The sequence below is a fragment of the Leopardus geoffroyi genome, chromosome A3, assembly GCF_018350155.1.
Source record: "Leopardus geoffroyi isolate Oge1 chromosome A3, O.geoffroyi_Oge1_pat1.0, whole genome shotgun sequence".
Lineage (NCBI taxonomy): Eukaryota > Metazoa > Chordata > Mammalia > Carnivora > Felidae > Leopardus > Leopardus geoffroyi.
The window spans coordinates 20,784,483-21,047,798 of NC_059336.1; the positions used below are offsets into that span (position 1 = coordinate 20,784,483).

At 49.6% G+C, this 263,316-nt stretch overlaps 3 protein-coding genes and 1 long non-coding RNA gene across 9 annotated transcripts; 1 reads left to right on the forward strand and 3 right to left on the reverse strand.

Annotated features, from left to right (window-relative positions):
* Positions 1 to 42,532: 42,532 nt before the first annotated feature.
* DHX35 (DEAH-box helicase 35) lies at positions 42,533 to 108,588 on the reverse strand. Of its 3 annotated transcripts, XM_045444607.1 has the most exons (22): positions 108,432 to 108,588; positions 103,077 to 103,210; positions 98,537 to 98,629; positions 91,514 to 91,591; positions 86,398 to 86,502; positions 84,212 to 84,273; positions 83,300 to 83,369; positions 81,289 to 81,348; positions 74,858 to 74,970; positions 73,574 to 73,670; positions 72,552 to 72,710; positions 70,451 to 70,661; positions 65,826 to 65,950; positions 63,035 to 63,089; positions 59,776 to 59,871; positions 57,859 to 57,953; positions 55,876 to 55,953; positions 54,243 to 54,372; positions 51,968 to 52,049; positions 50,040 to 50,111; positions 47,277 to 47,388; positions 42,533 to 43,760 (listed from the first exon to the last, which is right to left on the reverse strand). In XM_045444607.1, exons 1-22 carry the CDS (start codon positions 108,469 to 108,471, stop codon positions 43,716 to 43,718), a joined length of 2,112 nt encoding a protein of 703 aa, XP_045300563.1. In that variant the 5' UTR covers positions 108,472 to 108,588; the 3' UTR covers positions 42,533 to 43,715. The 3 variants fall into 3 exon arrangements, with proteins under 3 accessions (XP_045300563.1, XP_045300564.1, XP_045300565.1); XM_045444608.1 differs by lacking the exons at positions 83,300 to 83,369; positions 84,212 to 84,273; positions 86,398 to 86,502; XM_045444609.1 differs by lacking the exons at positions 81,289 to 81,348; positions 83,300 to 83,369; positions 84,212 to 84,273; positions 86,398 to 86,502.
* Positions 108,589 to 115,856: 7,268 nt separating this feature from the next.
* On the reverse strand, positions 115,857 to 137,034 carry FAM83D (family with sequence similarity 83 member D). Its single transcript, XM_045444611.1, has 4 exons — positions 136,461 to 137,034; positions 124,691 to 124,858; positions 120,336 to 120,460; positions 115,857 to 116,997 (listed from the first exon to the last, which is right to left on the reverse strand). Exons 1-4 carry the CDS (start codon positions 136,935 to 136,937, stop codon positions 116,007 to 116,009), a joined length of 1,761 nt encoding a protein of 586 aa, XP_045300567.1. The 5' UTR covers positions 136,938 to 137,034; the 3' UTR covers positions 115,857 to 116,006.
* A 1,975-nt stretch (positions 137,035 to 139,009) lies between these two features.
* PPP1R16B (protein phosphatase 1 regulatory subunit 16B) lies at positions 139,010 to 241,351 on the reverse strand. 4 transcript variants are annotated; one of them, XM_045444613.1, is made up of 11 exons: positions 241,063 to 241,168; positions 213,403 to 213,753; positions 164,576 to 164,646; positions 160,451 to 160,596; positions 158,447 to 158,550; positions 156,670 to 156,794; positions 153,685 to 153,810; positions 153,076 to 153,151; positions 151,870 to 151,999; positions 151,610 to 151,778; positions 139,010 to 143,834 (listed from the first exon to the last, which is right to left on the reverse strand). In XM_045444613.1, exons 2-11 carry the CDS (start codon positions 213,650 to 213,652, stop codon positions 143,325 to 143,327), a joined length of 1,707 nt encoding a protein of 568 aa, XP_045300569.1. In that variant the 5' UTR covers positions 213,653 to 213,753; positions 241,063 to 241,168; the 3' UTR covers positions 139,010 to 143,324. The 4 variants fall into 4 exon arrangements, with proteins under 4 accessions (XP_045300569.1, XP_045300568.1, XP_045300570.1 ...); XM_045444612.1 differs by lacking the exon at positions 213,403 to 213,753 and having other exon boundaries at positions 241,063 to 241,351; XM_045444614.1 differs by lacking the exons at positions 213,403 to 213,753; positions 241,063 to 241,168 and adding an exon at positions 166,955 to 167,036.
* Positions 205,649 to 208,792, forward strand: LOC123580216. The gene is made up of 3 exons (XR_006703183.1): positions 205,649 to 206,449; positions 207,155 to 208,104; positions 208,349 to 208,792. It is a non-coding gene; the product is annotated as an uncharacterized LOC123580216 (long non-coding RNA).
* Positions 241,352 to 263,316: the final 21,965 nt, after the last annotated feature.

Below are 263,316 nucleotides of genomic sequence, written 5' to 3' on the forward strand. Positions count from 1 at the left end.
AAGGCTCAGGATCTTGGTGGCTCAGAACAGCAGTGCTCTGGCCCAGGGGAGAAGCCACATCTTCCAAAAGGTCACTCAGGACAATATAGAAGATTCCCCGGGGCGGTGATGAGCCAGCACCGAGACTGTGAGAGTTAGCTTTGTACTCGGACGCAGGTAACCGTTTCATGAGGCTCAGACGTGGCCGGGGGCTGTGGGTCATGGGAGGCTGCCTCCCTTAAGAACCTTCTAGGTGCCAGGGATTTTCTTGCTTCTCATGACAACTATCAGCCCAGTTATGCATTTTATTTCTGTCTTTGCCGATAGACAATCAACAACATAAGACCATAGACTTTGTCCTGCTCATCACTGTATCCCCAATACTTAGCAAAGTGCACGACCTATAGAAGGTCTGGGATAAATATTTGCTAAATCAAGGAACAAACCCTCTGGGGTAGGTGTTACTATTGCCATTTGAAAGGAACGGCTCAGAGAGGTTAAGGGGTTTGCCTAAAGTCACACAGCTGCGGAGGGATTCACAACCAGGGCTAGAATTCGAGCAAGTCCTTAATAAGCACTTGGACTGTGCCGGCCATTGCATGGGGCCCTTCACCCGCATCACCCCTTTTGCCCGTCCCAGCAGAGCGAGACACTCCCGTCGCCCCATTTCACAAAAGGCACATTCCGCAGGGAGGTTTTAAGTGGCTGGCCCAAGGTTGCACAACTAGCTGTCGGGGCCTTGTGAAAAGCCAGCCCCCATTACTCTGTTTCCGTCCTCATCACTCCGGTGCCCCATAAACTCTGCTCAGGACAACACAATACGATGTTTTCGTGACGGGAGGGCAAGAAGCTCCGGGGGAAGGGGGAGGCCAGGGCTGGGGCCGAAGCCGTGCCAGTGATGGATGGCGGGCACCAGGAGCTCAGCCCGGCCTGGGAGCTTCTGTGCCTTCTGTGCGAGATAGTGATCTTCCCGCTGCAGAGGGGACACGGGGGCTGGGGGGAGGGAACCGACAGCCAGGATGGCAGGAAGGGTGGATGACAGTCCCCAGGGTCAGAGAAGGAATGTTCCAAGCCCCCGAGAAGTGCTTTCCAAGAGACACTGTGCTTTCCACTAACCACGGGCCGGGGACAAAAGCGTCTTATCCTGGGCCAGATTCTGGGTTGTTATTGGATAATTTTTTCCTTAGCTTTTAACTTTTTTGTGTGATTTTTTTTTATAAAGTTTTTAAATTTATTTTGAGAGAGAGAGAAAGCATGAGCTGGGGAGGGGCAGAGAGAGAGGGAGAGAGACAGAATCCCAAGCAGGCTCCGCATCGTCAGCACAGAGCCCGATGTGGGGCTTGAACCCGTGAACCACGAGATCACGACCTGAGCCAAAACCAAGAGTTGGGAGAATCAAGAAATCTCCACGGCTCTTGGCTTTCCTCTGAACTCTGGAGTCTCTCCCTCCTTATCAACCCATCATCCTCCAGAAATGGCTGGTATTTGCCTCTGAATAGTTTTCTCAGCATGCTCATAGAAAGGTGGGCTGTTTTCTCTTGGAACAACTGTAGCCCCTTGAAGTTCAAGCATGCGGTGTTTTCACGGATGCAGATCCGCTCTCTTGAAACCTTGATGGGTTTCCCGTGTATCTGCTGGGATTCGCTCCAATTGAGACTGGTTCCTCTCCCCTCTCTCTCACCCTCCCTCCCGTCCTTCCTCTCTCTCCTTCCCTCTCTCCTTCCCTCTCCTTTTGGGTCCTGAAGATTCTTAGAAGCCGTTTCGTCTCGCCAAGAGGGTTTATTAGCACCACCTTCAATCTCCCAGACACCTTAACGAGGGGTCTTACAATAACATCATTGACTCTATCTCTAGGTCAGCTCTTGTCTCGCTTAAAGAATTTTTTACCCACTGGGGAGACCAGGGGGCTTTCAACCCTAACAAGTCCCCGACCTTCTGTATTTCTCTAAAACCTGCTTGCGAACCAAATTGCTCCCTGTTGAGTTCACGTCTCTCTTCTCACGTTTTATCAGATACCGCTGGGAGAAGGCCGTCAACCCTGCGCGATCTTCGCGGACAGACCCAGAGATCTCCTTGGGCAGACCCACAAGTGTGCAAGTACGCTTTCTATCTCCCAAGCTCCACGGACACCAGATCTGCCTGTTGTCTCCCACCCGCGACAACACACGCTGCCCTTTCCCCAGCCTCTAACAGCCCCTCACTAACTCCACAAAGTCTGCCTGCCACCCAGTCCCTAAGTCAAGGCCCCAGTGATTCGGGGGTTTCGTTACAGCAACGCTCTACTCCCCATATCAACTTCCGTGCCCATTATCCAATGCCGTGTGATGAGGCGTCTCAAAACTGAGTGGTCTAAAATAATAATGACTTATTATTTCTCACCGTTCTACAGCTTGACAGATTCTTTGGCTGGTGGTCTTGTCTGGGCTGATAGACTCTGACTCTGTAAGAACCCTGGCAGCCTGGAGCTCTAAGCCTCACCATCAGTCTACCAATGTGCCCGGGGACAAGAGAAACTTGGCCCCTGGGACTAAATATAGCACAGCAAGAAGAAAAAAAAAAAAAGACAAGTGCTCTAAGTTCCCTCATGAGTGCAGTAAGAACCACTGGGGCTAACGGAATCTGATGTTGGGAGATTCATTCACAGAGGGACTCATCAACAGAGGTATAAGGCAAGGAGGTGATAGGCTGGCTCTATGCTCCTCTTGGCCTCACCTAGAACTTAGACCCCAAACTTCAAGAAGTACTTGGCCATATCTGAGGACTAGGGACTGCGAGGAGAGAGAATGTCATCCAGGGAGGACCAAATGGCAGAGATTGGTTGGGAGATTATAAGGGTTCTGCGGGGAAACACAACCAGTAGGATGCGTATCCCTATGGAGATTTGGTGTGATGTACAGGCTCAATTATGGAAACTGAGAAATCTCACAATCTATAATCTGCAAGCTGGGGGCAATGGCCTAATTCAATCTGCGTCTGAAGGCCTGAGGGCCAGCGGGGCTGATGGTGTGAACCGCAGCCCAAGGGCAGGAGAAAATGAGGCAGGATCTCCAGGCCCCGACAGTGAGGCAGGAAGAAAAGAGGGAAATTCCTTCTTCCTCTACCTTTTGTTCTGCTCAGCCCTTCATGGATTGGCCTGCACCCGTCTACACTGGGGACAGCCCTCCGCTTTGCTCAGTCCCCCGGTTCCAAAGCTCACCTCATCCAGAGACCTCCCCACAGACACACCCAGAAGGAACGTTTAATCCGGGCCCGGGGGCCAATCAAACCAGCACAAAATTAACCACAAGCTTAGGAGGTTGGAACTCTGTTACCTTCTTGTGAAGGGTGAAAAGACCGAGGCGCCACATCTTCCCGGTTTGGGGTCCCCCCAAAGCAGACCACGAAACAGGATCCAAGAGCAGGTGACTGACATGGGCGGTGATTCCTGGAAACGCTACCGGGCGAGGGAGGAGGTGAACGAGAGAAGGAAAGGAAACCTGGAAAGAGAATTATTGAGCGGATTGCAGTGTGGACCACTGAGTCTTGCCACACCTCAGAGACGCGACCCACCCAGAAGGCCGGGGGGGCTGGGGGGCTGGGGGGCTAGTCCTATAGTAGTCCTGTAGGCTACTTTTGGCTTCTCCTGCACCCCGAGCACCCCAAGGCCAGAAAAATGCCCACAGGCTGTATCAGGTGTTTGCAGAAAGCAGCCTTTGATCTATAAAGGTAAATATGATTAGGAGAGAATAGGAGAGGGGTCAGGACCATCGACTGCACTCACAAAGTGACTTGCACGCATCGATCAGCTAGGGTGGACCAAGGATCCGAACCTGGCTCTTCCGGCCTTCAAAGTGCTCCATCTGGACCACGCTATTGGGACGTGGAAGTTTCTACTCCGGCGGGGGAGGGCTGGGAGCCACCAGGACCAGGGCCGACCCTCAGGGGAGACGGTGGTTTGAGGAACGAGGTCACAGCACCTCCTTCAGAGATGGCTGGGGGAGCAGGGGAGGCCAGCTTTCCAGGGGGGGATCCAAGGTGAGGGGCGGAGCCTTGGGTTGAACAGACAGAGGGACGACCCCGTGATCAGGGTCCTGGGAGGATGCTGGTAACATCCAGCTTTGCATTAGAGGCATTGGCCACTGCCAGCCCCCGGCGGATGCACCTGTCCGGTGGAATCTTCACGGGGCTTCTGGAAGAGGGACAGTCAGTCACCCTCATTGTGCAGGGGAGGACGCTGAGGCTCAGCGAGATGGTCCAAGCTCACAAAGCCGGCAGGCACCGGAGCTGGGGTTTGAACCCTTTCGCTTAGACCGAGAAGAAATATTCGTTGAGCCCCTCCGGAGTGCCGTTCTAGGCACTGGCACCGCAGGGGCGAACAGAAGTGACAACTCCCTGCCCTCGTGGTGGCCACAGTCCAGTGAGGGAGACAGACCGCAGCAAGTAAACAAATAAATGGGTTGTCAGAAGGTGACTGGTACTGAAAAAACAATAATAATAAGGCAGAGTAAGGGGGACCGCGTGTGCTGGGCAGGGGCACAGACATGCGCGCAGGGGCGTTACTGTTTTACAAGTGCCCAGGAGAGGCCTCTCTGACATCTGACCCGCAGGAAGGGAGTCTGTCAAGCGGGTATCTGGGAAAGGGCGGTCCAGGGGGCGGGGTGTGTCCAGCCGGGGCAAAGGCCCAGAGGCCTTTGAGAAACAGCAAGCAAGTTGGCTAGAGGGGAGCATGAGCAGGGGCCCTGGTGGGGGGCGAGGTCAGAGGGGAGACGGCGGAGGCGGCGAGAATCGCGAGGGTCTTCAAGGGAAGCCTTGCGGGGACTTGACTTACCCTGAACGAGCAAGGTGAGGGCATGATCTGACTTCCCTCTTCACAGGACTCTTCTGGGCCTTCCGCGCTGTGCGCGGGTCCCCTGGCCAGGGCTGGGCGGGGTGGGGGGGGAGGTGCTAAGACAGGAGAGAGCGCCCACCTCCCCAGTCCCACTGGGCTCCCAGCCACCACCCTCCACCCACCCTCCAGCCCACTGGCCACCCTCCCTTCTCCTCCTCCCTGGAGCCACTCACTTCCCAAGACAAATGGCAGCTTCTTCCTGCCCATCCATCACTGCTCCCGGGCCCATCCATTAGCGGCCGCTCCCCCGTCTTGCCCCCAGCCCCACCGTCCTTGCTCAGGGACGGGCTCCATTGATCAGAGGCCCATCTGCCGCTTGTCACATGACGGCAGCCCTGACAGCAGGAGACAGAGCTGTTGCTGGCCGGGCCAGCCTGAGGCCAAGGGAGCGATGAGACTGCGCCCACCCCCCCAACCCCAGACTGGGGCTAAGGCCAGGGCCCAGCTGGGAGGGGCAGGCTGGAGGGTCTGGGGAAGCCCTCCCCAGCCAGACGCTGCTATTCGGAGACCGCCAGGGCGAAGTGGAAAGTCGGTTCCACGGGTGGGGCTTGCAGAGGCCCCCACCTCCCCTTCCGCATCTGGGTCTGCCAGTCGGGGGCAGGGGTGGGGTGGGGGGAGCCAAAGTGTTGAGAGCCCTCCCCTCCCCAGTCCAGCTCTTCCCGGACTTCTCCATCTGCCTTAAATGGCAAGCCGCGATCTCAACATGGTTCACCCTGACCACCTGACCCTCCTTGGGATTCCTTCCAGAAGCCCCCTGGGTCCCCAGGTCCTCTCACCAGCCCCTACTTCCCCCACTAGGTAACCAAGGAGTGTGAACGGTAGGGACTCCTGCCCTCTGGCTTCTGGCTGGATTCAGACTGGGAGATGACAGAGGAAAGAGGTTGGGGTATTTATTCCCGGGCCCCTGCCCTGCAGGATCCCTGCGGGTAACCGTGGCTCCACCCAAGGCCTCCGCTCGGCCAAGGAGCCCTCTCCACGGAGCTCCCCCGCCATAACCACTTCCCCTGGCTCCCCGGCAGGTGATGAAGGCTCCCTCCCAGGCTGGGGACGGGCACCGAACTACCCCATGGCTCCCTCAGCCTGCATGCAAATGACCCGTTCATCAAACTGCTCTCTGCTAACTGGTGTGAAAATGCCTCGGGTTCCTGGGCAGAGCGATTCCTACACCTGCCCTTTGCTCTCTCTTAACCCCAAACCCGGGGCTGCTCCCGGACGCTCCCTCCCCCACCCTCCACCCCAATCCCCCCATCTCCTCCCCACGCCTTCGTTATCCACCTGTCCCCCTTCTCAAGGCCGCTCCCCAAGTTCCAGCACCCCTCCCCTGTGCCCCCACGCAGCCCCCACGCTCAGCCACCACCCCATCTGCTACAGCCCTGCCCCGACACCCACACAGCACGTGTCCCTTCTCACCCACACGGAGAGACCTTCTCCAGGCGGCCCACGCCCCTCCGCCCTTCTCTGTACCGCCTCTCCTTTTTTGCCCACGTGTTCTCCGGCCCCGGGGCCTTTGCTCTGCCCTGCCCTCTGCCTGGCACGCCTGCCCCACCTTGCAGTAGGTATAAAAGTATGCCTGGCCGCGTTAGAAAAGGAGCTGCTAAGGAAGAAAAGATTTTGCTGGGAAGGAGAGAGGACAGTCCCGTCGGGAACGGAAGGGGGCGCTGCGGCGGAACCTGCTGCCTCCCCACCCCCTGCAGCGGACCCCCTCCCCCTCTTCTCCAGACCACGGAGGGTAGTGCACGCGCACCAGGGCCTCTAGGACCCCCGGGCTTCCCATGCTCCCGGTTCCTGTCCCTCCGCCCAAGTGGTTTCAAGCTCACTTCCAGGGTCTCCCAGGTCCATTGTCCCAAGACGGACAGCCCACTCGCCTGGGGGTGGCCCCTGAGCAGCAGTCGGGGTGGAGACGGAGGTCAGATTTGGAGCTGGGGCCTCCACATGCAAATAACACTTTCACGGTTCCAAGTGTCCTCTTGCCCCAGGCCCTACAGAGTCGGCCTGTCCAGGGTCATTGGTTGGGGCCAACCTCCTCCTTAGCCCGCAAAGCTACTCCCGAGCTCTACCACTCCTCCGCCGTCATGTTAACGTCCCCGCACGCTTGCGACCCTTCACCCGTCTGTCACCAGGGCCAGCTACGGACTCCGCGGAGCCCGGCGCAAAATGAAAATGTGTGGCCCTGGTTCAAAAAGCAAGAAAAACGTGCCACTGAAGAACTACAATATAAAACTTTCTCCTCCCGGGGCGCCTGGGTGGCTCAGTCGGTTAGGCGTCCGGCTTCGGCTCAGGTCATGAGCTTGTGGTCACGAGTTCGAGTCCCGCGTCAGGCTCTGTGCTGACCGCCTGGAGCCTGTTTCAGATTCTGTGTCTCCCTCTCTCTGACCCTCCCCCCGTTCATGCTCTGTTTCTCTCTGTCTGAAAAATAAACATTAAGAAAAATTTTTTTTCCTTTCTTCCGTGGTCTCCCATGGTCTCTTTCTGTGCATCTGTCGTGGTGTTGTGACTTGCTATTTAATGTCGGGCTCCTTCAGGCACAGGGACCCTGGCTAGGGGAGGGCAGACCCTCACGCGCACGTGCACAGCCCGCCAGCCACCAGGGGCGCCGTCCTGCCAGCTGCAGGACTCAGGTGCCTTCCCTGTGGCTGGGGTGGAGAGGTCAGTGTCCCCTCCCCACAAGGCTGCTGCCTTCGCCCACATTTAGGCAACCTGCTGGAAATACCGTTAGCGGATATTATTATTGTTACCTTGTCGTTTGCCGTTTGCCGTAGCTCAGTGGTTTCCAACCGGGGGCCGTTCAGCCCCTCGAGGGACATTTGGCAAAGTCTGGAGACATTTGTGGTTGTCATGCCTGCAGGGAGGGGTGCTACCTAGCGAGCAGAGGCCATGGATGTCGCTAAACATCCTAGTTTGCAAAAGATAGCCCCTCCCCTCAAAAGAATGATAGGCCTAAAATGTCAATAGTGCAGAGAGGTTGAAAAACTTCTGGAGTTGAGACTGTTTAAACTGGTCCATCTACCAAAAGAAGCCTCCAGCTCCCACTCCTGCAATTCAAGTTTATACCACAAGGTGGCGCTTGAGCTAGCACGTCTCTATACTGGTGGATAATTCTGAGCCTAAATTAACAAATTATTCTCCGTTATGCTTTTCTATCAAAGGCCATGCATTGTAAAATAGCAAACCATACTCAAAATTACCTATGTGGAGTTTACTTTTCATACAGCATATTACACCGTCCTCCCCCGTCCTCTCCTATGTGTCTTTGACATTTCCAATGCGCCGGAGTTATTATTCCCATTTTACAGAGGAGGAAAACTGAGGCTTAAAGGGGTAGTTCTCTTCTCAAACCAAGGGCTGGAGCGTTCCTGGACTTGAAATCCTGGTTGCATTTGAGCCCCCCGCAAATTCTGAGAGTCCAGAAACCTCCCAGCCTTTGGGGGATCCCCTCCCCCCCAGAGCTGACCCAGCTTGGTTTCTCCCTGCCTTTGTGCCCTGGTGAAGGGTTGGTGGAGGCTCATCACCTGAACCCGGTGGTTCCCAAATGTGTCTGCATGTTGGAATACCCCGGAGAGCTTCAGAAAGTTCTGGTGCCTGCGTCCCATCCCAATGAGTTAATCTGGAGTGTCTCAAAGATCGCCAAGAGATTTCGATGAGCAGGTAAGCCTTCACTGGCATCCTTTGAAATAAATGCCATTCTTTCCAAGCATTTCACTACTTGATTAATTTTTCTGAACAACTGAGTAAAAGGAGCAGGAATCTTCCTCCGTCTCTGGAACCCACAGGCTCACACCTGTTTCCACCTCCCCTTCTCCCCTGGGCAGGCAGAGGTCCGCTGCGCCTCATCCTGCCGAAGTGTTCACCCCTCCCAGACCCAGGGTCTGTCACAGGCTTGTCAGGGAGGTTTCTTTTTCCATAAAAATGCAGTGCTCTTCCTGAAAAGAGTTCTGACAAATCAAACTTCTTCATTTTGTCACAATTACTTCTACAGTAAAACACTGTGCAGAACGGAGGTCCTCAAACTTGGTTGCACTTGAGCATCACCTGGTTTTAAGAAGACCCCGACACCCAGGCCACCTGCCAGATCCATGCATCAGAACCCCTAGGTATTGTTAAAGCCACTTCAGATGACTCAGGGTAGGTCCACATTCGAGAATGTGCTTTTAAGTGTGGCCCCTGGGCTAACGGCATCAGCATCACCAGAGGAGCTGGTTAGAAAAGACACATCTCCCCCCTTCTCCGCAGACCTCCGGCCACCAACAGCTCCTGCCAGTTCAAGTTCTCCACTTGTCATCCTCCCACCCCGACTGCTTCCTGGAAATGTGCTGTTTGGGGACCACGAGTCATAGAAACTTGGGGATGGGGAGGAGGTGTGCTTTCCAAAAGCTATGGCATTCTCCAGCCATTGTATCTCCATCATTTACTCTCCCTCAGTTTGTCCAGAAATCTGTATCGAGTGTCTTCTACGTACCAAGTGCTGTGCTAGGCGCTCGGCGCGCCACGGACAGATACGCCTGTCCTCAAGGTGCTTACCCTCCCATGGACACTGAGGCAAAACACAGGTGAGCAATCAAATCAACTGTTTAAAAATCACACGTTTGGAGAAGTACTTTTTTTTTTTCAACGTTTATTTATTTTTGAGACAGAGAGAGACAGAGCATGAACAGGGGAGGGGCAGAGACAGAGGGAGACACAGAATCTGAAACAGGCTGCAGGCTCTGAGCGGTCAGCACAGAGCCCGACGCGGGGCTCGAACTCACGGACCGTGAGATCATGACCTGAGCCGAAGTCCCGAAGTCGGACGCTTAACCGACCAAGCCACCCAGGTGCCCCAAGGAGAAGTACATTTTTAATGACTAGAAAGGGCACTCGTAGCCCCTGAGACAGCGGCCGGCTGGGGTGGCTCTGGGGAGGTGAGGGAAGGTCCTGCGTAACCCCACCACGAGCAGGAACCAGCCTATGGAGCACAGGGGACGAGCAGTGGAGGCAGGGGGGCAGGGACAGCGTGGGGTGTTCTGGAAGCATGAACAAGGCCAATGAGGCTGACCTGGAGTGATCCATGGGGCCAGGGGACAGCAAGATTGGAGACCGGGGCAAGAAACAAGGCCTGGGAGGAGTCAAGATTTTATCATAAATGCAAATGGAAGCCTCTGAAGGCTTATATGGGGGGGGGGGAGGCTTGGGGTTTTTTTTAGTAATGTCTCAGAAAGCTCCTTTCAGCTGCTGGGGGGAGAGAACGGGGTGGGGGGGATGGGGCTGGAGGCAAGCACCGTGCAGGGGAGAAGTGGCAAACTTTAGAAGGATCCCACCTGGGTGCAGGTGGCCTTCCAGTGCTCAGGATGCAGTGATGCACACATCGGCCGAGCCCAGCAGGCGGTGGAGGAGAAGGGAGGAAAATGTGTTCGCGTTTTCAAAGGCTTCCCAGACTATCTGCCACGTTTTTTTATTTTTTCAACGTTTATTTATTTTTGGGACAGAGAGAGACAGAGCATGAACGGGGGAGGGGCAGAGAGAGAGGGAGACACAGAATCGGAAGCAGGCTCCAGGCTCCGAGCCATCAGCCCAGAGCCCGACGCGGGGCTCGAACTCACGGACCGCGAGATCGTGACCTGGCTGAAGTCGGACGCTTAACAGACTGCACCACCCAGGCGCCCCATGCCACGTTTTTTTAAATGCAAAGTTAAACGAAATGGAAAAGCCTGACTCCTTGGAGGCTCTGTTTCCCACCTGAGACGAGGCTGCCAGAAATAGCCTTTTTGAAGACAGGTGCTCATTTACCTACAAACCGCGGAGCAGAACGGCTGCTTCCAAACCCGCCTGAAGGGTCTTTGTCTCCGGGGCTCTTCTCTTCTCTCCCTGCAGAATCTCATCTCTGCCCTGCCTCCCGGCACATCATTCTCAGGGAAGCCCACGCGGATGGCGCCCCCTGGAGTTGTGTGGCTGGACCCAGAGCTGCCGGTAAGACCAGTTCCAGTGGAAGAAGGGGGCAGGGAAGCCAGGCCTACGTGCTTCACGACTGGACAACTGGACGGCACAGGGGGGAGTTCACACCTTGAGGGCAGCCTAAAGAAAGTGGATTGTGAGAGGGACCCGAGGGAGAGCCTAGTGGCTGGGGAGGGCTGGAGAGAGACTCAAGAGAGGCTTTCGTTACGTCGCGAGGGTCTTGAGAATGTCTAGATGCTGAAGGGGAGGATCCCAGAGAATCCTCGATAAATCCAGAGGCGCGAGAAAAACTAGCAAATCATGGGGATTTTAGTTTGGACTTCTTTGACGACTAGTTTACTGGGCAGCGTTGTCCAGAGAACCATAGAGCCAATGGGATATGGAGAGACATATATAACACAAGATTTATTATAAGGAATTGGCTCACGTGATTATGGAGGCTGACAGGTCCCATGATGTGCGGAGAACAGATAGGGTAGTTCTAGTCTGAAAGCCAGCAGGCTCAAGAGCTAAGAAGCGCCGATATTTCCCAGCTCAAAGGCTGTCAGGCAGGAGTTCTCTCCTACTCACGGGAGGGTCAGGCTTTTCATTTTAGCCAGGCCTTCAACTGATTGGATGAGGCCCACCCACATTGGGGAAAGGCAATCTCATCCAGAAACACCGTCACAGACACATTCCAGAATAATGTCTGACCATGTCCGGGCACCCCCTGGCCCAGTCAAGTTGACAGCTAAAATGAACCGTTTACAACAAGTGTGGTTGGAAATGTTTTCCTATGCTTGAGAGGTATTTATATACGTTGTTCAATGAATTATACGGTTTTATCCTTGTCCATTCTCTATGAACTTATGGACATTAACCTTTGCTGTCACGTATGTCAAAAATTAATCTTGTAGGGGCGCCTGGGTGGCGCAGTCGGTTAAGCGTCCGACTTCAGCCAGGTCACGATCTCGCGGTCCGGGAGTTCGAGCCCCGCGTCAGGCTCTGGGCTGATGGCTCAGAGCCTGGAGCCTGTTTCCGATTCTGTGTCTCCCTCTCTCTCTGCACCCCCCCCCCGTTCATGCTCTGTCTCTCTCTGTCCCAAAAATAAATAAACGTTGAAAAAAAAATTAAAAAAAAAAAAATTAATCTTGTAACTTTGGCTTTTGACCTTATTTGGGGCATATGTCTTGAAAATACAGGCGTGTAAGCATCTGCAAAGATAAACGCGTCCATCATTTTCCTTGGCAGTTCTATCCAAGGTCAAGGATAAAACACTCTTCAGCTAGAGATCAAATAATTCTCTTTTTATACTTTCTTCTAGACTTTTATTGTTTTATTTTTTTACTTCTAACCATCCCACCCACCTAGTTTTTATTTTTGGGGGGCTCTACAAGGAGATGAAGATCTAAATGGACTGCCTTCCAAATAACCAGATTTACGGGTAGCATTTACTGAATAATCCATCCCTCCTCTGCTGATACGCGATCCTTCATCTTTCACGGACCCAATTCTCAGTCAGGGCTGTCAATTTCACTCCATTGATTCGTCCGTCTAGTCTTATGCCGGTAACATACTGGTTTTATTATTGTAGCTTTATAATGCATTTTAATACTTGGTAAGGCAAGCCTTTTTCCAAATCGATTTAGCTATTCTCCTCTTGTGGAGGTTTTTTTTTTTTTTCTTTTTCACCACTCGTTTTAGAATCTGCTTTCATCGCTTTTCTCACTGGTCACCACGGGGATGTGACTTTGAGATTTGCAAGGGGAGAGTGGCAGGGACGCACTCAGCGTCCCCCTAGGGGGTTCCTAACTTGGCTGTTCTCCCCCCACCCCCGCCCCGCAGTGAAGAGGTAATGTGGGGCTCACACACACTCGGCCACCGTGGCCGAGAAACAGGGGCAGAACTGTGTGTTCCTTCCCTCCTACTACTTTAGCGTTTCTGCTAAATAAAAGTCCATTTTTATTCTTACAGGAGCTGAGCAGGGAGATGTTTTACACCCCAGTTCTCACCCGTCGTGATCTATGTCCCTTTTACAAACTTATCTCTGGGTTTTTGCTCAGTTTATAAGCTAGGGGCAATCTTTCTTCCCTAAAGCCTCCTTCCGCCACAGTCTGGAGGAACCTTGAGATTTCCTGCCGATGATTTAAAGGGCTATAACACTCGCAGGCTAGATTTGTTTTAGTGTCCATAAAACTCAAAAATTTCATAAAACAATTGGTGAAAATAAAATTACCAAAAAATGATATAGTGCCAGCAGACTGTATAATAGTTACGGGAGAAATGGAGACTATGATTCACTGGGGGATAAAAATGACAACGTATTTATTGCAGTGCACTGACAAGAAACTAATTTGTCCCTTTTACTTTTGAGACAGGGCAAGAATTCCGATTTTTCTCTGCTTGCTCTGACTCTGACAGGGGAGCAGAAGGTGGTAGCAAATGGTCCTTGGCTTCAGGGGCTGTGAGTGTGTGTGTGTGTGTGTGTCTGTGCACTAACATGAGGGGTTTCGATAAAAACAAAACTGTGGTTTTTTGCCTTACCTTGGTATATGTCTCTCTGAGCCTCAAAAAAGTTTCCTGAATCTAAAATATACGTGTATACGTGTGGATGTGTGTATTGCATGTATGTGTGTGTGAAGGTATACCATGGATGTGTGTCTGTGTACAATGTTGTTGTATCCGGGCGTGATTGACCACGGTTTGAAAAGGTAGATGGTAGAAAAAAGAATATTGTTTTTACCAAGGAGATATGCACCCTAAAGAAAAAGGGAAAAGAAACATACTAGCAACAATGAAAGCAAGTGGAAAACTTAAAGCTGAGGGAAAGTGATTGAAATCGGATCAGTGGTTGTTTGAGGGTGAGGGGGTGGGTGGGATTGCACAAAGGGGTGGAGGGAACCTGCCAGAGTCCTGGAGATGTTCTCTGTCGTGACTGGGGTGGGAGTTACACAGGTGTATACGTTTGTCAAAGGTCCCTGACCTAGGGGAGCCTGGGTGGCTCAGTGGGTAAGTGTCTAAATCTCGGTTTTGGCTCTGTTCATGATCTCACAGTTCATGAGTTCCAGCCCCACATCAGGCTCTTTGCTGACGGTGTGGAGCCTGCTTGGGATTCTCTCTCTCCCTCTCTCTCTCTGCCCTTCCCCCCATCATGCTCTCCCTCTTTCTCTCTCTCTGTCAAAATAAACTTTAAAAAAGTCATTGACCTATAAACATAAAATGTATGAGTTTTATTATATGTTCACCATACCTCAACAGAGTGGTTGGGTTTTTTTTAAGTCCTTAGACTGGAAGACAGGGAAAAGGGAAGGAAATTGCTTCTAACCTGATGGACAATATGGTCAAACACACCTTCTGGCACATTGTGAAGCCCGGAGAGTCCACTGAATGAGTGAATGAATGAATGAATGAATGAGGGGCCAAACTTAATTCTCCCCCAAAACAGAGTCTACCGTTCAAGATAAAGTAAGCTGTGGAGTGGGGCCTCTGGGAAGGTTTGGTTACAGCCACGTCACCGACGAGGCAGGTGAGGCTCAGAAAGTTCCCCCGCCTTGACTTGCCACAGGTCACGCAACTAATAAGAGGCAGTGAACGAAAGCGACCCTGGCTCAGCCAAGCGCCCCAATTCATTGTCACAATGAAGTAGGGAGGGGATTAGTTTAGAGCAAACCAAGCTAAGCTGGGCCGATTGGAGCCTTCTCAGAACACAGAGCACTCAGGGCGACTCTCGATGTCAGCTCAGGTCACGATCTCGCAGTTCATGAGTTCGAGTCCCCACCTCGGACTCTGCACCGACAGCGTGGAGCCTGCTTGCGATCCTCTCTCTCCTTCTCCCTCTGGCCCTCGTCCGCACACTCTCTCTCTCTTTCAAAATAAATAAATAAACATTAAACAAGAAGAACACAAACCACTAACACACACTCTCGCCTGTGCCTGGGGGCGGGGGGAGGGGACAGGAAGGGAACAGCCGGCTGAAGACTCTCAGGGCTGGGTGGCCACCTGCACAAGCCGTGGGATTCTGAGGAGACATAATGAGGGGCCTGTCGGCAGGACAGAGGAGAGAAGAGGTCAGAGCAGGGGACCGGTGCATGCCTCCACGAGGAGGTGAGGCCCTCCCACCCTGCCGGGGCTCCTATCATCTCCTCCGCCTGGACGTCAGGGCACACGGAGCCCCGGAGTCACAGCTCACGGGGATCAGCCCTCCGTGGAGCACAGAACAGGGTGGGAACGGATGACAGGGCTGGGGCCTGTGCAGAAAATCTGGAAACAGGCCTTCCCTGGGGCTCCCAGCTCTCCACCTAGGCCTTGATGGAAATAGAGACGATATTTAGGGGTGAGATACAGGCAGACGAGCCACACAGCCTGCTCAGAGGTGGGCGTAAAGGTTGTTCTGGGCACGGAGAGGACGTTCTGCCAGGGTCCCGCCTCAGCCCAGCCCTCTGGCCAGCTCTCTGACCTAGCCTTGTAGAGTCAGAGCTAACCCTTTGGGTACCCTCAGCGGTTAATTCTACGTGTTAACCGGACTGAGCCACAGAGTGCCCAGACACCTGGCCAAATAGTATTCTGGATGTTTTTCAATGAGATTAACATTTGAACTGGTGAACCCAGGAGAGCTGATTGGCCTCCCTAATGTGGGTGGGCCTCGTGCAATCAGGTGAAGGCCTGAACAGAGCCAAAAGGATAACTTTCCCCTAAGTAAGAGAGAGTTCTTCCTGCCTGATGGCCTCCGGACTGGGGCATCAGTTTCCTGTCCCCGCCCACCCCCAACCCTGGCCTTCAGACTCAAACTGAAATATTGGCTCTTCCTGGAGGTTGAGTCTGCTAATCTTCAGACTGAAACTACACCGTGGGCTCTCCCGGGGCTCCAGCTTACAAATTCACCTTGCAGATCTTAAAACTTGTCAGCCTCCACGACAGCGTGAACCAATTCCTTATAATATATCCCTTTACATATTGCATGTGTATATTCTCTGTAAATCAGTCATACCCATGCATCCCACCCCTGTTTCCCCGGAGCGAACCCTCATACAGTGCTCCTGGGTAATCAGGATGGGAACAGGGCTTGATAAGGTTAGTGCAAAGTTTCCCGCTCCAAACAACCAAAGGAAGGTGTCAGGGCCAACCATGAGGCCGCGTAAGAGGGCAAGTTTCCAATCCTGGAAGTCAGGGATCCAGTGGGATGCAGGGATGAGGCGAGGTCTGGGGTCCATGTCTACGGGTCCCACCTGCCCATGTCCATTCTTCTTCACTCTGGCTCTGTGTCAGGTTTCAGCTAGGCTGACCCAGCCTGCCCTCCTAGTGAGTGCCCCCTCCTAGTGAGCCCTCCTAGTGACCCAACCTGCCCAGCCAGGCAAAATGCCCATTCTGCCCGACCTGTGGCTGGTTCACAGCAATGAGAGTCGGGAGTCAGTCCTGGGATAGTTGCTGGAACCACTTGAAAATTTATTTTTTTTTAATGTTTATTTATTTTTGAGACAGAGAGAGACAGAGCATGAACAGGGGAGGGTCAGAGAGAGAGGGAGACACAGAATCTGAAGCAGGCTCCAGGCTCTGAGCTGTCGGCACAGAGCCCGACGCGGGGCTCGAACTCACGGACCGTGAGATCATGACCTGAGCCGAAGTCTGACGCCCAACCGACTGAGCCACCCAGGCGCCCCTGAAAATTTAAAACCCTTCTCAGCTCTGGGTTCTCGAACAGCGAAGATGTGAGTCGAGGGCTGTAGTAGCCGCTTTGAGAATTAAGAACAGGAAAGACGCGCTGAGGGGTGAAGCCGAGCAGATCCCTGGTGTCGCTGGTCACATCCGTGGATCCGGCTCTTCCCGAAGGCAGATGCTGGATATCTCATTTATGCAAGTCACCAAAATCCTCACAAATAACAGAGTTCAGAGCTCGGGAAGCGAAGCGGGAACAGGAATGAAGCAAAGGGTAGAGGTGAGGGGCACAGAGGAGGCGGTCAGTCCTGAGAGATGATCTGAATGGGTAAGGACTTGGGGAGAAGGGTGGAACCCAGACGGTTCCCCCCCCCCACCCCCCGAGTCTCAGGATGCGCGGCATCCAACTTCCCAGAGACCGCGTGCAGGGCACACACCTTGCCACTCTTCCCAAAGCCTCCTCTCCAAGCCTGCCCTTCTGGAAGCTCAGCTTGCGCCTATCAATAGCGCCTGGGAGCCAGCCTCCAACCCCAGACCCGGCACTAAAGCCACTACGCTCGTTAGTCAAATGCCAGCGGTGCTCGTTATCCTCAGTAAACTCTGCACAAGAGATGCCGTCTCTTAATTCCTCCTGCGCTGTCCCCTCGCCCAGCCCCCACGTCCCTTCCGCCAGCTTTGTCCCCTCAACTTCCCAGATGTCTCCCAGACTCCCGCGCTTCTCCGGGTCCCCGCCTGCCTCCCGGGAGCCCAAGCCTCTGCCATCTATCCTGGGACCATGTCAAGGACCTAACCCGCCTCCAGCTTCCACTCCAGCCCCTGGTATCTTTCTGCGCCCCAGCTCCAGGGCGAGCTTTCTGAAACAAAAGTGGAAACACGGTATTTGCTTGTTACACCCCACCCCCACCCCCAGTGCTCCCCGGGGAACATTCGGCATCTTGAATTTGCCTTGACAGTCCCAGCATGACCTAGTCCCTGCTGATGCTCCAGAGCAACCTGGAGTAACTCACCTTCCCCTCCCCCACCACGCCCCGGCATCCCGCACCCCGCTGTTTTATTTTCAGTAGTGTGGCTTTTTGTTCTGTGCACTTTTTATCCCGGCACAGCGTATGCATGGAAAAAGGCAAAAGCTCTGTGTGGAGTTTCACAAACTGACCCGTCCTTGAAACCAGCAGCCAGATTTAAGAGTGGGGGGGAGAGGGGGGCTGGGAGACAGAACAGTATCCGTACCCCAAACCCTTCATATCCTCTTCCAGCCCTACCCCTCCAGAGTGAACGCTCTCCCACCTTCTGGCCGCAGATTACATCGCCTGCTTCTAGAAGCTGATATAAAGGGACTCGCGCCGTATAGGCCTATTTGGCTCAACATTATGCCCAGGAGACTCACCGTGTTGTGCGGGGCGGTACTTTATTTTTTTCACTGCCACAGAGCATTCCAGTGAAGGAACAGGCCCCAGTTTCTCCATTCTATGGCTGACAGACACGAGAGGATGTTTTCCAGTTTGGGTTATTGTGAATAAAGCTGCTGTGGACACCCACGCGTACGTGTCTGCTTTTGACAGACGTACGCGTTCAATTTCTCCCGAGCCCTGGTCCTGGCACTGGGCTGAGGCTATTTGGCCTGGAAAGGAAGCCCTCCATTTGGACCTCTGAACTAGGGTTCCAGGCAGGGGATCCTGAAGCTTGAGGAGGGACAGGAATCCTCAGCTTCCCAGAGAGGAGGAGGGTTTAGCCAGCGCAGACAGAAGCCCCAGGAGCTTGACGGTGAGCTCAGGAGAGATCTTAAGCCAGAGGCGGCGGCTGAGCCCCTCCCTGATTTCTGACCCATGGGGACTCTGAGATAACTGTTGAGTTAAATTTCCTAATCAGGGGATAATTTTTTGCGCAGCAAGAGAGACCTGACTAGTAACCCTAGTACCCTGAACTACCCCTTCCTACATGCACATGTGTTGTGCACGCTTGCACTGTGTGTAGGCATCTCCGTGCCCAGGCAGGGCTTTTATTCAGCATCGGGTGTGTATTTTGCCACAACGAGGCTACATAACAAATCGCTCCAAGAGTCTCAAGTCCAGCCCAGTTCAAGGGGGTGAGGAAATACACCTCACCTTTTTTTTTTTTTTAAGTTATTTATTTTGAGAGAGAAAGAATAGGGGAGGGGCAGACAGCGAGAGGGAGGGAGAGAATCCCAAGCAGGTTCCACACCGTCAGCGCAGAGCCTGATACAGGGCTCGAACTCACAAACCGTGAGATCATGACCCCGGGCCGAAGTCAGACGCTTAACCGACTGAGCCACCCGGGCGCCCCTACATTTCGCCTTCTATTGCAAAGTCACATCCGAAGGGCATGCATTCAAGCAGAAGCGAAGGAGTCAGAACATTTTTGCAATCTATTCCAGCCGCCACTCTGTGAGGTGTGCAAAGCTCTTCAACCTCTAGGTCTGCATCTCAGGGGTCTGTGACCCCGGGGGGGGGGGGGCCACCCCGACTTCAGGGTCGGTTCTCTGGTTTTCCTAACGACGTCTGCAATGTGTTCACACACAGACAAGCGCCCAGCCCTCGTCTACGAGGACACGCCCTGCTTGAAAACAGAAGGTAGTCGTGCACACACAGAAGCACACAGGTTTGATAGCGATGTAGCCCACGTGGATGCACGCGGATGGACACACACAGGCGGGCTGCCCTTGCTTCCTCTACAGCGCGCACCCCCGCAGGCTACCCCGCGAATGCACGCGAGCAGCCACACCCAGGTTCGAAAGCACGGATGCGGTGTGCACACACATGTGGACGTACACAGGCTTCGTGGCTATCGGGGGTCTGCTGGCTTTCCTGCACGGGTTCACGTGCACACACGTTCCGGGTGGGGGACTCCCCACCCGCGCGCGTGTGAACGCACAAACAGACCCACACGGGAACTGTTGAATTGGTCTCCACTGGGCTGTTTTCTGCTCCCAGAAAGATAAATATCCTCCTCTCAAAGATGAGCTGCCGACCCCACAAATCACTGCTCCTGGGCTCCTGTGCCCTCCCACCCCCCGACCCTCCCCCATTACTCATCCAAAGGCAAAATGCAGAGAGTAATAATAATTAGACAAGGACAAATCACTGGGCTGAGTTGGGGATGGCTCCACTCAATAAAGGACCGTTTCCTGGCAACCAGGGCAGGTGCTGGGAAGTGGGGAGTGGGGGGGGGGCGGCCTAGGAGGCCCACAAGGGGTGGGTGTGGGGAGCTGCAGGCCAGAGCTCAGTCCCTGCACATATCCAGCAGAACTTTGGAGAACCCTGACTCTAGGGGACGAGGCATGTCAAACCCCAATCCCAGGTACGCTCATAAATTTTTCTTTTGAAGCCACACATGCAGTGAAAAAGAGATTGATGAAGGTCTGTCACGTCTTATATTCCACATTAAATGGTGCAAATCTTATCATTTTTTTCCAAAAGCTTATCTTTTGCTTCCAAGGAGTTAAAATTTTTAAGAAAAATATTTTAAACGACGAGTACATGGGCTAGACGCTTGTTTTTAAAAACGGAAAGTAGGGGCGCCTGGGTGGCGCAGTCAGTTAAGCATCCGACTTCAGCCAGGTCACGATCTCGCGGTCCGTGAGTTCGAGCCCCGCGTCCGGCTCTGGGCTGATGGCTCCGAGCCTGGAGCCTGTTTCCGATTCTGTGTCTCCCTCTCTCTCTGCCCCTCCCCCGTTCATGCTCTGTCTCTCTCTGTCCCAAAAATAAATAAACATTGAAAAAAAAATTTTTTTTAATATAAAAAATAAAAATAAAAATAAAAAAAATAAAAAAATAAAATAAAATAAAATAAATAAAAAATAAATAAAAACGGAAAGTATATGAAAGAATATGATATATAGAGCGTCTCTCCTGTAAGCCCAGCTCTACTCCCCTGGGGTAGCACGGGTACTCTAGAACTTTCTGTGGGCACATACAAATCTAGATACACCCTACAGAGTAATAATAGACCTCACACAGCACTTACGACGTGCCACATACTGTTCTAAGCACTTTGCGTTCATGAACTCACTTAATACTCCCAATAACCCTATAAGGTAGATACTATTATATCCCCACTTTTCTGATAAGAAAGTTGAGGCACAGAGTCCAGTGAGTAGCACAACCAGGATCAGAACCCGGGAAGTCTGGCCCAGAATCCAAACTTTCATCTGCCCTACTGCCCCGTGTAATCCCTAATCCCTAATCCCTAAGTAGATACCCTACTGCCCCATGTAATCCCTAAGACACCAACCTCCATCCTGTTTTCTGCATTTCTGTATGCAATCCTTGCAGTGATAGAACTGACCACACTCAGGGAGTACAAACCTGACATGTGACAATGGACTGTGGCCCCCACAAAGAGCCACAGCACAAAAACAGACATATGGCATATCCATGGCATTGACATGTCCCAGGGGCAAGGAGGGAGTAACGGGGGTGGCGGTGGGGGGATGTCTCAAAAGTCTCCTTGCTGGGAGGGGGTGGACTTATTTCCCAGGGTTGCTATAACAGCAGCATAAACTGGGTGGCTTGGAACACCTCTCTCAGTTCTGGAGGCCGGGAGTCTCGAATCGAGGTGTCAGCAGGGCCGTGCTCCCTCTGAGGGCTCTAGGGAAGGCTCCCTCCTTGCCTCTCCTGGTGCTCCTTGGGTGGTGGCGAGACCCCTCCAGCCCCTGGTCCATCATCACGAGGCCTCCTTGCCTTTGTCCCTGTAGCCTTGTAAGGACACCAGTCGTCGTGCTGGTGGGAATTCAGCCACTCTGCAAAGCCGTATGCAGGTTCCTCAAAAAATGAAAAACAGAATTACCCTACGACCCAGCAATTGAACTACTAGGTATTTATCCAAAGGATACAGGCGTGCTGATTCGAAGGGACACATGCACCCCCACATTCATGGCAGCCCTACCGACCACTGCCAAAGGATGGAAAGAGCCCAAATGTCCATCGATGGATGAATGGATAAAGATGTGGCATATATATATATATATATATATATATATATATATATATATATACAATGGAGTGTTACTCGGCCATCAAAAAGAATGAAATGTTGCCCTTTGCAACAACACGGATGGAACTAGAGGGTATTATGCTAAGTGAAATGCGGCAGGCGGAGAAAGACAGATACCATATGGTTTCACTCATGTGGAATTGAAGAAACAAAACAGATGAACAGGGGGCAGGGAAGGAAAAATAAGACAAAAACTGAGAGGGGGAAACAAAGCATAAAAGAACAAACTGAGGGCTGCTGGAGGGGAGGTGGTGGGGGGATGGGCTAAGTGGGTGAGGGGGCATTAAGGAGGACACTGTTGGGATGAGCACTGGGTGTTATGGGTGCGTAACGAACCACTAAATTCCGCTCCTGAAACCATTACACGTTAACTAACTTGGGTTTTTTTTTTTTTTTTTCAACGTTTATTTATTTTTGGGACAGAGAGAGACAGAGCATGAACGGGGGAGGGGCAGAGAGAGAGGGAGACACAGAATCGGAAACAGGCTCCAGGCTCTGAGCTGTCAGCACAGAGCCCAACGCGGGGCTCGAACTCACGGACCGCGAGATCGTGACCTGGCTGAAGTCGGGCGCTTAACCGACTGCGCCACCCAGGCGCCCCTAACTAACTTGGGTTTAAATACGATTCAGAATAATAAATAAATAAAGGAATCAACCTACCAATCAATCAATCACTCAATAGGACACCAGTCACCCAGTCACTGGACAAGGACCCACTCAAATCCAACGTGCCTGGGCATGGACCGAATGTTTGCGTCGCCCCAACAATTCGCACACGGAAGCCCCACCTTCAACGTGTTGGTGGTAGGCAGCGAGGCCTCTGGGGACCATTTGGGTCTGGATTAGGTCACCATGGGGTTAGTGTCCCGTACCAGACGAGGAAGCCTGAGCAATCTCTCCCTGTCTCTCCACAAGGAAAGGCCATGTGTGCACATAGCAAGAAGCCTGCCGTCTATAAGCCAGAAGTGGTTCCTCACCACGCACCACATCTGCCAGCGCCTTGAGCTTGGGCTCTTAACCTCCATTACTGTGAGAAATGGATGTTTAAGCCCCATGTCTGTGGTATTTTGTGACAGCGGCCCGAGCTGACTCAGACAGCTCCCATCTTAACTGGGTTGCGTCTGCAAAGACCCTATTTCCAAATAAGGTCACACTTATTTCCAATAAAGTGGGCTTGGACAGATCTGGGGGAGCAGAGGGGCACAAATCAACCTACAACCGGGCAGTGAGGAAACCAGCTGAGAAGCGAGGTTCTGTGCCCACAGCTCCTGGGGTGGGGGTGGGGGGCCCGTTTCCTCTCCTGTCTCCCGGGGGGCATCAGCCCCAGGCGTGACAGCTCCCTGTTGTCTCTGGTGCCTGGCACCTCAACAGCCTTTATGGCCCCTTTAATCCTGCCCACGCACCTCTGGTCTCTTCATTAACTTCTCTGAAATCAAACCCTGCCGCTCTTCTAAGCTCCGGATGTACACTCGTTCCTGCCAGGGCCTTGACTCACTCAATTCAGTTTCAGAAACCAGCCGTGTGGCGCATAGGGAACCCTCAGAGACTGTAGGCGGGGCTGGAAGGTGTGCGACCACTTTGGAAAACGGTGTGGCTTTGCCTCGTCAAGTGGAAGATACGTTAGACGGTGTGATCCGGGAGTCCTTTCCGCCCTGGAAATTTGCCCCAGAGAAGTGTGGTCTGGGTACCTCAGGAGGTACCTGTAATAACAAGGTTCCTAGTAGAATTGTTTGCGATAGCCCCGAACTGGAAATAACCCTATCAAGCAGGCCTATCAAATGTAAAATGGTTCAAATAGAGCCATTGTATTGTTACGATCATAATACGGTATGGCCAGACAATGGAAGAATATTCAGCACAGAAAACGAACCTTGACTGTGCATCAAAACCATGGATGAATCCCCCAAAACATACTGTTAAATAAAAAAGTAGGACACAGAATACCTATGATGTAATTCCACTCACATAAAATTCAAAAAAAGCCAAAACTCAACTCTGATGTTCAAGGATACCTACTCAGGAGAGGAAGGCTATAAAGAAAAGCAAGGATCCTACAAAATTTCTGACCAGTTCTCCTCACAAGGGTCAAGGGCACGAAGCACAAGGAAAGACTGAGAATCTGTCACAGACTGGAGGAGACCGAGGGAACACCACCACTGGACAAACGCAGGATCCTAGGCTGAATCCTGGAACCGAAAAAAGGGCATTGGTGGAAAACCGATAAAACCCACATAACATCTGTAGCTCAGTTAACTCAGTTAACAGCATTGTGCGGATGTGAATCTCTTCGTCGGGTCGACGTGCTGTGGCTATGGAAGATGTTTTCAACAGAGGAAGCTGGGAGAGTGTGTGAAGGAACTCTCGATATTCTTTTGGCAATGATTTTGTCAATCTAAAATTATTGCCCAAACCCTCTTGGCACTGTTGGTGGGAATGCAAACCGGGGCAGCCACTGCGGAAAACAGTACAGAGGTGCCTCGAAAAGTTAAAAATAGGACCACGCTACGATCCAGCAATGGCAGTACTAGGTATTTACCCAAAGAATACAAAAATACTAATTCAGAGGGGCACATGGGGGCGCCTGGGCGTCTCAATCGGTTGAGCCTCTACCTTTGATCTCAGCTCAGGTCTTGATCTCAGGGTTGTGATTCATGCCCTGAGCTGGGCTCTGCACTGATCGTGAAGCCTACTTTAAAAATGGGGGGGGGCCCATGCAGCCCTATGTTTATTGCAGCATTATCTCCAATGGCCAAGATACGGAAGTAGCCCAAATATCCATCGATAATAAATGGATAAGGAAGATGTGGTACACGCACACACACGCGCACACACACACACACACACACACACACACACACAGTGGAATAATACTCAGCCATAAAAGAAAATGAAATCTTGCCATTTGCAGCAGCGTGGATAGAGCTAGAGAGTATTATGCTAAGCAAAATGTCAGAGAAAGACAAATATCATATAATTTAACTCATATGTGGAATTTAAGAAACAAAACAAACAAGGAAAGGGGGGAAGAAAAAGAGAGAGAGAGAAAGGCAAACCAAGAAACAGACTCTTAACTATAGAGAACAACCTGATGGTTACTGGAGGGGAGGTGGAAGGGGGGGGGTGGGTGGGGAAACAGGTGATGGGGATTAAGGAGTGCCCCGGTCGTGACGAGAACCAAGTGACGTACGGATATTACACGATATTTTAACTGACCGGAATTTAAATTAAACTTTGAAAATATATAATAATCAAAATAAAATCATTCCCCCAAAAAGACTTTTTTTTCAAAAAGCAATGATGAGGGGCGCCTGGGTGGCTCAGTGGGTTAAGCGTCTGACCTCGGCTCAGGTCATGAGCTCAAGGTTCATGGGTTCGAGCCCTGCATCGGGCTCTCTACTGTCAGCACAATATCTTTTCCTCTCTCTGCCCCTCCCCCACTGGCACACACTCTCTCTCTCTCTCTCTCTCTCTCAAAAATAAATAAACATTTAGATAAAAAAGCAATGATGATTACTATAACATTGGGCATAACAGTTACCTCCTGGAGGAACTGACTCAAGAGAAGAACACAGGGGTGTTAGCAAGGCTTGATTTCTTAATTCTGGGTGTTGGGTCCCAGGCTGTTTGCTTTAAGCTGGACATTTACCCTTTATGCACTTTTCTGTATATTAGCTATTTCTCGCAAGTTGTTAAATGTTAAAAAAAAAAAAGATAAGAGATTACCATGCACAGCAGAGATGGAGAATAGAAGCCTCCCAGCTTAGTGAAAAGAGGAAAACACCTCTTTCTTGCAGGCAAAATAAAACACTTATCTGGTAAAGAGAGAGGAAAGAGAGAGCGGCGGGGAGATAACAACCCCTTTACCTCAAACATCCAACAAGTTCATCCTCCCATACACAGAGGTGTTTCTGCACGAGCCCGACTGTTCTGCTCCCGAGACACTATGCCGTGGACATCTTCCACTCGGACACCTGCTCAGAGCCGGGCTCGTTCCTTTCCGAGTGTGGCTCCACCATGATTCATTCCCCCACCACCCCGCTGGATACGCAAGCTGTCCCCCAGGGTCCCACTGTCACAGACCAGGCTGCAGCCCGCCTCCTCGCCCACAACCCTGTACACCTCAGCAAGGGGTTTCCGTAGCCTCAGTTTCCCCAAGTGGAGCATCTCTCTGGGCGGTGTCAGAAAGCTGCAGAAAGCTGTTGTCCAGCATTCATCAAGATGGGATTTTCCTGCCCTGTTTCTTTGTTTGTTTGTTTGTTTTACTTATTTTTATTGTGAAATATGTATCAGGTCACAGGAATCTACCCCCGAAACCAAGAGCACACTGTGTATACACCATATGTTAGCTGATTTGGCAATAAATTATATTTAAAAAAAGGAAAGAAATATGTATCAGGTAACATGTACCATGCGGACCGTTTCTAAGTTGCAGGTCAGTCGTGTTAAGTACATTGGCATCGCCGTGTCACTATCACCAATATCCATCCCCAAAAGTGTTTTTTGCCCCCCAAACAGCATTCTGTACCCATTAAGCAGGAACTCCCCATTCCCCTCCCCCAGCCCCAACCCCTAGTCCACCTTCTGTCTCTGTGATTGTGCCTCTTCTGGATGTCGCCGAACAGTGGAATACACAGGACAAACGTCACGTCAGCCCTGTTGCTTTTTGCCCCGGAGGCTCTCCCCATTCAGGCACCAGCCTGCCATCAGGGGCGAGTGCAGCAGAAGAGAACAGAGCAGGAAATTCTGGCTTTGGGGTTTAGGATGTCATATTTGGAAGCATCCTGAAGGAGCTTTGCTTCCTGCAAAGAAAGAATTGAAACCAAGAAAACTTAGAGTGAGTAGGGAAGGTGGGGAGTAAGAAGCTGATACTGACGGCCTCCAGGGAAAGGTCTCACGGGGCACCTGCTCAGGGTTAGTGCTAAGTACAGGACGGGGAAGGAGCGGTAGTGCCTTGGATGAGACTGGCATCTGAAGGTGGCAGTGACCTGGACCCACTTCCTGTCTATAGTCCTCGTCATGTCAGCCGCGATGGCCGAGGGGGATACACAGCCTCAGTCTGCAACATTTCACTGTCTCTGTGCTTCTGAGAACGTCAGAGAAGTGAACTGAGACCCTACAGGGAGTCTCAGCGTCCTGTGGCAATGAGCAAATGCCACCAACCAATCCAGGGCTGGTCCGCAGACATCCCCATGGATGCCATCTTGGGGGTGAGGGCTCACCACCCAGCAAGGACCTACTACATAAGCACCCACCACCCCCAAAGACAGTGAGCCCTCAGGAAGAAGGGGGTAAGAGAAACCCCATAAGCGGTGAGTGTATCTCGAATTAACTAGATTTCATTATCTGCCAGATGGCGAAAGGGTACGTGCATTCGGAAGGGAGGGGACGGTACTGAGACAGAAACCAAATTCAACCACGAAATAATCTAAACACTAGCTTTTTTTGCCCAGCTGAGTTTTGAAGGCTGAGAACCCCAAACCACCGCTCACAGTTTGTATCTCAATGGCATTTTCAAACCATTCTCCGTAAGAGCTGGGCCGAACACATAAAAGTTTACTGTTTCCCTTCACCCATGCCAACATCCACTGCCAATCCAAAAGGTACACTTAAAAACAAAATTAAGTTCACTCCTTTCTGACGGAACAATCAGTCATTAACATGCACCGGTCCGTGATGTTACCAAATCTGTCCACACCAGCTCCTGGCACACAATGGGAAGAGAATGCCAAACCAGTGTTAATGAACTTGGAAACGAGTTCTTGGCTGGGAAAATATTGGGGCTTATTGAGAGATGTTGTTCCTCGAGGGCTTGTGAACATCGTGTCCAAGGCAGCAACCACATGGAGACAACCTTATCAGAAGATAGCCGGGAGGGAGCATTGTGGGATGGTCTACGAGGCTCACTGAGGACAGAGCCCTGCAGACACTCCAGAGTCGGGGAGATGCCCCTGCCCGCCCAGCAGCCAAGCTCAGCATTCTCCCCTGCCACAGACCCATTTCTCTCCCAGCCACCGTCACCATCTCCCAGGCCTCTGGGCACCAACCTGGGCATCCAGTCTCAGTCCTCTGTCATCCATCAGACTTTTAACTCTATCTTTGCACTAGTGCATAGGTGCTTAAGGCTGGGGGAGGCCTCAAAGTTGTCAAGTTCAACTACATAACAGATGTCTTAACTCTCCCATGGCCCCATCAGTGACGGAGAGCTCCTTCCTTCCCAACAGCATCCATTCCATCCTGAATACCCTGCCTGTAGAAAGTCCTCGCCATTGGGAGCTGGGTACCTGTGATTTCCATGCTCCTGCAGGAACACGCAGAGTGAACGCAACCCCCTTTCACACGCCAAGACTCATCTTCTCCAGAACGGCATCTTACCAGCCACCCCCCCTCCCACCCCACTATGTCAGTTTCCTAGTGCTGGCATAACAAATTCCCCAAAACGTGATGGCTTAAAACTACAGAAAAGCATTCTCTCTCAGCTCTGGAGGCCAGCTCAAAATCAAGATGTCAGCAGGACTGGTTCCTTCTGGAGGGTCTGAGGGAGAATTTGTTCCATACCTCTGTCCAAGCTTCTAGCAGCTGCCGGGAATCTTCAGCATTCATTGGCTTCTGGATGCAGCACTACAATCTGCAGCACTGTTTTCGCGTCCCCTTCTTCTCTGTGTTTCTTCTCCTCTGTTTTCCCCTTCTTCTAAAGACACTGGTCATGGGATTTCGGGCACATGCGGATAATCCAGAATGATCTTACTTTAAGATCCTACATCTCCAAAGACCCTTCTTCCGTCCAGGCTGCCATTAACACAAATACTACAGACCGAGTAGCTTATACACAACAGAAATTTGTTTGCCACAGTTTGGGAGACTGAAAGTCCGAGATCAGGGTGCTAAGCAAAGCCATGTGAGGGCCCTCTCCCCGAGTTCATAGCCAGCATCTTTTTGCTGGGTCCTCACGCGGTAGGAGGGGCTGGGGAGCTCTGCGCAGGCTCTTTCATCAGGGCACTGACCTTGTTCTAGAGGGCTACACCTGAATCACCTCCCAAGGGCCCCACCTCCTCATGCGATCACCTTTGGGGGTTAGGACTTCAACATGAATAGGGGGGCAGATATAAACATTTAGACCAGAGCAGATCACATTCCCAGGTTCCAGGCACACATATCTTTGGGGGCTCCATTACTCAAGCCAATACACCCTCTCAGCTCTTCATTCTGCAGACAAAACAGCCTGTCTCCCTGACATTCTTCAGACGGCAGAAGGTCAAGCCTGTTCCATTCCCTTTGGAATAAGATGAGGTGAAGCCTGTACGTACATATGTGTATATGCATACATGTTTTTCACAAAATGGTCACTATCGTTTTCTCTCTGAGTTCATAATCTGTATCTATAGTTATATTTGGCAATCATGATCCAGTCAAAACCTACAAAAACAAAAACAAACAAACAAACACAGACAAATGTCAGAAAACCAGACAAACAGGCAGAAAACGGTTTTCTTTCTTTACCTCTCCATTTCTGTATACCCTGGCCTTAAGGAAGCCAAAACCTGAGACTCTGAACTAAGTCTGTTTTACCATTTTAGAATTCTGTGAGATTTGCCTTTGGAAAATGTGGTCACATGTAGTTCATTTGTAGCCCTTCCCATTCCCCAAACCTTGACAAGTGAGGACGGATGAAAAGATCATATATGTGATATATAGCACACGATATATAGAACATAATGCACGACACATACTGCTGTGTGTAATTCATATTATATATATATATATATATATACATTTTAGCTAATATATATAGCTATATATATATAAATATGTATTTTTAGCTAATAAAATATATTTATATTTTTATATATATTTTTATTTTTATATTATATTTTATATATTTATATTATATATATTATATATATTTTTATTTATATTTTATATATATTTTTAGCTAATAGAAATATATATATACATATATATATATACATATATATATATATATATATACACATATATTTAGCTAGTGATCCATGCAGTGAAAATAAATAAGAAATCATAAAGCAGGGGAAGGGGGTTGAGAATGAACGGTGTTATTTTAGGTAAGGCGGGCAGGGGAGACGTCTCTGAGAAGATCACATCACACAGAGATCTGAAGAAGTCCGTGACCACGGGGGACCTGGGGCAGGGCATGCCACACTGAGGGAACAGCAAATAAAAAGGGCCAAAGGAGCATGTGCAGAACAATTACTCAAGACGGTCTTTTAAATGCAGATCCCTGGTCCCTGCCACAGAAATTCTGGCTTAGTAAGTCTGGGAGGGACCCAGTTACCCCCATTTTCATCAATACGGGTGGTCCAGGGACCATATTTTGAGAAAACATAGTTTTACATTTCTCCCTGGTTGAGATCCTCAATCATTCTCAGTAAATCTGTCCTCTGCTTTTATAAAACCCCAATAGCTTCAGCGTTTCAGACCTACACACTCTAGTTAAAGTCAGCGACCAGAGCACAGAGGATCCGCCCAACACCTTCCTACGCACCCACGTGGCCTTCGTCAATACCGACAGAACATGGGGCCCATCGGGGGCTCTGGGGTGAGGGGGGCGGAGGATGGGAGAGGCTGTAATTGCTGGTGGGGGGAAGGATCTGAAAGGTGTGCAGGTCAGATGCTCAGCCCCTCACACCAGGGCACTGCTCCCCAAATTCAGGGCAAGGTACAATGATGGGAAATGTCCCCTCCTCCATCCAGATGTAGGCTCGGTCTACCTACCGGGTCCCCCAGCACCCACACTGCACCCCTCAAGGACTCTGAAATAATGACCAGGGCTGCAGGTCCCTTATTGGCCACATGACTTAAGCAAGGGATTACTCCTCTGAGCTCCAAAGAACCCATCCAAAATGGAAATAAAAGTAATACCAGGCCCTGAGGGCTAGTAGGAGATGAGACACGGAAAGCTCTTGGCACAGTCTCTGGTCCACAAGAGCATTCCGTAAAACGTAATCCATAATGTGAATAACTCCATTATTTAACCCAAATAAATTCGGTGTGCCCATAAGCCCAGGCTCTGTATGGCAGCACATTTAACAAGTCACACAGTTGAACGCTCAGAAAGTTACTAGGGGTCCGTCTACTCTTTCTCTGCCCGGATCCCTCAGAGGGAGACGAGGATGCCAAAGTCATCACCCATCACACCACTTCTTAACACGCCATTTGCACGTCCTTTTCTTCTTCTTCGACTCTCTCCCCCATCCCAGCGACCCTGGCACCTCTCCCCCCTCCCCAGGTTCTTCTCTCTCAACTCCTGGCCAAAACATTCCTTAACTCCCATTTCACATCCACAGTCTCTACGGCACATCTAAGCTGTTTAGATACTGCTTTCCCATCTCCACTTGTCCCTCCAGTCGCCCGGTAATGACCATGACTGTCATTACAAACGTGGGTGGCTCGGGTGTTACGCATCTGACTTCGGCTCAGGTCATGATCTCCCGGTTCACTCGCTCTCTCTCTCTCTCTCCCCCCCCCCTTTCTCTCCCTCTCTCTCTCTGCCCCTCCGTCACTAGCACCCTCCCTCTCCCTCTCTCGAAACACAAACAAACCTGGCACCTTGGAGGAAGTGGTGATATTCGTGAAAAAAAGAAGAAAGAGTTTAAGCCACAAGCACACGTGCTCATCGGTCAAATGCAAACGGAGTGGGTGCTGTAGCACGTGCACCTGCGTATGCACTTGCAAGGCACCCTTGTGCGGACCGTGCGGGCATGTGTGAGCGTGTCGTGAGAGCACGGTAGGTGCTTACCACGCTGGCTGCGGCACGTGCACCTGCGCGCACACACAAGCTGCGTGTAAACGGTGCGCGTTGCGGTGGCCGCACATGCCCGTGCACACGGGCCACGCGGGCTCCCGGGGTCTGCGGTCCCGGCCCTGCCTCAAGCCGCAAAACGCTGGCCCCACAGCAGCCCGGCCACGCTGCACCTCCCCCCCACCCTGCCCCCAGCCAGTCCTCCCTCCCACTGGCCTCAAGAAACAAAGACAGTTTAGCAAGAACTCCCCAGCTAAGCGGTTTTTTTTAAGACCTTCAGCCAGCAGTCGCCTGGCTGAGCTGAACGTCTCACTTTATTAGTGAGTTTGGCCTTGGGTGTCTGGCTGTTTGATCAATCCTGCCGGGGGTCAGTGATATTTCCTCCAGGCCCCCCACCCCCGCCCCCGCCTCTCCACGCACCTGATGAACAGCGGTGCCCCTGGACCGCTGATCACCTATTGATTTTTCCAGCCCGAGGCTGCATCCGCGGCCAGCTGCCGTCTCCAGCCCTGTCACCGAGACCACTTGGTGACTAACTGATCCCTCCGGGCCCCTCCCAACCCCCCCCCCTCAACTACAGACCCAGCTCCCCTTTCCGCTGGCTCATCCTGCCTGTCTCCATTTGTCTGTGTCCAGCCCCTGCCCCGACTCTCGGGGCTGAGCGCTAGGGCCACAGACACCAAAGTCAAGGTCTTTCCCTTCTCCGGGCGGCCTGGCTTTGAACCCCAGCTGTGTGACCTTGCGTCAACCCCCTGTGCCTCAGTTCCATCTTTGTGTGACATATTAGAACCTACCCCTGAGTATATAAGGCAGCAGTTTCCAAAGTATGATCTGGGGACCTCTGTGGTTCCCTGAGACCCTTCCAGTGTGTCTATTATCGTGAAACCTATGCTCATAATACGAAGATGCTGTTTTTTTTCTGCTCCCAATTAAAGATTTCTTTTAACTCTCAGCGGAGGGTTCCAGAGACTTCATGGCATGTGATGTCTCAGAAACCTGAATGCAGACACAGCTATGAAAGCCCAGCTGTTTTCTGTGAAGCTTGACCCGACAGAGATTTGCAAAACGGCAAAACACCACCACCACGCTGCTTTCTCCCTAAGTTTTTTGTGTTAGGAAATGTAGTTACTTCTCATAAAGTATTCACGTTAACAAGTAATGCGTTTATTATTGCTGTCTTAAACAAATGGGCAAATGTGGTTACAACTTCTCAGTTTTAACTCCGTAGTGACACATTCGACCCCTACTAGCCAGAGTTCTTAGAGCTCCCCGGTAATTTTTAAGAGTATGAGGAGCTCTTGAGACTAAAATGTTTGAGCGTTGCTGATAGAAGAGGCTAATCACACAGTGCCTGGTCACTGAAAGGACTCAGTAAATTCGTATTAGACGGAACCATCGATGGGCGATTTCCCCACTTGGACAGAGGGTTCTGGGGTGGGGGGAGTTGCCAGGGCCCCTGACTGGGGATTTAGACCCTGCAGCCAAACGGGGTGGGGGCCGTTCCCTCTACTGGCTTCTAGAGCCCTCCTCGCCCGGCACTCACTGGCAGCCTGGGCGTTCAGTGCCATTGCCAAGGGAAGCAAGCACCTGGCCGCCCTCCCCCCCATCCCCCCCCCCACTGGCCGCTTCTCACGCTGCATTCACGCTCCAAGTCACCCAGAGGGACGCTCTTGCTACAAACAGCACATCTTACTTTATTATTATGCAATAATAAAAGCTACCTCTTGCTTAGAGGCTTAGGAAAGTCTTTTAATTCCTGCAACAGTCCTACGCCGTTGTTCTAAAACGTACCTGGGACTTTGTCAGCATCAGGCAGGATAAGATGACGAAGACAAGGGCCTTGAAAGAAGAACCTGTGACAGTCCCCAAGGGGGGGGGGGGGCAGAGGACACCTGGCAGGGCCCTGGGGGGGTGGAGGGAAGAGCAGATCCACAGGCGGTGGACACCGGGGGGGAGCCCGGCCCAGAGGCACGGTTGTAGTTTTCACAGGAGGCACGGGCAAGGCAAGGTAAGCAGGTCAGGATTGGTTAGTCTGAAGAATTTTGCAGGCGCCAGGCTAAAGCGTGATTGACACAGATACGGCGTACTATGACTCTCATTTTCATTTTAAAGATGAGGAAATCGAGGCAGGAGTGTTAAGAAGCCTGCCCGAGGCCCACAGCTGGTAGGTTGGTGACACAGGACTTGAACCCAAGCCTCGCGGCTACAAAAACCAGGCACTTAACCCTGTTGTCACCCTACCTTCTGCCGGGGGCTTTCCCCCCACATAGGGGGCTGCTCGCTGGCTGGTGTCCAATAGCCCAGGGCCTGGACTGGGGTGAGGCCAAGCCACGGCCGTGACCTCAACCACATGGCCTTGGCACAGAAGGACACAGCTCTGGGATCAGGCTTTAGCTCTGAGAATCATGACCTTGGCCATTGCTTCCTAGTAGGTGCTAGGCCTCCTGTTCCTGGGCGGTGATCCGGGCGTTCTGGCCACTCAAGGCCACAGGAAAGATGGTTGCAATGGACAGAAATGCAGATACGGGGGGCCTTGGATGGTTCGGACATCCCCCCGGACCTTCAGATTTACTCTGGCACATCTGCTGCTCCTACCAGGTCGTCAGGTCCGCAAGGACCCTGGCGATAGAGCAGGGGTCTATGAGGATGGCCACTTCCTGGGGGCCGGCTTTACACCCCTCCCCTGCCTGCCCTGACTCCACTCTGAAGGTGCCTGGCCAGCCAAGTGAGTAATCAGAACTCCATAAAGCTTAGCTGGTATCATTTGATTTCTGTTGTTGATCGTTCTTATCATAAACCAGACCCGTAAACTGGGAAGATTCATGCCTTCCTCCAGGAGGTTGTCGCGATTGAAGGACCTGGTGGGTCATGTCCAGCCCTAAGTAGGGTGGGCAGAGCAAGGGACTGTCCTGGACGGTGTCCTCCATTCCCAGACGCTCACACCGGCACCAGGGCAGCGGGGAGCGTGCCGGGTGGCCGGGTGGCGAGCGCGCGCCGGGTAGGGACACGGCACCAGCGCGCACGCAGGACCCAGGGCCAGGTCGTTTTGTCCTGGCGGCGCAAACGCAGGGCGCCAGCGCCCCCTGCCGGCTGCTGTGCGCAGCACCGCCTCTACCTGCGCTGTGGGCGCGTGGGACGCTGCGCTCTGGCATCTTCCGCCAGGACTCGGCTCCCCTGGGAGCAAAGGCAAGCCGTTGGAGTGCGCCCCCGGCGAGCTGCCTCCTCCTCAGTGTTCCTGACACCTCGTCCTCGTCGGGGCCCTGCCTTTCCTCGGGTCCATCTCCAATCCCACCATTACTCCGCTATGTGCCTGACACTGTATCATTCCCGGTCGCAGTGTGCCCATTCCTGTGCTTAAGACCTGCAGGCAAAATGCTTGTCGCACAAAGCATGGCTTCCCCATTAGAATAAACAGGGGTCCAGCAGGTCCCTGGAAGTATTTTCGGCACTTTGCAGTCTTTGAGACATTAGCGCACCGTCTTCCTGGTGTCGGCCTCACCGAAATTCCTTTCGTGTTTCACCTCCACTCATTTCTCGGCCTTTGGATTTTGTCAGCGGCGAGGGGCTGAACCTGGTCTGTTTGGGACCCCCCCAGAGCCAGTGCCCTTGCACCCCTGCGCCCTGGCTACAGTACTCACAGGGGGATGTGGGTAATGCAGGAAATAACAAGGAGCTCAGGACACAGGGGAAGAGGTCTTCACTGCCCCTGCCCCCTCCATAGTTGCTCTGCCGGGTGCCAGAAGCAAGGGACCAAAATCACCATCCCCTTTCCCGCAGCCCATTGTCGGGAACGGCCCGCCCAGTCTTGAGTCACTACCACCATATGGCCAGCAGAGGGCGGTGCAGCCCCATTCTGCGGCTTCCAAAGCTGAGCAGAGGCGCAAGACTGATTTTTACCAGATGGAACTCAAGGCCACACTGAGGACCTTCCATACTCCTGGCTAAGGAAGTGCAGCCTAAACGTGGGATCCTAGTCTCTCAGTGTGAGCTTCAGGGAAGCACGGGCTTGGCCGTGTTCGGGGCTGCATCTCCCGGAGCCTGGGACGCAGATGATCAATCCGTATTTGAATGTAGGGGTGTGCCTGCGTGTGTGCAGTTCTCCGATCTCAAAGTTTTTCTGGGTGTGTCAGATGTGAGTGTGTCTTACCATGTAGGGTCTGGGGGGGGGGGGGATTCCACTAGCCACCGCTCACCTGGAATGTCCTGAAGCCCCTCATGCCTTTGCTCACTCTCCCAGGGAAGGCCCGGTGTCCCCAAGGCCAGGGAGGCCCCAGTCCAGGCCTCTGTAGATGCCTCCAGACATATCCTTCTCCCCCACTCATGCTTGGCCACCCCTGCCCATCTGGGGGCCTCATCCCTTCATCCCAGTCTTCCTGAGGTGTCCCCATACCTCTCGTTTATTTATTCTTAAATGCATTTATTTTCAGAGAGAGAGAGAAATAGCACACAAGCGGGGGAGGGGCAGAGAGAAGGAGAGAGAGAATCCTAAGCAGACTCCGTATTGTCAGCACAACGCCCGATGTGGGGTTTGAATTCACGAACTGTGACATCATGGCCCGAGCTGCTGAGATCAAGAGTTGGATGCTTAACCGACTGCGCCACCCCATGTACCTCTTATTTAAATAAAATGATCCTCCTTTGGGGGGGGGGGGCAGGACCTGAGATCGTGGGAGGCTGTGATAGGTGTGGCAGGATGGGGCAGGGATCCAGTGGGACTAAAAGAGCAGAGGCCCCATCGTCCAGTGGCCCCCAGCCCAGAACCACCTCGGCACCAGTGCCCGTGTGAGCGAGTGAATGTTGTAAGTTACTGTTATCAATTTACAGGTAAGGAAACTGAGCTCAAGACAGAAACCCCATCCTGCCAAGGGCCCCGTAGTGATCTTTTTGTGGGACTGAGGCTTAAACCCGGGTCTTCTCCAGACACGAATGATTCCATTGATAGGAAATTCTAGAAAAGGCAAAAGTAATTAATAGTGGGGCCCCCTGGGTGCCTCAGTCCGTTAAACGTCTGACTCTTGATTTCAGCTCAGGTCATGATCTCACAGTTGGTGGTATGGAGTCTGGAGGGTTCTGTGCTGACGGTGAGGAAACTGCTCGGGATTTCTCTCTTCCTCCCTCTCTCTCTGCCCCTCCCCTGTTCTCTCTCTCTCAAATTAAAAAAAAAAAAAAGGAATTCATAGTGATAGAATGCAGAATAGCAATGCCTTAAGCTGGGGGCTGGGGAAGGGAGCTGACGACAGAAGATTGTGGGCCACGAGGAAGGTTTTTGGATGGAAATGTTCTACACTTGATGGAGGTGGTCATTTGTGGTGCGTATATTTGTCAAAACTCATTGAACTATCCAATTAAAATGAGTGCATTCATCAAATGTAAATTATACTTTAATAAAGATTTCTGGCCTTTGCTCTTTAAATCCGGGTCTCCTGACTCAGGTTTCAGTGCTCTCACCCCCATCGCTCGGGAGGCGTCCAGTGGTGCTCACTGGTGTGTGTCCTTGTGGCCAGCATGAGTTATCCCCGCACCCAGTGGCTGTCAGACCCCGCCCCCCCCCCAACCTGCACAGGAGGCAGGAGAGCCCTCAGGAGAGGTCACCAGGAAGCAGAGCCTTTAACCCCAATTCTGGCTGCAATGATGCACTAATCAATTGGCAAAAACCAAATTTAAAATTTTATCCCATCTGAACCCACTCAGAACTGGGCCAGGCATCGTCACAGTTCAGGAGAGCTGACCTTGATTTATAAATCCCGGAACGGGAAACCTTTCCATTCCCCATTCCCCTAGAAGCTGGGTTTCCATGACTCCACTCACCGCTGGGACAGGCAACTGTTCCAGAATCTGCCCTCCTTCTGAGTCTGCAGCCCAGGCCAGGATGATTTCTAACACCCTTTCGCCAAGCAATAAAAAGTTTAGAGTAAGACTTAAATTTAGTAAGTTCCCCGGTGGCCTCTTCCAGTTTGCATGTTGCCTCTCTAACCTGGCCCAGATTTCTCTTCCAAGGCAATTCTTGGAAAACCAGATGCCAGCGATAATTGAACTGGTCCTAAATGACGAGCAAGCCAATGGCAAGGGGAGAGGAGCCACACCTCGGGGCAGCAAACACGGCTGAAGTATACACACTGCTTGGATGATAAAGGATCGTCAAGGGATCTTCAGAGCCATGGCATATCCTGTTCTTGTCAGCCTCATCATGATCGAGGCCAGCTCTGAGAGCAAGGAGGGACAAGAGCTGCAGTGGAGGGACAAGAGGCCCCGGGGGTTGAAGGCATAAATTCCATCTTAAGGATGCTGAAAAGCAGGAAGGCCTCACAATGATGTCATGCATTCTACGGGTTCCTGTCTCAGACATACGGATGCCCTTTGCCCAGATAAATCACACAAGCTACCATCCACTGCCACAGTCTGTCCGTGCATAAGTCTGGGGAGGGCTCTTCCAGCGAATTCGTTCCCCACTACTGAAAGGGACCACGGGGCCGCACGCTTCTCACCCCTCGGTGGCCATACAAGGCCTGTGGCTGTTGCTGGTTTTTGGATTGCCAGTGAGCTCCGCGTGCGGGGGGGGGGGGGGGGGGGGGGGGGGGTTAGTATTAGCTACACAGGCATCATGAGAGCAGATGTCTGAGCAGAAACACGCTGTGATGAGGAATGTAAGCATTAAGACCTTCCATGGTGTTCATCAGAACATCACATCCGGGACAGAAGTGGCTCCTGCAGGGATGTGAGCCGGCAGGCCAGCCCCAGGCTCACCGAAATCAACCTCACGTAACCCCCGCCTGTCTGGGCCACAGGTAACCCTCTCTAAAACCCTGAATAGGGAAAGCATAAATGCCCTAAGAGCCAAGTCTCTTGAACATCTGAGGCTCCTTCTTCCGTCCTGTCCTGTGTGTCAATTTCCTCTCACCCCCATCCTTCTCCCGCCTCCAACAGGCAACCCTTACAATGCACATCTGTACGTTCTGCAAATGCTGTATTGTGTCTTTTGCACATTATTTTTAGCGTCTGTAAATGATACCGTCGTGTCTATTTCTTACTTTTCTCGCTCAGCTATTCTTGAGGCACGTGTTGTATGCTGTCTGTGCCTTGAGACTGCTCTGTAGTACTCTGTAGTCGGTGTCATCCAGACTTTTCCCTGAACGTCCTCCTGCCGATGGACGTGACTCATCCCCTCCCAACTACTACGGTCCCTCCTACCACACTCCCATTGGGTTAAGCAGCCTCCCGCGTGCCTCCTTATGCGCCCAGGTGATCATTTTGTTGGGAACATTTACCCAGACGTGGAATTTCTGGACTGTGGGGCACGGTGCCCTCTAGCATGGCCACACCAACACTCCACTGGGGTCCCCACATCTCTGCCAACGCTTGGCATTACCCACCTTTGCACTTTTTACTAATCTGACAGGTGTAAAGAGCTAATAGTTGCTTTGGTTTAGAGGACTGAAACATCTCTCCATAGGCGGGGTAGACTTTAGGGTCTGTTTTTCTCAATTGTTCGTTCCCCTTGCCCATGCTTTCTATTTTTCTGTTTTTTCTATTGTCTTTTGATGGTTGATTTGTAGGAGTTCCTTGTCTATTCTTGGCAGTTAATCCTTCGCCCATTTCAACCACTGCAAACCTCTTCGCTCAGCTCCCACACCTACCAGTTAGGCCTGTCGCCAACCATGAAAACAAATGAAGCTGACTCAGATATAGCAGAAGGCGGGTAATGGAGGGGAAATGAAATGGAAAGTAAATTGTACAGGGGAGTTTAAAAAAATAGTAATATTAAGGGGCGCTTGGGTGGCTCAGTTGGTTGAGCGTCCGACTCTAGGTTTCAGCTCAGGTCATGATCGTGAGTTTCCGCCCGTGAGTTTGAGCCCAGTGTGAGGCTCTGTGCTGAGCATGGCACCTGCTTGGAATTTTCTCTCTCTCTCTCTCTGCTGCTCCCCTGCTTGTGCTCTCTCTCTCTCAAAATAAACAATAAAAATAACTAGTAACAGGGGCGCCTGGGTGGCTCCGTCGGTTAAGGGTCTCAGGTCATGATCTCGCAGTTCATGGGCTCCAGCCCCATTTAAATATTTAAATGAGTGTTTAAAAAAATAACTGGTAATATTAAAATGAAAATAATGTTAGGAAATATTTACAGAACAAAAACAAAAACCTAACTAAATGAGATTTCTTTTTGTACCTAAAAGTACAAAATAAAAGTTAGAAACAAATAAATAAAGTATAAAAACAAGATCAAGAAGTTAGGGACGCCTGCGTGGCTCAGTTGGTTGAGAATCTGACTTCAGCTCATGCTGTCTCTCAAAAATAAACATTAAAAACTTTTTTAAAAAGTTAGAATATAGGCTAAGGCAAAAATACTTATTTTCTTTTTTTTTTTTAATGTTTATTCATTTTTTGAGAGACACAGACAGAGTGCAAGCGGGGAAGGGGCAAAGAGGGAGACACAGAATCCAAAGGAGGCTCCAGGCTCTGAGCTGTCAGCACAGAGCCCGACATGGGGCTCGAGTTCACAAACCGCGAGATCATGACCTGAGCCGAAGTCAGACGCTTAACCGACTGAGCCACCCAGGCGCCCCAAGGTAAAAATACTTCTTAAAAAAAGTAGACAAATGAAGCAAATCCCACACATCCATATTCATTTTCAAGTTTCATGGTAAAAAGGGAAACAATGCAGAAGTCAGAGAGGTAAAGACTAAAGGGACAAAGCATCTGCCCCAGTGGAAGTCAAGCAACAGGTGCTAAGAGTAAACATGGTAACAACAGAACAGAACAGAAAGCAAGCAGGACGGAAAGAAAAGGCTAAAATAAACCAGTTGAGGGCAGACAGGTAAGCCCTTATCAGCCAATCCTGCCCCAGGGCTTCTGGGGTCCAGGGGTGAGGGCAGGAGGCAGGGAGCCTGCGCTCCTTTTGGATCATGTAAGTGTTTGTCCCGAGTCCGGGGCCAGCGAAGAGCCCAGCCTGGACCTCCGGATTCAGGGCCACGGTTAACAGACAAGTCTTGGGCACCACCACACTGGCTCCCTTGCAAACCTCCCGGCCTCCTTGGCTGGCTCACTGCCTTCAGCAGAACCCAGGCGGAGGCTGAGGCCGCGTATGCCCCAGGGCCGGGGGGCAGGTGCCACACTGGGATCTCTGCTGTGAGCGGGGAGACGGCCTGTTGGAACAAGCTCAATACCACCCAAGAGCACAAGGTAGCACCTCCGTGATCCGCCAGAGACAGTGGAACGTCATCTTGGCTTGCCAGAGGGAGCAATGTCCTTGAGGACCGTCTTTAGGAGCCCTGCCACGCAGGCTCCAGCTACTTATCCGAAGTGGCCAGCGGTGTGGAAAATGATTTGATTGGCTATTTCCAGTTTCGATGACAGAAGGATTAAACTGAAATGCAGAGTTCCACCATCCTGTTTCAGCACGAGTTAGAAGCCTGAGGAAGATTCCAGGTGAGTCATGAGAGTGGAAAATATCTGATCTTATCTAAAGATGAGGTAAGGGATGTGGGGCCGAGTCCCGCTAATTCGAATCCTTCCAATTACATCAAGACAAGGGAACCTCCCAGCGGCTCCCAAGGTTCACCGGAGAGTCAGCTGCTCGCCAGGAAGGTCGCTCTCCCAGGGCTGCGCTGCCCAGTGCTGATGTCACCAGCAGGCCCCAAATCTGCTTGGCCCACAATCCAAGAGGTCCCTGCCTTGCGGATTTCATCAACCAGTTTTCGTGTTTGTTTTGAATTCGTTTTGAACGGGGAGACTGATGTAAGGCTGTTGGGATTTTACTTTTCCAAGGAACAGACTTTCAAACTACCATGTAATTGTCGCCATCATTTTCTAAAAGGAACGCGTAGCACCAAAAAGAAAAAAAGAAAAAAGACTAAAAGGTCTCTTACAGACTCACTTCAGCTTTTCAGAATGCTCATGACTCCATGCCCCTCATTCTGGAAGGGCAGCTGGTAAAAGTGTGGGGCCGGCACCATGTGACCCCCCGAAGGACCAGCTAGCCCATCGGCACTGGGGCCCGCAAAGCGCAGCTGAGAACAGGGCAGAAGGCCTGAGGGGGCCCCGACTGAATGGCAGCACCCGGGCCACCGAGAGCAAGCAGCGCCGGTCACAGGCTGCCCCGACGTCGGACAACAGCAGACGAGCGCGGAGCTGGGGCCCTGCATCCGCCAAGCTCACAGTCAAAGTGAAACGTTCAGCTGGGATAGCACAGACAGGGCGGGACACGAGCACGATCTATGTTCACAAGGAAAGGGTCTTGTCGCTGGGAAGCCTCTTCTGGGTGCTGCCCTGGCCTCTAAGTGCCACCTTGGCCTCTGCGGTCCCTCCCACGGGGTAGCTCTCGCCCACCTTCCAGCCCAGTCGCTTGTCACCAGCACACAGCCCGCGTGCCCAGGCTGTGCTGATGGACTGGGTGAGCAGTGCTGGGCCAGGGCCCCTGTGACGGCACCCTCAGGGAGACCGGCGACAGGAAAAGAGCCACCAGCAAAGAAAACTCCATCTCGGGGGTACAGGACACCACCGCCTCTATGATGCTTCCAGCACAAACTCCCCTCCACCCTCTCACCTGAGCACCTGCCTTCAAAGGAAGACACTCAGTGCCGTAGAAACGTCACTAAAAACACCTGAAAACCTCTGATGAGCCCCAGGGAACTGGCTGTCGTGAAACTACACGGGGACAGTCTTGGGGTGCCAGGCAACGTGGCCACGATGGCCACGGTCCCCACTTTCTCCTCCAGGCCAGGACGTGGCTGACAGGCTACATTCTTGTTCATACACAGGAAGGGGGCCTTCAGCCAGGTCGGGCCTTTGTGGCTGTGCCCCGGACAGTGACGATCCCTCTCTGCCTGTAACAGCCGCCCTGCTGAGGGCTGCCCTGAGAGGCGGAGGTACAGGGGCAGATGTGTCCGGAGCCAGTGACACCCAGGGAGAGGTGGCCAGTGACGCCGTGCTCCAACCAGTCTGTGCACTGCCCCACCCCCACCACCTATTCACTCTCCCATTCTGGATCCCCAGCCTCACCCCAGAGGGTTCGGATCTTGTGCCTTTTCTTCCTCCCACCTCACACAGTGGTTTATTGCGATCAGCCCTGGTCCTAAATTCAGACCTTACTGACCTTTCTACAGAATGATCCCAATCAGAAACTGGCAAAAATTAGCACCTCTTTCGCACTTTATTTAAACAACATCTCATGGTTTGCTCTAATGAGCTCCTGAGGGCACATGGCCGCATCGACCTCATTTTATGAGGCTTCCCGTGTCCATAGGGCCTCAAAGGCTACTGTGCACCAGATCATCAGGTGTCTTAGCGAATGTCAGCCCCTCTCTCAGAATTCATTGGACCATGTTAAAATACAGACCACGAGTACCATGGGCGGGAGGGAACATGTTTACTTTAGGTAGAAAGGTTTACTGTTATTAACAAGTTATCACTATTATTTACATGTTTACAAAATGGAAATAAAAATGACATACATATTTGGTGCCAAAAGTGGCACATCCAAACTAAGATCGGTACAAAAATAAATTTTCAAGCTACATGTTTTTAAAATAAAGGTCATTAAAACAGTAAGGGGAAAAACACCTGCATCGGCATGTGCTGAAACGCAAACGTCATCACGGCAAAGAAGCCCCGGGGCGGCACCGAGACCAGGGCCTGCTGGAGGGACTGCCCCGGTGTTCTCACAGAACCCAAGCAAACAAAAACCAAATATACAAGTTGTATTCCTGAGCTACAGAAGCTTAGAGCCTCTAAACGGTTGTGAATTTCTGCGACAGAGGGTTCCCGACGGGGTTTGAGCTGACGAGCTCACCGGTGCTCAGCTGATGGCATAAGGATGTGGTGTCATACGCAGACAGAAAGCTAAGCCCACTTGTGAGAGAGAGAAATCTTCTCTGCTAACAAAGGACAGTGCGCACGAGTCCTGCCTGCGGATCACCAAGCCTTGAGCATCTCCTGCCGCATACAGACAGGGACACGGCACAGAGGGAGAACAGAAGCTGCTCACCTGGGGAGCCCCTGTGCCTGCCAGACACACGCCTCAGTGACTCCAGCAGAAACTGCAGTGCGGTCTCCTCCCTTCGTAGACGCGTGCTTGTCACATCTGGCAGCGGACTTCGTTGGTCAGCACAGCCGCGGCCCCGCCAGGGAAAGCGAAGCCAGCCCGGCAACCCTCATCCACCCTGCACAGCACTTCTGCCTACGGTGGCTAGCTTTCCTCCTGGTTCCCCAGGAAGCTGGGCCAGAACTCTGTGCCAGCTGGAAGTGGCATGCTGGGTCAGCGAGGGTGCTGAGTGAGCAGAGAGCATGGCCCTCCCACCCCCACTCGGCCTGGGTGCGGCACAGCGGGATGCCTGCTCATGCACAGACTCCCCCGGGATCCCAGCAAGGAACGCGAACGCGGAGGGCAGCGGGAAGGAAGGGGCTAACGGACGGGCTGCGGCCCACTGCAGGACAGCAGAAGATTCCATGTGAGCCGGGGCCTGCTCACTACCCAGGGCTGGGGGGCCACAGTGTGGAGGAGAGGGCACCGAGGCCCCTGCGGCTGAGCTCTGCTCACTGGTCCTGGACCTTGGCCCTTTTGGCTTTGAGGGACAGGTGCTGCAAGAGAAAAGAAACACCAGAGTTAGGGGTGCTCAGAGACCTCACTTCACAACGCCCACATATACAACCAAAGCCACCCTCTGGCTCACACCTTCTCAGCAGACGCCATGCCCCTCGGGCAACAGTCTGGAGGGGAAAAGCCCAAGTGACGGACAAAGGCGATGGACCTGCTTTGGGAAGGCACAGCAGCCCGAGGCCCAGCCCGCCACGGCCGAGCCTGCTCACCGAGGGCTCTGCGGGAAGGTGTTGATGGAACACGCTCTCCCTCTGCCCCAGCCCCTGGGACAGCACTGCAGCCACACCTTCCGTGCTCAGGGGACTGGGCTCAGGCTGCAGGTCACTTCACGTTTCCAGGAATTTCTTGCAAATGGTCAAGGAAAGGTATCCTCCCCTCAGGAACAAGGAGATCCATCATTTCACCAAGCATCTCCGCGTGCAAGTGTGTGTGCTCGGGGCACAGACCCCCGTGCACCCCCTTGCAAGTGTGCGTGCAGGGAAGGCACACAGGAAAAGGACGCCTTTTTTTCCTTTCAGAAACGTTGCTCCCCACCAGTACAACGTACGATGTACAACATCATCATGGGCACTGGATGATAGATTTAGGGTTTCCATCAGACTTGACGTTCTAAGGTAAAGTCAGAAGTGCCGGAAACTGCGAAATATGCGTTTAAGGCAGAGTATGTAAACATACGCTTTTGATAAAGGACCTCTATTTACCATCTGAGATATCCCTGGTGCCCCCTTGACAGTCACAAACAAGCAGCCAAGGGACCTTCACACGAGCAACTCCCAATCGGACCACCAGTCCCCAGCAGGCTCACGCCCAGCACCCGACGGCCACACACCCACGTGGGCAGAGGCGGCCGCACCACTGCTGAAGGGGAGTTGCAGGCCCTGGAAGAGCGCGGGGTGCAAAAGATGCCACACACCACCGAGCACGATGCACCAGTTGACGGAGTGAGTGGGACACAAGTCTAAGGGAGTCACAAGAAGTCTCCTTCTAACCGCGTAAGCTGGAGAAAGGACCCCTACGGGTCTTGCAAAGGCCCTGGTTAGGGTTCTTCCTAGATCCCAAGGGTATCTCTGAGAATCAGGACATACAATTTAAAGACAAGAAGGCGAATCTCTGAACGGGTCACCCTGCTGCCTCCAGCTGGGAGTCATTTCTCTCCTCCCCACACTTCACCTGGTGTGACCCCTCCAACTAACGTGAGACGCTCACAGCCCTTAGCTTGGGGGTGAGGACGACGTCATCACGCCTGTGGGACCGTTTTTGGTGCTCGTTTCCGACAAGAATGCTGAGTATGAACACAGCCAACTCTGGACCATTTCAGGCCCCTACACAGGGTGAGAGTGACACTCTGAAGACAACAGCAATGGAAAGTCACCACAGGTGCCAGGAACAGAGCCGGGGATCACAGGTGGGGTGGGGGGGGGGGCGCGGGGCGCTGTGTTCCACAAAGGAGCATCCACCACACATGGGCAGCCACTGGGACCTGCGGGGCTCCTGGAGAAGTCCGTTCATTCCAGGCAAGTTCATACAGAAGGACCTCTGAACCGTCTGGGTAAGAAGGGACCGAGGTTCTTGGGGGGGTTTCAGGGCCTTCACCTGTACAGTGAAGGTGTGGCACCGGATGACCTGTAGAGGCCCAGGCATCTCTAAAGATACTCCGATCGCAGGCAGTGATCTGAACGGACTGATGAGTGGACCACAGGCATCTGGAGAGAAGAGGCCAGTGCAGAAACCTGCGATTGTCATTTCCTTCAAACTCCTGGGGGCTCTCTGCCCTTTAACTTGCTGGACTCCAACTGTGGTTCTGAGCTGAGAGGGGGAAAAGGACCCAGCCTCTAGGTCAATCCTGCTCTCCAAAGAACGAGTCCAAGACGGCTCCGGGTTCTCCCCTCGAGCCCCCGCACGCTACAACCTGAACCAGCCCTTCCCTAGCGTGTCGCTCTCAGCTCCCAGCTGGCGGCTCTGCCCACGTCTCCTGGACCTCGGAACTCTGCTGTTTCCCACCCGAAAGGTTCTCAGGGGCAGACGCTCCCTCACTCCAGGTGTGTTCTTGCCAGCCGGACCCAGCACGGGTGACACACTCTGAATTCTGATCAGTGCCTGCGGCTGATCTCGTTCCCAGCTGAAGTATCCGTATGAGGACATGTGAAGAACTACACAGGCTTGAGATAGTTTTCCTTTGACTGGATACGATTTAAATACTGTAAGAAAGTTCTGGAAGAACAATGTCCCCTGACATTGCTGGAGGGGAAGGGATGAGAAGAGCTTTCCATTTATGGGGCCACAACTCAAATGTGTCCCAGAGTTGAGCAAGTGAATTAATACACAAGTGAAGCAGGACTGTGGCGCCGGGACAGTGACAGTCACAGCGCACAGCCGCTCCTCACCCCTGCTGATTGCTGCCGACGGGTCATGCGGGCCCAGTGCCGGCAGACTTAACATTTCGAGAGAAACTTGAAATCCATATTCATCGTGAAATCTCCCCATTTTTAGACGCGCCCGTCAATCCAAGTTTTGGGTTGAGGACACTGCAGTCTGGTGACAACCCTGATGACGTAACAGGTTTTGGACTTTCCTTTCTGGGGCACACAGTGGTAAAACTGAAAAAGTATCTGAAGCAACTGTCTTTGGGCACTGGGCAACAGATAGCAAGGCAGGAAAAAAGAGAAAACGAAAAACAAAACCAAACTAATTCAGACGACAGAAAACCACCAGCAAGATGGCGGACTTCACTCTAACCATTCCGATAACTGCACGACGTGTGATTACGCTGAACCATCCAGTGAAATACAGGACGCAGACCAAACAGCATGAGTCAATGGAAGTTTGCGGATGCTGGTTCACCTGTTTTCACGCCAGCCTTCCAGATAGAACCACCACTCAGTTAAAGATCTTACTAGAAGAATGTATGGCCTTCCCCCCTCACCCGACGAACAGACCATTTTTTGGTGAAAAAAAAAAGAAAACAGGACCATGGGTCTCCTCTGCAAGGCTCACCACCCTGCGGGCCCTGCGCGTGGGCCTGGAAGGGAAGAAGGACAGACGTTCGCGGTAATGCCAGCGCTCAGCATCACCCACCACTGTGTGAACCACGCCGGGTTTAAGCTCGCACACCTGTTCGTGTTCTTTGTGAGGCAATCTTCACCAGAGAATATTTGTGCCACTCCTTGTGAACATGGTCCAAAGTGTGATATAATTTCTTTCGAAGAAAAAAAGCAGAGGGGGAGAGGAAGAGCTGAAGATACATTCTCTTTGTTGTCTTTTAGGTTGGAGGGATTATTTCTAAAGAAATACCTCTCAGTGCACTTCACGATGAGCAAATGGTACAGTGCTTTTACCCAGGATGGGGCAGAGATATGGTAGTGACCTTTTCACCCCATGCACTTTTGAGGGGGAACAAACTTAGGGCACTAAACGGGCGCGGAGCACCGATCTGTACTTCAACATACGGAGAGGCAGCTAACGGGTGGTTCTGAGGGACGGTCTCTATTCACCCCTACCGTTCCTTGTTGATAGAAGTGCGGAGCCAGCTCCAACAGCCAAGCAGACTCAATGGCGGTCACGTCCCTCATGTAGTACTTGGAGGTCTGTATGACTTCATTGTAGATGACCCTGCAACCGGGAGAAAGCATGGATTTCCTGTGTCTTACAATGAAAATCAAGCACCACAGCAATCAGAGACGGCGGGTTCCCTCCCGTTTACCAGGGACCCATCGCATGCACCGGAGACCACACACAGACGCGTCCGCGCTGCTCGCTAGCGCCTCGTGACCTGAGGGGTGGGTAAGTGTGTCCACTTTACAGGCGAGACTCAGTCTGACGTGACTGTTGTCTGACACGTCAAGTCTGTTCAGACTCATGTCTGAGCATCTGTTATCAGCACAGGACCTTTCCGGATTCCAGATCTGCATTTACAGAACTCTCAACAGAACACCTGACTCTATTAGAAGATGTAGAAATAGAAGCAAAGACCTACCTGATTCTGAAGGGGATGGAAATTAACTGTAAAGAGACACAGGGAGGTTCTTAGAGATGAAAACATTTTCCATCCTATTTGGAGTGTGGCTTACAGGGGTGTGCACAGGTGCCAATGAGCTCACTGTACATAAATTACACCTCTACTTAAGAGAAAAAAGGAGGTGGGGGGGGGGTTGGCCTGAGGCTGAGGTAAAAGACACCAAGAGCCAAGAAGATCACTTCAAATCCCCAGATTTTAGAATGCATTTTTAGATAAGATACCGTTTCTGAGCGCCCGAACTGCTGATTCAGGGCTCCCCTAACAACTATAATCACCCAGCCACACTGCCACCATGCGCCCTTTGAAGCCAGCAAATAATCGGCTGTTGAAGGGCAGATCCAGTGAAGGGGGGCCGTCTGCAGAAGCAGGAGGGGAAGGGTGCTTCCTCCGCCACCCTGAGGTTACGGGGCTGCCTCAGGACGGGCCCTATTCAGCCACGCTCCCTTTGCCCTTCAGGGCTCCTTGGGAATGAAGCAGGAAAAAGAAGTCTCCCAAATTAAGCAACTCCCAAATTAGTCATCCCAAAGTCAGCAGACCCTTGGGGAAGGATCTAGAACGGAGATTCGCTTCCCTCTTCAACTCATCCTGCATGCTAATGGACAGAGTATTTTAATCCATTAAAAAAAAAATTTTTTTAATGTTTGTTTATTTTTGAGAGAGCGAGCGAGCAAGAGAGAGACAAAGAGAAGATCTGAAGTAGGCCCTATGCTGACAGCAGACAATCCGATGTGGGGCTTGAACCCACGAACTGCAAAATCATGACCTGAGACCAAGTCAGATGCCCAATCATCTGAGCCACCCTGGCACCTCGACATCGGGTAACATCTCTAAACCCCGAACTGACTGACCAAGCCCTGCGCTGGCTCAGCAGCTTTTGGACCTGCACTGGTTACAGAACAGAGTCTGATTCCTTGGTCTTGGGGACAGGATCTCAAACTTGACCCCTCATCAGATCACCTGGAGGGCTTGTTGAAACTGGCTGCTGCCCCCCCCCCCCCCCCCCCCCCCCCCCCCGCCACAGCTTCTGATTCAGAAAGGCTGGGCAAGGCCTGAAAATCTTCCTTTCTAACAGGCTTCCAGGTGAATCGGATGCTTACCTGGAGATGACACTTTGGAAACCACTACTCTGGGGTGCCAAGTACCTTACAATGGGCCTTCTTGCCCTCTACTTTCTCCTGCTGTGATCCCCTCTCCCCTCTCCACACATGGCATGCTCTTGCCTAGGCTTCTCCACCTAGCTGTGGTGAAGAACCAGCTGTTATTGTAAAATTTTCCAATCCGCTGGGAGAGAAATATTTTTGTAAAACACAATACAAATGAATTACTAGAAAAATGAGATTTGAAAAAGACATACAAAAGGTAGGCTCCAGTTTTCTATTATTAAATTGGGCAGACAAAAACTTAACCTAAACGTGAAGCGCCTGGATGGCTCAGTCGGTTAAGCATCTGACTTCGGCTCGGGTCACGATCTCACGGTTTGTGGGTCTGAGCCCCGCGTCGGGCTCTGCGCTGCCAGCTCGGAGCCTGGAGCCTGCTTCGGATCCTGTGTCTCCCTCTCTCTCTGCCCCTCCTCTGCTCACACGCTGCCTCTCTCTCAAAAATAAATACACGTTAAAAAAAAAAGGTCTAACTGCCTCCTTTTAACTCAAGCGTGTGTCTCTTCCTCCAGACATGTCGCAGACTCGCACCGCCTCCCAGACCACTTTGGGGCAGGCCGCCCCAATGACTCCCCACTTCTCAGAAAGGGGGTTCTTTCACGTTCCCATGACTTTGCTTCCTCAGTCTGTATTCCCTTCTCATCCTTTTCTGCCCAACAACTCCTACCTGCAGGCCCCAGAGCAAATGTCGATTCCTCCATGAAACCAGCCGTCACTCTCCCTGGCACATGAGGTGCCAACCTCAGTGCTTTCTACCCCTCCCCCGGGCCCTTGTCCTGAGGTGCTGGATGCTCAGGCCTGTGGCCCAGAACCCAAATTCGCCTCCACACTGCTGTGCCCAGTGCAGGGTTTGGCATCTAGTCTGTGGGTGAAAATGAACATTTGCTGAGTCCACGAATGAGCACAGGAACATCACCATTTGCATAAGGAAATCTGTGACAGGGCAGAATCCTGTGGATGACTCAGCATAACAAAGTCAACAAATGTGTACTCCTGGCACAGTGCCAGGCCTGGGGGCCCAGGGGTGAACGGGAACCAGGTCTGGCCTTCTGAGCCGTTACTAGGCTAAGGAGTAGGGGGGTGCTCACCAGCGAGGCGGCTTCTCTGCGTAGAGGACCGAGGCAGGGTGGATATGTAATTCATGGTCGTCACGGATAGTCCTTGCGAACAGAAGAATTTAATCGGGAGTCAGTTTGAAATACTTACAGCAGGACTCTCCCACAGATGGTTCATATTATCAACAAATACATGCAGATCATAGTTGACTCGGCCGCTTCTTCTCTGTATCTTCTCTAGAGCCCTGACTGACCCCTTGCCCACTGCCCCCCGGAAGTCAGGAACAAATCACGCAAAAAAGGGAAGAGGAGAAAAAAACAGCACATGGCCATTCGGGGAAAAACACGAGAATCACACTGCTCTGCCCACGTTTATGTTTATCTTACACACATTCTTTTTCACAACAATCTCCTTAGGGAGAGAAATAACATACATGGTTACCTCTATAAACTTTTCTATTCCACAAAGTAGTAAAGATAAAGACCATGGGGGACATAAAGATAGGGGAAGAAGAAGGTTAAGTATGGGACCATCCATTTCTCTGAGACAGTATTTTAAATTCCAACTCGGATTTGATTCAATTTAACTAAAAAAATAACTACAGAAACACAACAGTAAGATCCGATCACAAGAGAGCATGAACATGTTAGAATGCTGCCACCCAAACCCTAATTATGGAGTGTTTCTGTGGGTGCCAGGGAAGCAGTTCGAGCAACATGGGTGAGCTCCTCTCCAGATCTGTAATAAACCAACATGCTGGGGTCCTGGCTGTGCCACCAGGTGGCCTGAGCTCATTGACACTGAACTTTTGTCTCAGAGGAACTGACTGACCACTAAACCCTGTTATGAAGCCCTTAGTTGAGGACTCCAGTGAAAGAATTTTTTCAATACTGGTACAAATTGCTTATTAATACCCTTGAGGCAGGTGGGACCATCAAAAGACAACAAAATGACAGGCCTCACTGGAGAAGCTCACAGGCCTCCCCAGAGTTGCCTCCAACATGGACAACTCAGTGCCGGGAGGGGGAGCTCATCATGACGGGCAACAGAATCAGGACACTGATCACGGGCTAGAAAACTTGGCCATACTAGTATGGAACTGGTATAGAACATACCAGAGGTAAATGTCAAGGGCAGGGGCTCAGTCAGCTACTAGGATAGTGGATGTAAGAGACCTGGCTGCCAGAGCTCAGTGCAACTCTGGGCTCGCTCACAGCTCGGTGTCTGGGAGGGAACATCGTGGCTGACCTCCCCCCAGGGAATGAGAACAGAGTATTTTCTGAGGGAAGAAGGATAATGACAAAATAGTATGAGGAGGAAATGCAAAGAAAAGTCGGGGAGAAAGCCTTTGGATTGCTCCCGTTTGAAAGAACGGATGTACTTTGAACAGGCTCCGGTGAAGTTCTGGAGCAGAACGGCCGAGGTTCTGAGGTTATTAGGAGGGTGTCGGTGACCAGTGATTTTCTGCCCAGAAAGTGGAACTGCAAGAAATGGGATGTGGTCTGGGGCAACAGGCAGATCCAGCGCCGGAAGAAACACCTGCCAACACCCACAGACCAAAGTTACGGCGCATCAGGGCAGGCCGGGGTCTGGGTCCCCCAGATCGCTAGAGACCAAGTGCCGACGGCCAAGGGAGCTTCTCCTGGAAAGACAGTCTCTAATAGTCCCTTCTGGTTGTATTATTCTGTTATTAGAATGGAAACATTTCCAGCCTCCAGGCTTGTAATTATCATCCTTCTACAACATATGGATGGGCTAAATGTTTGGGAATTATTTCCGTGAAGTTAAGATATTATGCTTAAAGCTATGTAGTTAATCTCAACTGACTCTGGAAGCAGGCAGATAAAGACAACTTATTTAACTTAATTTCTGTACTTTCCCGGCACATCAGCTTTCTAAGGGGGCTGGGTCATTTTTAAGATTTCTCCTTTAACAAATGACTTTGCAAGGTACCAGTTACCTATAAGCTCCGGTGGAATGAAACCTTGCTGCATTGGCAAAGAATCCCGAAACAAGGCACCTCAGGACGGGATCCGGATCACCTGTACAAGGTGGCAAACAGAGTGATGCGTGAGCCCCCGGCCTGCCCTATACTCTGTGCGCTCAGGCCTGTGCTGTGAGGCCCCACCCAAGGCTGTTTCGAGCCTCCTTGAAACCCCGCCCTGAACCAGCCCCAGCCCCGTGCCTCCCGGTGCTGGATGCCTGCCCTGGCAGTATCCATGGAGGCCCCACCCGCCCACAACTGGCTGTTGAGGGAAGCACGCTGAACTGTCCCTTTAACTTGGGATGCCCCAACCTTCCTAGGCCACAGGATGACCCAACCAAGGCTGGGCACCAGAACCCAAGAGAGCACACCACAGGCTGGCCAGTGACCAAAAACTCCTTTTTAGGAGACAATCTTGTGCGAATAACGTTTCTTCCGTAAGACACAACGTTATTTCTGTGGTTATGAGCTACTGCACGTGGTTCTTTGCAAGTTTTCAAATGTTCCATTTTGATTGGTATCTGTATTGCTACAGTGATCACCTTCCAAGGATACATACAGCCTGACCATTTATGAGATGATGTCCACAGGAGGCATTCCAAATTATTATGCAAAGCATAAGGTCACGGAGGTGGCTTATGACATATGGTATTTCATTCATTCTAAGGTTCACTCTTTTTTTTCCCCTTTAACTCACTGAAATCAGGACAGCATTTTGTAATTATAAGTGACACTACTTTTTTCTTTCTTAGTGGTACATAAAACAACAGCATGCCTTACAAATGACGGCATCTTAGAGCCAATGAAATACAGTATGTCCGTAAATAAGTTCCCAAAAGGTGGTATAATTTACAGAGCCATCAACAGTGCAGAACAATGTCAGTTTCACTGCATTCTTCCCGGCAATGTTTTGGCAAAAAGGCACCCCTTCTTTTATTGTATGTTTATCAATTACTATCCGTAGTTCTTCTTTGGTGAGTTTTCTGTTCTTGTGCCCATTTATCAACTTGGAAACTAGTGTTTTCTTGGAGCATGTTAAAGGAACTCATTCTATGATAAGCTTTTTAATTTTTTATCTCTTAGATCTGCTGAAAATATTTTCAATATTTGCATTTTCTTTAACATCTAGAAGTTTCAAATGTGTAATTTACTGTGTTTCCATGCTTTTCTCTATTGTTCCTCAGCACAGAACTGATAAATCTCAAATCTACATTTTTAACCACAATCTGATCCAAGATTCAGTCTCTTCTCTCCAACTGCTGCCCAAAAGAAATTTCTATGTAGACCATACATTCTTATCATTATTAGGTTTACATCACTTCCAAAGGGATGAAAATGGGCTCTTGGGGGCAGGGAAGGGGGAAAATCTTAGATATTACAATGGCTATGGCCCACCAAGGCTCAACCCTACCTTACAGAATCTTATTCTCCTTCGTATTTAACTTCTCTCGTTAGGAAGAATTTTATTTTATTTAAAAAAAAAATTTTTTTTTTTTTTAAGTTTATTTTTGACAGAGACAGAGTGTGAGCAGGAGCTGGGGAGGGGCAGAGAAAGAGGGAGACACAGAATTTGAAGCAGGCTCCAGGCTCCAAGCTGTCAGCACAGAGCCCGATGTGGGGCTCGAACTCACAAACTGTGAGATCATGACCTGGGTCGAAGTCGGACACCCAACCGACTGAGCCACCCAGGCGCCACCAGGAAGAATTTCAATTTAATGTAACTTTTCTCCTGACCGAAAGGTTGATAATGAAAAACAGGTTAGGAAACACAGACATCTGAAGTAACACAGATGTCATCTGTCTGCTAAGTGACAGGCGCTAGATCAACTAACTTCAGGCGGCTCTTGGTTTCAGCTCAGGTAATGATTTCACGGTTTGTGGGTTCAAGCCCTGTGTGTGACAAGTGCAGAGCCTGCTTGGGATTCTCTCTCTTTCCCTCTCTCTCTGCCCCTCCCCCGTTCATGTTCTCTCCCTCTCTCTCAAATAAATAAACAAAATAAATAAATAAATAAAACTCAAATAAATAAATAAACTTAAAAACAAATAAATAAACTTAAAAACAAAAAAAGAATAACCCTCAGAAATAAAAATGGACCTTCTTAGAAAAAACAGGCTACTTTTACACGCTCAGCTTTTCACCGACACATGCCTGTGAGCCCGGTGCCGCACATCAGCACCACGCCGGCATGTCCAGGGGTGTGAGTGAGCAGCAGAGAAGGGGGCGTCCCCGGGAGAGGTGGCCTGCTCTTACCTTCGCTAGATTTCTTGGGCACTTGAAACTTGACAAGAAGCTTCTTCAACTGCTCGCGCACTGTCGCAGCTCTGACAAGACCCTTGTAATTCAGGAAATGCTCCTGGCACCACTGAGAGTTTTTATTGTGCTGCAGGGCGACCGAGACAGAGGGTGAGTGAGAGACACACAGACAAGTTCTCGACCACGGCTAAGCTGCGAGGCGCACCGCTTCCTCATGGGGACAAGAGCTTCCGGTGCCGACGGGCCCCTTTCGACCCCACCTCCCTAAATGGGCGCTGGCCACCGTGCACCGTGTGACTGCTCTTCCAGCTCAGTCCCTGTGCTTAAGGGCAAAGGAGAACGTGCTGACAAGCAGTTGTTTCCTATCTGAAATACCCACCCGGGTGGCGAATTATCAGAAAGAACCACTTCCCTGTGGGTCTTTGTCAATTAACTTTGTAAGTCAACTTTCTCCGAGTTTATCAATCTGCGAGACTACAGGTGAGCAGCACTTGCCAATCTAGAAATAATGTGCAAGTTATTATTATTTATCCCCAAAGTATGATTTTTCTATCAACAGTGCTTAATTTTATTCTACATTCCTAAGCATGATCATTATGTCTTACACTGAGTTACTGCCGTGGGAATGTTATGTCTGAACTTATGCCGTAAGCCAGAAAGGACGATGTTTCACATAAGAAGATGTAATTCACAGGCTTTCGGAGGCAACTCCGCACGACGATGGTGTAGACCTGTGCCTGCCCTCCCCTGGTGGGGGGAGCCTCAGACTGCAGACGGCACGCTGTGCCAGTACAAACGAATTCTAACTGAAGTAACTCATAATTCGTGATCTCAGTTAAGAGATGGGCCTTTTTGAAGACTGTTCATTAACTGAATAATCTCCCTTAGACCTCTGGCAAAACAAAAATTCAGTACTTCTCCTCTTCTAAGAAAGTATTTAAGAAAATGATACAAGATACTGAAAACCTGAAGCATCTAATTTCCCCCTCCCACCCATTCCTATATATAAGAGGTTTCTTATGGTTTTCATCAGCTTTAGAGCTGTCAGGACAGCTTTTCAGCGGTTTTTAGTGACAATTTCAAGCCGCATTATTTGCTGAGTTTTACAAAATGTTAAGAATATTCCAGAAAAAACACAATAAAAATGAACAGTACCTACGGCTAAATATGGGTATGGCGTGTGAACAGACATGGGTCCTCACCACACGCCCCTCCCACGGCCTGTCACGCCATCTCACACGCCCAGAGACAACTGTGGAGATGCCACTCAGGGCCTCACTTATTTGGCAGAAAATAGAACAGGACTTGGGTATTCAGATGCCGGCTAGTGCGAACCAGCATCACCGGCGGGTGTGAGGCAGTAGGGAGAGCGCGGGCCCTGGAGGGGCACGGCCAGCCGGCCACGTCTCCAGGCAGGGGAAAGCCAGGGCGACTCGTGCGTTCTTCCAGGCAAAAGCGCACCACGGACTCTGGCAGGGGCCCCGCCCGTGGATCAGAAGTCCTGGCAATAATCTAATAGGAAGACAGGAGGTCTCTCGGTCATTCCTTTATAAACTGAACCTCTGGACTCCCCACTCCTAGCTCACCTCGAGTGGGGTGGAGGGCCCTTTCGGGTGGGAGCTGTGCTTACTTTGATAAACGCTTCATACACGTTGAGCATAGTGAGATGATCACCCTCCTCCACAGCAAATTTTCGGTGCACTCGCATCTGGAAAGAACAAAGTTGATTCCTGTGAGCCTCCTGTACCGGGAGCTAACATCACGCGGTGAGCAGCTCATGGCCTGCGTAGTCAGAAGGACCTGGTCTGCACCAACGCTAGCTCTGCCTTCCCTGAAAACCTGACTAGTGACGTAACCTTTCTCTTCCTTAACTTCCTCATCTGTCAAATCAGGGTATCAAACCCATCGAGACTGTTGTAGGGTTAAGGTGATTCACTGTAACACTGGCCACAGACGTCAGACAGATGTCAGCGTTCTCGTCTCTCTCCTCCTCTGTGCAGTCAACACCACCTCTTCCAGAAGAACCCCTCCAGCTCCCAGTAGAACGTAAATTCTAGGGGGCTGGGTGGGGGCAGCTGTCTGGCGCGTGGTAGACACTGTATTCGTGGGCTATCACCAGCTGCATGATCCTTTCAGACCCCATCTCTCAATTTTCCTTTCTGTTACCTCCTGGGCAACACCACCCTGCTCCCGGGAGTTCAAGAAGCAGCACGTACGATACAGGTTTGAGCTCACAAATATACTTATCTGCACAATTTTCTCCTTGCCTCAAATACCACATAATTAACCGACCTACCTACCCGCCTCCCTGCCTTCCATCCATTCCTTCATTAACTGGTATTTCCTGAGCACGACCAGAGGCCAGGCGCTGTTCTAAGCACTTGGAATGTAGCAGTGAACAAAACAGGGGCGGGAGCAAAAACCCAACAGGTTAACGAGCCAAACATATAGTAGAGCAGGTGGTAAGAAGCGTTGGAGGAGAGCAGGGCAGCGGAGGGGGTGCACGGCCACAGGGACGTGCTGCCATTTCAGACATATGGCGGTCAGGACCTCAGGTTCCTCACCTTGGAAATGAGTCTGCCTGTTCTGAAGGAGGAGCGTTAGATTAACAGAAAAGCAAACAGGGGAGCCTGGGTGGCTCAGTCGGTTAAGCGTCCGACTTCAGCTCAGGTCATGATCTCGTGGTCTGTGGGTTTGAGCCCCGCATCGGGCTCTATCCTGACAGCTCAGAGCCTGGAGCCTGCTTGGGATTCTGTGTCTCCCTCTCTCTGCCCCTCCCCTGCTCACGCTCTGTCTCTCTGTCCTTTGAAATTAACATTAAAAAAATAAATAAAAAGACAAAAAGGAAAAAAAAGATAATAGAAAAGCAAACAAACAAACAAAACAACAATGGAGGAAATGGACATAACCACCAGGCACAGGGACAGGCAAACTTTGCAACATATGACACGACTGTCAGGGAAGGGGACACCAGCCCGTAAGAAAGTCTCTCCTCCCCGGCACACACCCAAGCTGAGTTCCCGTGTGTGCAGGGCGGCCGCTTCTCGGCCTCTTCCCGCAGGAACCATCCCAACCTCACCTGGCCCGCCTCACCCCCAGGGGCTGACTTCTCCAGTCTCCCCAGCACCCACTCCTGCAGTGCTGTCTGGTGCCGGGGCCTCAGGCGGGGGGTCCTGCCGCCTCCTGGGCTCGGAGCACCCCTCCACCAAAAGCAGCCTGCTGTGCCTAGGCACGACTCATTACGTCACTAGTGTGTGCCACCCGGCTCGTCCCGGAGCAGCCTGAAGGCCCGTCTCCCTTATGGGGAAGTCAGCGGGACACAGGTAAGACCGGGGTCTCTGGACCGTGAAAGGCAACAGCCCCATGGCTGTGCAATCACAGATGAGTTACCTAACCTTTCTGGGCCTCCACCTCTAAAAATGGTGAGGACGGTGTCTACCTTCCAGGTTTACGAAGATACGACGGAATGAGGCACAATGTCAGGCAAACACTGAGGATGCATACAGACTCCATCTGCACAGCCCTGTCATCGGTGGCTCCCGGGTCCTTTCAACAAGGAAAGCCCAGAATAAAGACTTAGGTAGGAATGGCTTGGGGAAAAGGCTGAACTTACTGCCTGAGACTTCTGGTTTGAGGGGACCACAAAGATATTCTGGATTTGCATCATGGCTGCAATGCTTAGAATTTCCTGAGAACAGCCAAAATTTCCTATAAAACAAAAAAAGCACGTTTGATTTCAAACACATATTGTGTCGCTGAGAAGTGAAAGACATCTTGTTATTTTCCTTACACCACAGTGTCACCAAAGTCATACATTTATAAATCGTCTGATTACCACATGAACACTTTCCCCTGCTGAACACAACGTCCCATATGTGGCCCCGGTGAACGCAGGCCTGGGAGGATTCTGAGAAGGCACAGCCTCCGGGCTCGGCAGCTGACGGGGGTGGGAGGGCAGGGGGCCGCGTCACTCGGGGCAGGTCCGCTCCACACCGGTTCCCTACTCCCATGTGGACAGAGAATCCTGGCCAAAACCCAAGAGGGAACAGAGGGGCAGCAGGGAGTGTGTGGGCTGTGTCCCCTCTGTGATTTCTCTCCTCCTGTACCCTCCTCTGGGGTGGCCTCCCTCTCGCTAGGGCCCACCCCACCTGGCAAGCTCAAGGCACACGTAGACCAGGGCAGCACCCTGCCCTGGAAACTGGGTCTGTGGCAATCAATGCCTCAGGGCACTGGACAATGCTGCACTGCCCGGCCCCCTTCCCACAGCTCCCTGCCTCACGACTGATATGCCCCCCCCCCCCACCCCAAACTTAAGAGTCCCGCTTCTCAGTGTAAGCCTGAGGTCATCCGGGCACTCCTAAACACAAGTATAGCTAACTCCCACCATGCTTAGTCTGGCTTAGTCTGAAATACAGCTTTGCAAATTCCTAGTGAGTGCACAAGCTAGCCAAAGGCAAGAAAAAATTCTTACTTCCTTTCCCACCGGGGGTGGTGGCTGCGGGGAGAAACACATAAACTATATTCTCCAGATGATTCTGACGTACAATGAGAAGATCTCTGACTTATGAACTCAACTCATAATCTCACAAAAATCTGAAGGCGTCAGAGAAGTTGGGACCCTCGTGTGCTGGGAGAGGGAATACAAAACGGTGGAGCCTCTGGGGAAAACGGTATGGTGCCTCCTCAAAAAAATTATAGAGTTACTGGATGGCCCAGCAATTCCACTGTAAAGTATATACCCCAAAAAAGTGAAAGCAGGGACTCAAACAGATGCTCGCGTGCCCGTGTTCACAGCAGCACTATTCACAACAGCCAAAAGGTGGAAGCCATCTAAGTGTCCCTCTGCAGATGAATGGTACATACACACAATGGAATATTATTCAGCCTTGAAGAAGGACATTCTGACATATGCTACAACATGAATGAACCTTGGAAGACAGTACATCAAGTGAACTAAATCAGTCACAGAAGGACAGACACTGTAGGGTTCCACGGAAGTGAGGTTCCCAGAATAGTCAAATTCATAGAGACAGAGAGGAGAAAGGTGATTGCAGGGGCTGGAGGGGAGGGAATAGGGAGTTGGTATTTAAGGGGTACAGAGTTTCAGTCTGAAAAGATGCAAAAGTTCTTCTGGCAGGTCTGGAAGCGGACAGTGATAGGGGTTGAACAACAATGTGAATGTACTCAATGCCTCAAAACTGTACACTTAAAAATGGTTAAAATGGTAAATTTTATGTATTTTTTACCATAATGAAAAAAAAAAAGAAAAAAACTTCCCTGTTTTTGTTTTTGTTTTTGTTTTTTTAAACAGGTCAGGCATTAGGTCTAGGCCCCCAGAAAAGAAACAAAAGTTTTTGCTGAATTAATGATGACGGACACTGAATCCCAAGTTAACAACATGCCCCACATCAGACAGCATTATGGGAAAGCTCCTTCGCTCCTCAGAAGATTTCGTGCCCTCTTCCCCAGGGTGCACAAAAGTCGAAGAAGTTGGTGACAAAATCAATGAGAACTGTCCGTCTCCACCTACCTGATTCAAGCAGCATTTTTGCAAACATGGGATTCAAAGGAAACTCTGCTATTCTCATGCCGAGCGGTTCAGTGAGGCGACAGTCTTTGTCCAGACCTGCCAGACGAACAACAACAAGGAAAATCAGAAGGCACGTACCATTGTGTTGGAAGATGTAGTTATCGAGAGAATAAAAGGCGATATATGCTAAAAGAGATACCCAAAAGATGAATCGTGCTACCGAACTCCATCTGACACCGGAGGGCTGTTACAGTAAAAGAAGAAAAGATCCCCTCTGGGCTCCTGAATACCCAATTTTGAAAAACGGAGACTTCTAACAGCTTCTATTCAAGGACTGAATTACAGGGAAAGGGCCCTGCAGCCTCCCCTCCTTCCCGCTCCCCTCACCCACCCCAGAGCCTGCTCTTTTCAAGTGCAGATGTCCCAGAATGGCATCCTGCACCCTCTGTTCCTCCCGCGGTAAGAGAGCCAGTACAAGGCCAGCGACTCTGAAGCCGAACACTTGCCCACATCTCTCTTGGACGCCAGCGCCGGAAGTGTTTATCCAACTGCCTCCTGGGCAGTCTACTGAATTGGGCGGGTCCCAGTTCCCCACATCCCTCCTTGCCTCTTCACCACTAGCCAATATACAGGGACTGGATTCCTGAGACGGTGACTTTTACTTTACTACCGTTCAGACTGTTCCCAAGGTGTGCCGGCCCAGAGAGAGTGTGAGCTGCAGAGCTCAGAGTAAGACAGAAAAGGCAATTTCTCTTCTGTTCCCATGTAATCATCTCTTGAAAGGTGGTAATTCGGCTGGTAACTGTTAATTAAGTCAAGTGGTTCCCCCTGCCTTCTCCAGCTTATTCAGGGAGGTGAAGAAAGAGAAAATAATTTTAACTTCCATTCTGTTGGACTGGAGGAAAATCAAGCCAAATGAAAAACTATGTAGTCAGTGTTCCCTCATACTCATTACAGACTATCCCAGGAAAGCCGACCCTCTCCTACTACACGCCTGAGAACAAGGGATGGAAACCCGCTCCAGCTCACACTCTCCCTGGCTGACATGATGAAGACCCACCTAAAGGTCTTTTAAATCACCGACGATCTTTTAAATCAGTCATTGGCTACTCCTTCCCAGAGAAGTATCATAAAGGTAATGGATACAGATGGACCCCATACAAAAAAATTAACCCATAAACGGATCACGGGGTCACCGCGGTGGCTCAGTCGGTTGAGCGTCCAACTTCTGCTCAGGTCACGATCTCGCAGTTGGTGAATTCGAGCCCCGCATCGGGCTCTCTGCTGTCAGCACGGAGCCGACTTCAGATCCTCTGTCCTCCCCTCTCTCTGCCCCTCCCCAGCTTGTGCTATCTCTCTCAAAAAAATAAACATTAAAGAAAAGGGGGGGGGGTCACAGATGTACTAAATGTAAGAGCTAAAAACTATACAAACCTTCCAAAGAAAACCTAAGAGATACCCATGCCCATGGATTGGGCAATGGTTTCTTAGGTTAAGCACAAGCAACAGAATTAGAAATACGTATACTGAACTGCGTGAAAACTTAAAGCTTTTGTATTACCAATGATACCATCAAGAAAAGTGAAAAGCCAACCCACTGAGTGGGAGAAGTATTTACAAATCACAGATCTGATAAGAAACGTATACCCAGAATACATAAAGAACTCCTCCAACTCAATAATAAAAAGACAATAACCCAAGGGAAAATGGGCAAAGGATTTGAATGGACATTTCTCCAAAGTTCTACGAATGGCCAATAAGCACAGGAAAAAGTGCTTAACGTCACTAGTCATTAGGGAAATGCAAATCAAAACCACAAAATACCACTTCATATCCACGAGGATGACTATAACACAAAACACAGATAACAGGTGTTGGCAACTTGCTCGAATGTTATTATGTGAAGCAAGTGGAATCTTCATACACGGCTGGTAGGAATGTCCACCAAAAACTAGCACACAAATGTTTACAGCAGCATTATTTGTATTAGCCAAAAAGGGGAAACAACCCAAATCAACTGCTCAGTGGATAAGGATACTATCTGGTATATCCAACCCACACGATGCAATGTTATTCAGCCATGAAAGGGAATGAATTATCAACACACACTACAACATACATGAACCGTGAAAACATCGTGCTGAATGAAAGAAGCCAATCGCAAAAGACCACATATATGTGACTCCACTTCTGTGAAATGTCCAGAACAGGCAAATCTACAGAGACAGAGATTCGATTAGCAGTTGCCTAGGACGGCTGCAAGGAGGAGGGGACAGGGAGTGGGAGTGAGCACGAGCGGGTACAGGGTTTCTTTCTTAGGTGATAAAACTGTTCCAAATGTTCTAAACGTGGGGTGATGGCTGCACAACCCTGTGAATATACTAAAACCACAGAACTGGACATTTTAAATGGGTAAATTCCAGAGTATGTGAATTATACTTCAATAAAGATGTTAAAAACAAAACAATCTCAAAGGACAAAACCTCTACTGAAACTCACTACCATACCAGACATTATGCTCACTTGGGGCAACATTCATAGAAAAGATAGGTACTTCCTGAACAGATGAATTCAGGCTACAGTTTTCTCTATCTTAAGATAAACACTACATTTTTATTTATTTATTTTTCATTAATTTTTTTAAAGCAGGCTTCCCATCCAGCGCAGAGCCCAACATGGGGCTTGAACTCACGACCCTGAGATCGAGACCTGAGCCGAGACGAAGAGCTTAACCAACTGAGCCATTCGGGCTCCAACACTACATTTTTAAACGAAGAGAATAGAGGTTTCTCGATAACATGGTGTCTCCTTGCCCCCAAAGAGTACCACAGGCTGGTCATCAACCCAATTCTCCACAGGGAACTCCAAGAATGGAATGATGGGGAAGAGGGAGACAATAGTGAGCCTGAGATTTCAGGATGCAGTGGAGGGACTGAGAAAAAGGTCTGGAGAGGTAACACCTGAAATACTGGTAGGCAATCTTCTAGATGTCTTTCAGGAGTGTGGCTCCAATGATGGTTATTAATAGCTTCTGATGTACTGACATGCTTTAGGTATTCATTGTCATAAGTGGACTTCATCTATTAATTATGATCCCACCTTTTTTATTTCAATAAAGCTTAAGGGTTATTAAAAGGATTGTATATGTGGGGAGAAGCAATCCGACTCCTAAAGACACTAAGAGCCCTAGCGTGAATACAACCTACCTAATACCATCTATTAGTAAACAGATTAGAGAACACAGATGAGACAGGCATACCTCCCAGAGCATAGAGTAACTCCAATGCTTGAACCATCGACTGTGCTGGAGGGGGCTGTAAAAACATAAAAATCCTCCTAAGTTAATCTTTTCGGGTACCAGACACAAAATGTGACTATTTCCTGCTCAAAGCCGCTCTGCTCTTCCCTCTTACGTGCCCCATACTTCCCGGCCTCCGGGCCTCTATTCATGTCAGCGCCCCCTGAGGTGTCCTTTCTCTCCTCAGCATCCTTAGTGCTAATCGGTCTTCAACCTCAGCTTGATTAAACTGAGCGCCCCTTGAAGCGCTCCCCACGCTCCCCTCCATCAGGAGTGATGGCTCCCTCTCTTGAACAACCTCCCTGTTTTTCTCCACTCCCATCGGACATTTCTGATTTTTTTACTTCATAGTCTCCACCTTCCATTCCAGCAGCCCCGGTGGCCAACCCTGGACCACCCAGAGCCCGGCTCCAGGCCTTGCCTACAGAGGGCAAGTGACAGAGGCGGGATCTGAATTGCTGAAAACAACAGAGAATGCGAGGCAATCTGAAGTTAAGCAAAGCTGCTATTGTGACCTTCAGTCTGATTCTCTGAATCCAAATCACATCCCTAGTATTTTCACCTAACCACACACACCTAGTATTTCTCTCTGGCCTCATCTGATTTGGGACCGTATGTGAACACTATGTTTTAAGATAGCTGGAAGGACTGCTTATGTATAATTTTAGGTTTTTTTTCTCACTGTATGATTTTCTGTCTTCATTGTGTTTTTTCACCCATAGAAACTTCACCGTGATTATTTGGATGGCTGCATAATATTCCAACCAGGTCATACTCTGTAAAGTAAGCAATTGTCTTAGTCCTGCGCAACTGACTTGTTTCCAGTTCTTTGCTACATAATTAACACTGCTAAATATACAAAGTTACACGTACCCTGTGATTTCAATTGTTAAAAAAAAAAAAAAAAAAAAAAAAAAAACAACACAGTTTCAGGAGAATATAACCAGACGGAAATCAACAAAGATGAATTTATACGTATTTTCCTCATTCTTCAACTGTCCACAAGCTTATGCTTTTCATTATTCTACTTAAAAATTTGATACACAATGATACTATAAACATGATCATACACTGAAGTGTTTTTTCTTCTTCTGAATTATTTTTTCAGGAGAAATTTCCCTGAGAAGAAATACCAGGCATTTCTACGGCTCCTTAGATAATGTCGGAGAGCCCTCAGGGACTCAAACGGGAGAATATAACTGCCGCCCCAAACCGTGCCAGCTTTGGATTTTACCATTTTGCTTCATGGGATCATTTAAGTAACGTAAAGCGGTGCCTTATAGCTCTTTCAGTCCGCACATATCTGTCTCCCACAGAAGCATGGGTAAGCTTCCACTGTCCACGCACTCTGCTGCCTCCTTTCCTTCGGCTCCTTCCCCAGCAGGTAGTTCACAAGTTCCAAAGGACGCCTGAAAACTCTTTGCACTTTCTCAAGTGCTGATAGGTCATTTCTGCCATAATACATATTCCTTTCATCCTAGATGTGAGGTTCTTCTTGAGCTTCTAATTTGCATGTACTGTTATCTTTTCTTTATAATTTCTTGCACACACCAGTAATCAAAGCGTGCGTTTTTTCCATATTTATGGTGAACACACAATTGTTTTCTTTAGGACACAGGCTGACGTTTTCTATTCCTTCATTCACCCAGTTCATCATGACATGTATACGCCATCAGGGACTTTATCATCCAGGAACCCAGGCTTGTCACACAACAATGCAGTCGGGGCAGAACAGAGTTAAAATTCAAGTCTTCAAATCATAAAAATTCAGGAAGAAAACATGACTGGATGTTTATTAACTGACCTAGATACGGGGAAGTGTGTCATAAGCAAGGGAACGACAAAACAAATCACAGAGACAAAGACAGAAAGACTTGACTGTGGAAATATTTATAATGTCTGCACATTTAAGAAACAAATTTAAAAAAGAGTAAAATACAGATAACTGGAAAAACCATTTCCAAGAAATACTACAGACAAAGGTTAATGTCTTCATTAAAGGACTCCTAAAAATCACCACAGACACTAATTCTAACAGAGAAACGGCTTAACGATTCGGAAGAAATATAAAGTGGACGATACATTTTTTTAACTGTCTTTTAAGAAATCAAATATTAAGGTACAGCTATTTTTCCTTCCTCCCTCCCTGCCACCAAGGCAATCAGCAAAGCTCTACCAGAAAACAAAACGGCATGATGAAGGCACCACGAGTGGGCATCGTGCAATACTGGACTTCAGGCATAAAAGCAATCTGGCCACATGTCAAGGAGGTACAAAATGGCTATGGCCGTTGGACCCAATAATTTCACTCCTGGAAACCTGTCTCCGGAAATAATCCGGAATGAGATCGGCCACAAGGACGTCCCTGCAGCTCTCCCCCAGCTGTCAAGCTCCCTCACGTAGGCCCACACACGCTGGCTGTCCTGGCTCTCCCGCCCCTCCCACGTGCTGAGATCCTTCTCGCCTTTCAGGTCTCACTTCACACACGACTAACCAGGGCGGGGGCCTTCCTTGGTCTCACAGAGCACCGGGCCCACGCACTGCAATCAGTTACTTGTCTCCCCCCCGGCAGACAAGTACAGGACGTTGCGTCTGCCGTCTGCCTCCACTCCCCCATACCCTGCGAGGGCCTGGTGCAAAGTGGCACACGACGCATGAGCTAAGTGGAAATAAAAAAGAAAAGTGACGTGCTCCGCTCTATCTGATGTCCTGACATTCACCAGTGGGCATGCAGACAGAGAGCAGGACTTACCGACATGAAGTGGAACCTGAGGACGTTGTCGATCCCTAGTGCTTTCAGCTGGAGGATGACAGGTGCCAAGTTGCTACGCTGCATCTCAGGGACAGTGCATTGAGGCAGCTTGTCAAAGGCTTCCTCTGAGGATAGGAAATCAGAACTGTTTGGGGTCAAATGCCACAGTCAAATGCAATCGTTGTGCCCAAGGCACAGGTTTTCGTCTCTGACAAGAGGCTTTAAGATTCTAGGATCGGATGCCTAGGATGTCACAAAACAAAGTTGTTCCGTATTTAGAAAAGACCACTCTATATAAAAATACCTTAGCTGTTTATATCTTTATAAACAATATACCTTTTATTGAAAGAGAGAGAAAGGGGGAGGGGGAGAGGGAGAAAGAGAGAGAGAGAGAGAGAGAGAGAGAGAATGTGTGAACACGAGTTGGGGAGGGGCAGAGGGACAGAGAGGGACAGAGGATCCGAAGCAGGCTCTGTGCTGACAGCAGAGTCCGATGCGGGGCTCAAACTCACAAACCGTGAGATCATGACCTGAGCCAAAGTCGGACGCTTAACCGACTGAGCCACCCAGGAGACCCCCTCCCTCTTTTTTATTTTTGAGAGAGAGAGAGTATCTTTATAAAAGTCTGTCCTTTTACTTTAAGAGCCTTTTTTAATGTGCTTTTTGCCAGTAAAACATTAATCAAAGCAACAAGTACTTGCTGAATCCCTACTGGTGCCCAGGCACCATTACCCTCTGCCTGGGCTGCATCAAGTCTAGAAAGCAAGAACTGTACATATCAGCCAAGAACAATCTCAACGCAAATCACCAAAACGGTAACCACAATAGAGCGAATGACCAAATCTTACAAAGGGCAAAAATCGTCCAAATCTATCTTTTAAAACCAACGGGCCAGGCATGCGTCACACTCAGAATCTGATGCTGCCCCAAACAGATCAAGGAATGCTGACATGCCCCATCAGGGACAAAAGGTGACCGACAGGAAAAAGCACCACAAGGTGATGCCAAGATGGGAGGCCACAGGAGAGGGGTAGGGAGGAAGAGGCTTTGGGAGGCCTTTTAATAAAAGCCTGACAAACAAGGTGGAGGAAAAAGAGGGAGGAAGGGATTAAATCACTTCTGTATATATTCGGTAAGCTTCTGGATTGTACACAGCATGCTCCACCCACAAATCCCTCTAATCAGTCAACATTTTAACTACGCACACCCTCTTTAACACAAGGCTCACCCAACCTCCATGCAGATCATAAGGTTTTGGTTAACTAAGGCAAGAAAACAACCAAAGGTATCAGGAAGAAACAGCACTATCCCTGAAGAACTTCAAAAATGTTTTCAGAAACAACCAATATTCTGGGGTCTGATGGATGCAGATTGCCAAATGCACAGGTCTAGCTGGAAGGTTCTGAAAGCAGGCGACAACAGAAGTTCCAAATGGGATCCTCCCTCTGGGTTTCAAGAGTATTTGGGGACAGCTTTTGGTAGGATAACCACATTTTCCAAGCACACTGCTGGCCAAGGGAGAGCAAAGTTATCAGATACGAGACAACCCTGCTGAGATACCGCACTCAGGAAGCAGTGCTTCCCAAGAGTTCAAGGACACTCAATGAAATTCCACTGAGGACTCGACTACACAAGGCCCTGGGCCAGGAGCTGCGGGAGCAGCTGTGAGACGCTTCAGTGATATGAAAGGGCTGGCACCGAGACCGGAAACAGTAAACTCCAAGGCTGGGTCCCAGTGAATGGTCCTCCTGAAGGAAAATGGAGGCTCAGGGAAGGAGGAAGCAGTGTCATCGGAGGAAGCATCTGAGGTCACTTCATGAGGAAGCTGCCATTTGAGAAAGGATCGGAAGGATAAAGGGGATCTGCCGGGCAGAGGAAACAACCCAAGGAAAGGTATCAAAAGTATGAGAAATGGGTGTGGACAAACAGAAGGTACGTGCGGGAAGAGCACGGTTCAGCTCGGATGCAGGGCAGAGCAGGGTACGTGGGTCGTGGCAGAACATAAGTGAGGGCAAGTTCTGGAGGGCTCTGGGAAACAGTGAAGGGTCTGAGCAGAGAGCACTCTGCTCAGGGCTACATTCTGTGAAAGCGCATCTGGAAGCCGGTTAGCCAAAAAAGCCTAGAGGCTGGATGCTAACGCACCCCATTTCTGTCGGGTGAACCCTACCCAACCCCACTCCACTGAAACTGTTCCTGCTGAGGAAGTCAGTGACCTTTCAACCAAATCTACCTGCCTATCTTCAGTCCGCATTCTACGATTTCACTTCTTTGGAGCATGAGATAATGCGGGCCATTTCTTCTTTAAAAATAACAAGAGATGGGGCACCTGGGTGGCGCAGTCGGTTAAGCGTCCGACTTCAGCCAGGTCACGATCTCGCGGTCCGTGAGTTCGAGCCCCGCGTCGGGCTCTGGGCTGATGGCTCAGAGCCTGGAGCCTGTTTCCGATTCTGTGTCTCCCTCTCTCTCTGCACCTCCCCCGTTCATGCTCTGTCTCTCTCTGTCCCAAAAATAAATAAACGTTGAAAAAATAAATAAATAAATAACAAGAGTTCCTCAAAAAGTTCAACATAGAATTATCATATGACCCCACAATTCCACTCCCAGGTTTATGTCTGAAAGAATTAAAAACAGGTACTCAAAACACACATTTTCATAGCAGCAACTATTCACAAAAGCCAAAAGGCAGAAATAATCAACTGATGAATGGATAAACAAGCTGTGGTATATCCATCCAATGGAATACTATTCAGCCATCAAAAAAGAAGGAAGTGCTGGGGCGCCTGGGTGGCTCAGTCAGTTAAGGGTCCAACTTCAGCTCAGGTCATGATCTCACGGTTTGTAAGTTCAAGCCCCACACTGAGCTGTCAGCTCAGAGCCTGGAGCCTGCTTCGGATTCTTTGTCTCCCTCTCTCTCTGCCCCTCTCCCACTTATGCGCATGCACTCTCTCTCCCTCTCTCTCTCAAAAATAAATAAAAATTAAAAAAAAAAGAATGAAGTATGAATACAAGAGATGAACCCAGAAAACATTTAGCATTCATTATGCTAAATTGAAAGAAGCCAGACACAAAAGGTCAATATTGTATGATCCCATTTATATAAAATATCCCGCACAGAAAAATCCACTGAGACAGAACAGACTGGTGGTTGCCAGCGGGCAGGGAGGAATGAGAAGAAAGTGCTTGATGGGTATGGAGTGATGGACATATTCAGACATCAGACAGAGTCAGTGGGGCACACTATAAATGTAATAAATCCCACTGAACCGTTCGATTTAAAATGCTTAATTTTATGTAATGTGAATTCCACCTCAATACATTTATTTTCAAGTATCTTGCAACTTTCTCTTCTCCTAACTTTCCAGATCCTTTCAGGCTCAGTGCTCTCCTCTCCAACCTTTCCTTCGTGCCTTCAGTGGTGAAAGACCCCTCCACTCTGGCCTCAGGCTCCGCCTCCCCACGTCCCATGAACACTCCTTACTCGCTTCCTCCACACCAAGTACCTGCACCTTCCATTCCCTCTGCCTGGTGCTTATCCCTTCACCTGGATAACCACTGGGCAGCCAGTGAGATCAGGTGCAAATACTCAGTCGTGAAGCCCTCCCCAGCAGGATAACTCCCTGCTCTCTGCTTCCAAGGCTCATCCCGTTACGGCAGCCCTATCACACCGCGACGTGCCAATCTGTGTCAGGGGCTGCCTCTACCCCCTGGCTGTCTGCCACGTGCCCGCAGCCCACGCCTCGCCTAGGCCTGGATCTCCAAACCCTGGCATGATGGCTGGCATACAGCAGGTCCCCCGTAAACATTCGCTACAAGAAAGCATAACATCAAGGACTAAACAAGGGGCGTGGTTACCAGAAGGAAAGAAGAGACAAATGACAAAAGCCCTGATCTGGGAAATGAGTGCAGATGGATACTGGACACAGGAGAGAATCAAAAATGGTGTGAAAATTAGGTCTGGACAACTGGGAGAAACCTTGGTGCCATCGCCCACAAAAAGGCAGCACAGAGAGAGAAAGCAGCTGTAGAGATATCACCGCCGAAGGCAAGGCTGTCTTCAAGCTGGAGAAAAAGTTCCGTGAGGACTGCGACAGTCTTTATCCTAATTTTATTTTGCTCCCTCAGAGTCTAGCCTGGTGACTGGAGTGGAACAACTACGCGTTTCCATCAGTGGCCTCAGGACAGAGCTTGCCACGTTTGCTCTGCAAAGACACTCTGAACCAGAGGTAAAGATGGAACCCAGTGTGAGGCCTCACAGGAATCAGGGATGCCGGAACAAGAAAGCAGCACATTAAGCTGAGGGAAAAGGTAAGAAAGACAGGACCCGAGACATGAGGCCCAGGCTGCAAGGTCACACGGCCACAGGCAGGCCTACACCCAGACGTGAGGGTGAAATGGGGACGGCAAGTAACTGCTGACTCATGGGCTCGCTCTGGCCGAGGGGAGCAGTAGCAAAAATGTGCTAAGTTTAGAGTCAAGAAAGCAGCAGGGGCCGAGGGCAGAGGGCCTTGTGACGGGGGTCTGGATTTTACGCGAAGTTCTGCCCATTAGGGAAAACGCGTGATCTTCTCCAGTGCTCAGGCTTCACTATGAGAAAGTCAAAAACCCTTAAGGAAAGCCACACTAACCTGTATAAAGGCGGTAACATTTTCCCGAACGGCTGCGGCCGCCACGTCCTGCACGCTGGTTGGCTGATGCCTGGGACACTGGGACCACCACCAAGCACTCAATGGCTGTCCTGGGATTGTAGGCTCGGAGTTTCACGAAGCCACAGTCGATCACATACACAATCCCGCTGATTGTAATGGAGGTTTCAGCCACATTGGTGGCTACGATCACCTGGGTCCCCACAGGAAGAAGAGTCAAAAAGAGCTGCTTAGATCTTTTCACTGTTAAGAAACTACTCAAAATCCTACAAGATTTACTGAAGATATTTCCAACAGTGTAGAATCTGTACGAGGCAGTTTAATAGACTGGAAAGGACATGAGTTTTAGGGTCAGTGTGCCCTGGGCTTGAAATCTGCCTAAGGTGTGACTTTGGACAAGTTACTTAACCTCCTGCACAGTCCCTCACCTATGTAATATCCGCCCCTCCTGGGCTGTGGAGGGGATCAAGTGTGAACTATATACATAAAGTACTTACAGCCTGGTGCTCGGCCCATAATAAATACTCAACGAATGTTAGTTTTTGCCTTTTGCACAACTGAAGGAAATGACCACCTTGTACATCCTTATTTATTTGCTCACATTTGAACCATTTCTGAGAATCTGTCTGTGCTTTGCAGGTACTGCTCAAGGTGCTAGGGATGTACAAGGAATAGGAAAGTCAGGGCCCCTGTTCTCCCAGAGTCTGCATCCTCGTGTGAGAGTCTGGGTGAAGAAGCAGTGAGCATGAACAAGCAGACAACCGCAGAGAGTGACAAATACTATGAAGAAAATGCAACAGAGTAATAACACAACATTACTGGGTGCAGTGCTCATTATGTGTTAAATAATAATAATGTGGTACGCTACTGTGGATGGCCAAGGAAAGTCTCTCTAGAAGATTTTGGGCTGAGGCCTGAGTAATGAGAAACAGTCAACCTGCTAGAGATGCAGGCAGAAGAAACAGTTCGAAGCAGAAACAGCCAGGGAGGCTAGAATCCAGGAGAAGTACAAGAGGAGGCTGGAGGACAGCCAGGACCAGATCGCGTACAGTCTCTGGGCCACCAGGAGGGCTGGCATTTTATTCTAAGTGCACCAGGCACTGCCCCTGGAAGATGTGAAGCAGCAAGGAGCATGCAAAACAGCACTCAGAACCTTTCAAAGGCACTTCTCCATCTATCATTTTGTAAAAATACACATTTAGTAGTTTATACTAGAGACCCACCTACCCAAACTTGTTGTTATTTATGCTTCGCAGCTGAGAAAACTGGGCCTTGAGGTTGAGAAACCCATCCAGGCTCCGAGTAGCTCAGGCACAGAGTCCAGGTCTCCTGACCGGTTGGCCACAGTCCACGGACTCGCAGGCTTGAGGTGCTCCACCCCAACGACCAGGAGGCTGGGCAACTTCTCCCAAGTGGTCAGAATCGGGAGTGGATCCTCAGACCAGCCCTCACCCACCGTGTTCTCTACCATCCGCTTGCTGATAAACAGCTACAACAAGCCAGCTTCAGGCCAGGTCTGGGCCTTCCTCGTCCTCTGGGAAGGAAAGCTGAGCCAGGCCCAGGGGACAACGAGCGGGACACAGGCTGGCCGCCTGCTCATTCCTTCCAACTCGTGTTTCTCACCACACCCTTCCCCACCCCAATTTCCAGGCTAAATATTTTTAAAACCACACTTTGAATTAACTGATCTGAACTTGGCTCCATAGGCTAACTGCTGATGCCTAAAACAAACGGTTTAGAAACCATTTGTAGTAACTCATCTACACAATTCACTAAGACACTCACGTCAGGCAAGCCAGTATCGTGCCATAGGGAACAATATTAAGCAGACAGAAAGGAGGCAGAGAGGAGTCACTTGTTCTGATCACTGCTGTCACAGTGATCCTTCTGTGGGGCAGCTTTAGAGATTTCTGAACACCGTATTCATTGTGATTTATTGTGTGCGTTTAGATCTACTGCACAGAAACCTGGACCTAAAAGTCTTACCAAGTTTCACTTCCATTAAAAAACAAGCAAACAAACAAAAAACCTTCCCAGCCATCACAGATGGCTGCCAAGGCCCTGGTCAGCGGGTTAGTCTCACCTTTCTGACGCTGCGTGACACCCTTTCAAACACTTTCATTTGCTCAAAGGAAGGCAGTCCTGCGTACATGGGCAGGACCCGGAGGTGTCTCTTCATCCCAGTTCGCCCTAGCGCCCGAGCCTGCTCGATTAGCATAGACACGACCGTTTCCACCTCTTCCTAAAAACATCGAACCAGGAACCAAAGAACCCGAGATCAGTTTGAAGCACGTCATTTTTGAAAGAAAATGTTAATTCAGGACCAGAATTTTAACTGTGGTAGGATTCACGATTCCCAGGGCGAGCACACTCTGCTCTGGGGCGGTTTTTAATCAAATGCTACTGAACAGTGGTGCCTATGGGGTGAAAATTTGCAACTGTCAGGTTCATTACTGACATCTATACTATCTGCAGTGAATACAAGAGCTCCCAATCAACAAAAACAATGACTATTTTACTCGGCTTTCACGTACTGTGGTAAACAAAGCACGTCCTACATGTGGACAAGCCGTGACACATAAAATCACTACAAGCTTTCCCCAGAAAGGACTACCGTACTGTGGAAAGTGTTCGACAGTGGAAAAGACTACGGCTGGAGGGTGGTTCTGAACAGTGCTCCAACCCTGAGTGAGCAGTGGGGCTTGTTCAGGTGATTTTCCAGGGATGTGCCCGCTCACCACCCCAGGAGGGGTGGTGTCGCCGGGAAAGAGGCATACAGCAGCCAACGCACATGCACAAAGGGTCCCTAACACAGCATTTCACCACGGTTAGCACAACAGCCCGCTGACTGCCTCGTTTACTTTGGAACCAACTAATAAATTTAAAATACACTGAACCCTCTGCAGATAGAACAGGCGGGAGCTAATGATTCCCTGACAATCCAGTCGGTAGATGAATGACATCAATCCAAACAATTTTATATGCAACTAATTAATCACAAGATACAATAAAATCTGAAATGAATAGTTAAGGAACACACCCCTGTGTTAATTTTGGTGTTGCCTTAACATGTCTGTTTATCAGAGAAAATTCCAGTGGAATTACCTGGCCAGTAAGAAATGCTAGTATGTCTCCATCTCCCTCTGTCTGGTGAATTTTCATCACGGTCTCTACAGTTGATTTGATATAATCTGGAACAGGACTGAAAAGACGTAGGAGATAAATTCATCACTAGGACACGCTCATCAATTATAGATTAATTAGCCTAATAATCCAGCAGCAAAGCCTCATGAAAGTTAGTTTGGGCCTGCCTGGCAGGTGAACAGTATGTGAATAAATAAAATAGTCATTCGCTTTTTTCCTTTTTTTTTTTTTTAAAGGCAGCATTCAAAAGTAATCCATAGGGGCGCCTGGGTGGCTCATCAGGTAAAGCGTCCAACTCTCATTCTTTCAGCTCAGGTCATGATCTCATGGTTCCTAAAATCCAGCCCCGTGTCAGCTCTGTGCTGACAGTGTGGTGCCTGCTTGGGATTCTCCCTCCCTCCCTCCCTCTCTCTCTCTCTATCTCTCCCCTCCCAACTCATACACATGCATGCTCTCACTCTCTCAAAATAAACATTAAAAAAAAAAGTAACCCATAATTACATGTATACCATGATTCTTAGCTTTACCTGCAAAGAAATAAAAACTCATGCAAATAAATGTGCTATCTTTAGCATGCAAAGATGGCTGGTCAGTGAAAACTGAGGGCTATGGTTCCAGTGCTAAATTCCACACTCTTTCTATTTTCCCTCCTGATCACTGGCAGCAAGTCTGAGTGGGGTACTCGAAGCTAATGGATGTGCTGTCCAGTGAGAACAACTCAGAAGTCAGACTCCCAGCTCTGGCCTTATCAACCACTGCGCCAGGCTCCTGGTGTTCGTCTGTGCAGTGACTAGGTGTAGGAATTAGGATGGACCCTTCCTATCCAAGGGGGCTCCTCCCAACCATGTCAACCAGGCCTTCTTGCAAAGATGAAGAGAGCGAAGAAGCAAATGATTCAAATCATTACTGCTGCTCTCGCAGACAGGCAGCCTGGGAAACCCCCCGTTCTGAAGACCACCAGGCCTCCTCCCTGTAATCTCGTTACCCCTTGGCTCTTTCCCACTGAGACCGTGACCACAGACGCCCAGAAATCTGCCCACCGGTGTCAAGAGTTCAAACGCATTGAGCAGCGACACCGAGCAGGGCTCCAGAACATCCTGCCAGTGACAGGAGACACGAAACATGCCCCTTTCCCCAGCCTGGCATACTGCCCTTGGGGCTGGGAGCAGATGCAATTGCTTCTCGTTCCACAACACAGGCCAGGTCTGCTGACGACCATCATTAAAAAGGCAAGGGTCATCAAACCTTTGTAGATAAAAGATGTCCACTGGAAATGTTCGCCCTTCTACTGTAAGGATCACGCACGTATCCCTCGTTGGGTCACTGGTCTCATTTTGATTAAAGAAATCCCGGAATTTCTATGAAAACAACAAAACAAAACAAAACAAACAAAACTTAATTTCTCTAAAAAAAAAAAAAATGATTCACAGTAACTCACAGAAAGAAAGAAAATAATATAAAACTGGAAGAGCAGGGGCTGGGTAGAAGAGACTGGATATATATTACATGGCCTATGGGTTATAAAATAACTACTAAAAATTGTGTTTTTATTACTGCAATTTTGAGGAATGACATTTCAATGACGGACTGACACTACTAAGGTTTGATAAAAAATAATGAAGATTTCAAAACTATTCACTAATGGATCTGGGTCAACATGTAGCTGTGATATTACTTATCTTATTTTCATCCTCTGTATTTTATTTAACAGAAAACTGGGTCAAAAGGTGTGATGCAAATTAAACACAGATTAAGTCGGGCCGATCTGGAAAGCACATATGTGATCACACAGGTTATCAATTAATAGAGGAAACTTACACTTCCATGAACACCAGGTATGGTCCTGGCACCATGGTTACGGATACCTATTTACGATAACCTTCTCAGACTTTAAGCAGGGACAGTGTCTCCTCCGTCTTTCCATGCCCTGTGGAAGCGGGCACAACACCGTGTATGGGGGTCATGCGCTACACACCTGAGCCCTCCCACAGCACCCAGCGGACAGAAGTAGCTCCTGGCAGTTTCTCCGGGAAAGGCGGCTATGTCCTCCTTGGGGGCACTTGACCACCAGACTGGCAGTCTATAGGGAGGCCTGGCCCGAGAGCTCTGGGCAAAGATGCAGCAGGGAGGCACCACTGAAGATCCCCTCTCAGAGAACACGACCCAAGATACACAGAGAAGCTGGCAGGGGAGCGAGTGCCAGACAGGAAGTGGCTGTGCCGACGGCAGAAGAACATGGAAACCCTGCTGGGTGGAGTGTGTCATCTGATTCCCGCCGGTGATATCCCAGTCCCCCCGAGGCCTGGCTGGGCATCCCTTTCTATTATCCTGGGAGGTCTGCCTACGTGATCACAAGTCCTGCCTCCTTTACTTCCCCGCCTATCTTTGCCAACCATGCCGCGGCCCGCTCCTGGTGCCCGGGAGCCGGGGGCGCACGGAGGACGGCATCAAGTACCGAGTGAATGGACGTGGAGGAATACTTCTTCTACAGTCGACCGGACTGAACTACAGAAAATGGGACGCTACACGCTGACCTCAAAGTTGTGTCTGAGAAGAGTCGGCACAGACATACAAGTGCCTCATGCCAGCAAAGGACCATGTTTTGCTATGAAGAACCACAGGGCACCATTCTTCGCTTCCCTTTTGGATAAATTCCCTTCAAGGGACTTCAGCCCTCCTGTGTCCGTTGATGTGCATGTAGCGCAGGCAGGCTGCAAGCGACGCCCAAACAACCGAGCAGGGACGGCTCCTCCACACTAGAAAGACTGAATACTCCAGGGGACGGGCGCGCAGAGAACCAGTCACAACACAAAGCGAGGCAGAGTGACTACGTGACCAGAACAAAGCTGCCAGTGACTGGGAGAGAACGAAAGGTCAACGCTGAGTGGCTTTCAGGGAAGGCTTCAGAGAGGCAGCAGCACCCCTGGCTGAGCCTGAACGGATGAGGAAGATGATCACTGGCTGCAAAGGAGATCAGACACCACCCCCCCCGCCGCCCCCAGGATGAGAGCAGAGTGCAGACTAAGACATAAAGGGGCCCCCGACAGAGGAGAGGGCCCAAGGTCTAGGGCAGGCCAGCCCTGTTCGGAACTAGTCCTCTTGTCTACAAAAGAGACAAACTGCTATCTCCCCTGCAAGGCCGCCACACAGGCCACATAAAGCGTACGTGGCTATAGTCGTGACTGTACGTGTACGTGACTATAGTCCACAGGTCTGGCCTAAAGTATGTATCATCAGTAAGCGATCGTATTACCGCTCTGAAAGGGCCAAACGTCAGGCCGCACGGGCACTTCACCTGACGCACAATGCGAGAGCGGTGAGGACAGGCGTGACGTCGTCAGACCTGCCTTCTGGATGCCTGGTTCCGGTGGCCATTGTGAAGGCGGGCAGGGGCAAGAAGAGGTTGGAGGCCAGCCGACTAATTCAGGAAGCTACCGGAAGAGCTCAGAGGAGAGAATGAGGCGTACGCTGGGCAGGGGCCGGGTGAAAGCGAAGCATATGCCAGAGGTAAGACTGACGGGGCCCGGCAGGCGGGGAGTGGAGAGGACGGAATTACTTCTTGGTCAGGGATAACACTCCCTGAAGCAATGCAAGTCTTGAGCCTGAACAACTACGATGAGAGAGTACCACAGAGAAGCCAACAGTCACGGGGCTGTGAGTTCAGGTGGCCGGTGACCAGCCAGCTGCGAACAACTCAGCGGGAGCACAGGAACGCGGTCGAGACGGCCACAAGCACAAAGTGTCGGCTGAACCAGAGGCCACGGAGGTGGGCAGCCCTAAGGAGGAACAGCAGCCAGCAAAGGAGTCTGAGGGGAAGCCGCAGGGAGGCAGGAGAGAGGGGAGATGGCGGGGATCCAGAAGTAGCAGACTGAGAAGGAAGATTTTAAGAAGGGCTTGGTGGGGGCGCCTGGGTGGCTCAGTGGGTGAAGCGGCTGACTCCTGACTTCGGCTCGGGTCAAGGTCTCACGGTTTGGGAGTTCAAGCCCCACGTCGGGCTCTGAGCTGATGGCTCTGCACAGACAATGAGGTGCGTGTTTGGGATTCTCTCTCTCCCACTCTCTCGGCCCCTCCCCTGCTCGTGCTCTCTCTCAAAATAAATCAATAAACATTAGGAAAAAAGGGGGGGGGGGCCTGTTGAAGAGAACCGAATGTTACCGAAAAGGCAAGCAGAACAAGGAGGATGGCTACACCTCATTCCGAACATGTGGTGCCGAAGAGAACGGACAGGGACTTGCTCTTTCAGGAAATGAAACTCAGCGTTACTGAGGAGACACAGGATTTTTAGCCTCAGGATAATTACCTTTCATCTTCATCTGGAAACATAAAACACATACTACATAGAGTTACAGGCTAGAGAGCAAATAAATACAGCGTGAGGCCGAATGAAGGAGCGGCGAGACCGAGGTGAGGAAGGAGCTCCAGGAAAAGGAGCGTGAGTCAGGTCTCAAAGAGGTGGGCTCGGACCAACACAGACACACGGCCCGGAACATCAAATGACAAAAAGAGGACGGTCTCTGGAACAGAGTGTAAATGACGAGGACATCTGCTGGGCTGTCTTCCCAGCTCACCACATTCCCCTCCCCGACAGCTGCCCAGACCTGATCCACAGAAGTGGGCTCCCAGCGGCCATGTCTACACCACACGCCCACAGCCCTTGGTCAATGCAGATTGGTCCCGAGGGGGTACCTGACCCCAGCTGACCCTCAGTTCCTTCTCTAGGAATCTGGAAAGACAAATCAGTCTTCTGCAAGCAGCTGGACCAGTGACAAAAAACCTCGGCATTGTCAGCAACCAGATTTCCTGCCATGTGGATGGAAGCACATAAAAGAAAAACAATAGCCTGTGATACAATGGTCAATTAATACTTCCTAATTATACCTGGTCATGTTCTAGAATTGCTCGCACAATTAAGCTTCCATTAACAAAGCAGCTAACCCAATCAAGGCCACGATCCGATGGGCCCAATCGTACTCCGCCTGCCTCTGCCCCCCCCCCCCACCCCAGGCTGCGGTCACCGGTGTCTTCGCTGTCAGGCTAGGTGTCCCCAGGCCCTGAAACCAGAGCAGATGGCATCTACCCCTCCAGACAGTGGGGCCTGGAATTAGTCCGTCGCCCACAGAGCCAGGAGCTGAGAAGCCAGGGGAGAGGGTCTGGCACGCCTGGGCCTCCAGGGCAAACGCTGCTGTAGCCACATCCTGCCACCTCGACCCTCACTCTCCCCACTCCCTCACTCCAGTACACTGATTTCCCTCACCCTCCTCCTCTCATGTAGGGACTCCCACCCCACGCCCCACGCGCACCCACTCCCACCCTCCGACGCCCTCAGTCACATGGGACTGACTCCTGCCCACGAGATCCCCACTCATACACACACAGGCTCCTCCCCCTGGCAGGGGAGAAGCTGAGCAAGGGTGGATGAAGGAGCGAAGGCCCAGCATGCCTTGCATCATAAAGCACCCCCAGGCCGTGCCAAGCTTCCTACACTCCACTCTCCCACTTAAAAAAACCTACTTCCAGAAAGTCCGCCTATATCAACTACTATAGGCAGAATGGAAAGCAGGCGTTTTTTTAAGTCTCTGGGCCACACCAAAAGACAAGGAAAGGATACTGGAAGCAATAAATTTCCACAACAATTCTAAGAAAACACTGGGACGTCATCATTTTCAAACACAATAAAAACTGTTGGCAATCATTTTTAAAAGAGAAGGGGAGACGAAGGTAAGAGGTCAAACAGAAGCAGATGCTCTGTGCAACGTGGGCACAGAGGCAATGACGGGAGGTGAGGTGGGGCAGAGCCCTCTAACCGGTGTGCCGGCAGGTGCCATAGGCTATGAGGTGAGAAGTAATTCAAGAGGGCAACAAAGAGCTTTGACCCAAAGGTTATCAAGAGCCAACTAAAGACAAGAGACGGCCTTGAGAAGGTCCGAGAGATCAGCCAGGCTACACACGCAGACACCCCTCTTAGACACACTGAGTTTTTTCTCTCTCCAAGTTTCTCTGAATCCCTGAAGCCACAGGGAGGCCAGGAGCCAGGGGCCAGGCCCTTTTCACATCTCAGCTGGATGAAAGAACTGGCCTGCTGACTGGTATCTCTCTCCACATCTACTCCTGCCTCTTCTACAGGGCACCCAGAGTGATCTTTCTAGAACTTAAATGTGATCAAGGCACTGCCCCTCCTCACACTATCCCAGGGTTCCCAACCAGGTATGGGGTGGATCCTTCCTCCTCTGCTTGGCCTATACGACCTTCCATCATCTGACCCCTCCCAACCTCTCCATTTTAATTCCCAGGGCTTCCCATTCTGTCAAAATTCCCTAAACCTAAAAGCATCTACTCTGTGCCAGACACTGTTTCAGGTGAAAGGGATAAAATACTAAGACATTCCAAGTCCCAATCTTCGCGGAACTTTTATTTCACTGACGGGAGACACGCAATAAATGAACACTTGGCTGTGCATACAATGCTGGGTACTAACAAATGCTAAACAGAAGAACTGAGCAGAGTACGATAATGGAGAGCAGCAAGGCGCGGTTTCAGTCAGGGTAGTGAGAAAAGGCCTCTCAGAGAGACTAATACACGGTCAAACCCGGGATGAAGTGAGGGAGCCACGAGAACGTGTGGGAGCACGGTCTAGAGAGAGGGTCCCGCCAGAGTAAAAGCATACTTGGGTTTTTCTGAGGAACAGCAAGATGAGGCCGGGTGTGAGGTGCATAGGAGAGACTGTGGACGGAGAGGAAGTCAAAGAGGTGACAAGAGAGGGGACTGGGGGCAGATCGTACCCCATAGGCCCTGGAGGCAAGGGAAGACTCCCACCTCCACTTGCCTCACAGCCCCCTGGACACATGGCATCATGCGCCCATGGTTCTGTGCTTGCTTAGAATGTCCTTCCCCACCCCTGCCCATCTGGCAGACTTCTGCGCATCTTTTGAACCCAAATGGGATGTCTGACTTCTGTGAAAGCTTCTGGACGTCCTCCAGCCAGCTCGACTTAAGCAGCCCTTGCTTTAGCCGTCTCAGCACCTTGACATACTGATCTGTAAACATCTATTTATGTGTCAGCTTCCCAAGAAGTTCAGGGAGGGTATCAATCACCCGTAGTCAGCACTGTGCTTAGCACAGTATATTAGTATATACTTACACTTAATTAGTATATATTTATACTTATATTTATTTACATATTTACATATAGGAAGTGATCAAAATTATCTAAGTTGAACTGCTGTTAGAACTAAAATATTACTTGGTAAGAGAGAAAAATAATGTAAGCTGAGCTGTCAAAGCAATAACATGGAAATTATTATACATACAGGGAAAACTTCAACTGCACATGCAAAAAAAATCTAAACATAAGTGCCGCAGTCATAAATAAATCCAAGAAATATAACCTCATACCGAGAAAAGTAACAAAGAAACTGCCTGCGTGGGGAGAAACACAGTATGTAGAGAAACAAGACAAGTAGGTAATTATGAACTCACTTGATTACAGGCTAATTTCCACCCACAAGCTAAAAAGGAGTATCCTCTGATCAAACGGAATCTAGGACATCGGATGGCCCCACAGGGAAGGTAGGCCATTCCACCAGAGATCAGCTCTCGTTACAGGTAACTTCCCATGGACACGTCCAACAATCCCAGTGCTTACAGGGGACAGCGGGGGGTGGGGGAAATGCTTGTACCTCTGCATCCAGAGTGGCTGAAGCCACAATCAATCGAAGATCCCCTCGCTTTCTCTGAATCTAAAAAAGAAGGCATTAAGAAACAATGATACAGTGCAATACTCTGGTCCCTGAAATTTACTTCAGAATAATTCAGTGCGTCTATTTTTGGGGGGCCAGGGGGGAGCTTACAGTTATAAGTTGGTGTTAGAGTGACAGGTAAAAAGGTGGCTCAATATACTATGCTAACTGTGTAAATAGTAAAATTTTCCAAAATAAAAAGCTAAAAAAAATGTCTATAGAAAGCATAAAGGAGTTTTAAGAATTGAATTTGAATTTACCAAAGGTAAAACCATTTTTTCCTGATACTTGGGTCTCTGGATAGCCAGACAGTATACACAGTTAAAGCATAAAAAAATTCATTAAAAGCAAACAAACAATAAACATTAACACCAAGACAGAAATATGGACAAAAGATCTTAAGATATTCAGAGAAAGAAACGGTCAACAGGCAAAGAAGCAACGATCATATAAACTGTAGCAAAAATATACAGTAACGATGACATTTCTTTCATCTACCACACTGGCAAAAATCTATTTAAGGCTAATTACTCAGGATTGGCAAAGATGCAGTGACATAAGCCTCTTATTATACTGTTCCCAAGAGGATACAAGCAGGTGGGATAATCCCTCATAAGTATCAGAAGTATAAATCTCTGGCCAAAGAATAAAATAACAAAAATAACAGGAACAATGGCAACTAACAGAACTAACGTAAACTAAGTCACGCGCTATTCCAGGGTCCCTGTGTACAGCCGTGTGGCCTATGTGCTGCACAAAGATGCCTGGCTGAGGCGGCTAGGGGCATCTGAAGTCCAGACCACCCTCCCCACACCTAACTGTGGACAGACTCTTAGTGTGGGCATCTTTTTCTAATATGCACAAAGGTGGGACCTCACAGTCTATTTGTGACTCCGTGCCGGGTACCGTCCTACGAATTGTACACGATCTTACTTGAGCCTCACAATAAATTATGATACAGAGCAGCTCTGTCCCAGAGAGCTCTCTCCAGTGACAGAGAGGTTCCATCCAGTGCAGTAGCCCCTGGCCACGCATGCTTATAGAGCTCTTGAAATTTAGTCAATGTGACAGAGGAACTGCGTTTAAAATTTTAATTCTACTTTCACTAATTTAAATCCGACTAGCCACGGGTGGCTAGTGGCCATACTGGAAAGTGTACCAGCACAGATGTAGACTTCTACTATCACCATTTGAGAGATACGTAAACCCAGCAGAGTCAGAATCTGAACCCAGGCGGTCTGACCCGGAGTCCATGCTTTTGATCACCCTGTTCTACAACCTACCTCTCTCTAGACTCCTGCGATTAGGACTGTGTCCAAAGAAAACAATCGGAAAGTACAGGGAAGGGAGGCGAGGTAAAACTGAAACAAGACTGGCAATGAGTTGTAATAGGTGAATCCGGATGATGGGCACAGAGGGGTCATTAAACCCCTCTCTTTACTCCGTGGTATACCTGAAACCTCCTACAGTAAAAAGTTAAAAAAAGAAAAGAAACAAATGCAACAGATTTCATTACAAAGGTGCTCACTGAAGTATTATTGAAAATACTTCAAATCTGGAAGCCATTCAAATGCCTAACAGTAAGGCAAGAGAGAGACATGTGATTATATAGCCATTATTAAAAATAATGTCTTCAGGTACTATTTAATGACACAGAGAAACGATCTTGATGTAATATTAAGAGAGATGTGCGAGATACAAGTTAGCACATACAATCCAATGCCTCTTATGCCAACACAGATTCAGGTACACACACAGATACACACAAGGATAGAAAGAACCGTATCAACATTCTACCAGTAATTTTCTCTGAGTGAGCAGAAGTATGGATCATTTGAATGTCTTTCCTTCATATTTTACTGGATTTCCCAAATTGCTACAATTACTTTCCTAACCAAGCAATAAGACAAAACAGAAACAGAAAAACAAAAGTCTGGCGGCGAAATCACACCTTTTTCAGCAAGCCAATGGCAATGTCTGTGTACAAGGTCCTCTCGTGGGCTTCATCCAGCATGATGGCACTAAGGATCAAAGGGAAGACCTCAGTGAGCATCAAACAAACCACCTGCATAATCCCACCCAGACCATCAAAGGGTCTTCTGGGTATCTAGTCCCCATGCAATCACCTTGTATCGAAAGGAGAGCTAAGTAACTCGTCTTTGTCAAGGAGACGACTCTTCAGCTAACAAGAATGGTGACACTGACATATCTTGGTGAAGAACAGTGCATATTTTTTTGCTATCTTTAAAGAGTTTTATAACCCACACTGGATTCTCATAGGACCTAATACCTGACTTTTAAATCACAATATAACACATAACCCCACAAAGCACATAGAATTAAGAGCAAGGCCCCACTACCCAAAGACTGTTAGGCTACAGATAACAGCACAGAGACATGTGAGCACAGATGGGTCACATGTATACACAGGTGTCATTTGCGACATCCTTCCCCAACATACCCCAGAGCCTGTGTGGGACAACGTTGGTACGTTAATGAGTAATGGACAAAGACACACAGAGTGTAAGTAATTATTTGGACTCTGCATATAATATCCAACAAACATCGCCCATTTCTGTGCTGGCATCCACAGTCACCATCAAGCCGGGGATATAACAGTGGCCAAGATAAGTATGATGAGTCAACAGATTATTCAAATAATGACAGGGCTTTTAAAGTGCCCATTTTTTACTGTCAGTAAACTCTGAGAAAGTGTCAAAGGTCAAAACAGCCCAGGTAAGGAGGGAAAGCTTTGGGCCAACTGAAGGCAGTTGCAAATCCCAGCTATTGGCACAACTGCTTCTCAATCTACTTGTGTGCCTTTCAAACTTCAGGGAAGTTATCATAGGAAAAACACATTTACCTATATTTTGTTAACAACGGATCAACCATCATTTCCCTGACCAACATTCCATCAGTCAGAAACTAAAAAACAGAGACACAAAGTTTTAGAAATAATTCATTTATGCTGTACATTCATGATTTTTTTTTCAAAGCTCAAGTGTAACCAAATGCATACAGCCTCTTTGCCAGAATGCGTACAAGGTAATTCCCACAGAGGACTGAGGAAATGCCCCGACATTTTTGTTATCAAGCCATGGAACTGTTCACAAACAAGACTTCAATCACGGGGTCCGCGGCTGGGGCCTGCAAATCTTCCAGCAGAATCCCACCCGCATTTACTACCTGACATCAGCTCAACCCCGCTTCCTCAACCCCTGCACTCCTGGTACTGCGGATGAATGGCCGTGAAGACAAACCCTGTCTACGCAAAGAAAGGCCATGAATCTGAGGCCGTTGTTCTTAAGATGTTCCAGGGGACCCTGGGTGGCTCAGTCGGTTGAGCGTCCGACTTCGGCTCAGGTCATGATCTCACGGTTCCTGAGTTTGAGCCCCGCGTCGGGCTCTGTGTGGACAGCTCGGAGCCTGGAGCCTGCTTCGGATTCTGGGTCTCCCTCTCTCTCTCTGTCCCTCCCCAGCTTGCACTCTGTCTCTCCCTCTCTCAAAAATAAATAAACATTAAAAAAATTTTTTTAAAAATGTTCCAACTCAGACTTGCAGCTCTGAGGTTGCTAACTTGGGCTTCGCCTGCTATTATCTTAGGGAGGCCGGATAGGGCGGTGGTTAAGAAAGGCTGTGGTGTCCGTGGGCTGGGAGCCCGGATCCTCTTTCCGCCTCTCACGAGCTGTGTGAACCTTGGGCAAGTTACCTACCCTCTCTGAGCCTGATTCCTCATTTGTAAAACGGCGATAATAAAGGGATGTACCTCGGAGGGTTACTGTGGTATAATTAAGAGAGACAGTACACGTAAAGTGTTCAGCACGGGACCTGGCACACAGTGTTCAAGAATATCAGCTATTATTATTTAGGATTAACGAATGTTTATAAAATGCTTCAAAAACATGCAGTAGTAACTACGTTATTAATGTCGTCTAAAATAGCTCAGTACTTTAACCAGGCTAACCATCTCCCTCGCATGCTGTAGCTTAGTGTTTCTACTTTTTGTTTCGTGTTTAAGAACAGGATGCGCTTCCATCCTGAGCCTGGTACCAGCTGCCACAAATACGCAGAGCAGTGAGAAGGAGGACCCACCACCGACGACAGGCAGCAGATAGGAGCAGAGCACCTTAAAAATGATGGCCAAATGGAATACAGAAGCTTCTCGTGAAAGACTCAGAAACGACCGTTTTAATTGAACAATTTGCTAAATTACCTACTTTAAATATATTTGATGGTACAGAAGAATGTTCCCTTGACCTGGCAAAATCTCAAAGGTAACAAAATACAGAAATCTAGAAAATAAGATCCCTATTTTTATAAATCACCACCTTGTTTGGTTCATCTGATTATTTTCAACTTTCCTCTGCTGCAAATTGAGAGGTAATGGAGATTCTCAGAACCAATTTCCATTTCATCAGGGCATTTTCATTGTTCTGCAGTACTGTCTGATGAGAACGATTCTAGCACTGCCCTACAGAGCAGACGCCCCAGTGACTGTATACTGATGGTGACTGATTACCACGGATACTGATTGTTTCAACAGTAGCAACTAGTCAAAGAACACACAAGTAAAATCTGTCATCCTGTAAAAATGGCAAAGTTCTAACTTTGGGAATTCCATGCTTATCAACTGATACTGCCTTGTCCCTGTTGTTAAGTCTTTCGCAGGCAAGTTTCTTTGTTTTGACAGCTGTGTGAACTGGTGGAAAAACAATAAAACACACGGAAGAAAGGACAGCCTCGAGTTCTGGTTCTATCACCAACGGGCACAGACCTCAGACAAGCCATTCAACCTCCCGGGCCCTCAACCTCTTCATCCGTCGAACCAAGGGCTTAACCTTCCTTCCAAGGTCCCTTCTGGGCTGTGATTCAAGGACTCTCTGGGAGAGCGTCGCACCTCCCGTGGACTCATCTCCCTGAGGGCAGGGTGATTTCATACACTTTCTGCCATGGCACCAAGGTCCCCGTCAGCAGTGAGGCTGCACGTTCGTAATTTCCCCCCAATAATCTTCTTGGTTCACAGCACGAAAAGCAGTGTGAGCACTTCACCTTAATTCTCGTGGCCAGTGGGTCGGTGCAGTCATCAAAACGGATGCAGTAGCCCACCTCGTGGCCCAGCAGCGCACCCCTTTCCTCAGCTACTCTCCCTGCAACCTTTGGGAAGAAAGATCATGCTGAAAACAGAGACGCAGAAATTACTGCACAGAGCACATCCTGTGGAAAATCTAAAGGTCCCTTATTTTTTGAATAGTATGTGAACACCATGGAGAATGAGAAGAAAAGAGGCAGGTCATCAGAGAGCAAGCATGTGATTTATTCTACACCCAACTTGAGGCAGCTTATCATTAACTACCGTGTAACAATAAGCCGCACGATGGAACCACATAAAGATGTTACAGAGCAAAGAAATGGCAGATAAAATTCAAAAGACCAAAGCCAATGAGAGAATTTTAAAACATGGATATGCCAACATGATTTCAGTTGAGCCACAAATTCGGCTCGGCATTTCCTGGCGGCCGAAGCAAAAAGTTGAAGAAGTGACAAGATTACACCCTAGTAAAGCTTTCTTTAGCACACGGACTAAGGACAAATTTTCACGTCTTCACGCCTCGAAATAAAGTACCTTCCACTGGACCATGAAGGCAGGAGAACAGGAATGATCCCATTCAACACTGGGCCAAGTTCATTTTCCCTTTGGAGGCAAAGCAATGACGTTTCCAGGGGCAGATAACCTAAAACAATTTGCAACAGTGCCCCAGCTACCAAAAAAGCAGTAAAAGGGGAAACAAAAAAGAAGAACGTAGGTTAAAAGATGAAAAAAAGGAACAGGGTGGATAAGCAGGTGAGAAGGTTAATGAAGGATCCAAGTTACCTTAATAAAGTAAGAGTAGAAAATAAGACACATAACAATATATTAGAAAGACCACAATCTATAGATTTTTTTCTTCACTTACCGACATATGACAAATGAGAGGTGAACACAGGAAAGAGAAGACAAAACCCAACGGCAAGAACTCCCACCACCCCTCGAAGGCAAAGGCTGTCAACTCATTAATGGAGAATATTTGAAATAATAGATAAATATCAAAGTGGGAGAGCAATAAAAAGAAAATAAAGACTTTAATGTTCACCGTATAAACTACCTAACTGAAAAGAACCACAAGCAAACGGTAGTAGAGAGGCTTCCCGGGGACCTGGCACACCACCCCCCACGCGAGGCAGGCAGCCGGGCGCCCACTCCCACAGGTGAGACGACCTCTCCACGGAGTCTCCGAGTCCTGGGTCGGGGACGTGGGCCGGCACAGGAGCTGTCTGCAGGCAGGGCTTCCTGCCAGTGTCGCTGGCCTGCAGCGGCCCCAGGGGCAGGAGCCCGGAGCCTCCCTGCACTCAGCCCTTTGGGCCAAGCCTTATTACTTCATGATTCGGACGCATCTGCTATCCAAGATATTTTATTTTCAAACTTTTTATTTTAGTCTTTCATGTATGATCACATCACTGGACACTGAAAAGGCTTTCTGACAGATTTTTACCTCTACTATTTAAGTTTCACTCCCAATGACTGCATCAACCGGACTGGGTAAATACTATGTTTTTGACACAGGCAAACAAACACAGGGAAAAGGAAACAAAAAGGAGAACCCAGTCACCGAGCACTAACCACCGGCCCGTGCTGTGCTCCGAGTTTCTAAAAACTGTATCTCACTAAATACGCGCACGGCCCACGAGGTGGGCGAGGTACCCTTGTTTTCCCAGAGGAAGAAACTGAAGTAAGACAGGGTTAGGGCTTGTTCTGAATCACAGGTCAAGGCAGGGCCTGGTCTTGAAGGCGAACCCAGACCCTAGCAGTCCAACAGATATCCTCATTAGGCGGACCGCCTCTCACAGAGATCGAGCAAAGGCTTGCGCGATCTGTTCTCAGGCTCTGAGATGGTTTTCCGAGTTTAGTCTGCACACAAAGTACTTCTTGAGATGTAGCATTCCCAACTTCACAGCTCTATTAATACTACCCCGTTGATTTATACACTCTTTGCCCTTTCAAGAGAAGGCATGGGGCTTCGTGGAAATTATCCATAGCTACAAATTTGGAGCAAAACGCAGAGTGATTAAGAGCTGGGAGTCCGAACTACATACAGGAAAAATTGCTCTAATTTCTAAGTAACTGAGTCATCTTTCAGTGACATAGAAGGTTACTAAGTCTAGTGGTTTCCCAACTGTTATCTCTTGTTTTTACTTACACAGGCTCAGAAAAAATGTTTATCAATAATTTCTGCCTTGAAGACAATCAGAAAATGGACTTTGGGGAAAAAAAAGATGACACAATAATTAAAACTCAGTACAGAGCACAAGTAACTCAAGGCAACAGGATTAGTTTCTTGTCCAGGTAAAGATGGCAAAATAGAGGCATTCCTCTGAAGAGCTAATTTAAAACAATAAAAGAAATAAAACATATTATCAGCCACAACCTGTATCTCCGATGAAAGGAGGAAAGAGCCACAAGGCCAGACAACAAACTGGGAAGCACAGCTGCCAGATGCCCTGAGGCCTGACTCTAGAAAGGCTCCAAGGTCAACCATGGCCAACTACGGGGCTTTCTTAATGTGGCGCCACGGCCCTAACAGTCAGGACGGACAATCCTTATTTTAGGAAGACAAGAAACAGCAGCGTGTTCGGGTCCAGAAGACCTAGGACATGTCTCAGTGGAAATCCATTTTGATAGCAGACAATCACAAGGGGGAGAGGACTGAAGGAGAGGCATGCAGTCAGGCAGCAAGTATCGAATCCTAAGTCAGAGAGCCCAAAGAATTTTGTCATGAGCCTTAACAGACCTCTGCAATCACTACGGCGTGCGCCTCGAGCTCCGCAACCCCACCTTGGCCCAGCAAAGGAGGAGAAGAGATGTGGGGGGAGGCCGTGCGTTATCCAGCCCAGCGGAGCCTCAACATTCTGCAGCCGTCGGTGGCCCACTGCAAGGATGAGCAATTATCATCAAAGTACCAACGCCAGCCCACCGCAGCGAAGCCGACCAGGAAGGAAAGAAAGGCAGGAACACAAGCAAAAAAGCAATTAAAAAGAAATTCTAAAAGTATTTTCCACGGTTTAATCCTAGGTTCCGGCACACACGAAAAAGGGATTTTCTCAAGAAACAAGCAGGATTAAGGTCTTAAGTGGACAGGTCACAAGTCAGTCTGTGGAGGTCCCCAAATCTCACAGCTTCCATAGGACAGACCCCTGAGAGGCTTTTCTCAAATTTGAGAACAATTCCCCAAATGTATACAATGCTACAACCAACCACTTACAAAATTAAAGAAACTTTTCCTCAGTGGCAATAATAAAAAGCAAATGTGAATCGACTGTTCCAGGGAAACACGAAAATGTTGCTCTAATCCCTCTGTAAAAAAAAGAATAGGAAATCACTGTCGTGTGAAGAGGCGATCCATGGCAAGGCAGTCAACAACTGCCGGCCAAAAGGATTTACAGAAATGTGTCAGGCAGTTAATAATAACACTGTGTTATTTTTCTGGATTTTTAAAAAATATTTGTAATATTATCACCTTTAAAATTTGTAATGTATTGTAATATCTCCTCCCATTTTAGACATTTATTTTGAGGGAGAAAGAGAGAGAGAGAGAGAAAGAGAGAGAGACAGTGTGTGTGCACATGCAGGGGAGGGGAGAGAGAGAATCCCAATGCAGGGCTCAAACTCGTGAACCATGAGATCACCACCTGAGCTGAAATCAAGAGTCAGACAACTGGGCTACCCAGGCGCCCCTCAGTTCTCTTTTAAAGCAAAACAAATAACAAAACAAAACAAAATGAAAAAACCTTCAAAGAAGTGATTATGAGACTCAAGTAGAGATATAAAGGAACGCAAACAGAATACATTTGACTAAAAACAATCACAAACATTGCGGAGAGCCTTGGAGAAATCTTACAAAAGAAACTGCAAAAGAACAGATGATTCCAGAGATGGTGATAAACACTAAAAGCAAACAAAGGATATCTAATATCACTGAATTGATGCCCTTACACAAAAGAAAACATATATGGAACGGAAGTTTGCCAACATCTAACGGAAGAAAACCTGAGATTTGAACCTGAAGGCGGAACGTTCTTCCACATTTAAGAAAAAATGAGACAGAACAATCAGCATCGAGATGTATCCTGGCACAAAAACAAGCTTACAAGCAGGGAAAGTGAGCCAGGAGGGCAGCGGAGAACCCACTGGAACTCAGGCATCTACACAGTGATCCTCCAGGCCAAGGGCAGTGCAGTGTTTGTACAGTTCCTAGGGAAAGAGAGTGTGAACCAAGAATTTCGTAACAAAGACCACAATCAAACGTTCTCAGGCACAGAAAATTCAGCCAATGAAGAAATAAGGCAAAATGAACCATTCGAGGTTAGCAAAACCATGGAAGAGAACTGGCGATGAACACTGGCTCTATTTAAACTAGAATTAAAGTTCATCAGCTGTGGGAGTGATTGGTGATTACAGGAAAAGAACATGTATTTATAACCCTTGAAATTAAAAATCCTAGCACTGCATCTATAACAAACGGAGGGAGAAAATATACAGAGTAAGTGTGCATTTGTTCGTCTGTCACAGGAAACTACCAAACGTGGTTTCAAAAACAAGTAACATCGTCAAGCTCTTTGGAACCTTTTTTCTTAGTTTTTAAGCTCTCATACGTTTTCCTGTGGTGAACACCCATCTCTCCCGCGTTCAGCACCAACTCCTGCTTCACTCCAGTTTCCCCTTTTGTTAAATCCAACAAAGGCAAATGCACAGCCGGGACCCCATGTTTGCAGAACTACTCCCGTCCATCCAACCGATTCATCTTTACGTGAACATAAAAGCAGAGCTTGGAATGATGTTCACAAATGTTCAAAAGGTTTTCACTGGGCGATGAGATTCTCGTTTTTTCATTATTTTTTGTTTGTTGTGATTTCCTCTGTACTTTATTACTACTTAAAAAATTCGTCAAGCTCATACAAGCACCAACTTTGCAAAAGTAAGCAGGTCACAGCTCTTTTTAAACTGAGGAATTAAAATACTCAAGGAGCCACTTCGTATTCACTTGGAGCTCTCAGGAAACAAGAAAACAAAATAAGCCACTGAAAACAGAAGATGCAGAAGGAGTTTTTGCAACACGGAAAAGAGACTCACTGTGACAGCTGCCACTCTTCGGGGCTGGGTCACTCCCACGACTCTTCCTTCGGCCGTCCAGCCAGCTTCTGCAAGGTACTGCAGAAAAAAGCACACCTAAGTTTGCACGCGACACCACTTCTCCAGAACCCACTTCCCCCAAGGTAACCTCGTCTTGTGTCAAAATCGCTGACAAAGTTAGTAACGGAGGGTTCTGATCCCAGCAGACATTTTGGAAATTATTTCGCAAATGAGGGATCTGAGGCTTGGAAATGTTAGGTAATTTGCCTGTGTTCACATCAGAGCTAATAATCAGAAGAACCAAGGCACATGGTCAACATTCTGACGCTCCGGTCTTACTAATTTCCAGGTACCAGTGCTGCCTGGAGGAATAAACAGCTATCCGTGGGTCACACAGAACGCTGCTGAATCCACAGAACAAAGAATTTTAAAGTACACGCCGAGCCAACTCAATGTAAATATCAACCATACAAAACATCTTAGTCAGATTAAATAAAAATAACTGGGTTTTGTCCGTGTACATACGCCATTACATCAGTACACAAAAAATTTGATTATGTGTATTTATCTGATTTATTTACATATTTATTTGCTTTATGTATTCATTTGTTATATATTTATTTTATCGTTTACATTTTTAAAGCCTAAAGTGGATAACAGTGGTTATCAGTTATATATTTTTATAACATCTACATTGTTTCACCAGGAGTACATATTCTACAATAGGAAAAAAAGAACAAAAATGCCACTACATAAAAACGTACCTGCTCACTTGTTCAAAAGAAATAAGGGAAGGAACTAGAGAGAATGCCAGTCTACGAAGGATTGGCAGGAAAAAGGGAGAAACAGAAACAGGGCAGCAGGGGACGAAGAGGGAGTGACAATGTTCTGAGTAGATGATTTTGTGGAGCTCTGACTCTTAGAGCCAGTCATGTTTCACATGCTCTTCAAGTACCCAAAAAATAAACAAACTGAGATGTAAGTGAAGAGAAATCAGAAGGAAATACAAACACTAACAGATGGCCCTTTCTGTAGTACACATGAATAACGTGATCACAGCGAAGCCAGTGGAAAAGACCTGACCTAAGTAACTGGAGAACAATGTCTGGACTGGATGCTGTAAAGCCAAAGACAAAGAGAATTGTGATCCAGTTAGTAAATGTTAGTAAATAAGCAAATGGGCATATGGGTTAGCAATTCTAAAAGTGCTTTATGTTTATACTAGAATCTAACACATAAGTTAACATACTGTAAGCAATGAGGTCTGAGTTTCTCCCTGTTGGAGAAAAGTTACAAATCAAGAAAGGCTAAAATGAGCCCTGTGGTGTGGGACTGGAATCAGAAGTATCGGCATAAGTTCAAGGTTTTTAATACATATACAGACTGACAGAGATATACAGATGCTCTTATATGTGGGGATTGGTAGTCACATAAAGATTTCCTAAATCTACCCACTGAAGACTCACAGCAATGTCACCTCAGTAGCAATGGGCACCCTAGCACCCAAATCTTGATTTCTAAACACCATTCTCCAATAAAGGAACCAGGGCTCCTTGCAGAGTGTTGGATTCCAGGTCTAGTGCAGGGAAAACCTTAGACAAGCCTGGAACATCCTATGGTACTAGAAGGTAAGGAAAGGTTCAAAAAAAAAGGACGGAGGCTTTTAGAAAGAACACAGGGCCTAAGTAAAGGAGCTCCTCATGATCAAACTAACAAACTAAAAAGGATAGCACTGGATTTTAACCCACAAAACAAAATATAGAGCCATGAATCCACACTGATGTACATAAATAATTGAATAAATAAATAAATGAGCGAGAAAAGACAGTTCTTCCTTACAGAAGATTCCCTTTAGTGAAGGGAAAAAAAGAGAAAAGAGAAAAGTATTAAGCAAACACCTGAGTAACTGCTGCAGACAAGATCCACTGAGGGAGGGGCATCTGGGTGGCCCAGTCAGTTAAATGTTTGATTCCAGTTCAGGTCACACATGGTCCTGCAGTTCGTGAGTTCGAGCCCTGCATCGGGCTCCTCGCACTGACAGTGTGGAGCTGGCTTGGGATTCTCTCTCTCTCTCCCTCTCTCTCTCTCTCTGCCCCTTTCCTGCTTGTGCGCTCTCTCTCTCTCTCTCTCAAAATAAATTAATTAATTAAAAGAAAAAAACCAAAAGATCCACTGAGGGATGCTAACGTTAGGAGGCAAATCCTGAAGGGAAGGGGAGTATCTGCAGTCTAAAACTATCTCCCCCCAAGGATATTTACCAACTACAAAGGGAAAGACAGTAACTTTATACGCAAACCCTGGCACCTTAACCAAGATGAACCTCACCAGTGATCAGACATTAGCATCTCAAACCCCGTGATATGACGCACTGAGAAGGATACAGCAATTCTGTGGTATTCTTTCCCAAAATGCATCAATGCATCAGCCCATTCTAATCATGGGAAAACATCAGGCAAATCCAAACTGAGAGGGATTCCAGAAAATAAATGCTCAGTACTCTTCAAAAATGTCAAGGTCACGAAAGATGAGAAAGAGACTCCAGGCTAGGACACTGTGCCAGCCTAGAGAAGACTAGGCAGAAATAACAACTAACTGCAACATGGGGTCCCGGATCTTGGAACTGGAAAAGGTCACTGGTGAGAAAACTGAAGAGACTGGGTACGATCTCCAGCCCAGCTGTTGCACCATACCAACAGTGATGTCCCGCTTTTGATTACTGTACTAGGGGAGGTGGGGTGAGAGGTTTAAGGGAATTCTGCATTGTTTTTGCAACTGTTCCATTCGTCCAGAATTAGCTGGAAATAACAGTTTTAAAAAAAAATGACTAAGGAACAAGATGTTTTAGATAATGTAGGTTTTTTGCTATAAAAACTGTCAAGTTTCTCTCTCTTGTATTAAACATTAAATACATACACAAGACACTACCAACCACACCAAACAACACAAACGCAAAACCAGAGCCACAAGAAACAATAGCTACAGGGCGCCTGGGTGGCTCCGTCCATGGAGCATCTGACTCTTGATTTTGGCTCAGGTCATGATCCCAGAGTCATGGGATCAAGTCCTGCATCGGGCTTCTCACTGGGTGTGAAGCCTGCTTGAGATTTTCCCTCCCTCCCTCCCCCCACGCCTTTCTATCTCTCTCTCTCTCTCTCCCCCCCCTGCCATTCTCCCCTGCATGCTCTCTCTAAAATAAAGAAAAAAAAAACTTAAGAAAAAAAATGAAACAATAGCCAAGATTCAAGGACTACATTAAGTGCCAGAACCGTGCTGAGCACCTTGCACACGCAAGCCCATTTAATCCTTGCAACAAATCCTATAAGGAAGGTTAACAGCATCATCAACAATTTAGAGATAAGCAAACAAAGAGATCACATAACCTGTCCCAGGACAGATTAAAAATCTAAGCCCTGGAATTTAAGCTCTGCAAACCACAGCCCTGTCACAAAACTGGGACACAATTCTCCCATCCAAAATAAAACATACATAACTGTAGTCAATCTCTTAATAACAGTGGTAAGCGAAAGAAAAAGAATTTCCATAATAACAAACAACCTGTCCACGAAGCCAGTCTCCTCAATACACCTGTGATTCAGACTTCTGCATGCTAATGACCACTGACAGATGGAAATGAAAAGCTGCTGCGAAAGCAGGTATAGTGTTGCTATCAAAAGGCAGTGTTATGTCACGCTGAATTCCATCTCCGCTCTTTTTAAGGGTCACCAAATCCGGTCCTCTTGTTAAGGAGTGGGATTAGGAAGCACTCCATCAAAAACAGCACTAATAAAAATTGTAGTAAGGAAGCTTGTTTGCATAATCCATTGTTTTGACAGAGCTCTGGGAAAAAATATCATCTGCGTTCTACATATAGTTTGTGAAATTTCAAAACTGGTGTTTGGTGCTTCAGCATGCAGTACTTTTCCAAGGAAAGATATTATATAAATCCAGCAAGATGGTTTGTTAAGAAAACCTGCTCCATATTCTTGCCATGACCTTCAGCTCCTCACTCAGCCTGTCCAATTTTCCTAGGCCATAATAAGAAGTTGTGGTAATCTCGGAGAAGAGAAACTCCGTGGTGAGGAAAGGGAGATGATCCGTCCACATGAGGGGTAGCAGATATTCGGACCAATAATATAATCATCTATCACAATGACCTAGCCAATTTCACCAGCAAAGCTTAGGAGACTCACGCTTTACCATTTATTCTTTTGTGTTTTCAACTGTGTACCAGAAGAATGCATTAAAAAAACACAGAGCCTGTAAGAAAATACAGTTCCTTAAAAGTAATTAAATTCACATGTACGTGCCCTTGGATCCATTACCTCCATAACTCCTCTATTTATTCTGTAAGTATACCCATATGCGTACAAAATGATACATATGAAAATTGACTCACTTCATCACTGCGATAATACAAAACTGGAAACAGCCTAAATGCCTCTCAACTGGGAACTGGTAAAATAAATTATGGAGAATCTATGCAACTGAAAAATGACACATTAAGTGGAAAAAAGGACCAGGTATATTAAAGCATGGATACGTGCCACCATTTGTGCTTTAAAAAGAGGTACACGCACACTTTTCTGTAAACGCAATAAGAAAATCTCTATCTGCGAAACTACTAACATCCGTTGTATCTGTATAAAGGAAATGAGTATCAGAAGATAGGGCAAAAGAGAAATCCTTTCTTTTGATGTTCTTCCATGCCTTTGAATTTTAAACGATGTGAACCTATTAAATATTCCTCCAAAATTAAAAAGATGAAAATAAAGTAAACATTAAAATAAACCTTAAAATTTAAAACAAATTACCTTCGTTCGCTGCCACACTGCCCAGGCTGGATCCTCAGACCCCGCTGTCTGGCCTCCAGGCCACTCTTTCCCTGGACTCGCTGCTCAGCAGACCCTCTCTGTTACCTGGCAGCTAAGCCTTGCTGGGGGAAATGACCAGATCGTTGTGCTGTACTGTACTATGGATCCAAATATCTGCCACCCACCTGATAGGAGAATTATATATACCGCCACCCTACTGCTATCGGGCCTGGCCGTGAAACTTGCTTTCTCCAAGGCAACGTGAGGAGTGCCACAACCAGTCACGAGTCCTGAAACCTGAGCCATCTCACAATTCCGCCATCTACCGTGAAGACTCCCAAGGCCCAGACAAGAACTGGGCCAGCATCCCAGGTCCCACTGACCATGTGGAGCAGCCATCTTGGGTCATCGACCCAAGACCACACAGCGTAAAGAAGAAATACACCTTTGTGTTCTTAAGCCACCGAGATTTTCAGGTTCTTTGTTAACATAACACCGTTAGGTTGAGATGACTAAATAAGCATACAGACTGATTCCAAAACAAACTGAGACCACCTCAACTCACGTGGCCCATCTTTCACCCTTGCTCCCTCCTCCACATCACTGCTAATGTCCTCATCTGTAACATGAAGGTAATAATAACAGTACCTGCCTGGCAGGGTCACTGGGAATTAAACAGAGTAACATGTGCAAAGTGACCACTTTATGTAGCACTTGTTTACTACTCATTACTTGTTTCATGATGATGATGGCTGGGATTATCACGACTCTCTGGCAGTCTCTTGGTAACTTGGCGTGGCCCTTCTCCCGCGGCTCTCTGCAGGAAGCAAGTAATTTGCTAAGGGCTTGATACCACGTGCACCTGTCTTCCTTGCAGCTCGCCATGTGCCCTGCCGTCCTTCCTCTACTGCTGTCCGTTCCCTTCCGCCTGTCTTTCCCGGGCTACACATTAATCACCGGGGGACCTTTTAAGAAATACCTATGTCTGGGTCACATCCTAAACCCATTATTGGGTCGGGTAAAAGAAGTTATATTATCTCTTTATACAAGTTCAAAAATAGGCAGAACAGGGGCGCCTGGGTGGCTCAGTCGGTTAAGCGGCCGACTTTGGCTCAGGGCATGATCTCACAGTTTGTGAGTTCGTGCCCCGCGTCGGGCTCTGTCCTGACAGCTCGGAGCCTGGAGGCCGCTTCAGATTCTGTGTCTCCTCCCCTCCCCCACTTGTGCTCTGCCTCTCTCTATCAAAAATACATAATTTTTTTTAATTAAAAAAAAAAAGGCAGAACAAATCTTTGGTATGAAAAGCCAGAATAAGAAATACCCTTGTGTTGCAGGAACAGGAGGAGAGGCCAGGAGACCAGAAGGGGACACAAGGGGACTTCTGGGTCTCTGGTAATAGTGTTCTGCTTCTTGATCTGGGTGCTAGTAACACAGGTGTATTCACTTGTGAAAATTTATCAAGCTGTACAATTATGACATGAGAACTTCTCAACATGCGTTTTATACTTCAATAAAAATCTACATTAAAAAGGAAAGACCTGCAACGACCCCCATCCCTGACCACTTACTTACACATCACTCTTCACCCTCATAAGACATACTTTGATCTCACCCTAACTGTGAACTCTTGCTGAGTCCCAAACACTTCTCACACCCCAGCAGCCCTGAGCACAATATTCCCTGGAGGAGAACGTCTTCCCACCAGCGGCCATGGGTGTTCAATGTCTACTCTAAATGTCATTTCTCTTACAAGGCCTTTCCTGATCCTTCTGTCAACTTGTGTCCATGCTAGTTAGGGCTTTGCCCTGCACACGGGGGTTCCTTCCACTCCCACAGCGGGTATTTCTTTAGTCGTCCATTTTTATTTACAACTATAGCAGTATTCCTTTTACTTTCCTCTTCACCTGTAACTATTCGAAGGCCAAAACTACACATTACACCTCTTTGAAGGAGCCCCCCCCCCCCATTCCTTTCAGAGTATGGCTATTCAATCGTTACTGTGGAATTATATTAAATCCAAGACGAGTATTACTTTGACACTAATCAAAGAAACCACAAGAGCCAGAAGTTGAATAAAAAACATCCAGTTGGGTTGATATTTTCTCTCTGATGGCAGATCTTAAAAATGCAAATTATAGTAAAGAGAGTTCTCAAGTTACAAAACCCTTCCAGTCAAATATAAGTGCAAAGACACATCGAAGCGTATACTCACTTGTGGGATCTGTGTGCTCTTTCCACATCCTGTCTCTCCGACAATCACCACTGTCTGATAGTTTTCGACCAAGTATAATATATGGTTCCGAAGCTGAAAAATACAACCCTACATTGTAAAAAGCCATACATTTCCTCAAAAGAACGAAACAAAGACTTTTAAACATTATGAAATGAGCTGTCGGCCAAAGGCAAGTCAATTTTAAAAAGAACTATCCAAATGTATTTCCAACTCGCAGACATACTGTTGGTGTCTATATAAGCTGAACCAAGTGCAATTGAGAGCAATAGCTCACCAAAATATACAATGTACCTAACCTTTAATTCAACATGGTCACTTCCAAAGAGTTTAATTGCAGACGTACTAATACATGTGAACAAAGAAGTACACATACAGCACACTCACTGAAGGGTTGTTTATAACAGCCAAAACTTCAAACAGTCTAAATGTTCACTAACAGGGTTAAGTCAGTTATGATACACTCCAATAACGGAATACACATGGTTGTTAAAAAGAACGAATGTCTATTTGCACTGATAACCAATGGTCAACAAGGTATGTTAAGAGAGGAAAGCAAGACCCAGAACCGTGTAAATAATACACTACCATTTATGCTTTTAAAGAAAGGATAAATACATATATGCTTATGTACAAGCTCTCTTTGGGAGAAACAAAACAAAACAAAACAAAACAAAACAAGAAACTGGTCATTGTAACGTCTCCAGGAGTGGAAGAGGGTGGCCAGGGAGGGGCAAGGATGTGAAGGAGACCTTTCCACTTTGTACAATTATGTATTATCTAATTACAAATTCTTCCATTTATTAACTGGGGGGAAAAAAGAAAGAAAGAAAGAAAAAAGAATATGCTTTCACCTCTACCTCTATATCTGAGTTCACGCTACAGCACCTGTAGGTTGCATCTAGATTTCAAGTGAGCCTTCCTTTACCCATTTAGTGTGAGCAGAAATACTGGTTTGGCCCCTGAAAACTCAGATCATTTCCACATCCTATCTACTTAGCTTCAGGATATATTTTTGTACTCGCATTTCTTTACAGATGCACCTGATATTCCGGAGAGTCATGGAAGTATTCCCTAACTACCTGGTTTGGAATGAAGTAAGCCCTGCCAAGTTCCCGCACTCTGACCACCGCTCAACCCATCTGATTCGGCACCAATAATGTGGTGAGGACTGGGAGAGCAGAAAGGCTGCCTAACTGGCCCAGTAAGGTACTGGCTGTTTGGGGTTTTTGAATTTGGCATATGGGGTCTAAGCATGTAGTTCTCACATCTTAGTGTGAAAAACCTCTTAGGATATTTGTTAAAAAATGAAGATTCCTAAGGCGCCTGGGTGGCTCAGTCGGTTAAGCGTCCGACTCTTGATTTCAGCCCAGGTCACCATCTCACGGTTCGTGAGTTCGAGCCCTGTGTCGGGCTCTGCGGTGGTGGCATAGAGCTTGCCTGAGATTCTCTCTCTCCCTCTCTCTCTGCCCCTCCCCTGCTCTCTCTCTCTCTCAAAATAAGTAACACTTAAACAAAGTAAAAATGACGATTCTCAGCCCTACCCTCAGGGTTTGATTCAGCAGGTTTAGGACAGAGCCCAGGAATCGGCATATCTCAAGCCCCCAAAGGAGAGCCTGCTGCAGGTGACCTATACTGACTAGCCTACACGCTGGACTTTGTGCTTTCTTTTGTTTTGGGTAAGGGAAGGTGAGAGGTTTGGGATCTTTGCAGGTATTTTGTAAATGGAAAATCCATCCAGTCGATGGGTGAATGGATAAATGGACGGATGGTCAAGGAAAACTTGAAAGGCAATCTGAATACAGACAGAAACAGACAAGGCATTCCAGGAAAGGGAAATAACATAAGCAAAAGAAAGAAAACGGAAACAAGGAAATAGTACCAACTCTATTCAAGGGGCACCAACAAAAACCCACGAAAAGCTCCGGGAACGGTTTGGAAATGATTATGAGAAGGGTGGTCCGGGCTTCCCTGTGAAAGGCCGTGCGTGCAGAGCTAGAATCTGGACTTTCCTGGGGGGCGCTGGATGGGCTGTCAGTGCTGTGAGAAAACCGGGCAGCACCACACGAGACTGGGCACGAAAAAACAGAAGGCAATTAATTCATATGTCACATCCTAAATACGAAGGACTGTGAATGGAGAAGTCCAGTGTGTGACAACAGAGAGAGAAATGACAAAATTTCCAATTTGGAGACATAGAATGACACTACCACCCAGAGGCCCAAGCAGGGAAATCCAAGAGCTGGTGAGGAGGGGGGGACTGAGCTTCAAGAGGCGGCTGTTGAGGGAGTAAGAGGAAACCTCTCATAGCGGCATCAGGGCCCTAATGGGAACACCACCGACAGGAGGCAGTCGAGGAGCAGGCAGCCTTATAACGTCATCAGGGGAAAGGGAGTGACTTTAAATTTATTGCCCCTTTCGTTTCAATTTGTTTTTAAATCTACTTTTAGTTAATGGCGCAGGGGTTGGTGAATGAGTTAACTTTTCCCCTTTTTGTCTACATTTATCTTTAACATCTCAAGAGATCCAAAATGTGCTTAAATTTAAATTGTTTTGCTTATCAATAACTTATATCCCTCTTCTTACCATTTTAATTTCCATCAATGTATGTTAAATCTTGATGGCTTTTTCCCACTGTTTCATTTATCATATCTTGTAAGTTCAGTTGGAGAATAAAGAACAGTCCAGAAAAGGCCAAAATTCAATACTTGGTAAACAGTATTTATCTGTGTACTCAAATGTTTACTGTATGTCAGGTACCCGGCTAAAGGCTCGATGTGGATTAGCTCGTCTGGGCCCCTTATGGATCCTCTGAGATAGGTGCCATCAGTCCCATGTCACAGATAACAAAACAGAAGCTCAGATGGTCAAGCAAGATCACACAGCACACAAGCGATGAAGCTTGGGTTTGAACTCTAAAGTCGAGCTCCAGAGTCTCAATACTTCACCGCAGTTCAGGCTGTCCCTTACCACTGAGGCAGCAACAGTGAACCTATAAGCTTATCTCCTGAGGGGCAAACCTGTTTACATTCACACGTACTGGATGAGGCTAATCACCTAAGGGAGAAATCCAGAAACATCAGTACACGAGTGACTAAAATGTTTGGGGCCACATAAAGCTCTAACCAAGGTGACTTGGCTAACGTAAGAAGGATTCTGCTTCAAATCCACTTGGAGAAAGCACGAATTAATAGAAGAGGAACCATTAGCTCAGTCTATACAGAGGGACTCCCTTAGCAGAAGACCTTGCAGCCTTCCCCCAGCACTGTCCAAGCGAAAGAGAGACCATCACGGGTGCTGGTGGCCACACCTACTTGGGTCATTCCAGAGGCACCTCGTAAGGCAAGGAGAGCTCGTCACCCTTGATGGGGGGGCTATATGAAAGAAATATTCTTCAGCTCTATCTAAATGGCCTTTGGCCCTGCACTCACTTCCCGATTACAATTTGGCTTCCCATGTGGTCTTGGCAACAGGGAGAAAGTGTGTCCATGGACCGTGTCTGTCTGTACTGAAGAACTATGGCTATAAATGAACATATTCTGAATTCTAGTTTATGCTCTGGCCTCTTGAGATAAATATGTCCACTTCATGAGACCAATAAAGTGTCTAGATGTGCACACAGCCCATAACAACCACCCACATCCCGTCACTGGGTCAGTTGGAGTTGACCTCTTCCACCGAAACAACCTCACATTCCCAACTAGTCTTGTTTAAAATTTGCCTTTAAAAATAAAGCTAAGGGGCGCCCAGGTGGCTCAGTTGGTTGAGCATCCGACTGGCTGAGGTTATGATCTCGCGGTTCGTGAGTTTGAGCCCCACGTCGAGCTCTGTGCTGACAGCTCGGAGCCTGGAGTCTCCTTCGGATTCTGTGTCTCCCTCCCTCTCTACCCCTAACCCACTTGCATTCTGTCTATGTCTCTCTCAACAATAAATAAACATTAAAAAAAAATGTTTTAATGAAGCTAAAACCGGCCATGCGTTGGTTAATTTGTTGAAGCTGGAGGCATAGAAGTTCGTTGTGCTATTTTCTCTACTCTTCTTTATATTTTAATTTGTCCACAACTGAAAGCAAAGTTTTTCAATACATAAGATTTAACTAAAAAAAACCTTAAGGACTTTCAAGGTTGATATGGTTAACTAACACACACATATTTTGAAAAGCTAATCCCCTTACAAAAGGGTAGCTCTGAACTCACTGTGTTCTGAAGAATCTTTTTTTTTTTTTTTTTTTAATGTTTACTCATTTTTGAGAGACGGAGCGCATGAGTGGGGAAGGGGCAGAGGGAGAAGGAGACACAGAATCCGAAGCAGGCTCCAGGCTCCGAGCTGTCAGCACAGAGCCCGATGCGGGGCTCGAACTCACGAACCGTGAGATCATGACCTGAGCCAAAGTCGGACGCTCAACTGACTGAGCCACCCAGGCGCCCCTCTAAAGAATCATTAAGAGTCCACTTCAGTACCAAGTACGGAGCCACTGCACGCTGCTTTGGACCAATAGACTGCGCATTCTTATTCAGTGTACCTTGAACACCGGCAGCTTCTGCCTCTGCTGCTCTATGGAAAGGGCAGCGTAAGGATTGTAAACAACGGTTGTTGCAGAATTTTCGGCTAGACTCTGTCTCTCTTCAGAGATGCTGACGCCGGGTCCCTCTGTACCTGCAACAGAAACGCTTTTTTCAGATGCTCTGATGCAACCAACGAACAGAAAAATGTGCAGACGTTGCAAATTCAAAGACGAAGGTAAACAACACCAGCAATGCGCTTTATCTCAAACTACTAAAAGAGAATCAACTTTAACTTGAGGAAAGCATCTAGGAAAGGACCTAGGAAAATACAAAAATCTTCCCTAAAAGCGTCAAGAACAGAGATGAGAGTCCCACTGGGCTCCAAACTGGCCACACGTAACTGTATGTCACAGAGGACAATATGCTTTCAGGCCCGGCCTCCACATATTACTACTAATTACTGAAAGTGACAGAAACCCAATGGAAATTGGCAGAGGCGAAGGAGGGGCGGCACTACCGCAGGACTCCAGCAGCAAGGCCTGAGGACGCCAGGGACCGGGTACTCCAAAGCTGCGCTGGCTTTCTTTCTCTCGTCTCAGAGCCTCTCAATCAGCTCCTTTCTGTCGCTAAGTTTGGCTTCTTGTAGCAGCTGGAATCAAGGCTGCTGACAGGGCCAGAGCTCAGGCTCACCCTCCCTCACCGATCACCCGTTCGCTCACCCGACAAGGACAGGAGGGCAAGAGATACCGCAGCGAACACTACAGAGGCAGGCCCTCCCCTCTGCAGCTTGCTTGCTTCTTTTATCTGCCTCCCAAGAGAATGTAACTTAGTGCATGAAGTGGTTCTAAGTGCTAAGGAGAAAATAAAAGACTAGGTAAGGGGGATCGGGAGTCCCAGGTGTGTGTGGTCTGGAGGGTGGGGAGCCTCTCCTCCCAGATCAGGTCCAAGGCCCAGCCTGATCCAATCAACCATGGCCAGTGGAGCGGGATGAGCTAGACGGCAGCCCCCGTTGTGAATCACAGAACCGGGGTGGCTGGGTGCAAAGCGCTGTTCCAAGAAACCACTGTGCTCAGCAGATTAAACAACAGCTTCCCACGACAGCTGCTTGGTAAGAACAATGACAAACTCAGGATGGTGAAGGGTAGGGAAGCCATATCCCACCATGAAACACTGTTCCAGGTACCGTGGATTTTAGCCTGAGAAGGAAAATGCCTTACAAGGAACATGGGTCCAATTTTTACGATCAGCTTCCGTAACTTTTCACGGGGATTCATTTGTGTAGCCCTCGAACAGAAACTGGAAGTGGTAAGTGACACATAACGCGACATAAGGAAGCAATTTTCAAAAGCTAGAGCTGGTCAGCACTGGGGTGCAATGTCTTTGGGAGTCATAAAAACCCTCCCTGGAAGTTCAAAGACGTGCCCCACCGCCTTCTGTTGGGGGGCGCTACAGAGATGCTTATCCAAAACTATCATCCCCCAGGCCTTCTGAACTCATGGAGATGATAATGCTATGTGGAAACACAGGGGCTTTGTGACAAGCACATTTAGCCACCGATTTATTTTTACATTTTTTGGAGGTCCCATATCCCTTCGACAATCTAGAAAAGGCTATGGACTCTCTCTCCTGAAAAATACACCAGAATGTAATTGGTCAGGAGACGAAATGCTCGTGGTCCATAAACCCCCTAGAGCTAAGTTTAGAATCATTGCCACAGATCTTTAATCCCTTTTCCATTTATTTCGAGGAACACAGTTGTGTTCCAGAGGTCCAAGATTGCCAAAAATCGGGTAAGTGGGGCACTGCTGTATTGTTTTTTGCCAAAACGCTGACCTTCCTTTCAACAAGATAAAAGATAGAAAAGGACCTGGAACAAAGCCTGGGCTCAAAGAAGCAGGTTTCCTTTCCTTTTGTCTCTTATTACCGCTACATCTTAATAACTTCTTGTAGACTTTACCCACGAAAAATCTGCAAAGAATACCTTAGCCTCACCAGCTCTGTTTTTGTCGCAAATTCCCTCCTTTTCAGAACACATTTAAAACTTTTACAGCATGTCTAGAACATGCTAGCATTGCTCCCACAAGGTCTCTTCCTCCCCCCAGACCAGGGTTCAATCCGCCCAGGTATCTTCACTATCCCACCCCTCCCTGTCTCTAACCTACATCCAAGTATATTGTTATGAGATGTTTTACAAGAGCTACTGCCAATCAATAAGGAACATGTCTCCTCCTGACAAAAGACTTCATTCAGGGGAGTCTAGGTGGCTCAGCTGGTTAAACACCTGGCTCTTGATTTTTGGCTCAGGCCATGATCTCAGAGTTTCGGGAGCCTGAGCTCTGCGTTGGGTTCTGCATACTGACCTCGTGGAGCCTGCCTGGGATTCTCCCTCTCTCTCTGCCCCTCCCTGGCTGGAGTTCTCTCTGTCTCTCTCAAAATAAATAAACTTAAAAAAAAAAAAAAAAAAAGAAGAAGAAAGAAAGAAAGACTTCATTTGACCAAATCAGAACTGCTTCCTTCTATGTATATTCCACCTCCCATTCTGACCGCCTATGGCTGCCTTTCCCTTGGGAGCATTCTCTTTACTTACAAGAGTACACGTCTGTAATCCTGCAAACCACAAATGCCTTCATTTCTCCATCTACAAAACAAGGATGACAACAGCACCCACACCCTCCCATCTGGCATTCCCTCTAAACCAGTTTTTTAATTTCAGTGGTGCCCAATTAGTGGATTATGGAAAGCATGTAGTGGGTCACGACCAGCATTTTTTTTCTTAATTTTTTTTTTTAATGTTTATTTATTTTTGAGAGAGACAGAGACAGAATGTGCGTGGGTTAGGGGCAGAGAGGGAGGGAGACACAGAATCCAAAGCAGGCTCCAGGCTCCGAGCTGTCAGCACAGAGCCCGACACAGGGCTCGAACTCAAGAGCTGTGAAATCATGACCTGAGCCGAAGTCAGTCACTCAACCGACCGAGGCACCCAGGCGTCCCAGCATTTTTTTCCAAAAACGAACTGGAAATAGAATACCATCATCTCCTGCCTCGACCCAAAATATAACCTATCCTATCACAACATCATCTTGCTACTCAATTATCTTGGTTTTTAGGACATGCTTGAGGCACACATCCCATTTTGCCTTGTTCATGCTGCGCCCTTTGCCCAGCTCTGTACTCCTACCTCTCCATGAAATAAACCTTATTCATGCTTCAATGTTCACCTCAAAAATGTCACTATCTTGGGGCGCCTGGGTGGCGCAGTCGGTTAAGCGTCCGACTTCAGCCAGGTCACGATCTTGCGGTCCGTGAGTTCGAGCCCCGCATCGGGCTCTGGGCTGATGGCTCAGAGCCTGGAGCCTGTTTCCGATTCTGTGTCTCCCTCTCTCTCTGCCCCTCCCCCGTTCATGCTCTGTCTCTCTCTGTCCCAAAAATAAATAAACGTTGAAAAAAAAAATTAAAAAAAAAAAATGTCACTATCTTTATGAAGTACTTCCTATCCACACAATCTTTCCCTCTCTTCTATACTTTTATGTAATTATAATACTTAATGTGTATCTAGTGCTAAAAGCTTTACATGTATTCTCATTTAATCCTCAAAAGAATTCCTTTGGTAGGTGTTATGCCCAATTTACAGATGAGGATCACTGAGACTCAGAGCACTTAAGTGACTTTGCCAAATCACCAGTTTAGTATATGGCAGTCAAGGATAGCTCTACAGACTGACTTGTGGAGACTGTCTTCCTTACCATCACCTTTTTCTGCCTCATTTTAATATCTCTCCTAGAGGCGCCTGGGTGGCTCAGCTGAATGAGCATCCGACTCTGGATTTCAGCTCAGGTCATAATCTCACAGTTAGTGAGTTCAAGCCCTGCATCGGGCTCTGTGCTGACAGCGTGGAGACTACTTGGGATTCTCTCTCTCCCTCTCTCTCTGCCCCTCCCCCCCCTCAAAAAATAAACAAACTATTAAAAAAAAAATTAAAGAATACCCAACTTCATATTCTAACTGAGAGAAAAAGAATAAATCTTGAGAGCAGACCAGCAGCCTGGTCACCTGTCTCCTGACCACAAGTTAAGGTGTTCAATAAGTATACCCTCAACAAATGAGCTAAATAACAGTATAGAATGCTTAGAATAACCACATGTTCTTTAGCCAAAATAGTATCCTGTTCTGATTTTCAACATTTCATTCAGGCCTTTATCATACTTGACACTTTGACCTGTTAATAAAGGCTTGAATAAATAAAATGCAGGCTATCTCATTACCTAATGAGATCTAATTTCTGGCTACAAATAAAATTCATGATGGATAACTGGCTGACGATTTTAAATACTGAATAAAACTGTCGCTAAGTGACAAACTACATATTTTTTAAAAAAGAATTAACACATCCCTTGCTTGGGCTTCTCTCCTACATCACTTATATGCAAGGTTAGAATTCCATCTAACTCTGTCTCATTTCATTTTTTGCTGCAATCTACTTTGCACATCCGGACATGCAGAGGTGCAAGTGGTGGAAAAAAACAAACTGGTAATTGTTAAGAAACTTTTGCTTTTTACAAGAAATTGACGGAAGGGGAGGAACTAATGTATCTAGCAGGATCTGGCAAGTACACATTCTATAAAATCCTGATTAATGAAGAAATTAAACCAAATCAGGCCAAGCATTTTGTGACTAAGATTCGTGTTTGCCTGCAAGAGAGAAAGCGGTGGCAGCCAATACGAAGGAGGATGGTCACTTTCTGGTAGCCACTCGGGATGGGCAAGAATTACCCTAAAACAAAACAAGGCTTCTTTCCCTTTTTATGAGGACTTACTCAACGTCAGGCAAGGCGCTGTGCTCATTATTCAATCCCACAGAATAGTTATTATTCTACCCATTTTACAGGTGAAGAGGTCAAGGCGACTCAAAAAATTAAGTGACTTGCCCCAAGGAACTCTGCTACCACAGGGCAGAGCCGAGAAGTCTGACCCCGGCAGCGCGACTCCAAAGCTTGAGTTCCTAAGCCCTGAGCAGCACCGCCCGTCCCGCCCCAGCGTAGCCCCAGGACGGTAACAGGACACGCGTGGGCGCTTCAGCGCTTTTCCAGCGTTGGGCAAGACACGCATCAGGAGCGAGGAAAACGAGGCCCGGGGAAGCTGAGACTCGAACAAGGTGACACAGAGACTTTCTGCCCAGCCTGGGGGCGGACCCCCGAATCCGTCCGGACCACGGTGAGCGCCAGAGCCACAGAACCCACCAGCTCCGCGGCGGCGGTGGCCAGCCCACCGAGGTCAGGCCCGCGAGCAGGTCCGCAGGCCCCACGACGCCGGCTGCGGGGCCAAGACCAAAGTCAGGCCGCCGCATCTGCCCAGCGTTCCTCCAAGGGCCTTACCGGGTCGCCAGAACTTCACCGGTCCCACGGGCGCAGCCATGCTGGGGTGAAAGGTCACGAGGGAGACTCCACCCCTCCGTTGCGCGTGAGCCCCCGGAGGGGCCGGGGGGCGTGGCCCGCGAGGAGCCTCGGCCCAGGAGGGGCCGGCGGAGTTACGGCCACGCCCCCGTGGTCACCACCACCCCCGAGCCACGTGACCTACAGCCGTTCTCCAAGACCGCCCCGGCCCGCCCCCTGGCCCACGTGACCGGGCCCGCCATATTGAGGGAAAGGACGCCGTTCTCCGTGCTCTTTAGTGTGATACGTGAAGGTTCTGGATGCCCTGCCCAGGAGCTTGGCGTGGAGTGCGTGGCCGCCGTACACCTCCGGAAGGACGAGCTTTGGGAGAAAACCGCCGGCACGAGAGTCTTGCGGCTACCGGCGGCACGCGGTGGGCACGGAGATAATCCATCCCGAATTAGCTGCTACGTGCTGATTATGTTACAAGCCGTCCCAGACCTACTGGGTTTTTTTAAGTTTCCTCCGTATTTTCAAATGAAAGTTCATAGTAACTACCTCGTGAGTTTGCCGGTCTAGTAAATAATTCTCGGGAGCCCACTGTACGCCCAGGTACTGCGGTTTCCGCCCCTTATTTGCAGTTTCTGTCCAAGGCGGTGGAGAGGGTGAATAGTGAATGAAATAAATGCTTGATAAACAGTAGTACTTATTATCAGTGAGTAAAGCCATCGGAAATGGTGTGGAAATTTTCCGGAGCCTTAAGAGTAATGCTCTTAAGTAATGCTCGAGTAATGCTCGAAAAACAGTGGGGGGGAAATGGGTTGAAATAGGAGCCTTAGAAATGGGCAGATAAGTTAGGCTAGGGTACTAACCCAGTACTTCCTCCAATTTGACTGCTCATAGGATTCCAGCGCTAGTTAAAAATACAGATTGTAGGCGTGCCTGGGTGGCTCAGTCGGTTGAGCGTCCGACTTCGGCTCAGGTCATGATCTCGCGGTGTGTGAGTTCGAGTCCCGGAGTCGGGCTCTGTGCTGACAGCTCGGAGCCTGGAGCCTGCTTTGGATTCTATGTCTCCCTCTCTCTCTCTCTGCCCCTCCCCTGCTCACACTGTCTCTATCTCAAAAATAAATAAAACATTAAAAAAAATTTTTTTTTAATAAAAATAGATTGTAGGCCCTGATCCAATCCTGAGTCAGAATCTTAGGGGTATGCCCTGGGAACCTGCATTTTAGAAGCCCCACAGATGATTCTTTCAGTCAACAAGCTTGAAAAGGATTCCGCTAGCCCAAAAAAGAGAAGAAATATTTTATGGGTTGGCAACTAATAGGAAGGGATAGGCCTCAGAATTTATGCATTTTTAGAGCTGTAAAGAAAATTCTGCATTTATGAGAAATGGCATAGTCATGGAAAGACCAAGAGCTTTGGAGATAAGTAGATATGATTTGGAATCCTAATTTTGCCATTTGCTCCAGCCTAGCTGTAATATAATCCAATCATGTAAAATGAGTTATTCAAAGGTTCTGCTAAATGACATAACATGTAAAATACCTAACAGTGTAAGACATAAGCATTCAATGTTGCTTCTCATTAACTCAAATAGAGCAAATCCACCAGGGGGAAAAAATACATCAGAATTTACATACCTATATTCATTTTCCAAATATCCCCTTTGATTTATTTCCACAGTAATAAAAATAGGGTACAATACATGATAATCTCTCTGCCAAGAACTCTTTATTCATCTTTAAAATATACGGGCACCTGGGTGGTTCAGTCGATTGAGCATCTGTCTCTTGGTTTCTGAGTTTGAGCATCAGTCTCTTGGTTTGGATCTCATTGTTTCTGAGTTTGAGCCCTGCATCAGGCTCTGTGCTGACAGTGCAGAGCCCGCCTGGGGTTCTCTCTCTCTCCCTGCCCCTTCCGTGTCTCTCTCTCTCTCTCTCTCTCTCTAAATAAACAAACTTTTAAAAAATAAAATAAAGATATACAGGCCAGCTCTAAGAATAAATTCACTGGCTTAAGCCTTCCTCCTCTGGACTCAGAACCAGTGTGTTCACTATTGTGTTAACACTTATTTAGTTGAACTATAATTTGCCTCCACTGTTAACATGGGGAGCTTCATAAAGATCCTGTCACATTCATACTCATAGCCCAGTAACAAAGCACCTGTTGAATCATGTACAGGTGAACGCCATGCTTTATACTTAGTTTTAATTCTTCATGTCATTGATCCTTCCTTCTTTTATTTTCACTAAGGACCAAAGTATAGAAGGAGGGGTTTATACATGAATACAAGGGAAAATGAAATAAAAGCCACTTTTTATTATTTCTATATTTTAGAAATCTGATTTACATGAAGAAGTCTTCCTGTTTACAAAGAGGCAGTAGATTGGCCATTCCCAAATTACTGGATCATAATCTTAATGCTAGAGGAGACATCTAGCCTAAATTCTTTGTTTTATTGAAGAAAAAAAAAACCTTGGCTCTTGGAGATTAAAAGGACTTGGTCAGACCCAATGAGCTAATTTTAGCATCAGAACTGAAACTAGAATTCAGGCTTTCTAATTCCCAAGCCAGTGGGTTTTCACCCACATGGGCCATTTAAAACCATTAGAGCTTAGCTCTCCTAGATGAGAATTAGTTCATCGGCCTCAGAAAGTTCTCAAAGCCCGACTGTCCCTAATGGGTGGTTTTGCTTTTGCAAACTTCTTTTAGAGGAAACACCTAAGTAATAACCTAGATGCCGATGGTGTGGTTTTATTGTCACAAACTAGGAGTGTTTTAATAGACTATCTTATTCTTCTTAACTATTTTCAGAAAGATTGGCCTTAAAATAACTACTCTAAAATTAAAACTTGCTTCTTGAGATGGCATCCAGAATTTAGTTCATTGCCAACAATTCCATAAAAGTTGATCATTTTGTTACATAGTAGATTTTGTAACTTGTGAATAATTGCTTTTCCAGAAAGATAATATTCTTCAAAACCACGTGTCATGGATACGTTAAGAAGTTTCTCTGTGCCAGGGCGCCTGGATGGCTCAGCCCATTAAGTATCCGACTGTTGATTTTGGCTCAGGTCATGATTCCAGGTCCTAGAATCAATCCCCCAGTTGGGCTCCATGCTTGGCATAGAGCCAGCTAACGATTCTGTTCCTCCCTTCCTCTGTCCCCTTTCCCCCTTCCTGCTTGCGCTCTCTGTCTCTCTCCCCCGCTCTCTCAAATAAAAAAATAGTATCTGACTGTGTTTCCATCCCTGAACCAATCACCAGGACCACGGAATATGATGTTCTGAGTGGCTTGAACCTCGGTCATTAGCTCCACCCCAAGTCAGCTGTGGCTGTGGTCAGCTTCACCAGAACCACATGGACTGAGAGTTGGAAGCAGAATGGTTCCTCAGAGGGAAATCTCAGGATGAAATTATCAGAGGTGGATTGAAGGAAGCAAAAATAACAGATGTCCATTACACCATCCATGCATTCGTGTGTTAGAACTCTTGGCTTCTGAGAAAAAGTCCTAACTGCCCTGGGTCTCCTCCCCAAAGCCAGATCAGAAAGAGCTTTGCTCCCGCCCGAAAAGAGGTCGTTCTTTGCAGAATTGCATGATACTGGGATTTCCCCCTGGGTCTCAGTGCAGCCCTCTGCAATTTGTAACTTATGTAAATCTGTCTGGTTTGTTGGCTTGCACACAAATGAACGAGTTCACGCACGTATTAGCATAAGCAAAAGTGTTACTTAGCTCTGAGGATTTGGGTACAGAGGTGTGGAGATCCACTAGGAAAGAGATTCAGCTATCAGGGGAGTGACTGTCACATTGGCCTGAGGGACGATGCACATCTATGCAGTTGGATGCGCTGGGGAAGGCCTCCTTAGACCTACCAGGTGCTTTCAAGATAGGAAGACCGTATGCTTTATTGTACAAGCTGGGACACTTCTGGGACTGAAAGGGGGTGGGGATCTACAGACATAAACTGGAACTCTGCCAAGCAAACTGGGGCGTATTCTCATAGAGTGTCTGAATACATTCAATTCACTAAAGCTTTCGGCAACTGCCCTGGTGCGTTCAGTGTCTGGGCACACCTCAAAGTATCTGTCGTGGGGTTTATCATCAGGGCATTATTATCCAAATTCTTCACAGTGTCATTTAGAAAAAAATTTTTTTAATGTTTTTATTTCATTTTTGAGAAAGAGAGACAGAGTGTGAGTGGGGGAGGGGCAGAGAGAGAGGGAGACACAATCCGAAGCAGGCTCCAGGCTGTGAGCTGTCAGCACAGAGCCCAACGCGGGGCTCGAACTCACGGACCGTGAGATCATGACCCGAGCTGAAGTCAGACGCTTAACTGACTGGGCCATCCAGGTGTCCCCACAGTATCGTTTTTCTTAAGTTTACTTATTTATTTAAGTAATCTCTATATCCAACGTGGGGCTTTGCACTCACGACCCCAAGATCATGAGCCACACATTCTTCTGACGGGACCAGCCAGGTGCCTCCCCCAGTATCATCTTTATAGGAGGGTCCTTGTGAAAAATTCTTATCTCAGTCGCAAGAATTATTCCTGAACTCGAATTTAATCTTACGGACGCTGTGAATGGTGGATCTGACCAGGTTTCTCTCTCTGTCTCAGCTATCGAGAAGCTTAAAGGTAAACATGTGGCCTGCCAAAGGGAGTGTGCTGGTCGTTATGGCACGCACATGTAACCTCATTCCCATCCACCCTTGGGCTTCTTCATGTAATTTTTCCTTTACATGATCTGTACCCTAGGTTTTCTTGAGTAACCTCAAGTTCCCTTAGTAAAAGATAAATACTCCCCAACCCAACTGCCTACAGGGGTGGGGTGGCCAGCTCTCCAGTTGACTGCTTAAGTTTTTCAAAAGAATGTCGACCCTGCAATCCAATTGGGTTGACCTTAAAATTGTATGGATCTCTAATTTCAAACAAATCAGCAAGGAGAAAATAAGACAACTGAATTTCAACACCGTTTGATGATACCGGGAAATTTTTAAAGTTGTTCAGGTACGATCTTGGTGGTATTGTGGTTTTTAAAAGGGAGCTGTTTTTTTGTTTTGATCTTTTAGACAGATATTCTGAAATATTTACAGCCAAATTTGCAATGGCTAAGTCTGCCATTAGATGAGGAAATAATTCTCTCAACAGAAGGGGCAACAAATATTTTGTACCAAAAGTCTGCCCTAGTCACCCTCCCCTCCCCTGGGAGCAGGGCCAATAATGGACATTGGAAACAAGGACCCAGCTCACTCTGATGCAGGTGGTCCTCAGACCTCACCTGACACGCTCTGCCCTGGAATGATCTTTCCACGCTCAAGTGCCAGAAAAGCTTTACTCCAAGAGACCTGGCCATTTTCTTGGGATCCCATATTTCTCTTGTTCTAATTTCTAATCATTGGCAACACCTTCAGAGAATAATGGTTTGGGGTCCGACTCCACAGAAAGAGGACTCTGTGGGCAGATAAGTTCGTCATGGGCCACATACCTGCCCTCCTCTGAGAAAATCACTGGGATCATCACCTCTCAAAACTCTCGAGTCATCCCATGTAAATTTATTTGATCCATCAATTCCCAAACTCCGTTATCATCAATTATCCCGATGCACAGCCTTTTTTATGAACGCCTATCAGCAGTTCCTTAGAACACACTGAGTTGAAATTTCAAATGTGCCTACATTTGTCACTCAGGTTAAATTTTAACTCTGAACTCATCAGGGTATTAACTGCATTTCCCAAGGTACACCCTGTAATGCCTCTACGCTCCCTGCAGACAGACAGTGGTACAACCAAGTACCAGACTCAGAATCTGAAAACCTGTGTTCATTGCCTTTATCAGCCTTGTGACCGAGAATACGCCACTTTACCTGAGCTTCAGTTTCTTTGCCTGTTTATTGGGAAAAACAGCTGTCCAGCCACGACTTGGTTGCGAGGGTCAAAGACAGCATATAGGAAATTCTCTCAATCTGCAAATGGTTTCAACCAGCACTATGTCTGTGTGAGGCTCGGGCCTGAGTTGTTTACAATCAGACAGGAACCGGTTGTCTGGCTGGCTTCACGGCCCAGATTAAGGCACGAATCCAGCAAATAACCTGGTGACCATAAGGGAGGCCTGGTGCACGCATGAAAACCTGCAGGCGCGCTCATGACCGGCTGCATCGGCAACGTGCCGACGTGGCAGACAACGCCCTCCCTTATTACAGATCTCTGCTGCTTTGACCAAATCAGAAGGAGGAAGCCACCTCTGAATTCTCTTCCTCTGGTCTGTCCACACAAATGAGACCGGACAAAAACAGGATTCCACAGCCATACCAATCCTGATTAGCAGGGTGTAGAAACCAGTTGCATCGCCTGCCACCGAACTAGGAATCTGGGATAATTGTCAGTGTCCTCTTCTGCCCCTACTCCAGGATATTAGATTGCTAAATCAATGTCAGTACACCCATCTGATGAAATGGGGCCCATGGGGCCACTAGAGTTAATACCAGGGATGAATCCGGGAATGCACACTAAGGCCGCCTTTGGCAGAGAAGCAAAGAACCAAGGTCCTTGTCTAAAGGGCTCAAGCTTTTTCTTTCAAGAAAAGACAAGCAGCGCACATGAAAAGACCTGCAGGTCCTGGCAAGTTCCCTCATTCAAACTATACGGATAGTAACACCAACATTCCTATCCCTAAGGAAGGCATGACCCTGAACCTTATTTTAGGTCTTCTAACTTTTAAGTGGGTATTTTCTCTTAACAATCTGGGTCATCTACTTCCTCCCCACCCCAACACTATTAAAAAATTCTGCAGAAATAGCTGCTATGTGCATTTACTTGTGACACACTCCTAGGGTTAAAAAGAAAAGTGTCAGCGGGGAAAAATAACACTCAAGCCATCACCAAACACAAGTTGATTGTATTTATTTAATCCTAAGAACACAGATATCCTGAAGAAGAGACAGACAATAAGAAAGTTTTTTCTAAACAGGATTTTGATAAGACCTAGTGTTCAAATCTCTAAAACAGAAGAGCACACAAATCTAAAAAAGCACAGCACGCATTTTATCTCTTACCTGAATGAACCTGAGAACCCCTAAACACTCTCTTTAAGAGATATCAATATTGGGGCGCCTGGGTGGCGCAGTCGGTTAAGCGTCCGACTTCAGCCAGGTCACGATCTCGCGGTCCGTGAGTTCGAGCCCCGCGTCGGGCTCTGGGCTGATGGCTCAGAGCCTGGAGCCTGTTTCCGATTCTGTGTCTCCCTCTCTCTCTCTGCCCCTGCCCCGTTCATGCTCTGTCTCTCTCTGTCCCAAAAATGAATAAACGTTGAAAAAAAAAATTAAAAAAAAAAAAAAAAAGAGATATCAATATTAAAGTTGTGCAAAGAAATTGTACCCATAGTGTTTCGACCATAAAACCAACACCTGGTTTATACATGACAAGAACAGGATAAGAGCACATAAAATAATGTGCAGTTTATAGAATTCAGAGAAGAACGGGGGACCAAAGATCAGGTGAACAAACTGTAAAGCAGGGTGCTCGGTGGATCAGCACCGCGCGCCTGATGGAACCAGGAGGCGCTGAACGCCGAGCAGTCACTGGTAGGAGGGATACAGCGCGGTGTCTCTCACAGCCAGGAGATTCACTGATGCTCTGGTAACGTTTCCGGAATGAAAACCGAGGTAGTTCTCAGCAAGGAATGTTCTCCTGGAGAGCATGGCCAGCATGTGGTTGAGCCGGGACCTGATACCAGCAAAGTGAAACTGGCGCTCTTGATTCAAGTTCCTAAAGGAGTCTCGCAAGCACAGATCCAAGTGGGGGGTGCCCCAGTACTTGGCATGTCCAGCGGGGACAAAGTCAGGGGCTCTGCTGGATGTCTGGGAGCCCAGAGAGCTCGCCACAGAGCCCTGCGAAGACAGAGAGGAGGAAGACCTCAAACTGGGAGATCTGGACACAGACATCCTGGACACTGGTGACCCTTCTTTAGACTGGGTGCCCTGAGAAAAGAGAACATTCTCGTCCACGTCAGTCTGGGTGGCGGCCGACGTGGACCGAACCGCAGCTTGGGAGCTCGCGACCCTGGTGGTGACCGCGGTCTGGGTCCCGGCACATGCCGTGGTGACTCTGGCTTGTGTCCCCGCGTCGCTCGTGCTCACTGCTGGAACCTCCTCTCCTGGCTCCGTCTGGGTGGCCGCATCGGTCGTCCTCCTCCCGCCCTGTGGTCTGTCCTGGCAGCTGATGACATCGTCCTCATCGCCGACGGTGGAGGACTCGCAGTTCTGGTGCCTGGCCTCTGCCCTGCCTTCAGCGGGGGCCTCACACCCCAGCTCAGCCTTCTTGGGGGTGCTCGAGAGCCGGGACAGCCGCAGGCGCAGCAGGCCACCCAACGTGAGCTCCTTAGACAGGGGTTTACTGTCCACTAGATGGTCAAACTTGCCGCTGATCTGGAAGTCAGACAGCAGCTTGGAGCTGATGGGCTTCGACTGTGCATACAGGATTCGGAACTCCAGATCAAAGTGTTCAACCACTTGGCCAGACAGAATGACCAAGTTACTGCTATTTAATTTGCCATCTGTCCACGTAAAACTTAAGGATTAAAAACAAACAAACAAACAAACAAACAAACAAACAGAAGCTGGTAAGCATGAGCACTCTTAGTTTACTCACTGTCAAAATGAACAATAAAGCCTAGATATCCTGCTCCAGGAGTCACAACTCTGGTGACAGCATACCCACCATTCAGTGTAAATTCAACACCCCAACCCCATACATAACGTATGTATGCGGTAACAGAAAGAAAAAGGCCAACTGTTTAACCAACACACTGAGACTTAGACATCCACAGCCTCAGAGTTTCTACAAACTAGAAAGGGCTTCAAAAAGATTTAGGCAAGCACCCTGATTTAGAAGTGATAAAACTAGCTAGTGATGTCCCAGCGGGAAGCTGATCTAGACTGCAGACGAGACCCCAGGACGTAAGGACTGTTAGTGCAGTGCTCCTTACTACCTGCTCCCATGCTGCCATTTTCTTCCTTCTTTTTTAAGATTTTTATTTATCTACTTTGAGAGAGAAAGTGCAAGCAGGGGAAGGGCAGAGATAGAATGCGAAGCAGGGTCTGCACTGCCAGCATGGAGCCCAATGTGGGGCTTGAACTCAGGAACCGTGAGATCGTGACCTGAGCTGAAGTTGAAAGCTCAACCAAAGGAGCCACCCAGGTGCCCCTTCTTTTTCTTTTCCTTTTTTTTTAATGTTTATTTATTTTTGAGAGAGAAAGAGCAAACGGGGAGGGGCAGAGAGAGAGGGAGGCAGAGGATTCGAAGTGGGTTCTGTGCTGACAGCAGCGAGCCTGACGCGAGGCTCAAACTCAAAAACAGTGAGATCGTGACCTGAGCCAAAGTCAGACACTTAACCAAGCCACCCAGGTGCTGCCAGTGCTGCCATTTTCAATGGGGGACAGTAGCACATTCAGGGCTGATTAGTGGCCATGTGTCCTGCCTGTCAGGCATCCTTCTTCCTCTAGTAATAGAACCCCATCCACCACAGCCTTCTTCTTAGGCACTTCCTGCAATCACAATGGGGTGGACATATGACCCAGGCTGACCAGAGTATGCCACCCACTTGGGTCAGGGACCTACCCAGGATGGGCACATGACCTAGCTAGGACCAAGTAATTCTTCAAGGACTGATGCCAGTGCAGGCAGAAAGAAAGTCTCTCTCTTTGGGAGAGATACTAAAGGCTATGTAAGTAAGCCTGGACCTTGCCTTCAAAGGGAGAGCGTGACTGAGAATAAAGATCAACTAGAAAAAAAGCAGGACCAGGGGACAACATTCTGATCAATGTATGCCCTCCAGGTCAAGATGAACTGAAAACCAACTGCACCTTTCTACACTCCCAAGTTATGGAACTCAATAAATTCTATTTTGCATAAAGTAGTTTGAGCTAGCTTTCTACACTCCTGATCACCCCACTGATAAAGAAGTTTGTATCAGGAATAGGATGTTTTATGGGCGCCTGGGTGGCTCAGTCGGTTAAGCATCCGACTTTAGCCTGATTTCAGCTCAGGTCATGTCTGTGGGTTCGAGCCCCATGTCAGGCTCTGTGCTGACAGCTCAGAGCCTGGAGCCTGCTTCACATTCTGTAACTCCCTCTCTCTACCCCTCCCCCGCTTGCACTCCATCTCCCTCTCTCTCAAAAATAAATAATAAACATTAAAAATTTTTTTTAGGGGCGCCTGGGTGGCGCAGTCAGTTAAGCGTCCGACTTCAGCCAGGTCACGATCTCGCGGTCCGTGAGTGTGAGCCCCGCGTCAGGCTCTGGGCTGATGGCTCAGAGCCTGGAGCCTGTTTCTGATTCTGTGTCTCCCTCTCTCTCTGCCCCTCCCCCGTTCATGCTCTGTCTCTCTCTGTCCCAAAAATAAATAAACGTTGAAAAAAAAAAAATTTTTTTTTTAAAAATTTTTTTTAAAGGAATAGGATGTTTTAAATGAGAGATCATGAAACATAGTGTCAGCTCTGTCTCTACCTTGAGAACTGCCTTCAAAGCCCCAGAAGAAAGATTCTGAAAACCTTCAATGAGATCATGCAAACAAGACACCTATCCAACACCAGGAGTATAAAATACCATCAACAAATAGAAGCTATAATCCTCGGGGCATCTGGGTGACTCAGTTGGTTAACCAGCTCTTGGGTTCATCTCAAGTCACGATCTCATGGTTTGTGAGTTCGAGCCCTGCATCAAGCTCCATGCGGACAATGCGGAGCCTGCTTGGGATTCTGTCTCCCTCTCTCTCTGCCCCTCCCCCCACTGAATCTCTCTCTCTCTCTCTCTCTCTCTCTCTGTCTCTCTCACTCACTCAAAATAAATAAATAGACTTAAAAAAAAAAAACCTATCATCATCATCCTCAATGGTAGCATATCTCATTTGCAGAGGGTAATTTTTATATTTGATATTTCAGGATGGCCAAAAACCATTTGGGACTAAGTTTGTATACGCAGATAAAGCTTGCTTCGGGTGAAAATCTAGTCTCCTCCTGTTATTTATAAACGTCTTATGAAAGGAAGTCTCGAGGAAGTGTGAATTTTGTTCTGAGCAATGATGGTACTGTCTGAAAAGAAAGGCACCAAGAGTTTCTTGATCTGACCCCCTCAGCTTCCACAACCTTTTTGCACATCTGCCAGGGCTGACACAATCATCACTCGGGAATGCGCGTTTCTCCAAAAATGAGTTTTTCTTTTTTAAACTCAAGACATGCCTCACGCACACCGTCAGACAATCGAATGCACAGACACACTGCCATTGGAGCCACGTAAGTAAACACGGTGCATCTTAACTTCTGGAGATTCGTGAAAATCAATGATCCAATCATCTGCACCCTCTATTCGACGACACTCTACCGTAAGATACCACTGCCAAGTTCAGACCTCAAAGGTGGGGCCAGAAACCTGGATCAGTACTTTCTAGACTAAAGCACTAAGTTACAAGGCTTGACGGAAGGTGAAGGATTTAAGCATAAGGTAACAGCTTCGGCTCTGCCCTCCACACTGACGCTGAGACCTGTGATGACCCTTACCTGCAAGTAAACAGGGACAAGGGGCGGGGGGGGGGACCAAGGAACAGGAATTGAGACTGCTCCTGTCACTGGTAACCCCAGTCTGGCCACCACAGGCCTGGCAGGGGCTCCAGGCAAGTTTCAACATCCACGCCTTAGTTTCGTGGCCCCCCAGGGCAGGGGAGGTGACCCGCCCCCCAACCACCTCCTGCAAAAGGCCACTCGGACTGACGTCCTCACACGCACAGATGCACACCTACCAGAACGCCCGGCCACGGAGGCTCACGTTGAGAGGAAAAGCAGCTTTTCCTTTATCCAGCATGCACCCGCTGCAAAGTTCAGAGTCACAAGCACGGGCAGGCTAGAGACTTACCTATAGGAGCCTGTAGCCACGCGAATGCCATCAATCAGTGTGAACTTCTCGTGAACCTGCCCAACTATCTTAGTCCCCGACCTCGCATAGTAAGTGTTTCCGGTAATAGTCCGGACGGTCATCAGCTGTCGGCAGGGAACGGGGGAAAAAGAAACACACAGGCCAGTGAGCAAACGACAGAGGGCTTGGTCTACAGTTCCCGAAAAGACGCACTAGGTGGCAAAGGAGCGGTCCCCCGTCCCCTTCGGTAACGGCACACACGCACACTAGCCAGCGGTTCTCGGGACTCGACGAATGTCACTTCACTTGGTCCGTCTTCTCGTGTGCCCTGTTCTCACACGGACTTGTGAGACTCTTGGTTCACGGGTACATGTGCTCTCAAAGAAGAGCCACTTGTTCTTTGACACGACAGAATCCAAGAAATGACATTGAAACAGAATGTGGGGGATAAAATCAGCAAAGAAAACACACTAATAATAAATACCATTTTAACGAAGGCTTAAGGAAGCTAAGCTGATATTTCTCCTACTCTCTTAGTTGACTGCATCAGTAATGACTAACAGCCCACCCTCACTTGCCCCCATGCCATCCCCGGTATGGGGAACAGGACGAGCCTTCTCTAACACGGGACTTCTGAGGCTGACACACTCACATCATATGTGGCTTCACCAACAATGTCACATCTCCTACGAATTTATCAAAAAGGTACTCCGGTAATACGCTGGGGCCCCACAGTGCATAATCATCCTTGTAAAATGACCCGCATAAATGTATATCCGATGGTATGTAAAACACTAAGACGATCTGCATTATTTGGAGCAAATCAGGACAGCGTCAGCTTTATGCCTTTAGAAACCTTACACAATTCAAATTAAATGCTTAAGATTTTTGTTTGATTCTCTCATTCATTCCGTAAGCAAAGAAAGTCCCTACCATGTGCTGAGCCTTGAGACAATAGAGGGATCAGGCATGTTCCTTACCTTTAGGGACTAAGGGAGAGAAAAGTAATGCGTGATTCAAAAAACAAGGTATGACATCATCCAGAGAAGTGAAAACCTACATCCACACAAAAACCTGTGCACAAACACTCACAGCAACTTTATTCATCATAGTAAGAAACTGGAAACTATCCTAAAGTCCTTCAGCGGGTGAACAGTTAAACTGTGGCACAACCACACCACATGACACTCCTTAGCAGCAGAAAAGAACTAACAATTGATACAATAATTTGGATGGATCTCAAGCGCCTTATGCAGAATGAAAAAAGCCAATCTCAATAGGTCATATACTATATGATTCCATTTATAGAACGTTCTCTAGATGACAAAATTATAGAGATGGGGAATAAATTACTGGTTTCCAGGGGTTAAAAACGAGGAGGAGGGCACAGAGAGGAGCGCAGATGGGACCATAATGGTAGCAAGGAGATGGTTGTGGTGATAGAATAGTCCTGTATCCCGACAGTGGTGGGACAGTTCTGGATCCTGATGGCAGGGGGGGTTCCATAGGTGTACACATGTGATAAAATGGCATAGAACTGTCAACACATGTTGTGCCAACCCCAGATTCCAGGCTGTGGTTTTGTACTAGAAGCCACATAGGATGTAACCATTGGGGAAACCGGGTGAGGGACACATGGAAACCTCTATGTATGACCTTTGCAACTTCTGTGAATCTGTTGTTCCCTTTTTATTTAAAAAAAAAAAAAAAAAAGAATTGAGAGAGAAACGGAGCATGAGCGGGGAGGGGAGAGAGAGAAGGAGACACAGAATCCAAAGCAGGATCCAGGCTCTGAGCTGTCAGCAGAGCCCAACACGAGGCTCGAACTCACAAACCGCGAGATCATGACCTGAGCCGAAGTCGGACGCTTAACCGACTGAGCCACCCAGGCGCCCTGAACCTACTGTTCCTTTAAAATAAAAACATAAGACAAAACAAAAACACCATGGCATGATGTAACATCACTTCCGTGGTCTTACCAAAACACAATCTGAATTTAGCCATGAGGAAGCATCAGACAAACCCAAATCCTACAGAAAACTGGCTAATGTTCTTCCAAAGCACCAAGACCCTAAAAGACAAAGACAGACAGAGGAGCAGCTCCAAATGAGAAGATGCTAAGGAGATAGGACAACTCAATGCAAGATTCGGTCCTGGTTTGGATCCTGAATAAGGAAAAGGGCATTCGTGGAATGATCAGTGAGACTTAGAAGGTCTGTAAATGATGGTATTATATCAAATTTATTTCTCAATTTTGAAATTTGCACAGAGGTTTATAAGACGTTAACATTTAGATAATTTGGGCAAAGAGTATTCAGGAACTCCTTATATTATACCGCTAATTCCTTTGAAAATCCCACTATTTCAAAATAAAATTAAACAAACAAACAAAGAAACTAGGACCTTCCATAGAGGCGCACCCTGGAGCAAGGTGGGGCAGGAGGTTCCTGGAGGAGATACCGATTCCTGACCCAGGTTTCAAAGGATCCACATATAATAGCAAGCATTCAAAAATGTCACCGTGGGCACATTTAGGTGTAGTTTTCTGCATCTTTTCCGTCGGTGCTTACCCAAATGTCGTACAGGCCTCTGTGACTGCAGTCAAAGCGCTTTTGAGGGCCTACGCACAAACACGTGACCAAGTGCCTACAGACAGGACACCCAGCGTCCAGAACCAGCCACAGAGCGAGGGCATGGCAGATGTCAGCCCCCACTGGGGGAGGGTACAGACTCACCAACAGACACGTCCTGGTGAGAGAAGCCACCAGGGAAGACGGTGCTGCTCTAGGAAGAAGTCAAGGCGCTACAAAAATTGGGGCGCCTGGCTGGCTCCGTCAGTACAGCATGCGACTCTTCGTCTCAGGGTTATGAGTTCGAGCCCCGTGTTGGGTGCAGAGATTACTTAAAAAAAACTAAAATCTTAAAAAAAAAAAAAAAAAAGACACTACAAGAACTGCTGAGGCCAAAGGTACAGACTTCCTTTCGACTCCTCCTCGAGGCAACAGTCAACACTGTGCAAGCGAGTCGGTAAATAATGCTGGATTGGATAACTGGATCGTCTCTAAGCCAATGTCACGATCAGAGCTGTGGCCAGAGCCACTCTGTGATTCTCCTGCTGCTGGCACACAGCCCTCGTTGCAGAGAGAGCCTCAGAGTCAAACAGCACATCTTCCATCGCTTCCCCTGGCTCTGTGTAAAAGCAGTCACAGGCTGAATGTCTGCTCAGGTGACAACGTGCTTGTCCACGCCTGACATGCATTTTCCTTGGGTCCCCCTGACCTCGTACTTTAACCGAGCGCGGGTCACACGGCTGGCTCATTTCATCCTGGCTCCAAGCTCCGATTCTACCTCCGCCAGGAATTTGCTTTGTAGCGGCTGTGATAAGTTAGCAACAACCTGATCCTCGGTTTCCCCATTCAGGAAAACGACCACCAAGAACTCGAAGTCAAATAGCCAAATTTTGTAAACCAAATTACTTGACAACGGGGGGGTGGGGGTGCGCTGATGTCCACTCTGCAAGCAGCCTATAGTACCGAAGCCCAATGCGTTGTTCGGTTTGCTGACTGCTTTATTTCCAGCGCCTGGAACAGTTAAGTGGCTCAGGGAAGGTGCTCACATAGGTGATGAGCCAAGTGGATGAATTAAGTTCCAAAGCTCACAGCTCACATTAAGCTGCTTAATTGAAAAAGATGAATAACAAATACGACGATGCTGCTTGCCTCTTTCTGCTACAGAGAACAAGCTGGCTGAGTTATGTAACCGTACATTTAAAGACTTCAGTTTGCATTACTGTCATGCTCAGAGCAAAGGACATGAAAAGCCTAATTTTACAGCAGCGAGAACGGAGAGGCAGCATGTGACAGTGATCAGGAACACGGGGCTGGAGGCAGGCGCACCGCGAGGGAGGCACACCCCCGCTCCTGTCCAGCGGCAGACCCCGGGCTCTCTGTGCCACCACGTCTGCGCTGAAACAGGTACTTACCCGGCAGGGCTGTGGTGAGGACGGAGTTGCCTAACACTTGTCAGGAGCCCAGGACAGTGCCAAGGACAGAGCAGGGGCTCCGTCAACGGTGGCCAGGCCGGCGCTACTGTCAAAAGCAGCGCCTCCAAGGCAGCCCCGTGCGGCCAACGGCCGAGCTCCCGGCTGTTCAGGGGAGGCCAAGGTTTGAAACCTGGCTCTGTGCTTTCTTTTCTGTGAGATTTCAGACAAATGGCTTTGGCCACAGCCTCCGCTGCCTCTCGTGTCATGGGGATCCAACCCCCGCCCCACCCCGCACCATCATGTAGATCATGTAGGTTACAGATGCTCAGTCTTACTGCTGATTAAGGAGAAACTGGAAACATGTAACACAAACCTTCTCCTTTTCAGGATGCACTTTCAGGTCTATGCACATATCCAAAAACTGCGAGAGCAGAGCCTGGTCCAGGAGGATGTAGACGGCGACTCCCTGTTTCCGACATATTTCCTGTAGGTCCCTGAAGATGTCGATGTCCGTGAAAACATCCATCACCACCGCAATCACCTATGGCGTGAGGCAGAGGGAAGAGCAAACTGTCGGCTCACGGGAGCTTACGGTGCACCGTCCAGACTCGGGAGTCCATCTCCGAGCCGGGAAAGGATCCCCACCCTACGGGATCCTTCCTCCCTTCTCCTTCTGCACTACCGGTTTGCCCCCAGCCGCAGACACCTCCTTGTCCAAAGACACTCAGGCCACATCTGGATTTGGCCCAGCTGACCCTCCCGATCGCCTCCCAGCCACTGTCCTCCACGCTTCCTCGGACCAGTCCTTTTTTCTCCCCGGCAGCACTCCATTCGTGCCTGCTGCTCAATCTTCCACACTCGGCATCAGACTACAGTTCCGAGATGCCTCAGCCATGCGGCCCTAAGCAAATTACAGTCGTTCCCAAGGTCTGGTCCTGCGTCTGCAAAATAGGCCTGTGGTCAGAACTGAATGACTACGTTACATGAAGCACAAGGTACAAAACTCCCTCAAGTACCTGTTCGCGGGTTCCCTTCGCCAGTCCAGACAGCTCACCACAGGGAGGCATGGCTCCAGCCGCCAAGCCTCTCATGACACCCTTTGCAAGTTTAAGAGTGGGGCCCTCAGCGAAATCCCTCCAAGGCTGTGGGGTGTCAGAATGTGCAGGCTCAGTACAAGTCTCTGCACACCAAGCCAGAGCTGGGGCCCCGAGCTAAGGCCACGGCTCCCTGGGCCACGGTTTGCAGCAGCCTGGGCCGGAAGAGGGTCTCCCTCCTCCTCACTTCAACAGTGAAAACTAGTGTCTCTTAGGACCACATTAGCTCCTTTTCGAACGTTAAGGTAATTTATTTACGGGTCTCACTTCCTCTATGGGGACGGAGGCCCTGGAATGGGATAGACTCATCTCTGTGACCCTAGAGGACTCATGACAGTACCCGACAGTCCTGACCCCTCAAGGACATGGGTGTTCAAGAAGCAAACGGAGACAAACAGGAGATCCCATGCTCTGTCTCCAACACCCCAAGTCTCGCCTACCAGGAGGCGACCTTGGAGAGACCTTGAAAGGCCGGCTCCCGGGAAGTCACTGCTATGAGGAGTCTGGGAAGATCCATTTCTCTCTGGCTACTTATCCCCGCCCCTCCCCAGTGTTGATGAAGCCCCAGCTGTCGAGCTATTCCCCGGGGAAGGGTTTGCCTCAACCCCCCGGACACGTGATTTTTCTGAACTGGTGGCACCTCGAGAAGTTCACGGCCTCCCACGTGCTTTTATGCATCTTATTTGGAGTTGTATCCTCCCCCGGTTCACACAGCATCGTGGGCAAAAGGCAGAGAGGCCTGGGCACAGATGTCAGCTCTGCAGCTCACCACCGTGTGACCCGAGGCATGCTGCGGAGCCTCAGTTTCCTTCTCTGGAAGAGATGGACAGTAACAGCATCTATGTAAGGGGCTGCTGTCAGGATCGCAGGGGACAAAGACAGAAAGGGCTTAGCTCGGGCATGAAACGGGCATTCCATTTTGCGGCCGGTGCCTCTTCAGAGTCTATGGCGGGCCGAAGCCTGGGCCAGGCAGAAAAGACGGCTCTACAGAATGTGACAGACACCGGACTTGTCCGCAAAAGGAAGACACGCACGCAGGGGGGCCGAATGATACACACCGGACGAGGCGATCACATCACGGGAACTTGGAGGTAGGGAGGAGACGGTCAAGCTGCGGTAGATGCGCTCCAGGCACTCAAATGTTTACAAGAGCAGATAAGGATTCCTGGCAGGGAGGGCCTTTGAGCTGAGTCACGAAGAAGGGCGCAGTCTTGACAGGGGAGAAGTAAAGGGGAGGGTCTTGAAGCCACGTGGCGGCAGAAGAGGCAGGGAATGATGGGGCAGGGGCCAGTGTGGCCGGAACGGAGAGTGTGTGTGATGGGAAGCAGCGGGACAGGACTGAGAGACAGACGGGTGAGCCAGGCGGTAAAACCAGGCGGTGACACCTCCACAGAGGTTTTGAACACACTCGTGTAGGAATGAGCGCAGCGCTCACGAGAGAAAGCTGGAGGAAGACACATCCAGGGTCCGTCCCTGTCCTCAAGAAACCCAGGCCAATGGGGGACAGAGGCGGCGCATGGACGTGCACCCAGACTCCCCGTGGGAGGGACAGAAAACCCTGGCCAGCTGGCTGGCTTAGAGAGGGCTGGAGGGTTGCTGGAGGCAGGGACCCAGGAGCAGGGCCTGCCAAACTGGGCTTTGATTCACCACTGAACCAAACAATACAAAGGCCACCTTTGTTAGGTGGTAAGTAAGTCTCTAATTTGTTATTGGTTTCACTATTTGGTTTTTTTTTTTTTTCAACGTTTATTTATTTTTGGGACAGAGAGAGACAGAGCATGAACGGGGGAAGGGCAGAGAGAGAGGGAGACACAGAATCGGAAACAGGCTCCAGGCTCCGAGCCATCAGCCCAGAGCCCGACGCGGGGCTCGAACTCACGGACCGCGAGATCGTGACCTGGCTGAAGTCGGACGCTTAACCGACTGCGCCACCCAGGCGCCCCTCACTATTGGGTTTTAAAGCCCCAGCCTTTCCTGTGGGTGTTGAAAATAACTGGATCTGAACGCAAGGTGTTAAGAAGGTGGGCGCAAGTGCTTCCCTCCCTAACTTCCCCCTGTACCCAACATCCCCTCCCTCTCTTACTAGAGCGGACTCTTGAAAGGTGTGCGACAGAGGCACAGCCCTGCGCAGGAAAGCAATGAGCACGAAGACCTTCCCTCCTTCAAGACCCCACCCCACTTTCCTGTACTCTCCCCACTCCAGCCCCGTGCAACCAAGTCCTGCAGACTCAACGAGACCTGGGGAGTCTCCAATCTCTCAAGGGACAGTCTCCTCACTGAGCTCAGCAATGGCCTGGACTCATTCGCTGGCCAGCCAAGTGTCTGCTTTCCAAGGCCGGACCCATCTCCCAGGTGCTGGGGCTCCTGCTACAGGTCTCTGGGCCCTGCAAGGATGCCCAGACTTGGAACCAGTCCCTGCTGTCACTCCCGGAGATATCACGCGGGATGGACAAAGGAGAGACGCATCTGGAAAGCGGGCATCCTGTGCCCATCAAGCCCCCACACGGCCACTGTGGGCACTGCCTACCCCAGCCTGTGCTGCAAAGAGCCTGCCCGATCTCTTAGGGCTAGAAAGCTCTGCAAGAGGTGACTTTTGAGAGTCTATTCCAGGTCAACCCCCATCTGCAACTCTGTGCAAATCAGTCATTACAGGAGGAAACATCTAGCCGCCAGAAGCCCGGCTGGCTGGTCTGCCGCCCGGTACCCCATAGTTCCTGCACATCTCCAGCCACATCTAGAGCAGCCGTGACTGTGTCAAGCCCCACACCATCCTCACAGGTGCCCCCCACCACCGCCACAGTCACTGCAACTACTCCTTGATGATTTAAACCAAGGGATCGAGTGACACACACAGTTACACAGTAGCAACCACTGCACTATTGTGTATTGGGGACAAGTAGAGACTCTACTCACGTTCATTTTTTACGTGACCTGGGAGCTTTTCCATTTGCTTTCTTGCACAAAAGCTCTAAAGAGAGATCTAGAGATTTCAAAACACCAGTAATTGTTATCTCTGATTTACAGATGAGGAAAATACAGCTTGGAGGGGTTAGGTGACTCGTTCGTAGGGATATTCTTAAACACATGCAGGAGCTGGTGTCTCAACCCCGGCCTGAGCGACTCTAGAGCCACCTATTAGAAGAGGGTTAAATATTATTCCAAACAAGCCTGAGGTTCAGTGTTCAAGGGACAGAGCTTGGAATACATCCTGAAGGGACCAGTGGAATATTTCGCAAAGGACATGGGATGGAGCCCGTCGGAGGATGATTACTAATAACACGAAACAGCTCACAGAACGAACGTTCAGGAAGTGTGGAGTGCCGTAGCACGTGGGCACCTTCTCTCTGCAGGCGGTCCCGCCGACTAACCCAGAACGACTAAATCCGGAAACCTTGGGAGCACAGGCCGTAGAGGCGGACCTGACGCGGAAGCCAGCTCCTCCGCTTTCGAGCACCCCGTGCCCGCTGGCGCGGTACCTAAGTGTCGCTGCCTCCTGTTGCCTGCAAATACTACTGCCGATCCGGTAGCGGCTGCAGTGGGTTCAGTCCAGAGAGGGCACTTGACGGCTCCTGGCACACAGGAAGCCCTCACACGGCAGCCTGTGTGTCTTAGCCCCAAGTCCGCCACGGTCTCCCTCCCTTCCCGCCCACAGCCACAAAGCAAGGACACGTGTGCAACACGCTTGGAATTCTGCCAGAGGTCTGCGCACATTCAATGACGTGTCAACCTGCCCCGGGGGGGGAGGGGGGGTGGCCAACGCCAGCCCGGCAACTGGATTCTTCGCGCGGACCACATGGCTCTCAAACCCATTTCCTCCAGGTCCCCCGTGCTCTCCCACCTACTCTTCTGGAGATGGTCTCGCTCAAAAACAAGAGACCTCTTTTCTCCCCATTCATTACAGGTTTTAAAAAGAACAGAAACGGTCTCCTTGAAATGTCTTAAAAAATTTTTAAGTTAACTTGGCATTATCTTCTGGATTTAGAAACAAAGCAAATGTCCACGGTCGACCCTAACCTTGCCTGTGCGAGTTGGTCTCTCTCGGTTTCATGGGCTGTCAGTGTACGATTAATCATTTAAGTGCTGGACTAAGGTGCTGGCGTGGCCTCCGTCTGCAGCCTGGCACAGCGGCTCTCCCGGGAGGCGGGAAGGCGCGCCAACTGCTCGCGGGCCACGGTGGCAGCCATGTGGCTGCTGTCGTGTCCCAGCGTGAAGTACGCATGCCCGCTGGGCTTTCAGAAAGAAAAAGCATCCAGAGGGGCTTGGGGGACTTAGGGGGCTATCATTCTGAGTTATTGATAATTACGTAAAACATTTACCTGGCTCTGACGTCCGATTTACAAAACAGGGTGCTTTCAGAGACACCTAGCTTCCGTCCTTGTCCCTTCCCTTTTTCTCCTTTCCCTTCCTCCTTCTGCATTACAATCATTTCAATCCATTTTTGGTTCCTCTTCCATTTTCTTGAATATAAAGAAGTCTGCCTTAGGCCCATGTATGTACATACTTGTTTGCTATAAACAAGAATGTGTATTATGTACAGGTGTATGTGTGTGTGTGTGTTCACACCCCCCTGTAGATTACAAGGCAGAATGTGATGCACGCTGTTCTAGAGCAGTGCTCATCAATGCAAGCTTCTGAGAGGAAGGAAACGTGCTAGGTCTGTGCCATCCACACAGCAGCCGCTAGCCACCAGTGGAGACTGAACACCTGAAATATAGCTCGTGAGGCAGAGGAACTGAGTTTTTCACATTTCATTTGAATGCATATAAACTGAAATTGCCACTGGTGGCTAACGGTGACTTCACTGGTCGGTGCGGCCCTAGACACTTAGTCACTGCTTTCTCAGAGCCGCAGGGGACTCCACTCTGGGGACGCATCCGTTCTACTGAAGGACATCTCAGCTCCCCCAGCCTCTCGCTATGGTAAGTAGTGCCGCAAACAGCCTGCTACACGCGTCTATGCGTGTTTTTGCCAGTGTTATCGTTGGGACAGACACACACACGTGGAGTTGCTAGGCTGATGCGTAAGTACAACTCAAGTGTTGCCGCATATGTCAAATTCCCCTCCAGAGGCTACATCGTTTGCATCAGTGTCTTTAGAAAGCCCGCATACCCAGTACTTTTTTGGCGAGCGAACGGATCCCGTATCTGTAAAGGAATCCGGACGATCCTGTGGCTTCCCTGCTGCCTGATGGACGCCAGCTGGAAACAGTGAAGGAAGGAACAGGCCGACAGAGAAGGTGGCTACAGGACCGAGAGCAGGAGGGAGTGGGAGTGGCTGTTCCCCGGGGGCAGAGCTTCAGTCAGGGAACACGAAACCATTCTGCGGACAGATGGTGGAGACGGATACACGATGTGAATGTGCTCAAGGCCAGTTAATGGTTAAAATGGCAGATCGACTTGCGTGTATTTTACTGTAATTAAAAAAAAAAAAAAAAAAAAGAGGGGCACCTGGGCGACTCAGTCAGTTAAGTGTCTGACTCTTGATCTCAACTCAGGTCTTGATCTCAGGGTCACGAGTTCAAGCCCCACACTGGACTCCACACTGGGCGTGGAGCCTACCTGAAAAAATATAAAATAAAAAATAGGGGCACCTGGGCGGCCTAATGGGTTAAGCTTCTGACTCTTGGTTTCTGCTCAGGTCGTGATCTCACAGTTCGTGAGTTTGAGTCCCACATTGGGCTGTGCACTGACAGTGCAGAGCCTGCTTGGGAATCTCTCTCTCCCTCTCTCTCTCTTCCTCCTCCTCCTCCTCCCCTGCTCATGCTCTCTCTCTCTCTCTCTCTCAAAATAAGTAAACTTAAAAAAAATAAAAAATAAATAAAAAGAAAGAAATGAAGTGGCTAACAATTCCAAACTCCTTCACCTGACTCATAAAACCAAAAGGAAGAGATAAAAAGCAGCCACCCGGTCTGGTGAGGCACAGCCTAAAGTTGTGCATCAGATAGGCTTTCTAGGCCAGCGCTTCTCGATTTTCTTCCCCAGGGGACATCTGGCAATTTCTTTGAATTGTGGTAAAATAGATAATAAATCTGCTATCTTCATCATTTTCAAGTGTATTTTCAGCGGCACGAATTACGTTCACCACATTGTGCGATCATCACCACTATCTGTTTCCGAGAGGTTTTCCTCGCCCCAAACAGAAACGCTATAACCTTTAAGCAATAGCTCCCTATCCTCCCCAACCCCCCTTGGGAGACTTTTTTGAACATCATGACTCTTGGCCGGGGATGGTGCTTCTGGCATCTGGTGGGCGGGGCCCGGGGAGGCTGCTTGGGCACCCAAGGCACAGGACAGCCCTCCAAGACAGAGCGTGATCTGCTCCAAAACATCCACGGCAGAGTGATGCTGAGAAAGCCCGCCCCGGGCTGACTGGGGCATCCGGAGCAGGAACTGATCACTGCACAGATTCTACTGAAACCCAGAGGAGCGTTAAACAAGATCAGGAGCACCTTAGTTCTCTGATACATCCACACGCACATCAGGGGCCTCGGCCAGATTTCTCAGCAGCCACTCCTGGCAGGACTCTTGTCAACACAGTGACGCTTCTCCCAATGCTCAGGTTATCAAATGGATGCCCCAGGGTGTGTCATAGCACAGGTGTCTCTCTGGAACACGGGTAGCTGGTAAGAAGGATGCCTGAGGAGTATGGAACCTCCAGAATGGGCTCTGCCCATGAACTCCCATTCAAAACCTAGAGATACCCCAAGGGCCGGCACAGAAACCCATCACCAGTGAGGGCACGCAGCACGTCCAGGGAAGGTCTCCACTCCCACCTGACCCCTGGGGAGGCGGGGCCCAGCCACACGCTGATTCACAGGGCAGCAGAGGCAAAGAGAAAAATGACTCCTCGACAAATTCAGTAATGTAGGGAAAGACTCCAGAGTAGGTGTGTCAGGGAAAAATCCTGTTCGGTTCAAAATTATTCTAGAATTCCCTCGGGAAGCCAACATCTTGGCTCTCGGGTCCAAAGCAGTCAGTATTTCCTCCAGCTTTGGTGGAGCTCGACCAGGTCAGCAGTCAGCCTGCATTCAGAAGCCAGGCCGCACATACATCATGTGTGTTTTCAACGCCCTCCCTCACTCACGTGGCAGGATGCCCACGCTTTGAAAGGCACTCAGAAACTGAGCCAGTGGAGGGCCTGGCAGACTCACAGCCCCGGTCACACCTACTCTGGGACAAGAACTCGCTGGAAAGGCAGGCGGAATCGCTCAGACCATTTGTCATTTCTGCCCCACCTCTCCTCTCCCGGCCAACCACGCCAGACACCCTGCATGCGGCCCAGGTCCCAGGTGAGGATGAAACCTGTCCGAAAACCCTCCGTCCAGGCTGCAAAGCTAGGATTAGACACCTCCGTTTCCCAGGTGACCCCGGTTTCTTGGGCCTGTATCCTGACCACTCCAATCTTCTTCCCGAAACGGACAGGAAGTATTCGTCCCGTCCTAGTCGTTTTCCTGTTTATAGGATATGCAAGGAGGAAATAAAAAGTCCCAATCTCCAGAAACTGTTAAAAACCTTCAGCCTGTCGCTGAAAACTGCCAAGGTGCCAATCCTCTCTCATGCCAGGGAATCCACGGGGAGCAGAGATTGCGAGCATGGGCTTGGGAGCTAGGCAGACGGGCTACCTCTGTGATCTTGGGCAAGTTACTTAACCTCTCTGGGCCTGGACTCTTCTTACCTGTGGCCTCCTCCTAACAGTGGGAGGGTTCAATGGGAGAATCCAGGTAAAGGGTGCAGCACAGAAATTGACCCACTGCAGGGGCTCAAGCATACCATCAGGACACAGATGCGTAACAGCTTTTCATCTCATCCTGAGACAGCCCGGGACCGGCATCGTCAGTGTCCTTGCTGTCACCGGGACTGAACTTCAAAGGACGCAGCCAGAGTGACGCAGCCACTCCTGTGCACACAAGGCGCAACTCTACCCCGAGCCGCAGCTCTGGTGGGGCCACCCGGTGAGCTCCCTATGATATCACCCCCATAAGGCCCTGTCCACCTGAGGACGGAGACAGCGCCTTATCCTTGCAGGGCACCAGGCGGAGCGCTGGGGCTGCCGGGGGCTGAGGGCCGCCGTACTTCAGTTGGGAGTCCTGGCTCTGTCTTTCCCCAGCTATGTGACCTCGGGGCAACTTAACTTCTCTGTGCCTCAGCTCCATCACCTGCGGAGTGGGGATAACTGCACCTACCTTGGGACTACCTGCTTCGCAGAGCATTATCGTATTCTTTATTTTTTTTATTTTTTTTTCAACGTTTATTTATTTTTTTGGGACAGAGAGAGACAGAGCATGAACGGGGGAGGGGCAGAGAGAGAGGGAGACACAGAATCGGAAACAGGCTCCAGGCTCTGAGCCATCAGCCCAGAGCCCGACGCGGGGCTCGAACTCACGGACCGCGAGATCGTGACCTGGCTGAAGTCGGACGCTTAACCGACTGCGCCACCCAGGCGCCCCTAACGTATTCTTTAAAGTAAAGGGGATGAGGCCTCAAGGTTAGTGTGTCTCAAATCCAACCCGTCTCCGGGTCCCCACTCTCGGCCTTGTTCTTCCTCCTAATTTGGTAGCTTCACTGCCCACCAAGCTAAAAAAAAAAACCTCTGTCCTCCCCAACCCTGCCTCTCCCGTGTTCTCCTTGGCCTTGCTCACTCTCCTGTTCCCTCCCAGGCCAACAAATGACCGAGTCCTGTCATTAAAACTTCCCCTGCCCAACTGCCCAGCACTGCCTTAGCACACACCCTCTTCTGGTCGCTAGATCCCTATGGCATCCTCCTTACAAGCACCCCACACACCAGCCTCGGCCCTCTCTAACCCGGGCTCCCTTGTGCTCCCACCAGAATGACTGCTCAGGAATGCCAATTTGATCATGCTCCTCCTTCAAAACCTTCAATGGCTCCCCAGTGCTCTTTAGCGGGCAAAGCACGGCTCCAGCCTCCCCTTCAGCCTCCTCTTCTACCACTAACCCTGCCTACTCGTTGTTCAAGCTGTGAGGAACTTGGCTGCCTCCAAACATGCCAGGTCCTTTCACACTTCTGGGCCAGTCTCTACCCTCTGGCCTGGCAAGTCCCACGCATCCTCCTGGACCCAGATCCAAGGTCACCACCTCTCCTGAGGCTTGCTTTCTTTCTTCCTCCAATGTCTCTATCTGTAGCAACCTCCCCACCCATTCCACCAGCAGACTGTCAACTCTCAAGTGTCCGGCAAGCATCATGCCCTTCACCTGTGGCCCCTAGCCCCTGGCACAGCACCCAATACGTGGTAGGTGCCAAATGAGCGAGCAATTTGGCCTCCGGCAGAGACACTGAAAATATTAATCTGATCTAAAGGTAATGTACCACCTTTCACCATTAAAATCGCCCAGGTTCCAAATGCAGCATCTCAAAGATGTGAGTGTGTGGCTGGACTGGAGCACAGAACAGGGCAGGACATTCTACCCTGGAATGCCAGTATTACAGAATGCCCCCAGGACAAAAGGGTGGCTGAGGGCCAGCCTCGAGCCCCTTCTAAGGCCAGCACATGAGTCGACAGGCAGCATTCCCTCTGGCCTTAGCTCCAGAATCCTTTCACTACCACTAAGAAGTGGAGCTGGGTAAGAGGTTAGGGCAATTCTCCTCTTTCATGGAGACCTATTCGTTGCTTTTCTCAAGTTGCAAGTGCCCAAATTCCCTCCTGGAGGCAAGCCTGGAAATGCACCCCACCATCAGGACTTTTTCCATCCTCTTACTCTTCTTGAGTGTCTGCTCCATCAAAAGGACCGTCAGCACACCCAAAGCACTGCACGGCTGATTCCAGCGTAGCTGGAGCCTGCACCTACTCCCCCAAAAGCAAAGCCCTAGCCCACACTACCCTCTACCCACTGCAACCCCACCAGCAGGAAAGGAACAGGCAGCATCAAGAACACTGGTGAGAATCCGGGCTTGTTCCTGGGCTTGACTGTTTCCGCCAGAATGATGCAGATATCATAAGCCACAGACACACTCAGGTACCAGCCCCCCTGAGTCTAACCATGGCCTGGGGCTTCACCTGCCATGTTCCTGGCACAGGTGGCCGCTAGGAAGATGGGCACTATGCCAGTCAGCAAGCAAGGTGGCAGCTAACTACAGCTCTAGACTAAGGCAGCTAACTACGGCTCCAACCCCACTCACCTGGTGCTACGTTCTCGCAGACCCCTAGGTATCCAGCACCCTGCTGCAGTCGAGATTTCCCACCCCACCCATTCTAAGAGTCAAGACAACAGCACCAAAACCCACTGGGAAGAGAGATGATCCAAAGCAGGGGTATCTGCCCGCCTCATTCACAGAAAGAGCAATTTCCTGGGGCGCCCTGGGTGGCTCAGGAGGTTGGGTGTCTGACTTCCGCTCAGGTCCATGATCTCCGGGTTGGAGGGTTCCAGCCCCATCAGGCTCTGTGCCGGCAGCTCAGAGCCCGCGCAGCCTGCTTGGATTCTGTTGTCTCCCTCTCTCTCTGCCCCTCCCCCACTCGCTGTCGCTGTTTGTCTCTCTCTCTCTCTCACACACACACAAATAAATAAGCATTAAAAAGAGAGAGAGAGAGCAATTTCTCTGGTCAATGGCAGGACGGAAAGAGGCAGGATTCTCAGTTTACCACTGGAATGTATTGGCTTTCTACAAGATAAGACACGCGGCGGTGACTAGCAATAAACAGACTCCTAAGCCCCAAAGTTGTCTCTGGGTACAATCTTTCTGGAATTTTTCCCTAGGTAACGCACTTACTTCTTAGGAGATGGGATCCAGTGTTGGCTGGCAGCCAGGAAAATTAGCACTCTCGTTTGGTTTTAACTAAAATGTGGAACTAGAAGTATTTCTGGTCCCCTCCCCCAGGGGATGTGAATGTCAGGAGTTGGACCTCGGCCACAATGCTCCTCCTTGAGGACTGCGGCTTCCCCCCACGTCCCTGACACAACGAGCGGCCGAGTGATCAGTGATCCGAGCGAAGCCACGCAGAAGGGGCGAGTCGGGGGCCCCCGGGACCACCCGGCCCCGCGCTCCATTCTTCCGAGGGCCTCCCGTCCGCCCCGGGCCCCGAGCCGGAGCGCTCACCTCCCGCGCGGAGCGGAGCTGCTGGCGCAGCGCGTCCTTGCAGCCGTAGGGGCCGCCGGCGCCCGCGCCGCGGGGCTGGAAGTGCGCCTCGACGCGCGTGGCGCCGCGGTAGGCGCCCTGGTAGAAGGCGGGCCAGCCGAGCTCCAGCAGCGGCGGCTCCAGGTCCGACTGCTCGGGGAAGTAGGTGCCGGATGAGCAGTCGTGCGACGAGCCGAAGGAGTCCTCGGCCCCCGCCGCCGCGCCCTCCTGACCGGGCCTCTGGGCCGCCCGCAGGATGGCGCGCACCTCGTCCGGGTTCAGGAAGCGGCCCAGGCGCTCTCTTCGCAGGAAGGCCTCGAAGGCACAGGGGCCGCCCGCCACCAGCTCCTCGAGCGCCAGGCGCCGCGCCTCGCTGTATAGCTCGGCCGGGTTGGGCGGCCCGCACGGCGACAGGCAGGCGGCGAGCAGCTCGTCCGGACCCTCGAGGCGCAGAGCCATTGCGAAGTCCGGACAGAACAGGACCGCTGCAGAGTCGGCGGAGCGCGGGCGTGCCGGCAGCTTTATACGCACCTTTGAATCTAACCGGCCCGCGTCCCGGCCCTCTCATTGGCTGCCACCTCTAACGGCGGAATCCAGGCGCTGCGAACGCCACCACGGCCCCTCCCCCTGATGTGCTATTGGCTGCTCCGCGGCCCGGCCCCGCCCCGCGCCTCCGCATTGGCTGCCGGCGGCGGCCGAGTCCAAACTCTGGGGTCGCTCCGTGGAGTTTCAACGTGGCGGCTCTACGGCTGCGCTGATGAGTTGCTCCTGCTCCGGGCCTGCGGGTAACCGAGCTCTTAAGGGTCAGCTAGAGAGAGGGGGTAATGAGCCCCAGTGACCCGGCCGCGGCGCAGGTAGCGGATCCCGAACTGAAGCCTGAGAGTCCGGCCCCCTCCATCCTAGCGCGCCCCCTGCTGGCCGCGCTGCTCCTGGGCTCTCACTCCGGGCTTGGGCGTGACTGACCAGTCCTGTCTCCGTAATCCCCTGCATTTAAATCATTCGTAAATCCGTTCAAAAAATGCTGGCTTTGATTACACCTTCAGGTAGCTTTTCCTTTTCTCGGCCCATCAAGTTATTGTCCTGGCAAAATCCCAACCCTGGTTAAACCCCACTCTTCACCTACTTTCCCCCGCACCTGGGCAGCCCTACGGTCCTGGGGGAAAGACTACTTAACCAAGCTGTCTGTGCCTTAAATTCACAGTCTCAAGTGGATCCTTAAGATTGACTGCTAGCCTACATTTCCCTCAGTCACCCTACCTTTTCCTTTCGTTCTTACTCTTAGCGTTTGCTTCGTATTTCACTGAGAAAATAGAAGCAACCAGAGAGAACTTCTTCCACGTGCTGCCACCACATCTACCTACCCGTCTACATCTCCGCCCACTTACTGGGCCTTCTGTTACTACCAATGAACTGTCCCTGAGCCTAACACCAATCCTTCCATTGGGGCATTAGCTTCCAACCCCTCCACTACTAACCTATATCCCTACAGCAATGCTCTTTCCTGGATCATCAGTTTCCCTTCTTTTACTGCTTCATTCCTCTCAACATACTGATATTGGAGCATTTTTCATCTTAAATCAACCTTCTCTTGACCTTCCTCTAGAGTTTCCTCTCCATTTCTCTGCTTATTTTTATAGCATAAAACCTGAAACCAGTTGTCTCTACTTGCTGTCTCCAGTTTTCCTCCCATTCTTTCTTGAACTAGTCGAAGGGGCTGTGCCTCCCCTGCTCAACCAAAACCTCTTGTCAAGGTCATGAGGAGCTCCACAGCACTAAATCCAATAGTCAGCTCTCAGGCCACATTTTCTTTGTGTAAATGAGAAAGTAAATATACAACTGTAAAGTGCTTCTTCATAAATGTGATCCAGGAGGATCCAAGAGAGCACGGTTCTCTACCCTCTTTCAAGACACCAACAAACTTCTGCTTATGACAAAGACAAGGACCACAGTCTGGGGCTGTGCAGCCACATAGCTTGTCAATGCCCCTATTGCTGGAAATAAAAAGTGAGAATAACCAGGGTCTCCCCTGCTGTCATGTTGTAGTAATGTAAAGTAGTATAGAGTATTTTACCAGTAGAAGGACCAGGGTGGAGGGGTGAAAGATGGTAAGGCAGGTCGGCCGGTGCACTCCAAAACTAGAAGGGCAGCCCCATTATTTATACATGTTACCAGATAAACCTTTGAAAGTAGGGGGTAAAAAACCTCATATACTTATGAGTTATTACAGGGTTCCATGTTATTCCAAAGGGAACATTTGACAAAGTGAAGGTCATTCCCAACCACCCTTCTTTGGATTTCACCATCCCCCGATGCATTGGATTTCACCATCCCCCAATCTAGAAAGACATCTACTCCGTGTCTGAGCCCTCAGAGCTCCCTCTGCTTCAGGGACCTTCCAGGAGAGACTTCTGTCGTGGGGACGGGGACCAGGAGCCCTCCCCTGCCCTCCATCCCAGAGATCATCTCTTTGTGAATTCAACTCAGCATAATTCAAGTGAGCTCGCCGCAATGACCACAGCCACACTAGCAGGTGTTATTAAAAGGAATTTTAATAATCTTAATTAAAAACTCTCAACAGTGAATTCTGTCACAGGCCTTGGCAGCTGGAAGCAACCCCAGGGTCACGCCCCTTTGGGGTGTGGTCGAGCCACGGTCTTGGATCGAGGCCCACCACTGCCACGTGGCGAGGAGCTACCTGGAAGTTACTTCAATACAATATCAAAGATCCGCGAGGATTTTTTTTTTAAAAAAAGTTTTAAATATATTAGACTCTCTTGATTGCCATTTTTTACACAAAGCTGCTGATACAGTATACAGAGTTTTAACGTTTTTTCACATAAAATACATTTTTCTTCAGTGTTCTCTGTACATCAGTGGCTTCTGGTCTGGTGAATTATTGCGGAGGGCTGGGTGTCTGCAGACTTTTCCTCGGTGCACAGAGCCAGGCCCCGCACTGTGGCACTTGCAATGTTCATGGGAAGCAGGCCCTCTGGCCAACTGGCCAACAAGAGACTCCTATCAAGGAGAGGTCTACAGCTTCTGGCAAAGGGGGTCACTTCTGGAGAGTCAACCACTGACCGCATGACCCTTCGCTCTTACATGCACTGGGATGGCGGAGGCTGTCCCCAGGCTACAATAGCAAGAGTTAAATGCAGTCCTCTGAGCATCTCGTAAAAACTGCCCTTCTGGAAAGTGCCCCAGTAAAACCTACTCTGGGAAGGCAAGTGGGAGAGAGAGCTCAACACCAAAAGGTATCTGATACCAATTGCCAAAAAAGGTCTCGTTATTACAGAGCCAGCAAACCATGGCGGTGTAGAACGGGTGATATCCCCTTGTTTGTTTTCCTAAGCCCACTGACCCTGATCCAACAGTGTGGAGCAGTTCACTCGCAGCTGCATATTTGGTGGAGAATTACATCCTGAGCCTGGGTCTAAGGTTTACTCCACTTCCCTGAGCTCCTGGCCAGGAACTATCTGGTGACAGCCACAGTTTTCAGTGGTCCGGGGGCACAGGGTGGGAGCAAAGGCCAGAGCTCACAGTGAGCCACGTGGCACGTGATTTGTGAGTAGCCTCCTTTAATCAGCCAGGAACTACCACCAGACCTGGGGCTCAGGAGTGAGCTGAGCATCTGGTATACCTTGCTAGCGTTCTCCCCGCTCCTTGATCCACACCTGCCAGGAGGAGGCAGATGCATGAGGAAAGGCTTCAGTGTTAAAGGAGAAGTTCCTCACCTCCCATTATCCATTGGTGGGCAGGGGGACTCCATAACAAAGGAGCAAAAATGAGCAAGAGACAGCGAGTTTCAGAACCCGAGGTGCAAGCAGCAGCAAATTCCAGACTCTTTGTTCTTCCACACACTGACCTCAAACCTGCCAGTCTACGATGCCCCAAAGATGCTGGCCTGAAGGCAGCTCTCCCTGAAAGTCCCAGACAGACTTGGAATGCTGTCTCCATGGAACTACAGAGCCAGCATCTGCGTTTAGTGGCAAATGTTATCCGGGGATGGCCAGGATGGCAGTTTCGCTGCTGATGGGTTTCCCACTCTAGAGACTCCAGAGCTAGAAACCAAGGTGAAGCTACACCAGGATGCTGTCCCTCTGTCTCAGGTGAACTTCAGAGGGGCTCCTGAGACCTCAAGGTATCAGATGCTGGTCGTCAAAGGATAAAAACTGTAAAACGAAGTCTCCTCGCCTTGTCTTGCTCCTCCTTTACCCCCAGAGCCTAACCTAGTGCCTGGTATGTCTCAGCTACTCAATAAACGACATGAGCGAATAAATGAATGACCCTGACCCCGCCTTGTCCCTTAACACCACGGAGACCCGTAGGTTGAGTTCCCAGGTACTCGAAGCCCTAACAAGGAACGGCTTACCCGGACTGAAAACAAGAGCTAAAATGCCCGTGAGTCTGCGCTTGGCTGCTGTCGGGGAATCAGCTGGGATTCCCGGCCTTCTTTCCAGCTGGGAGATGAGTGGCCCAGGAGGCAGGAAGTGAGGGGAAAGAGGGAGCGGCCAGAAGGGCTCGGAGTGGGCAACGAATGCCTTCAGTCCCTGGCCCCTGAGCCAGCAGATCCGAAAACCTGCACAGCCCTCTCCTGGGAGGGTATGGCTTCCCTTGGCATTCTTCTGCTTGCAGCTTAAGTTGGCTCAAAAGGAGTTCAGGGTCAGTCTAATCTGAACACTGTTTTAAAGTCAAAGGTACGTGTGTTCTGATCATTCTTGCCCCGCTCCAGCCATGGGCTGACGTGACGGAGAGACCGCCGCAGAGGCCAGGGGCACGGGAGGCATCACACATCCCTGCCTGCAGTCTCCTGAGCTGCCCCTCCACCCTTCACTGGATCTGCCCTGAACTTGGGGTGGGGCTGGCCTGCTGCTGTGACCCTCCCTGCTCCCAGGAGCCACCAGGTGCACAGTGACTCCACTGAGCCCTCTGCTCTCTGGTCCAGCTGCCCTGCTCCTGGAAAAGCATCAGCCAGGCCCCTGGGATCCAGCTCCCTCTCTGGGCTATGGGGCCATGGAGGCCACAGTGGGGACTGGGGCTGATAAACAGCACACCCCCTTACTGGAATTGTGGCACAGGGGGGCTCCTCCAGCCCCGGCTCCCTGGCCCAGGGGCCCCTCAGGGAGAATTTCTCACAGGCTCAGAAAGAAGTTTAAAGGGAACCCAGATTTGTCCCCCCAATCCCAGAATTTGGACCTAGGGAGCCCCTTCAGAGCTCTAAGGAGGTAGTTGTAGGATAAATAAAAGGCGCACAGAGCAGGGAACAAACCTGCGGCTTATGAAGTACACCAATAGGTTTTGGCTGAGCCTGTGAATAGTACCCAACTCGTGGGCAGCAATTTCAAAGGGGCTCTTGAGAAAATGCAGTCGAGAGACGGTGGGCAGGTTGGTTTTCCCTCCCCAGCATCAGGGAGATCAGGGCTTTGAGACTGTTGGGCTGCAGTGAGGCCCCTCTCTAGCCCCATCACCGCTGTCCTGAATGCAACGCAGGGTGTTGGCCATGGGTGCCTCGGATTTGCAGCCCTGGGGTGTCACCACTCCCACGAGAGCAGGCTGGGAGACCCTGGGCCAAGCAGGACCTCACAAGGGTCAACTGGAAAACTTGTCTCAACGAGCATTTCAGAAAAGGCCAATCTGGGCTGGGGGTCCTGGGCATTTACCCCGGGAGGGGTGGGGGCTCCCAGCAGTTTCTCACTGTTCACTCCGATGGCTCACTCAGCCTGAGGGAGTCTGGCTGACAGAGGCTGGATCGAAATCACCTGGATATTCACAAAGATTGGCCAGGGCACTGGGCTCTCTCAGGTCACCAGAGAGGGTTGTAGAAACTAACAACACAAACTCACTCCTCGCCCTGGAAAGCCCTTGCAACCGAAGCTCCTCACTTAGCTTCATTCTTCCAACACCAGTCAGTAAAACCCAGTGATCATGATGCTATCCACGAAAGAAAGCAAGAAAGCAAATTCAGTTCTCTCCCACCTGTAGTTTTACAGCCTAAAAGAATCCTTTTATCCAACGCACTTTCGGAAACACTAACCTTAGTCCCCCTCGCCTCCAATTTTTGACACTTCCGTCCAAAAGTAAAATAGGATTTGGATTATCCCAGGCATGGAATATCCCAGGCATTAGCCTGGTTTTCTACCTCGGCCTCTGGGTGGTCACACAGCTGGCCTCCGGCATGGGCAAGGCTGTGGGGAGAAGGCCATTGCCCGTCTCACTGACCCCACGTGGGTTCAGAGCTTCCTCTGAACAACGAGTGGACCTCCTCTCCTGCTAGATGTGGATGGTAGCCCAGGCCCCCCCACGTGACCCTGGGCAGGACCGTGGGTCTCAGCTTCGCAGCCCCCCTCCCCTACTAAAGCCACGTTGGCAGTGGTGATGAAACGGAGTCTTAGCCTCAATCCTCTTGGGAAGAACCCACAAATTCTCAGTCCCACCTGCTTCCCATGAGCCCAGCTGTGTCATTCCTACACAGGGTTGAGCGTGTGTGTGTGTGTGTGTGCGTGCACGTGCACACCGATATGGGATATGCGAGTCCCGGTCCAGAGAAGCCTTAACCGACAACAGAACTGGAATGGAATCCCAGCGCCCCCCCCCCCCCAAAATCTGACAGCGGGGTGAGTCAGGAAGCCACGATGGGGCCTTGTTTCTGACAGCAGACAATGCAGCAGGAAGCAGAGCCGTGGGAAGTGGTGATGCTATGGGCCGCTGGGTGAGAGGTGGGCTCAGCTCTGGAAAGCAAAGCCCACCTCCCCGCAAGCTGCCCTCTGATGTCTCCCCAGCCAGGGCTGCCGGGTGGGTGGATTCCAGAGACCCCTCCCCGAAGCATCTCTCTCCTCCGTCACACAGAGACTAGGAGATGCGGCAGCAGCCATGGACCTTCTCCTCCATCTCCTCCATGGGGGCCTTGAACTTCAAGAGCGGGGGATCTCCGCTGGTGACCGTGTAATATACCGAGGTTCCATTGCTGCTGTAGGGTGAAGTTCTGCCTCCGATCAAGGGGGCCTTGCCTTCGCTGCTGCTCTCGCCCGTCCTGCCCATGCTGCTGCCCAGGTGAGTGCTCAGGAAGGGGTGGCTGAGCAGCTTGGCCGCAGCCCGCTGCCGCTTCAGCTCCAGAAGCGTCTGGGGACTCTGTTCCTTGTAGCCACTCCAGGGCGAGGTGGCATCGGCCACGCCGGGGCTGCCATAGGCCATGTTGTAGTCAGGCACCTCGTGCACTTTCCAGACATCCCCGTTGGACAGTGCATACTGGTAGGTGCTGACTGGAGCCCGGAGGCCATTCTCAACAGGCCCGTCCATTTCACTTCGTGGGATCTTGGTAGAAAACTCGGAGAGCAACACGGGCTTCTCCAGCCGGGGGTTCTGAGGGGGAGAAGGACAACATTACCAGCCGGGTAGAGGATCCAAACCCACTCCCTGCTTGCACTTCTGCTGAGGGCCTTATTGCCTGGACCTGTCCTCGCTCCATGTTCCCAACCGAGCTCACAGGACCTCCGTTCTGCTTCAGGGGACTCGCCGATCTATGCGTTTTGACAGAGCTGGCCAATCCCCATCCTTGCCATGAGGACTGGACCATGACCCCAGGCATGGCCAGTCGGCAGATTCACTGCAGGAATTGGTTCTTGGCTGGAACCGGTTGCACAAAACTCATCCCTGGGATCTGTGCCAGAACAACTGGGAAACAGAAGTTCTGTTTATGCAGAACTCGAGGGTGGCCACAGTGATGGAAGCTGGGGGCCTGGGGGAGACGGCATGTCAAAGGGTCCACTCGACAGTGCCACTGACATAAAGGGAGACTGAAGGGGTGCACCTTGAGCCCCAGTGTCCAGTTGGCCCCAGACTTTGCGGTGACATGAGCCGATAAATTCTTGTTTTGTGTAAGCCATTTCTAGCTGAGTTTTTGGTCACTTGTCATCTTCCTTCTGTATTCCCAGCAAGTATCCACTCCACACAGCAGAAACTCTAACCCAGAACCCCCTGGATAACGAGAGCTTTGAAAGAAGCTGCTGCCTATAAACTAGAAACTAAAAGGTGGCTATATTTGGTGACAAAAAAAAGCAGAGCAAAACTCACCATAAATAAAGTCAAAAGGCACATAAAAATATTTGCAACGCATATGACAGAAAAGGGACTAATTTCCCAAATAAATAAGAGCTCTTAAAAGTCCATTTTAAAAAGCCCAACTGGGGCGCCTGGGTGGCGCAGTCGGTTAAGCGTCCGACTTCAGCCAGGTCACAATCTCGCGGTCCGTGAGTTCGAGCCCCGCGTCGGGCTCTGAGCTGATGGCTCAGAGCCTGGAGCCTGTTTCCAATTCTGTGTCTCCCTCTCTCTCTGCCCCTCCCCCGTTCATGCTCTGTCTCTCTCTGTCCCAAAAATAAATAAACGTTGAAAAAAAAATTAAAAAAAAAAAAAAAAGCCCAACTACCCAGGGGCACCTGGGTGGCTCCGCTGGTTAAGCATCCGACTCTTGATTCCGGCTCAGGTCATGATCTCATAGTTTGTGAGTTCAAGCCTTGCATCTGCTGTCAGGGCAGAGCCTGCTTGGGATTCTGCCTCCTCTCTCTCTCTCTCTCTCAATCACCCTCCCCACTTGCTGTTTATCTCTCTCTCAAAATAAATAAAAACTTTTAAAAACTTTAAAAATTGAAAAAAATATATATATAAGGCCAATTACCCAACAGAAAAACAACAACAAAGGACGCTAATGTGCAGCTCCCAACAATAATAATATTCATAGCATATAAACACAGGAGACAATATTCAGTCTCACTAACAACTAATGACATAAAAATAAAAGCAACATTGGGGCGCCTGGGTGGCGCAGTCGGTTAAGCGTCCGACTTCAGCCAGGTCACGATCTCGCGGTCCGTGAGTTCGAGCCCCGCGTCGGGCTCTGGGCTGATGGCTCGGAGCCTGGAGCCTGTTTCCGATTCTGTGTCTCCCTCTCTCTCTGCCCCTCCCCCATTCATGCTCTGTCTCTCTCTGTCCCAAAAATAAATAAACGTTGAAAAAAAAAATTTAAAAAAAAATAAAAAAAAATAAAAGCAACAGAATATTTTTACCTATCACATTAATATTTTTTTTAATTTTTTTTAACGTTTATTTATTTTTGAGACAGAGAGAGACAGAGCATGAATGGGGGAGGGGCAGAGAGAGAGGGAGACACAGAATCGGAAGCAGGCTCCAGGCTCCGAGCCATCAGCCCAGAGCCTGACACGGGGCTCGAACTCACGGACCGCGAGATCGTGACCTGAGTTGAAGTCAGATGCTTAACCGACTGAGCCACCCAGGCGCCCCAACAAATATTTCAAAACTCTGTTATGCCTCAGGGTCGGCAAGAGTGTGGGAAAACTGGCAGGTATATAAACTGCCACCAAACCTCTTTGGGGGATAATATCACATCACCCCCCACCCACATGCACCCCACCAAAATAAATTGGTTTTTAAGGAAGAATGCATACTCTACACCAGCAAGCCCATTTCTAGGACTTCATTTCACAGATGTATGCTCCCTTAGGGGAGAAAAGCCTGGAAGTCACCATTAGGCAGTGGGGAAATTATGGCAAATAGTTGTGCTGGAACGTTCTGCATCTGGTAAAAAGAATGAAGGCAATCTTTATGCACTGACTTGTGATTCCAAGAATTTCCCTTTCTTGGAAAGATCTCCAAGAAATATACAATTGGGCTAAATCATGGTAAGGGGAGGGGCCCTTTCTATAGTCAGCTTCCATGCATGTGTGTATATTCTTTTTGTTTTTAACGGCTCCTTCCGAGCTACACAGGCAGATTGAAGCCACATTTGAGGCTTTTTTTTTTTTTTTTTTTTTTTTTGCAGCTTGAATTTTTGTATCTATTTTCTTTGCTTCCGGAATGGTCCTGGAAAAAGACCATTCTTCATTGTCTAAATAAGTGCTTCTCTAACTTCATGTGCATATGAGTCACCTGGGGCTCTTGTTAAAATGCACATGCTGAGTCACCAGATCTGGGTTGGGACTTGAATTTCAGCATTTTTCTAAGAAAATTCCAGACTGACGCTTTGAGTAGCAGGGATCTAAAACACGGATGCACAATGGCATCACCTGGGGAGTTAACACATATCCATGCCAACCTGAAAAGGCTACATAGTGTGATTCCAACTTTATGACATTCTGGAAAAGGCAAAACCATGGAGATGGTAAAAAGATCAGTGGTCGCCAGGGGGCTGGGGAGGGATGAACAGGTACATCAGGGATTTTTAGGGCAGTGAAAGTATTCTGTATAAAAGTTTCACGATGGATATGTGACATTACACATTTGTCAAAATCCACAGAATGTACAACATCCAGGGTAAACCCTAACATAAACAATAGACTTCAGCTAATCATCATATATCCATATTGGCTCATCAATGATAACGTACCTACTACACTAATATAAGATGTTAATACCAGTGGATATCGGGGGACATGATGAGGGGTGTGTGTGGAAACTTTATGTACTTTCTACATATGTTTTCTATAAACTATAACTGCTCCAAAAAATCAAGTCTATTAGTTTCTTTTTAAATACATCAGTACAGGGGCGCCTGGGTGGCTCAGTCAGTTGAGCGTCCAACTTCAGTTCAGTTCAGGATCTCGCAGTTTGTGAGGTCGAGCCCCACGTCGGGTTCTGTGCTGACAGCTCAGAGCCTGGAGCCTGCTTCAGATTCTGTGTCTTCTCCTGTCTCTGCCCCTCCCATGCTCATGCTCTGTCTCTCTCTGGGTCTCTCAATAATAAATAAACATTAAAAAAAAATTTAAATACATCAATACAATGCCTGGACACCAGGCCCAAAGATTCAGATTTCATTTGTCTGGGTTGCAACCTAGACATCAGAATTTTTTTAAAACAAACCCAAAAACACCGCCCCAGGTGATTTTCTCGTACAGTTAAGTTTGTGAACTACTGGTTAAGAGATGGGATTGTCCCATCACTCCTGAGTTCCAGGGATTCAGCTCTGCCAAAAGCGTGTGCCAAAGCCAGCCCTGGGGGTTAACCGGATAGAGTCTTGGCAGAAACCTGACTTGCAGGTCAAGCTGAGCAAATACTCCCCCCCAGATGCATGGTCCTCAAACTCTTGTGTGCCCCAGAATCCCCTGGAGGCCTGGTGAAAACACAGATTGCTAGTTAAACCCAGAGCCCAGTGTTTATGATTCAGTACCTCTGGGGTGAGGCCAGAGAATTTGCATTTCTAAATTTTTTTTTTTAATGTTTATTTATTTTTTGAGAGAGATACAAACAGAACACGAGCTGAGGAGGTGCAGAGAGGGAGGGAGACACAGAATGTGAAGCAGGCTCCAGGCTCTGAGCTGTCAGCACAGAGCCCGACGTGGGGCTCGAGTTCACAGACTGCAAGATGGTGACCTGAGCCGAAGTCAGATGCTTAACTGACTGAGCCACGCAGGCGCCCCTGGGAATCTGTATTTTCAACAAGTTCCCAGGTGATGCCGCTGCTGCTGGTCCAGGGACCACACTTGGAGAATGTCTATCTTAAAGAACATCGCAGCCCTGTCAGTACCTACAGCGTTGAAAGGGGGAGGTAAGAAAAAGGAAGGAGCTGTGGGCTTTGTAGCTGTGCCCTGCGATCTCCTTGGTTTACCCCGGGGGCTGGGACTGATATCTGGGGCCCTGGACCCTGACAGCTGCCCTTGACGCTGGATGGCTGGGCAACTGGCGGGAAGACAGCCATCTTCGGAATGGTCTCTTTCCAGGACCATTCTGGAAGTAAAGAAAACAAATACAAAAATTCAAGCTGCCATCTCTCCCCAGGCCTGAAACCCCAGCCCCAGAGGCAAAATGGCCCATTCTTTTGCCTTCAACAAACCCCTAAATAAACTGCAGTCTGACGAGGAAGCCGTAGAAATTATCAACAGACTCGGGCCACCCCCCTCCCACCCTAATTCCCTGCAGGGCTAATGATTTACATGGCTCCACGCCAACTGAGCCCTTGTGGCAGAGTCCCTGGCCTGGGAGATCTGAACAAACACAGTAGGTGTGAAGGAGGAGCTGCTTCCATGAGGATTTAAGAATCTCGGTCTCTCTCCCACCCATCAATAAGGAAAAGATAAGCAGCCCAACAAAAAGGGGCAGAAGAACAGACGTGGCACAAAAAAAGATAACCAGACGGCCAATAAGCACATGAAAATGTGTTCACCACCAACCACCATCAGGCAAATACCAATTTAAAATGCAAGGGACGCCTGGGTGGCTCAGTCGGTCAAGCGTCCAACCCTTGATTTCGGCCCAGGTCATGATCCCCTGGTTCGTGAGTTCAAGCCCCACATCAGGCTCTGCACTGACAGAGTGGAGACTGTTTGGGATTCTCTCTCTGTCTCCCTCTGTCCCTCCCCCACTCTCTGTCTCTCTCTCTCTCTCTCCAACTCTATCTCTCTCTCTCTCAAAATAAACATTTAAAAATGAAATGAAATGAAATAACTAAAATAGAAAATAATGAAATGAAATGAAATGAAATGAAATGAAATGAAATGAAATGAAATAAATAAATAAAATAAAATAAAATAAAATAAAATAAAATAAAATAAAATAAAATGCAAGCTACCACAGTAACCCCACCAGGATGGCTCGGATGGAAAGGAATAAGTACACCAAGGATTGGCAAGAAGCTCTCACGTTTCTTGAGCACTGTTGGGAGAGTAGATGGGTATTATCACTCTGGCAAAGTGCTTGGCGGCATCTCGCGTAGCCTCCCCATGACTCATCCTGCATTTCTGGGTATAGAGCCTACAGAAAATAGTGCTGATGCCCACCAAAAGACATGGATGAGAATGTTTTGAGCAGCTTTATTCAAAATAGCCCCAAACTTGAAACAACCCAAAGCAGCAACAACCTGCTCCTCCACCAGCAGGAGACTGGACACGTGCGTCGTAGCCTAGCTAAACGACAGAACTTTCCAGAGCAATGAAAACGAATGAACTCTGCTGCTACGTGCCTGTACATGGACGAGTCTCATAGTCAAGAATGAAGTCAGATACAAAAGACCACCTACTACCTGGATCCATTCGTATGCAGATGTGGACACAAAACTAACCTCTACCGTTCCAAGTTAAGTAGCGTCTCTCTTTGGGGAGGTGGGGAGGAAGGACCACTAGAAGAGAGAATATGGGAACTTCCTGGGGGTGATCGAAATGTTCTATGCATTCGCCTGAGGGTACGCATTTATAAAAGTCCATTGAAAAATCCATTTAAGATTTGTGTACTGGGGCATCTGGGTGGCTCAGTTGGTTGAGTATCCGACTTCGGCTCAGGTCATGATCTCGCGGTCCGTGAGTTCGAGCCCCGCGTCGGGCTCTGTGCTGACAGCTCAGAGCCTGAAGCCTGCTTCGGATTCTGTGTCTCCCTCTCTCTCTGACCCTCCCCCGTTCATGCTCTGTCTCTCTCTGTCTCAAAAATAAATAAATGTTAAAAAAAAATTAAAAAAAAAAAAAGATTTGTGTACTTTACCGTACGTAAATCCAACTCACGAAGGAAAAGTAAATAATGTGTAGTGGAAGACATCTGAAATGTGATTTGATTTCAGTCTAGAGCTGTTTTCTCCCCAACCCCCAAGCTTAGGGACCAGGCAGAATAAAGCCTCTGAGGTGCCCTCTCTGTCCCCGGCCAAGGCTCCACTGGATTCCCTTCAGTGGGCACCTTCCCCTGCAGGTGAGACAAGGCTGCACGTGACCTCTCTGCTCTAGCTGGGAAGCAGGGTCCCACTGTGACAGGTGGGCACTCTGGGCAGCTAATCATTTGGCATCCCACCAAAGCCACACTGTCTAGAGATGTGTTCAGCTGCTCATGGTCGGTAGAAAAACCAAAAAAGGCAGACCACTGCTGGGATGGTCAGCCCCTCCCTTTTTGGTCCCCAGCAATTCTGCTCTGGCCCCAAACTTGCTGGCCCCACGAAGCGAGACAGCAGCCATGCATGAAACCTGAGTCCAGTAGTGTCCTCCCAAAAGTCATGGCCAACCCACACCTCCGAATGTGACCTTAGTTGGAGGTAGGGTCTTTGCAGATGCAATACATTAAAATAAGGTGAAGTCACACTGAGTTAGGCTGGGCCCTAATCCAACAACTGCCGTCTTTCTACAAAGAGAAAACAGAAACACAGACACACACAGGGAAGAAGGCCATGTGAAGACAGAAGCAGAGACTGGAGCCATGGAATGCCTGAGCCACCGGAAGCTAGGAGAGAGGCGTGGAAAGATACCCTTTCAGAACCCCCAGAAGAAACCAACCCCGTGGACACTTTGATAGTAGACTTCTGGCCTGCGAAACCATGAGAGAATAAATCTCTACTGCTCTGAGCCACCAAGTTGACGGTAATGTGATACATACAGCAATCCTAGGAAACCAACACAGCATCATTCCCTTAAGAAAGTTGAACGCCCATGGGGCACCTGGGTGGCTCAGTCAGTTAGGCGTCCAGCTTCAGCTTAGGTCACGATCTCACGGTTCGTGAGTTTGAGCCCCGCATTGGGATCTCTGCTGTCAGCATAGAGACCACTTCAGATCCTCTGTCTCCCTCTCTCTCTGCTCCTCCCCTGCTCACTCTCTAAATAAATACATAGATAGATAGATAGATAGATACATAGACAGATAGATACTAAAAAAAAGAAAGAAAGTTTAATGCCCAGACCCCTGGCTACTCCTCAAGCAGGCTTCTTGGAGGTCCTCTCACTACCCTCCTCAGTTTTTCAAAAAATGTCTTCCAACCGACGTGTTCTGCAAACACAATGGTCAGCATCTTGTTATTCCCCCCGCCACGGCCAAAAAGTTTTAGTGCCTTTAGCTCCCAGGGTGGCTGCTGCACTGAACCTCCCTTCTGGGAAGCCCAGAACTAGGTTTGCGGGAGCACAAGCAGGCGCATGGCAGTTACCTCCTGTCTGTTATGAGACCCTACTGTGTGCCGAAGCTCCTGGCTCTGACTCTCACAAGCCCCAGGATCGCCTCATTAACCACAGGAGCCACCAGCATCAGATGGGGTCCTGCTGGTTGAAGGGCACTGCCCGGCCACCCTCCCTTGGAAGGCCCTGAGAAGAAGAGGCAAGACCGGGCTGGGGTCCTGGCCACCTCCCAAGTCGGGGCTGACACCGCGGCAGGGGCATGAAGCCACTCACTGGGTCCTTATTCTCTTGGTCTGTTCTGGTCTCCCTGATGTCCCCGTTGTAGGCGGAGGTCCGCTGATCCTCGGCCGCACTCCGCTGCTGCCACAGGATGGCCTCTCCCTCATACTCCTTCCGGTACAGGTTGGTCCTATCCGACAGGCTGGCTCGCCGCACCACCTTCCTGAGGGGAGAGAGGAGGTGCTAGAGGGCTGTGCCCAGGTGCCACGGGCAGGAGCATCCCCAGGGGCCAAGGCTGGCCGGCCCTGGCTCACCCACGGCTCCCGGCGCTGGAGGTCCTCCGGCTCAAGGACGATTTGTGTCTCAGCTGTGACTTCATGATCACGTCATGCTTGTGTTTTAGCTCCAGCAGCAGGACTTTGAACTCCTCCTCCTCACACAGGTCTGAAGGGGCAAAGGAGACTGTTGTGGGGAGCAGTGCAGGGGCCAGTGGCCCCTGAGGGCCCTCCAGGCCGCGGCAGCTGCCATCCCAACACCCTGAGAACTCCCAGCATCTTTTGGGGCATCATCCAGGGAGGAAAGAAAACAATGCCAGCCTTACTTCCTGGGCTACACCCTAATCCTTAGAGGATAAGAACAGGAACCCCAGGATCTGTACAGTCACAGCTCCTAAGGTTCCCAGCTATGGGAAGAGCCATCCCCCTTTGGTAGTTTCCAACAGGAGTCATCAACTCTCCAGCGATATAAGACACATCAAGAGAAACAAGCAAGTACTCTATGTAGTCCAAGCCCCAAATTACATGTATATCAAATCATATATACCTACCCATTCAATCCACCTAATCATTTCATTCATCTGACCCAGCCATCCATCCACAGATGTTCACTGACCCAGCCATCCATCCACAGATTCATCCCCTACCCTCCCACCCACTTATTCATCCATCTATCCAACCATCCAGCCATCCAGTTGTCCATCCATCCATCCGGCCAGCCAGCCAGCCATCTAGCCATCCATCCATCCATCCATCCATCCATCCATCCATTCATCCAGCCAGCCATCCAGCTGTCCATCCACCCATCCTCACATCCATCCATCCATCCATCCATCCATCCATCCATCCATCCACACATCCATCCATCCATTCACTCATCCATCTATCCATCCAACCTTCCATCCATCCATCCATCCATTCATCCAGCCAGCCAGCCAGCTGTCCATCCACCCATCCTCACATCCATCCATCCATCCACCCATCCATCCATCCATCCATCCACCCATCCATCTATCCATCCAACCTTCCATCCATACATTCATCCACTTACCCATACACGTATCTATCCACCTATCCAGCTGTGCATCTGCACATTAAACTACCCTTCATTAATTTATTCATTCATCCTATCCATCCACATGCGAATCCATCATCTAGCCAACTATATATTTATCCAATTATTCCACTATCCATCAAATAATTAATGAGTACCTATGTGTATATTAGTTTTTATGCTGGACTCACCTATTGGCATCTCATCCATGGATGTCCTAGCACTGAGACTGGCCCCGTGGGACACCAATAGCTCTGCCATCTGCATCTGAAACAGGAAGAAGCCCACGTTCCCCTTCGGCTCAAAAAGCCTGGGAGGTAGTAAGAGCGCCCAATGTTTCTCAGGATATGACATAAAGAATGATGGGGCAGAGCGGGTTCCCAGGGAAGGCTCTGCCCCCTGGAGCCAGGAATCCTGTCCACACAATGGGCTTGACACCTCCTCCAGCATGCCTGGGCCATGCCAAGGGACAGAAGAAGAAGGAGTCAGCTGTAAATCTAGAGCTGTCAGGAATCCAAGGAGGGACGGCAACAGCTGTAATCAGAGTTTTGTATCTGGGAAACAAAAGGAGAAACTACTCAAATCAAAAATGTGAGGAATTTTCTAATTTGGCAAATGTGATCATCATCTTCTTAGGACACAACCTGTCAAATGGTTTTGCAAACTCTCAAGGTCCTTTCCTATCCCACAAACTAGCTGTGGTCAACCCCTTCGGTGGGTCTTGTGAACCCTCTGCCAGCCCAAAGGACAGCGGGCTGGTCCTGCGTGCCCTCCCTCCCAGCCCGACGGCGGAGAGTTACCTGTCCCCAGAAGGCGGCCGCGTGCAGGGGCTCCCAGCCATCCCAGTCCTTCACGTCCACACGCACTCCATGGTCCAGGAGGAGCTCGGCTGCCCGCAGGTACCCGTTGGCTCCAGCTATGTGCAGCTGAAGGAGAGAAGGAACGTGAGCATTCCCTACGGGCACCAGTCCCACTTCTTCCCAAATCCCAGCTCATTCCGGGGGGCAGTGAATGGAAGAGAATGAGTCGGAAATCCAGCCACATTACAAAGCATTCTTAAGGCCACTCTCCATCCTGTGGTGGGTCTGAGAGCCCCTGTGGTTAAGGCAACAGCACTTACTGAGTCCCTACCACGTGCTGAGCTCTGAGGAAGGGGTTTCAGAGGCCCAACATGGTGGTTTTAAAACGTCTACAAATTCTTTGACACACCTCCCTTGAGAGATGAAGTTTCATTCCTCTCCCCTTGAATGTGGGCCAGAACAAGTGACCCGCTTCTAACAAACAAGACATTGTGAGGTGGTGGTGTGTGATTTGAGGTGAGGTCATACGAGGCATTGCTGGTTCTACCTTAGGCTCTCTTGGATCAATCACTCCAGGAATCAGCCATCATGTAGTGCAGACCCTTAAGCAGCCACAAGGAGAGGTTGTAAGGAGGTGAAAAACTGAGGCCTCCGGCCAACAGCCAGCACTAACTTCTTAGCCATGTGAGTGCGCCATCTTGGAAGTGGATCTTCCAGCCCCAGTCAAGCCTTCAGATGGCCGCAACCTCATGAGAGGCCCCAACCAGAGCTACCCAGCTAAGCTGTTCCCAATTCCCTACCCACAGAAACCATGTGAGATAACAAATATTTACTGTTGTTCTAAGATGCTAAGTGTTGGGGTCACTTGTCACACAACAATAGGTAACCAACACATCCAACAAGGGAAAGCTTCATGTTGAGGCCACAACTCTTCTACCCAGCACCATTCAAGGCCTCTGGGGATGGATGCCGCCTTGCAGACCACAAATATCCCATCTGCTTGACCTCCAGAAAATATATAAAGTGCTTAGCGCATGACAAACAATAAGTGATTGTCTTGGAGGGCCATGAGTGATGGTAAGGTGCACCCTGGGAAGAAAGGAAGGAGTAAGGAGATGAGGCAAAGAGAAACCAACTGCCCAGCCAAGGTGGGAGATAGAGCTGAGATCCCAAGGATGCCAGAGCTCTGGCGGGGCTGAGGTCTGCAGCCACAGAGCTCCGGTCAGTGGGACAGAGAAGGCATGACCCCAGGAAGTGGCCCTTCAGAACACAGCCCTGATGGTCAGACGCTGCCCCATCCCGGGGTAAGGTTGCTATGAGGTTCCGGCAAATAGAGGTTTTCCTTTATTTTTTTAATTTTCAGAATAAACCCGGGGTGTGATCCGGTACAGGCATACATGAAAATTAGAACAATCATCTGATTTACAAACGCATAGTTTGCCAGTTGTGGAGAAGGACACCGAGCAGGCCAGCCAGACATTACAAACTGTGGGGCCTCATACTTGGCTGGGAAGAAAATGGCACGACTGGGAGAGTGATATTGCTAGAATAGCCATAACACTGGGGCGCCTGGGCGGCTTGGCTGGTTAGGTGTCTGACTCTTGCTCTCAGCTCAGGTCATGATCTCACAGTTCGTGGGTTCGAGCCCCACATCAGGCTCCACGCTGACAGCGTGGGCCTGCTTTGGATTCTCTCTCCCTCTCTCCCCCGTCCCCTGAGCTCGCTCACTCTCTCTCTCTCTGTCACAGACACACACGTGCGCACACACACACACATAAATAAACTCAAAAAGATGTTAATCCACTGAGAGTTTATAGACTCTGTGCTAAGCACCTATATGCAGAATCTCACTTATTCCTCCCAACAACCTGGTGAGGAAGGTGCTGTTCGTATCCCCGCTTTACTGGGATGACCTGAGACCCAGTAGGGGCCTGGCCCATGTGGTCTGGGCCACCCTGAGGCCAGCCCTCAGCCCAAGAGAAGACCCATGTGTCTAAAGGGCCCAGCCACACACCCAAAGGAGCTCCAGCCAGGGTGGGCCATGCCCTGGGACAGCTTAGCTTTGATTTCATACTGCCGTGTTCGGTCTCACTACCTAACTCTATCTTTTAGCGCTGGGCTGAGCAGGGACCCAGTGAACAGGAAAAGGCATAAGGCAGAGGGTGGGGCTCAGGAACCCGGTGGGGGAAGCCCAGTAACCACACCTGGGCCACCGGGTCAGGCCTGAGAGGCACTGAGGGGTCTTGCTGGTGAACCACAGCTGGTCAGCTCAAGATTCTGAGACTCCTGAGTGCTTACGACCAGCACGGACCCCAAGCCCAGGCCAGGGTCCAGCCATCAGCAGGGGTTGTGGCGGGGGGGGGGGGGGGGGGGGGGGGGCGGCATCCGGGCTTCCCAGGCCCTGCTCTTGTTTTCAGTTTAGAGCCTCAGAAGCAGGCCCTCCCCAGTACTAGGCTGCATCGTCCTATGAAAGCCTATGGAGAGAGGTCAAGGTTTCTAATCGCTGACACTCGAGCCAAAAGGATGAATGGAGCCAATCAGGCAGATCTGAGAGAGCAGGTTCACTGTTCTAGCTCTCCAAAGTCTAGTAAAGCATGTGGCACGGAGGTCTGTGTCGACTGGATGGATGAATGATGGCACCAGCCACCCCTGGAGGAGGAGGAAATCATGAGCTCAGGATGGACACCTAGAGCTCGCAGTAGAGGAGGAACTTAGACACAGAACAGGCGGACAGCAGGGCTCCTGACTCCCAGCCCCAGCTGAAAGTGGCCAGATTCTCAAAGGGGGTGAGCCCCCCCGCTCTGCTGACTCTCCATATTCCAGAGCCAACTCTGGCCCCAAAGCCGTCTGGAGGAGGTGCAAGGCCCCAACTGTATAAGCTTAACCTCCACCAGGTGCTGGCCCACTTCGGCCACAGCTGGTCTTGGTTCCGGTGCTGACGCCCCTCCCCACCCCAGCCCAAACCCGCCGGGCCCATATGCTCACCAGTGTGGCACCCTGGGCATCTATCCAGTCAAGGTCCTGGCCCGCTGCAATCATACAGTGGATGTCCGCAATCATCTGCTGCTCAGGGGCTGCCCGCATCTCGTTGATTTTCTCTTGGGTGATGCCTGCATGGGGTGGGGGGGGGGGCACTGAGTCAGCACCCCAGGCCTAGGCCCTGAGCGGGGAGGGGTGGCGGGGCAGAAGGGCGAGGCATGGCTCCTGCTCCCCGAGGTCTGGCGGGCAAGGGAGAAGACAGACATGCCCATGGGTCATTGTCTCCCAGGCCCAGTGAACACGCACACCGTGCACTGGCCCAAAGATCAAGGGCCATGCGTGCCTGGAGCCCAGGAGACACTTAAATAGGATTGGTTACTGCTACATATTCCGTCTCTCTACACCAGACATCCCTACCATCCACCTGCCTGCCTGCAACCGCTCAGTCGGCTGGCCCTGTCTTATCCTGCAGGTCTGGCCGGGATCACCTCCCTTGCTGACGCCCCCCCTGCCTCGACCACCTGTCTGACCAGGGTCTCTCTGTTAGTTCCCTTCATCTCTCCCATGGCTGTGTCTGTAGCACGAGGGCTCAATGCTTAATGAATTTCTGTTACGGGCATGAATGAATTAGCGAACATGTAACTTCTGAATGGCAAGTTGAATAAACTGGAGTGGAAGGACCCGGACAAACATTCGATAGCCTGACTCTCCGACTAAAAGTCTAAGCGTAACTGACAGTTACTTCATGGTGTTTAAAAAGGCGAAAGTGATGTGTTCTACAGAAATGTCCCTCAAATCAAACATTCTTGGGCAGAACTGAGGGGAGGTCTATACACTCGAAAGGGGGGGAGAAAATTACACGTTTATTATCACCAACCATGAAATGAAATACAGTTATTTCCTTCCACCGGGGACGTGGGGAAAATCCACAGAATTAGCAGGTGCCCGTGACCGTCACCAACAGAAAACTGCAGGTATTTTCTTACTGTTTCGTGAATTAACGAAGTTTCTACGTAACACGTTTAAAAATGTTTTGGTAGCCATGTTTTAACATGACTGATCTCCGCTATGATGCTGGGAATTTGAGAACCGCATTTAAAAGCACTATTCCTGAAGAGGTGCCCCTGGATTCACCAGACTGGTACAAAAGTGAAGGACCCCTGCAGCAGAGGAATAGGGAGAGCCCGGGCCAGCGACCACATCGGTGGCTACTGCCCCAACCCGGAAGGAGACTCAACGGCAGGGTCCCGGCCGGACCTCAGACTGCAGTCAAGGGTCTGGATTTGAGACTTCTTTGCAAGGAGGCCTTCAGAAATATGCGTGCGGGGTGGTGGGGGCAGGCAGGTCTCTGATTGCCACATTTGTTTCCTCTCTGCAGCTCATTTGTGAGCTGAGAACAGCCCACATCTTGTTTATCCCGGCCCCTGGCAGCCAGCGTGGTGCCTGGCACAGAGCGGGCACCCGCGAATGTTCTTGACTCTCGATTATGTTTCCAAAGGGGAATATATCTTTATTGTGAGTGTTTATTGAATTGAATTGTCACAGCTGACGAAGAGGAGACGAGGCCAGCTGAGGCCGCCCGCGCGTGTGGGTGACGTGATGAGAACAGTGCCTCCCTCCTGCACAGCACGTTTTCCAGGGGCCTTTTGTGGCCTCGTCCTGTTAGTCACCCGGATAACAACCACGACGAGGACCCATCCTACTTCCTGAGCGGGGAGCATGAGGTGGGCCTGCAGCCAGCTAACGCGTTCACCTGTGCCCATCCCTGGTACCCCGCCCTTACCCTGGTACGCCATGCACGTCTCGATGACATCCAGGGTGGGCTCATCCTCACAGAGGTCGTAGGGCATGTTTCCATCTGAGTTGACGGCGAGCAAGTCGGCCCCACTGCAGAAAAAGAGTGAGCGTGAGGGCCGGGGAGGGGTGGCTAGGGTTGGTCTGGCTGCCTCGCCCCCGCCGCCCCCAGCCTCTCCCCCGCAACCCCACTGGGCACCCCAGCACCCACTGCCCCTCCGCCTCGCTGGGGCACCCCAGCCAGGACGGCAGCTTCAGGATCCCCGGGGGCCTCTGACGGGAGCTCCCAGGAAAGCTGTCCCAAGCAGACCACCCCCAGCTTGCTGCTCTGTTGGGCCAGCAGACAGGCGCTTGAGGACAGATGTCAAAGTCTTCCTTGGTGACGATAGTACAAATAACACTAACGGCACAAATTATCACACATCTGCTTAGAGCCAGGCTTGATCTAAGCCCTATACACACATCGTCTGAGTGAACCTTCGTGCTAGTCCTTTTGAGTTGTTATTGCGGACCCATCTCACTCAAGGGGAAACAGTCACTTGTCCAAGGTCACCCAGCAAGCATGCGGGAGGGTCAAGGTTCAAACCCCGGCTCTATTTCAGTCCTTGTCCACCGGCTCCCCCTGACCTTCTCCCAAGTCCTGGCCCAAAAGGCTGACAGGACAGGGGCAGGACAGAGCCCTGGGGCTCTCTGGCAGAATCTGGTTTTTGGCCCAGTGGTTCCCACACACGATCTTGAGATGCCCTGCAGAATTACCCGGGGAATCACCGAAATACATTGCAGCTTCCTGGGCTCCGCTCCAGACCTCCTGAAACACAGTCTCTGGGGGTGCAGCTTTGGATTATGTATTCTGAACCCACGCCCCACATGATTCTGGTACAGATCAGCGCTGGGGACCCACTGTACTCGGCTGGCACTCCCTTTTCCTCTGGGCACCATCACTGATCAGGCTGTGGCCACTCGATGTTCCCCGCGGCTCAGTCAGATGTGCGATAATTTAAAATTGAATGTTGTCTTTTCTGTGTGTCTACAGAACCTGAGCAGACTGGAAAGCCTTCTAGGGCAGGAAAGAACCCTCAGAACAGCATATATAGAAATGGCCATATTCCTAGGAAAAACACTGCCACGTGGTGCCCCTCAAAGCAGGTTCTGTCCTGAAGAAAAGCATGTAAATAACATTTGAGAGGCAGGGCCAAGGAAGCAAGTATGTTTTTTTTTGTTGTTGTTTTTTTTTTTTAATAGCAAAAGAAACCAAAAATGGCAACGAAACCCAAAGAGAGTAGAGGAGATGAATGTAAACTCATGGACCCACAGAGACAGAAAAAAAAGAGATTTAAAAAAAGAGAATGCTACCCTGATACAAAGCCAGACCAAGACCCTCCAGGAAATGGAAACTACAGACCCATATCCCTTGTGAACACGGATGCAAAAATCCTTAACAAAATACTAGCAACCCCCACTCAGCAGCATATTAAAAGGATTCACACCAAGACTGATCGGGATTATTCCTGCAATGCAAGAAAGGTGAGTTTTTATGTCGTGTGCTAATATTTTGGGGGGAAACCACAGGGAGGGACAGATTGAAAAGAGACAAGAGCAGGTGGGGGAGAGGGGAAAGTGGGTGACGGGCAGGGAGGAGGGCACTTGTTGGGATGAGCACTGGGTGTTGTATGGAAACCCATTTGACAATAAATTATATTAAAAAGAGAGAGAGAGAGACAAGAGTGGGAAAGGAACACAGAGGTGGAGGGAGGAAGGGAACTGGGAGCCAGAGGAAGAGAGAGAGAAACAGAGACAGAGGTGAAGGGAGGGCATGGGGAGAAAGACAGACACACGAGGCACCACAAGAGACAGAGAAAATGTCACCGCAGGAGGAAAAGGAGAGACAGAGAGGGGAGCGGGGGGGGGAAGGGGTGGAAGGCAGAAACAAAACAAATAGAAAACCACCAAAGGCAGAGGGGAGGCTGTCCCTGGGGAAGAGAGGGTCACGTACTACTGAACGAGGATTTTCACCAGGTTGATGTGACCGCAGGTGGCCGCGGCATGCAGGGGCGTCCACAGCTCGTTGTCCTTGGCATTCACGTTGGCACCATGGGAAAGGAGCAGCTTGACAATTTCCTCGAAGTTGTCGATGCAGCACTGTGGGGGGTGAGGGGGGACACAGGGTCAGCTTCAGCGGGGCCCCGGCCCTTGCGGGGTTCCCCTCGAGAGGCCACAAGAAGGACAGTGCAGCCAAACTGTCTGCATTTAAATCAAGTTGCATTACTCACACACTGTGTGACATTGGGCAAGCCACATAGCCTCTCTGAGCCTCGGTTTCCCCACGAGAAAGTTAATAACATTCAAGATAAAAATATAAGTGAAATATAAAAAATCCAAGGGGCAGAGAGAAAATACTTTGTGAGTGGTGGAAACGAAACAAAATTTTGAATGAGGCTTCAAAATCTTGTTCTTTTTTGGGGCGCCTGGGTGGCGCAGTCGGTTGAGCGTCCAACTTCAGCCAGGTCACGATCTCGCGGTCCGTGAGTTTGAACCCCGCGTCAGGCTCTGGACTGATGGCTCAGAGCCTGGAGCCTGCTTCCGATTCTGTGTCTCCCTCTCTCTCTGCCCCTCCCCCGTTCATGCTCTGTCTCTCTCTGTCCCAAAAATAAATAAACGTTGAAAAAAATTTAAAAAAAAAAAATCTTGTTCTTTTTTAAGCCCCAAGTAACCAAGCCTCCCCCCCCCCCCCACCGCCGCAAAGAACCCTCCTCCACATCAGGGCTCTGGGGACCCTGACAGAGTCCCTGAAAGGACACAGCCAGGTTTATGCTCTGGCCTGTCCACATTTAGGTCAGCCCTGGGGACAGGGAAGGCTCAGGAACCCGTAGCCCCCCAGGGAGACAAAGACCTCTGACAGCCACCGGAGCCCCCAAACTCCAGGGACAGAGAGTGAACGATTCCAAGGGGACAGGGGGGCCTCAAGCCAGGGCCCTGAGAGGACAGAGGCGAGGATAGAGGAGGAAGAAGACAGGGAGTCACTCTATAGACCGGGATGGAGAAGCCAGCCCGGGACAAAGCAGGCATCTGTGCTCAGTGCTGCCCCATCCAGGGAAGGGCTTGGTCCCCGTGCAATGGGAGACGTGGCAGAGTTATACTCAGAGGAGCAACATAATCAGACTTGTTTTTAAAAAAAAAAAAAACCCTTCCTCTGGGTGCATGTGGAGAACAGACTGCATGTGAACACTTTTTGAGGAGAGGGGACAGGGAGAAGCTATGGCAAAATCATCCAGTTAAGAGACGACGGTGGCTGGGCCGACAGGACTATCTGTGGACATGGGGAGAAGTGACTGGATGCCAGCAGAAGGATCAGGGGCACTTTTGGGAGCCCATGGCCCTACGTGGCGATGGGGCTGGGGATAGGGTGGTCTCATGGCCCCCCACCCCATCCCCGGCAGAGCCAGGGTTCAGTGCCAGGAGGACGTGTGGGAAAAGAGCAACCGTTTGTGCGGATAATGCCAGAGATCTCTTTCCAGCCTGTCTAGAGTTGGCTGGGTCTGAGGGCATCTCTCCAGACAAGTGGGGCAGAGGTGTGACCCCAGAGGGGTGTGCCTCAGGTGGTGGAGAGAACCATGCAGTGGCACAGCACGGCCAGCAGAGGGAGCCAAAGGCACTGGAGGGAGGCAGTGGGGACCTACAAGGGGCCCCTGTCACTGGGAGCTGGGTCTGGGGAGTTCCTGTCCACAGCAGGAGCAGGTCAGCCCCTGGTGTCAGGAGACAGCCGGGCCAGAGAACCCACCCTTAGGGCTACAGAAAACGTGAGGACGGGGTAGCGGAGGAGCTCAGGTTGAAAGGGGAGGGGACTGCGCACCCAGAATTGCAGCCTTACGAGAGGGATGCCCAGGGACTGGACCAGCCTGCACCTCCGAGGCTCGGCCAGAGGAAGGGCTGGGTTTGGGGTGCACGCTGGGGCGGTAGGTGGTGGGGTGGGCAGGCCTCCTCCCCTACATTCCCCAAGGTGGGAAATGGCACCTGCGGTTGGATGACTCCTCCCGCCCCCTCACTGCCCACATCCAATCTCTCATGGGGTGTGGATGCCACCTTCTAAATCACTGCCCCCAGCCCCACTGCCCTGATGCGGCTTCATCATCTCTCCCTGCCTCCCCGTCGCCCCCCTTCCCACACCCTCAACCCACAGAGCTCCTCCTCGTCAATCCATGAGTCCCAGTTTACAAGCCCCGAAGGTTCCCTGTTGCCAAGGGGAGGAGAGCCACACGCCTTTACCAGGCGTGCGAAGGCGCTTCCAGCCTGTGTTGGATGCAGCCGCAGTGACACAGCAATGACAGCCGGGCAGTGGCAATAACAGCCTGTCACGTTATCAAATAACCCTGGCTGGTGCTTTCTGAGGTGCCGCTAGGGCCACCTCGCTAACTTTGGGCCACAGACGACCTCATTCAATCCTCAGAGCAATATTCCGAGTGCCGCACAGCCCCGCGAGGCTAGCGCCCTTACAGTGCAGATGCACAGGACATCCCATCACCCTAGAAAATTCTACTAGACAGTGCCGGCCCTGAGCCTCAGTTTCCTGGGCTATAAAATGGGAACCATAATATTTCAAAGGACTGTTGAGAGGATCAACTACACTTCACATAAGTGGCTCTGCACAGAAGCGAACGAGGTGACAAATTGCACTAACGATAATGCCGCCTAATATTTATGCAGCGTCAGGAGACGCTTGAAGGGCTGTCATGCGTATTCGTTTAATCCTCGCAACGGCCCAGTGAGGTGGGCACTTACTATTCTACAGATGAGGAAAGTGAGGCACAGAGAGCTTACGTAACTTGCCCAAGATCACACAGCTAGAATTAGTGGGTGAATGAAGCCCTGCGGAGCGGAAGAGAAGCCAAAAGGACAGATAGGAAGCCACTGGGCTGATGGCTGGGGGTGGGGCTCACGGGTAGGGCAGCGGCCAGTCTCCGTCCATCCCTTCCTGCCCTCGTGAGCTCATGGAGAGGCTCTCGGGGAGAGAGCTTGGGGTTCAGGCAGCCTGGGCTCCCACCTGCCAGACTGCGTGCAAGTCCCACCTGCTCAAAAACTTGGGCCAGGGCACCGGAGACTTCCGTGTGTTCAAGTCAGCACGCACATATCGAGCACTGACTGTATACCAGCACGGGGAAAGATGGTAGGACGTACCAATGGGCAGGAGACACGGGCTCTGTCTGGATAGAGGGAGGCCAGCATCGAATGGCTAAAATGGCTACCGGAGAAGGTGCTCAGAAGAAAAGGACACTATACGATAGCACAGCTCTCAGGCTCTTGCTGCACACGGGGGTTAACCAGGGCACACCCCCACACGCCATGGGAAACGTGGTGGGAGGAGCCAGTGTGTGGAAGGAACAGAAAAGCCATGCGGCTGGAGCCCGGAGAGGCAGGGAGCATGGAGCACTGGTCAGGGGCCAGGCCTCGAGGCACCATGTGGGAGGACACCAAGAGTGCTTTGAGTAACATCAGACTTTTGGCCCGAGCATCTCTGAGGCCACCGCGGGAAGAACGAAACACAGCAGGGCAACTGAATGCCGGGGACCAGCTAGGAGGCTCTGGCAGCACCCAGCTGAGTGATGACAGCGAGAACAGCCCCTCTCGGGCCAAGGGGGGGCTGGCCCATCGCGCCGCCCCGGAAAGGATGTGGGCCACGAGGGCACCTGGTTCATGGCCACGGACCACGGCTGTGCGACCCTAGGCGGCTCACGTGGCCTCCCTGTCGATCACCCTTCCCACCAGGGTGGACGGAGGCCTCGGCGGGTGCGAACAAACATGCTTCGTAAACCTCAAGCTCAGAACAAACTTGCTTTGTTTGTCGAGCCCTTCGCTGGGCAGAGAGGACGCGGTGACAAAGGCTCCCTGTGCTGGGAGGCTGTGCGTGTGCCGCACGCACGTGTGCCCAGGGGCTCCGTGGGCGTGTCGGTGACAGACACGCGCATCTCCCAAGTAGACAAGAGCCTTTCAGACGAGACAGCTGAGGCTGCCCTTCCTCCCCTCCGCCCTGGGGGTTCCGGGCAGGAAAAGGCCGGGAGATGGCGTGACCGTTCCGCTGGGGCGCGGGGATCCAGGGACCCCAGGTCCAAGGACCTGGCCTTACCTGGTGCAGGGCTGTGAGTCCATCCTCATTGCACAGATCAGGGCTGACCTTGTTCTTCAGGAAATAGCGCACTGCAACGGAGGGCAGAGGAGTGAGCAGGTGTGCGGGGGGCCCAGGTAAGACCCACCGCGCCCAGGTCCTGATGCGAACGTCCTGGGCACAGGAGGCAAGTGTGAACAGCTCTCCACCATACAGATGAGGAGCTGCTGTGGGGAAACTAGGGGGGATCTGGGAAGGGCAGGGACACGGCCGCTGCTTCTGCAGGACGGATACCGGCTCAGCACGCCCGGGGGGTGGGAGCAGGGGAAGAGACGAGGTCTCAGGCACAGCCGGGATGGACGCGGCCCCTCAGCTCCACCCTCACCAGGCCCAGTTCCTAGAACCACAGGCCTGTGGCCTCCCGGGCCCGAGGGTGAGCTGAGGTCCACATGAGGGGGGAGTCTGAGGCCTCTGCCCAGCCTTCTGGCAAGCGGCGACGTCTCCAGCAGGGCAGGAGTCTGGGGGCGGGGATATGGTCTCAGTCTCTGGAGCAGCCTGTCCACTATGGAGCCAGCAGCCGCATCTGGCTATTACAGCCTTTTATTTATTTATTTATTTTTAATTTTTTTTTCAATGTTTTTTTATTTATTTTTGGGACAGAGAGAGACAGAGCATGAACGGGGGAGGGGCAGAGAGAGAGGGAGACACAGAATCGGAAACAGGCTCCAGGCTCTGAGCCATCAGCCCAGAGCCTGACGCGGGGCTCGAACTCACGGACCGCGAGATCGTGACCTGGCTGAAGTCGGACGCTTAACCGACTGCGCCACCCAGGCGCCCCTATAGCCTTTTAAACTTACACTCATAAGGATTCAAAAGTCACGTCCTTGGTCACTCTGGCCACATTTCAAGTGCTCAAAAGCCACACGTGGCTACCGTATTAGAAAGTGCCGAAATAGAACGTTTCCATCCTCACAGAAAGTTCTATTGGACAGCGCCGCTTTGGGGCACTATAAATGGAAATGAGCCCCATCGCCAACTGTTAAAAGCCTTCCATAGCTCCCCAGTGCTCTGGGAACAAAGTCCAAAACCCCTCCTAAGACATACGGTGTTCGCATGATGGGCTCCCTCCTGCAGGCCTCCATCTTGCACAGCCCAGGGGGCACCGTTCATACCGCCATCTATAAGACCGGCACCCCCTGGAGCAGTGCGCAACTTGCTCAGCGGTACATGGTGCTCCTACCTACCTACCTCTCCAGTCCCATTCCTTAAACTCCAAACACCTTCCACAATGGTCTCTCATCAGTTACAGGGTCACCTTGCATCCTCTGGTCTCTGAGCTTTTGCATAGCCTGTTCCCACTGCCTGGAAGACTCACTCATCCATCCACGCGTCCCTTCATTCATCCACCCATCCGCTATCCATCCATCCAGCTTCATTCATACCTCTGCCCCTAACACGCACACACACACACACACACACACACACACACACACACACACCTGCTTCACTCCTCAACCTTCAGGTCTCAGCTCAAACTCCCCAGACGAGGCACTCCCCTGTTAGCATACACCCACAGCTCCTCTGTATCTACTTTATAGCCTTTCACAACTGAAATTACATAACCATCTGGGTCATTAGGGGCTTTGGGTCTGTCTGCCATAGGACACTAAGCCCCAAAAGGGCAGGACGGTGACCTGCCACTTACTGCCCCTTCCCCGAGGCCTGGCACACGGTAAGTCCTCAGCCACTCTTCCTGGACCGTGGCCTAATCGGCAGCCCCCTAGCTCAGCCCAAGGACACAGCCTCTCCGGCTCTGAGCAAATCAGACCACCCTGCAGTGGTGACCCCCACAGCCTCGGGGCAGGTAAGAGTTATGGCAAGATCACTGATCACCGAGGCCCAGCCTGCCGATCCAGGGGCCAGTGGAGAGCCCGTGGGGCTGGCTGGTGGCCTTTGGGAGAGCAGAAGTGGCCATTGTGCCCCTGTACAGGACGGATTCTGGGAAGGTTCTGCTTATACGAGGCAAGCCATCAAATCCCGCGGGGAGCGCCGGGGTGGGGGTGGGGGGGACCAGGCTCCCTGTCCAGAAGACACTCTTGGAGACAGAAATGAAACACCAGCTGCCAAAAGCAGCGTCCGTGTGGAGGAATTATTGGGAACCCAAGATGAGGAATCACTCCCATGGCGGGCAGTTATTTTCAGCCCAAGAGGTACGAAGCATCACCCCCATCTCCACGGAGCCCTTCGCATGTATGAGCCACGGTGTCCTTGGAAGTGTGCTCTGCCCCAGCTGGGAGCCTGGCTCTGGGCACAGCTCACTGGAGCAAAGAGCCCACGGCACGCGCCCAGGGCGCGACCGGGCTTTCCTGCCTCCGGTTCAGCAAGAAAAAGGATTCTTACATCCACAGTGCCTCCTTACTGAGCTCTTCCTGTGCCCCCAGGTCTGTGCAGAACCATCTTCCTTCATGGGGCTCCTGTCCGTAACGATTCCCCTCGTGGAGAAGAAGAGACAAAGGGTCATAGTCACAGGAGACCAAGCAGAGGAAAGCAGGTCCTCTGACTCTGAGGCCCTGACTGTTGACCACGGGGCTGCTCCCCTCTGCCCCTGAGGCCAGTGGGAACCAGCACTAACAGAGTGATCCACACACAGGACGGAAGAAACACTGCAGGTCCTGGGGGCACAGTCAGGTCTTTCAGAACCGTGTTAACTGCGAACTTGCACCTCTCACTTCCTGTTTAAACCCTCTCATGGCTCCCCACTGCTCTTAGAATGAAGTTCAAAATCCTTTCGTGCCCTTCACCGGGGTGGGCAAACTATGGCACAAGGGCCAAATCTGGCAGGCAGCCTGTTTCTGTAGATCAGGTTGTTTATTGGAACAAGAAACATTTCATTTATCTACATATCGCCAATGACTGCTTTCACCCTGAAACAGCACAGTTGAGTCGCAGAGCAGAGACTGTATGGACCACACAGACTAAAATATTTACTCTCTGGCCCTTTACAGAAAATGTTTGCTGGGCTTCAAGGTCCTGCATGGTGGGGTCCCGCCTACAGGGCTACCACCTTGCACAATTCCCAGGCTGCATTCCTCTCATCACGGTCTAGGGGAATGGCTTCCTCTGGAGTTGTGCAGTGTGCAGCTTGCTCAGCTGTACCCAGCAGTCCTGTCTCCCTACCCCTCCAGGCTCATCTCCCGAAAGCTACTGCCACTATTTTTTAAAAATTTTTTTAATATTTATTTATTTTTGAGAGTGAGAGAGAGACAGAGGGTGAGCAGGGGAGGTGCAGAGAGAGAAGGAGACACAGAATCGGAAGCAGGCTCCAGGCTCCGTGCTGTCAGCACAGAGCCCAACGCGGGGCTCGAACTCACGGGACGTGAGATCATGACCTGAGCCCAAGTCGGACGCTCCGCCGACTGAGCCACCCAGGCGCCCCTTATTTTTAAAACACAAATAAAAAACAACCACTGAGCTCCCGCCTGGTCCCGCCAGGCGCCGGGCGCTGGGGATGAAACCGTCAACATCTCGCGTTTCTCAAAAGCTCCTGGCCTGGCTGTAAAAGACAGAAGCATCTCTGTCGAGGGAGCTCCAAGCCTCTGCTGGCTCAAGGACCGCAACGAGGGGGTCCCCACCGCCCCCCATGCAAGCAAGGTCCCCCTGAGATGGCAAGGAGGTGGCTCCCACCCTCCTCTCCTGTATTCCTGCTCCTGGCACCCACCCTGTCGCTCCGCCCACACCTCCCTGGCAATCTGGCTGGAATCTGGGCCAAGCAGGGCCGTCTGCTCCCTTCCATCTCCAGCTGTAGCGAGTGAGGCTGAAGGGACCCATCTCGGCAGGAAGCTGGTGGCGGCTGCCTTTGCCGGGAGAAATCACTGCTGATGAGCTGGTGGTTTTTCTGCCACCTGACCCACTCTGCCCCACAGAGCAGACGGCCTGACCTCGAGCTGGTCTGTGTGGCACCTGCTCCCGGCCCTGGACAGAAGGACAGAGGTGTCTGTCCACCGAGGCGGACCTTGGGCAATCCACACTTGCGGGGGGCGCTCTGGGGCTGAGCAGCTGCCGCCCGGCCATGTGACTTGCACAGTCATGTCTGTGGGGCACCCACTCACCGGCCCTCCTCCCCTCTCCCCGCCCCCTCTCACCTCCTTTTCCACCCAGCGCCCAGCAACGAGGCCACATCCTTCCACCGCCTCCGAGGCACCGCGTGATGCAGTCTCTGCCCCTCCCTGAATCCCTCAGTGACCGATTCAGTGGCCGCTGGCTTCTTTCATTTACCAAATCAAAATGAAAGAAAACAAAAACAGAGCTCCTCCAGGCTTTTACACGTGCAGGTTCCTGTGGCTGGAGCCCTCCTTCTTCTCACTCCTGGGCCAGCGAACTCTTCTTCAAACCTCAGATTCCAGCTGAAACGTCACCTCCTCTGAGAGGCCCTCCCTGATCACCCCAGTCTCGGGCAAGTTGCCTGAGTTACCCACTCCCATAGTACCTTGCATTTCTGCATTTCAGCTCCGCAGCAGTGCCTCTCCCGATTTGTGAATACAGGCTGATCAGTCTACAATGATTATACAACTCTTTCTTTAGTTTTTTGGGCTCCACGAGGGAGCCCGGCTCTCAGCAGGGGCTCCAGAAATTATTGTAGCAAAAGCACCAGAAATCTGCTCCCTCAGCAAATTTCTAGTTTTCGATTATTATTTTTTAAATGTTTATTTATTTATCTTGAGAGAGAGAGAGAGAGAGAGAGAGCAGGCGGGGGGCGGAGAGAGAGGGGGAGACAGAGAGAATCCCAAGCAGGCTCCATGCTGTCAGCACAGAGCCCAACGCAGGGCTCGATCTCAGGAACCGCGAGATCATGACCTGAGCTGAAATCAAGAGTCGGACACTCAACCAACTCAGCCACCCAGGCGCCCCAATAAAGCATTCACGATAGTCGCTATGCTGTGCATTAGATTCCATATAACGAACTGAAACTTTGTGCCCTTTGGCCAATATCTAAAAAAAAAAAAAAAAAAAAAAAGGTAACTATATAGGGAGATGGGTATGTGAATTAGCTTCACTCTATTAATCATTTCTCTCTCTAGATCAACACCCTGTTGTATATCTTACATATATTCAATTTTTTTTTAATGTTTATTTATTTTTGAGACAGAGAGAGACAGAGCATGAACGGGGGAGGGGCAGAGAGAGAGGGAGACACAGAATCAGAAACAGGCTCCAGGCTCTGAGCCATCAGCCCAGAGCCTGATGCGGGGCTCGAACTCACAAACCGTGAGATCGTGACCTGAGCTGAAGTCGGACGCTCAACCGACTGAGCCACCCAGGCGCCCCTCAATTTTTATTTAAAAATAAAAATTTTAAAAAGCAAGTCTATTGTGTGAATGGACGAAGGAAGGAAGCGAGGGAGGAAGGGAAGATTGCTCGGGGGGAGGGGGGGTAGGGGAGGGCCCACAGAGCTGCTTGCCCCTGGGACCAGGGAACCCTGGGGACATGCATACAGCCCTGCACACACCACAGGGCGTGGGACTCAGGAACTGAAAAGCCACAATACGGATTTGGTACAGAAATGAAGCAGCAAATATCCCTCCCTGAGCCTCCACTGGCAATGCAGCCGGACCCGGCAGCTGACTGCAGGCGTCCTTCAGGCCACTCCCAGGCCGGGCACGGACACCCATCAGTCCCCTCCTGCCCAGGGTCCCAGACCTCACGCCCTCTGCCTGACACCTTCCGTTGCTCTTTGTGCAGCCAGCCCTAACTGTGCCGGGCACGGCGTTAAGCACTTTGTCTTTCAATCCGTTAGTCTTCCTGATCCAGTATGAGGATTAACGACCGGCTAGTATCACCTGCCTGCTATTATTGCCCCCAATTCACAGATGGGAAAACTGAGGCTCAGTCTTGAGCAAGGGAAAGGACTTGTCCAAGGGCACGTGTCTGGGAACGGCAGAGCTCGGACTTCTGACCTCGGCTGGCTGCCTCCAAAAGCTGAACGCTTCACCGCTTGGCTAAAATTGTGGCCACACAAGGGCCCGGGCAGGAACGTGGACGGCAGAGAGAGGAGCAGGGTGAATGCAGCAGAGAGCCACAGACAGGATGAAAAGCCAGAAGGGCCGGGACCATCGCCGATCATTCAGTGTTCAGTACTGGTTAATGAAGACAGTGATCCGTGATAGTCATCACAGCGACCCTCTTAGTGCAGCCTGCAGACGGGGACGCGGTGGCACAGAGGTTAACACTTAGCCTGAGGTCCCGTGACAGGTGAGTGGCAGCTCTGGGGTAGACACAGAAGCCTGAGCTCCAATGCATCCTCTGTCCATCTCCCTGCTGCACCTCCGTTCTAGGCAGACCCCCCCACCCGATGCCAGGCACGCGGGAGGCACACGGCCAGCTGCGACGCCAACCCACTGGGCTGCTCCCCCTCCACAGAGTCTCCCGGGGTCCAGCACGTGCAGCCTGGTCCAACCAGCTCCTCCACCTGCCCTCCCGCTCCCCCCCTTCCCAGGGTGCTGTCGGGGTGGCCGGGCGCCCAGCCTGCTGCTCAGACACTGCCAGGAGGACCAGCACTCTCAGAAAGGTTGTCCTGGGCCCTCGATGCACCACGCCTCCAAACTCACTCGACTGCAACCTCTCCACCCACCACTGCCCCCCCCCCTCCCTGGAGCAGAAACAGCCAGAGATAGCTGCTTCCAGGGAAGCCCAGCCGCCCCAAGGCTGGGGGTAGAGATTCAGTCAAGTCTAATGGTGGCTTCTGCAGGGGCTGGTGCAGCCCATCCCACTGCCGGCCGGTTCACCCCAAGATGCCGGACGGTGACTCAGCCGCGGTGGAGGGTGGGCAAGGCAGACCCGGGCTTCCCTCAAAGCCACATCCCCAAGTGCAGGCCCCAGGAGCCAGGCCTTGTTCTTCCCCAGGGAGCCTCTCTCCAGGACCCATCTGGGAAGAAAAAAGGGCAGACGGTAACAGGGTTGGCAAGGAGGAAGGGACTCCGGAACCCTTATATGTTGCTGGTGGGAATGTGAAATGGGGCAGCCGCTGAAGAGAAGTCTGGCAGTGGCTCAGAAAGTAAATATAGAGTCACCAAGTGATCCGGTGATTCCAATCCTAGGTATAGACCCAAGAGGAATAAACACAAGTTTCCCCACAAAAACTTGCCCACAAACGTTTATTAGGAGCAGTATTTATAATTGCCTGAAAGTGAAAACACCCAGATGTCCAGCAACAGAGAAATAAGTAAAATGGGGTTTGTTCGTAGTGGAATATTATGCGGCTATGAAAAAGAACGAAATGCTGACACATGCCACAGCATGGATGAATCCTGAGAACATCACACCAAGGGAAGGAAGCCAGACGCAAAAGGCCACGTGTTGTATGATTCCATTTGTACGAAATTTTCAGAGTAGGCAAACCCATAACGATAGAAAATAGATCAGTGGCTGCCAAGGGCTGAGGGCAAGGGGCCCTGGGCTGTGACCGGCTAATGGTACAGGGTTTCATTTGGGGTGATAACAATTTTCTGGAATTAGACAGTGGTAATGGTTGCACAACCTTATGAATATACTAAAGACCACAGATTGCACACTTTGATGTTTATTTATTTATTTTGATTTGGGCGGGGGGTGGGGAGCGTGAGCAGGGGAGGGGAAGAGACAGAGGGAGAGAGACAGAATCCCAAGTTATCACCACAGAGCCCGACGCGGGGCTCGATCTCACGAACCACAGATCATAACCCGAGCCAAAATCAGGAGTCAGACGTTTAGCTGACTGAGCCGCCCAGGCATCCTTTGCACACTTTAAACAGGTAAATTTTGTGGTATGTGAGTGATATTTCAATTAAAAAAAAAATAGGGAGAGGGGGCACCTGGGTGGCTCAGTCGGTTAAGCGCCCGACTTCAGCTCAGGTCATGATCTCATGGTGCGTGAGTTCGAGCCCCACGTCGGGCTCTCTGCTGACGGCTCAGAGCCCAGAGCCTGTTTCAGATTCTGTGTCTCCCTCTCTCTCTCTGCCCTCCCCTGCTCGTGTTCTCTCTCTCTCTCTCTCTCAAAAATAAATAAACATTAAAAAAAAGAGAGAGAAAGGGGCTCTAAGGTGGCCTTGAGCACCCTGCTGAGAGCTCGTTCCCCTGCCAGCCTGGGGGTTCCACGAGGTGAGGACAGTATCTGTCTCATCCATTACTGTACCCACGGTGCCTAGGACAGTACCTGGTAAACAATAGGTGTTTGACTCTTACTTAAAACAGGGAAAGAAAGAAGGAGGCCACTGGCCACTTGATCCCTCCAGGGCCCTGCATGATCTGGCCTCTGCCCACCTCTGCTGGCATCTTCCCTCCTAACCACCCGGACCCTTCCAGGACCACCATGTACCACCCTCTCTCTTGACTCTCGTGCCCTTCTCATGGGCTATCCCTCTGCCTGACTTTCTCAGCCTTCACTTCATGGTTAATTCTTAACTGGGTTTCAGGTTAAATGTCTCAGCTTAAATGTCACTTCCTCTGTGAAGCTGACACCGAGGCTGGGGGAGGCACCCTTCTCATGCGCTTCCTGTTCCCTCCCCCAAACACTTAACACTATGATGTATTTGTGCATGCATCTGTCTGTGTTTTTACTAGACCAGGAGGTCTAGTGAAAGGGCTGGAGGGGTAGGAGAGTAGGAACCGTAAACTTTTTAGCTACTCTGAGATGGTTTGAGATCCCAGTCAATATCTGATGACTGCAGTGGTAAAGAGAGCCTGCTTGGTCTCTACCCAAGCCTGAGCATCCTCTCCTGGGCTGGTCTATACTTCGTGCTCTGAACAAAAATGCTCCCAGGCCAGGCCATAGACATTTTAATCTCAGAGAGAATCTTCATTCCTTGACTTACACAAAGAGGCTGGTTTCTCTCTTAGCATCCCCGATACCTTCAAAACTAGGAAGGCAAGATGGCCAAGGGCATGTCAGGCATGTAGCTATAATATTTTCTTTTCTAGAACCTCCATGCCCAAGACACATGGTCATGCTGGACAGAAGTTGTTGACAGGGACTCGCATCAGCTACCCAGAAGCCTCTGCACATGTGTCACTTATATCTAGTATTAGATGTGCGCAGGAAAAGGGATTGCAGACCCTTTAGAATGCCAACTCTGTGCAGGCAAATCCTGTCTGTCTTCTTATCTGGAATATCCAGCACCTAGAGTAAGAGCTCAACAAATAGTTGTTGAGAGAATTAACAAATAAAAAAATTCTCCTAAGAAACTAAAACTAAAGATACCAGGAAAATCTAAGAAAAGTATGTATATGATCCATATGAGCAAAACTACAAAACTCTAATGAATGAAATAAAAAAAAAAAAAATAGATGGAGAAATATTCTATGTTCACAAACAGGAAGATTCGATATTGTCAAAATGTTAGTTCTTTCCAACTTGATCTATAGATTCAATGCCAACCAAAATCTCAGTCAGTGATTTTATTAATACTGACACATCGACTCTAAGATTTATAGAAAAAGACAAAAGCCCCGACACTATATTGAAGAAGAAGAACAAAGTTGGGGTACTGGCACCAGTTGACCTCAAGACTTACCCCTAAAGCTACCGTAAGCAAGAAAGTGTGGTATTGGTGGAAGAAGAGACAAACAGATCAACGGAACAGAATAGAGGGCCCAGAAACAGACCCACATGAATATAGTCAACGTTCATCCATTGCTGGTGGGAATGCAAAATGGTACAGCAACTTTTGACGGTTTCTTACAAAACTAAACATACCCTTACCGCATAATCCAGTAGTCACACTCCCTAGTATCTACTCTAAGAAGTTGAAAACTATATCCACAAAAGCCTGCACACAAAAATTTATAACTGCTTTAGTCATAATCACCAACACTTGGAAGTAACCCAGAGGTCCTTCAGCAGGTAAGCGGGCAAACCATGGTACATCCAGACAATGGAATATTTATCCAGTGCTAAAAAGAAATGAGCTGTCCGGTCATGACAAGACACGGGAGAACGTTAAATGCATATTGCTAAGTGAAAGAAGCCAATGTGAAAAGGCTGCATACTGTATGATTCCAACTATATGATGTTCTAGAAAAGACAGAACTATGGAGACAGTAAAAAAAAAAAAAAAAAATCAGTGGTTGCTAGGAGTTGGGGAGGGGGGAGGGATGAATAGGCAAAACACAGGGGATTTTTAGGACACTGAAAACAGTCTGTATGCTACCATAATGATGGATACACATCATTATACATTATACATTTGTCCAAACCCACAGCATGCACAACACCAAGAGTGAACCCTAATGTAAACCGGGGTCTTTGTAGGCTAATGATAGGTCAATGTAGGCTCATCAATGGTAACCAAAGTAGCACACTGGTGGGGATTGTTGATGATGGAGGAGACTATGCATGTGTAGTTCCAAGGGGTATATGGAAAATCTCTGTACCTACCCTCATTTTTGCTGTGCGCCTACAACTGTTCTCGGAAAATTCAGTCTAAATAAATAAATAAACAGAAGGAAACCAGGGAAACCTTGATACAAAATAAGCCACAGTCAATGCTCGTGACAAATGCAGAGTCTTTCTGAAACGTGGGGGTGGGAGAAGAATAACTTCCTAATGTAGCAGCGGATATTTTACTAGATTTCCTCAAAGGGAGAAAGAACTGAATTTAACTCATCTCATAAGAGAAGACGTGGGTCTGTAAGGTTTCTCCACCAAAGCTACAAAGGCTGTGCCTCTTTACTGTTTTCTTTTCAATGTTTATTTATTTTTTATTTATTTTGAGAGAGAGAGAGAGAGAGAGAGAGAGAGAGCGCAAGTGGGGATGGGGCAGAGAGAAAGATGGGGACAGAATCCTAAGCAGGCTCCGCAGCTTAAAGCGCAGAGCCCGATGTAGGGCTCGAACTCACAAAGCCGTGAGATCATGACCGGAGCTGAAATCAAGAGTTGGACGCTTAACCAACTGAGCCACCCAGGTGCCTGTTAACACCTCAGACTCAAAGTGAGGGTACCGCCAGTCCGGAAACATGACCCTGGAACTTCCCCCATTCCATTCATGAACATCCTGGACCCCAACTGTGCCAGGTCCCTGTTCTTCACTAATTCTGCTTCCAGAATACTGCTTCCCGGTACCTCTCCTTGCAGCTTCTCTGGGGATCTGGGAACCTGATCTCCCTTCTGCCCTCCAGAGCCTTGGCCTCCTGGGAACTCTCCAAGGTACCTGTTCTTTTTTTCCCCAACCGCCCTCTCTCCCCAAACTCCCTGCACTCCTCTTCGGGACTTCCTCCTGTTGCTGCCCCAACCCCATCGCTCTATCACCTCTCTTCTCTGTCTACTTATTGTTCCTCATTTTTTAAAGTAATTATTTCAGGGGCGCCTGGGTGGCTCAGTTGGTTAAGCGTCCGACTTTGGCTCAGGTCATGATCTCACTGTCCGTGCGTTCGAGCCCTGCGTCGGGCTCTGTGCTGACAGCTCAGAGCCTGGAGCCTGGTTCTGATTCTGTGTCTCCCTCTCTCTCTCTGACCCTCCCCCATTCATGCTCTGTCTCTCCCTGTCTCAAAAATAAATAAACGTTAAAAATTTTTAAAAAAATAATCATTTCATATCTCCATGCAAGTAACAGATAAAAATATTCCCAGCTCTACACACAGGAGCTGCATATACATAAAAACGAAAATGGCTTCACAGCCATCATAATAATATCTAACGTTTACTGAATATTTTCCAAGCGTGAAGAATACCCAGAAGAATACCCAGAAGAATGCCCAGATGCTACATGTCTCAACCCAGTTAACCACGACAACAATCCTATGACTTAGGTGCTGTCATCAGCTCGTTCAACAGGGAACGTCCATGATTTGCTCAAACTCACTTAGCTAATAAGTGTTGAGAACCAATATTAGTGTGGTTGATTCCAGGTACAGCTGATGTTTCAGGCATAACTAGTGACAGGAGAGACTCACCCATATATAACTAAGAATAAAACCCATTCCTATCAATATTTAGTAAGAGGAAACAGGTTGCCTATGAAGGGGGATATTCCTCCAGCTCCCACCCATCCACTTTGAACCTTCTGTCTGTTTTCCCTGGTTCCACTCTCCTGTCCCATAACCACATCCTTCCCACCCCCTGTCTGTCTGCCTGGCTCTCAATTTTCTCCTAAAGACGATGCATCTTGCTTCTGTCTCTCAGTGCTGTGTCACACAGAACACCAGCAAATCCCACTCTGGGCTTCCACCTGTCTAGCTGAGGAAATTAAACAAGACTTTTGAAATTGTAAAGGGAACCACCAGAGAAACTAAAACCGGGATTTTGTCTTCTATGCCAACGGGAAAGATAAAAGAAAACATAGTATTCATTAAAGTCACAGAATGAAAGAACATAGAAACATAAATGTCACAAGGCCTAAGGCAAGATGACCAAAAACCAACTATCTACTACAATAAATGAAATCATCTACCCTCCCCTATAAAGCAGTGAAGATTTGGTTGTCAAAAAGAGAAAAAAAAAAACCATTCATCTGTGTGTTGCTTACAAGAGATACATCCCAACAAAATAACAGAGAGCGTAAAAATAAAGGAATGCTCAAAAATAAACCACCAAATGCGAAAACAAAGAAAGTGGGGGTGGCAACATTACTATGGTGCAGAATGGATTTAAATTTTTTTTTTCAGTTTATTTATTTATTTATTTTTTTTTTTTGAGAGAGAGAGAGACAGAGAGAGGGCAGGGGAGGGGCGGAGAGACAGCGAGAGAGAAAATCCCAAGCAGGCTCTGTGGTGTCAGTGCAGAGCTGGATGTGGGACTTGAACTCATGAGCCGTGAGATCATGGACCTGAGTTGGTCCATAAAACCAAGAGTCGGTCGCTTAACTGACAGAGCCACCCAGGCGCCCCTTAGGGTGGTTTTTTAAAAAGGTATTTCAAAATGAAATCATAAACAGAAAGCAGATTAGTGGCTGCCTGGGTCAGCGGTGGGGTGGGGAGAACAAAGCAATTATCAGTTAAGAAAGCCTGTGAATCGCATAATACACCAAGCAAAATCCAGTGAAACAAAAATCGTCCATACATAAGTCAAAACTATGTGTTTTTTTGCGAGGAATCTCCAGCACATACACATGCTAAAGATAAGAGGAGGGGTGGCGGAAAAAGATTTATGGACAAGGACGTTCACAGCAGCACTGTTTATATACATTGTTTATAATAAAGAATTACCAGAAGCAACCCAACATCTAAACAATTAGAGACTGATTAGGTAAATTATGGAACATTCATATGATGGAATATTCTGCAGCTCGTATCTTTGAGGAATTTTTAAGGATGTAGGAAATTGCTTGATATATAGTGTAGAATGGAAAATGAGAGATCAAAACTGTACATTCAATGCAATCTCAATTAGAAAGGAAAAATGCCTTCCACACAGGCACACGCTGCTTATTGGAAAAACAATTAAGATACGAACAGTGGTTATCAGTGATTTTTATTTTATGGTGGCCAGAATTGTCCAAGCATTTAAAAACACATATGCACTACTTTCATAACCAGAATTTTCTTTTCAAAAAAAAAAAAAAATTTTTGTTTGAGACAGAGCGTGAGTGGGGAGGAGCAGAGAGAGAGGGGGACACAGAATCCAAAGCAGGCTCCAGGCTCTGAGCTGTCAGCCCAGAACCTGACGCGGGGCTCGAACTCACGGACCGTGAGACCATGACCTGAGCCAAAGTCAGACTCAACCAAGTGAGCCACCCAGGCGCCCCAGTAACCAGAATGTTCCAATTTCACTAAAACACAAAATGATACATTCCACACACCATGAGAGCCAAGCGGTAAGAACCACATTTCTGCGAAATTTCTAGGGCAGAAATGAGGTCTCACGCTGGCTGACCCCTTGAAGCAAATGCTGAAGCTGAAATTCCTGTGTTGGGTAGGATGTTAAATAGAAACAATAATAATAATAACCCCTTTGTTTGCATTGTGCAGGGGTCGGCAAACTATGGTCCAACGGCTAACATCGTGCAATTTTGAACTGCTTACAACTTAAGAATGATTCTCTCTCTATATATATTTTTGGCAGTTGGGGGAATAAAATCAAAGAAGCCTCATATTTTATGACACAGGAAAATTACATGAAAGCCAAAAATCAGTGCCCGTAAATGAAGTTTAACTGGAACACAGGCTCGTTTGTTTATGTATTGCCTTTGGCTGCTTCCTCCGTCAGAACAGAGACTGGGTGGCCCACGCGGCCGACGGTGTTTCTTATCTGGCCCTTTACAGAAAAAGTTTGCTGATCCCTGGTGCAGGGCTTTTTAGCTCACAAAGCATGTTGAAAACCGCAGTCATTTCCCCCCCACAATAAAAGCCTCGCGGTGCCAGGTAGGAGAGGAAGAAATCAACACACATCAAAGGTAGGCCGTTGCATCGTGGCCAGGCGGGCCATGGGCAGATCGGGCTCAATGTCTGCGCCTGCTGAGAAACACGGGGGCACAAAGCCCCGAGAGCCTGCTGTCGCCTCTCTCCCCACCAGCTCAGCCCCCGGAGCCCCAACTCAGCCACGCAGCGCAGCCGAGTTTCCTGTTAAGAGCGTGACCTTCTGAAACCGGTGTGGTGGAGGCTGCAGCTGCAGGAAGGAGGGTATTTTTATCTGGGCCCTGCTTCCTGTTTGACGGCTGGGGGGTTTCGTGTGCTGGCGTTCGGTTTTGTCATTTCTGGTACAGACTCAGCACCCTTGCCACAGCGGAACAGAGGCGTCTCCTAACAGGATAGCTGCCTGCCACCCAGGCCCACCGCCCAAGGCCCCTGTCCTTTGTCCCCCACCCACGCCCCCTGGCTGCTGCAGGACCACCTGTGAAACGTGTAGAAACGAGAGAGCCTGGCTGGGCAGGGGGAGACAGACGCGTTTCTGCTACGGGATATGGAAAAACCCGCTTTTTTTTTTTTTTCAACGTTTATTTATTTTTGGGACAGAGAGAGACAGAGCATGAACGGGGGAGGTGCAGAGAGAGAGGGAGACACAGAATCGGAAACAGGCTCCAGGCTCCAAGCCATCAGCCCAGAGCCCGACGCGGGGCTCGAACCCACGGACCGCGAGATCGTGACCTGGCTGAAGTCGGACGCTTAACCGACTGCGCCACCCAGGCGCCCCAAAACCCGCTCTTTTATCAGAGAGGAGCAGGCTGGGCCAGGAGGGGAGCAAGTCTGCAGGTTTTCCAGAGCTTCTGGAACCCACTGCTCTTAGCAAGGCCTGGCTTGGGGAGGGCCGGCCTGCTGCTGGAGCAGAGTTAAATACAGAACTTGGGAATGTCCTCAGCCCTGGGACCTGGGGATCATTTGCTGATGCTCCCAGCAGCAGACGAAAATGGACTGTCCCCAACGGTCCTGTCCCCAGGACTCAGCCAGATGCGGGAACAGAGAGCAAACACATCAGCATCTAACAAGCCAGCGATAGCAAGAACACACATGTGCCGGGCACTGCCTTGTGTGCCTGGCACAGAGCAGGAATTAGCTCACCGGATCCCCACCACGGCTCCGGGCTGGAAGGGGGCAGCCTCTCTGATCACTCCTATTTTACAGCTAGGGATACTGAGTCACAGCGCATCTAATCAACTTGCTAATCAAGCCACTCAGGTGGTAAGAGACTCCAGTAGCCCCACACTTGAACTCCATGCTTGCTCTGCCATAACAATTTCAACACAGGTCTTAGAGCTAAGCTGGACCCCAGGTCTCCAGAGCCAGGGGATCTGCAGCCCGGAACCTTCCTGTTTTGCCAGCGCGTCCGGCACCAGGCTCTGAGAGGCATGAAAGGGCCAGTCTGACCTTTGCTACGGTCATTCGCACCCTGGAGAGGGGACACCAGAATGCACCGTCGGGGGGACAGGCAAGCCACCCAAGCATGGCACCTGGCATGCAAACACAGGGGTAGTGGCTAAGAATTCAGACCCCTTCAGCCAGTGACCTGATCCCAGGCATGTCTTCTCCTCTATCTGAGCCTCAGTTTCCCCCATCTGTAAAAGAGGAGTTATAACCTCATCAGGTTACCTGAGAGGGAGATTATAAGGTATTGATGAGGATGACAGTAATAACAGCAATGACAACATGATTTAGTTGGCCCTCCCCCCCCCCCCCCCCGCCACACACACACACACACAAGCCACCCACAGGAATGTGGAACCCAGTGCTCACGCTCTAAGTCACCTAATGGTGGCTCCAGGCGTAAAGCATCTTTGGCAATCTTGTGGGATGACCCTGGGATAGAGGCAAAGGGCAGCCTGGGTGTGGCAGCCCGTCTCCAAACGCTGCTTACGCCTCCCTTCCTCCCAGGCCTCCCACTGACCAGAGCTGACTGGCGTGTGGCACCATGGGACGGAGTGTGGCTTCCGAGGCTGGGTCACAAAAGGTACGGTGGGCTCGGTCTTGCTCCTCCGATCACTCACTTGCAGGGAAGCAGCTGCCATGTCGGGATGACACGTAAGCAGCCTTGTGGAAAGACCACGTCATGAGGAACGGAGACCTTCTGCCACCAGCCGTGTGAGAGAGCCACGGTCAGAGAGCCACAGTGAATGAGAACCTCCAGCCCCACTCACACCCTAGGATGACGGGAGCCCGGGTGACGTACCGACCACAACTTCCAGAGAAACCCTGAGCCAGAACCATCCAGCTACCAGCCCAGGCCCCCAGCGCCCCAACCTCACCCCCGCCCTCCCGCACAGTCAGATCTCTGTTGACCAGGGAAAGTCTGCGCTGAATCCTGCAGCTGACTAAGGGCTTCGGTTCCCCACCGCCGTCAGTGCCGAAAACAAGTCAGTCATCGCCTGGGTCTCTTTCTTGTTGTAGGGGCCCAACCCAGGCTCCCGTGCTGTGTGAGAATGGAATGGGTCCTGAGGCACCTTCTTGAGCTAAGGTGCCACTGACCCGGCTGGAGACAAGTGGGGAGGAACACTGCCATCCCCTGCCCCCAGCGGCCACCCACCGTCTCCCAAATCGCAGACCTGAAGGTGCTCCTCTCCTGCTCAAAAACCTCCTATGGCTCCCCATTGCCTTCACACTGTCAGTGGACTAGCCCCAAGGTCCTCACAGTGTGAACGAGCAGAAACAGCAGGACTGGGGAATTCGTTGGAAACATAAATCCTGTGGTTCTCCCTCAGACCTACCGAATCAGGAACCTCAGGGGAGGGCCCAGTGATCCACAGTTTGACAAGCCCTCCCGGTGATGCGGATGTTCCAGCCTCCTCTGTCATCATTCCTTCCTGTGTCTCCCGGGCTCTAGAAACACCCTACTCCTCCACCCCCGCGTCCCCTCCGCAAATACTCACCAGGCACCAACTCTGTGCAGGTGTGGGCGTCCAGCAGTGAACAAGACAGACAAGGGCTCCATTCTCTCCCAGCTTGCAGTCTGCCCTCTCCTCGGTCTGGAATATTCTCCCCTTTTTCCCACCAGCTAAATCCCTGCCCAGCCTCACACCACTGTAGGAGACATTCGGCGATCACCAGACGAAGACTAAATGAGTGAACGAATACAAGACTGAATGTACCACCTCGGCTGAGTCTTCCTTGACCTTGACTCACGTGCCCACCACAGTGGACAGTATGCACCTCGTCCGCGGCACCTGTCCCCCTACACCGTGACCCATAAGGTGCCGTGAGCCCTTTGGGGCTGGGGAGCACTTCGTATGTGCATCACCCAGACTGAGATACACCGTAAGTGTAAAAGGCACTGGGCTTTGAAGATTTATACCAAAAAAAGATACGGAAAATGTCTCAGTAACTTTTTGTACTGATTGCATGTTGAAAGGAGATATTGAGTGAAAGAAAACACGTTATACAAGTTCATTTCGCCCGTTTCTTTTCCACTTGAATGTGGCTACTACAAAATTTAAAATTAAGTATGTGGCTCACATGATTCTTCTGTTGACCAACAGTGAGCTGGACTGTACTTAGTCACATGACTATGGGCACAGGTGTGAGCTCTGCAAGGGTATTTCTGTCCATCTATGCTTCCTCCTTCCCTCTCTCCCTTCCTACCCTCCCTTCCTTACCCCTTCCTTTCTTTCCTTCCTTCCCTTCCCTCCTGCCTTCCTTCCCACCTACTGTCCCTCCCTCCTACCCTCCCTCCCTGCTTCCCTCCTTCCTTCCTTCCTCTCCCCCTCCCTCCCTCCTTCCTTTCTCTTTCCCTCCGTCCCTCCCTCCTTCCTTCCTCTCCCCCCCTCCTTCCCTCCCTCCTTCCTTTCTCTTTCCCTCCGTCCCTCCTTCCTTCCTTCCTCCTTCCCTCCATCCCTCCCTTGCTGGCTTTCTCTCTCTTTGCCCCTCCCCTCCTTCTCCCCACAAGCATTTATTGGCCATCTGTTTTTGCACTGCCACCATGAGACCTGGCACAAAGTAGGTGCCGGCACCATTTGCTAAATGAATAAACCAACACTCGAAGCAGACCGACCCAGAGATGACCCTAAGGGAGTTTCCCTCCTATTGAACTCCCACACCTGCTTGTTTGAGTGTAGTTTTCCCATTTCATTTCAAAGGGAGCCACATTCCAAAGATGTCCTTATGTAACGCAGAGCTGGGGTCAGTTTTCCTCTTGTAGATGGGGCTCAGGTACACTCGGGTCCTGGGGCCAGGGCTCTGTGTGCAGGACAAATTGTTCTCGAAGCTCCGGAAGGCTGGCCAGAGCTCGTTAGTGCCCAGCTCCCCAGGGAGGGGAGAGCACCGGGCTGAGCCATGCACTGCCCGCAACCTTGTCCCCTGTGAACTTGAGAGGACGAGGGTGTGGGTGTGTCGGCAAGACACAAGCTTACAAGCCTGCTTTGGGAACCGCGCAAGAGTCCCTGTGGGGATTCCAGGCCTGCATCCTGGAATCTCGGACTTGGTGCCCCTGACGGTGCCCTTCCCCGTCGCCACCACCCCACCCTCCAGTTTGAGAGGCTGCAAGACACTGGGATGAGCCACAATATCTCAGATGAGCTGCCCCTTGGGGCTGGGAAGGCAGCAAGAAGGCTGGCATGGGGGTGTGGCCCTTCGTGCCCTGGGACCCACTCGCAGCTAACGCAAGGTTGTGGCCCCCACCCCATGGCGCATCACCAGCAGTAACATCCCTCATGCTCCCACAGGTTCTACACCCTTCCCAACTTGGCACTGAACCCCCTTTCCCTGCCTCAGGGCCTTTGTTTATGTCACCGTTTCTGCTAGAACGCTCTCCTCTAGCCCACCCTCTTCTGACTTTCTACACAGCTGGCTCCTTCTCATCCTTCAGGTGTCCCGAAGTCCTCGGAGAGAACTTCCCCAACTGGCCTTCCTCACTACCCACCATCCTCTTGTCCCGACCAAGGCATAGCAGGTGATCTCGGGGGACGGGGGAGTGAGCTGTCACCTATGCCTTAAAAGAGTCTTCTCTTCCCCTTTAAAGTCCTCCATGGTCCATGACACGGTGTTTCAGGCATTCAACCACACACCTCAAATATCTTCACGGGTAGGCTGGAAGAAGCCCCCCCCCCCACAGGAGTCGACGCTGTTATTCCTTTTGAATGAGTTCTAGAACAAGCATAACTAACGGTACTCTTCACACCCACTAGGGTGGCCATAATGAAAAAGCAGACAAAACAAGGGTTGGCGAGGATGTGGAGAAACTGGAACGCGCCTGTACTGCTGGCGGGAAATGCAATACGGTGCAAGCTGCTTTGGAAAACAATCTGACAGCTCCCTAAACGCTGAAACAGAATTACCGTACGACCCAGCAATTCCGCTCCTAGGTACGTGCTTCCAAATCGCCGGAAAGAGGAACTCAAACGCACGCACACTCATGTTCATAGCAGCATCATTCACAACAGGCACAAAACAGCTCACGAGTAAAACAATCCAAGTGTGTACATATCTTTAGTCATGAAAGGGAATGAAGTACTAATTCATGCTACAGTCTGCGTGAACCTTGAAAACATCATGCTAAGTGAAAGAAGCCACACTCGAAAGGTTACGTATCACAGGACTCCATTTATAAGGTACGGCCAGAGAAACAGAAACAGATCGGTGGTTGCCAGGGGCTGGACGGAGGGCAGCATGGGAAGTGACTGTTTAGCGGGTACAGAATTTCCTTTTGGGGGCGTGAAAATGTTTTGGGACTAGATGGTAGTGGTGGTTGCACAACACTGTGAATGTACGGAATGTCACTGGCTTGTATACTTGAAAATGGTTAATTTTACGTGATGTGGATTTCACCCCAAACAGACAGACAAACAAAACATCTAACCTGTAGTGGTTAAAAAAAAAAAAAAAAAAAAAAAAAAAAAGCCATCAGAACAGTGCTTGCCAGGAGGCGGGTAGAGGACAGGCTAGGAAGGTGCACAAGGGAACTTTCTGGAGGGATGGTAATGTTCAACACCGGCACTGTCTAACAGACATACAATGTGGGCTACATATGTTTTTTTTTTTTCTGGTGGCAACATTAAAAAATAGATAGGTTTTCAATTTGACAATAAATTTCATATTAAAAAAAATAGGTCTTAATAATATATATTTTTAACGTTTTTTAAATTTACTTATTTAATTCGAGGGGAGAGGGAGAGGGATAGGAGAGAGAGAATCCCAAGCAGGCTCTGCACTGTCAGCACAGAACCCAGTATGGGGCTCGATCTCACAAACCTCGAGATCACGACCTGAGCTGAAATCAAGAGCTAGATGCTTCCCCAACTGAGTCACCCAGGTGCCCCTTAATAATAATATATTTTAATCTTAATACTATATTTTAATCGTAGTATTATTTTAATTGTAATAATACATTTTATTTAACCCACTATATCCAAAATATTATTATTTCAATATGTATGTCATAAATAATTTTAAATCCTGTATCTTGACTGTGGTGTTTGTCACACAAATCTCCATCTGTGATTTAGACAACTGCAGAGCTAAACACACACACACACACACACACACACACGCGTGCGCGCGTGCACACACACACACACACACACACACGTATGAAAATTGGCCAAAAAAAAAAAACAAACTGAGTAGCGTTGACGGATTGTATCAATGCCAATTTCCTAGTTGAGATACTATATTATAGTTTTATAAGATGTTACCATTGGAGTAAACTGGGCAAAGAGTAAAGGGGATCTATTATTTTTTTTTTTTTTTTATCTAAAATGAATCTAAAATTGTCTCACAATAAAAAGGCATAAGTTTTGCTCACGGGGGGGCAGGGACTTGAACTCCTGACGCAGAAGGCAGAAGCAATGTGGGTATGCAGCCTTCATACAGATTTCCCAGGCATATATACTGGGCTGAGCCAAACCAGACCCAGCCCTTACCTTGGTGGGGGTCGGTCACAGGGATGCATGGTAACAAGACAACCACTCAAATAGATGGAACCATGCCACGAGGATGCCGGGCAGGGACCAGGCCCAGTCAGGGGCTCGGCACCTGCCACAAGCCTGCAAATGCCAACTCATATAGTCAAAGAATAAGGACAGCTGATAGCTAACGTACTTTGGAACCTTCCGCTATGCTGGACACTGTGCTGAATAAAGCAAGGTTTCATCTAGTCCTTGGTGCCACCCTTTTGAGAAGGTGATAGTATTTCTATTTGGCCAAAAGAGAAACTGAGGCACAGAGAGGTTGAGTGATGCAAATCACCCAAGATTACCCAACAAGCAGCAGAGCACAGATTTGAGCCCAGACGGTCTCACTCCAAAGCCCTAGGGCTGCCCCATGCACTCTGGTGACTCACAGGCTGGGTACCCGGTGGATCTTTAACCATCCCCACCCCTGGAACCACCGCCCCTCCATCACTCCCATCAGCACCAGGTTGAATATTAGAGCAGTAATGCGCTGACGAGGCCGGAGGGACCACGTCTGCAGTGCCCTTTGCCCATCATTGCGGGGGGTGGGGGGGTTGGGAGGGGGGCTTCCGTTGGACTGCAGTGTGTGTGTGGAGTGTGTGTATATGTGTGTGTGTGTGTGTGTGTCCCTCTGGGCTCAGACTTGCCCTCTCCTCAAGCCCCTTTTAAAAACAGCAGTTTTAGGGCAGCCTGGGTGGTTCAGTTGGTCCAACTCTTGATTTCGGCTCAGGTCGTGATCTCACAGATTGCGGGTCGGAGCCTTGTGTTGGGCTTTGTGCTGACAGCACGGAGTTTGCTTGGGATTCTCTCTCCCTCGCTCTCGCTGCCCCTCTCCTGCTCACTCTCTCTCTCTCAAAATAAATACATAAACTTTAAAAACAACCCAGCAGGTTTTTTTATTTTTTATCTTTTAGAAAAAAGCCATTTCAAAAAACCGGAAAAAACAGCCGTTCTCCATCAACCAATGAACAGATAGACAAAACGTGGCACATCCATTCATAGGGCTGTTATCCAACCATAAAAAGGAAAGAAATGCTGATACATGCTGCAACATGGATACACCTTGAAAAGATTATTCTAAGCGAATGAAGTCAGACATCAAAGTCACATATTGTATGACTCCATTTACATGGAATGTCCGGAGTAGGTAAATCCTTAGATTAAGAAGGCAGGTTAGGGGCGCCTGGGTGGCGCAGTCGGTTAAGCGTCCGACTTCAGCTCAGGTCACGATCTTGCGGTCTGTGAGTTCGAGCCCCGCGTCAGGCTCTGGGCTGATGGCTCAGAGCCTGGAGCCTGCTTCCGATTCTGTGTCTCCCTCTCTCTCTGTCCCTCCCCCCTTCATGCCCTGTCTCTCTCTGTCTCAAAAATAAATAAACGTTAAAAAAAAATTAAAAAAAAGAAGGCAGGTTGGTGTTTACCAGGGGTTGAGGAGAGGGCGCTGGGGAGTGACTGCTAATGGGAACAAGGGTTCCTCTGGGGATGATGAAAAGGTTCTGGAAGAAGGTAGGGGTGATGGTTGCACAACACTATGAATGTACTAAATACCAGTGACTTATACACTGGGAAACAGTTAATTTTATGTTATGCGAATGGCACTTCAAATTTTTATTTACTTATTTTATCTAAATTCACGGTAGTTAACATATGGTGTAGTATTGATTTCAAGAGCAGAACCCAGTGATTCATCTCTTAGGTATAACACCCGGTGTGCATCCCAACAAGTGTCCTCCTGAATGCCCGTCACCCACATAACCCATCCCCTCCCCCGACCTCCCCTCGATCAGTTTGTTCTCTGTATTTAAGAGTCTCTTTTGGTTTGCCTCCCTCTCTGTCTTTATCTTATTTTTCCTTTCCTTCCCTGTTGAGCTGTTTTGTTTCTTAAAGTTCACATAGGAGTGAAATCAGACGATACTTGTCTTCCTTTCGCTGACTTATTTTGCTTCGCGTGAATACACTCTAGTTCCATCCGCATTTTCAAATTTTAAAAACCCAGTAGTTTCCAGACCGCGGAGCACTTTAACTCCCCAGGTGTACCCCGATTCCTGACATAGGCACAGAGAGCTGTGTCTGGGCCAGGGAGGCTTGCCCCCCACCCCGGGCTGTCCCAGCATGCCCAGCTGTGCCCTCACTGTGGGAAAGGACTTTCTTTGCCTCACACCCCAGACATCCACAGTGTGAGGGGAAAGCAAGCAGCCTCCTTTGTGCTGGGTCCGAGGGGCTGCCCACAACAGGAGTTCGGGTGGGATACTCACTAGGTGCCCTCATTGTATGTTGCCCTATTTCACCCTCAGGACAACCGTGAGATACATGCTGCTGTTACTCCCATTTCGCAGACAAGGCAAAGAGGCTCCAAGATCAAGTTCACGGCTGAAGTTCACCTAGCAAGCCCACGGTAGAACTCACAGGTGTCCCCCTCTTCCGGCTACACACACACGCAGCCCGCAGAAGACCCAACACCTAGGGCGTGGGGGCTCCTCTGTTCCACAGCATGTGTGACAACTCTCCCTCCAAAACCAGAGGCAGGGATCGAACCTCACAGGCTTCTGAAACACAGGTGCTGAAAGCTGTCCTCAAATCAGAGACAGGCTTGGCACGGGGCTGACCAAGTTTGCACACAAGCCAGGATACAGACACGGGATCCTGGCAGAGCTGGACAAAATCCTGCCCGCTACTTCCTGGCTGTGCAAACTCTGGGCAAGGGACAACTTCTCTGAGCCTGTCCCCTCAGCTGTGACGTCGAGCCCACGCTACGGGCACACAGGTGACGCAAAGAAAGGAGCCGGTGCCACGCAGGAAGCAGTCAGAGCTGGGGCAGGGCAGCACACGGGCAGAAAGGCGCAGGGAGGCAGAGTGCGCTGGGGGAAGCCCCTACTTCTCCTCCTTCTGGTCCCCGCACACCCCAGGCCCCAGGGCCAACTTCACCTTGCCATGTGGGAGCCAGGTGCTTCCCGGGCCTGGACAAGAGTAGTATTTGTCTCAGCTCCAAACCGGAAACTCGGGCCATTCTGAATCCAGCCTGGCTAAGAGGACAGAGCCCAAGGGACGGAGAGGCCGATGGGACTGGGGCTGGGGCCACTGGCATGATTTCAGGCCAACCCAGCCCACTTAACGGTGTTTTCCCAGCCAGAAGGAGGCCACGCTAATTAAGTAGCATATGCCCGTCTGCAAATCGATTTCTGCAGTTCCAGCTCTGAGAGGGGCCGGTGGCTCCCAAACTGGGTCAGAGACTGCTAGTCCCTCAGAGTCATTCAGAAGCACTGACTTCTTACCTGCACCTCTGCTGGTGCATCTAGCGCCCCCCCCCCCACCCTGGTGCCTACGTTCGGGTCACTGACCAAGGTCTTAACCTCCCACTGCCTTGTCCACCCTAATGGGCACCGCACTCCTCCCTGGAGAGGCGGGTCCCCGGGCTACTCCACAATGCAGGGCTCGGAGGTCCAGAGTGAACTTGAAGTCATACTTGGTGGCAGGGTGGGGAGAGGGGAGACATGGCCAGGCATCATGGCTGGTTCAGGGTCAAGGTCTCTGGGGCTGCAAGGCCAGCTCATGGGCAAGGCCGAGCAGAACTCGCTGAGTTCACAATGAGAACAGAAGGAACCAGCCCAAACAAAGTCCAAACAAAGTCCAAACAAAGGCAAAGGGGCATCTTGGGGGTTAAAGATTACCAGCCGAAAGGCCCAGGCTGAGGGGCAGAACTCAGACAAGGCCTTCAACGGAAGTCGTCAGCCGTGACCCAGTTATATGCTGGGGATATCCTAACAAAAATGAAAGATTTTGTTTATCAGGGGCTTGCTATGTGCCAGGAAGTATGCCCATGCGGGTGACACGTTTCTCTATTGAAACCTTGCAGCATCCTGTTGGTGTCCCCATTTTACAGATGGTAAAACTGAGGCTCGGAGGGATGGAGTGACTTGCCCAAGGCCACGGCAGAGTCAGGGCTAGACCCCAGGCCTGGCCGACTGCCAAGTCCTTGCTCTCCACCATTTGCTAATCCGCTTCCTGACTCAGGGGAAAATGTCACAGTGCACCCGTGGTGGCCCGCCAAGGTGCTGGGGCTTCACTGAGCCTTAGATTCGGATGTGATCCAATCACACTGGCCTGTGAGCTCCCTGGGGTCAGTGCCCAACACCACCATGCTGCCAGAGCTGGCTGCCTGTGACCTATGGATACCCCAAGACTCAGGGGCCTGACCAATGGGGATGCAGCGAGGGTGAGCCTCACGGATGTGTCCAGAGGAGACAGAGAGGAGTCAGGCCCCGGGAGGACGTGGAGGGCTTCGTAAGTCAGAGGAACTTGGCTGAAGGAACCCTGGAACTTCCAGCGGAGGGAGGCCCTGGGGGCAGAGGCTGCTGTCTGGCCAAGCCTCCCATTTTGCTGAGGGATTTGCAAACTGAGGGTAGGGCTGGCTCCCCGTGGACAACTGGGGAGATGCGAAGAGGCTGTCGGTGCAGGGTGAGTATGAAAACGAGGACTGACAGAGAAGGCCAGGAGATTGGCACAGGGAACCAAGCCGGGGAACGGGGCGCTCTGACCAGGTGCTGCTGTGTGATAATCCTCTCCTCTGTCTCCCCACAGAGCCGTCAGTGCAACCTTCCCACAGAGAAACCACAAAAGCAGCAGCAACCCTGACACGGCTCCGGGGCCACAGCCCGCCCGGGTCCCAGAAGATCTCCCATGACGGGTGTAGGAGGTCCTTACGGGCTGAGGAAGTCATATGACCCCCTCTGTCCCATGACCTCTGATTGCTGCAGAGGGGGGCAGCTTAGTGTGGAGACCGGGGCATAAGCCAGAAGGCCTGAGTTCGGTTCCCAGGTCCGCCACTAACTAGCTGTGTGACTTTGGGCAAGTTACTTTGTCTCTCTGTGCATTTGTCCCCACTACCCAGAAACAGGGTAATTAACAGAACCTCTCATAAGGCTGTCAGGAGGACTCAACGGGTGAATATTTATGAAGCACTCGAGGTGCCTGGCACATAGCAGGTGCCAGTAAGTTGGATGCCCCTTTAAGCTGTATGAACTGAGTCAAGGGTAAACAGTATATAAAGCAAAGCTTCCTCCCACCTGCTCCAAACCTAAGCAAAGCATGCTGACCAGGCCCACAAGCACACAGTAGGTGCTCCGAAAACTGTCGGCTGCTGGGGCAGAATCTGCTGTGTGTTCCCCAAACTCTGTTCCTTCTCTTCCTGAGCATATGGCTAGAGTACCTGCCCCCATTTCCCTTGTAAAGGCAGGACCACACTCTGGGTCCTGGTCAATGGAATGTGGGCACCAACGGCGTCGGTGGAACCCCGCAGAACCCTCCCTTGCCATCCCCACACGTTCTCCATTCCTGGCCTGAATGGACAGGACCTGGGGGTCTACAGCCCAAGATGGTGTTACAAGCCACATACAGTCACGAACACCTGAAATGTGTCCAATCTGAATCGACATATAGTGTCAACACATTCACCAGATTTCAAAGACTTCTATAAAAACAAACCCGAATGGGGGTGCCTGGGTGGCTGAGTTGGTTAAGCGACCGACTTGGGCTCAGGTGATGATCTCACGGTTCACAAGTTCGAGCTCCGCCTTGGGCTCTGTGCTGACAGCTCTGAGCCTGGAGCCTGCTTTGGATCCTGTGTCTCCCTCTGTCTCTGCCCCTCCCCCACTTGCGTGCGTGCACGCATGCACACTCTTTCTCTGTCAAAAATAAATAAAAAAATTAAAAAGTGAAAAAAAAAAAACCCAGAGGTAAGATATTTCATTAATAAGTTTTTATACTGACTGCATGTTGAAATACTATTTTGGGGGGCGCCTGGGTGGCGCAGTCGGTTAAGCGTCCGACTTCAGCCAGGTCATGATCTCGCGGTCCGTGAGTTCGAGCCCCGCGTCGGGCTCTGGGCTGATGGCTCAGAGCCTGGAGCCTGTTTCCGATTCTGTGTCTCCCTCTCTCTCTGCCCCTCCCCCGTTCATGCTCTGTCTCTCTCTGTCCCAAAAAATAAAATAAAACGTTGAAAAAAAAAAAAATACTATTTTGGATATACTGGGTTAAAGAAAATATACTATTCAGTCTATTCATAATTTGCTAAAATTAATTTCACCTGTTTATTTTCACCTTTTTGAATGTGGCTACTACGACATTTAAAATGACACAGTTTTCACTCTTATGTGGATCCTGAGAAACTTAACAGAAGACCATGGGGGAGGGGAAGGGGAAAAAAAAGTTAGGGAGGGAGGCAAACCATAAGAGACTCTTAAAAACTTGGGGCGCCTGGGTGGCTCAGTTGGTTAAGCGTCCAACTTCAGCTCAGGTCATGATCTCACAGTTCGTGGGTTCGAGCCCCACATTGGGCTCTGTTCTGACAGCTCGGAGCCTGGAGCCTGTTTCAGATTCTGTGTCTCCCTCTCTCTCTCTGCCCCTCCCCTGTTCATGCTCTGTCTCTGTCTCAAAAATAAAAAATAAACAGTTAAAAAAAATAAAAAAAAAAAAGAGAAACTCTTAAAAACTGAGAATAAACTGAGAGTTGATGGGGGGTGGGAGGGAGGGGAAAGTGGGTGATGGGCATTGAGGAGGGCACCTGTTGGGATGAGCACTGGGTGTTGTATGGAAACCAACTTGACAATTTCATATTTAAAAAATAACAAAAAAACTAAAATGACATATGTGGCTTGCATGATGTCTCTACTGGATGGTGCAGACCTGGAGGGCAGAGCTTAAGGATAGAAGGATCCTGGCACAGAGTCACGGCATGGAGGAGAGTTACCTAAGAGGGCCTTTCAGAGTGGGACAACCATCACCACAATCCATTTTAGAACATTCCAGAGCCCAAAAAGGAACCCTATGCCCATTAGCAGTCATTCCCCGTTTGCTAGGCAACTCCAGCCCTAGGTAACCCATGAACACCCATGCTGGATGGTTACGTGAGGAAGACATAAACTTCAAAATGTCACAGCAATTAGCACCCTGTTGCAGATTAAAGAGATGGCCACAAATTGTGCGCATCAAACTCCTGCCTTCAGGAGGCAGGGTCTTCATCCCTTCTCCTTAAATCTGGGTGGGCTTTGTAACTGTTCCAGGCCTCAAGATATAGGCAGCTCTGACTTCCTGAATCCCAGAACATGTGCTCCGAGAGCCCTGAGCTACCACATAAGAAGTCTGACTATACCAAGGCCGCCATGCCGGACAGGCCATGTGGAAAAGCCCTCAGACTACACGGAGACAGAGAGGCGCCCAGCCACCTCCAAGAGGCCCCACCCCCACTACATAAGTCACCCTAGCTGAGGTCTCAGCGGAGACAAAATTTCCCTGCTGTGCTCGATCTGAATTCCTGACCCATGGAAGATCATGGTAAAATGGTGGTTGTTTCAAACCACTAAGCTGTGGGGGGCACCAGGGTGGCTCAGTCGGTTAAGCATCGGACTTCGGTTCAGGTCATCATCTCTCAAGATCCGTGAGTTCGAGCCCCGCGTCAGGCTCTGTGCTGACAGCTCGGAGCCTGGAGCCTGCTTCGGATTCTGTCTCCCTCTCTCTCTGCCCCTCGTCCGCTCGCATTCTGTCTCTGTCTCTCTCTCAGAAATAAAATAGATACAAAAATAAATAAATAAAATAAACCACTAAGCTTTGGAGTGTTTTTTTATATGGCAACAGAGAATCAGGACCCCTCTCTGGTAATATAGCTCCCCTCCCCATCCCTACTTCCTTACACTTTTCTGAGTAACTTCAGGGATTTGGTTAATAAGCTCATGGCCCCCTGCATGGTTTTGCAGACCTGGATCGTAGCCCCGTGCTCAAATCGTATTGTCCAAAAAGGATGTCAGCTAGTAGGTCCATCCATTTACCCAGCAAATCAGGTTTGATCGTTCCCTCTGCCTCCCTTTCTTTTCCTCTCTACCTGAAAGTTCTCTTAGACCAGGATTCTCCTCCAAAAATTATACACTCTGGGTCTGCCAGGACCTGGGACCCCCGAGCTCTGCCAATCAACAGTGGACTTCGCTTCAGCACAACCACCCCTTGGGAATAACCTCCTAACTTCAGGCTGCCTTTGTGTCCTCCTTGGCGACTCCCTACCAGCTTCTCCCGATCGCAAGGAACCCCCCGCAATATCAAAGAAGTTGGCCCTCTGGCCTGACAACACAAAGTGCCGGCTATGGACTGAACTGTGTCCCCCTCAAATTTATACGCTGAAGCCCTAACCTCCAATGGCAATGGCATTTGGAGATGGTGCCTTTAGGAGGGAATTAGGTTTAGATGAGGTCATGAGGATGGGGCCTTTGTGATGAAATTAGTGGCTTCATAAGAGACACTGGAGGGCTTCCTCTCTCTCTCTCTCTCTCTCTCTCTCTCTCTCTCTGCCATATAAGGACACAGTAAGAAGGCGTCCATCTAAAAACCAGGAAGATGATTCTCACCAGAAACTTATTACGCTGCCACCTTGATCTTGGACTCTCGGCCTCCAGAAATATGAGAAAATACATGTTTATTGTCTAAGCCACCTGGTCTACGGTATTTTGCTCGGACAGCCCAAGCTGACTAAGACAGAATCCTAGTGCCTGGCTGAGGTCCCCAGGCCATGGCCGCCCAGGAAAGACTCGGGGGATTTTGGCTCCCAAGAGCTAAGCCCTGAGAGACACCCAGGTCAATGCAATCACCAGTCATTGAGTGTCATGAGTCACAGGCTGTTTATTAGCCAGAGCACACCGAGACCAGAATACATTTGCCAAAAATGGAGTTTTAAGAAATCTACAGCGTTGTGTGGGCTTTATGAATATATTTTCAGCTGCAGAGACAAAGATGGTGTATTTGACATGTCCTCAAACCTACTTACCCATCTATCTGTATAAAATCCAACCCCCTCCATTAATTAGAGCTTAACCTTAAGCTTCTCTTAGCGAAAAACAGTTTTGCCAACCAAGAGCCTCGGGAGTGAACGGCTTATCTCGGAACCGGCAGCTTATTAAATAAGGGATCACGTCACATATGACAACGAGACTGCACTGTTTTCATGAGATACAGTCAGGCTCTTCGGGACCCAAATGTAAATTTTTTTTTTTGAATTAAAACAATTTCCCGAAGCCTGAAGTTATTTCCACATTATGTTTTGCAAGCACCTGGTGTCAGAAAATGTTTTTGAAAACGTCAGCTGGGCACGACCCTTGACATGGCATCTGTCCCAAGACACGCGTCCCAAGAGGACGGAAGGAGAAACTTCCCAAGCCCAGGAGCTTTCTACTCCTATGCCTCAGCCTGTGCAGATGATGGAAATTCACCATGGACTATAAATGTCTAAGTGCAAATGAGGTCTGATTGCCAGTGGTGGGTACACCCTGGGGAAGTCAGGTTCTAAATTGTGACTTTATCCAACAGACCTCGTTGGGAATGGCTTTGGAACACGGCTAACAGGCAGCTGCATCCACCCACAGGTGGGGGCCCCGGGCGCTTGGCTTCTCTCTCAGGCTCCTCGCTCAAGTAGGACACTCTACCTGAGCCCTCACTTCTGGACCAGACCTTGCTAAGTCCTCTTAAGGAGTGAATGGGGAGAGAGACGCCTGGGTGGCTCATTTGGTTAAGCGTCTGGCTTTAGCACAGGTCGTCATCTCGCGGTTCGTGGGTTCGAGCCCCACCTTGGGCTCCAGGTCAGAGCCCGGAGCCTGCTTCAGATTCTGTGTCTCCCTCTCTCTCTGCCCCTTCCCTGCTCGCACCCTGTCTCTTTCTCTCAAAAATAAAATAATAATAATAATAATGATAATAATAATAAAGAAACATTAAAAAAAATTTTTTTAACGTGAATGGGGAGAACTGGGCTTTTGAAGAGGGACTATGCTCCTTATGGGTGTAATCCGTGACTGTAGCATAAGACTCAGAGCACAGACAGTGCTTGCTCTGCTGCTTAGCTGGGCAAGCAACGAGACCTTACTAAGCCTCAGTTTATCCCCCTGTAAAATGGGGCTACCAGTCATACTTATCTTACGGAGTTGTCAAAAGGATGAAACGAGGTAACGCATGCCAAGACATACCACAGTGCCCGACACTCAAGTGGCCAATGACAACTGGCGGAGAGAATGACGAAGGTGACAGTGGGGCAGTGGGGGTTCAGACGTGGGCTCTGCTGAGGCCTCTGGCAGGCGGTTTCACCCATCCTCTGAGGGGCCGAGAGAAGAGAGAGCCCCTCCCCGAAGGGAAGAAACGTACTTTCTTCCACACTGCACCCACACCCCACTGCCACAACACCAGCCTGAATCCCGGAGAGCTTTGCCCCACTAGCATACTGCAGACTGGATTGGAGCCAACCGACATACCCTCAGACAGAGTTCGTTTCTCACCGGCAAGACCTAAGAAAGTGGCAGAATGGAGGTGCCTGGAGCAGGGCAGCGTGGTCCCTTCTCCAGGTCGGGGACTCTTCTACGGTCCCACGGCAGGAACTCCCACCTTGTGTCTTACCGTCATTAGCCAGTTACTTTTCCGTTCTCCAACCAGCCCTTGACGGCCCAGCTACTCCCCCTCTCCCTCTCCCTCCAGCTACTCCCTCTCTCCAGCTACTTTCCCATTACTTTAGCTGTTCCTTCGCTATCCAACTCCGCGTCAGCCACTCAGAGGATCACTCAGCGCCCAGCTACCCTGCCAGATTCCCCAGCTTCTCTCTCATCTTTGCATGATCTACAGTTAACATCAGTTTGGAACAATCAAGGGAATCTTGGCTTTAGTCAGGACAAATCTGTCCTGGTCTATATATACCCATCTCTGCAGGAAATTATGTCTTCCTGGACCAAGCAGCTGATGTTTAGAGACAGAATGTTTCCTGCTTATTATCTGTGAGGCCTTTGGTCTGGGCTACTGGGAGTGGGAAGGCAAAGCCCACATGGTGCAGGGCATGGAACGCTGCCAGGCAGAGCCAGGAGTCCCAGCGAGGGGGGAGGGACCCTGGCAGCTTGGGTAGCACGGCCCTGTAGCAGCTCTCCTGGTTCCAGATGCAACGGCAAGCCCAGAGGCTCCCCCCCCCTCACCAGAGCCCTGCCCATACCCTCCCTGCAGGTTGAGATGCTCTCTCCTAAAAGCCAGGAGAGCTTCATTATGGATCTGATTAAATCATAAGGAATCTCATCCCAAACTTGCCAGAAAACAAGTTATTTTCAGCATCCGTGGGCAGCAAAGGAAGAAGAAAGTCATGAGCCGGAAGGAATGACTGTGTAGAAACCTTGCCCATCCACAGGAAGGTTGGCCGCCATGTCTCTTTGACAAAACGTTAGGGGCCAAGGAACTTGGGAGAAGTTTTGCAAAATAATCTAGGGTATTTTTTTTTCTTAATGACAAGGGAAGGGATAGTATTAACTTCAAAAGGTCAGAGAAAGCCGTTTATAGAAGCTAATTAGGGTCCCTCCAAAGAGCTTTTATAATTACAGCCGGGTTTTGAACATTCAAATGGCTCAGGCTGAGCAACACAGGTATCTGCGGCCGCCTTAAGAGGTGACACACAGAAACCAGGAGATTCCAGGCACCTTGGGCTCTACAGTCTCAGTCAACAGTCTGACAGAAGCTCTCCAGGGGGCAGGCCCTTCCACTCTAGGGAGTCTGAAAGGACCCCCTGATGCAAGCATCCTTTAAGTGTTACATCATGTGGGGTGTTCCAAACCTTTCATTTCCCACTGGCTTGGGACAAGAATTGCTGTCAAATGGCTTAATTTTCACACTAAAGTGTAAATGACTACAATCGGAATACTCTTATATGAATGACTAATGGGAGGCTGGCACTGAGAAAGTGTAGACAGAGGCAACGGAGTAGTTATGGCAGTAGGGGTGAGCGGAAGAAGGATCCGAAAGAAAACAGAAGAGATGTTAGCCTTGCCTCCGGCCCATGATAACCAAGGCTAACGGCAGATGACAGCAATAGCTAAGTGGCTGTATCTGCTGTCCAGACTGCATCTCTATTCTCTACTATTCTCTCTACTTCACAGATTCTCTCTACAGTCACTATTCTCTCTACTTCACAGATGAGGAATCCAAGCGCAAAGAGATCAAGGCATTCACCCGAGGCCACAAAATAGAGATTAAAACTTAGTTTTGTCTGACTCCGTGATAACTCCCAAGGGCCTATTACCATCTCTGCCAGGCTTCCCCACCTTTCCACCGAAAGCCCCCTCCGATTCGGTTTTCCCTACGCCATCCATGTTTTTAAAGATTCTATCTCTCGGGCACGCTGCGTTTGTGAACTAATAATTCGTTCCATCTGGCTGATGATTATTTTTCTGTTCCTGCTTCTGTTTCAACATTGATCCAGACTTTAACCCCAATTACTGAGGGTTCACCATAATATTATGAAATCACATAAATCATTGTCATGGCTATGTAGTTAATAAGCAATAAAATTAAATAAACACGAGAAGCATTCCCCAGTGCTGAATCCTGACTGCCACATGGTTTTAGAGTCAATGCATATCACATACTTGGCATCCTCAACCCAGGGTCCAGGATGGCACAGTGTTTGGTTCACCTGGTACATCCCGGACATTGCAATATATCAACAACCAATCACAGCATTTGACCAAAACAACATGCCCAGGGTTATCACACGGGGTTGCTGGGATTCTGGTGTAGAGCAAAGCAAAGTCTAGAGTGTGTGGTCGATTGTAACAATCACAGCCCCAATGAATCACACCTTTCAGTACCTATGCACATGTGCAGACTCCTCCCACAAGGACTCTGAGCTTGGCCATGTGACTTACTTTGGCCAATGAGACATCAGCAAACATGATGCAGGCAAAGGCCAGACACATGCTTGTGCACTGGAGCTTGCCTTCTTGTAGTCCTGCGGGAAGCCCAGCATAAAGACCGCAGGGAGAGAGAATCCCAGCCATCCCAGCTGCGCCCAGACACTGGCCGACCCGGCCAACAGCTGCAACCTCATACGGAGCCCAGGTAAGAGCGGCAGAAATGCCCAGTCAATCCAAAGGATCGTTGAGAAGTTGTTTCAAGCCACTGAGTGTTTCAGGGTGGTTTGTTACGTAACAACAGGCAGCCGAGACGGCAGAGTTCTTGCTGATGACTCACCTGGAGAGCTGCCACGACTACCTCTGTGATCCCCGGGAAATGGGGATCCTTAAGCCAAAAAGCCTGTGTCCTCGGGTTTCTCTTGAAGGACTGGGAACACTGGCTCCTCCATCAAGATTGGGCTTCACGTAGCTTTCCGCGTATAGGTGATGAAGGTTAGCACCTCCTTCTCCCCCAGGTAGCAACCTTCCTACCTCTTCATTTAGATTTCACCTCTGCCCCAGACACAACTGTCTCCACCAAACGGGACGGGCAGAGGACGGGGCGGTGGGATCAGCTCTGCTTGCTGGCACAAACACGGGACGGATGTACTAGGACGATTCAATACTTGGAGCAGATTCTAGAACCTTCTTCTATTTGCTAAACCCCAGCCTTCCTCCACATGGTTACTGAATGACTTTGGCTCTGGTGAATGTTGTAGAAAGGCTTAGGATTTGCTCACTTAAAGAGCCCCTGAGTTCCCCTGGCAGAAATACTGACCGTTTTCTCACTCCATTGTGAAGGCAACAGTGGTTCCGAGAAGCCAGACAAGAATAAACCATGCCCCAAATATCTCCTCTGTCTTCTCAACAGGGTCAGTTTGGACTGAGAAATGTTAAAGAGAGGGTGCGTCTAGTCTCCAGCGAGCAGCGGACGGCCTCTCACGTAGCTCCTTGTCAATATCCAGGGGAAATACTCAACGGGTGTCAGTGTTTGGGGTCTGAGGAGGTTCCAGGAGAGTGCCAGTTGGCTGAGCGCCCAGGGCTGGCCTCATCTTGGTGACTGACCACGTGTACCAGCCTACCACAAGTGGTTTCTTCGCCCAAGAGTGGCCTCCTACCATCTGAGTAGAGGAGGCTGCTGAATAAAACCACAATACAGTCTCCCTTGAGGATAGGAATTGTCTTGCACTCCAGAGATTCACTGAAGCATGGACAACTCATTCTGCGCCTGTAGGCAGACCTGGCTGCGAAGCCAAGTTATAATCAGAGGGCCGCAAGGAAGTACATGATCATCACGTTTAACGGCATTGTGTCCAGACGGGTTGAAGTCTCCTTTTTCATAATCACAATGCCTTCCCCAGGGGCAGTGACCTTCAAAAGTTGTTGGTCACATTGTCCCGACCCCTGGACAGTATTTAGATGGCCTTGCTCATCGGTGATCTCCTAGCCTCCTCTATCTAGGCATCTGTTCTTCACAAGGCTCTCTAACACAATCCACTCTTCAAATGCTGACTTTGCTAGACTCTGAGCTCCATTATGGCCTCACCCAGTCTCCTGTTCACTACTGAACCACTGTTGCCAGTCTGGAGATGTCCAGACTGTGTTTCATGAATGTCTGTGCGTGAAATTCTACCCTGATCCATTGTATGTTTTGTTATAATTCAATCCTCCGAGGAAAATTTCTTCTGGGTCTCTTTTTTTTTTTTATAGTGGAGACTCCTGCTATTGTTCCCACATACCAACTACAAAAACAGTATAGTTAAATTCATTTCAGATAAACAACTATCCCTGATGGGTAATGATTGGCTCGGATACATGAATAAGGAGCAGGGTCTTTGGTTGCGTCCCAGGCTCTCCTTGGCTGTAGCCTGCTTAACATTCTTATCAAGGATTTAGATGGGGTCCAGGACTGTGTTGTCTGATACAGTGACCTGTAGCCTAGCCACAGGGGACTCCTAAAATGATTTTAAATTAAATAAAATCAAAACTTCAGTTCCTCAGGCTCCTAGTCACATTTTAAGTGCTCAAGAGCCACGTGTGACCAGCAGCTACCATAACAGACAGCGCATTTTCATCATCAGAAAAAGTTCTACTGAACAACTAACTCTGGGGTAGAAGGCAAATGCTGATTTCATTGTGTTTGTGAGTGGCACGGAATAGAAAGTGCCAGTGAATATTTCATCTAAGGTGGACATATTTAATTATGGCCTGTCCATCATCCATCCTCCCTCCTGCTGGTAACAGCATCCCAATTTTCCCTGGGGCAGGTGTAACGTATCTCCAAGTGTCAGGCCATGTGTTTTGGGAGGAGCTGACTTCAGGGGTGGGCAGGTGACTTAGATCAGACCAATCACAGCATTGTATCCACGCTCTAGCCCCTGTGATTGGCTCCGAGGTAGGCATCTTGGCCAATGAGATTCAATTCTGGGACTTGGTGAACCTGGGAGACTGTTGGAAAGAGAAATTATTCCTAAGGAGGTTACCGTAAGGACAAAATACACACTTTGAGCTGCTGACAGTGATCTATTATTCAGAGACACTTTTTGGTGGCCCCCTGTAGCCACATAGGTTTAAATTAGTTTGAGTTGGATTTCCTGTCACTGGTAGCACAGAAGTCTTACTATATCATTCAAAGTCCAAATTTTTGAGCAGGTGGATAATGGGCTCAAAATTCAACAAGATAAATTTAGAGTCTCGACTTCAGTGTTGAAAATCACCTGTGTGTCCTACAAGGCTTATAGAGTGCCAGTGATGTTCCATTGCTCAGAGTGAGGACGAGTTACATAGGCACACACAACTTATGAAAATGGAACCAATTTTGTCATTTTCTGTATGAAAAATATACTTCGACAGATATTTTTTTTAAAAAAGCACTCAGTGTTAGCTCAGTTGGGTAAGTGGCCCTTGATTTCGGCTCAGATCATGATCTTGCAGTTCATGGGACGGAGTCCCTCCTTGGGCTCTGTGCTGAGGTGTGGAGGCTGCTTGGGATTCTCTCTCCCTCTCCTCTCTCTCTATGCCTCTCCCCCCACTTATGCTCTCTGTCTCAAAATAAATAAAATAAACATTTTTTAAAGACAAAAATAAAGTCACTTGCATAACAACAGGATGGGGAAGATGTAACTTCACTAATGGGACACCCACTTGAGGGTTTTAGTTTCTTATAAACACCATATGAGTTGACAGCTGGCCAAAAAGCCAATGGAAATTTGGGCCATACGAATAGACACACTCAACCAGAATGAGGAAACTGACAGTTCCATCCACCTGAGGGTGAGCCAGATCAGACTCGGGAAAGCTATAGACAAAGGAGAGCATGTTCACAAATCTCAAAGTCACATCTTATAAAAATCTGTAAAAGGAACAGGGGGTTGTTAGCCTAGAGAGAAGAGGTGGGAGCAGAGGTTACAGGCATGACAGCCTCAGTGAAACACCAGAATGAACAGATAATCTTATCATCTGCAAATAAGGTTATTTTCTACACGAAAGCCCTAAACGCACCAACTGAAAAAAAATGAGACAGTAAAATGGCTTTTCACAAAATTAATACATAAAAACTTAAAGCCATCCTTTCAAGAAATAAACAGGACTTATATGGTAACAGGAAAAAAAAAAATATCTGTAGCTTTCCTAAAGGGCATAAAAGAATACTTGCCCAGGGGCGCCTGGGCGGCTCATTCGGTTAAGCGTCTGGCTTTAGCTCAGGTCATGACCTCACGGCTCTTGAGTTCAAGCCCCGCGTCGGGCTCTGTGCTGACAGCTCAGAACCTGGAGCCTGCTTCCGATTCTGTGTCTCCCTCTCTGCCCCTCTCCCAGCCATGCTCTGTTTTCCTCTGTCAAAAATAAACATCAAAAAAAAACCATTAAAAAAAAAAAAAAAAAGAATACTTGCCCAGTAGAGACAGGTGCCATTGGCCTGCTTAGACAAAACTCAGGACAAGGGAATCAGTTTGGCCCAGATGAATTTTTTTTCAATTGTGGTAAAATATACAGAAGATACAACTCACCATATCAGCCACTTTTTAGTGTATGGTTCAGTGACATTAATCACATTCACATTACCGTGCACCCGAAACCACCATCCATCCCTATGACTTTTTCCATCTCCCCAACCGAAGCTCTGGACCCATTAGACAATGACTTCCCCCTTCTCCCTTCCCTCCAGCCCCTGGCTAAATTTTTCTTTTTGGGGGGGTTGTTTTTTAATGTTTTTCATTTGTTTAATTGTGGTAAAATACACACAAAACCTACCAGCTTCATCATTTTCAAGTGTTCAGTTCCGTGGTATTAAATACATTCACAATGTCGTACAACCATCACCACCATCGATCTCCAGAATTCTCTGCATCTCGTGAAACCGAAACTCTCTACCGATCTACAATATTAATCAATGTTGGAGGAATCTATTTTTGAGCTCTAGTGGGAAAGCTTGACCAAAAGTTTTTAAATGTGACGTGTACGACTGAAAATAACCAAGAACATTTTGCAAAAGAGGAGCAATTTGAGGAAGGACTTGTTCTCTCGTATATGAAGCCACACTAGAAAGCTAGGATCAAAACATTGCGTAACTGGCACAGAATCAGATTGCTGGAACACAATAAACAGCTTGGAAAGTCACCCTTCTTCACGGACGAGGCTCAGAGTACGAGTGTGGCATCACATACTCCCCGGCAAGGGAAGGAAGCCGGACAATTGATAATGCCTTGGAAACAAAATGGATATAGACAGATTTTCATTTACTACTTTACGCTGTAACGAGTCCCAAAAGAATTAAGTGTTTAATTTATTTACAAAAGGCCATGAAAATCTAGAAGAGCATGTAGGTTAATATACAACACTGGATGAAGAAACACTTTACAGCAAGAGTCAGCAAACATTTTTCTGTAAAGGGCATATTTTCATCTTTACAGATCCCGTGGTCTCTGTTGCCATCACCTAACACTATCATTGTCGTGTGAAAGCAGCCATAGACAATATGTAAATAAATGCCCGGGTGTGGCCGTGTTCCAATAACATTTTATTTACAAAAACAGACGGTGGCATTCAAGCCATAGTTTTGTGACCCCTGCTTTAAAGGGATAAAGGCAAAGAACAAAATAATGAAGAAAAAAAGCCAATATCATTAGATTTAACTACATAAAAACGATCTATACACAAAATGTTAAAGCAAACACACACACACACACACACGCTCTCTCTCTCTCTCTCTCTCTCTCTCTGAGAAAGTATGTGCATCATACATGACAGCACAGGATTGACATCCTCCCCACCATTTTCATGCTGTCTCTCCTCCCTTTCTCTCCTCCGTCACCCACAAACATTACCCCGTCATTGAAATCAATTAAGAAAAAGAAACAAGCTAGTAGAACAAATGGAGACACAAAAAAATAGACAACTCGGAGAAATAAAGAAATGAATGCCCAGTAAGCCTACGAATAGGTATTCAACCTTAAACTTCTCGGGGTGCCTGGGTGGCTCAGTCGGTTAACCATCTGACTTTGGCTCAGGTCATGATCTCAGGTTTCGTGAGTTCGAGCCCCACATCAGACTCTGTGCTGATAGCTCAAAGTCTGGAGCCTGTTTCAGATTCTGTGTGTGTGTGTCTCTCTCTCTGCCCCTCCCCTGCTCGTGCTCTCTCTCACTCTCAAAAATAAATAAACATTAAACTTCTTAGTTATATACGAATTAAGACAACAGGACTATTTTCCCTATATTGAATCTGTCAGCTTTCTGTTCATCCAGCAGTGTCGATGAGCAAGGCAGAGGGGAGGCAAGGCTGGACACAGGCTGAGGGAGGTGCAAACTAACCAAATAAGCAATTTATACCAAAGCCTTGCATATGTTTATATCGCAAATCTATGAACCTCGAATCTACCCAAAGTAAATAACCCAAGTCGTGACCAGATACTTTCATACAATGATAAACAATGATAATCACTATGGCATCATTTATAGTAGCAAAAATTGGAAACAACCTGAAAATCCAATCATAGGGAGTGGTTACGTACATTTTGGTACATTCAGACGAGGGAGATTGAGGGCGTCATTAAAAATCTCCTTTGCAAAGACCGTATTAAGACAATAAAAAACTGTCGACCTCTAAGCAACATCTGAGTCAACCGACAGACCTTTCTTCTAAAAATGCCTCCCTCAAAAAAAAATAAAAAAATAAAAAATAAAAATAAAATAAAATAAAATAAAAATGCCTCCCTCCCCAAGCTTCTGAGATGCCACACCACCCTAGTTGTCTTTCTTCCACCTGGCAGATGACTACTGGTCCCCTTCCTTCTCTTCTTGGCTCAGCACATAGCATCTGAGGTGTCCCAGGGCTTTCTCTTGGTTTGGTTCTTTGCTCCATCTACCTTGCTATTACTATAGGCACAAAGTCATTATAGTTCTTCTGTGTCTTAAATGAAGTGATACCTCATTGTGGCTTTGATCTTCATCTGCCTAATGAGGAGTGATGTTGAGCATCTTATCATGTGTCTGTTGGCCGTCTACATGTCTTCTTTGGGAAAATGTCTATTCAGGTCCTCTGCCCATTTTTAATTGGATCGTTTGGGCCTTCTGCTATCGAGTTGTATGAGTTCCTTATATATGTTGGATATTAACCCCCTATCTAATACATAGTTTGCAAACACTTTCTCCCATTCCGTAATTTGCTTCTTCTTTTATGGACTGTTTCTTTTGCTGTGGATAAGATTTTGGGTTTGATATAGGCCCACCTGCTTATTTTTTCCTTTTGTTGCTTGTACTTTTGGTGTAATATCCCCCAAGAAATGAGCTAATATTTTCTAACAGATAATACATTACATTAAAAATAAATAGGTATGGATAAAAGCCATTCAAAATGCAAAGCCACCAATGGATTTTAACATAACAAAGTTAAGAAAAGCTAAAACTTCATATGGTTTCAGATTCCACATTGAGATTAATCATCAAGAAACTATCACCTGTCGGGACGCCTGGGTGGCTCAGGCAGTTAAGCGTCTGACTCGACCTCAGCTCAGGTCATGATCTCACAATTCGTGAGTTCGAGCCCCACATCGGGCTCTGTGCTGGCAGTGCAGAACCTGCTTGGGATTCTGTCTCCCTCTCTGTCCCTCTCCTGCTTGCTCTCTATCCTTCTCTCAAATAAAAATAAACTAAAAACTAAAAAATAAAATAAGAAAAAACTACCACCTGTTGAGTTTAGTTGAGTATTAAAGAATATCCACAATTATCTGAAAAGGCAATTAAAATATTTCCTCTATTTTCCAACATATCTGTGTGAAGTAAGATTTTGTCCATTTACTTTAACCAAAATAATATATCACAACAGAGAGAAGCAAAAGCAGATTAAAAAAAAAATTCAGCCACCTTCTTTTAAGCCAGACCTTACAAAGATTTGCAAAAGTATAAAACAAGGCTACTCTATGTTTTTTGTTTTGAGAACTATCAGTATTTTTCATAAAAACATTTATGTTAACATGTGTGGTAGTTTTGGAACATGCCCACCATTTCTCCTCCCTTCAAGAGGTGAAGCCTAATCCCTTACCTTTGAATGATTTAGTGACTCATCTCTAATGAACACAATATGGCAGAAGGGATGATATGTGACTTAAAAGTCTAGATCATAAAAGGCATTGTGGTTTCCCCCTTGCTCTCTTGGATCACTCACTCTGAAGAAGGCCAGCCGCCATGTTCCGAAGACACTCAAGCAGCCCTGTGAAGAGGGTTATATGGCAAGAATCGGAGGCCTCCTGACAAGAGCCATGTGAGTGCGCCATCTTGGACACAGCTATTCCAGCTCCATTAGGCCTTGGGGTGTCTGCAACCTTATGAGAGACCCTAAGCTAGAACCACCCAAGCTCAGTTGGCCCCAGATTCTTGATCCACACAAATTGTGTGAGACAGTAAGTGTTTATTGTTTTAAGCTGCTAAATTTTGAGCTCCTGTACTATGTAGCAATAGATAACTAGATAACTAGTGTCCAGATAACAATAGATAACTTGGTGTTTATGGTTTAATGAGCACAGGTTTATTTTAATTACTCAGCTTTCATTTCTAGTGGTAAATATCAATACAGAACCCAGGTAAACAAAAGCTCTTAAGAGTTCTCAGTTTTTGGGGAGCCTGGGTGGTGCAGTCGGTTAAGCGTCCGACTTCAGCCAGGTCACGATCTCGCGGTCCGTGAGTTCGAGCCCCGTGTCGGGCTCTGGGCTGATGGCTCAGAGCCTGGAGCCTGTTTCCGATTCTGTGTCTCCCTCTCTCTCTGCCCCTCCCCCGTTCATGCTCTGTCTCTCTCTGTCCCAAAAATAAATAAACGTTGAAAAAAAAAATTAAAAAAAAAAAAAAAAAGAGTTCTCAGTTTTTAATAATATAAAGGGGCCCTGAGACCAAAAAGGTTGAGAACTATTGCCCTAAGCTTTTTGGCCATTGCCCCTTTATTAAACTTTTCTCAAACTACCGCATGTCAGGGCACCATTTCTTTCCTATCAGGACCCTGAGTAATAGGGAAATACCAAAATGTTACTGATAGTTGTTGCTGTTTTGGGTATCTTGATTTTACTGTCTTAATGGTTTTTTTTTTTTTCTGTACTTTAACAATTTCCTACAAGGATGAATGATCTTTATAATTAAGAGAAGAGAAACTTCCCTTTTGAAAATCATCAAAAGTGAAAGTCAGACCTGTATTTCCTTTGGATGAGTCAACCGTTTAAGCACAACATGCGGAGGCCAGATGTCTGTTGGTGCACCTGCGTGCCGGGGAGAGGTCCGAAGGGCAGATGGTGGATGAGGGGCCAGTAGCCACAACACCTGCCCCCCCAACAACCTCAGCCAGACTGGCTCTTTCGCGCATGTTACACATTGAGTTTCTGCATAATTTCACATAAAAGTTTCCACTGCTTGAAAAAAAAAAAAAAGTTTGAAAACCTTTACCGTGAGAATGAATAACAGTTGAAGAGTTAAAATTAGGCTATAGAAGAACCACTCAAACTTTTTTTGGGAATGTGAACAGAGTTTCCATAAAGAAAATCCTGCACATTCTGAGAGAACAGAAGCCCTGACAACTTAACAAATGTTCGGTGGTTTCAACAGAGGCTCGCTCATGTGGCCATGGAAAAGGTGACAGCTAGGGATGAAGAGCTTATCCGGGGACCCCTCCGATCCAAAGGGCCCAAGAGGCCAGCAGAAGCAGCAGGGCCTCAAGGCCCCGGGAGAGACAGATCAGAACCACAGGTGAGTGGCTCTCTCGTTTTCTCAGGAAAATCCAAAACAGGAGATGCTAAAAGCACGGACTTCGGAGACACCAGATCTGGGTTCAAGTTCCAGGTCTGACACTAAAAACTTAAGAGATCTTTGGCAAGTGACATAACCAAACTGAAGTTGGAGAACGCAAAATGGTACAGCCATTTTGGAAAACAGGTTAGCGGTTTCCTAAACAGAAATTTGCCATGTGACCCAGCAATTCCATTCCCAGGTAACCATCCAAGAGAAATAAAAACATACATCCGCACAAAGACTTGCACACAACTGTTCTTAGCAGCATTATTCATCATAACTCAAGGTGGAAGCGATCCAGGGGCGCCTGGGTGGCGCAGTCGGTTAAGCGTCCGACTTCAGCCAGGTCACGATCTCGCGGTCCGTGAGTTCGAGCCCCGTGTCGGGCTCTGGGCTGATGGCTCAGAGCCTGGAGACTGTTTCCGATTCTGTGTCTCCCTCTCTCTCTGCCCCTCCCCCGTTCATGCTCTGTCTCTCTCTGTCCCAAAAATAAATAAACGTTGAAAAAAAAAAATTTTTTTAAAAAAAAGGTGGAAGCGATCCAAATGTTCCTCAACCGGTGAACGGAGAAACAAAATGCGGCATATCCACACGATGGAATACTAAAGGGCGATAAAAGGAAGAAAGTCCTGATACATGCCACAACCTGAACACACCCTGAAAACATTACTCCAAATGAAACAAGCCAATCGCAAAAGATCACATAGTAGCTGAGTCCATGTACGTGGAACATTCCAGAAAAGGCAAAGATACAGAGGCAGAAAACAGACTAGTGGTTGCCTGGGGCTGGGGACAGGAGTGACTACAAGTGGGCACAAAGTGTCTTTTTGGGGTGACGGAATGTTCAAAACTCGGGTTGTGGTGATGGGGGCACAACTCTGTAAATGACCTGAAAATCATTGAATCGCACCCTTAAAATGGGCACATTCTGCGATATGTAAATTAAAACTCAATAGAGTTGTTTTTAAACAATGGGATTTGACTCTCTACCTCAGAGGGTTGTTGTGAGGATGAACTGAGATGACGTCTGATACAAAGTAAGCACTCGATAAATAATAGTAATGATGACAATCGGTGTATATACTAGTAATGGATTATGTAAGTGGAGACCACGCATAATGCAGAATTGCAACAATTTATAGCACTTATCTACTCCTTAGCATGCCACTCCCACATCTGTAAAGTCGATTTAACCCCAGGACAACTTTTTTTTTCTTTTTTTTAACGTTTTTATTTATTTTTGAGAGACAGAGCTCAAGCAGGAGAGAGGCAAAGAGAGAAGGAGACACAGAATCCAAAGCAGGCTCCAGGCTCTGAGCGGCCAGCACAAGGCCCGACGCGGGGCTCAAATCCACGAACCATAAGATCACGGCCTGAGCCGAAGTCGGACGCTTAACCAACTGAGCCACCCCGGCTCCCCAGCGCCAGGACAACTTTCTGAGGCAGGTGTTTTATATCATCTTCATTTTCACAGACGGGAAACTGAGGCCCCAAGAAGTTTAGTAACCTTCCCACGTTTGCACAGCTGGGACACAGCAGAGGTGGGATCTGAATCCTGGAGAAATGGCTCTGGAGTGCCTACTCTTGGCCACGACACTGCACAGCCTCTCAGTAAATGCCAGCTTGTCTATTCAGTTACTGCTCTAACTGGCGGTGCAGTGGGGTGCAGAGAAGGCTCACAGACAGCTCCCCAAGACTCAAGACCCAACCCCTAGGGTTACAGGAGTCAGGGGAAAGAGTGTTCCAGACAGAGGGGTCTGCATATACAAAGGCGGGGAGGTAAGAGAACGCAGGGCGTATGGGAAGAACGGGAGATGGCTGGAGGATGGGGCGATGCTGGGCAGAGGGCGCCTGAGGGTGGGATTCAGGCAGGTCCAAGGCCAAGGAGGGTCCCTGGTGCCCGGACGTTAGCCTGAAGGCAATGCAGAGCCAGAGAAGGAAATACAGAGAGTCCCTCCCCAACGCTGCCTTTCTCTGGGTCGACTCACATTGCCCTGGCAGGTGGAGAAGGTTGACTCAGCCACTGCTGTGAGCTGAAGGGAGCGGGGGAGCTGCCACCCCCATTCCCATCCCGCCGCGAGCTGACGCCCCTGCAGCCTCCCCAACACCAGCTCCACCGGCACATAGAAACCATCGCAGCCAGCTGGGAGCAGCGGGCTCTGTCATGCTGCCAGGGAGCTGAGCGTAGCCCGGCCAGACTGCCGGCTGCCTGATGGAAGCTTCACGCCCCTGCCCAAACCCAGCCGCCTGAGGACCCCGGGGGGACCGCTCACCCCACCCCACGGCCCACCACAGCGCCCAGTATGCTGGCCGTCCACCCTCGCTTGGCTGGCCCCAGGGGCCAGCACTTTGCTCATTCAAATTGAATACACATGTCCTTGCCTCCGGCTCTTCCATTTTCCCACATCCGTCCTTGAGACACAGCTGCCTGTGTGCACGGAACGTTCACTTGGGCCAAAGCAAAACTACTGAGGAAGCCTCCATGCCTATCAATGAGGAACCAGTTCAAAAATTCTGCTGATGGGGCGTCTGAGTGGCTCAGTCGGTTGAGCGTCTGACTTCGGCTCAGGTCATGATCTCGCGGTTCGGGAGTTCGAGCCCCGCGTCGGGCTCTGGGCTGACAGCTCGGAGCCTGGAGCCTGCTTTGGATTCTGTGTGTGTGTGTGTGTGTGTGTGTGTGTGTGTGTGTGTGTGTGTGTCTCTCTCTCTCTGTCTCAAAAATAAATAAACATTAAAAAAAGATTTTTTGTTTTTTAAATTCTGGCGAATCCATACCACGGAATACTACACAGCAGTTAAAAAGAATAATACAGATCTATTACCCCGGGGTACCAGCATGAAAACACCTCCAAGACACGTTGGAAAAACGTGGGTGGAAAAACAAATTGCAGAGTAACGTATCCAGTGTATCATCACTTGGGTAAAAACAAAACAAAAACAGGGGCGCCTGGGTGGCTCAGTCGCTAAGGCGTCTGACTTCGGCTCAGGTCACGATCGGGCAGTTCATGAGTTTGAGCCCCGCGTCAGGCTCTGGGCTGACGGCTTGGAGCCTGGAGCCTGTTTCAGATTCTGTGTCTCCCTCTTTCCCTGCCCCTCCCCCACTCGCACTCTGTCTCTCTCTTTCTCTCAAAAATATAGGAACATTAAAAAAAAGAAAAGAAAAACAAAAAACCCCAACTGGCCTCTCGAGTTCTCCAAGTCTACAAACACACAGGTAAATGAGAAAAACGCCTGGAAGGAAGCACATCAAAGTAACAGAAAGAACGAAGGGGTGGAGGGAGGGACCCTGTGTATGCCTCCGTGTTGAGTTTTAGAAGAAGAATGTGTTTATGGATATTTGGGTTCTTTAAAAAGTGTGTTAAAACACACACACACACACACACACAGAGGGGAAAAGCTGGTTAAAATGCCCACCACCCTGGGGCTGCGTTCAGCGTCACTTTTCAGACAGCTGTCACATTCAGCATCTTGTCTAATTCTTGCCACACCCCCCCCTTGAGGACAAGGTTCAAAACTCCATTTTACAGACCCAGAAACTGGACCAGAGAGGTGAAACAAGCCGCTCAAGATCGCACGCAAGGCCAAGGGGGCTCGCGGTCCTGGCCCCGAGCCCAGGGCTCCTTCTCAGCGGCACGTGGGCGCCTATGAGGGTGTGGGGCCCATGCTGGGGCCGGGCAGGCGCCCCTGTTCTGAGCTGTCAGCCAGCTCACAGAGCCCCTTCAGGGAGGGGAGTGGGGCTTTGTCAGGGAAAGAGGGAGGAAAAGACGAGCGGCAAAAGAAGAGATGATGAACCGCCACCCACGACAAAAATCAGACATCATTGATGTGTCGCCCACTGAGTGGGATGGGTCTGCCGCGTCACCCAGCAAATCTCGTGTGGGAAGGAGCCTCGCAGGGCCGGTCCCCCCGAGCCTGACATTTCAAGCCTCTCCCTCTCTCTCTCTCTCTCCCCACCACCCCCCCCCCCCCAGGCTGCTCACCCCAGGCTCTCAGCTGCGCGGTTTCCAGCTGAGTGGTTCCGGGAATGCTTCTGCTCAGTTCCCAGAACACCATAGCCGGGGCAGTAGAACTGTGCTTCTCAGAAGGTGCTAGAACCTGAGGAGCAATGTGCGAAAAACCCAACACCCTCTAGTGCAGAAAGTGCCGTCCCTCTTTCAACAACTATTTTAGCACCACGTGTCTGAGGGTGTGCAGAGGCAGGAGGCCGGAGGGACCCAGGAAGCATGGCTAGGCCTCTCCAGGGACAGCCAGAAAGGACTCCTGTACAGAAGGAGGGGACTGGAGGGGGCACAGGACACATACGCAAACCTCAGCTGCACAAGGACCGGGCACGTTCAGAGAAGAGAGCTTTGGTCAAATCATGGATCTTCCAGTCATTCATATAACGGGAAACAAACCCATGAGGCCATGAGACCAGCGACAACAGCTGGCATCCTGAGCTTTCTGGTCCCAGCTTTGCCACCTCGGTCAAGGTTCTGAACCTCTCTGGGTCTCAGTTTCCCTATCTGTAACATGGGTGCCCATTACACGTGTCTTTAGGGTATCGTGATATCTGGATGGAGGACAGATAATACCATAATTAAGTCAAATGTAACAAGTACAGGGTATCCATAAAATCTGGAAACGGATTCTATGAGTGTATCTATATGTGTTCGTGTTCATTGGTTAGTTCTATGTGTGTTCGCGCTCATTTATTTGTTCGCTTTATAGAGTGAAAATGTCCTAGACAACATTGTATATATTTGTCCGTTTCCAGACTTTATGAACACTCTATGTATAAACATAATTACACATATAAATAGTATATTAGACAAACGTTATATATACACATATTCATTATATAAATATAATGAAATAAACTATAGTCATAACATAATAAAATAAAACATACTAATAGCTCCTCACACAGTATGAGGGACTATCCATGCCCAAGAACTCGGGGCTATTCCCTCATTTCATGCTCACAGCAAGGCCTTGCAACGGATACTAGCATTTATCCCCACTTTACAGAGGGGCAAACTAAGGCACAGGGAACCGAAGTGAGCCGCCTACTTGCCAGAGTCACCCCGGGGTCTAAAAGACAAAGCCAGCTTCAGAAGGGAGGGCAATCTAACTTCCGGCCTGTGCTATTAACCACCGCTCTACACCCGCCCGGCTCTGCAGCCAAGGCCAGGCAAAACTCAACCGCACACAGAGCGCCCTGGGCGGTGGTGGGGCGCCCAACAGGGCCTTAAATGCAAGATCCCCGAGTATGGCGCTCTTGGAGGGGCAAGACCAGATCCAATTTGTTCGCCACACTTGGAATAGAAATGCGCAAGAGGCGGGGAGGGGGCGGGGGGGGGGGTGTCTTAAACTTTCACGGAGGGAAGGGAAATCAGCATGGAATTCATCAGCCGAAGGCTAAAAAAAAAAAAAAAAAAGGTCTCCGATAATTCAGGCCCCACGATGTAAGCGCCCTTGCTAGCACCTGCGGGGGGGGTTGCCCAAACCTGGGAGGGGCCGGCACCCCTCCGCCGCGAAGCCCCTGGAGGCCAACCCCGGGCTGGGGAGGGGAGCGCCCGGGGCCGAGGGCGGAGCGGCCTACCTTCCTCTGCGTCGTTCCTCAGGGAGGCCTCCAGCAGGGCCACGCTGGCCTCGAAGGACACCTTCTTCCGCCGGCCGCCCGTGCTGCGCTTCCGCTCGTGCTTCCGCTTGCGGTGCTGCAAGTCCTGCTCGTACTGCGCCCACTTCTTGAGCTGCTGGGCCCGGCGCTTCTGGGCGGCGCGCAGCCGCTCCAGCGTGGGCACCTTCTCCAACAGCTGCAGCTCCGTCAACAGGTCCACGTGGCTGGCCATGGCCGTGGCGCCTCCCCACTCCCCGGCGGGGCGCTAGCGCGGTGCGCCGGGGGCCAGCGGAGCGCGGGGGCTCCTGCGGGACTGGGGCCTCATGGTGGGGCCTGTGCGGGGAGAGAGACACAGATGGACACGCCGGTCAGGCTCAAAACACCGATCAGAGGGTGTCGCTCGCCCCATGTTGAGACCACGTGCTTTTTCTATTTTACTCCTTTTTTTAAATTGAGATATAATTGGCCTATAACGTTGCGGAAGTCTAGGGCGCAAAGCGTTGATTTGATACACTTATCTATTGGCAATATGGTGACCCTTGCAGCCTTAGCTGCGTGATTACTCCGTCGCGCCGCATAATTACTGCTTTTTTGGGGTTGCATTGTCATTTCACAGAAGGTTGTTACAGTGTTATAACATATAAGGAGCTTGTTATACTGCTATAACACATAAAGGGTTTTGGTCATTTTTAAAGAAATTAATACCATATTTTACATTTCTCGGTATTAATTTATAATATGGTAAATACTGACAGATATAATCCACAAAAACAAAATCTCTTGGAGATCCTTAAATTTAAGAGCATAAAGGGGTCCTAAGACCCCTTTAGGCAAGTTTGGTAATTGCCTACCTACAGGAGTCTAGAACATCTTAGTTCAAGTTTTCTTCTTTGGGTGACCTTAAATTTTTCTTTTAAATCACGCCTTTTGTGGGTCGCCTAGGTGGCCCAGTCGGTTATGCCTCGACTCCTGGTTTCAGCTCAGGTCACGATCTCACAGTTTGTGGGTTTGAGCCCCACATTGGGCTCCATGCTAACAGCTAGGAGCCTGCTTGAGATTGTCTCTCTCCCTCACTCTCTGCCCTTCTCCCACTTGTGCTCTCACTCTCTCTCAGAATAAATAAACAATAGGGGCGCCTGGGTGGCTCAGTCGGTTGAGCGCCCGACTTCAGCTCAGGTCATGATCTTGCGGTTTGTGAGTTCGAGCCCCGCGTAGGGCTCTGCGCTGACAGCTGGGAGCCTGCTTCCGAGTCTGTGTCTCCTCCTCTCTCTGCCCCTCCCCTGCTCATGCTCTGTCTCTGTCTCTCAATAATAAATAAGCGTTAAAGAAAAAAATTTTTAAAGAATAAATAAACAAATCACACCTCTTGCTCTCATAGATTCCTGGACAACACGAAGTCGACAAAATTTCAATCTCATTCCAGCGGGTCCCTGTCCCTCATTCAGCACAGACCCTATGGGTTCTCACACACAGGGAAAGGGTCTTGGCACAATCACTTGCACCTCTTTAAGCCTGTTTTCCCGCCTTTATAATGTTGTAGCCACCTCCCAGAACTGATAGGAATAAAGAGAGCTGACCAAAAAGGGTTATACAACTAACAGCAGAAACAGCTTGGAGGAAGAAGATCAGGGACATGTAAATGCAGCCCATCCAGGAAGCCACAGCAAGGCTGGTGGATGATTGTGGGCTGTTGGGTAATTAGACTGGAGACTGGTTAGGTCTGCATTTGCATAATGCCTTAATGCCTGCTGGTCCCAAGGGGTCAGGATAGCCTTGGGCTTCAGGAAGTGATCACTGGTCTTCTGGGTTCCCTGCTCTGCTCCCAGACTGTCCATCCTCCAGACGCTAAAGACCAGGCTTCAGCCTTAGCCTGGACCCTTGGGAGCTCAGGTTGGGCCAGGTTGTTCTTCAGGTCCTTCCCAGCTCCCAGTCTGGAGGGCAGACAAGCAAATGGGGAAGGGGCTGGCTTGGCCAGGCTGCAGGGCAAAAGCCCTAAGGGTCCGAGTAAACTTGATTCAAATGTAAACAGAAGCTGAAGGTAAGACTCAGCAAAACAAAACAAAACAAAACAAAAAATACAAACAAACAGCAGGCCTACAGCCTTTGGTTGCTTTTTGTTTCGTTTTGCTTTGAATACCATGCAATGCTTTATTTCTTTATTTCTTTATTGAGAGAGAGAGAGAGAGAGAGAGAGAGAGAGAGAGAGATGCAAGTGAATGAGGGGAGGGGAGTGGGGGGGGTGGAGAGAGAGAAGTGGGGCTCACCTAGGGCTTGTGTTTTTACCTGAATCGGGGCTGGAGCTCACCAGAAGGGAGGTGCAAGCCCACCCCACGCGGGGCTCGTGCTCACCTGATGTGGGGCTCGAACTCACCAACTGCAAGATCGCGACCTGGGCGGAAGTCAGATGCTTAACGGCTGAGCCCCCCAGGCGGCCCCCATGCAATGCTTTTTAAATTAATTTATTAAAATTTTTATTTTGAGATGTTGTAAATGCACATGCAGTTGTGGCAAATAATAGGCAATGTTTACCTAGTTTATCCCTATGATAGCATCCTGCCAAACTGTAGTACAAGATCACAACCAGGGACCCTGACATTGACACAACCTAGCAATCCATTCAGAATAGGTTTGGGGCGCCTGGGTGCCTCAGTCGGTTAACCGTCCTACTCTTGATATCTGCTCAGGTCATGAGCTCACGGTTTCATGAGTTCAAGCCCCGGGTCAGGTTCTGCACGCTGACAGCACAGAGCCTGCTTGGGATTCTCTCTCTCCCACTCTCTCTGCCCCTCCCCCGTTTGTGCTCTGTCTCTCTCAAAATAAATAAATAAACTTTAAAAAAAATCCCTGGCGGGGCGCCTGGGTGGCGCAGTCGGTTAAGCGTCCGACTTCAGCCAGGTCACGATCTCGCGGTCGGTGAGTTCGAGCCCCGCGTCGGGCTCTGGGCTGATGGCTCAGAGCCTGGAGCCTGTTTCCGATTCTGTGTCTCCCTCTCTCTCTGCCCCTCCCCTGTTCATGCTCTGTCTCTCTCTGTCCCAAAAATAAATAAACGATGAAAAAAAAAAAAAATCCCTGGGGGCGCCTGGGTGGCTCAGTCGGTTAAGTGTCCAACTTCGGCTCAGGTCGTGATCTCGCGGTTCGTGAGTTCGAGCCCTGCGTCGGGTTCTGTGCTGACAGCTCAGAGCCTGGAGCCTGTTTCAGATTCTGTGTCTCCCTCTCTCTGACCCTTCCCTGTTCATGCTCTGTCTCCCTCTGTCTCAAAAATAAATAAAGGTTAAAAAAATTTTTTTTTTAAATCCCTGGTTTTACATGAACTCGTTTGTGTGTGTGTTTAGTTTTACACAACGTCATCCGACGTGTAGGTTTGTGTGTCCACCACCACGGTCGAGGTACGAACAGCTCCATCACCCGAGGATCCCTAACCTCCCTTCTCTCAAAGCACTCCCGTCCTTGCCCTTGGCAATCACTAACCTGGTCCCCATCTCTAGAATTTTGTCACTTCGAAAATGAGTAGGGTTCCATTGTGCGGATGTACCACGGTGTGTTAACCCTTTACTCACCGAAGAATGTCTGGGCTCTTTCCAGCTTGGGGCTATCACATTCATGTGCAAGCTTTGTGTGAATACAAGTTTTCACTTCTTTGGAGCAAATGCCCAAGAGTACAACTGCTGGCCCGTGTGGTAATGACATGATTAGTTCTACATGAAAACAAAACAAAACTGTCAAACTGTTTCCCAGAGTGACGGTACCATTGTTCATTCCCGCCAGCGATGTATGAGCATTCCGGTTCCTCCACCAGCATTTGGTGCTGTCACTGTGTCGTATTTTAGCCATTTAGATAGATATTTTGGTTGCCTTTTTCAAAAGTGGGGAGTTCGGAAGCGCTGTATTCACAACCACATCATCTCATCGTGATGGCCAGAGCTGGCGGACCACATATTCACTTCTCCCCACTTCCTCAAGTGATCAAACGCTGAACGCATACCTGCTCTGTGACAAGCCCTGCTTCAGAGATGGAACACAGACTAGCTCTACCTTCTAGGAAACCCCAGTCTGTCTGTCTTCTGTCTGTCTACCAGTGTATCTACAAATTCTTTTCATCCTCCTGGCAATCTAATGAGGTAGGTACTATCATCATCCCCGTTTCACAGAGAGGGAAATTGAGGCACAGAGAGATTAAGTAATTTACCTAGCGTCACATCCTAGCTAAAAAATGGAAGAGCCAGTCCGCCTGGGGTTATGAGGAAGGCTCTCCAGAGCAGGGGACAACCATTAAGAAGGAGGAGGAGGAAGGGGGGCACCTGGGTGGCTCAGTCGGTTAAGCATCCGACTTTGGCTCAGGTCATGATCTTGGGGTTCATGAGTTCGAGCCCCGCATCGGTCTGTGTGCTGCCAGCTCAGAGCCTGGAGCCTGCTTTGGACTCTGTGTCTCCCTCTCTCTCTGCCCCTCTCCCTTTCACACACTCTCTCTCTCTCTCTCTCAAAAATAAATAAACATTAAAATTAAAAAAAAAAAAAGGGAATGATGAGGAAGAGTAGTTTGCCAGATGAAAAGGACAGACACAGGCGGAGAGGAAGCTGGGCGGTGTTTAAAGGCATGCAGGGGGGCCGACCACCATGGAGGGAATTCTAGGGACCAACACCCACAGTCATGGCTTGAGGAGAGTGGGCTGCTCAGCCCAAAAAGAAGAAGGGGAGGGGCAGGGGGGAGGGCAATTTGTGGCGAGAGGCCAGACTTCACTGGGAAGCCCCCTGGTCCATGTCACATCTGGCTGGCCAGCTGGTTGGGTGTTGGACCACACCATGTTTTATCACACTGTAATGTATTGCTAATGTTTACAACTTGAACATTTAACATCCAAAATCAGATCTTCAGGTTTTCTTAGACCATCTCAGCACCGGCCACACGGGCTCACACGGCAACAACCCGCAGATGCAGAGGAGGACTGTCCCATGCAGGTAGGGACACTACCCTCCCACCCATTACCCCACCTGACCTCCTTCACTAATTGGCATCACTTTGCCGGCTCCTGTGGTCATCTGAGTTCGCAAGCCCCGTCTTAGGCAGAATGAGACAGCAGCCTCCAAATACCCAGAAAGAAAGAAAAGAGAGTCTATGTATCTCCCCAGGGAAGAACAGGACTGGGCACAGGGGCACAGTGCTGTGCACCTGTCCTCAGAGCAGCCCAACAAACAATTCAGCGAGGGGCTTGCGGTCTCAGGAGGCGGCAGATTCTCCATCACTCACTGAAGAACGCCGTTTCCCCTTCGGTCAGATCGGCCTGAGTATTCCACAAGATTGCTTTTGGCCCTCACATTCTGTACACACTTACTCCTTTTTGCAATATTGAGTGTTTACTGATCACCCACTAAGTGAGAGGTACCAAAAGCCTGCCAAGACTAAAGATAAGAAGCATACCAATCACTTATCCTGTTCATTAAAGCACTTAATCCTTTTCTAAGGACTCCCAGCCATCTTCTTAGCCAAGTGTTTCCCTAAGTGTGGAAAGAGAATCCACTCCAAGAAAATTTTCAAAAGTATGGGACAAGATTTAACATCACGGGAACTCAGAGAAAGAGCAACTTCTCTTCTTCGCCTCTTTTTTAATCCATCAGATTTTCTCCAGGAGACAGTGTCCGTGGGGTACTCATAGACCTTAAACATCATTATAACCCTGTCAATCTCCCTTGTAAACAAAGAGAAGGCGGGCCTCAGGCTCATAGCGTTGGGGATAGAACGCGAAAACATTGTTTTGTTTTCTGTGGATTTGTTTTCGCAGTTACTGTTTATTTATGGTGGTGAGAAAATAAATAAATAAAATTTCCTTTTGAAATGAATCCACTTCCGTGGAAAACTAGCAAGGTGGCTGCCAAAAATATGAAATAATGATGGCACTCAATGCTGGCAAAAATTGTAAGTGATTGGCGTTTGGGATATCCAGCGGGCTATTGATGGCCAATGACAATTTTATAAGGGAAGCACTCATGTGAACTCATGATTTCATCTGACAAATATTTCCTGGGTATCGGTATCTATCACGTGCCAGGACTGTGCTGATGGCTAGGGGTACAGCAGGGCCAAAGACAGGCACAGTCCTTAGCCACTGGATAGATGGCATCAGGCCCCAGGCAGACAGAAGGCACTCACTACAGTGTCCTCCCTGGCTAGGGCAGTGTGCTCGGGAGGACAGAATTAAGGGCAATTGCCCAGCCCCCTGCAGCAAGGTGAGGACGGTGCCTCCCAAGGGCCAATAAAAGGGGCCAGAGCACATTTTCCTCTGACTTTGCTCTCCCTGCCAGCCCCTCCTGCCTCACCCCTCTAGGTTCCCTGGAGCTGGAGCTCCAGGACAGCTCCCTCTTGACTGCTGGTTTTCAGGTGACCCAGTTTCCCCCAATAGACCCACACACCTCCTCCCACCCCCGTCCGAGAAAACCCTGCTTGGTCTAATTAAAGAATTGCCATCGTGCTGCTAACACAGCAGCTGGGCGGCCCCCAAGGCAGGGCACCTGCCTGGGTGCTGGGGCAGCCCACAGAAGTCCCGGCTCCTATGGGCTGTGGACAGGCCCCCTCCGAGACCTGGGCGCACCTGTCCGCACTCTCAGAGGAAGCCCTGGATGGTGATGGGGACGCAGCCCAAACTGTCAGAACCTGGGAGACCAACGGCATCATCAGCACTTAAAGGGGATCCCCAAGGAGGCCCTCATTTGTAGGAACACCAGCCCCACAGAGATATATGAAGCCCAGTGTTTTGCGGGAACGTCCACAAGGGCCACCCTGCAGAGAGCTGGGCACATGTGGCCAAAAGCCAGTGGCGTGGTCAGCGGCGTGGCCAGGCTGGCGAGGCAGGTGTGGAAGCAGGCCAGGTTGGGGTGAGATCACCCAGGAAGTGTGTGTGATATAAGGAGAGAAATCAGAAGCAGGGGGAAATAGGGCAGGCACTTAATTCTCCCACAGGTGTCTGTATGAGGTCCGGGCGGATGAAACAAAAGAGGCTGAGGGTGGGCAGCCGGAAGTCTGAGGCCAAGCCACTTGACCTCGGCGGGGCAGGACAGGCATCTGGGGTGAGCCTCGATTCCACCTCTGATTCCTGTCTGACAAAATCTGAACTTGATTTCTCTTGGTGCCTCTACTAACCCTTGCTGTCTGCTAAGGGGGAAACAGTCCGTATACACCTGCGGGAGCAGGGGCTGCACTCCAGAAGGCTGAGCCTTGAGGGGAAAAGGGTGAGGAAGTTTGCTGGGGCTTGGAGGCAAGGTGGAAGGGGGGCTGGGGAGGACACTCTACAGAACCCCTTCCTCCTTGAAAATAAGAAGACGGCCATTACAGGAGTGTCGTTTGGGGAATGATGGGTCTCTGGGGAAACCAGAAAAGGAAGAAAGGCATGGGTCCCTTGAAAGACACAGTGTGCTTGCTCGGGGTCCTTGTAGTTTCCCCAGGGTTACTCTGTGCTGGGCCCTGATTGGCCAGAACCTGTCGGCGAGGGCCAAAGCCCAGCCATGTGTGATTGGCTGGGGGTAGGCACGTGACCTAAACTGCCCCAGTCAGGAGCTCTGTTTTCCTCTTGCCCCTGAAGTGGAAACATGAACCCCGGTGGCAGCCGGAAACCAGCCTTTGGAAGGAACCAATACTTGGGAGTAGGAAGAGGGAAGTGAGGGTCCTTTAACTTAGGGGCTTCTGGACTTCCAGAAGGCACTGTTGTCTGAAGCAAGATGAGTGGCCTCTTGCTGGGGCACATTGTCCGATACGGCGGCCTAAACTTGGGGCCCCACGCTGAAGGCCAGCCTCGAGGAAGAGGGGGAAGGCCAAAGCCACGTTCTATCAGGTTCTATCAGCAGCCCCACCCCCCGCCCCCCACCCCAAGATGGGAGCAGGGGGCCCGGGCCTTGGGACTCCTCAATCCCAGGGGAGAAACTGGCTGACCCCTCTTTGGACCCGAGCCTAGTAGCGCTTGAGAAAAACAACACGGAGGCAGGTGAATTCAAATTGAAGAGCCTTCAAAACATGAGTCAGACGGTGTCTCAAAGTTCACGCCGTTAAAATGTGAAGATTTTTTTTTTTTCCTTGTTCTTCGGCTATTCTCCTCCACACAATATTGGCAGGATCCTAGAGGAAGACCGTGCCTGCTTTCTCCTCGCGCTTCCTGTGCTGTCGAGCACGAGGGAAAGGGGGAAACAAAACACACAGCACTGGCTTGCCCTCCTCCTTGGATCTCACTTGGGACCCACTTTCTCTCCTAAAGGATGTACGCCCCCACCCTTCCGCAACACGCATCTTGGAATAACAGCATCGCCACCCCACCCTCCCCACCCCACCCCCACCCCGCTCCCCTGCCCCAGTATAAAAATGCCTTACTCATGAGCAAAGAGACTTCCGGCACCCTTGGTGCTCCAACTACCTGAGTTAGAAATGAGCCTGGTCGCCCTCAACCCCATCCTCATGGGATGTGATGGACTCACTCTCCTATCCCTGCTGGGAGGTACCTTCTAGACTTCAAGCACAGTCATCCTAGACAGACATTCTGGTTTTAAATCCGGGGACTCGGGTCCCCAACGGCCTGCTCCTCAAGTCTGCCTCTCCCAGCTGGGCTCCTTCATTCGGACCTCTGAGTGATGGCCGTGGGCTCGGCCCTGACTTGTCACTGTCTCTTGAAGCCCGTTTACCATGACCCGATTTGGCAAGACTTTGCGGGGAACCAGGGCGAGGGAGAGTGGCAGGATTCAAAAGCCCACAAGTTCAGCAAGAACAAGGAGGGATCAAGTAACTTGCACAACTTGAACTTTCTTGGGAAAAGAGTCTTACCCAGCACCGGGGATAATAATAGCCCAGTGGACCTCTGACTGAACTGGCTGGGCCATATTGGCAGGAAAAGACCAGGCCTTAACAAAAGCCATGAGCTATTTTCCAGGTCTCTAGAGGATAGCGTTGGGATCATGGACGAGCAAAATGAAGAAGCAGGATCAGCCTGGTATGGGGAAAAATCGTCTCACGTTGACAACTGAACAAAGCCCAGCCATGGCACAATGCTGGGGTCCCCACCACGGGGGACTCCAAGGCCACTCACGAGGCTGCTGAGAGAGAAGGTCCCACCACCCATGTGGGCTGGTAGGTGGGACGGTCCCAGGGAGCCCCCATCCTGGCCCGGCAGGCAGATCATCTGTGTTAGGAGCAAGTACCCCATTATGCACATTTGCAGCCCAGAACTTGGTAACCACCAGGCTAGATAGTCTATAAGGACTATTCCAAGTAGACACTGATTGACGATGTTTCGGATTCATCCTGCCCGTGATGGTGAGGCAGCTCACACAGGCTCAGCTCCAAGAAAGCTTCAAAGGAAACCACAGCTCGAACAGGTGAAGGAAAACCCATGCACACATCAGTCTTTCATGCTGAGTTTCTCCCCGCGAACCTGAACCCACAGAGAGGCCCACGTACTTTTGGATAAGAATGTCAAGTGTGGGGGAGGCTGCAGGGGCCAGAGGGAAGGTGCCAAGGATGGGGCACACACAAAGCTGACATGATGTCTACGAACATTAGTCAGTCACAGTGACAGTGCTGCACCAAACAGCCAGGCTTCTAAAGAAGCTTATGTAAGAGCTAAGCACGGGGAAACAGGAGTCAAATTACACATACTGCTTCTCCAGGCTTCAGGGAGTGTGGTCCACCCCCTCTCTTTGCAGGGAGAGAAAAAGCTCTCTTTGCAGCTGGAAGGATCCTTTTCCAAAGGAGGCCACCTGTGGCCACAAAATGCCCTCCTGGGTTACACATTTATTGAACAGGGGATGGCCATTCACACTGGCTAAGCCTAGAGTGGCCTCTGTCTTCTCTGCCTGCCTCTTTCTGCCTGGTAAAGCTTTCTTTTTTGACAGCCCAGGCTAAGCTTTTCTCTGTTGCACCAGCTCTCAGGTTAGTGATGGCTACTTGGAGCGCTGTGAAGGCAGGGTTTATGGGGCCATGTGTGACAACAGGAGGAATGAGTGGTGGGATCGATTAGTAATGTCTGCCATGGATAAAGCAGTGGGGAGTGGCTTGCATGCTTACTGAGCACACATCTCGGAGCATACTTGCCTAACCTTGGATTTCAACACTTGCCTTTGCCCCGTTGTTCAAAATCCTTAAACACAAACATCTAGAAAGTTATCAGATTGAGGGGAAGGGCCCCTCAAATCGCAGTATAGGTTCTAGTAGGAATCTCTCTAATAATTCACTCTATTCTCTCATCACTTCAAGGGGGTAGAATGAAGAACCAACCCCTTAAATTGACTGGATCCGGATTCTAGGAAGTGTACGCTGAGCCAGCTCAAGCAAAGGAGGGCAGCTTGCGAGCTGACCGCCACCTCTCTCAGCTCTGCCCCTGGAGAGTAGGAGATACACATTCTGGTGACGGGATGGGGTCCATTCTTGAAGGGGGAGGGGCAGAGTCACTACTACAAGCCCGGGATCACTTTCTCATCCGTTCGAAACATCACGGGTCCAACACCACTGCCAACATAAAGGAAGAAGGGGACTCTGGTCTGCTTCCTAACAAGACCTCTCTTTCCACTTCAGAAACGAACAAGCTCTCTCCTCCCCTTTGGGCCAGGGGTGTTCTTGGCCAATTGGAAGTAGCAGAGATGGAAATTTTAAGGAGTTTTTCATATTGTTTGTTCACTGAGGTTTAGAGAAGATGCCAAGGAAGTGAGGATAGCAAAAGAGAGAGAGAGAGAGAGAGAGAGAAAGTCCCACAATGGAGGAAGGAAGAAAGAGGAGGGAAGGTCAAGGCGGAGAGTGGACACCTTGACCATGCAATCAATAAGTGGTCGAGCTGGGATGTGAACCCAGGTCTGCTTAATTCCAAAGTCTATGTACATAAAGGGAGAAGAAGAAGAGGAGGAAGGAACTAGGGAAAACCCTACAAGAACCTGAACTGCTTTAAAAGACCTTCCTCATGGGGCCCCTGGGTGGCTCACTTGGTTAAGCTTCTGACTCTTGATTTCGGTTCAGGCCATGATCTCACAGTTCGAAAGTTCGAGCCCTGCATCGAGCTCTGCACTGACAATATGAGGCCTGCTTGGGATTCTGTGTCTCCCTCTCTCGCTCTGTCCCACCCACGCACTCTCTCTCTCTCCCTTCTCCCCCTCTCTCTCAAAAATAAGTAAATAAACTTTAAAAGACCTTCCTCATGAAATGCAAGATTTCAGAGAATCCACAGTGTTAGTGATCAGGGAGACAGGAGGACACTTTGACTAAGAAAACGAACAGCTGAATTTGAACTAAAACAAATACTTAGTGAAGTCAGTAGAAAGTAAAATGTAATGACTTAATGAAACTAAGGCATCGCATCAGAGAAGCTATAAGATGTGTAGAAGAAATTAACCCAGGGATAAACAATGCAAGGTGACAAAGGCAGCGTCTGTCCACGGTGCACTCCCCGTGTATCAGGCTCTCTCCATGTAATGGCCCTTGGAACCATTGCACCAACCCTGCAGTGGAGGTATTGTTCCCATTTCAAAGACCGGAAGACTGAGACTCAGAGGTAAGGAACTTGGAAGGAGGGCTGATATTCTGGTTGTTGGTGGCTAGCCTCTCTTCTGACTGGTCTATGCCTGTGCCATGATGGTTAGGTAATTTTAGTATCTCCCTGCTTGAAAAGAAAAAATAATAGCCCACTGTCGACCAGAAGCCTTGCTGCTAACATAATATAACATAAACAATGGATTAATGCATCTTTGCATGTTATATGTACTATATTCCGTATCCTTGCAATAAAGTAAGCTAGAGACAAGAAAATGTTATTAAGAAACTCATAAGAGGGGCACCTGAATGGCTCAGTTGGTTAGGCGTCCGACTTTGGCTCAGGTCATGGTCCCTCGGTTTGTGAGTTCAAGCCCCACGTCGGGCTCTGTGCTGACAGCTCAGAGCCTGGAGCCTGCTTCAGATTCTGTGTCTCCCTCTCTCTCTGCCCCTCCCCTGCTCATGCTCTCTCTCTCTCTCTCTCTCTCTCTCTCTCTTTCTCTCTCTCTCAAAAATGAATAAAGGTTAAAAAAAAAAAAGAAAGAAATTCATAAGAGAAAATACACTTCTGGGACTGTACTGTATCGAAAAAAAATCCACGGATATGTAGACCCATGCAGTTCAAACCTGTGCTGTTCCAGGGTCAACTGTAAACTCACCCTAAGTTTCATAAAACCTGCCTTCCTAAACCCCTGTGGGCCCAGCCTTCCCTTTCTTGGTGAGCACTTTCTCATTGTTACTTCCCCCAACAGCTCCTGAGCCAGATTCCCACCAGCAACTGTCCTGTCTCCTCTCCTCCCCTCTCCTCCCCTCTCCTCTCCTCTCCTCTCCTCTCCTCTCCTCTCCTCTCCACGAGATGAAATTCAGTAGAGTTAGCCAGGAAGTTTCCAGATGCCCGGGGTTTCACTAAATGACACTTCTGTGCATTAGGTAGCCTTTGAAGTCCCTCTGTCCTGGGTCTGTGACCTCCCAGGTCAGCACGCGGCGAGGAACAAGCCGCATTGGACTGCCTTTCGTTACTTTCCTTCCTCCGCTCTTTGATCGCCAGCCAGCCTCCCTTCTGATTCTCTCCCCTTGGCTCCTCTGGAGCGTGCAGCACTCCAGGCAGACCTCTGCTTCCCCTCTGACCAGCTGTATTTCCACCGAACAAGGTCAGTTCTCAGTGAGCCACAGACACGATGCCCTGAAAGTGATGTTACTGTCACAGCTGAATTTGTCTCCTCGCGATGAAAACACAGGTTCGCTTCGTGAGCCACTTCGGTCTATCCTCAGACGTCTGGGGCCCTAATCACAACCCTGCACTCGACATTGCCCCCAGCAAATTACCGAAAACCCTCCCCATCTTATACCTGGTGTCACCAGGGGGGAGCTGGTTTCAGGATTTTCTTCTGGCAGTTTTTCTCCCCTGATTCACTTTCATTTTTCGTTTTTTAACTTAAGACCTCATGCATTTACTCAATAAATTAATAAGTATTTATTGCCATGTGCTAGGCAGTAAAATAAGGGGGCTCTGAGAGTCCCTGAATGAACCAAACTATTGATCAGAAAGGTTCTGCTTTAGGTAATGGCAGAGTAGCCTCTCACATATAATTATTATAAACCACACACACGCGCGCGCACACACACACACACACACATCTATCAGAAGGCACTCGGTTTGTTCAATTACAAGCATACAGAAAATAGAGGGGAATCAACACCCGAAAGAAGGAAATGGTGACTTCCGTGTTTTTATAGGGTTTTCCCCAAGGACAGAACCCAGTTAACGTTCATGGTGGCTACAACGTGGATGGAGACCTTTGCTCTTATTGTCTGAGCAATTAGAGGGCAGAATTCAAGTAACTACACCTGGAAAGTGAGGAGACAGGTCTCAGAAAATAGCCACAGGACAGTAGCCCCGAATTCTGAATATAAATTCCACCCAAGTTTCTCTGAGTGACGCATGTATGGGGGGAGGTTCCACGCAGCTCAGCTAAGACCAAAGGAACAGAACAAAAGATTCCAGCTGTTGTCCACACAGGGGAAACTGAGTTCAGAGTTTGAGTTTGGTCAAGTTAACTGCCTGATAAAACAAACGAAGGAAATCATTACCGTTCTGGGGAACATAATAAAATCAACGGTCTCTTCAAGTCTCGCTCACAATGGTTCAGAATGTCATCCAAAATTACTAGAAAAAAAAAATTAAAAACAAACAGGAAAATGTGGCCCAAAGTCAAGAGGAAAGGCAATCAACAGAGATCTACCCCAAGATGCCCCAGATGTTGGAAGTCAACAGATAAGGATTTAAAGCAGCTACCTGTAACTTTGCTCGAGGGTGTAAAAGAAGATAAATGAGCAAATAGAAACTATCGACACAACAAAGAAGAAAACCCAAACTCTTCATGAGATCAGCTAAACCCCCACCAACGCCTTCCTCGGCATCCTGACTCGTGCTTTCCACTAAGGACAATCACGAAGTTCTCTCTCATACTGAGTTCCGTGACCCTTTTTTGAGTACCTTCCAAGTGCCAGGTATTGGGCAAGCTTTGAGGGGCAAAAACACAACACAGAATCTTGAACCCTGGTCCCAAAGACCAGATCGGTCATCTGACAGCATCTGTTTAGACCACTAGCCCCTTCTCAGCTCCTTTCCTTCTCTTTCAGGTCTTCAAGTAGGAAAAGAGAGTAAAGTCCCACTGTGGCCTCTTGCCAGCTTCCAGATCATTCCTGACGGCACCATGTGCCCGACAAAAAGCACACACAGGAATGAGGGGCAGGCTGTCAGACCTCCGCAGTCTCCTTCCACAGCAAAAGCATGGTCCAGCGGCTGATTACACTCCGTGGGTCCGTAAAAAACTCTACATACAGACATCAGAGGGAGTCGATGGGGAGGCCCTTCTTCATCCTGTTGTGTTAAGAGGTGTTTTCCTTTTTCTTTGTTTTCAAATGTCTGTTTATTTTGAGAGACAGAGAAACAGAGAGAGAGCATGTGAGCGGGCAAAGGGCAGAGAGAGAGAGAGAGAGAGGGAGGGAAAGAATCCCAAGCAGGCTCTGCACTGTCATTGTGGAGCCCAATGTGGGGCCCAAACTCACGAACCGTGAGATCATGATCACCTGAGCTGAAACCAAGAGTCAGACGTTTAACCAACTGAGCCTCCCAGGCGCTCCCTGCTTTTTCAAAACCTGTTAGGAAAGAAGTTCTCAAACTCAGCTACACATTGGAATCACCTGGAGATGCTAGGAACTTATATTAAGACCGCAGAGCAAGACTACTATACATCCACGAGCACGGCCAAAAAAATTTTTAAGACAGAAAATAGCAGCTCTTGGCAAGAATTCTTATACACTGGGGATATAAATTGGTACCACCACTTTTAAAAACTGCTCGGCAGTTTTAATCTAGCAGCTTCATTCCTAGAAGTATACCCAAACAGAAATTTCTGCATACGTTCCCCAAAAGGCACGTATAAGAATGTCAATAGCGCAGCTTGTGATTGTCCTAAGGTATGTAAACTATCCAAAATGCCCACCCTCAGTAGTCTAGAGAAGAATGGCTCAGCCACACTAGGAACCATTGTAGAGCAAGGAGAGTGAGCAATCCGCAATTACACCCGTTGGTACGGAAGATTCTCACGGCATTAACCAAAATAAGCCAAACACACACAACGGTGCATGCTATACGGTTCCATTTAGGTGAAATTCAGCAGCAGGCAATTGATCGGCATAGTGGTTTTGGGGTGGAGGAGCTTCTGGAAAGGGACCTAAAAGGGGCTGCAGGAATACTGGTAATATTCTGGTTTTTGAGCAGGATCTGGGCATCTGCAGCCAGTGAACGATTCATTCACTTCAGGGTTGTGTTCTTTCCTATATTTGTTTTACCTTAATAAATCATTAAAACTAAAAAAAAAAAAAAAAATACTGATGTGTGTGGGTCCCACCTCGAGAGATTCTGGTTTAATTGGTCTCGGCCAGGCATTGACATTTTGAAAAGCTCCCCAGTTGGGCTAATGTACATCCAAGAACCACTGTGTTAGAACTTGGCAACCCTCCTTACTACTTCTTGGAGCAAACAGTGCTGCTGCCTCTCCAGAAAAGTCTAAAGCAAGATGTTTTCTGTCGTAACACCAGCAGCTCCAGAGATGGTTAATAGGTGTCACGTGGGGAACGGGGTTTCATGGTCAAAGATGTGATTTTAAAAATTCTGATGATCAGCTTTTATTGGGCACTTAGTGAACTCCTAGAGCTAGCTTTCTTGCTTCGTCCCCACTGTCACGTTCAATTAGCACAACAAGGGGTGCCCAGGTGGTTCCGTGGGTTGAGCTTCTGGCTCTTGGTCTCAGCTCAGGTCTTGATATAGTGAGTTCAAGCCCCACGCTGGGCATGGAGCCTACTTAAAAAAAAAGTAATCATCACAACAAGCCAATGAGGAAGGTACTGTGAGCCCTCCTTTCATAGAAGGGTTGACCACAGCTCAGGGGCGTTAAGAGATTGCCAAGTTTACACAGCCAGGAAAGCAACAGGGCTAGGATCCACATCCACATTGGCCTTGACACCAAAGCCCATGCTCTGAACCGCTACTCTAGACTGTCTCTCCAGGAAGTGCCTGACTGCAGAACTCACCAGAACTTTCACCAGGCTAATGTGAGCTGTGGGTTGCCAAGACAGGATCGGGGAAGGCAGCATCTCCCAAAGTGGTTCCCTTACCTCCAGCCCACCACAGACACCACTGGCAGAGTGGTCATTCTGAAACCAAGTCTGATGCCACAGTGCTTCCCTCGTAAGGAAGCATTTCATGGCTCCCCATGGCCTCCAGAGTCATGGGTAGACGCCTCAGTCTCACAGCCCATCTGGTGTCTGGCCTGGGCATTTTAGCTTTATCTCGGGCCAGCCCAACCTCCCTCCCCAGCCCCAACCTGCTAACGCTTAATTTTCCAGCTACACAGAACCAGACTGATGGCCTCACACCTCAGCAATTGTAGCCCCCAGGGGCCGAGACTCTGTTGTCTCGAGACTCTGCCACACACGGATTCACTGCAATCCACACAGCCAGCCTTGAAAGACAGACATGATTGTCCCCAACGGACAAATCGGGAAATGGAGGCTACTCTTGAATGGCCCGAGCCACACTTTGAAAGGGGCAGAACTAGGATCTGAACACAGACTCGGGTTTCTCCGCTCCCCGGCCCGCACAATTTTCACTACACCACACACCCCCTCCTCACCTTCCTTCATTCTGTTCCACAGGGTGGCATCACCCTTCTGTCCCTCCACCTGGCAGACTCCCCATTCTCTGAGAGCGGCTACAAGCACTGGGATCATATCCATCATCCCTGAAGTGCTTTCCAGGCACCAAGCTCAACACCCGCTTTGTCTCCTTTACACAGTATTGTCTCAATGCTCCTTTTCTTCCCTCTGGATTGTTCTTTATCTGCCCTGGGCCAAATGGGTTTCATTCTCCTCCTCTCCAGTTCCAAGGCACGTGACCACATCTCCCCTGTGGCGCTCAACCCTCTGTAGTAATTGTTAGTTTCAGATCTGCCTCTTCCCTTGGACGAGATGCCCTCCAAAGACAAGGGATACATATCATTCCCCTTTATGTCCCACCACACAGCCACCCCAGCACGCGGTAGGTGTTCCATGGGAGGACAGTGGACAGGAAGTCAGGAGACCGAGAGACTGAAAATTCAGAGATTATTCCATCCATGCATCACAAGGAGTTATCCTGGTTTGGAACCAGCGCTGGAGAATCAAACCAGACAAAATAGATCTGGCTGATGGGGGGAATGGGGGAACACTGAGGAGTCGACCCAGGACACCCCTCCCGGGGCCCCTGCCACAGAAGGGTGGGATAAGATTGCCCCTAGCTTCATGGGCTCTGTGTGCCCCCGCTTAGGTGATTTGCTGTAAAGTGATGCTTATGTTCATCCCCACAGCGTGGTTTCAGATATTCTCAACTGCTCCCCACCTTGTGTCGTAGTTAAACCACCCCAAGTGAATGAAGGGACGTCGGGACCGTGGCCCAAAGCAAATGTACAGCTATGGCCTGGCTCCCCACAGATGGGCAGACTAGGTGATCATACCCCTTTCTAAATGGTTCTGTTCTTTTCGAGTAGGAGGCCCGCTTACAAAACAGAGGCATCTCTGATGTCCTCTCATTCACTGAATACCCTTTCTGTGCATCTGCCCCACGGTGGGTACCGTCCGGAGCTCGTCTCCTCCTAACCCCTGGGGAAACCGCCCATTCCTGCCACCCACGGCCAGCCTCTGCGAGGGCCAGGGTCGTGGGTATTCGGATCCAGCTTTCTGCTCCTTTGCTCTCACTCTTTCTGGACTAATGTGCACGTTTGCCCGGGCGTGAGTGATCGGTAATGAGTGCTACAGACTCAGTGGGGATTCTGCACCACCTCCTTCAGACTGATGGGTTTCCATGAGCAAACCCGGAAACCACCAAAACGACTCTCTGAAAATTTCCTATCTCCCCACCTTCCTAGCTGCCTGCCTCTTCTGCTGCCCCCACTAGGGAGGGGTAAGCTGGAGGATTTTTCTGCTTCTAACCAAGTCATTTTCTTCTGAGGATTTCAAGTACCCCTTTTTCCCTCAGGACAGGGTGTATTCTGGATTTTACAAGTTCATCTGTGATGTTCATGCGGATAGAGTTTATCGAGCAAAAGTTAGCTTCATTTACGCATTCCTCTGGCACGCTTGGACCACACTGCTTGGTTTTTATCTTTCCACGTGTCTGCTTCCTCCAGAAGACAGGGATCAACCTGAGGGCAGAAACTGGCTTCGTTTAATTTTAGATCGCTAATCCCAAGCTTAAGGCCAGGTAAAATGTAGTTCTTGAATATTTAACAATGCTTATGTAGGCAGAGTCTAAAAGGTTATAAAACCAGAATTAACGTGGCCCCTGAAACATTCTTTCCAGTTTATTCCTATTGGACTGGCAAAACCATAGTTGCGGGAAGAGGGTGGGGAAGAGGCATCTGCACACACTGCTGAGGGGATAGAAAGTGGTCTGGCCTCTTGGGAGGATGCCCATCATAGTTCAAACTGCGGGGAAATTCTCACAGGGATCACATCGCGCCAGGGTACAAAGAGATATGCTGCACCTGCAAGGATGCTGTGACTTCACAGCTCTAGTAGGAGAAAAACTGGAAACAACCTTCACTGTCACAAGGAACTAGAAAATCCATTACGATAAATGCTTATTCCTGGAGTAGCACATAGCCCTAGAGACAGAGGTATGTTGACATGTGCTATGATAAATGAGCTGAAAGGGGGAGTTTCAGAAGCATGCTGCAGAGGTGTGTTAAGAAAAAAGGACAGACACGTAAATGAATAGGGGTTTGTATGTATGCATATAAGACATTTATGGAAAGTTTCAAAAACATCCAGGGATTTCTTCTGGGGAAAAGAAATGAGTGGCTGGAGACGATGGGTGGGGACATTTCACTTTCCGTTTTCCACATTTCTGTACTATTCGGATGTTAACAATGATTTTGTATTATTTTTATAACTAAACGGGATAAAATACCACAATAAGAAAACTAAAGCTTGTCTTTATATGTAAAAGAAGATAACTGGGGCGCCTGGGTGGCTCAGTCAGTCGGTGAAGCGTCCGACTTCGGCTCGGGTCATGATCTCGTGGTCCGTGAGTTCGAGCCCCGCGTCGGGCTCTGTGCTGACAGCTCGGAGCCTGGAGTCTGCTTCGGATTCTGTGTCTCCCTCTCTCTCTGCCCCTCCCCCGCTCATGTTCTGTCTCTCAAAAAGGAATAAACGTTAAAAAACATTTGAAAATAAAAATAGAGGGGCGCCTGGGTGGCTCAGTTGGTTAAGCAGCCGGCTTCGGCTCAGGTCATGATCTCGCAGTCCGTGAGTTCGAGCCCCGTGTCGGACTCTGTGCTGACAGCTCAGAGCCTGGAGCCTGCTTCGGATTCTGTGTCTCCCTCTCTCTCTGCCCCTCCCCTGCTCATGCTCTGTCTCTCTCTGTCTCAAAAATAAATAAAAACATTAAAAAAAAAAAAGAAGAAGATAACTAATGAAATTTTGGAGAAAATCTTCCCTATTTCTTTATACGGCAATAGGCAATGTCTATAAAGCAACATTGGCTCTCTGTCCAGTTCATGGGGCGCCAATGATGTCTACAGAGTTCCAGAAAGGAACCTGGAGACAGGGACAGACACTGAGAAGGGCCAAGAGCCCTGAAGGAAATAAATATGGGAATGTGTGCCTTTAGTTGCTCTTGGATGACAGAAAATAAAGCCAGTTCTGATTAAGACTCTGAATCAGTCTGGGAGCCAAGAAATTCTGAGAACTCACCAAGCTGGAATGTACATGGGGCCTCTGACCAGTGCCAAGAAGTAAAGGCTAGGGATGCCTAAGTAAGTAATAGACGTAAATAAGTAATCTGGGTGAGCTCAGGCCCCAGGGACGTGAATGACCCAGGACTCTGCACACCTATCCCCTCTGTTCTGAAGGGATGCTCCCAGGGCAGACATGACGGATGCTGATGTAATCAGAATTGCTGATACTATTGAGTACATCCTCTGTATGGAGCAAAATGGTTAATCATGCCAGCCTATTCTATTATCGTTCCGATTTTACACGCGGGGAATTGAGGCTCAGTGGAGTTAAGCAAGTAATTTGCTCAAGATTACAGTAAGTGCTAGAGGCGGGGATCAAACCCAGGTCTGACTCCAGGGACGGCCAAGGCCACTGCTAGCCTTTCCCCTACCTGGGAAAGAAATAGAAAAAGGCACTTCCTCAGAGTCGGGACAGCCCTGAAGCGCAACGGCATTTTTGCCCAGAGAAAAGCCAGAGAACATAATGATTTAAGTGCCAGCACACTGAAGCCAGACGTCCTGTATTCAAATCCTGACTCCCGCACTTAATGGCCATGTGACCTGACGTAAGTCATTGGACCTCTCTGTGCCTCGCTTTCCTCAGCAGTAAAATCAAGGTCGCCGTAATGCCCCCTCTACAGTCTGCGAGGATGAGACTAAAGGGGTTAAATACACAGTGCTTGCTTCGTGATACGTACCAGATGTTGACGATTATTATTACGATTAAGAAAAAGGTGTCCTTCCTTCCAGGCAGATGCAACCCTGCAGGGTGCAGAGCTTAGCAAGTGGGGCAGACGAGGTTTCTGCCCCCTCCCTGTGCCATCGGGCAGTGCACAAGTCCACAACCTCACATATCACGCCTGCTGAGCGATTCACTTCCACATGTAGCCATTCTTTCCTCCCGGCTTCCCCTCTGCCAGCCTGGCTGTGGATCAGAATCTCCTGGCCCACTTTTTACAAACACAGATTCCCAGGGCCTGGCCAATTCTGATACAGGCGGGTTGGGCTAAGCAGGGCCTGAGGATCTGTATGTTCAACAAGCCCCAGGTGATCAGTGACGCAGGAACGGCATGTCCCTGGACACACATCTCTGGAAGCACCAGACGTCCCCACCCGTTCCTGCCCTTGGGAGCAAGCGGCCTCGTTTTCATGTTTGGTCCCAGGCCTGGACACACGGAGAAGGGGAGCAAGAAACATGTGCCCCTGCAAGCCAGCCGGCAGAGCAGATGGCTGGGCCAACAGGAGTGACGAGCTGAGTGCTGTTGTGTTTGCGTGAGTGACACCAGAGACCCTTCCCCTGGAGACGTGGGCTTCCCCAGACCCTTGCCACTCGAAGTACAGCTCGCAAACCAGCAGAATGGCTCCCCCTTGGGAACCTGTTAGAAATGCAGACACACAGGACCCAGACCTACTAAATTAGGTTGTGCGTTTCACAGGAACCCCCAGATGACTCGTGAGCAAGTTTGAGGCACATTGTCCAAGAAGGCGTCCCCCATCAGAATAAGTTCTAACTCGTGCGCACCTCTAACCTGTCCAAGCACCCTCTGGGGCCGATCTTTTCCTTTGGACTCCCAGAGAGCCCCAGAAAAACAGCTTTGCATAGCCCAGATCCATGCTCGGCAGCCAGCCTAGGGCTCACAGTGAACCTCTGCTTAAATGAGTTACTTATTTCTAAGTCGGCATTAAAATAAGCCTTCCCGGGGCGCCTGGGTGGCTCAGTCGGTTAAGCGTCCGACTTCAGCTCGGGTCATGATCTCACGGTCTGTGAGTTCGGGCCCCTCGTCAGGCTCTGTGCTGACAGCTCGGAGCCTGGAGCCTGCTTCGGATTCTGTGTCTCCCTCTCTCTCTGCCCCTCCCCTGCTCATGCTCTGTCTCAAAAATAAATAAAAACATTTTTAAAAATTTAAAATAAGCCTTCCCAATGAATTGAAAAAGAGACAACAACTCCAGCCTCTAGAATTCTGGGGCATAAAAACATTCCCTTCTTTTGTACGGAGTTGTGACCCCTGCTTCCCTGGCCAAAGCCATCCAAAGACATCAAATAGCCCAAAGAAAACAAGCCGTGTCTTCCTGTTGGCCCAGCTTCAAGTTATCGGGCAGATTTCACACTGGAGCTTGACCTCATTAATCCAAAGCCTATCACATTGCTGTAAATGTCAGTGGAAAAATAGCCATTCAGTGGGTTTCCTTCATTCCACCAGAAAGGGAAAAAACAGGAAGGCAACAGCAGCTGTGGCCCAGCTTGGCAAATCCCAAGGGCCCCGCTGACAGGGCGTTCCTTGTCGGCACCTAGTTCGCCTGCCCCGGCCGGCTCGTCCAGATAAAGGTGAGTCCTACGGGCACGTGACCAAAATGCACTGGTCACTGCAGCAATGGTTCAGATCAGTTGGGCCCCCCAGCACCTGCTGGTGAAGGAAAATAGCTTGGTCTGAATTTCCTTGGCCTGCATCACCAACTGGCCATTTATCATTCAGTTTCATCTAAATCTCTCCTGCCCATTCAAAATGTCCTACAAGCCAAACCTCTGGGACTCCAGGGGACACAAGGCCTTCCAAGTCCTCATTCATCCTTTTAATGCATATTGATTGTCTCCCATGTACCGGGCTCCATGCTGGGCAACCGGGGACACAGAGCTGAATGAATTAGACACAGTCACTGACCTTATGAGGCTCATAGCCCAGTGCAACTTTTCTCAGCCTCGGCACTATTGACATTTGGGTGACTCTTTGCTATGAAAGGCTGTCCTGTGTGGTGTAAGAAATTCAGCAGCATCCCTGGCCTGTACCCGCTAGACGCCAGTAGCACCCCCCCCACCCCGCACCTCCCCAGTTGTGACAACCAAAAATGTCTCCAGACATTCCCAAAGGACTCCTGGGGGCCGAACTGTTACCAGCTGAGAACCGCTGGTCTAGCGAGTAAGACAGACTCAAAAAGTAATGACCACAAATAACCATATAATGACAACTACGATAAGTACCACAGAGGTCAATGTTGTGGATATTATACCGATGTTATCTACGACGTGGAAGCCAGGTTTTCTTTGTATGATTACAAGCCTTTATTACAACTCCAAATTATACATATTATGTATATAGTATATATGATCTGTATTTCCAGGTGGAGAAATTGAGGCTCAAGGAAGCGGAGAAATTGCCCAAGGCCCCAAAGCCAGTGGAAGGCAGAATCTGGATTTGAACCCCAGCCCTAAACTCCGCCTCCTATGGAAAAGGAAATTTGAGCCTTTGCCTTCTGAAAACAGGTAAGGTCTCATTCCTTCCTAGGGGGTCCCGGTAGAACTCAACCACCACCTGCCACATCAATGAGGTTACAAACTGCCTGCCTCAAGGCACATTTGTGGGACCCTACGGGCCGAGGGATGCGGCCCTGAATTCTGAGACAGCCAAGAACACCTCCTCCCCTTTGCCAAATGCCTGCCCACGGGGCCTCCCCAAAAATCAGGGCAGGGAGAGAATGGAGCAGTGTCCAGGCCACCAGAGCACTCCCCACCGTGACCCATCTCCAAGGTGCCTACTGCCCAGCATCCAAGGGTACACAGTGGAAGAAACCAGACGTTCTGCATGAGTGAAACATCTAGCGATTTACAAGGAGCATGAGTGAAGTGGTACGGGACAGCACGTGGAAGCTTTGGAGGCCCCCAACATGAGTTCCCGCCACTTGGGAGCCCCAGGCCCCTTAGCAAATTGCCTCACCCTTGGTGCCTCAGTGTCCCCTTCTGTACAACAGGGATAAATGCATCCACTTCAAGTCAGTCGGTATGAGCATTCCACGGCAATGCAAGCAAAGACCTTGGACAGTGACCAGCCTCCAGGAAGCGTACCGGCACCTGGTACAATGTTATAATCAATAAGGAGCCAGATCACGGCACTTCCTCCGCGTACATCCCCTTCCTTCAAATGAGCTACTGAGTCCCAGGAAGAGAGAAACAGATGAAGAAGTAGGAAAAGCATCTCGGGAAGAAGGAGGGGATCTCCGTGCTTTCCTAGTAGAAGGAAGAGGAAGGGACAGCTAACATACTGGCCGATGAGCCCGGGGCCAGCCCTCCCTCCCGTGCAGAAGTTAATCCTAGACTTTCTTGGGTGTGCAACCGGACAGCCCTCCACAGGCTGCAGGGTGCCTGCTTCGGGTCAGCGAGTGTTTAATCATTTGGGACCCCTCGGAAGGATGGCCTCTGCCCACCTCCCTGGCCTCGCCTGCCACCCCAGCGTCCGTCACGCCCTATGGTGATGGCACTCCAGCCGCGGCCTCTGCCCACTGCTCTCAGAGACACCAAGCGCTTTCAAGCCCCTGTGCTGTTGCGCAAGCCGCTCCCTCTGCTCAGCCTGCCCGCCCCTCTAGTACCCGCCACCTGGAAAACTGTCTCTGAAGGCCCGAGACGCGCTCCCACAGCAGCTTGCCCACCTGTCATCGGTCATCACAGACTAGTAATAATAGCAACTAACATGTGCAAATCTCTGATTAATATCTAAAAGGCCCTGCGCTGAGTTTCTTACCCAGGCATCTGTCCATCACCAGCCAGCAGCAAGGTGGCAGCTTCAGGAGGGAAACCTGGGTTGGTTAGCCCCGGCCACCTGTCCACCCGCCGCTCGGCTCTCCCCTCCCCTTCTCACCAGTGAAGCTGTTATCCCACGGTGTCCTCGCTATCTGTTTCCAGGCCTGCGTCTCCCCCGCAGAGGGGAGCCCTGATTGCTGCTTGATTCATCTTGAAATCCCTCGCTAAGCACAAGGTCTACAATGGAGTAAACATCTATCGAACGAACCCACAAATCCTGGAAAATGGCAGCCAGATGTGAGAGGCTAACTCACAGACTTCCTGGGGACAGGCCCATGCTGGACTCCAGTTCCCAGGAGTCAGGCCTCCCCAGCCAAGAGGCTTTCCCTGTCCTGAGAGCTAGAGGCAGAAGAGGTCTGACTCCCCCAGACTGGAGGCGGTGGGACCTTTGACAGCCCAAGGCAGAGGAGGAAATGGTGGTGATGGTGACGATAATCATTTCCTGCATTCCTGCCCACACCAGGTGCTGCACTAAGCACTTTCTGTGCATTATTATCTCACAGAATCCTCACAACCCCACGAAGTAGGCAGTACTATTTGCTCCCATGTTACAGATGAGAAAACCAGGACTCAGAGAGAGCAGTAATCTACCTGTCATCACACAGCTTTTAAGTATCGAGCTATCATTTGAACTAAACCTGCCTGGTGCTCGTGGTCTGCAAACTTTGTAGCTTTCTGCAGGAGGCAGGCTGGTCCAAGCCCTCCCTGAGCCCAGCCTCTAAGATGTGCTCGGGCTAAAGAAGGTTTGTCCTGATCTCTGCTGGCAGAACGCCCTGTGGGACCCACTATACGCCAAATGGTTCAAGTCCGAGGCGCAGGCAGGGTACAGGCTGGGGCAGCTAGTTGGGGGAAGGCAGCAAGGTTGGGTGGGGTTCTTGAGGGTCCAAGTACGGCACAGGAATCCAGGAATGTGCCTTCCCCCATCTGCAAAACCAGGCTAGCTGCAACCTCTGTTGGCCAAAGAAAGGTCCCTCTGGGGATGGGACTGGTTTTGAAAAGAAACTGAGGCCCTAGTTTCCAATGAGTCCAAATGGGCTCAGCCGAGAGGTTCTGGCCTTGGGGAAAATCCCACCTTCCTGTGTCAGCATCCCCTTCCCCCTGTCCCTCAGGCTCCCAAACAGACTTAGCGGCTAGATTAGGATTTAACCTTCCCTCCAGCACCAGTGATCGGAATGAAGTCTGAGCATACGTTGGCCTTGCCCGCGTGTCCTTCCAGGAGGCAAGGAGCCTCCGCACGCTAACCAGAGAATGTGCAGGTGAATGTCCCAGTGGGAGGAGGTTGACAGAGGGACAGGGAGGGTCAACTGGTCTTCCTGAAGGAGCCACTGCAGAGGCTGGGACCAGGAAACGGGTCAGGAAGGTTTCAGGGTGGGCGACACTGTTGGGTACGCTCCAGTTGACCAGAGGGTTCAAAGTCGAACGTCCAGAGTGGCCTGGGTGACATCTTGTCTCCAGCATCTTGCTGGCAGTGGGGAGAGAAGGGGCCGGGGAAATCTGTGTGGGATGGCTCTGTGAGCAGGCGGCGAGCTGAAAGGACTCGCTCACCAGGGCCCACAAGCCGCCTGCAGGCTGGAGCTTTGTGACCAAGCTGGGGGAAGATGTGGAAACTCCCCCGGCCCCTGCAGAACCACCCTCCAGGACTCCACAGGCTGCTCCTGCCTAAAAGGGACACACCCCACTCAAAGCCACTAGGAAGGGCGCCAGTATTTACCTAAGAGCATTCCTCCCAACCGGCTCCACTGCACCAAGCACTTCACGTGGGTCCCCTCGCCACCCCTGCCCATGGCCTGAGTATTAGCCCCATTGTCTTAGAGGCAACTGAGGCTCCTGGAGGCCAAGTGCCTTGCCTTCCAGCCCAGCGCCAGTCACTGGCTGAGCTAAGAAGCTTTATTATCAACCTAGGGGGAAGCCTCCCAGATGGAGGGTTTTTCCCCTCGCTGTTTCACCAGCCGCAGGAAATGGCAGGGCACTCAGGAAAGTACCCCGTGGGCTCAGGCGGCTAATGACAGGCCCCTTCCAGAGACAGCCCTGCGGGAAAGGGAGCCTGGTACCTCGGGGCCCTGGGTCCTCCACAGAGGGCGATTCAGAGGCGGCACCTGGTGCCCGCGGCCGCGGGGAGCTGGTGAGCGCTTCTGACAGCGAGAACAGGGGCCCATTATGTGGAATCCAATCACATGGGCGCGCAAGCAGCTCGGCTTTCGGTTCTGAGAAGCGCTTATGCAGCCACCTCTCTCCCGGCTCCCGAGTGCCCGGGAGTCCCGGGTCCCAGGCTTTGAGCGCGGCCCTCCCGGGAACACCGGATTCAAAGCTCGCCTCGGCTCAATCATCCGCTCAGGGTTGGGAGCTGCATCAGCAGCGGCTCCCGAGGAGCCGGGTCCAGACTGGGGGAGGAGGAGGGAGGGAGGGAGTCTGCATCAGGGAAAGGAGGCTGGCAGCGGGCGCCTCCCCTTCCCTGCGTTCCACTCGGGCGGTCTGGGCAGCTCAGCCTGGGCGCTCCGGGTGACCTTGGGCAGACCCCTCCGCGCGACCTCTTCGGGGCGGGTTGCACGGGTTCTGCCCATCCCAGGCTCTCGGGGGCGCTCCTCGGGCCGGAGTCGGGGCGCGGGACTCGGGAGGAGAGGCGCGCTCCTGGCGCGGGGACCCGGCAGCCCGCGCACGGCGGCCCTTTGGAGAGGCCGGGAGCACCTCCCCCGGGGAAGAAGCGCGCGGGGTCTCCCGGGGCCGGCGGGCGCTGTCAGCTGGAGCCAGCGGCGGGGCGGGTCCGCACGCGGGGGCGCCCGCCCTGGGGACCTTTCCCGCCCGGGCAGAAGCGCTCCCTGCGGGGATCTGGCGCCGCCACGCGAGGGGGCGGCGCCCCCACGGCGGGCCCCGAGGCTGGGCGCCCCGGCCGTTTGATGCTGGCTGTGGCTCCCGCTTCGCGGCACTGCGACCCCCGGCAGAAGCAGCCGAAATCCCACAGGCTGCCCCAAGAGCGGGCCCCGGTCGCCCCGGCCAACAGCCTGCCGATGCGCCCCCTACCCCAGCCTCGCCGTAGGCGCGCCAGACCCGGAGAACGCCCCCACCCCAGCCCGACTCCCCGGCCTGCGCTCCCCGCACCCGCCGTTCCAGCGCCCCCTCCCCCAATTACCTCCAGCCGCCGGCCCTTGGCCCACGCGCCCCACACACCCCCAACCAGACCTTCCGCGGCTGGAACCACCTCCCCGCCGCGATCCTCATCCCCGCCGGCTCCAGCCAGGGAGGGGCGGCGTCGCCGGGGAACTCACCCGCTCTCCCTAGCCCGGCCCCGAGCGGCTCCGGCCCTGGCTCTGTCAGTCGGTCCCCGAGCCGCAGCTGCCCGTGCGGCGACAGAAGCTGGCTGAGCCCGGCCGCCAGCCTCCGCGCCGCCCCTTGGCTCCTCCCCCTAGGCGGGGCCTGAGCTCCGGGGAAGTGGGTGGGCACGCTCACCCCGCTCCTCCCGCCGTCCTGGGAGCTCGCAGAAGGGTCCCGGCACCCTGGGGGTGCGGGCCCCTCCACGGAGCAGCGGAAGTCGAGGGCCATGGACGTTGCCAGGCTTCGGAACAGTCGTCCTTACAGTCTTTCCCCCTTTCCACGCCCTCTCCTCACCATCACCAAACGCGGAAAGGGGGAAGCCCAGGACTGCATTCCTGCTCCCATTTCGTGGAAGGGCATCATGAAGCCCAGAGGGGAGCAGTAACCTGCCCGAGGTCATACAGAATCAGTACCAGTGCCAGAAACCCAGGTCTCCTACCTCGAAGGCCTGCGCAGCCTGAGTCGGAAGCCTTTCCGGGACCTCAAGAAGCCCAACTAGGCCTTGCCCTGGGGACAGGTTTGTGGGGGCAGGTTCCCCAGACGGGGCGGAGGTGGGGGGTGAGGAGAGATCGGTGGGAGCTTGGGGGTTGTGGCCTGCGACACGGACTCTCATCATTTCCTCTTTGTGTAAAGAAAGGAGGCTAAGCGAAGGAGGAAGGAAGTGGTCGTACCTCCGCTGACGTCCGTCACTGGCTGAGGTGTGCAGCCTCCAGAAAGGGGCTGCCCTCCGGAGATCTAGTGGTAAAAACGAAAAAACGAAAAGCAAAACACACCGAGGTGGTTTCGATCATCGAATTCGAGCCTCTTTCCGGGGCTGAAGGCCTCAGCACTCTGAACACCATCTTTTTTTTTTCTTTTTTTTTTTTTTTTTTTTTACAGGATCTAACTATTTTTACGTCGCTGTTGAGAGGGCCCTACTCCCCACCCCACCCCCCAGGAAGAGAAGAGAAAGTTAACAAAGGGAAAAAACCCATACCGAAACATTCTCTGGAATCCACACTCCCTGAACACTGGCTTTAGAACAATAGAATTCTCTTGTCCACAAAGGGCCTTGTTTCCTGAGCTTTCTCCGCCTCAGCTTAGAGCCCCAGGCAGCCCAGGGCCAGTCAGTGATGGTGCAGACAAGGTTTAAGTTTGGGGAGTTTCGGGGTGATGCGCAGTTTTTCACGTCCCAGCAATCCAGTTTGAAGGAAGAATTCCTCTTGGCCATCACACTAGCAATGTCCTTTTGCGGTGGCGGGTAGAACCCAAGTTTAGGGATTTCCTGTTTGCTAAGGCAACTCAGTAACCTTCCTTGGGGAAGGTGAAAAACTCAGGACTGGGCTTGTTCCAGGCCCTGGGGCCCCTCAAGTCCTCTGAAAGCCCCCTCCCTCATTCACACCCCCCCTCCCTCTTAGTTCATTAATAATCCAATGGTGAATGACACTGTTTCAGAAAGAGCAATTAGAGAGCAGAGCAGGTGGGGGAGAAGACATAAAGTGATGTTTAAAATAACCCAAGGAGGGGCGCCTGGGTGGTGCAGTCGGTTAAGAGTCCGACTTCAGCCAGGTCACGATCTCGCTGTCCGTCAGTTCGAGCCCCGCGTCAGGCTCTGGGCTGATGGCTCAGAGCCTGGAGCCTGTTTCCGATTCTGTGTCTCCCTCTCTCTCTGCCCCTCCCCCGTTCATGCTCTGTCTCTCTCTGTCCCAAAAAAATAAATAAATAAACGTTGAAAAAAAATTTTTTTTAAATAACCCAAGGGGATCATTGTTCACCACAGAATGTTTCCGTTGATTTATCGCAAAGAGCTGTGGGCTCAGAGGGCGGGAATCCATCTAAGGCAGGTATTGAACTTGGAGCCTATGTTCCTGACATGAAGCCTTGAGGATGGGCCCAAATCCCCATGTTGTATTGTTCATTCACACCTTTCACCGTATCTGATGCCAAAAGTTCCGGTGCACTTGGAAGAAGGCAGAGGACTCACGCTTCCTGATTTCAAAACACAGCTACAGTAATCGAGGCAGTGAAGTATGGGTATAAGGATAGATATGCAGACAATGGGATAAAACTGAGAGTCCAAATATAAACCCTTCCACCTACGACCAATTAATTTTCAACAAGAGTGACAACGCAATTTAATGAGGAACCGATAATCTTTTCAACAAATCTTTTCATGCACAACTGGATGTCACGCTGGGACAAATGGATTTCCTTGTGCAGAAGAATGAGACTGGACCCCTACCTCACACCGTGTACAGAAATTAACTCAAAACAGACCAGACTGACACGTAAGAGCTAAAGGTGCAAAACACTCATCAGAAAATGTAGGCATAAACTGTGACCATCGATTAAGTAATGGCTTCTTAGATGTGGCACCTAAAGCACAAGCAACAAAGAAAAAAAAACAGAGAAGTCAGGCCCTATCAAAAAAAAAAAGTTTGTGCTTCAAAAGTTGGGACATCATCAGGGTACCTACCTGGGTGGCTCAGTTCGTTGAGTGTCCAACTCGGCTCAGGTCATGATCTCACAATTCATGAGTTCAAGCCCCACGTCGGGCTCTGTGCTGAAAGCTCAGAGCCTGGAGTCTGCTTCAGATTCTGTGTTTCCCTCTCTCTCTCTGCCCCTCCCCTGCTCACGCTCTGTCTCTCTCTCTCTCAAAAATAAATAAAAACATAAAAAAATTTTTTTCAATTTGAGACACCATCAAGAAAGTGAAAAGAAAGTAACTGTTATGGGCTGAATTGTGTCCCCGCAAAATTCACATGTCTAAGTCCCAACCCCCAGTACCTCAGAATTAACTGTATTTGGAAACAAGCCTTTAAAGAGGTGATTAAGTCAAACTGAGGCCCTTAGGATAGGGCCTGAATCCAGTGTGACTAGTGTCCTTATAAATGGAGAAAAGGACATCCGGGATGCGCACATAGAGGGGAGACCTTGTGAAGACATAGACAGGGAACGGATGGCTATCTACAAGCCAAGGAGAGAAACCTTGGGAGAAACCAAATCTGCAAACACCTTGATCTTGGACTTCTAGCGTCCAGAGCTGTGAGAAATAAACTTCTGTTGTTTAAGCCACCCAGAATGTGGCATTTTGTCACAGCAGCCCTAGCAAACTAATACAATAGCTCACCAGATGGGAGGAAAGACTTGCAAATCATACATCTGATAAGGTCTTGTATCTAGAATATGTAAGGAGCTGTTACAACTCAATAATAAAAAGGCAAACAGTAAAAACCTTGGTCTGTGAGTAATTTGTTCTACGAGTGTTCTTCCAGATGGGCCAACGTTTCTAATAAATTTTAACTTGATTAAACAATCGATGTCTTGCAATACAAGTAGTACCTGATGACAAAAGTCACATGATCACACCTGAGCCAATGGTTCTTCTCTCCCTCTCCCTCCCTGCCCGAGGGATTCTGGGTGATTGTCTCTCATGCTCAGATGCTTGGTCTTAACGCCTCAGTGCTTGGCAGAAATCAGTGAGTTTTCAAAACATTGGAAGGTGCCCACAACAGGCACTACTGTATTTTTTGTCACTTCAAAGCATCTAGGGACAGTCCTTTGCTTTCCCATACAAGAGGAAGCTTAGGAATGCTTTGCTTCATCCGAGGTCAGGCTGCCTGCAGATAGAAACCCTTTCCTCTGCTGCCTTATTGCCAGTTACATTACATACAGTATATGACTGTGGTCAACATCCGTGCGAGTGTCTACGATGGCCCCTGTGCAGAAGATTCCGTTGAGCCAACAGATAGCAGTGATTCCATTAGTGATAGTGACAGTCGTCCTACACAATAACCCTCCTCTCTCTTGTCTCCCGCACACAAGCCAGGAAGGTTTTCAAAGGTAAGTACGGGCTAATTTGTTTATTTTTCTTTACATTTTGTATTTTCTTTATTATTTTGTTTTATATTACAGTATTGTAATCATTTTTATATGAATATTTTTGGGTTGTGGAATGAATCATCTGAGTGTCCCTTATTTCTTCCAGGGAAATTTGCTTTGATGTACAAGTGCTTTGGAATACAAGCATGCTTCCGGAACAAGTTATGCTCGCAAACCGAGGGTTTGCTATAACTCGATTCAAAATTTGACAAAGAATCTGAATAGACATTTCTCCAAAGAAGATACATAAGTGGCCCGTAAGTGCGCGAAGACACGCTCAACGTCATTAGCCATCAAGGAAATGCAAATCAAACCTAGGATGTGATCCCATTTCAAACTTAATAGGAAGGCTGTAATCAAAACGACAGGCAATAACAAGGGCTGGCAAGGAAGTGAAGAAATTAGACCCCTCATACATTGCTTGTAGAAATGTAAGATGGGGTCATTGCTTTCAAAAACGGCCCGCCAGTTGCTCAAAATGTTAAACATAGAGTTACCAGATGATACAGAAATTCTACTGGTAGGTACACAGCCGGGAGAAATAAAGGCATGCCTCCACACAAACCTGTGCACGAACCTTCACAGAGCATTCTGCACAACAGCACCAAAGTGGAAACAGCCCAAATGTCCATCGTCTGTTGGATGGGTAAATAAAATGCGATATATGTCCACACAATGCAGTATTACTTGGCAATCAAGAGGAATGAGGTACCAATACATACCACAACACGGATGCACCTCGAAAGAAGCCAGACACGAGACCACAGGTTGTACGATTCTACTGGTAGGTAATGTCCAGAACAGGCAAATGTATAGAGACAGAAAATAGATCAGTGGTTGTCTGGAATTGGGAGAGGGTTTGGGGGGCAAGGGGAGCATGATTGATCAAAGGCACTAGATTCTTTTGGGGGTGATTAAAATACTAAAACTGATGCGGTGATGGCTGCCCAACTATGAATATACCAGAGCCCGCTGGATTGCACACTTTATTTTTTTTAAATCTTTTTAATGTTTGAGAGACAGAGACAGAGTGTGTGCAGGGGAAGGGCAGAGAGAGAGAGAGAAAGACACAGAATCTGAAGCAGGCTCCAGGCTCTGAGCTGTCAACACAGAACCTGATGCGGGGCTCGAACTCAAAGAACCGTGAGATCATGACCTGAGCTGGTCGGATGCTTAACCGACTGAGCTATCCAGGCACCCCCGGATTGTATACTTTAAGTGGGTGAATTGTGTAGTATATGGATCGCAATAAAGTTTTCACCAAAAAAAAAAAAAAAAAAAAAAAAAAAAGTTAAACTGGTCCCTTGGAAGCAACCAGAGGACTGTGTCTCCCAGCCTGTCCCCTGTCCCCAGGCGCGAAAGCCCTGCTTTATATTTTGAGCTCACCTATGGTCTATGAGACATTAGGATACAGTCCAAGGCCAATGAACATTCTAATAGATGGCAGGAAATCTTTGAGGACCTAAAAATAAACGGATTGGCCCCAACATACAAAATCTGACACATCAGTGTTTACAAATACAGAATTAAATATCTACGTAACTTTCCACTAGTCAAGTGCAGCTCAAGTGAACTCACAGTTACATAATTACACAGGAGGTAGAATGGGGGTTCATTATATGGTTGTTATGAGGTAAAGCAAGGGGTCCAGAAGAACAAAGGCCCAGAGGCTCCTGAGTCTGTGGGAAAAATGAGCTAATCCCACTCACAGGGATTCATTTTCGAGGTTATTTGAGCCACTGGTTCTTCATATCAGCCGGTGGGCAGGTGCCAGGCTGGCTACATTCATTCATTCAATAAATACGTCCTGCGATGGCTGGCCCCCGGTGAGCCTTGCTGGGAGGCAGGTGCTGCTGGCGAAGGTGTCGGCAGGAGTGCAGGGAGTGCAGAGCGTGCAGCGTGGGCTCCGGGGAAAATGAGCCAGGGTGGTAGAAAGGCATGCTGGGTAAGCGTCCTGGCTCCACTGTGAACCTGCTGGGTGGTCATTTCCCCTTCCAGGGTGTCAGTTTCCTGGTCGGTAAAACTCCTTTTGTACAATACTCGCACGGGTTTGTGTGTGTGTGTGTTTTCCCACGTCCTCGTGCTTTTGAGGGAAGTGACCTTTCTTCGACCTCTTTTGTAAGCTTCCCAAAGAGCACGGTCAGAAATGTTTGCACACAGTGGGAGCCCCATAGAGGTGTGGAGGGAACACTAGATGTTCTCGGCTAGCAGGTGAGCTCCGTGCTGGGGATAATGTGAGTTTCAGGGTGACTGGGGGAGGGGGCGGGTGGGATTTCATTTTTATATTCCATTTACAGAGAATTCTCGTAACACGGTGCCTTTCGATATTGGCGGTACGTTGGAATCACTGAGGGAGCACTGGAAAGGATGGATGCCCCAGGCCATTTGAATCGGATTCTGGAGATGGGGCTCCTACTTTTAAACACACATTATTGGGGTGGCTGGGCGGTTAAGTGTCCAGCTTCAGCTCAGATCATGATCTCACAGTTTGTGAGTTCAAGCCCCGCATTAGGCTCTGTGCTGACAGCTCAGAGCCTGGAGCTTGCTTCAGATTCTGTGTGTGTATGTGTGTCTCTCTATCCCTCCCCCACTCATGCTCTCTCTCTCTCTCTGTCTCTCAAAAATAAACATTAAAAAAAAAAATAAACACACACACGTATACACAGGGATCACAAAAACTCCCCAGGTGATTTGAAAATGCAATGTGCATCCTTGGGGCGCCTGGGTGGTTCAGTCGGTTAAGTGTTCAACTTTGGGTCAGGTCATGATCTCACAGTTTGTGAGTTCAAGACGTGCGTCGGGCTCTGTGCTGACAGCTCAGAGCCTGGAGCCTGCTTCGGATTCCGTGTCTCCCTCTTTCTGCTCCTCCCCCGCTCATGCTCTGTCTCTTTCAAAAATAAATAAACATTAAAAAAAATTTTTTTTTAATGTAATGTGCATCCAGGCTAAGGATCACCACCTAAGTCTGTGTTTCTCAAAGTTCACAGAGCACAGAATTACCTAGGGCAAAGGGAGGAAGAGGGTGTTAGAATGCCGCTCCCCAGGCCTGTCTTTGGCAGTGCTTTTTCATTGTTTGGTGTAATACAGTCCTAGGAATATGCATTTTAACTGATCCCCTAAGAACAACAGGTCTTAGCTAATGCCTCCAGCTGCCAATGCCATAGTGATCTCCTTCTCCTGCAACTCTTACCTTGACTTAAGCAGGGTTTCCCAAATTTCCTGAGTAAAAGAATCACCTGGGGCACTTATTAAAAACGCAGATGTCACCGTGCGGTCACCACTATAATGACAATTGAGGAAGCAAGGGTCATCAACGAATGCTAGAGCCACTGAGTAAAAATTTGCTGGATGACAGAATGTTCACATGGTTCAAATGACCACGTCCCAAATTATGTACTGATTTAAAAAGGGGGACATGCACCTTTACAATAGAGAGATCCAGAAGGCCCCACCTCAGCCCAGTGATGGAACCCAGCCTCGCCAAGAATGGGACAGCCTGACATTGTGTGTGTGCCCTGATGTGATGCAATATGACGTACGCGTCACCTTCTATGGCATATTCTCGCCAAAAATACTTAACCTGATTTTAATCATGAGGAAAATTTAGACAAATCTAGAATGTGGGGCATTCCACCAGCCTGGACTCTCTTTTACAAAGTTAATTTTTTATTTAAAGGTGGGGAGCTATTCTACATTAAGAGGGAGTAAAGGGGCATCAACCAAAAGTACATAAAGCGTGGACCTTGGTCGGATCCTGGGTTGAGGAAGTGAAGGGCTACAAAAGAATTTTGTAGACTATAGAGAATTTAGCTCTTGTGTGTATATGAGATGCCATTACCGAAGCAACGTTAATACTCTGAGATGCGATCACGGTGTTGTGGTCATGGAGGACGGCTCCTTCCCTCATTCTTCAGGGATGCCTGCCAAGGGGAGGGTGAATGAGGAAGAAAGAAAAGCCTAAATGTGCCAAAATGTTCACCATCGGTGAATCTAGGTGAAGGGTATTCAAGGGTTCCTTGTACTTCGCTTTCGATTTCTCTGCAAGTTTGATATTTTTCGAAATAACAAAATCTGGACACTGGGAAGGAATGCAGATCCCGGAGCCCCGACCCTTGAAGGTTCGGATTCCGTGGGCCTGGAGTGAGACCCAGGGTCTGTGGTTTTAAGGGGTGCCCACGTGATTTTTCCCTGACGCAGGGCCTCGCCATCCCTGGAGGTCCCCTCCCCCCCCACCCCCGCTAACAGCACCCCCCGCCCCCCACTGGCTGCCCTCCAGTTCCCCAACACCTTGCAGATAATGTACTCCCATCTCCTGGAACATCCTGTTCCCTCGTTCTCTGCTGAAACCCCACGCGTCTTTCGGGTCTCAGCCCCAATGTCACTTCCTCAGTGAAGGCTTCCCGGAAGCCTCTCAGTTAAACCCCCTGGCCTTGGCTCTCATGGTCCCCTGGACCACAGCTATCATTTTACATCTCTTTGTCACCATTGGATTCATGTCTGCCTCTCCCGTTTGGACAGTGTGAGGGGTTGGTGTTTCCCCCTCCACCCCACCCCCACCCTCCCTTCAAATGTGGGGAGGACCCTCAGGACCTCGGAATGTGACTGCATTTGGAGACAGGACCCGGCTAACACCTTGATTCCGGACTTCCATCCTTCAGCACTGTGGGAAAAGGAGTTTCTGCAGTTTAAGTCCCCAGTGTGTGTCTCCTGTCCTGTCCTGTCCTCTCCCAGCGGACAGATGGGTGGGGCGCGTCCCCCAGCAGGCGCCAGGTCTGTTTTGTCTGCAGGAGGAGCACAGGGAGGATGAAGGGATCCTGCTTCACAAGGTGTGGGAAGGGTTTACAGAGGCCCTACCGCCGGTCCCAGCTCGCTCCGGGGGTTCAATAAACAGCTCCCGGATGCAGCAACATTTTGGACAGCGGGCAGCTTCAGGTTTGTGTTTTTGTGGTCGCCGTGGTGGCCCTCAGCTCTGTGTCCATCTGGCCGCTGTCACTCTTTGCCTCTGGGGGAGGACAGAGACCACCAGGAGCAAACAAAGTCGTTCTCCACTCCTGAGTGGTAACACCCATGCTGGAAAGCCAAAGCGCTCATCCTGGGTTACGCCTGGGACAAGAGAGGAAGCTCTGCAGATGAAGCAGTGCTTATCCCCACACAGGAGGCTCGGCTTCTGCATTCTTGAGCGAAGGCAAGCAAAACACCCAGGCAAGAAAGGTTGCGGGCCAGCAGAAAGGCAAAGCAAGTCCTTCCTCTCAAGGGAGGAACAGGCCAGGGATACGACACAGGAATCCCTTGGAGTGAGGGGGAACCCAACACCGGTACAGCCACTTTGAAGAGGACTTTTGCACTTGTTTGGAAAAGTTGGATATGCGTGTCCTGTGACCCAGAAACTCCACTTTTAGGAGGACCTGGCCTGGAGCAAGGCTCCCACCGATGTGGGAAAAGAGGGGTCTAAGAATATTTATTGTAGTTTGATTTGTAATGGTAAAAGATGGGCAACATTCTGAATATCTACCGACAGGGGACTGGAGATCAACAAGCGAAGGGCTATTTTATTTATTTAAAACAAAACAAAAACAATTTATGTTTATTTATTTCTGAGACAGAGACAGGGCGTGAGCAGGGGAGGCACAGAGAGAGACGGAGACACAGAATCCAAAGCGGGCTCCAGGCCCTGAGCTGTCAGCACAGAGCCCGCCGCGGGGCTCGAACTCACAAACCGTGAGACCATGACCTGAGCTGAAGTTGGTCGCTCAACCGACTGAGCCACCCAGGCGCCCCTACGAAGGGCTCTTTTATTATGATGGAATTCTAGACAACAGAGAAAATGAACTAAAATAGAGCTACCTGTGTCAACACAGACAAATCTAGAAAACAAAAATGTGAGTGAAAACGAAGGCAAGTTGCAAATGGATCCTTGCAATGTGATACTTTTATATTTAAACACACAGCAGCATCCAGTTATGATACATACACTCGCCGTAGAAGTGTGAAACAGTGGCCCCCGTAGATCTATTCTGCTCTGCACCGCTGTGGGCTAAGCCGTAGGGATTCCCTTGTTCTCTGGCTTCTCGTAGAGCTTAGCCAAAGGGAGGCACCAGCAGGTTTCGGAACACTGAAGAAACAAGGCCCTGTGATTTGCCTGTATCCCTCCGCTGAAGCCCAGGGCCTCCTTTGGGGGTCCTCTCCGTGCTTTGGTAATTGCTCACTCCCCTCGCCTCAGTTTTCCCATTCGTAAAATGGGGATGATAAAGATGCCTACTTTCTAAGTTCATTGTGTGGACCTGGTGAGCCCAGGTACTTGGCACAGTGCCTGCCAGGTTATAAACACTCAGAAAGTTAGCTTTTATTATTATCAATCATCCTTTCTCTAGGCCTACAAGGAAGCACCGCCCTCTTTCTTACACATAAAAGTCTCCTGGCTTCCTTTAACGTGACTTGAAATTTCAAAATACAAGTCTGCAAGGAATCTCTTCTCTGAAACCATGGGAACCAAATGTGCTCTGGAATTCAGGCTCTGGGGTTTCATAAATATAATGTGGTGCATATACTCTATATCGGTGATTCTCATACTTGAACATGAATCAGAATTACCCTTAGGGGTCGTTAAGGCACAGATGGCCGGACTCCATCCCAGAGTTTTTTATTCAGGTCCGGGGTGGGGCCTGAGAAGTCCCATGTTTGACAAGATCCCAGTTGATACTGATGCCGCTGGTCTGGGGACCACACTTGAGAACCAGGGCTATTATATAATACCCCTAGAGGGAATCTAGGGCAGCACCCCATAATCAAACACTGATATTTCTGCTGTGAAATGTCAGTGAGAGACGATGCATGGCCTCACGTCAATTCAGATTAGGTCTAGCTATTGAGCGAGCTTTTGTAAACTGATGAAAACCTTTCACTTTTCAGAGAATTTTGGATTTTAAAGGAAAGTTTAAGGGATTGGGGACTTGTAAATGAAATCTCATGACCAAAGACAAACGCATACAAGAAACAGTAGCGTTAGATTATGCTTTTTCATGTTTTTTTTTTTTTATTTATTTTTGAGAGAGAGAGAGGGCGAGCTGAGGAGGGGCAGAGAGAGAGGGGGACAGAGGTTCCAAAGCGGGCTCTGCGCCGACAGCAACGAGCCAGATGCGGGGCCCGAATCACAAACCGTGAGATTATGACCTAAGCCAAAGTTGGCTGGTTAACCGACTGAGCCACCCAGGCACCCCAGATTATGCTTTTTAAAACTACACTTGACCCGCCACCATCAGGGATTGTGAATGTCTGAATGAATGAATGAATGAATGAATGAATGAGAATAAGCTGCTTGTGAGGGAGAACAGTAGGTCTCGCATTCTCCCTATTGGCCACCAGGTGGCAGCAACAGCTCTGCCTCAAGGCTGGGGAGAACGTTGGATGGAGAGGGGCGGTCTGTGCCTTTCCGTGAGAGAGCCAGGCTCACGGTAGCTGCTCTAGAAGAGCCTTTGGGAATTCATGGTGCTATGTAACTACCCCAAAACCTTAATGGGGCAAACAACTATTTTATTATGCTCATAAACTGTGGATCTCAAATTTGAAAAGGGCACAGTAGGGACAGTTTGTCTCCGTTCCACATGTCTGGGGTGTCAGCTGGGAAGACTCAGGGGCTGGGGGTGACTCAACAGCTCAGAGCGGGAATCACCTGGAGGTGTCTTCACTCAGTGTGTGATGTCCTTGCTGGGTGTCAGCTGGGACCTCAGCTAGGTCCGCAACAGGAACATCTACGTGGGGTCTCTCCATGTGAGCGTGGGATTCCTCGCAACATGGCAGCTTGCTTCAAGCGTGAATGTCTCCACCCAGCCTCAAGGGGAGAGAACACGGACTGCCCCGGGATGGGAGGAATGTCAAGGTCACTGTGGTCAATTGCTAGGGCCGCCATAACAAAATACCACAGACTGAACAGCTTAATCAATAAAAATCTACTTCCCATAGCTCTGGAGGCTAAAAGTCCAAGATGGAGGTGTCAGTGGGTTTGGTTTCTCCTGAGGCTTCTCTTCTTAGCTTGCAGATGGCGGCCCTCTTGCTCTGTTCTCACGTGGTCTTTCCTCTGTGTGCCCACCCCTGTGTCTCTGTGTGTCCACATTTCCTCTTATAAGCGCACCAGTCAAACTGGATTAGGGCCACCCTGATGCTTATTTATTTTGGACGGAAAGAGCGACAGACTGTGAGTGGGGGAGGGGCAGAGAGCGAGGGAGACCCAGAATCCGAAACAGGCTCCAGGCTCTGAGCTGGCAGCACAGGGCCCGACGTGGGGCTCAAACTCGCCAGCCGTGAGATCGTAACTTGAGCTGAAATCCAACGCTTAACCGAGCCACCTAGGCACCCCCTTAATCACATTTTTAAAGACCTTATCTCCACATTCTGAGATACTAGGGTTAGGGCTTCAACATATGAACTTGGGGGGACTCAATTCAGCCTATAACAGCCACACTGTCAGAAGAGCATGTGGGATGGGAGACAGTCCTACGGCCATCTTGGGAAAACACAATCTGCACAGCCCCCCCTCCTCTCATTGCACCAAAGGCTCCAAAGGCATCACAGTTTGTTAAGCACATCAGACTCAGCCTACCCCCGTGCCTTTGAACACACTGTTCTGCCTGCCCGGGATGCCCTCACCCGCCCTGCTCTAATAGGCCACCCTCATTCACCCGTCCAGAGTCACTGCTCGTCCAGAGCATTCCTGACCTCTGTCCCAGGTCATCGCTGACCATCATTATCTTCACCACCACTCTTGCCAGCCTGGCCACAACCACTGCCACTCATGGGCCGCTTCTTTGTGCCAAGCTAAGTTCTACTGGTCTCATTTAATCCTTAACCCTCGAGGTCAGTTTTATAGATGAAGAGGCCAAAGCGGAGAAGTCAGCAACCCAGAGCTATGAACAAGTAAATGGCAAAGTCAAGACTTGAACTCAGGTCTGCCTGCTCCAGAGCCTGTGTTTGTCACTTCTTACCCTCCGGGGCCTCTGATGGCCTCCTCTGTGCCACCCCCACTTTGGTTCAACCCTCCTATCAAAGCATCAACCCCTGCAATGATTCGGACTGCACCAGCTCTGGTCCCATCTGCTGGTCTTACCGGCTTATGCTCTGGCTGCTCCAGGGACGGTCTCACCTGAGACTGTGAGGAGGCTGAGGGCCCAGCACGCCTTGCACGTTACATTGTCCACTACGTTGTAATGCGGTCAGATTGACGGTTCACCATGAACCACGTCTCTCAGTATTGACGCCTTTGTATACCCCCCTCCCACGTGGACTTGGGACTTGTCCCAGTGACTTGTTGTGGCCAGGGGGACATCAGCAAATGTGATGCGAGCAGGCGCTCCAGAAGCACGCGTGCACAAGCTTGGAACACTGCCACCTTGTGCACAAAACCGGACTATACCTGAGGATGGGAGACCCTTGCGCAGAGAATGACCCTGTCGCCCTACCTGTCCCAGGAATCCCAGCTGGGGCCTGGATTGCCCATGGTCATAGCCAGCGTGCATGTTTTTGTCTCAGATTTGCCTTCTTCACTGACCTCTCAACCTCAGGGACTGACTGTCTTTCCCCAAGTTCACACAGCCTGTGAGTGGAGGACCCAGAATTCCAGCCCAGGTCTGGCCATCTAGAAAGCTACAACAATAGCAGCAAGAATAACAATAATTAATAAATCTCATAACAAAATACAAAATAAGCAAAATAAAATTTAAATTAAAAATCATAAAAATAGATAAGGAGTATAATAATAAATCTGTTATTATTATAATTTTACTTTTTTGCTATAGTCCTCTATTTAGTATCAAGGACATTATAGATTTGAACCTTATTTGGTATATTTTTATCTCCATATTCTTGTTTAGATTTTCAGGATAGCACACTGCTCTTTAATTAGAATAGCCATGATGTTGGGGCGCCTGGGTGGCTCAATCGGTTAAGTGTCCGACTTTGGCTCAGGACATGATCTCACTGTTCCTGAGTTCAAGCCCTGCATCGGGCTCTTTGCTGACAGCTCGGAGCCAGGGGCCTGCTTCGGATTCTGTGTCTCCCTCTCTCCCTGCCCCTTCCCTGCGCACGTTCTGTCTCTCTGTCTCTCCCTCAAAAATAAATAAAACGTTAAAAAAAAATAGCCACGATGTTGCCACCTTGCAGTCCATTTGTTTGTTCCATTATATTAATACAGTATCCTTCCTGTTTCCTTTCTTCTTTAGTTACTTTGCTCCAGGCACAGTCTTGGGCTCGGTCTGTGCATGACCGTAGCAGGTATAAGCCAGGATCCGTGACATCCAATCCCAAAGCACTGCTGGAGTTAAGGCAAGCACAGTACAGGCCCCAAAATGTTACAAATAACCCAGCTTTTGTTTTTCAAATGCCATGAAAGGAAATGCAGACGCGAACTTCCCAGGAACACTTAACTTAACGCCTTGTTTCCCCCCTGGCCACTACCCGCACACCTGCCAGTCTTCCCAGTTCCCCTGTCTCTCTCGACCGTCTTTTTCCTGTCCTGCTTCCTCACTTTCTCCCCGCCTCTGCAGTTCTGTCTCCCTCTCCTTGCTTCCTGGATTCTACATCACAAGGCTTAACTACCTGTTGCTCACACGCCACTAGGAATGTCTGATTTTTTACATTTAAAAATCCAGGGGCGCCTGGGTTGGCTCAGTCAGTTAAGCATCTGACTCTCGGTTTTGGCTCCGGTCATGATCTCACGGTTTGTGGGTTCGAGCCCCGCACTGACAGCACGGAGCCTGCTTGGGATTCTCTGTCTCCCCTCTCTCGCTGCCTCTATCCCATTCGTGCTTTCTCTTTCTCTCCGAAGAAATTAATAAAAACTTAAAAAATGTATTTTTAAATAAAAGTAAAGTCCAACAGATTCTCACTCAGGTCCTGAGGACTAACAGGGGAGCGTTGTGGGGCTGGTGGACACAGCATCACTAAACAAACATCACTGATACGAATCAATTCCATTCCTACATGCCGGCAACAAACAATTAGGAAATAGCTTTTTTAAAAAAAGATGTCGGGGCGCCTGGGTGGCGCAGTCGGTTAAGCGTCCGACTTCAGCCAGGTCACGATCTCACGGTCCGTGAGTTCGAGCCCCGCATCAGGCTCTGGGCTGATGGCTCAGAGCCTGGAGCCTGTTTCCGATTCTGTGTCTCCCTCTCTCTCTGCCCCTCCCCCGTTCATGCTCTGTCTCTCTCTGTCCCAAAAATAAACAAACGTTGAAAAAAAAATTAAAAAAAATAAAAATAAAAATAAATAAAAATAAAAAATAAAAAAAGATGCCATTTACGATAGCAATGAAATCTAGGAGGTGTCTAGGAATAATAAACCCACATAAGATCTTTATGGAGAAAATTAGAACACTGTAACTCCAGACAGTGAAGAATTAAATGTTCCAGACTTTAATAAAAGGTTCGCACATGAAATAAATAGCATATACAAAACCCGTACGGAAAAGATATATATGTCCCACGTCAAACTAGGTAAAGGATATAAATGGGGAATGCTCAGAAGAAATATAGGTAAGCAGAAATCAAAGAGCTATTCACTAAAACCACAGTGAGATATAATGTACTGAGCATTAGAAAAAGATTTTAAAGTTATAAATATGCAGGATCTGTTGAAGTCTGGAAAATGGGTGGCTACCTGTAGAAAGAATGTAAATTGGTATCATTTGGGACAGTGCTTTGAAGTACCAGTCGACATTTAAAACATCCTCTCATCCAGCAACTTCATTTGCAGAGTGTATCCTTTCCGAATATGCGTGTGTGAGGGGATATTCACTGCAGCATGATCCGTAAGGGAATAAATTCAGAAACAGAGCTACTTAGGGGCGCCTGGGTGGCTCAGTCAGTTAAGCGTCTGACTTCGGCTCAGGTCATGCATGATCTTGTGTTCGTGAGTTCGAGCCCCACGTCGGGCTCTGTGCTGACAGCTCAGAGCCAGGAGCCTGCTTCGGATTCTGTGTCTCCCTCTCTCTCTGCCCCTCCCCCGCTCACACTCTGTGTCTTTCTGTCTCTCAAAAATAAATAAAGATTAAAAAAAATTAAAAAATAAATTTAGAAACAGAGCTATTCAAACGCCATTCGAAAGCAGAATCATTAAATAAATCGTGACATGAAATATCATGGAATACCATTCAAATGTTCGAATGAATGAGCTGACTTCACAAACAATGTGCAGAAAATATATGAATAAAACTGGTGTAGTCCTACTGCATGACATGAAGACCTGAACAAAGGAAAAAGGCACTTTTCCATTTGGGGCTAGAAGAGTCAATAAAGGAAAGATACCATCTTTCATTTCTCGATCTGTAATTTTAATGGGATGCAAATAAATATTCCAACAGGATTTTTCTGGAACTTCACAAACTGATTCCAAGGATCATGCAGGGAAAAAAAATTTTGAAGCCCTTAAAAAAAGAGAGAGAATTCTGGGGAGACAAACTCTGTTGCATTTTAAAGTGTGCAACAAGGTAAGAGTACGAGTTCATTATGAATTCAGGAACAGACAGAGAGATGGATAGAGCAGATGAGTGAGTCTGGAAGTAAACCACAAAATATAAGGTCATTTAATAAATAATGAAGGTGGCATTTAAATCAGTGGAGAAAAGACAGATTACTTAATAAATATTGTTGGTACAATTGGCTAGTTGTCCGAAAAGTAATTCAGCTGGAGTCCTACCATAAACCTCCCAACAGCAACTCCAACTGGATAAATAAATCATGATACATGCGTGCAGTGAAATACTCCAGAGCAACGGGCATGAGCGAACCACGGCTACATGCAACAGGGATGGGTCTCAAATTTTTATTTAATGCTTATTTTTGAGAGAGTATGAGCCGGGGAGGGGCAGAAAGAGAAGGGGACAGAAGTTCTGAAGCAGGCTCCATGCCGACAGCAGTGAGCCCGATGCGGGGCTCGAACACACGAACCGTGAGATGGTGTCCTAAGCCGAAGCCCGACACTCAACTGACTGAGCCACCCAGGTGCCCCACAACAGGGATGCGTCTTAAAGACCATGGTTAGGGATGCACAATTAGGTGGCAAAACTATAGAGAGCACAAAAAAGAATATGTTAGAAGTCGATACGGTGGTTTCTTACCAAGGGAAAAGGGCAGATTTTGATCAGGAAAGATCATATTGGGGGCTTCCGGGGAGGGGCATGGACACCAATGTTCAGTTTCTTGGCCACCATGCTTACACAGGTGCTCATTTTCTAACAAGCATATAGGTCATGGACATGCTGATCACATTCTCATGGAGTTGTCATGTGTGTGACACATACACACATACATACGTTTTTCAAAGATGAGAAAGAAGCCGCTCCGTATGCAACGACGTGGAATGACATCTAGGACATATTGCTATGTGACAAACAAAACAAGGCTAAATGAGAGTACTAATGCTTTTTAATTTTTTTTAATGTTTATTTATTTTTGGCAGAGAGAGAGAGACAGAACATGAGCAGGGGAGGGGCAGAGAGAGAGGGAGACAGAATCCGAAGCAGGCTCCAGGCTCCGAGCTGTCAGCACAGAGCCCAATGCGGGGCTCGAACTCACGCACTGCGAGATCATGACCTGAGCCGAAGTCGGACGCTCAACCGACTGAACCACCCGGGCGCCCCTTTAATTTTATTTTTTTAATGTTTATTTATTGTTGAGAGAGACCGAGAGACAGCGTGAGAGTGGGGGAGGGACACAGAGAGAGAAAATCCCAAGCAGGCTCCGTGCGGTCAATGCAGAGCCTGATGCAGGGCTCAAACCCATGAACCATGAGATCGTGACCGGAGCTGAAATCTAGAGTTGGACGTTTGACTGAGCCCCCCGGGCGCCCTGGAAAATGGTGGTATTCTATCATTCCTTCTTCTTCTACTAGCTGGGAATCCTCTATAAAGAAAAATTCCCCTGTCATGTATCTGTTTACCATGGGGTACATTTGGTACGGGAAAGGCAAGATGAATACCTGCTCCTTTCACTTTACATCCTTTTCAAAATTATGAGCTGATTCCTCCAAAGATTACCAATGGTGAATTCATGGATTTCGACATCTGATGTGCTTTAACCCTTCATTTGTATTCTTTCTGATGCTCCAACGATCTCATTCCTTGGCCACTGGGAGCCACTTCAAGTTAGCTCCTGGGTTCTTTCAAGACGACCCGGGAGTCTTTGGGAATCTTTGATAGTTTCCTTGCTTTCTGATGCAACAAGATTTTCCAGGTTCATCTTGTATAATTCCTGCCCCAGAACGGGAAGCAGTCATTTCTCCAAGGAGCCCTGGTTCCTTTTAATAAGAAACAGTGCCTTTTAATGAGCCCTGGTTCCTTTTAATGGGAAGCCACACTGGGGGTGTTCCTTGATACTGGGTTGTTCATTATTTCTAGATCCTATTTCAGGTAAGACGGTACTATGTTCGGAGAGAAAATACATCATGTGCTCTGATACTTGTGATCCAAATTCAGGATTATAGGACTTTTAATTTTTGATTTTATATTTTTATCTCTGGTCTCTTAGGCTGGAAATGTTGGTTTCTAACAACATTAACATAATTATTTGCATATATATGTATACATATATATACACATATATACGTGTGTATATATATGTATACATATGTGTATATATATGTATATATATATATTCATATCTTCTGGATAGCCATACCAATGCCATTACTAATAACATAATTGCTGAAAACAGCAAGATTTGCTTACAGTTGTTTTGTTCTTAGACTATATCCCACTAAAGATGTACATTCACTTACTGGACTTTTTTTCTTCATTGCTGTGAAAAAAGTCACTTAAAATAAAATCACCTAATTAAAGTCACCTCATTCAAGACATAAACTAAGACCCCTCTGTGTAAGTAAGCTGCCAACTTGATAATGAGGTTCACTTGTGCCACTCTGCTTTTGATTTTTAAGGATTGTGCTCACATTGTGAATAAAAAGTTGGTTTGTTTTATAACTGCATGTAACATATACACAGTTCCAAAGCCAAATATACAAAGCGTGTATTGTTAATTCAAAGTCATAGTCAGAGAAGAAAGAAGAAGAGGGAAATTGCAAATACAGACAACGGACAAATAGTTTTACCTTCATTTTTAAGCAGAGATATGTCCAATGAAATGCTATTATTTGGGCAATATATAATTAAGCAAAGCTACCAATTACATTTTTTTTTTTAATTTTTAAAGATACCAACCTTTTTGAAGATTTATTTTTACAGCACGATTGCATTTCTCTGAAACCCAGATGACTTAAGAGAGTCCTTTGTTACAAATAACATTTGCAGCCCAAATCAGAGCAGGATGAGAGTCCCACATTTTATCCGAACGGGCTCTTTGAAACAGCTTTCTGCTGCTCTCAGGAGAGTGCCTGCTTTTCCAAACTTTCAGGGGGAAGAGGGACCGCCTCCTTCTTTCTGAGAGTCTCTTCCCTAGAAATTGCCAATGAGGAAGACCTTCATTCTCAAGGTCGAGTTCCCAGGCCTGGGAACTCAGAAGATGGAAAGGAAAAGAGCTTTGGGGTTTGCCAACTCTGCTCCCAGAGCTCACAAGGGGCCAAGGCCCAGGAACTTCACCTTCCCCAGCCACCCCCTGCTTTTATCTTCTTCACCCAAGCAGACTCTCTGGAAGCTCTTTTCATTCTGGTCCTTCTCCAGCATCAGTCCCAAATTCAGAAAAGAGGCTTCGGGATATTCTGCATCCACGTCACCTTTGGTGCGCCCCCAAAGTGGGGGCACCACAGGTCTGTTTGCTCATCCTATTTCCAAAACCCAAGGCTCACCACACAGAGGGGATGCCAGGATGAACTGGGTGTAATTGGCAGTCCCCAGACTTCCTAACTACCTCAATCATCTTGGAAGAGCTTCCCTACTGTCAGACCCAGAATGTGGGGAGAGCTGCCAAGAAGAGGCTAGATTCTCCTCCTCCTTTCTTTGTAAATGTTTTGGTTTTATTCAGATTCTTATTTGTGTACTTTAGCAACTAGGTGTGCCTTCTCACAATGGCTGACGGGAAGGCCTATGACAAAGCCTGACAGGACCACTATCAACAAAAAGACTTCCTCAGTTCATACTCTTGGAACATCCTTTACTGTGAATACTGATGAGGGCATGGACATTTGCTGGCAAGGATAACGCCTTCTAGATTTAACAACACTTCTATTTGACCCAGTCCAAAGAACTGCTGGTGTTCCAAGGTGGGGAATGATCATCAAGTAAACTCCTCCTCCCAATCTAAAGTTGAAGAGTTTCCAGAGGTTTATCTAGACTGAGGAATGCCCATCAACTTGGCTCCCGGGCAATCCCCAGATGGTTGTCCAGGTTGGGAGAGGGCTGGCAGGATCCAATACAGCCCCCTCCCAGCCAAGTGTTCAACAAAATGTTACTCAGGCTGGAAAGAACCAAGCAGGTGAATGCATGTTCCAGACAACTCTTGTTGTCCAGGTTGGAGAATGGCTATGGGGAGAATCCCAGTATACTTCTTCTAGATGGTTTCCAAAATCTTCCTTCCAGAAGGAAGCCTCCGCCCGTCCTGTGGCATTTCCTGAGAAGAATGTGCGAGTACTGAAGCCAAGGAAGCCTCTCCCATCCCCCACCCCCATCACTTTCTTGACCAGTAAGAGTCAACATGCAGGTAAAACCCTATCTTTCTAGATTTCTCCAAGACTACCGACTAAATTTAAAAAATTAAAAACGTGTTACGGGGTTTACACCATAAGTGAATAGCAAAGCACATGATACCAACAGCAAATCTCCAATGTGAAAAATGGAGTTCTATGTGACAACATTCTTACACTGTAGGTGAAGTGTTCTAGAATTAAGTAATGGCAGACTATGATAAGTTAAGCATGTACACTTTAACTTCTAGATCACCTTTCAAGAATGACAGAGACATAACTAGTCAGAGGAGATAAAATGGAATGCTAAATCACACAGGGCTAAATTATGTGCTCTCGCCAATGAAAGAAATCTTGAGTAGGTGTGCTATATATAACGTCAGTTCTTGGTGGAAGCATTTCGGAGCCGGGACCGGACTCCTGATGTTCCTGGTTCCTTCCTTTGCGTTGAGATGGCAGAATCCTAAGATGGCGTGCAATGATTCTGTGGGACAGTGCATGCCCCCTCCCCCAGCCCACACACACATGCTGACATTCACTGGACACACAGCATACGAAATACACCTTGTGTGAAGGCTCTGAGGTTTTCGGTATTTGGTGGCTACGCTTGCATTCCCGGAGTAAAAACCACTTGGTCACCATGTATTATCCTTTCATGTGCTGATGGATTCCGTTTGTAAATAACTGACTTGTGTTTACTTCACTGATATTTTTAAGGGAGGCTGGGCTATGGTGGGTCTGTGTGCGTGTGCACGCAATCAGATTTGGATAGAAGTTATGCCTAAAAATAATGTAGAGAATTTCTTTTGTTTTCTATGCTCTGAAAATAAGGAACATTGGAAGGATCTGGTCTTTAAAGGCTAATAGAATTCTGTGAACATAACTGGATCAGGAGCCTTTTTGAGGGGGCAGCTCTGTGACAATGGTCTTTAGTTTCTGTATGGAAATGGGTCTTTCCAAACTTTATAGATCTCTATCAGGGTCAGTCTTGGTAAATGGTATTTGCCTAAAACATGATGATTTTATCTATATTTTCAAATGTATTTGCAAAGACTTGTCCCACAGTTCTGATTTTTCTTGTTTTAGTATTATTTCCTTATTTCATGTATTTGTTCTTTCTCTATTCGTTCCACTAAATTTTTGTTGGTCTTTTGTTAGCAGGTTTTGTAGTATTTCTTAAATGTTATTGTGGTTTTTTTTCAAATAAGCATATTTTACCATTTTCATTTTATCATTATTCAATTTCTTTTGCCAACTCCCTAGTGTTATACAGTGCCTTTAGAAAGTCTGATGACACCTAATTTTCCTTTATAGTGCAAATCACTTTGTCTTTTCGCCTAAAGGCCCAGAGGACTTATTTGGCTAGGATTTTCTTAGAGTTGGCACTTCTGAGCCAGTTTTCCCAAGCATGTACACAGCATGTCTCTGCAGTACTTATATTCAGAACATTTTCTCTTAAGGGGTAAAGTATTATTCAATTACCCTTTAAACATGAATTTCGTTCCATTGTTTCTCTTCTTCCTTTACAATATAAAATTCAACACAGTCAAATTTTCTTCAGCTATGTTCAGCTTGATTCAGGTTCCTTTGCCTTATCTGTAACTTTCTCTTAATTCTCTCTCATTTGGTTATTTCGTTTTCTTTCTTTCCGGGTGAGTATCTCTCTCCTTGAGCATCTTGGATTTAGGTTTCTGAGATCATTTTTAGGTTTTATTCAGTTTCTTTCC

Bases quoted from the DNA above. Each gene is read 5' to 3' on its own strand.
- PPP1R16B (XM_045444612.1), bottom strand. From the start codon at position 241,336: ATGGCCCTCGACTTCCGCTGCTCCGTGGAGGGGCCCGCACCCCCAGGG. The intron at 153,811-156,669 runs GTGAGCATATGG...TCTCTCCTTCAG, and splicing joins ATGCCCAGGGTGCCACACTG to CTGCACATAGCTGGAGCCAA. The intron at 151,779-151,869 runs GTGAGCCAGGGC...CTCTCCCCTCAG, and splicing joins TCCAGCGCCGGGAGCCGTGG to GAAGGTGGTGCGGCGAGCCA.
- FAM83D (XM_045444611.1), bottom strand. From the start codon at position 136,937: ATGGCTCTGCGCCTCGAGGGTCCGGACGAGCTGCTCGCCGCCTGCCTG. The intron at 120,461-124,690 runs GTTTGTGTTACA...CCCTGCCGACAG, and splicing joins TGCATCCTGAAAAGGAGAAG to CTGATGACCGTCCGGACTAT. The intron at 116,998-120,335 runs GTAAGTCTCTAG...TTAATCCTTAAG, and splicing joins GTGGCTACAGGCTCCTATAG to TTTTACGTGGACAGATGGCA.
- DHX35 (XM_045444607.1), bottom strand. From the start codon at position 108,471: ATGGCTGCGCCCGTGGGACCGGTGAAGTTCTGGCGACCCG. The intron at 65,951-70,450 runs GTTAGTGTGGCT...TCCTATCCTCAG, and splicing joins ATGTTACCGCCTTTATACAG to AGGAAGCCTTTGACAAGCTG. The intron at 63,090-65,825 runs GTAAGTCCTGCT...ATGTTTTTACAG, and splicing joins TCAGGTTCCACTTCATGTCG to CCCCCTCCAGCACAGTCGAT.